Genomic DNA, 251,649 nt, shown 5'->3' with positions numbered 1-251,649 from the left:
GGGAACAGTGAGCAGGGACAGCTATTTTGTAGCGACGCTTTTTCCGATGCCATTCTGTTTCGCACTTCGACAGGGTCAGAGCCACGCTCCGCCCGCGTTATCAATGGTAGCAACCGGCCGTTAAAGGCGTATGGTAAGCGTGGCATAGAACCGAACGGAACGCATCGCTACTAAATTCGCCCTCGGCTTGAGTTTGAACGTGAGGGAGTGCACACTTATTCTCCCGACCTATGGTTGCCGCTTTCGAAGAACGCAATTTCTGAGCCCTTCCGTGCATGCAAAGACCAGCTTTTCATAAATCTCGGCTTGTATACGTCTACAGCGCAGCATTAATGCATGTACTACGAAACGCGCTCCAGCTCACATCTAGCATGTTCTTGATAGGTTTGCAACGATTGCACCGCGTAAGTTACTCCTGCATTTCATGCCTTCACACAGGCAAAGAGCACGATCACCGTCAACCGACTAACCCGGCTTTTAATCGAGCAGAGTTATGCAATCCAGTCGATCGTAAGGGCCCATGTGAAATCTCCCTTAACGCTGAGCGTTACTATTATTACTCTCATTACTTTATTAACTCATTACTTCATTTAAACGCCAACACTTTATTAAGAGTGATCCCCATCTTATTTAATTTTGGGCCTATATATTACACATAAAATGTGTATAATTGTCTCTGCAGTAATTAGGCATGCTACGCAGAGATCATTATCTCGGAAAAACCTTCTTTTATAACTTCGCGTTCTTAGACAGCCTGCCCTAGCCTCGGGAAGAAACGCACTGCCCCTCGAGTTATCGTAGAAGGTTTCCTTCTTGATATCGTTCTCCCTATTTTGAAGTTTTCCATTGTTATCTTGTTTTCCACGTTCTCTAATCACTGCTCATACTGCTGCTAACTTTATGTTTTGTGCTCTCTGTGGCCTACATACTTGCCGACTAGCACCATAGTTCTTTTCCGCCACTGGTAATACACATTTTATCTATACTACCGATACATACCCACATTTGCTGTCAATCAGCTGTCCTCTGTATGCATCAGTCTCTCTTTATAAGATATTGTTCTTTGCGCTTGCCTAACCTTGATAATTGACATCCCATGTCTACTCGTAGCGCGTCATTTGTGGCTCTTCCACCGGTTCCGAACGGTAATCTAGCTGTTGTTGTTGGAAGTCCCAGTATGCCATTATTCCTTTCCATAGTCCCCTGACTACGTCGTACTTGTTATACCCCCATAATGTTTTCTATCATGACGATGAATCGACATCCCATTTGAAACGGGGCAGCGATAAATAGTCACATGTTCTACTTGAGTTAATCAGGTATGCTATACATGCTTTTCATTCCATCATTTTTGTGTAGTCTCCTTAATCTTTTCTCTCTTCCTTAAAACTTCTACGTCTACCTTGTACTACTTCTTATGCTTGCAACGGATCCGGTCGTATCAATCTTTTCACAGCTTTTTTTTCTACCAATACTATAAACTTGTCTGGTTTATGTGAACTGTTGACCGGTTGATACTTTCATCCACTTTAAATCCAAGCGTTTCTGGAACTTCTACGTTACTTACGGGTCTCACTGAGTTAATCCCTTTGCATTACATTAGGATGTGCTGAATGGTCGCCGGATTTTTGCTGCAGCCTCATCGTGTTGCGAATATTTGCTCCGGTATGTTTTTGTCCCTAGGCAACCAACTTGGGCCTCAGATAGCAAGGTTTTGCCCTTTGTGTTATCGTACAGATTTTCCTTTCTGATTTCTTGTCATCCTTGTAAATCCCTATGGTCGTTTTTGTTTCCATCCTTCGTATCTAATTCAATGCCTCAGTTTCACTTTCTAATGACTCCCAGTTGTCCATTTACACTTTCATTTACCCTATGCTTGGTTTCCAACTTTCTTGAACTCTTCCTCCATTCTGCGTCCACCCTTTTCAGGTAGAGATACTTGCGCACTTTCGCCACCAATTTATTTTGATCCGTGCTCCCGAGTCTTTCTTCAAAACTAACCTCACTTCTAAATAACGCTATGTCGCACGTACTCGCAGATGGTATCCTACACGGGCCTTTCTATCGCGTCCTTAGTGCGTTTTCATGACCAGTGACAGTGACATTGTATAAAGCCCGCACTGTGAGACGCGCGGCATGGCAGGGATACAGAGGAAAGAAAGCACTGCGCAACGTGTACTACGTAAAGGGCTCGTCTAAAGGCTCGTCGTAAAAGGTTCTGTGTCACTTTTGTGGGCAAGCTTCTCCCAACGTTAGCCTCAGGGCATCTTGAACAATAAACGTAATAGCATTTCTATAGCCAGTTTCGTGACGTCATGACGTAGAGTCTGGTCACGTAGGAGGAGGACGCTGCGACGTTCTGATACTCGCGCCCTCGCGCTTTCGCTCGTCGACTATGTTGCTACACCGGCCCTCACGATGAATAGCAGTATAGGACGTGATTAAACGGGTGTCAAAACGTTGCTGTGTGGCCGCATTCTGCTCGGTCTTCTCTTTTTTTTTATCTTTTTTTTTTTTTACAGCGAAGTTGTTAAGGACTACTCCCCACTATCGTGCCCGCGTACGTGTAGAAAAAAATCCCAAGCATAGTGCAATGCCGGGCCGACCCGCGGCGGAGGTGAAGCAGGCGTTAAGCACTAGCCCTACGTGTGCAAATACCGAAAATAGTGCAATGCAGGGCCAACACACAGCGGAGGTGCAATTCGCCATTAAGAGGCCCACATAGCTTCGCTGGTCATCCTTCTTCACAGAGTGGAAGAACACCGAGTCTTTTATCTCGATTGAGTCTACTGAATAGAGCTTTACCATAACCTCATCCCATTTTGTGCTTCAGTGGAAATAACGACACAGTGATGAAGCACTCCGCAGCGCTTGCGCATGACCAACGCTAAATTACGTGGCGCTGTCTGGTAGGTTCAAATCAAACATTTTTTTGGCTAGCTGACATCATGTTTAGGAAAAACGAGGGTGCCTCGATGCATTCCCTCTACCCCGGAATGGCGTAAGAGGAGCGTATTGAAGCAGCCTAGGAAAATTTGGAGGGTGCTTAAGCTTCGCCTTCAACAATGGAACGCGACAGCATTCAAAGATCCCAGACTACTTCTAACGCTTCCCGGCAACTGGAGCCTATGTAACCGTAATGTTTACTGGGAAACGCTGGCCGCGAACGCAATGCACTAGGGCGAGCTTTGTAGTAGAAACACGGCCGCTTGCGTGGGCCGCGATGCGGTGGAGGCGAGCGCCAACTGGAGGCACTGCAAGGAACCGGGCGCGCCGCTCCGTGGCCCCGAAGACACCCATGGAGCCGGCGCGCGTGAATGGCGGTCGCCGCGGCCGATTTGTATGTCTTAATGGGTTTCTTTGAGCTTTCGCGTAACGGAATTGTGTTTTCTCGTGTAGTAAAATTACAATCCGAGATCTATCATGGCTATATGTTGTGTGTAAGTTGTTGTTTATGATTTTTTCAAGTATTTTAGCTACCCGCCGTGGTTGCTCAGTGGCTATGGTGTTGGGCTGCTGAGCACGAGGTCGCGGGATCGAATCCCGGCCGCGGCGGCCGCATTTCGATGGGGGCGAAATGCGAAAACACCCTTGTACTTAGATTTAGGTGCACGTTAAAGAACCCCAGGTGGACGAAATTTCCGGAGTCCTCCACTACGGCGTGCCTCAAAATCAGGAAGTGGTTTTGGCGCGTAAAAGCCCATAACTTAAGCTTAACTAAGTACTTTAGCTTGAGAAATTCAATTAGTTCAGTAAATTCCTTGCGTAACATGGAGAACCTGGGTATGGGTGGTTTGAAAATCTGTCGAAACTATGTCCGACGCCAGGCGTCGGCGCGGTATGCCGGACGCGGACGCCGGATTTTCTGCAACACGGGCTCCTTAACGCTAACTCGATAAAAACTGCTTTATTAAAAACTCACCAAAGCACTCTACGGATTGTTAACCAGCGAAGCTGAAACGTGCAGCCCCAGTGTATATCACTGAGTTAATCCTGACGATTCGTTAAACGACGGCTTGGTCGGCTTCCGGATCCTCGGTACGCAGTTGCCGCTTGCGCTCGGCTGCACGAGCCTGTGTTGGGCCCGGGCTGCAGTATCGGCACGGCGCAAACGAGCTCGTTCCCGGTTCTGCTTGCGGCGTTGTTTATCGAAAGCTGCCTGCTCCGCAGGAGCACGTATGACACGTCGCCTACCCATTTTGGAGCCGATGAGAAGTTACTGCACGCACGCTCGGCTGCGACGGAGAGCAACGACGTCACTACTGGCGCAGCAAATCCGCACCTTTCATTCTTTCTTTTTTCGCGCATGCGCATGAGGTACAGGCGACGGACGGACGGACAAATCTGCTAGTCAATACAGCTTAGCTGTAAAAAGAGCTGATCTCAAAAATAACGACAAATCATTACTTATATTTTGTCCTCAGCGAGAGATAAGACTAAGCGAAAGCTGATTTTTACTATTTATTTACTCATTGATGCGAAAGCGTCAAATGGCCCATTGAGCGAAAAAAACCGGCGTCTGTCGTCTGGACAAGTGAGAAAACGGCACCTAAGTTCCCATTGGCTGCGACGGTACGTCACGAGCGTGCTTCGGAGCAGAACGGGCGAAAGGGCCCATCTGTTGCCGCAATAGCGCCAGATGTTGCGTGAGGGGAGAGAGCATTGTCGCGAAGCCACATCCCTTGCTCTCAGAAACCTGCGTTATCCGCGCGTTCCTTGTCCACGCAAGCTCTCACCTGCGTTCCAACTGCGCCTTAGTAAGGCCATATCAAAACCCGCCAAGCGCAGGCCTGTGCACTCTGTTTTATGACGTCATGAAACTTGACGTCATGAAACTTCCAATGCCAAGCAATGCGTGACGAAAGCGGTGACGTCGAAATCATCGTGGCTTACTCGGGAGCGCCCCCATTAGGTTCTATTGCAGTCAGGCAAGGTAGCATGACGTCATGGATCGTGGTGTACCGGGCTTGTGGCCAAGTGTCTCAACGCGCTCGCTTGCCTGCGAGTAGTTCATAACTCGAGGGACCGCTCAGCGGCGTCCAACTGGACGTCAATGCTTTCGCATCCACAACTCACAAGAAATGCTTACGTGTACTCCGATATTAACAGCGGAGCTGTTTAAGCCTTACTTCTGCCGTGAAGCGTTACAGAAAACTCGTCGCAGCTGTGCGCCGCCTCGCGTTGCCTAGCAACCACGTGCGAGAGCACCGAGCCACGTAACCTCCTCGCACCCCACGCGCGTAGGCGGAGCCGTGACGCCACAGGCGAGTAAAAGCTCGGAACAGCCGGCGCTGTGACACACCAGACAGACAGCCAGACAGACAGACAAATAACTTTTATTTTGGTCCTGAGAAGACGATGAGTGTCACCGTTAGGGGGCAGCGTCTGCGGGCCGCACCCACGGCGGAGCCGGGAGGTTGAGACTCTCGGCGATATCGTGTGCTCTCTGGACAGCCCTGAGTTGCTCTTCCTTGGCGGAGCTGGTGACGAGCTGAAGCCAATCGTCCTCCGAAGAGGGAGACCCTGAGCCCCCGCGCAAGTCGAGGCACTGCCAGAGCATGTGCTTAAGAGTGCATCTGGGATGTCCACAGCGCAGACAGCACGGGTTGATGCCGCCTAGGAATTTTGAGCAAATAAATGGAGATGGATACGTCTCCGTCTGCAGAATTCGCAGGGTGATTGCCTGTGGTCTGTTTAGGTGTGGGTGTGGAAGTAGAAAGTTTCGACGCCCTAGTTGATAGTGCTTGCACACCTCCTTGAAGGTAAGTAGGGTCCCTGTGCCGTCCTCATCCCCCGGCCTCCGATTGCCCACTTCCGGTGCGGCGGGTGAGATCTTGCGCCTGGGAGTGAGCAAGTTCGTTGGCATTGGCGACGGCTTCATAAGCATCGCTGCCCATGTGACCGGGGAACCAGATTAAGTGCTTTTTGCTTGTCCAAGATGCTGCAGAGAGAACGTGAGCACTCGCCTCCTCTGCTCTGTGCATGCGTGCTGCTGCCATGGGAAGACCGAAGTAAGTCCGGACGCCCGAAGAAGACGCAGCTTACCAGGAAGAGCGCCGTATTGCCAAGGGAGAAGCGATGCGTCGCCGCCAAGCTGATCTGGGACACCGCGCCGAAGTTGCGGTTGAGAAGGGGCGATGCCGAGTCGGGGATACCGAGTTTTCAGTGCAGGGCACGAGAGAGTCGGCGCCTGAGTGCTCGAGGTTGCCTAGAAAGCGATCCCAGCTTGCGACTGCTCGAAAACATCCAGCGCCAAACCCACTGAGACAACTTAGCAAAACCTAGCATAACCTCGCAAAACCTAGATACAACTTAGCCAAGCCTACCATAACTTGGCAAAACCTAGAAACGACTTATCGAAGCCAACCAAAAACTTAGCAAAACCTAGCATAACCTCGCAAAACCTAGAAACAACTTAGGCAAGCCGTGTAAAACTATGGGATGACAAGCTCCGCTGTTGACTTCAGCCTTGCACGACTAGTGCTAGCTGCGCACGTTTTATTTATTTATTTATTTATTTATTTATTTATTTATTTATTTCTCTATTGCTAAATCAACGATAGCAAGAGGCAAGGGCCAATTCGCATCGAAGCCTGGGTGCTGCCATGCTATCACGGTAGTCATGGTAACAGATGCAATCAGCGACGCGGATTTCCAGCAAACAATCGAAAACTGCTGAGCGGCCAGGAAACCGGCGACAGTCGTTTAAACTGCTGCTCGTTGCTATCGCTTGGCACCGCCACTTTGTTATCGCGTGCATGTGGCTGGCTTTTTATGAGAACCTGCACTACGCACATTTTTATCGCCACATTTATGTGTCATTGTTAAGTGACACGTAACCTTATAGATCCTACATTGGAATATTTTCACAGCACCATACATAAAAAGTAGCACTCAGAATTCATTATGATATTTCATTTAGTCTTTAATGTATGTTTTGCAAATTGCACATGGAAGGTTTCGCACGGCGGCTCCTATCTGAATGCATGGGAACAAATAAATCATTTTTCTCGGTAACCAGTGATACGAATTTGAAGAATTTGGTTGCATTTCAAAGAAAAATTGAAATTCTAGTGACTGTAAGAAGTGGATTTTTAAGTTAAGCCATCTGGTTCTTTCCAAAAGTTTTTGAAATTTGTAAAATAAAAAGGTCCTCGAGTATCATGTTTGCAACTCTGTAACTCAACACTAATAAGCTATATCATAATTCTGTAAACTGCACGTAATAATAATGTCTAAAGCGCACCAAAATTATGTGTGATGCACTGCTCTGAAATGCACCGTAATCTGCCAGTAGGGGTATTTAATTACGCTCGCAAGCGCTGTAACATTTTCACGTAATCTGTAAATTCTTATATGAAATTTGTCCGCTTTAGATGCGCTAACAGATGCAGTTTACAGAACTGCGATACCTATCTTTAGTACAAAGTGACAGATTTGTAAACTTAGTCATTGAACTTTCTTAAACTTACCAGTTTATGGGAGTGTCTGTCAAGCGTTCAGTTCTTCAAATCGAATGATGCTTCCTACAGTCAGAATGTGACTCAAATGCAACCAATTTCATTCAAATTGGTACAGAGGTTGTTTCAGAAAAGTATTTCTCCATTTTACATGTCGTGTTTCAATAGAGAAATCGTAGTTGGCCACAAGTTAAAGCTTCCTCGTAAGTCTAGCGATTAATAATTATTTAGTGTTGCAATAATGTAACACTCAATATTATAAATCTGTAATGTCATTAGAGAGCAATAGCTCTCTAATGTTTACGGGTAAGCGGGTAACGGGTAAGGTTTACGGGTAAGCGGTCCCAACGGGCGAGCGGAGATGCCACTGCGCATATGCGTATGCTGGGACTGCCAGCATTTTTACGGAGTGGTCCGCTCGCTCACTGGTATCTTCTCCACAGCGGAGCGCGCGCAGGAAACCAGGGTTCTTGCGAAACAAACATGGCGGCCACCCGCACCAACAGCGGCACGTCGTCGGCATCGTCTTCAAACAGCGGCGCTGCCTCGCCTGCAGGCTAGAAAGCCTCGGATGCGTTTCATCACTAAAGAGAACTCTGTATCCTGCGAGAGGTTTCAGCAACGAGGCCGTTTGGGGATGATTTGAAGTGGATGACCGCGATCAAGAACCTGAAGCGAGCGTACTGATCGTTCCACAGTAACTCCAACCTTGTTCAACAACAGGTGGCGCAGCAAAGCGCTTCGCTGTAGGGAGCCTTCATACACACACCTCCACCCGGTTTTAGGGTTATGACATCTACATCAGTGACGCCACAAGTGGCGGCCAGATTTGGCAGGCAACCCAGTTGCCATCCTTAGACGCCCCTAAATTTGGCGGGCCGCCATGTTGATTCTCACTTGCTGGTCAGTGCCCATGAGGGACTTCGTTAGCGTGCATAGTTAGCACAATGCACTCTTTAAAACATGAAGATTGGTATTTTTAACACAGTGAGCGCAATGTCGTCAGCCTTCGCGGCTTTTGCACAGCGGATTTGAGTCTACGAGGCCAATTACCCGCACATATACGCGTTATGCAATTGCACATGACAGGGTCGTACTTCACCGTAAGCTGCTTGCCTATGTTTTTGTGCTCGTGCCATCGAAACCGTTTTCTTCCTCGCAGCATTATGGGCGCATGCGTGCAGATAACATGCGTTGCAACTTAATCTCAATGCACGTTATCGTCGCAAAACGCTTCGGTTCTTCTAAAACTTGGTGCTGTTCGATAACGTTGTCGCGCAAAGTACTGCTTCCGACAACGGTGCAAAACATTGTTTGAAGCAAAACGTTTTGTGCAAGGCTTCCTTAATGAAAACCGTCGTTTTCTTATCACGTAATCCAACTTCGCAGATGGTTTCAGTGTGTCGCTATTTCTGTAGATACGGTATTCTCATGTGCACGGGGAACGTTTGTGCGGCCACTGCTGTATACAGCCATAACTGCAATGATAAATTGTTTTCAACATTACAATTAAGTGAATGACAGAACTCTGCAGTCGAAGCATAATGAAGCATTTACTTAAAAAGTAAGTAAAGGGCGCAGGAACATATATAGATGAATACATCTAATAAAGAGGTGCAATCAACAGCCACCCATGTAGCTGTATTGTATTAACTATAATTTACTCATGTTACTACAAAAAGGCTGCACTTGATGGAATTTCTCACGCCTATTGCAATGTCGTCATTATACACTTTACTCAAGACTAACACCAGCACATGTTTTACTTGAGTGTTCTGCAATACTTCTTGCCTTCTGTTGCTGCAGATGTATACTTAAGCGTGAGCGCACATACATCTCCAGGGACATCTATCCCACCTTTTCTTGATGTGGATCACATGCAGCAAAAATGGCTCTACATTTGTTTCAAGAAAGTTGCAAATAGACCCGCATTGCGGTGCTTTCAGATCTAGAATAGTATCACCTGTGACGAAACCTTTGAACCGCTCATCGCACTGCAAAAGAGCACTCGTGACAAAATTGCTTGGCCGAAGAAGGTTGCGAGCACGTTGAACATACTCTTTATAGGTCAAATAGAGTGTTGTAGTCACCATCATCAGTTCCAACTAATGCGTTTCTGCAAGGCCGACAGTCTCCTGTTACCTTAAGAAGCGTTTTAACAAGAAAGGATCCAAGGTAGGTCAGAATATCACACTCCACATCTGTGACATCTTCAAGCAGGTCCTCTAGCTTTTCGTCATCACCTGCAGGCTCTGCTGGTTTGTCCTTGACGGTAGGGCCAAGAAGGTCAGCAAGATAGAGACTCACCCAAGTCATAGCTTGTCGACTCGGGAGTGTGCAAAAACTGTCCAACACAGATGAGCTTCAGGGCACATTTTACACCATATTCTGTTCGAACAGGTTTCCTTAGTCGCAAAACAGAGATGTTCTCAATGCAGTCGTGAACTAAGCGGCCAGTCAGGACGTACCTGTACCTGTGCTTATCCAGTTTTTCAGAGAGGCTCAGCACAACCGACGTGGAAATAAGAAGGCCTGATTCCAATGTGATGGCTTCCAATGTGATCTTCATGTGCCGCACTGTGTCTCTAGCAAGGTGAAGCACTTGTACAGCTTCTCTGTATTCGTCATTAACAGACACCGAGAGAAAGCACAGGGTGTCTGGATGACATTAGGTTGTACCATTTCCGCAGCAGGTCAAAAAACCATGCAGTTGTTTCTGCCCTTTCAGGCAGGACTCCTTTTTGATTAGGTAACGAATGGCAGGAGAGCATCTCGAAAAAGCTTGACTGCTATGCTTACCTTCATACTAGTAAAATGCCCACTGTCAACATGAATATCGCAAAGACCACTCATAATCATCAAGTCGCTCTCACTGTCATAGTCAAGGACTTTCTTAACATCAACAATGTCAATGTTGTTTCGAGGAAGGTTGTGCACTCTGACTGTGTCATCGCTCAAGTAAAAGCAAGTTGACCGCAGCAATTGGGCACGAAAGTTCTTCAACACATGCGATGGGTCAGCCATAAAGTAGGGTCTTCTTCCTGCCAGATGTAGGGGGGCAACGCTGCAGATAGTCTCAGAATTTCTGTGGCTTGAGAACCCTAGAAGTCGCCATACTGCTCTGTTTGCTGCTCCCATATCGCTGGTGACAACTAAAGCTCTTAGAGATATGCTATAAAACATCTCAACTACGCAAAAGACAAGGTCATTTAGCAACCTTCCGTCATTCGACCTGCCTGTAAGATGGTAGGCAATTACATGCTTGTAGCTCTGGTTAATATGCCCCACCATGATAAGCAAAGCATGATTTGCCACAGCTTCTGTTGATTCTGTAAATGTGCCACCAAAAAGAACATCAAGAGAATAATCATGCTCAAAGCCTTGGGCGAACTCGATCTCGTCCATGAAAAGGACGAAATCTTTTTCAATGTCCTCCATCAAATCTACCTCGCGCTTGAGCACGTGAAATATTTCATGCAGGACTCCTGGCAGAAAATGAATGTTATGCAATCTGCGGATGAGAGCCCTGTTTGGAAAGACGTGGGTATGAGAGTGGTCTTAGTAACTCATATACAGTTGTGCCACATGCGTGCTTGATGTGGAGTGACGTTCTGATAGTTTTTTCAGACCAGGTGCATCCCTTGGTCGTTTTTCGTGAGTGCTCTGTTTTGATCATCATTGAGGAATCCATCTTTCTGCATTGTGATCTTTTCCTGCCTTTTCAGGCCCTGAATAGTGGCCTTTGCTTTCTTGTGCAGTGTTTGGAGCCTCTTATACTCGCCTACAAGATTATTATATTTCTTTCGAAGTTTAACAGGGTTGTGGCGCGTAGATTGAGACAGCTTATTCTTTTTGCCTGAAGATTGAAAAAATGCTGGCTCTGGAGATGAGTGGCCAGTCTTAGATACAGCTTCTGGTGCAAACAGCAGGACTGCGGCTGTCGGTGCATACAGCACGCGTAATGGGATTATGTCTCTACACTCTTTCTGAGCCAATAAACCTGCTTCTGAGTACTAAGACTGCGCAAGCTCAAATAAGGTTCAAGTACAGCTCCTAGCGGGGAAATGCATTTGATCCTGGTGTGTCAACTGCTGGTGGAGAACTAACACATTCATCTATCTGATGCTGTAGCAAGTTCACATTATCAATGATAACAGTGTGAGGAGGAAAACACTCAGATACAGCGGCTATCTGCAAGAGTGTTCTCATTGCCTGGTGTTTTTAACACAGGTAGTAAACAATCAGATTCACTTGTCTCCTTGCCTGACATTGCCCCCTCATTGTTTTAGAAACTGCGGCAGCCATACCACTCAGAGGCCACTGACGCTTGAAGATTAAGGTTCTCTGGCTTCTTTGTGCTCAACACGAACACAGAACTAGGATTGTCACCTCTATTTCTGGCTGGTAAATCCTCTTAATCACTATCAGCAGTGCAACTAACAACAACAACGTTCAGTGACTGATCATATCTCTTGCTCTGGCTGGCAGACAAAAGTGGTCTTGCAGCGTGCAAAGACGTTGTGGCTTCCAGTGTGCTCACGTCCCTGACTGATGGATCCTCCTCATTGCTGTCAGCACTGCAGCTGTCCTGGAGGCCACTGTTGGTGCTGTTCCCACCCGACGAAGTGGTCACCGCAGTGCAAGACACTGTTGGCAGCAAGAAGCAGCGCCTTGGTGGTTTGCGATGCTTTGGAACAGCTGCAAAATACAGACCTGTCTTAAGAACAAGAACTGATTATAGGAACTGAGACAAATATCGCAGATGTGCACCTTAATACAATAAAGGCCAGCTGGCAGTAGTTAAGAGCTTTTCTCAAGCCTTTACTTTCTTGTGGTGGTGTGTATTAGTGCATTATGTTTCAATCCCAGTGCAGTTCATGAGTATTCCGAGTGCAGAAAACTTATTTCACATAATCGGAATATCACACTATATATTCAGTCATCTTGACCACAGAGACGTTATGCATTCTTTGGAAAGAAATGTCTGAACGATCCTCAAAAGAAAAGTACCATAGTTAAATCTCCTGGATCACAAGAGACATTACCACCTTTTCAGGGCAATTGCTATACAAGTTAGCAAACTAGGATGTCAGCATATGGTAAAACAAGAGCAAAATAATCTTTGCGGCTTCTATTTTTATACATCAGTGTTCCTGTACAGTACCTAATTTTCATTTCAGATTTCTTATCTTCTTGCTTTATTCATTTAGGTAGTTTCATTGCTCCTTAGGGTGTAATAATTCATATGATAATCGGTCGACACAATGGTCTAACTACCTTCATAAAACAAACTTTCCTAAGGTGATCTGCTTGCCCGAGCTCTTCCTTAAAAGTATGTTCACTTTCCTTATGGAGAATTAGGGTACCTGTGGACTTCTTATAAGCCTTTTCCAAGATTTTACGTGTGCCTCCTGTGCCCATGATTACGCAGTGCCTCTATGACTGCTGGCATCTCTGCTGAATCAAATGCATTGACGGAGTATATGAAAGCCATGTAGAGAGCTTTGTTTTATCCAAAGATTTCTGCATTACTTGATTGATTATACGTAAGTGATCTGCTGTAGAATACTCATTTCTGAATGCAGCCTGTTCTCTTGGATGACTGAAGTGTTGCCTTGATTCTTTTGAAAATTACCACTGTGAATATATTATACAATAGTGAAAGCAAGCTCATGGGCTTGTATGTCAACATTCAGTATGTCTACATTCTTCCAACTTTCTGGTCACTTGAAATCATGAGACATTACATATAAAATGCCACCAGTTTTCAGGTATAAGAACCCCCCCCCCCCCCTCGTTATGTATAATATGGTAGGACACACCAACATGAGTCGACATAATAGGCCACTCATTCAACTCTTGTTTTTGTCATTGCATTTCGTGCAGTAAATATTTCGTTTGGCACGAACAACAACAGTATTTCGCTCAATAGGTCTACGCAACAATGATGCGACCCTGTGCCCATTGTTCAGGGCTTACATGCGAAAGTAGTTGGATGCAAAAGTTCCACCATCACACTTTCCTATGTGGACCCATTCAATGGGCATACACTGCTACTTTCTAATGAATTCAATTAAGACAACTGGAGTGCGTTCGATACTTACGACGAAAGGGGAACAACGAAGGAGTGGCATTTCTTGTCAGCCTTTTCTGGTTGTCATTCCTGTTTTGTTTAAAGCTTTGCTCCTCAAAATGTGCTCGAAAAGTGTGAAGTGCTTAGGTATTTGTCTTCAAGAATTGGTCACGTTAACGGTGCACATACCCCAGATTTGAAAAGAACTTTTCTCTTCCCCATATTACAAAGACCGAATAGCTTGATCGCATCCAGTCTAATCTCTGCTGCATGCATTGTCACGGCAATAGCCCTGGCTCCACATTATAGGCGACACACCTGGCCAGCTTAATAAGGCAAGCATATAAAAGCTAGACTCTATCCGTCGATTTTAGTTGCCACAGTTGAATGCTATCTACTTGGCTGTGAAATGAATGAAGAACGGACAAATTTTACTGCCCTCACGAATCAACATGCCTGCTTATCTCGTGCAGTATAAGTCTAAAAAGACGAGCTCTTGCGCACTTTCTCAGCCTCTCTGCAACTTACCATCACTGTAAAGCACAGAAGCATCACAGCAATTTGGTTAACAAGCCACTGTGGCTGCCAATACAGCGCATTTTCATTCACCTTTCTGTGCGACAAAGAGAGCACAGTTTTTTAAGACATGCAGTGCCGAGTTGACAACTAGGCAATAAATGACAGAACTGTGTGAGCTGCAACTAATAAGATCATTAAATCAAATTTATTGTTCGGTAACTCTTGGACCACTAATTTCTGAGCATTATTTTTGTACAACCCTTGACAGCACTGAAATAATTTCACAGGCGCTGTAGATTTATCGCACTTGCACATTTAATATGCTCGTCCCAATGCAATTTCCAGAACTGCGACATCTGCATTTGCTGCAAAAGTAAAGGTTTGTAAACTTGGTGCTACAGCTTTCTTTTTTAATTACGACCTAATTAGCAAAAAAAAAAACATGTCCGGGACCCGATAAAACATTTCTGCGTTCGGTAAAGTAAGATTTCTTTTAAATCGCTCCCGCGGTTGTCTCGAGAGTATTGCGTGCTATATGTATTCCAACGAGAAAACTGAAGTTGGCCGGAGGTAAAGCTTTCTCTTTAGTAGAAGGATTGCAGGTCAGGCGAGTTGGCACGAGCCTACATTATTACTGCGCGAGAAAAAAAAACGAAGCTGCACATGCGAAGTTCAGATTCACACTTACCGACGCCTGAGGCAGCCTTTTTTCTTTCTTTTTTGACGCTGTGTAATCGTAATGTAATATATGGGTGGCAACTTTCAGTACGTCATCCATATAGCGTACAAATTCTGTCACAATATCAATATCACTGTGACTGCGGTACAGACAGTATTGGAAAACACGGTACTCGCCATGCGTACATATAATGACGGCGTCACCACCCACCAGTCTCGCTTGATTTGGGCCAGCCAACGTTTCTTTCGAGATGGGCTCGACGGGAAGTGAAACATCCTCACTCCTTTCCGATTGTTGTTTGAACATTGCGGAACGTGACAGCCTGTCATGCTTTAGCATAACTGCGAGTCGGCCTAGTTGGAACAGATTCATCTTAAAACTTTTTGTGCGCAAACAAACAGGGACGAAGAACAAAAGAAACACATGGACGAGCGCTTTCTAACAACTGGTTTTATTTTTGAAGAACCACCTGCTTAAATACCCACAGAGCTGCGCGATCTAGTCAACAGAGCACGCCTATAGCGCATATAATTCTGTGTGTATTATATGCGCTATACGCGTAGTGCGCGCCGATGGACGCGCGACTGGTGGCGGCCTTGCGCAGCGCACACGGGAGAGGAGCCAGCCGTGCGCCGTAGTTTGTTGCGTCGTTGATAGTGCTTCTCTGTCTCATTCACGTTTTCAGAGCAAAATAGGCAACACCCTTCGCATGTGTGGGGTGGCCAAAGCTTCAAGGAATGTCGAAGAAAAATTGTTGCAGGGTGAGGGGCTCAAATACTGGCGAAAACGTGCCGGCGATACAGTTCTAATCATTTCCCACAAAGCCTCATCAGCGGGAGCAACGGTAGCAAAAATGGATCGTCGCTTCGGCGGGAAATTTCTTGTTCTCATCCTTTCCTTTGTCTCGTCGGTGTCTTTTTCCACTTGATCATAGACGCGTAAGCGACGAAGTTCATCTGCAGTGCAGCATACGGTTTGAAGGCATTTCGCTAATGTTCGGAATGCCGTTTGCCGCTTATATTGTTTTCCGCTTCTTTACCGCGTTGGGCTAGCTAGACAGCACGACTGGACGAGCGCATTGTGTTGTATGTTAAAGCTACTGAAGTTTGCAAGAACTGAAATTGTTGTTTTGATGTGGCCCGGTAAATCCTAGCCCCAGCTGTCGCGCACTTCATGTTTTTACATCTATTCTATGCGTGACTTCGCACATGTTTAACTGTTCCTAGTTGCTATATGCATAACTCTCGTTGATTCTTTTGAGCTGCGAGGTTTTCACCCTGCCTCGTTTGTAAAGGGTATAAATCACGCTGTGTCTTATCGGAATGATACCAAGGAAGTGCTTCTTTGACAGCTTTATTCTTTTCGCCCGAGGGCATCTTAGATATTGTGTTTTTTTTTATGTGTGTAGAAAATAGGTAGTTCAGGGCCAGAATTGCTAATAGTTGCTACATACATTTTTGTTCCATTTTTATCTGAAAAGTTCGCGTCACGTTTCGCAAGTCATCACACCTCGATGCTGCCTGAGCAGACAGCAAACAGAGAACCTTGTACGAGAATTCGCCTCGTGTTTCTCAACGACATGGAAAGTCCAGAGAACATCCATCGCCAAACACCGTATCATTGTCGACGAAAATGTGAGGCCTATTTGTCAGCATCCCTACCGAGTGTCACCAAAGGAGAGAGAGATCATCAGCAAATAAGTCGAAGAAATGCTTAGAAACAACGTAATTCAACCATCGACCAGCCCGTGGGCTTCGCCTGTGGTGCTGGTAAAGAAAAAGGATCAGACCTTGCGCTTCTGCGTTGATTATCGGAAGCTAAACGCCGTCACAAAGCGGGATGTCTATCCACTTCCGAGGATCGATGACACCCTCGATAGACTACGGGATGCGAATTTTGTTTTCCTCTCTCGACCTCAAAAGCGGATACTGGCGAATAGAAGTGGACGAACGAGATCGTAAGAAGACAGCATTCATCACACCAGACGGACTATACGAATTCAAGGTACTTCCGTTCGGCCTCTGTTCCGCACCTGCCACCTTTCAGCGGATGATGGACACTGTGCTCTCCGGGTTAAAGTGGCACTCCTGTCTGGTTTATCTTGAAGTTGTCGTGATTTTTTTCTACCACCCTTGCTCAGCATGTGGAACGACTAAGGACTGTGCTCAAAGCTATTAGTTCAGCAGGGGTGACGGCAGAGCCACAAAAATGTCACCTCGGCTTCCATGAGCTCCTTTTCCTCGGCCATGTGATTAGCTCCGAAGGCATCCGTCCTGACCCTGAGAAGACCGCAGCAGTAGAAAAGTTTCCCAGACCAACCGATAAAAAGGCCGTTAGGCGATTCCTAGGGCTTTGTGCCTACTAGAGGCGTTTCGTCAAAAATTTTTCGGAGATTGCCGAGCCGTTAACACGGTTAACGAAAGAAGATATGCCTTTTGTCTGCCAACGTGAACAAGAAGATGCATTCAATGAGCTGCGACGGTGACTTCAAAACCACCCGGTCCTTGCGCACTTTGATGAGGAAGCGGAAACAGACATCCACACAGACGCCAGCAATTTAGGACTCGGTGCGATCCTCGTTCAATGGCAAAACGGAGAGGAAAGAGTGATTGCATACGCCAGCCGCACTTTTCGAGGGCTGAAACCAACTATTCAGTCATAGAAAAAGAATGCCTCGCAGTAATATGGGCCATAGGGAAATTCCAACGATACTTATACGGTAGACCATTCCGAGCAATCAGCGACCATCACTCATTTTGCTGGCTTGCAAACCTGAAAGATCCTTCTGGACGACTTGCTATATGGAGTCTGAGGCTGCAGGAATACGACGTGACGGCCCTGTACAAGTCAGGTCGCAAGCACAGTAGCGCCGATTGTTTATCACGTGCGCCGGTCGAATCTGCTCCTGTGAAAGATGGACACGACTTGCCGTTTCTTGGAGCCGTGAGCACATCTGAGATGGCCAAACACCAGCAGTCTGACGCCGAGTTGCTTCTACTCATGAGGCACCTCGAGAGACACCCCGTCCATGTTCCGCGAGTTTTCTGCCGGGGATTGTCATCGTATGTGATGAGAAATGGCGTCCTGTACAAAAGAAATTTTGAGCACAGCACAGAGAAATTTCTACTCGTCGTTCCTTCAGCTTTGCGATCCGAAATATTGAAAGCCTGTCACAATGACCCATCAGCAGGACACATCGGAGTGAGCAGAGCGTTCGCCCAAATTCATGCTAAGTACTACTGGCCAAAGCTATTGAATTCAGTACAGCATTATGTACGAACATGTCGGGATTGCCAAAGACGCAAAACGTCGCCACTAAAACCCGCAGGCCTCCTTCAACCAATAGAACCCCCAGGAGCCCCGTTCGAACAAGTAGGGATGGATTTGCTCGGTCTCTTTTTGACATCGTCATCAGGGAAACGATGGATTGTAGTAGCGACGGATTACCTAACCCGATATGCCGAGACATGCTCTCTAATCAGTGCAATGGCCGTTGAAGTGGCTGAATTCTTTGTCACCAAGATAGTATTACGACACGGTGCGCCTGCACTTATTATCACGGATCGAGGAACTTCGTTCACAGCCGATTTGACGCAATTCATTATGAAACTGACTCATACCAGCCACAGGAAAACAACTGCCTATCACCCTCAAACAAATGGGCTAACCGAGCGATTGAACAGGACGCTGACCGATATGTTGTCAATTTACGTAGACTTAGAGCACCGCACATGGGACAAGATACTACCCTATGCAACATTCGCCTACAATACCGCATTGCAAGAGACCACTCAAGTAACACCACTCCAGCTTGTTTTTGGTCGAACAGTTACCACACCCTTGGATGCAATGCTGCCTGTCAGCGACAGTACAGAACAGAACCCTGACATCAGCGACTTTACACAGGGGGCCGAAGAAGCACGTCAGCTGGCGCGACATCGCATTCAACAAAGGCAACGCATCGACGCGGCCCGATACAACCTGCGGCGAAGGGAAGTCGAGTATGCACCAGGCGACAGAGTATGGGTGTGGACTCCCGTGCGGACGCGCGGCCGGTCCGAAAAGTTCTTGCGCCGTTATTTCGGCCCTTACCGAGTACTTCGCCGCATCTGTTCCCTGAACTACGAAGTTACGCCAGAAGGACAAGTGAGCTCATCACGATGCCGGCGTCGCACAGAAACTGCACATGTGGTCAGACTGAGGCCATATTATGACAGGCAGCGAATATTCGACCAAACATCTATTGTGTGCCATATACCACTTTAGTATGGACGATAGCTTGTGAATAATTTCGTCGCTTTACGCATCGGGACGATGCGTTTTGGAGGGGGGATAATGACACAAGGCAGAAACGTACTTAAACAACGCGCGCAGGTTCGTGCGCCCCCTCAAGAGGACAACGGCGTATTGGAGGAAAAGACGACGAAATAATGGCATGTGTTTTCGCCGCACGCACTCGCATCGTAGGTGGCCGTTGTCGGCGTCTACAAGAAGAAGAAGGCATTCCTGATCTCGTGTTTAGAACGCGGCAGTGCTTTTTATTTACCCCCAGGGCACAAGTTAGCCCACAATAAACAGTTCTATCTGGACGACTCCCTTAACTGTTCGTCCCAATATATATATATATATATATATATAAAAAGTCAGATTCTAGGTATCCCTATTGAACAGAGGTCTTTTTATATAATACCGCAATATATTCAGCTACTATAAACTTGTAGCAGCTAAGTTGTGTCTCAGCACCACAGATATTACACACGTACTCTTTTATTTCGCGTAGAATATCCAAATAAGCGCTTAGACACCTAAGAAAAACTAATAGCAAGACGATATTTAAGTTATATTTTCGTCCGTTCCTGCGCAACTTCATGAACAGATAATTCATGAAGGCAGAATTTGTTGATCCCGCCAACATCTTCAGTGCGGCTGGACTGTGCGACCGTGTTTTGATAAACCCATCTTTTTCATCCTCACCCCCCTTCCCCCGATACCGGTGGAATGAAAACAAAACCCCGCGCGGCTGGTGGGGGATTGCAATGCGGACGGGCATTGCGCCATCCTCTTTCGCGGAGTCTCTTATCTCCCTCAAGACGGTGTCGTCGTCCGAAGGCGCACCCCGCATCCCAAGGCAACGACCCACGCGTCCTTGCCCTCTCCAGTTACCACCAAAAGTTTGTCTTTAGAGCGTGACTAAGTACACAAGGAGAAAGTGTCAACACGCAGCCGTCAAAATCCAGGGCGTGCACACTTGAAAACAAGTCATGCACAGCTTCCTCACGACGTCTCCATATCCCACGGACATGCGCGAAGGCCTACAAGGCTGTGAAGCCGAGACCTTGGTGCTCTCTTTTGATCGCTTTCCACTGGCTAGCGTCCTTTATTTGTTGTTATTTTTTTCCATTCTCTTTCTTTCTTTCTTTCTTTCTTTCTTTCATTCTTGAATCCTGTAACGCCCAATTATTATTTGCCTTTATTATTTGTCTACCTAAACAAATTACGTTAAGCTAGGGAAGCTTAACGCAAAGCTCCCAGTGACATTTTTGATGGGCTGGAGCGAGATTTCCCTTGTGCGACTGTTTAGCAAACCTATACTTAAATAATTACTCGCTATACTTAAGTTTTTATTGAATAAAATTTCCTTGTTTTTCGAAAAAGTGCTCATTTTACGTGTCCGGGAACTGTGTTTGAGCATTACAGGGTTAAATGTTTATTTATTTCTCATGTGTTCTTGCGTATAGCAAAACCAAAGTGTTAGAAAAGCGGAATATTTCAAAACGCGAGGTGCTTCGGTTCTGCCGTCAGCTGAACAAATATTTTAAAAAATAATCACAAGAAATCTGCACGACTTAGAAAATAAATACCGGTAGAGCTTATTCTAGGAAAAATGCTACAAAAATACCAGTTCCACTACGAGTGGACACGTAATAGGTTGGAATGATAGCTGTTTGTCAGAGAGAACCCAAGAGTAGACAAGGAGAAAAGGGTAGCGTAGTCGCCAGAAGCAGAGAACTAGACGTCGGGCTGGCCTTGGGAATTTATTTATTTATTTATTTATTCTATTGATATCTCAGAAACTGGGCATAGCAGGAGTGAGTGAGTGAGTGAGTGAGTGAGTGAGTGAGTGAGTGAGTGAGTGAGTGAGTGAGTGAGTGAGTGAGTGAGTGAGTGAGTGAGTGAGTGAGCGAGCGAGCGAGCGAGCGTGCGTGCGTGCGTGCGTGCGTGCGTGCGTGCGTGCGTGCGTGCGTGCGTGTGTGTGTGTGTGTGTGTGTGTGCGTGCGTGTGTGTGTGTGTGTGCGTGTGTGTGTGTGTGTGTGTGTGTGTGTGTGTGTGTGTGTGTGTGTGTGTGTGTGTGTGTGTGTGTGTGTGTGTGTGTGTGTGTGTGTGTGTGTGTTTTAAAGACTCGAACTCTTTAGCGTCACATGAATAGTGCGGCGACCAGGCGACGGAAATATACTCAAGAACTGGTCTGAATAAAGTTTTATAGGCATTAATTTCCAATCCCTGATGGAAACATTTAGCGTGCGCTTTAAGTAGCCCAGTTTAAGTAGCGCCTTAGCATATATAAGTAAATGCTATACCTAAGTATTTAAGTTCCTTATCATGTAGCAAATCGTATTCTCCGTTAGAATAAGCAAATATGAAAGGATTGTCTTTTTCTTAGTAAACGTCATAATTATGGTTCTCTGAAAATTAATTTTCTTTTGCCATGCACCGTTCGCAGAAGAGGGAAAAACATTGCCAAGCTCGACTTGCTTGCCGCGCTCTGCAAACGTCAGAGTTGAGCACACGATCGTCGGCATACAAACGTATTTAAACAGCAGTCCCATTGGTTACGTTCACATCATCAATAATGTATAAATTGAATAAAAGAGGTCCTAGCACGGAGCCCTTTGGAACACCTGAGGTTAACGAGACCATATCCGATTTCTCAAAATTAGAAAAGACAAATTGGGTCCTCAGACGAATGTAATCTCAGATCCAGGCAATTCATTTAGCGCTTTTAATAAGGGCCTTACTGTGAGAGACTGTATCGAAAACTCTTGCATAATCAATTATTATCGCGTCCGTTTGACCGTGATTACTTAATGCCCTAGCCACGTCATGGGTAAATTCAATTAGTTGAGTGATTGTAGAAGAACCTGCCCGAAAGCCACGATGCTGCCACAAGATAATGTTGTCGGATAGGTATTGAATCATGTGTTTGTGAATAATACGCTCGACATCAAGTCGATCATAGGCGCATCTACTCGGAGGGCGCGGGGGCGCTTGCCCCCGACCATCAGAAAGGGCAAAGTAGGCTCTTTGCCCCCTCCCACACTTTCGAAAGCGGTCACTGTCAGCCGCACACTGGAAAATCCAACAAAACGACAACAGAGGACAAGTTTTCTTTCAGAAGAGCGCCCCCGCAAGTATGCTTTTCTTTATTATCTATTCCCCGGAAACTGAACCACGCAACGTCTAACACGCGAACCCTCTCCAGTGAGGCTAGCTTAGCAGGGCTGTTCGAGGAATTATATTGTGGGCCTTAGTGATGTTAGAAGAATTGGTGAGGCTTATACAGTGCTGACTAACGGCCAAGCCCTCCGCTACAGCGGCCTTCCAGATAAGAGAGAATACGAGGTAGGACTTCAAATGCATAAGGGCACAGCGGACAACCTTGATGAAATCTATGGCATGAATTGTACAACCAAGACAACAGGCTGGCTTCAGGAAGGGATATTCTTCAATGGATCACATCAACGTCATCAATCAGGTAATTGAGAAATGTGCGCAATACAACCAGCCTCTCCATATAGCTTTCATAGATTACGAAAAGGCATTTGATTCAGTATAAATACCAACAGTAGTAAATTGCTAAGTCATTGCGTAATCAAGGAGTACAGGAGGCATACGTGAATATCTTGGGAAATATCTACAAATATTTCACAGCTATCTCGGTTTCCTTTCGTAAACAAGAGAAGTAGAAAATTACCTATGAAGAAAGGGGTCAGGCAAGAAGACGCAATCTCTCTGATGCTATTTACTGCATGCTTATAAGTATTCAAGCTATTAGATCAGGAAGGCTTAGTAGTGACGAACAACGGCGAATGTCTCAACAACCTTCGGTTTGCATGACATTGTCCTGTTCAGCAACACTGGGCACGAATTACAACAAATGGTTGAGGGCCTTAACCGAGAAAGCGTAGCAGTGGGGTTGAAGATTGATATGCAGAAGACAAAGGTAGTGCTGAATACCCTGGCAAGTGAACAAGAATTCTGGATCGCTAGTCAGACTCTAGAGTCTGTACAGGAGTACGTTTATCTAGGTGAATTACTCACTAATTACTCAAATGATGTAAAGGAAGTTTACAGAAGAACAAAAATGGGTTGGAGTGCATAAGGCAAGCCTTTTCAGATCCTGACTGGGAGCTTAACACTGTAGTTCAAAAGCGCACAATCATTGCATTCTACCAGTGCTAACATATGGAGTGGCAACTCGGGGGATAACAAAGCTCGAGAACAAGTTAAGGACCGCGAAAGAGCGATGTAATGAAAAATGTTTGGCGTAACGTTAATAGACAGGAAGAGAGCGGTGTGGATAGGAAAACGAACGGGTTAGCTGATATTCTAATTGAGGTTAGGACAAAAGAAATGGAGCTGGGCACGCCATGTAATGCATCCGGCAGATAACCGGTGGACCATTAGAGTCGCAAAACGGGTGCAAACGGAAGGGAATCGCAGTCTAGGATGGCAGTAAACTAGGTGGGCTGATGAAATTAGGAAATTTGCAGACGCAAGTTGAAATCAGCTAGCGCAGGATAGGCGCAATCGGAGATCACAGGGAGAGGCCTTCCTGCAGTTGTGAACACAAAAATAGGCCCATAATGATGAAGATTATGATGATTCTTTGCTTAGGCCGCGAGGATTGTCCTTCGGGCCTTGCAGAAAATGGTCAGCCGGACGCACTAAGCAGCGTATGGTCATTCTTCGGGGTGCGAGCCGCCTGAGGAACGCCCCTTGCATCGTCCCGTGTTTGTTAAAGCCGTCTAATCTAACCATCTATGAAAACACAAAATCACTTTTCCGTTTTATAATTTCACGGTCTGTAATTGGTCTTGCCATTTTATCAATTTCCTTGTCTGTTTCGAGACACATTTTGTATTTAACGACCGGTGACTTCGATGAACAACTGTCAACATTTTAGTCACTTTGAAGTTGTGAAAGTATCTTCACTAACGGCCTCCTACAACGTAGTTTGTTATTCAAAAGCTACATGTAAGTGGCTGAAACTCACAGTACGAAGCATAGACTCCATAGCCATGATGAATCAACGGTGTCCTTCACATTGGTAGATGCCGGTTGCCTTCACATTTTGGGAAGCAGTGGCTCTGTCGGTCTGACTACTTCTAATTATCGCCTTCAATACTGCACAGATCTACAGACGCAGTTGTGTCCGGTCGATCGACGCATGCTGCTTGCATGTATCAACTGTTACAGGTGTCAGGTTCGCTCCTTCACTTTCGTGGCTGATTAGCTGTGCCATCTCGGGCTTCATTCTGCGCGTGCAGGGACTGCATTTTCTGCCACCTACCGGTCAAGACGGACCTACCTAAGCGTGCACTCATGGACGACGCTGATCATTTGGGCAGCAATGGTTGTGGCGATCTGACTGTTTCTAATTATGGCCTTTAACTTAACATAGGCTGAGGCCTTGGGATCTTTCCTCTTTCTGTTCTTTAGTTGCCATAGCCACTGCCCCTGCTGTCCTTTGCTGTTGTTGTGTTCTTGTCACTATGCCTAGAAATGCTCAGTTGGCAAAGGAGATAGACGCTCTCCATTCTGAAGTTGTAGCTACGCGAGAAAGCCTTCAGGCCTTTAATGAACGTTATGAATCCGCAAAAGCTAGAAATGAAGCTCACGTGAAGGAAAACAAGACGCCGAGTGACGAAAACAAATCATCGAAAGTCGACAACAAGCTCTTTCCGCAACGACTTACAGACGTTGAGCTTATTCGTGCATGAACAGTTTCGAAATAAAAGGTATTCTCAAGACAGAAAACGAGAGCTGACTTGCAGTTGTGGAAGCCATAGGCGAGGAGGTTGGCTGAACGATTGCCTCCAGTGACAAAGACATAGCACACCGGGTACCAAAAGACAAGGCACGCATATTACAGAGCGCTTGTGCTCACGGTCCTAGAAGTCAAACTTCGCAAATTAAAGCACGAAAGGCAAGACTTAATGCAATAGGTGTTGGGTTTCCTGGGAATGCAACTGCACATATCCATGTCAATATCACCTCACGCCGGAGAATAAGCGACTTTTGTGCACAAGCCCTCGAGCTTAAGAAAGCTAAGGGATGGAAATCCACCTGGACGGATAGCTGCATTATCAACGCGAGAGAATCGGAAGAAAGCCGCGTGCACCGCATCTCCGGCGAGTGAGCTTGCAGTATTTAGACAGTTTCTGATTGTAAGCCCCTAACCACACTAAAGCACTTCTCAGGGACAATTCATCTGCATTCTCCTTGGTTCATTTTAATATCCGGAGCCTCCGCAAACAGCACGATGACATTAGGGCTTTCCTTTCAATCATTGATCATATGTTCTCGTTCATATGTTTATCAGAGACATGGTTCACCTCACATGACGGTACCTTGTACGGAATTTTCGGCTATGCTTCGTAATATTGTTAATTCTTGTTAATATTGTTCATTATTGTTAATTCTGCATTGTCATATCGGCTCCGGCTTGACTTGTCATTTAGCGCCCCATTGTGTGAATCCGCATGGATAGAAATTGACCGTAATGATTTTTTTATTCAAGTACCCTAAAGGCCCATGCGGGCATTACTAGGGGTGTTACAATGAATTAGTGGTAGATACAGTATACGCATTTAAACAGATAATGCATGCTACAATAAAAAGAACGCAAGCGGAGAAACAGGAAAACAAACAAACAAAATGAAACCAGTAAGAGCAATACAACGACACGTCCTAAACGCTGAAGATACATATAGATTTAAAAATTGGTGTCACACAAGATCAACCTAACTTGGTCACTTTATACAAGGAAAAATACTTGATAAAAACGTACACATAGCAGCAGATACTGCATGAAACAATGAAAAGCACAAGCAGAAAAAATTTTATGCAGTACAAGTGACTCTGCGCTAACCTAGAACAAAACCATTTGCGCAAGGACCATCAAAATATGGTGAGGAAAAAAAAGTAAAATAAGAGTAAAAAGGAAAGAAAAGAAAAATGCGCGCAACAACACAGTGACGCCTATAACAAATGAGCAAGAGAATACTATGTTATTAGGTTAAAATGCTGTTTTAGTTTTGCTATGAAATCATCGTGACTTAGAGCTGACACGATTTCACTTGGTAACATATTCCAATGATATTTCGCGAGAAAGAGGGGCGAGTGTCTCAAGAAGTAAGAGCGCGCAAGAACAGGCTGCATTTTAAAGGAATGATCAAGGCGCGGGAAGATACTATGGGCGGGCCAGATGTGGCATGCACTGAAAGACAACCCGCAGTGATATGGTTTGTGAAAATGCGAAAGAAGTCCTATCAGCCTTCGATTTTCTAGCAAGGGGAGATTTAGAGATATTTTTATGTTAGGGATGCTAGAAGTTCGTGAGTAATTTTTCGTGATGAAGCGGGCTGCCTTGTTTCGGACCGCCTCGAGCTTGTTCATGAGGTACGATTGATGCGGATTCCAAATGAAAGACGCGTACTCCATTTTCGAACGAACTAGTGTCGTATAGGCTAATAATTTAGTGGACTTGTTTGCCGAGTAAAGGTTACGCCTAATGTAGTTAAGGGTTTTACACGAGCTGCTAGTAATCGCATCGATGTGATGATTCTATGAAACGTTTGAAGATAAGTGAATTCCCAAATGTTTTATTGTTTGCGTATGTGCAATACTAATGACGTTCATCACGTAACGGGTAACCCTAGGGCTACTAGATCTAGTGAAAGCTATAGCCTTAGTTTTTGAAACATTTATTTTCATATGCCACTGTTTACACCAGTCGGTAATTTTTGCGAGGTCAGATTGCAAAATGTCAGTGTCGAAAGAGTTAATTATTCGTCTATAAATTACGCAATTATCTGCAAATAGTCTTATTGTAGATTTAATATTATTGCTGATGTCGTTGACGTATAGCAGGAATAAAATCAGTCCAATACAGATCCCTGCGGCACTCCGGATTTAACTAGTGATCCCGGAGAAGAAAATTCATTAGCAGTTACAAATTGGTACCGGTTAGTTAAAAAGGTACTAATCCAATTCGTAATCCTACTATTTATATTAAAATGGCGAAGTTTCAATAATAAACGATTATGAGCTGCCTTATCAAAAGCCTTCGCACAATCAATAAATATGGCGTCTATTTGTGAGGAGTCGTTAATAGCTTGGTGCAGGTCAGAGACTAGCTCGAACAACTGCGTCTCACATGAGTGACCCCGCTGGAACCCGTGTTGGTTAATGAAGAGGAGATTGTGATCGGTTAGGTATTTTATAATTGCTGATGATATAATGTGTTCTAATAGGTTACATGGAATACTGGTCAGTGAAATAGGTCTGTAGTTAAAGACAGATGACGGGTCACCGGACTTAAAGATTGGAATAACTTTAGCCATTTTCCATTCGTCAGGAACACACCCTGGATCAATAGATTGTTGAAAAAGAGCAGCGAAAATGCGAGATATCACTGGTTTAGTCATTTTTAGTACTTTTGGACAGATTCCGTCTGAACCGGGAGCCGGGCTATTAGAAAGACGATCAATAGCAGCTTCAATGTCCTTTTGGGTGATTATATCACTCATGATGGAGGTAACAGAACCGAGTTCAATGTTAGCGGGAACGGGAAGTTCACTTGTAAAAACAGAACAGAAGAAATAATTTAGTGCAGTAGCGACCTCCGATGAAGGAAGGAATGCATTGTCTTTCTTTATGGACATGAAGCCTGATGATGATGGTTTGGGGTTTATTACTCTCCAGAATTTTCATGTGTTGTGGCCTAACATGTCGGAAACATCATGGTTGAAAAATTTGTCTTTGGCTGCTTCAATTTCGGTTTTGCATAACTTGGATTGTTCCCGATAACACTTCCAGGCATCATCAGATGTCGAAATTTTAGCTTTTGAATACGCGCGCTTTTTTTTTATTAATACAGCGCCTTACGTGAGAGGTGAACCACGCACTTCTAGTAGATAGAGTTGTTTGTATTTTTGGTATGTACTTTTCTTTAAGTTCAGTCAGCTTGTTACAAACAATCATCCAGTTATCATTGCTATCATGATTATGCATGCCGCTCAAGAATTCTACACAAAAAACCGAGAGCTCGCTGGTGATCATTTCAACATTTGCTCGCGCATAACCCTAAATGGTTTTCTTTTCTTGTACACTTGTTTTGCGCTTTATATCGTATTCACAGTGAAGGACCAATGAATACCAATGAATAACCGTAGCACAACATCTGCAGACTTGGAGTGACGCCTGTCACCGGCAAAAGCTGCCGAGAGCGAGCGGGGCTATACTAATCCAGGTTCAACCAATTTAGGAAGGCCCAATAAGCTTCTACAAGACACTCCCTCACCAGAACAGGAATTGGCCTCCCTGGTGCGGTATTCGGCTACCCCCTCCCACATGTCTCACTCAATTACCCAATGGCCCTCAGTCCCCAGCAGCTGCCAAGCACCTGACCAAACGGGCGGTCAGACCTGTAATGCAGCAGAGTGTGCTAAGAATCTCTGAATCCGGACAGGCCGCCAATGGAAACTGACCCTTGCAACGTTTAACCCCCGGACCCTCTCGAGCGAGGCTAGCTTAGCAGGACTCTTTGAGGAATTATCAGACATTGTTCGGGATATCATCGGCCTTAGTGAGATTAGAACTGGTGAGGCTTATACATTGCGGAATAACGGACATGTCCTCTGCAATAGAGGTCTCCTAGATTAGAAGCAATACGGGGTAGGATTCCTAATCCATAAGGACATAGCGGGCAACATTGACGAATTCTACAGCATTAATGGGAGGGTAGGTGTAGTCGTAATCAAGCTAAATAAGAGGTATAGATTAAAGGTAGTACAAGCCTACGCTCCAACATCTAGTCACGATGATGAGGAAGTAGATCAGTTTTATGAAGATGTTGAATTAGCAATGAGAAAAGTGCAAACTCCGTATACTATAGTAATGGGTGACTTCAATGCAGAAGCGGGGAAAAGCAGGCTGGGGAACAAGCAGTTGGCATCTACGGCGTCGATTCTACGAATGTTAGAGGGGAGATGCTGGTAGAATTCGCAGAAAGGAATAAGCTTCGAATAATTAACGCCTTTTTCAAGAAGCGTAGCAACAGAAAGTGGACCCGGAAAAGCCCTAATGGTGAAACAAGAAATGAAATTGACTTCATACTTTCTGCTGATCCCAGCATAGTGCAGGATGTAGAAGTGATAGGTAGGGTAAAGTGCAGTGATCATAGGTTACTGAGGGCTAGGGTTCACCTCAATTTGAAAAGAGAACGAGCAAAATTGGTCAAGAACAAACAGGTCAACTTAAAGGCAGTAAGGGTAAAAGCAGACAAATTCAGGCTGGTACTTGCAAACAAATATGCAGCCTTAGAGCAGAGAGATGATGATGACATAGAGCTAATGAATGACTCCCTAACTAGGCTGGCTTCACAGGCAACAATTTAGGTGGGAAGTAAGGCACCAAGGCAACCAGTAGGCAAGCTCTACCAAGTAACAAAAGACCTAATAAGGAAACGACAAAAGATGAGAGTGTCCAACTCAAGAGATCAGATAGAATTCGCAGAACTGTCAAAACTGAGCAACAAAGCGAAAATAAGCGATATTCGATAGTATAGCGTGAGAAAGACTGAGGAAGCCGTAAAAATGGATGCAGCCTGAAATCAGTGAGAAAGAAACTTGGCATAGGACAAACCAAGATGTATGCACTAAAAGATAAGCAGGGTAATATCATCAGCAATCTCAAAGATATAGTAAAAGCAGCGGAAGAATTCTATACTGACCTGTACAGTGCGCAGAGGAGTCAGGATGCCTCAATTACAAACAGTAATAAGCAGGATATAGAAACTCCTGTTATAACTTGTGATGAGGTCAGAAGGGCCCTGCAAGACATGAAACTAGGAAGAGAGGCAGGAGAAGATGGAATAACAGTCGATTTAATCAAATATAGAGGAGACATAATGCTAGGAAAACTGGCGGCTCTTTATACGAAGTGTCTATCGACTGCAAGGGACCCAGAAAACTGTAAGAATGCAAGCATTATACTAATCCACAAAAAGGGAGACGTTAAAGAATTGAAAAATTATAGGCCCATTAGCTTACTCCCAGTATTATATAAAATATTTACGAATATAACATCCAATAGAATATGGGCAACACGGCACTTTAGTCAACCGAGGGAACAGGCTGGCTTCAGGAAGGGATACTCTACAATGGATCACATCCATGTCATTAATCAGGTAATTGAGAAATCCGCAGAGTATAATAGGCCTCTCTATATGGCTTTCATAGATTGCGAAAAGGCATTTGATTCAGTAGAGATACCAACAGTCATAGCGGCATTACGTAATGAAGGAGTACAGAACGCTTACGTAAATACCTTGAAAAATACCTACAGAGGTTCTACAGCTACCTTAATTTTACACAAGAAAAGCAGGAAGATACCTATAAAGAAAGGGGTCAGACAGGGAGACGCAATCTCTCCAATGCTATTCACTGCGTGCTTGGAAGAAGTGTTCACGCTGTTATATAACATTAATGAAGGAGCCATTCACACGCATGAGCTTCATTTTCCATAGGAATTGCCTTTCTTCGCCTCCGCAGTTGTAACGGCTCCTGAGCTTCAGCTACGAAGGCGAAAACTAAGATTTGTAGTCAGCATTTTGCCGTCTTATGAGTGCATAAGTCTTCATTTTATGGCATCTTTTCCTCCCTCGCGCTTCCCAACTGTAGTTGCGCCTCTCACATGAGTGTTTGCTGTGCATCGAGGGTGAATGTAAACGCATCGGTGTGTTCACATTTGCAGCCACGTACGGTTCTCGTCACGCTAACCTGTGTAAATGAACAATGGCTGAATATTAGTCTTTCTTTAACACATTAGGAATGAGAAAGCATTGGAAAAAAAGACATACCTACAACTGACAGATAACGGGAACTTACGGACATGTGTGCGATCGACAAAGTAGCTCAGGAAACAAAAAAGGGAGACGTACGCCTCTTTTTGTTCAATAATTGTAGAGAAAGTAGACCCGCTCTGCGCCGGCGTAACCGAGCGAATAAGCACAGCGAAGGATGAAACAGTGAACGCAGAGTGCAGCGGCGGCATGTAAGACGGCTTTAGCTAAGAGAGCGCGAAGAGAAAACCGGAGGAGGAGGGTATGGCGAAACCATGAGAAGCAAAGTGTAGTGCCGCGCAAGACGGGCTCCGTGGGAACGACCACTACGACATGGCGCCAGAGTAGCGCGCCGTCGTCTGTTCACCGATGGCATGTGGAGAGCGCCTCCACCCATAACATATTTGGAAACAAAGCGCTGCATGAGCGGAAGACTACCTGCGGAGGCTGCTGCGACTTGCCCCCACACTTCACCTATGTGCTGCCTCTTGCAATCTCCTGATTAGTGGGGCAGTCGCGCCAAACTGTGTCCAATGTGCCGCGAGAGACAGATTGTCTGCGCCAGCCAATATATCGTGAGATGAGAACACGTATAGCTTTCGCATCAGGATATTATCGGTGAATGTTTTAGACCTGAAAGGAACTGTACAATCTGGGGTGATGCCGAAGGGGGTACAATGTCTCGCAGCATTTTCGTAGCGTTCTGCTGCGAGGAAATGACTGGGGAATGAGAGCCGGCCTTCAAGGAGGGGGTGCAGTTAAACCAGCGTTCGAAAGTGTTATTTGCCACCATGCGAAAATGGGATAAACTGACACGCCACAGCTCGTGACGCAATGAAGAAAGTCATTAATGCTTGTGACAGAATGGAAGGCAGAGCTAACGCAAGTGCTCTAGCTTATATTTTAGGTGACGTGATGTATACGTGGCCGTCCTGTTAAAGAAGTGTAATACAGTCAACCGCCTTTATAACGAAGTGCCTGTGGTCTCCAGAATCCTTCGTTATAGGGGTCACTTCGTTGTAAAGGTCGCGGAGCGGATAGCTCACACAAGAACATGAACAGAGATTTTCCTTCGTTATACCGGTCATTTTGTTCTAGACGTGCTCGACTGCAGTTGGCGTCAGCATGGCAGAAGCTTGTTTGAACATCGCGCTCCTGTGCCTGCGGCTTCAGACACGATCATCTATGAGGACATTCCGCCAGCCCTGCATAGCCATTGGAGCCAATGAATACGCACACGAGCTTGCGTGTTATCGCTGATAACTGCGGCCGTGTCTCTGGAAACAGTAGTAGTATATTGTGAAATGATTTGGCAGTGTATAATTATAGTAAGAAAATCGGAAAGTCTTCGTGAATTACTTCATGAATAGCGAAAGCCTCTTAACTCAATGTCCTGCGCAATGCCTTTGAACGTCACAACCGCGATGCTGAAGGTCATGTTTGTCAAGAAAACGCTTGAAAACGTGTGCACTAATTTACTACTTTATATATAACGTGGTGCCATGAATGGGACCTTCGTCATAGAAGTGGCGACCATCTTAAAAGCAGAAACATGAAAATGCCTTTTGTGGTACATCAGGCCTTACAAATCGCTGCACGAAATCACTGAAAGCACCGTGAGCGTCCTTGTCCCGTCGCCTGCTTCAGATGCCACTGCTGTGTCCTGTGCACTTTACTCGCTCGTCCTTTGTCGCGCTGTTTTTGTTTTTATTCTGGAGATGAACCACCCAGCCCCTTCGAACACACTGCTATCGTTCACATGCCAGTGCTGTGAACTCTGCCGTTCGCGGCGCTGTTCGCCAACACGTCGCTGGCGCGTTACAACGGCGGCCCGGTGCCTACTGCGTCCACACGTTAGCGTTCCAAGTCTCTGGCGCGTACGGTGCCGTGGTTTGCGCAACGAACAGTTTAACGTCAAGCTAAATATATCGAATGCTTTCACTGGACGCTGGCAAACGCCAACGGTTTTCCGTCAGTATCATCTCATGCACTATCGAGGTGCGACCTCTTTGAGGGCACTTCCGGTGCTCCTCTTAGTGGCTGCATTGTGGGACGCCTGTAATCTGCCAGGGCGGTGTTCCGGCAGCGAAGCAGTAGTTCCCTCGCGTGCAGCCTTACGCCGTGTTTCCTATGCGCATCGCTATTTTCGCGGACAACCCAAGAATAAAAAGACTATACCTAGGTTGTCCAACTCAAAAACAACTTGCATAGGTGCGCCAGCCAATTAGTTTCGCTCACTTTCGCGGTGTCGAGTAGCTTCACGCCTATAAACCCAAATCAGGGATTTTAGAGTGAAAGCTGAATGCCTTACCGACTTTTCTGGCTGATCCTGCTCACCCACAGATACTATTGCAGCTCGAAGCTACGATCTTTTATTTTCGAATCAGCGCATAGCCCCTCAAATTACCAGAGCAAGGTCATTTAGCTGTGAGCGGGCTCATGCTGGCTTGGCTTTCATTAGGAGATGATGAGCAGGTACACTGGCGTTTTGTGGTCGGAGCTTATTTGTGATTCTCTGTACAGTGCCCTATATATATTGTCGCGTATACCCTGCTGGAGTATACAAGCTGAATGAAGATGCAGGCGGTTGCACGTTTCGAAAACGTAAGCGGCGACGCGCGATGCCGAGACGAACCTTGTTCTCCTCTTGCTCAGTCCCTTGCTGCGCCACACCATGAAGCACTACCCCCTCTTAAAAAAAAAAAAAGAAAAGAAAAGAAAGAGAGAAGGAAAGCATACATAGGCTTGACCTAAGAGCGCCGAGATGGTCTAGGACGAACACATAAGCTATAGTCATTATCACTGTGGTGTGCGACATAGTCACAAGGCACTGATGGACGAGCAACAACAAAAACTAACCGAAGTGGTTGAAAACGTCGAATATTAGAGGCTATAGTACGGTTTCAACCGCACAACGTGCACAATCTCAGATTGCGGTTGTCGATGTCGGGGAGGCTGGCTTCCATCAGGAAGGACTTCGTAATTCACGTCACTAATTCACTGCAACGCTCTGTAAGGTCCGATGTAGCGACTCAAAAACTTCTCGGATAGTCCTTTTCGGCGCACGGGAGTCCAGACCAAAACTTGATCACCAGGTTGGAACTAGACATGTCGACGGCGGAGATTGTAACATTGCGCATCGATGCTCTGTTGTTGCTTTATGTGCACTCGGGTAAGCTGACGGGCTTCTTCCGTTCGTTGCACGAAAAGTTCGGCATCTTGGGCGAGGTCGACATGATCGATGTTGTTGCACGGCAGCATTGCTTCTAACATAGTCTGAACTTCACGGCTGTAAACGAGGTAAAACGGCGTGAAGCGTGTTGTTTCTTGCGTAGCAGCATTAGGCTAGCCTTGAAGTTGTTCCAGAATCTTGGAGTGGTATTCCACCCCGATTTCTCTCGATTACTCGAAATGTATCTTCGCTCACAATTGAGCATGAGACTCCGGAATCAACCTCGATCAGGACTTCTTGTCTTTGTATCTGTACTTGAACCATAAACTTCTGTTCTTGCTCATTCACTTCGCAGAGTGAAAACAATGCACTCATTTCGTACACGCCCTTGCTCCTTTCAGCCTTCCTTTTTCGCTCAGGCGTCTTCAGGGCCGCTCTACTTTCGTCGTTTGAACGACAAGCCCTCGCTATGTGTCCAACCCTTTTGCATTTGAAGCATGCCGCTTTTCTAAAACTGCATAAATGCGGAGCGTGCTTACCGTTGCAACGGTATCAAGCGGATCCCTCTGCCGCGGCGTCTTGCTTCGTGCGGGTTGCTTGTATCATGCCCTGGCAGTCCGTCTCGTCTCGGCCTTGCATGCGTATGTCTTGCTGTTGCTTGGCTGTCGCTTCTGTGGTCGCGGCCATGTCGTACGCGACGTTGAACGTAAGGTCGTGTTCTGCGAGAAGTCGCTGTTGAACGGCTTCGTTCTGGAGGCCGCATACGAAACGATCTCGCATCATGATGTCCAATGGCAGCTGCTCGTCACTGAAACCGCAGTCTTCGGCTAGCTTCCGAAGCGCCGTGACGTCGTCCGCAACCGATTCCTTGGCAGCTTGGTTTCTCTTGTAGAACGAAAACCTTGCGTACAGCTCTGAGGGCCTTGGATGCGGGTGCTTGCGAACCGCCGTCTTAATTTCCTCGTAGGTTGCTGCTGTCGGTCTTGCTGGCTTCACTAGAGTCATGATGAGCCCTTACGCTTCTTCGCCGCAACAACTCAGCAGGACGGCTCTTTTCTGTTCTTCTTTCGCTATCTTGTTAGCTTCGCAGAACATTTCTAGCCTCTCGACGTATTCGTCCCATGACGCGTTTGTGCCGATACGATACTCCTGCGAACGGCCATCGCCGCCGCTTCCTCGTCGCCAACTGTAGCGTATCAGCCGGACGCCAGAGTGGAACAGACGTTTATTGGATGCAATGCCCCCTTTATAGGGTGATGAACACCGACTGCTGCTTGCGTGGCTAATAAGCGATATTCATGAAAATGTAGTGTGGCACGCGATAAGTATACAGCAATAGGCAAACGTTACGTAAGGGAGTATCTCGTCCCACGTCTTGTGCTGTACATATACGTACATAGACAGCATGTCAGTCACCGTTTTGTTCAGTCGTTCCGTCAAGCCGTTTGCCTGCGGATGATAGGCAGCTGTCCTTCGACGGGTCGTGCTGTTGAGTTTAGAAACGTCTTCAATGAGCTGTGCTGTAAAGGCTTTGCCTCTGTCTGTGATGACGTGCGATGGGGCGCCATGCCGTAGGACGATGCTCTGTATGAAAAACTGGGCAACCTCAGAAGCTGTGCCTCGAGGCAGCGCCTTTGTCTCAACATACCGCGTTAAATAGTCCGTGGTGACGATTATCCACCTGTTGTCAGAAGATGACAGTGGAAACGGGCCCAGAAGATCCATGCCGACCTGGTCGAAAGGTTTGCCAGGTGGGTCAATCGGATTCAGCAATCCCGCAGGCTTCACAGCTAGCGGCTTTCGGCGCTGGCTTTCACGGCAGGCTTGGACGTACCGCTTAACACACTCGGCAAGTTTCGGCCAGTAGTAGGATTTGCGCACTCTATCAAGCGTTCGCGTAAAACCCAAATGGCCAGACGGAGGCTCGTCATGACAGGCGAACAAAACTTCGGCACGGAGGTCTGCTGGAACGACCAAAAGGTAGGTCTTGTTGGTGGCAGCGGAGTTCTTCTTGTATAAGACGCCATGTCGTAAACAAAAAGACGACAATCCTCGAGCGATATGCCGGGGTATTGATGGGTTTCGTCCTTCCATATGTTCGAATATAGGCCGTAGTGCGTCGTATGCGCGCTGCCGTGTGGACAAATTAACGCTTACGGCCCCAAGGAAAGTGCCGTCGTCCTCAATGTCGTGGTCGGTAGTGTCGATAGGGGCGCGCGAGAGTGCGTCAGCGTCTTCGTGTATGCGGCCCGACTTGTACGCGATGGTCACGTCGTACTCCTGCCAACGTAGGCTCCACCGTGCCAGTCGTCCAGAAGGGTCCCGGAGATTTGCAAGCCAGCATAACGAGTGATGATCAGTTACAACTTTGAATGGGCGGCCGTAAAGGTAAGGTCGAAATTTGGCCAGCGGCCATACGACGGCAAGACACTCTTTCTCCGTGGTGGTGTAGTTGGTCTCTGCACGTGATAGTGTGCGACTTGCGTAGGCGATCACTCTTTCAATACCTTCCTGCCGTTGTACAAGCACCGCACGAAGACCAACGTTACTGGCGTCTGTATGAACTTCCGTGTCCGCCTCCTCGTCAAAGTGGGCCAAACCTGGTGCTGATACCAGACGCTGTCGAAGCTCGGTGAAAGCAGTCTCTTGCTCTGAGGACCAGACGAACGATACATAGTCCCCCGTGAGGCGAATCAGCGGCTCCGCCATCTTCGATAAATTTTCGATGAAACGCCGGTAGTATGCGCAAGGGCCCAGGAAGCGTCGGACACCTTTCTTGTCGGTCGGTGTTGGGAAACGAGGCTACAGCGGCAGTTTTCGCGGGATCGGGGCTAACGCCTTCCGCGCTCACCACGTGTCCGAGAAACATCAGCTCCTTCTAATGACACTTCTGAGGCTTCAAGGTGAGCTTAGCCGATCGGATGGCTTCGAGAACTTGCCGCAGTCGTTTCAGGTGGTCGTCAAATGTCGCCGAAAAAACAACCACGTCGTCAAGGTAGACGAAGCAGCTTTGCCACTTCAGACCAGCAAGAACGGTGTCCATCATTCGCTGGAAAGTTGCTGGTGCCGAACAGAGACCGAAATGAAGTACTCTGAAATCGTAAAGGCTATCTAGAGTGACAAACGCAGTTTTTTCGCGGTCTCATTCATTTACCTCAATTTGCCAGTAACCGTTCTTTAGATCGAGAGACGAAAAATACTTAGCTCGCCGCAACCTGTCTAAAGAGTCATCGATACGTGGTAGTGGGTACACGTCCTTCTTGGTAACCTCGTTGAGGCGTTGATAATCAACACAGAAACGAAGCGTTCCGTCCTTTTTCTTGACTATAACGACCGGGGAGGACCACGTGCGGACTGTGCGAAGGTTGTATGACACCATCATCTAGCATCTCCTTGACTTGGGCCTGAAATGCCTCACGTTCTTTCGGCGAGACACGATAAGGCTGTTGTTTGATGAGGCGTCCGTCGGCGGATGTCGTTATTCGGTGCTTCGTGATTTGCGTTTGGCACACCTTAGTAGCCCGAGCGAAGCACGCGCGGAATTCGTTCAAGAGTTCATGCAGTGCGCTCTTTTGGTCGTCTGTAAGCTCGGAGTTTACATCGATGTCTCGGAGCGAACCGCCGTCTGTGTCCACTTCAGAAGCAAAGCACTCGACGACGTCCGTTGATGGTTCAGCGTAGGCGATGGCAGTGCCACGAAAATTGTGCCGATGCTCAAAGGTAAAGTTGGTAACGAGGACCGTTGCCTGGCTATCACGATGTTCCACAAGGTTTCGCGCTACACAAGTACCTTGGGTCAGCAACATAGAAATGTTGCCTTCTACAATGGCTTCACCGTCTTGTAGCTCGTCGGACTTGACCGGAACCATAACACTTGCACGCGGCGGTATCGTGATGCTGTCGTCCGAATCGCGAAGTGCGGATCTGTGTCCAATGGCGTCGGTCTGTGTTGCCCGTTGTTTCGAGAAAGTGATGCAGCACTCGCGGGGGTCAACAATGGCGCCATATTCCCGGAGAAAGTCTATTCCAAGAATCAAATCGCGGGAACACTCGCGTCGAACCAGACAAGTGGCGAGAAAAGCAGCACCGCGAATTTCTACTCTGGCCGTGCATAGGCCAAGCGGTGTGACGACGCGGCCACCTGCCCTACGAACTGGTGCCCCGTTCCACGGCAACGTAACTTTTTTCAGAACGCGCGCCAGTTTTCCACTAAGAATAGAGTAATCGGCGCCGGTATCTACAAGTGCACTCATTTTTCTGCCGTCGATCAACACAAGTATGTCCAGTGAAATCTTGTTCGCGGAAACTGGTTCTGGCGTCATCGTGTTTTCGTTGTTCTGCGGTCGGCACGATACGAGGTCTTGAGCGCGCCGAGTATCAGCGGCCCCGCCTCGGAAGGTCGCTGACGTCAGTTTTCTCGGCGTGGACTTGGTGATCGCCCTTGCGTCGTCCTCGAGGTGGTATCGTGAGCAGGGAAATATCGCCGCGGTGAGGGTGAGCGTGACTGCCGCTGCGATGGGCCCGGCCAGCGCTGCTGTTCGAGGAATTCTGCGATGTCGGGTGGCCTTTGGCCGAACTTAGGTCGAGGTGAATCGATAGAAAAACCCCGCAGGCTGAGTCGTCGGTAAAACTTTAATGAAGTCCCGCAGAAACTCACGATCTGCAGCACTTTACCATACGAAGTTTTACCATACGATACTATACAGGGGTAATTGAGACCTTAGGGAGAGGCTTAGTCCTGGGCGGTGGACATAAAGACAGGCTGATGGGACGATAAGCTCCCTTTAGGGAGCCGCAAAAGCGCGTATGACTCGTCTCGCCGCTCGCACCCCTATTCGCCACACGCAGTCACTAGCGCAGTCACATGGGCAGACGGCATCGTTCTTGCAGAAGCCAACTTCACGGCTGCTCCGCTGAAGCTGCAGCTTCTGCACCGCCAGTTCGCAGTCGGGAGGCGTCGGTTGTCCCGTGTGCCTGCGATACGATGAGGCTGGCCGATTCCCCATTTCGCAGTCTGGTCAGCTGGAAACGAAACGGGATCGTCCATGTTTGTGAATCAGCCGGGTCCGTTGTTGTTGTTTTCCAGTTGCGATCTTTGTAAAGATCGGTCGTTGCTTTGCAGCGCCACTGAGTAGGCGATATAACTGGTTGCCGGGGACCAAATCACTCAAAGCGTGCAGACAATAGCGAGGCATTCTTCACGTTTTCGTGATTGTTGATTCCAGACAATTGTGATTACTCGCGAACGTCACCCCACGCAGGGGCGTATGTGTCAGCAGGCGTTTGGTGTATTGCGACGTGAGGGTTGGACCCTCCCCCGTCTAACACTGCGCGTCCTAGCCGTATCTGGGAAAAAAGGATCCTGGGGGTTGAGCCAATGCCGGGTGTTTGGACCGGAACGCCCGAACTGACCTACCCGAATAAAATCGCTAGTTGCCTCTTCCACTCTCTCCCTCCAATCTTCGTCTTTCACTCACTTTACATTTTCCTGTCTTTTCCTGACTTCCCCTTACTTCCAATTTTTCCTAGCAGCAAGGGTTAACCTTGAGTGAGTAGCCAACCTATGCTATGTGATATTCGGGTATAGTGGTAACGTAAAGCTGGCGTTTGCAGCACTTATTTCACAGGTCCTGCAGCGTTACTTTGTAGAGCTCCACTGTGGGTGGCTGACGTTACTGCCGAAAAATTACACTCACTTGTGGCTGCTTGCTTCCCTCCATTGCCTGATCGCTCCCTGAAGAAGGGGTGCACGAATGAAGTCTTCCAGTTTATATTGGCCGTCAAATAGAAGCTTTCCTCGTTCCCATGTAACTCACTCTGAAAAACCAGACAAACTCGTTTGAACAATTTGTTCATTCCTGGGTTTCTAACGCTCTCATCGAATTTATTGGTACAGGTTATAAAGCCTCCAGGTTGACAAGCGGTGATCTCCTCTTGGAGCTCTGCAACCAGAAACAATATGTAGAGAAACCCAGTCTAGTGTCACTTGGAGACGCAAAAGTAACAGTAACCCCACACCATACTATGAACACCACCCGTGGCGTAGTCTCAGATGATGATCTCTTGCAGCTGACTGAAGCTGAAATCCTGGAGGTCTTCAGTGAGCACAACGTCATCAACATTGAACGAATGAAGATGAGGCTGACAATAAGGAAATCTAGACCAAGCACCTGACACTTCTGGCACAAATGTTCGGCCAGAGTTAATCGAGGCCAGGTACATAAAGCTTCGTGTTCGGCCGTACGTGCCAAATCCCCTGCGATGTTTCAAATGACAGCGTTTAGGTCACAGTTCACAGAGCTGCCGAGGCCGCCATGCCTTTGTGAAATCTAGCACCCATGAACAAACCTCTCAATCTTGCCAGAACTCTCTGCACTTTGTAAACTGTGATGGGGAGCACCTCGCATACTCGCGGGCGTGCCCATCTTAGAAAAAAAGAAAGGGAAATTGTAACAATTAGTGTAAAGGAAAAGATAAGTTTCAGGCAGGCACATAGGCGGGTATCCTACCTGCTAAAAAAAAAGAAAGAAAACAGCTTTGCCGAAGTGGCGCGTAACGTGGGGAAGCGCCTCAACGGCCCCCGGCGGCTGTCGACCCACGCGCAGGGAGGCGACGGTGACACCATCCGTCCCCCCCCCCCCCCTCCCCGCCGGCTGCAGCTTGCACTGCTCCGCCACCCCAGCAGAAGGGACCATCGACCTCCGAGCCGGTGGCCTCAAAGGTCTCGGTTGCCGAGACGAGGCCTTCACGTCAAACACCGCGCTAGTAAGAATGCTTATTAACGCCTCGCAAGCGTCTACGGACAGAAAAGCAGCCAGACGGAGCCGCCAGCGCCTAAGGAGCGGCGAAACTCTCGCAATCGCTCAAAATAAGACAAAACTCGCGTCACGGTGCCTGGAAAGGGCCGTGAGCTAGTCTTCGTCTCTCAAATACACAGCACACAAATAAACACACAAAAAGATATACAAGGGAATATTAGAGGACTTCCCCTTAACCTAGACGGCATTACAGTAATTCTACATATGTACAATCCAAAGTTACTGTGTGTTCAAGAGTCACATCTGAAACCCCTAGGCACAAAATGTTTCGTCAGTACACCATGTATCATAAAGACCGCAACGAGGCGAGTCTGTAGCTTACCATCATGTCGCCATTCAGACGTCCCTAGAGGCAGTGTCAGTTCCGGCAATTCTTTTTAATAAATTGATCATATTATGTTGGACATACATACTGCCAAATTATCATATCGGAAAAACTATTTTTGTAACCCAATTGAGCAGCTCCTGGACCCCTACATACTCGTGGTCGATTTTAATGCTCACAACATGGTGTGGGGAGACACGCGATGCGACGTGAGAGGTCGTCTTATTGAAAATTTTATTGTAAACTCCGGTGCGTGCTTCTGCAATTAAAGGGAGTCAACGTAATACAATATTCACTATATTTCATGCTGATCAATAGACCTGTCGATTGGCTTTGCAATTACCTGACTTGGAATGGCAGCTAACCAAAGATCCTTATGGAAACGACAACTTCACTGTAATGTTAAATTTAGCACATCAACACGAATAATGCGCTCCACCGGCCCCCCAGCGGAAAGTAGCCTCCGCCGAATGAAATTATTCTCAGGAATGCACTTATCAATACATCTTATCACCGACTTTTGGATAGATGAAGCAGTAGCGTATTTTACTTCTTTTATACTCGTCGCAGCTGAAAAGTCCATTCCGGAAACACACGATCTCTCATGTAAAAGGCGGGTACTCTGGTGGTATCAGCAGTGCAGACTGGCGCGGAGGAAAGAAAGCACACCGTGGGGTTTGCTACGTCCACTCCCCGAGTGTAGAAAATCTCACAATTTAAACTGGTGAAATCTCAAGGAAGGCGTACGCGGAGACAGGCATGGAGGGCTAGCTGGGAGAGGTTGCTCTCGGGCATCGTATCGTACACTGAAGTGTCTGAAGTATGGAATGACATACGGAAGCTAAAGGGGCAGTGAATCCCGCCATTGCCCTTAGTTGACGACCAACGGATTACCGTGGAAGACCAGGCCAGTGGTCTGGGCGGACATTTCGAACATATATCAAGGTGCACACCAGTACACAAAATAATTCTTTAAATATAAAGAAGTAGCTGAACTTAAGGCACTCGATCGTAAATGCCGTCCGAATGAGCTATACCACTGTCCTTGGGTAAGCTCTGCACATGGGGAAGCTCTGCAGCGGGAGCTGATAGAATCAGGCATGACTCGCTTGAAAATTTACCCACCGACACACAGACGACACTTCTGGCACTTTTGAATTCTATTTGGGCGGCCGGATACCTCCCATCCTCATGGAAGGAAGCTATTGTTATTGCGGTTTTGGAGATGGGTAAAGACCCTTCTTTGGCGGCAAGTTATCGCCCGTTAGCTCTGCCAAGCTGTCCGTGTAAGCTTTTTGAAGAAATGATTAAAATACAGTTCCTTCAACTGCACACTATGCTTGGTGCTTATCAGCGTGGCTTCAGAGATGGGCGGTCCACAGCTGATCGTCTTTGCGTATTGAAGGAAGTATCTGTGATGCATTTGCACGTAAACAATTTTTCTTATCGATATTCCTCGTTAGGGAGAAGGTGTACGACACAACGTGGGCGTTTCAGATCTTGTGAGACTTGTGGAAAATGGGCATACGTTGAAATAAGTTAAACATACTAGAAAAACATTTGTCCTAACGTACCACCCGTGTGAAAATCGGCAACGCGACCATTCATACAGGAAACTGGCGTACCCCAAGGAGGCGTGCTTAGCCGCACGCTCTTTATCGTGAAGACGAACACGCTTCGTGCTTCATTACCGCCAGCCATTTTTTATACCCTTTATGTAGACGACATATAAGTAGGTTTCAAATCCTGAAACCCTGCAGTGTGTGAGAGGCAAGTACAACAGGGCTTGAACAAATTGTCCAAATGTGCAGAAGAAATGGCATTTAAAGTGAGCCCCAAGAAATGTTCTTGTGTGTTTTTCATAAGAAAGAAAGGACCATATCCCATTATGAAAATGTATGGGCAACAAACACCTGTGAATAAATAGCACACGTTTTTAGGCATTATACTTGACTCTTAGCTAACTTTTATTCCACACATGAAATATCTCAAGGTTAAATGCTTAAAAGCAATTAACTTACTGAAACTTTTACCTCACACAATATGGGGCAGCGACAGGAAGTGTGTAATGAATCTTTACAAGGGCCACTGGCGCTTTCAGAATAAGTCCGATTGAATGTTTATATGTAGAATCAAATGAGTGGTCACTCTATCTGCAGATAGCACTGATTAACACAACGCATTTTCTGAAAGTTCACTCTGATCATCAACATCTGTGTTCTAATACCGTTAACGATATTATATGTGATACACACTTTCGTAATCGTCCCTCTGCAAGACAGCCTCCTTCACTGCTTGTAAGGGAGCTTGGCGTTAAAGTGTATGTCCGACCCCTCGTACATCGCTTAATTCCTCCAGCTAAACTGCTATCGCCTTGGTAGTCGCAGCTGATAAAACGTGATATATCTTTTCTAGAAGTTCCAAAGCACGCTCTAGAGATTGAAATCCGAACGAATTTCCTAGAACTGCAGTACAAGCTCTCCTGCACGGAGTTCCACACAGAAGAATCAAAGTCACATGCCGGGGTGTCCTAAGCAGCCGTCGGTCCGTCCTTCTCGGAATCCGATGTGGTGTATCCCAAAACAAGTATCTTTACGGGTGGGGCCCGTGTTCTATTGTCGGCTGTGGAGCATGTAAGGATATCAAAACTGCAAGAAGCAGTTATATATAAAGAATCAGTGGCGTAGCCAGAAATTTCGTTCGGGGGGGGGGGGGGGGGGGGCTCACAATGCAGCTCGGCCACCTCCTAAGAGGAAATATTAGGTCGGATGCTCCTATCTAAATACATGTAGAAGGAAAATTCATTTTTCTCGGCAACCACTTCACCAAATTTGATGAGGTTTGTTGAATTTAAAACAAAAACTTAAATTCTAGTGATTCTTTGTTTCCAATTTTCGATTTAGGTCGTCAATACTTTATTAAAAAGTGGCAAACATCAAAAATTTTCAGAAAACGAAAGAATGAAGCTTACAACTCTATAAATCAGCAATGAAAATTGATATCACAATTCTGCAAATTGCACATAATAGTACATCTTCAGCGGACAAAATTGATGTTACACATGAGTCTCAAAAAATTAAGTATTATGGAAATAAGGCCTTCGCAGAACCCTTGTACATAACATAACCAATTCAAATAGACGTATCGAATTTGTCCGCTTTGAATGGTGTAATGGATGCCGTTTACAGAACCACGATATATGTTCTTGATGAAGACCTATTAAATTGTAAACTTCGTGCTTCTACTTTTTTTCGGAGTTTCGAATTTTTCAAAATATTTTAAACAAAGTTCGGTCCCTAAATCAAAATTCCGCTTCCAACAGACACTAGAATTTAACTTACTCTCTCAACTGCAACAAATTTCATTAAAAGCGATTCAAGAGTTATCTCAGAAAAGCGTTTCTGCGTTTTACATGTATCTGAATAGGCCGCGTCGGAGTTGGGCCCGAGCTAAATCTTCCTCTTAAACAATTTGCCTAGGGATCAAATACATGAATAATAACTGTATTGTCATTACCAAAGATGCTGCAAACGAATTCTTGAACGCTACGCACTGTGAATACAAGCAAAATATGTATTTTTTCATTGAATATTATACTCGTATGTGCCAAAAATTGTGCCCAACATAACTGATGTCGATGCTTCCATGTTTCTGTCTACTTAGTAAGTAAAGAAAATATCACACGAACTTTAGAACTACATCAGTTCGAAACCAGCAAAGCAGTGCATGCCACTGATATGAAAAATGTAAAGCCCATGAAATGAACAAGTTGAGGACAAATATGGTAATGAAACTTTGTCATTCAAGATCCTTGTTTACATTCTTGTACATATGCAAGGGCCAGTGAAAAATCTCAATGACGCTGTCATTTGTTCCAATGTATTACGCCGGAGCAGCTCTCACCGGTCATGTATCGTGAGTAATTGCAACGAAATTATAGTCGCAACAGAGAGCACGTATAAAAAGCAGGAGTTCTGCAGAATATACGAGGGCCAGTCAAATGAAAGTGAGCCAATGCGAATATATGACAGACGGGATACTTTATTTAAAAGTAGCATCCATGAGCATTTAGACATTTGGCCCATTGACTAACGAGTCGCGTAATTCCCGTCTCATAAACCTCCTTGGGTTGTTGCTTCAAAACGTCTGCAACTGACTTTCACGTCATCGTCCGAGAGGAATCTGGTTCCCTTGAGCTGTTTTTTCGGCTGCCCCAAATTGTGCAAGTCGCAAGGCGACAGGTCTGAGCTGTATGGCGGATGTTGCAGCGTTTCCCGCTTGAACTTTGCCAGTCTTGCGTTAACCACATCAGCGACGTGTGGACGGGCATTGTCATTGAATGACCCCATTCGTCAATTTTTCACGTAGTTTGTTCTTGATTGCAACACGCAGCCGATCCGGCGTTTCACAATATCTGAAACAATTGATAGTCTCTCAAGATTTAGCAAATTCTATCAGTAATGGTCCATGACAATCGAAAAATAAAAGTCAGCAACATCTTTCCGGCGGAAATGACGGCATTTGCTTTCTTTGGGGGTGGTGAATTCGAATGTTTCCATTGTAAGCTTTGCCGTCGTGTTTCAGGCTCGTAGTAGTGGCATGATGGTTCGTCTCCGATCACAATTGCAGACAAGAAATCGTCACCCTTATTGTGATACCGGATCAGAGAGTAAAGGCAGCGCCGAACTTCTCCGTACTCTGGCGGTGGTTCAAAATCTTTGACATCCATAGCGCACACAAGAGCTGATAACCGAGATGTTCTTGAATTATGGCGTGAACGGTGACGGTGAACCGAACCGGGACTGATGTTCACACGCTCTGCCAGTTCATCGATGCTTATCCTCCGTTCTTGTGTCATCAGCTCATCAACCTTCTCAGTTTTGTTAGGAGTGATTGCACGATGGCTTTGGTGCGGTCTGGGATCGTCTTTGCAACTTTCACGTCCTTCTTTGAACCGTTTGTTCTAACGCTTGACAGTGGCCAATGAAACGCAATGTTCAATGTTCAATAGGACTTAGTCAAGCTGCTGACGCAGCTTTCTTCCTCAAGACCTGTCCATATTCAAATGTATACTGTATATGGGAAATAAAGCACTTACTTGCTTTACTTACTTTCTTTACTTACTTACTTTACTTACTTTACTTGCTTGCTTGCTTGCTTGCAATGTACACGGCAGCCATACGGTCACTAATTTCTTTTTGGGAAACACCTTCAGCTGTCAAAAACATCACGGAACCACGCTACTCGACTTCTGGAGCGTCCGTTACCTCTCGCAACCATGTTCAACCCAGTGTATGTGCGCATTAAAGAACATTCATCCTCACACCTGCGTGTCACTTTTGTAAATGAGAGATGCCTGTGTGCTACGCGCAGGCCTTGCAGATAATTAACAGAACCGTAATTCGCAGGATGGGTGGGCTCACTTTCATTTCACTCGCCTTCGTACAATAGAAACGCGAAGATACAATGGAATATACAAATGCCAAGATACAGCTTGATAAAGGGCAAAAAAGTGTCACTAGAAACAAAGTACTGCATACTTGCATACTGCACGTATGCACAAAACCCCGCAACAAGATATCTAAACGTACGTATAAGTCTCCAATAAATCTACGTATCTAAGAAAAAGTCGCGGTATATGATGGGTCAAACAAGGCAAATAAACATGTTGCGCAATCACAGATTTATAGAATCCTAGATCCCTCCCCCATTCCATCCACTCCCCCCGATGTATCGCGCGCGACGGAAAGCGGCGCGCTTGCTCCTCACTTTTCTCCCTTGCGCACACAAGACTGAGCCACCATCGTCGGCTCATCCATTGCAGCCCCCCCTCCCCCTCCTTACGTGAATCGCACATACAGCATGCGGTGCGCGGTTATGATGTTATCGCGCTTGGACTTTATGCGGAACATGAGGGCGACGGCAACGGTAGGAATGCGCCTAGAGTGTCGATATAATTGCTATCGCAATAATATAATAAGAGTATCCGGCAGCTGAAGCATCCCATGGCCCATTACTTTCCGCAAAAGAAGAAACAACAAAATCGAACTTTCACCATGCGACAATTCGCTGTGCTACAACAATGTCCTTTTCCTTTTGTGGGGCGGGGGCACCGAAATGCAGAAACGCAAAGGAAAGTATTTCCACAATCGAATGCCTACTTTGGGCACCTAATTTGGCTACCGAAAGAATATCGAAGAAATCGTGAGACGTTTGGTCCACCTAGAATCATACGCATACTGCTCGGTATTCTACACCGGCTAGACAAGACTTTCTGGAGAGGTTGCGCTCAGGCGAACGCGGTGAAATCCATCGAGTCCCCACAGTGATGGCGGCCAGCGACCATTGTTTCTTTTTCTCGTCTTCTAGCTAGAAAGCGTCCAAAACTCGGCCAGGCGAAAATGCACTCGGCCAGAGAAAACCGAACGCGCACCGAAGTGCGCCGCGCGGTGGTCGGGGCAACACGAGAAAGACGCATGCGCTCCGGCTGGCTCTGGCAGCCCGCGGGTAGGGGAGAGAGAAAAAAAATTGAAGAGGCTCAATGTGTCCTCGCGATTAAAAGTCAAAGTTGAAAAAATTAATAAGAGCGTAGTTACCTTGGCTGGCTTTAGTACTAGTCTTCACTGGATGCTTTGGCGCAGGTGGAAAAAAATTTTCATATTTTTTTATGTGACATGACGGCACGAATGAACCACCACAACGATTCTTCTCATCGGGCCTCGCTGCGGGCTTTGTCAACTTGTCTGATAGTGTGTTGATTTGGCTTGTCTCGTTGTATGGCCCGATGTACGAGTTTGAAAAAGTTAATGAACCTTTGGCGTGAAATATTTATGGGAACATTAAACTTACAAAGTTCCGCAATTGAAATCTAAAGCACACGTTTGGAAATGTCAATGCACCTTCCACATCAAAAGTTTATGAGAACTTTATACCCATAAAGTTTCGGAATGGACATCCACGCGCTCCGTAGATACCATGATACAGTGTAGATTCCGCGGCCTCTGCGAAACGCCCGGCTAGCCCGTTCGCCATCGAAATGTCCTTGAAACTTTGTGCTCGGATGGGGCTGCTTGTGCTATGTGACTCCCGGTGCATGGGCGTTGCCGCGAAATCCAGCCCGAGTTCGCAATTTTTGCGGTGAAATGGCTTTTCGAGCGTGAAAAAGACGTTCTAGACAAAATCCAGAATGATTTCCGGCGCCGGTGTTTGCTTTGGTCGGCGGTGCATGGACAGCACGAAAAAATTTCGGGGGGGGGGGGGGGGGCTGAAGCCCCATAAGCCCCCCTCCCCCTGGCTACGCCCCTGTAAAGAATCCCTAAGCGTCGTGAAAGCATTTATGTCACTCTGCAAGCACAATAATCCAGTACTTAATCAGCTCTATTCGGTCCTGTGTAAAGCGTATATATCTAACCTGTATGTCATTACATACTCGGTGCCTGGCCATAGGGACATCGAGGGTAACGTTCTGGCGGATGAGATGGCCATGTCAATTGCATAGCAAGCTATTAATCCTACTGCTACTGTACCTGCCGCCGATCTAGTACCTTTCTTACGAAGGAAACTGCGAAAGCACTGGCTACGCTTGTGGGACGCGGAAATAAGTAATAAGCTTCGCGTAATTAAGTCACAATCAGGCGTCTGGCCCTCCGAAAGAAAATCACGCTGAAGAAATGTCCTGTTCTGTCTTATCCGAATCGGACACACGTTTGGCACCAATAATTTTCTACTAATGGAAATGAACCTCAAACCTATGGTAGATAAAGGGAGGGCCTGACCGTCCTTCACGTCCTCCTGGAGTGTCGGGAAGCCGAATATAAGAGATAGAGACATTTTCTTCTAGCATACCGGCAACAGAGCCCTCTTTATCCTGTCATGTTTCTCTGTCCAGAACCGTTTTTTGATACTAATAGAGCCCTAAGTTTCCCAAAAGATGTCTCACACGTTATTAGCCCCATACATTCGTAGCGCTAGCTCTCATCACAGGATGCCACTGTGATAGTAGCATTGTATAGCACATGCTTCCAGGCCCTTGTGTTTCAATGGTCATGGTAAGACACTAGTCCTCTAGCCAATTTTTTCATCTGGCATATTCTGTATATCGTATTTCTTAGCAATTCATTTTAATGCTCATGGAACACGTCATTAATCAACGCCATAATATTATTAGACGTAGATTTTATGCACCTTTCAGCGACTATATTTAAGGACGCTTTACAGCCACGTGACGTAAACTTCATAAAACTCATCACTCGACTGCGAAATCACTAACGCTGGCATGGCGCGCTTCGGCCATAACTGGGCCTTGAGCCAATAAACAACACACATTCATTCATTTATACATGTGAACGCCACCCTGCTGCAACTCTTTATTCGGCAGAGAGTGACAATATAGGCCGCCTTAAAGTTCAAACGTCCCCATGCAGTTGCTTCTTGTTTACACGCTCAGTAAAGGGTCCCATAAACGGCGTGGGAAAATTTTGCAGACGCGTAGATTACAGCGACAGTATAGATTCGTGTGCACTGTGTTTTGGACGCTTAGTTCGCGTTGAAGCGAGGGGTAGCACAATGGTCTATTCGCTCGCAGCTGCTTCCACGCTTCCTCACTCCAGCGTTTCGACACTGAGTTTCCGCAGTGATTGAGTGAGACGCGTTGATGTTTGCGTGTGCGCGCGCGACACTATGCTTGTTAATTTAGTTAGTAAGCGAATATTTACGAGATTATACGGCCGATGAAACTGCTATCGTTACTCCGTATAGCTAATTCGCTTTCGCAATCGATGCTTCGCTCTTTGGGAGAAACTGCGACTTTTTTTTCTCCTGAACTCGTCCGCTGTGTTATCGGGGCTAAGCTCCGTCTTCACTAGTCTTGCGTCATGACTTGACGCCATGTGGTCTACTTCCGCTTGTCTTGGATCGAGCGAGTAATGCCTCTCCAACCTCTCCCCTAAACGCGTTGCCGTCGATCCCCCGAAAAGCTATCGAAGCAGCGTGCGTTGCGAGCGTCCTCCAGAGTAGCAATGTGGGCTTGTTGATATGGCATCTTTGTCTGGGTTTTTGTTTACACCAGCAGCAAAGTAGAATACTGATATATTATTTCTGTGTTTGGTTGAGCTGTGTGCCACAACGTGGCGGCACTGGGCAGGACGCTCACGTTTGGACCTCCACTCAAAAGGTTGAACGCCCAGCCCGCTTGCGCCTGCCCGAATACTAGATATGCTGACGCTCTACTGTGGTAGTAATCCTACGGCATGTCTTAACATTCGCGAACGCGTACCTGCTGGTGCTGATTGGATACCGACGTGAACGCTCGATGCGCTGCAGCCACTCCTCCCGCATGTCGCCATGCAGCGGGACACGATGTCGCAGCCTGACACATGTCCGATCGCTGGACTTGGAGCTCACAACGTAACAGCAACGATCCATGGTGATCGCAAAAAGAAAGCGCGAGACCAACACTGCCCGCGCCGCTCGCATGAACGCGGAGGACGTTGTAACACAAGCAGACGACACTTGCAGTGTGCCGGAAGTGCTTGAACGTAGTGAATAATTTTCGTGGTGTATTCTCTTTCTGTTACTTAAACAAACAAAATTAACCAAGTTGTTGGGCCCCAAAGTGAGCAATTTGTAATTGCATAAATAACGTATACAAGTGCGAAGTACTCACTCTTGGGACCCAACAAATTTTTAAAGGGTCCCTACAGATTTTTATTATTAACAATCGGTAGCGACCCTTTAACAAATTTATTGGGTCGCGAAAGTTTGTACTTTGTAATTGTATACCATATTTATGTATGGGAAGACAGCTGGGAAGATCAAGTAACAGCAGATTTGTTGAAGGATGGTGGGAACATTGTTCTAGAAAGACTCGCCACCCTATATACACAATGCTTCATGACCTAGAGTGTACTGGAACCTAGGAAGAACGCTAACATAATTCTAATCCATAAGAAAGGGGACGACAAAGACTTAAATTATAGACCGATCAGCTTACTGTCCGTTGCCTACAAAGTATTAACTAAGCTAATCGCAAATAGAATCAGGAACACCTTAGACTTCTGCCAACCAAAGGACCAGGCAGGATTCCGTGAAGGCTACTGAACAATAGACCATATTCACACTATCAATCAGGTGATAGAAAAATGTGCGGAATATAACCAACCCTTATATATAGCTTTCATTGATTACGAAAAAGGGTTTGATTCAGTCAAAACCTCAGCAGTCGTGGAGGCTTTACGGAATCAGGGTATAGATGAGCCATATGTAAAAATACTGAAAGATATCTATAGCGGCTCCACAGCCACCGTAGTCCTACATAAAGAAAGCAACAAAATCCCAATAAAGAAAGGCGTGAGACAGAGATATACGATCTCTCCAATGCTATTCACAGCGTGTTTACAGGAGGTATTCAGAGACCTGGAGTGGGAAGAATTGGGGATAAAAGTTGATGGAGAATGCCTTAGCAACTTGCGATTCGCTGATGATATTGCCTTGCTTAGTTACTCGGGAGAACAATTGCAATGCATGCTCACTTACCTGGAGAAGCAAAGCAGAATGGTGGGTCTGAAAATTAATCTGCAGAAAACTAAAGTAATGTTCAACAGTCTCGGAAGAAAACAGCAGTTTACGATAGGTAGCGAGGCACCGGAAGTGGTAAGGGAATACATCTACTTAGGGTAGGCAGTGACCACGGATCCGGATCATGAGACTGAAATAGCCAGAAGAATAAGAATGGGCTTGGGTGCGTTTGGCAGGCATTCTCAAACCATGAACAGCAGGTTGCCACTATCCCTCAAGAGAAAAGTGTATAACAGCTGTGTCTTACCAGTACTCACGTATCGGGCAGAAACCTGGAGGCTTACGAAAAGGGTTCTGCTTAAATTGAGGAGGACGCAACGAGCTATGGAAAGAAGAATTATGGGTGTAACGTTAAGGGGTAAGAAAAGAGCAGATTGGGTGAGGGAACAAACGCGGGTCAATGGCATCTTAGTTGAAATCAAGAAAAAGATATATGCATGGGCAGGACATGTAATGAGGAGGGAAGATAACCGATGGTCATAAAGGGTTACGGAATGGATTCCAAGGGAAGGGAAGCGTAGCAGTGGTCGGCAGAAAGTTAGGTGGGCGGATGACATTAAGAAGTTTGCAGGGACAACATGGCCACAATTAGTACTTGACCGGGGAAGTTGGAGAAGTATGGGACAGGCCTTTGCCCTGCAGTGGGCACAACCAGTCTGATGATGATGATGATGATGATGATGAATTGAACTCTTTATCGCTCAGTGACACTGAAAAGCTGCTTACGCAGCGGCCAGATTGCATTTTTATACAGTAAGCTTCATAGATTTCTCGGCTCAGTTGTGACACAAGAATCTTCAAGACTTTAGTGTCGCGGAACCTAGGCGTCCAATTACGACAGTGGCGACAATGGTCGGCCAGTTTGTCACCCCCCGCCAATCCTACCCTTGCGTGGTGCTCCTGCATTCTGACGTTTAGACACCGTCCCGTCTGCCCTGTGTAGCTGTTGCCACAAGAGAGGGGTATCTGGCACACTACCGCTATTCTGCATGGGGCGAACCTGTCAACGTCCTTGATACTGCATTCATTTCTTTTCTTCCGTCCCCGCACCATGTTGCACATGCCCGCCAGTTTCTTGGGCGCCGTAAAAACCGCCGGGACTTCATTTTTTCAGCCACATTTTTGAGGTAGTGAGAGATTTGGTGGAAGTACATCATGGCAACAGAACTTCGGCGTTGCGGCTCTACGCTTGGGCGGAGCTCTGATAGGCCCCGCGCTTCCTTGTCAAGGGTTTCTAGCCCCGAGGTGACCATCTCGTACTGAAATCTTGCGCTGCGCAGTTTTTCCAGCTGTAAAAACACGCTATCTTGCATCTTATGCTTGCAGGACTTATCAAGAGCAGCCCGCAGGCAGTTTCTTGCAATTCCCCTTATGACAAGCTTCGAATGAGCAGACTGGTAGTTTAAGATACCTTTTTTTGAGCGAGGCTGATACCTCCAGCACGCTTGGGATCCAGCAATAACAATGCGAATGTCTAGGAACTGCAGGCATCAATCCGAAGGCAACTCAAAATTGAAACTGAACACAAAGGCGCTCTCACGGAAAATTTCAAGAACACGGTTCACTGCAGTTGAGCCCCCTCCCTCCGATACCCCTTTCCAAAAATGTCCGAATCGTCAACATATGTGAAAATGAAAGACGACTGTGCGTATGCCCACTGGGCGTACACATGTGGCTTAAGTGTGGACGACATTTTGGAAATTCTTCGTTTTTATCTGGCATCGACCATTGTTAATTTCGAAGGAAAAAACTTCGTCCAAAAGCACGGAGTGTGCATTGGTTCTCGTATTGCCCCTTTATTAAGTGACATATTCTTATCCTATTGTGACAAGCGAACTGACAAACACCTTGACAAAGCCTACTCGGCTACGATATTTAGATATCCGCCATTTATTTCATGGATATTGAAAAACAAATTACAAATTACAAAAACTGCGAACGCTGTTTCTTCTATTTCAACATCTTTTAGCAGCGTGACCGACTGTGCGTTACCTGCACTGTGTATGTTTTGCTTTATTCTTCGAGATTAGTCATCTCGCTCTTCCTTTCCTCTTTCCTCCCCTTCTTCCTATCTTACATTTCTATGCTTCTGTTTCCTTCTTTCTGAAGAGTAAGCAGGCGTTAATTGTGCCCCCTTCCGGTGGCAGTTGGCGGCATGCTACTCGCTTTCTCTTTCCTGTCAAGTGTATATATGGTTTTACATATAATAATAATAATAATAATAATAATAATAATAATAATAATAATAATAATAAAAGTGTGCTCTTGCCTTTTACTTGTTTTCTGGAAAAGTTAGACACTGCATGTAAAGATACCAAATACTCATGGTGGAGAATCAGGAAGCTTTCGCTGTGCTAAAGCTGCCCAAACACCAGAAAGCATCGTGAAGCATCTTTTGTGTTACAAACGTAAAATCGAGATTTCACCGCCAATTAAAAAAAAATAAGACATTTGGGTACATTTTCTGCGCGTGTGGTGAACCATTTCCTGCCAAATGAATAAAAATGACTGTGGAGGAAAAGGGCAGGCATTCCGGGAAAAGCTTCTTCGCTAGAATTGTCTTTGAGAGAAAGCTTCGGCCAATCCTGAGGCTGCACATATTATAAGCCGAGCTGATGGGCCAATGGCATTGAGAACTTACAAATGAACAGGCTTTATTTCTTCAGTATTTCTGTTAAGAACAAGCCTTAGTTCGGGGCCACTCTCATATTGCTAGTCAAGAATACATGTTAAACGCCGGGATGCTGTTATAGGAAAACTTCTAAACTGATCTAAATTATATTTGTTGTATTTGAGAGAACAAAAACTGGAAACCCTAGAAACTGGAAGAAGGAGAATTCTGATTTAGGAGCTCATACCTTTCGCAGAAATAGCCGTTTGCTGGTATGTTTCAAAAAGAAAAAAAAAGAAATGATGGTTTCAAGCCGGGTCGTGACCGATGGATTGTATTGCATCAGAGGAATCCTCACAGCATGGCAAAACACACATTTTATTGATGTCCTACCTGCCGCGTGCTACTTTGCTCACGCAGCTTGAAGGGACCCTGAACCCATTTTGAGGATTTAGTACAAACGTACTAAGTCGTTAGGTTAGGTCCTTCTGATCATTGTGTGACGTATTCCAGCGCTCCTCGTAAAACGTGCAATGTCTTGCAGGGTTTTCAAAACTTTAGATTGCTACCAATTGCAGCGGCACGACTCCTCCGAATTTTCAGCCGGCACCTCCCATGTGACATGGTTAGCCTAATTAACATTATTTGGGCAAGCTATCCAATTGGCTACGCAGGTCACGGCATTGATATTTCTTCCAACATTGTGAAGAACAAATTTTGTTCTAATGGAACGTAAGTTTAGCTGAAAGTTTATTTCACATAAATATGGTATACAATTACAAAGTACAAACTTTCGCGACCCAATAAATTTGTTAAAGGGTCGCTACCGATTGTTAATAATAAAAATCTGTAGGGACCCTTTAAAAATTTGTTGGGTCCCAAGAGTGAGTACTTCGCACTTGTATACGTTATTTATGCAATTACAAATTGCTCACTTTGGGGCCCAACAACTTGGTTAATTTTGTTTGTTTAAGTAACAGAAAGAGAATACACCACGAAAATTATTCACTACGTTCAAGCACTTCCGGCATACTGCAAGTGTCGTCTGCTTGTGTTACAACGTCCTCCGCGTTCATGCGAGCGGCGCGGGCAGTGTTGGTCTCGCGCTTTCTTTTTGCGATCACCATGGATCGTTGCTGTTACGTTGTGAGCTCCAAGTCCAGCGATCGGACATGTGTCAGGCTGCGACATCGTGTCCCGCTGCATGGCGACATGCGGGAGGAGTGGCTGCAGCGCATCGAGCGTTCACGTCGGTATCCAATCAGCACCAGCAGGTACGCGTTCGCGAATGTTAAGACATGCCGTAGGATTACTACCACAGTAGAGCGTCAGCATATCTAGTATTCGGGCAGGCGCAAGCGGGCTGGGCGTTCAACCTTTTGAGTGGAGGTCCAAACGTGAGCGTCCTGCCCAGTGCCGCCACGTTGTGGCACACAGCTCAACCAAACACAGAAATAATATATCAGTATTCTACTTTGCTGCTGGTGTAAACAAAAACCCAGACAAAGATGCCATATCAACAAGCCCACATTGCTACTCTGGAGGACGCTCGCAACGCACGCTGCTTCGATAGCTTTTCGGGGGATCGACGGCAACGCGTTTAGGGGAGAGGTTGGAGAGGCATTACTCGCTCGATCCAAGACAAGCGGAAGTAGACCACATGGCGTCAAGTCATGACGCAAGACTAGTGAAGACGGAGCTTAGCCCCGATAACACAGCGGACGAGTTCAGGAGAAAAAAAAGTCGCAGTTTCTCCCAAAGAGCGAAGCATCGATTGCGAAAGCGAATTAGCTATACGGAGTAACGATAGCAGTTTCATCGGCCGTATAATCTCGTAAATATTCGCTTACTAACTAAATTAACAAGCATAGTGTCGCGCGCGCACACGCAAACATCAACGCGTCTCACTCAATCACTGCGGAAACTCAGTGTCGAAACGCTGGAGTGAGGAAGCGTGGAAGCAGCTGCGAGCGAATAGACCATTGTGCTACCCCTCGCTTCAACGCGAACTAAGCGTCCAAAACACAGTGCACACGAATCTATACTGTCGCTGTAATCTACGCGTCTGCAAAATTTTCCCACGCCGTTTATGGGACCCTTTACTGAGCGTGTAAACAAGAAGCAACTGCATGGGGACGTTTGAACTTTAAGGCGGCCTATATTGTCACTCTCTGCCGAATAAAGAGTTGCAGCAGGGTGGCGTTCACATGTATAAATGAATGAATGTGTGTTGTTTATTGGCTCAAGGCCCAGTTATGGCCGAAGCGCGCCATGCCAGCGTTAGTGATTTCGCAGTCGAGTGATGAGTTTTAAGAAGTTTACGTCACGTGGCTGTAAAGCGTCCTTAAATATAGTCGCTGAAAGGTGCATAAAATCTACGTCTAATAATATTATGGCGTTGATTAATGACGTGTTCCATGAGCATTAAAATGAATTGCTAAGAAATACGATATACAGAATATGCCAGATGAAAAAATTGGCTAGAGGACTAGTGTCTTACCATGACCATTGAAACACAAGGGCCTGGAAGCATGTGCTATACAATGCTACTATCACAGTGGCATCCTGTGATGAGAGCTAGCGCTACGAATGTATGGGGCTAATAACGTGTGAGACATCTTTTGGGAAACTTAGGGCTCTATTAGTATCAAAAAACGGTTCTGGACAGAGAAACATGACAGGATAAAGAGGGCTCTGTTGCCGGTATGCTAGAAGAAAATGTCTCTATCTCTTATATTCGGCTTCCTAACACTCCAGGAGGACGTGAAGGACGGTCAGGCCCTCCCTTTATCTACCATAGGTTTGAGGTTCATTTCCATTAGTAGAAAATTATTGGTGCCAAACGTGTGTCCGATTCGGATAAGACAGAACAGGACATTTCTTCAGCGTGATTTTCTTTCGGAGGGCCAGACGCCTGATTGTGACTTAATTACGCGAAGCTTATTACTTATTTCCGCGTCCCACAAGCGTAGCCAGTGCTTTCGCAGTTTCCTTCGTAAGAAAGGTACTAGATCGGCGGCAGGTACAGTAGCAGTAGGATTAATAGCTTGCTATGCAATTGACATGGCCATCTCATCCGCCAGAACGTTACCCTCGATGTCCCTATGGCCAGGCACCGAGTATGTAATGACATACAGGTTAGATATATACGCTTTACACAGGACCGAATAGAGCTGATTAAGTACTGGATTATTGTGCTTGCAGAGTGACATAAATGCTTTCACGACGCTTAGGGATTCTTTGCAGGGGCGTAGCCAGGGGGAGGGGGGCTTATGGGGCTTCAGCCCCCCCCCCCCCCCCCCCGAAATTTTTTCGTGCTGTCCATGCACCGCCGACCAAAGCAAACACCGGCGCCGGAAATCATTCTGGATTTTGTCTAGAACGTCTTTTTCACACTCGAAAAGCCATTTCACCGCAAAAATTGCGAACTCGGGCTGGATTTCGCGGCAACGCCCATGCACCGGGAGTCACATAGCACAAGCAGCCCCATCCGAGCACAAAGTTTCAAGGACATTTCGATGGCGAACGGGCTAGCCGGGCGTTTCGCAGAGGCCGCGGAATCTACACTGTATCATGGTATCTACGGAGCGCGTGGATGTCCATTCCGAAACTTTATGGGTATAAAGTTCTCATAAACTTTTGATGTGGAAGGTGCATTGACATTTCCAAACGTGTGCTTTAGATTTCAATTGCGGAACTTTGTAAGTTTAATGTTCCCATAAATATTTCACGCCAAAGGTTCATTAACTTTTTCAAACTCGTACATCGGGCCATACAACGAGACAAGCCAAATCAACACACTATCAGACAAGTTGACAAAGCCCGCAGCGAGGCCCGATGAGAAGAATCGTTGTGGTGGTTCATTCGTGCCGTCATGTCACATAAAAAAATATGAAAATTTTTTTCCACCTGCGCCAAAGCATCCAGTGAAGACTAGTACTAAAGCCAGCCAAGGTAACTACGCTCTTATTAATTTTTTCAACTTTGACTTTTAATCGCGAGGACACATTGAGCCTCTTCAATTTTTTTTCTCTCTCCCCTACCCGCGGGCTGCCAGAGCCAGCCGGAGCGCATGCGTCTTTCTCGTGTTGCCCCGACCACCGCGCGGCGCACTTCGGTGCGCGTTCGGTTTTCTCTGGCCGAGTGCATTTTCGCCTGGCCGAGTTTTGGACGCTTTCTAGCTAGAAGACGAGAAAAAGAAACAATGGTCGCTGGCCGCCATCACTGTGGGGACTCGATGGATTTCACCGCGTTCGCCTGAGCGCAACCTCTCCAGAAAGTCTTGTCTAGCCGGTGTAGAATACCGAGCAGTATGCGTATGATTCTAGGTGGACCAAACGTCTCACGATTTCTTCGATATTCTTTCGGTAGCCAAATTAGGTGCCCAAAGTAGGCATTCGATTGTGGAAATACTTTCCTTTGCGTTTCTGCATTTCGGTGCCCCCGCCCCACAAAAGGAAAAGGACATTGTTGTAGCACAGCGAATTGTCGCATGGTGAAAGTTCGATTTTGTTGTTTCTTCTTTTGCGGAAAGTAATGGGCCATGGGATGCTTCAGCTGCCGGATACTCTTATTATATTATTGCGATAGCAATTATATCGACACTCTAGGCGCATTCCTACCGTTGCCGTCGCCCTCATGTTCCGCATAAAGTCCAAGCGCGATAACATCATAACCGCGCACCGCATGCTGTATGTGCGATTCACGTAAGGAGGGGGAGGGGGGGCTGCAATGGATGAGCCGACGATGGTGGCTCAGTCTTGTGTGCGCAAGGGAGAAAAGTGAGGAGCAAGCGCGCCGCTTTCCGTCGCGCGCGATACATCGGGGGGAGTGGATGGAATGGGGGAGGGATCTAGGATTCTATAAATCTGTGATTGCGCAACATGTTTATTTGCCTTGTTTGACCCATCATATACCGCGACTTTTTCTTAGATACGTAGATTTATTGGAGACTTATACGTACGTTTAGATATCTTGTTGCGGGGTTTTGTGCATACGTGCAGTATGCAAGTATGCAGTACTTTGTTTCTAGTGACACTTTTTTGCCCTTTATCAAGCTGTATCTTGGCATTTGTATATTCCATTGTATCTTCGCGTTTCTATTGTACGAAGGCGAGTGAAATGAAAGTGAGCCCACCCATCCTGCGAATTACGGTTCTGTTAATTATCTGCAAGGCCTGCGCGTAGCACACAGGCATCTCTCATTTACAAAAGTGACACGCAGGTGTGAGGATGAATGTTCTTTAATGCGCACATACACTGGGTTGAACATGGTTGCGAGAGGTAACGGACGCTCCAGAAGTCGAGTAGCGTGGTTCCGTGATGTTTTTGACAGCTGAAGGTGTTTCCCAAAAAGAAATTAGTGACCGTATGGCTGCCGTGTACATTGCAAGCAAGCAAGCAAGTAAAGTAAGTAAAGTAAGTAAGTAAAGAAAGTAAGTAAAGCAAGTAAGTGCTTTATTTCCCATATACAGTATACATTTGAATATGGACAGGTCTTGAGGAAGAAAGCTGCGTCAGCAGCTTGACTAAGTCCTATTGAACATTGAACATTGCGTTTCATTGGCCACTGTCAAGCGTTAGAACAAACGGTTCAAAGAAGGACGTGAAAGTTGCAAAGACGATCCCAGACCGCACCAAAGCCATCGTGCAATCACTCCTAACAAAACTGAGAAGGTTGATGAGCTGATGACACAAGAACGGAGGATAAGCATCGATGAACTGGCAGAGCGTGTGAACATCAGTCCCGGTTCGGTTCACCGTCACCGTTCACGCCATAATTCAAGAACATCTCGGTTATCAGCTCTTGTGTGCGCTATGGATGTCAAAGATTTTGAACCACCGCCAGAGTACGGAGAAGTTCGGCGCTGCCTTTACTCTCTGATCCGGTATCACAATAAGGGTGACGATTTCTTGTCTGCAATTGTGATCGGAGACGAACCATCATGCCACTACTACGAGCCTGAAACACGACGGCAAAGCTTACAATGGAAACATTCGAATTCACCACCCCCAAAGAAAGCAAATGCCGTCATTTCCGCCGGAAAGATGTTGCTGACTTTTATTTTTCGATTGTCATGGACCATTACTGATAGAATTTGCTAAATCTTGAGAGACTATCAATTGTTTCAGATATTGTGAAACGCCGGATCGGCTGCGTGTTGCAATCAAGAACAAACTACGTGAAAAATTGACGAATGGGGTCATTCAATGACAATGCCCGTCCACATGTCGCTGATGTGGTTAACGCAAGACTGGCAAAGTTCAAGCGGGAAACGCTGCAACCTCCGCCATACAGCTCAGACCTGTCGCCTTGCGACTTGCACAATTTGGGGCAGCCCAAAAAACAGCTCAAGGGAACCAGATTCCTCTCGGACAATGACGTGAAAGTCAGTTGCAGACGTTTTGAAGCAACAACCCAAGGAGGTTTATGAGACGGGAATTACGCGACTCGTTAGTCAATGGGCCAAATGTCTAAATGCTCATGGAGGCTACTTTTAAATAAAGTATCCCGTCTGTCACATATTCGCATTGGCTCACTTTCATTTGACTGGCCCTCGTATATTCTGCAGAACTCCTGCTTTTTATACGTGCTCTCTGTTGCGACTATAATTTCGTTGCAATTACTCACGATACATGACCGGTGACAGCTGCTCCGGCGTAATACATTGGAACAAATGACAGCGTCATTGAGATTTTTCACTGGCCCTTGCATATGTACAAGAATGTAAACAAGGATCTTGAATGACAAAGTTTCATTACCATATTTGTCCTCAACTTGTTCATTTCATGGGCTTTACATTTTTCATATCAGTGGCATGCACTGCTTTGCTGGTTTCGAACTGATGTAGTTCTAAAGTTCGTGTGATATTTTCTTTACTTACTAAGTAGACAGAAACATGGAAGCATCGACATCAGTTATGTTGGGCACAATTTTTGGCACATACGAGTATAATATTCAATGAAAAAATACATATCTTGCTTGTATTGACAGTGCGTAGCGTTCAAGAATTCGTTTGCAGCATCTTTGGTAATGACAATAGAGTTATTATTCATGTATTTGATCCCTAGGCAAATTGTTTAAGAGGAAGCTTTAGCTCGGGCCCAACTCCGACGCGGCCTATTCAGATACATGTAAAACGCAGAAACGCTTTTCTGAGATAACTCTTGAATCGCTTTTAATGAAATTTGTTGCAGTTGAGAGAGTAAGTTAAATTCTAGTGTCTGTTGGAAGCGGAATTTTGATTTAGGGCCCGAACTTTGTTTAAAATATTTTGAAAAATTCGAAACTCCGAAAAAAAGTAGAATCACGAAGTTTACAATTTAATAGGTCTTCATCAAGAACATATATCGTGGTTCTGTAAACGGCATCCATTACACCATTCAAAGCGGACAAATTCGATATGTCTATTTGAATTGGTTATGTTATGCACAGCACGCTGGATCTCCTCGTTCCGTACTCCTGTCACGAGCCTGTCGCGGAGAGCATCCTGTAGGAAGTCGCCATAGTTCGATTTCCTAGCCAAGTGTTTTAACTCCACTATGAACTTTTCTACGCTTTCACCTTCGTGCTGCGTCCGCTTATTAAATCTACAGCGCTCAGCTATCACCGAGCTTCTTGGACTGTAATGTTCTTTTAGCGGACGCTTGGCTTCCACGTGTGTTGTCTCGCTTGGGGAAGCTGGCACAACAATGTTCTTCAAGACTACAAGAAGCTGCGCGCTGTGTCGAAAAGTACACTAGAAAGAGGGGACTGGTATGCTCCACAGAAAAATCCGAATTACTGAGAGTAGGTAGACACCCCACCCAAGCAACACTGGAAGTAACGCTTGACGGTCAAAACATCACGGAAAAAAACATGATCAGAATCCTGGGCATGTGGCTACAGGGCAGCAGAAAATGCAGCCACACCATCAGCCTGCTGAGCAAAGTGACCGAGCAGGTGGGCCGGATGATCAACAGGGTCTCCCAAAAAAGATACGGCATGAAAGAGGAAGACACACTCAAACTCGTCGGTAGCCTGGTCGTCAGCCGAGTCATCTACTCGCTACCGTACCACGCGATGACCAAAGGAGAGAGGGAACAGGCGGACACGATACTCAGGAAAGCATACAAGACGGCTCTCCATCTGCCAAAAAACACGTCAAACGAAAAACTGCTCCAACTGGGCATCAGCAACACTTTCAGCGAACTGGCGGAAGCCCTGCTCGAAACGCAGAAAGCCAGACTCAAAAGCACCCCTGCAGGGAGAGCGCTCCTGACTAGGCTGGGACGGGACACGAGCGGACACGTAGATAGATACGCAGACGTGCCCGACTGCTTAAGAAAAACAATAAACGTTAGGCCAGTACCTAAGAACATGGACCCCAACCTCCACGAGAGCAGAAGGCAGGCGCGAGCCGAATACGGGGAAAAGACACTAGCGCTACTAGACAACACGGTATACACGGATGCTGCCACGTACCCGCGAGAAGGGAAGCGCACGGCCACGGCGGTGGTGGTGGACGGCGACGGGAATCTGATCACATGTGCGACGGCAAAGGCAGCCGGCACAGCGGAGGCCGAAGAAATTGCCGTGGCGCTGGCGGCAGTAGAAGGATATAGGACAGGCAGGCCTCTAAACATCTTAACAGACTCGAAGGAAGCGTGCAGAAATTACACGAGGGGCACGATTAGCAAAGCCGCCCTCAGAATTCTTGGCGGAGCCAACTTCGCCGAGAGGAACGTTACGCACAAGTTAACCTGGATTCCGGCCCACGCAGGCATAGAGGGTAACGAAAGGGCAGACAGCCTAGCTCGAGAGACCACGTTCCGAGCAGAGCAGTCGCACGCCCCGGAGTATCACCCACACGCTTGTGAAGGAGGATACAGAGAAATCTTAAACTTATACAGAGGGACGAGAGCCAAATATCCCCCACCGCACAAAGCTCTAACGAAGGAGGAAGCAACGAGTTGGCGCAGATTGCAGACAAACTCCTTCCCAAATTTATACATCCTAAACAAAATGTACCCAACACAATACAGAGACACCTGCCCATGGTGCGGCGCCACACCCGCACTATATCATGTCACATGGGAATGTAAACACAATCAATCATTCCACCAACACAATAACCCGAGTGCGGAGCAATGGGAGAGTCGGCTTACCAGCTGCGAGCTCACGGCCCAAAGGGCCTTAGTGCAGCACGCTAGTGAGGTAGCTAGTCTCAGTGGAGCCCTGGAATAGGGGCCCACCCTTGCCGGAAGAGGCTCCAAGTCGCCGGCGCCCAAGAAGACGACGGAGACCTCGAGACGCTAAATCCTTGAAGGAACCAAATAAAGTTTTTCGCTCTCTCTCTCTCTCTCTCTCTCAAGACTTCATAAGCCTCGGCTCCTATCACCGTCAGGAACACGGGTAGCTTTTCTTTCCTCCTTTATGTCATTCGCTTGCACAAACAGTTCAAATCGATCTATGTAAGATTCGAAATTCTGTAACTTAGGATCAAACTCGGCGATCTTGCCTACGCGCGACATTTCTGTCCGCGGGAGTAGGAACCGTAGCGTCACCTCTGTGATGTTTCCGTTGTCGCAGACTGGTTGTGCTACGTTGCTCCTTGCCGGTCTGCCCCGCGACCGCAGGACCCGTTGCCTGAAGCTTCGATGTCGTTCCCCGCTCGGGTTGCCCTCCGTAGCCCTTCAGCATGAAGCTCCGCCGGCTGCATTCATGTCGGCTTCGGTTGACGCATGTGCGGGGGCGTTGCAGTCTGTCGCACGTTGCAAGCTGCGGTGTCGTACTCCCAGAGCACGTACTTGACAGGAACGCCTTTTCAGTCGCCAAATGCGCCTACTTTTCTGCCGTCCGGTTCATTCGCCGCATTTGCCTATATACGGGGTTCAAGCATCCTCGTCGACAGTTGATATGACCTAGTGGCCACAAAGCAAGCACACTTTATTCACAAGCGCAAACATTTTGAAGGCAGGTGTGACGTCACACATCAGATAGTATCGGCGCAGTTTCCATGCGCCGCACGTTATCACAAATAATATGCAGAAAACAAGGACAATGATGAATAGCCAGGCAAGGGGACAAGAGTTCAGGATCACGTCAGCCTATAGAGTCTGCGAAGGAGTACGTTTACCCAGGTCAATTACACATAGATAACCCTGATCATGAGAAGGAAATTTACAGAAGAATAAAAATGGGTTAGAACACATACGGGAGACACTGTCAGCTCCTGACTGGAAGCTTATCATTATCATTGAAAAGAAAGGTGTACAATCAGTACATTTAACCGGTGCTGACATATGGGGCAGAAACTTGGAGATTGACAAAGAAGCTTGAGAACTAGTTAAGGACCGCGCAAAGAACGATAGAACGAAGAATGTTAGGCGTAACGTTAAGAGACAGGAAGAGAGCGGTGTGGATCAGAGAGCAAACGGGGATAGCCGATATATACATTAAGAGAACGGGGATAGCCGATATATACATTAAGAGAAAAAGAAAAAGGAGCTGGGCAAGTCATGTAACGCGTAGATTACATAACCGGTGGACAATTAGGGTTACAGAATGGGTGCCAAGACAAGGGAAGCGCAATCGAGGACGGCAGAAGACTAGGTGGTGCGATGAAATGAGGAAATTCGCGGGCGCTAGTTGGAATCGGTTGACGCAGGACAGGGGTAATTGGAGATCGCAGGGAGATGCCTTCGTCCTACAGTGGACATAACATTGGCTGATGATGGTGCTGGTGATGATGATGATGCTGATGATAATGACGACGACGACGAAATCTAGTACAAATAAGAACAAGGTGAATTAAGGTGAATTAAGGTGAATTAGCGTTGGTACAAATTAGAGAAAGGTTTATTAAGGTGGAGTTTTGAAGTACATGTGCCAATGTATGACGTCACGTATCACGGACACAACCAATAATTAAAGAAGTCATAATGCTTTCCCATTCAAATCACATAAGGATACTTAAGTGATTGCTTATGCGCCATTAAACCCAACACAACACAACAACACAACTTTCAGTCCAAGCTTTGCATGAAAAAAAGGCGGAAAATTCTAGGTATTCTTAGGCGCAGGACCGAAGGAATGATGCGGGCTGCCAGTGGACATCATGTGAATGATCACAGGCTACCTCGATCCAAGGTGACTCCGTCCCGTCCGGGTGTGGACGCTGGTGACGCCTAGAGCTTTCAGCATTGGTCTGCATGTCCATGTTTGAGTGGTCGCTGCTGCTCGTGTGTTTGGAATATAATGATGAAATACAGAGAGAGATCATTTGTAATGGCGAAAAGGTGGGGAGGTCGGCCTGAGTGGAGTGCCTCTAGCCTGCTACACCACGCTGGGGAAGGGGTCTGGGGGAATAACAGAGATAGGATGTGACGAGGAAGGAAGGTGGTAGTATGGTGAATATGATGAGGGCTGCACAGCATACCGTTTCTGTGCAAGTCGTGCGTGCACACTTCACAGCACAGCACAGTCATCTTCGCGGGCAGAAGTAGAGGTTACTGCAATGTAGCTAGGATACTGTCTATAGCGTTCATAATTTTTGCCGCTATTAGCGCCACTGGCGTATTTAAACAAGACAGTAGCAGCCGCAGGGCGTCGATTATTTGTCGCAGCATGGCTTTGATGACACAGTCCGATAGCGATATTTGAGTGCACTGCCTTTGCTCGCGCTGAAAATCAAAGGACCATGTGTGTGGCGCAAGCATGGACATACATTCGATTCCGGGCTTGCGCGGCTCGCTTGAAGCAATGGTTTGGAGAAATCTATCAAGGCCAATTCAACTAGCTTCTGCTGTACCTGCGGAATCGGAGCCAGGGAGCTGTCGTTTAGACCTACAGCTTGTCCACGCCGACGACGTGGTCGTCTCCTCCAGTGTTGCAGTGACGCTGCCATCTGACGCTCTTTCTGCGACATTCTTGTCTTGCTCATTTAGTTCAGTATTTTCATATCCTTTTTCTGATTGCGACAATCCTTGGAATTGGCCTTGCGGGCCCCATCGCAATTCGAGCACTTCTGTTCTTTTAATGTGCATAAAGATATGTAATGGCTGCCGGCAGAGCGGAGGCATGCCATCTGGCCTGATCTGACAGCGTTAACAGCTTTCGGCACTTGTGACATTGCATTGGTCGGGTCACATAAGGACGCATCAGGTGTCTCACGTAGCCTACCTTGACATGATCAGGTAGCGGGTCTGCCTCGAGAAGATGCTTGACGATCGTCGAGTGACCGAAGCGATGAAAGTACCTTCACTGTTGAAGCCAGAAGCCTTTGTAACTCTTCGTCGCTGATGTCTATCACAACATCGGAAATAACGCCTGCCCTAGTGTGACCACCGTGAACAATGAACGTTCGGATGTGTCCTAGTATGCGCGCGGTTTGCAATTTTTCTAGGGAATCCTGCGTCGCTACCTCCACTGCAACTGTTTTTCTTCATGCTGAAACGCACTTCGTTAATTCCTTTTGGAGCCACATTACCAAGGTAGGGGTTGAGAATGTGTCTGTGTGCGGAATTCATATTCTTAGAGACGTCGAGAGGGACAAAAGAAATCCTGTAAGTCAGAGTAGGTGGTTGGGGCCCTGCTCACTCGCGTCTTTGGTTGCCTTGCGGTATATTTCCTCTACAGTCGCTTGCCCTCCGGCACGGTGTAGTCGTTGTCGGAGTCCATTGGCTCGTCATTGGAGAAACAGGAACCAGACATCTCCATGTCGACGTGCCGATCCTTACACTATGTCACTGGGGGACGCAGTGCGAATGAGGCATGCTCGACGAAAGTGATTGCGTGTCGTCTGTCATCGCCTCGGACGGCTTCTCGTCCAAGAAGCACAGAAGCACAGTTCTCCCTCTCGTGGTCGTCTTAGTTGGCACTGTTCCTTCCTAATTCAAGTATGCACCATCTAGCCCAAATGAATGTTGTTCTGAACCACTACACTTAAGCTGCTCTTATTCCGCAGAATACACGAAGACGAAGAAGTGCGGAACGGTAGACCTTGTTCTGTGGTTCTTCAAAGTTGAGCGACTTCTGCATATCAGGAGCTTCCTCGAAGACGTCATCCTCCGGAATGGAGGACGGAGGACCTCCGCGCCCTCATGGCAAGGCGAGTCCCGCGGCGGTAGCCCTGTCCGTGGGAAACCGCGACATCACCGACTATAGGCTTCCCGATTCATCTGACAGCTCAACAGCGGCAGAGATGGAATCGGACAGTGATTACACGCTAGTCCAATCGCGCCACTTGAAGCGCAAGCTTCGCCGGACGTCAGCAGGCAGTGATTCTACTCATAAAAGCAGATGTGACGAACGGGTCTTCTCCGTGGGCTACACCCCAACTACGGAAGGTACGAATATGAATTCGTTGAACAGACAATCGCTGACCAAATACTTCGATCGAATAGCCTCAGGACATGTGAGAGAGATCCGCATTAATGCTCGGAAGAACATTCTGACGGTGGACGTTAATTCTCAGGCAGTATTGGAGGCTTTGAAAGGCATTCAAGTGGTTGGTAACATCCCAGTTCGCTCATTCCTTGCGTACGGCAAAGATACCTGCTCTGGTGTGATATCAGATGTGGACATTGACATAAAGGATGAAGACCTGCGATCTCTTTTAACGTCGACAGTGCGAGTCCTCGACATCCACCGATTCGGCCGCTCCCGGTGCATCAAGTTGGTGTTCGAGTCAGACTCTTTGCCAGCATCGGTCAAAGTAGGTTATGTGAGGCACTCAGTGCGTCCATATGTACCACGACCGTTACAGTGTCACAAGTGCTTCAAACTGGGCCACGTGAGTGCGGTGTGTAAGAATCCTACGTCGTGCCGAAGATGTGGTGGTGCTCATCATGTAGACTCCTGTGAGACTGACGCCATGAAATGTGCAAATTGCTCCGGAGAGCATGAAGCGACATCCAAGAACTGCCCCAAAATGGCAGAGGAGAGGCAAATCCTGAGAAAAATGGTGAGAGAGAACTCCACGCACAAGGAGGCTGCCGATTCCGTCCGCAAGAAAAGGCGCCGGTTGCGGCAAAGGCGTCGCCGCTCCCAGAGCAAGCCCGGAGGGAAAGAGGCACTTCCTTTGAGTACTTGGATGCAAAACGTGCCACAGAGAGTGCACGGCCGGGACACACAAGATGCGCCTCCCCCAGTACCACCGCGCCCGTCAAGGAATGAGGCGTCATCCTACGTGCGTCCAACTCTTCGGCTATTGAGTGGCCTTCGCTACCACTAAGGGCTTCCGGAGGAGATACTCCTTCGGCTCTCCCCAAGTGCCGGAAGGGTAATGAAAGGCTCGGAAATGAAAAGGTGATAGACATGCTCAAACAGCTAGTAAACACTATGCGTATATTACTCTCCGGAATGGCAACGCCAACTGCACTATCGGTCGTGAAGGCGTTAGATGCTATGGAGCCGCTATTAGCGGCTCTAAAATAAGGGTGTTAATCATGGCTCACACGATAAAACACTGGACATTGGAACAAAAGATGCATCATTCTGTTATAATGCAATGGAATGCTCGAGGTTTATGCGGCCGCATGTCTGACTTTAGGCAACGAGTCTTCAAATACCGCTTCCCAGTGATCGTGATATGCGAGCCAAATCTCACGTCGGAATTTCGCCTTTCCGGATACGTTAAGCTCTGGTCACGTGAACATCGACACAAGAGCAAAGTGTTAATGTGCATACGCAGTGACATGACGTTTGTGCGGAACACGATCGCTCCACATGACAGCAATGAATATGTGTGTGTGACACTAAAACATAAACTACATGTGTTTTCGATCATCGGCGCCTACATACCTCCTAGACAAAGACTTGAACTCTCTTATCTATCCACTGTATTACAAAGTTCCCCAGGCCCTCATGTTGTTATTGGAGACTTCAACGCTCATCATCCTTACTGAGGAAGTGCCGCAATGAACTGTCGGGGTAGGCACTTGATGGACTTCATAGACACTGAAGGTCTGGCTGTCATCAACGATGGATCTCCAACTTACATCCGCGGCACTACCTACGGAAGTTGCTTAGACCTCACTATTGTATCTCAGAGCCTCCTGCCCTTAGTCAACTGGTGCTTGGACATAGAAACGCATGGGAGCGATCATATACCAACATATGTGCAGATGAAGTGGTTTGTTCAATCAACTGCATCTGCTGTACGCTGCACTGATTGGTCCACATTCACTACATCTGTCGAAGAGTACATCACTTCACCATCTGATATAGAAGACATTATTGTCTCATCAGTGCAGAAGACAACTAAGTTCATCAGTGCACCTACATCCAGAACGGCGATTGATATTGAATATGAACGGCTCCGAGCGATCCGTCGGAGAGCGGAAAGGAAGGTTAGGCGAACTCAATCGTCATTAGACCTTGCTTTATGTCGACGAGCTCAACGAAAAATACGGCGTCACCTTCAAAAAATGGGAAAACAACGGTGGAGGACCTTCTGTTCGTCTCTAGATCCTCGAAAGCCACTTTCTAAGATCTGGCAGATAGTACGAAGCCTTCGTGCCCCTCCTCAGCAAAAACATCCTTTCCGTGCTCTAGCACTTCACCAATCTCTGACGGAAGTGCAGGTTGCCGAAGACTTCTGTAAGAGAGTCACCCGTACCGATGCTTCAGCATGTCCAACATTGGATCGACCCGTGCTACCTCCTAAAGATGATCGTCTTGACCTTCCTTTCACGATGCCGGAATTGGAAGCTGCACTTGCTGCGTCGAGACGATCTTCTGCCCCTGGACCTGACGGTATTTCGTATACTGCTCTGTGCCACCTTGGGATGGAAGGTCGGAAAGTCCTGCTGTCATACTATAACGCCACGTGGTCATCCAGTACAGTCCCGAAGCAGTGGAAAACCAGCCGTTTGGTCGCCCTCCTAAAGCCAGGAAAATCGCCTTACGAAATGTCATCTTACCGGCCAGTAGCTTTAGCTAGCTGTGTCGGTAAGGTGATGGAACGGATGGTGCTCACTAGATTAGAATGGTTCATGGAAAAGAATGAGCTTTATCCTGAAATGATGACCGGATTTAGACGTGGCCGGTCTGCAATAGATGGGGTCATTGATCTCGTGTCCACGATCGAACACGAAAAGAAGCGACACCGCCTTGTAGGAGCAGTTTTCTTAGACATAAAAGGAGCTTATGACAATGTACTGCACGAAGCCATTCTTGATGCCCTCAGTAATTTAGGCATCGGCGGCCGTCTCTACATGTGGATTGATAATTACCTAAATGGTCGTACAGTCTTCATGTCCACGAATGATGGCGAAACGACAAGACACGCTGTGGTCCGTGGAGTGCCTCAAGGAGGAGTTCTCAGCCCGACTCTTTTCAATGTTGCCCTTATTGGCCTTGCGGAAATAATTCCTGATACAGTACACATCAGTACATACGCAGACGACATATGCATGTGGGCATCCGCAGTCACGCGACCGCAAATTCGTGCCAGATTGCAGCGAGCTGTTTCTTTAACGTCTCAGTACCTGCAGTGCCAAGGACTGCAACTGGCCCCAGACAAGTGCGCTGCGATAGCGTTCACACGGAAGCTTATGTGTTGGTATCCAATTATGATCAATGGAAATGCCATCCCATATGTCACCCACCACAAGTACCTCGGCGTTGTCATTGACCGCGGTGTTTCATGGTCGAAACATGTGGCAATGTTAAAGAAAAAATTAACTGAGCTTGCTCAAGTTTTTCGCTTTCTGGCCGGTATGAAGTGGGGTCCATCTGAGCGTTCGCTACTCCGGCTGTACCAGCCTCTCCACGTCGGATACATTAGGTATAGCCTGCCAGTTTTATCAGGTATGAGCCCGTCATGTTTACGCACGCTGGAAAGTGCCCAGGCACAGATACTGAAAACATGTCTCGGTGTTCCACGTTGCACCTCAACCCACGGAACAATTGAGGAGGCTCGCGTCACCCCTTTACCTGTCTATCTACGATGCGAACCTCTTCGAGTATTCCTGCGACTGCTTTGTCGTCATGGACGCCATCCCTTATCGACATTACCCGATATACGGCCGGACTCCACTTTCTCAAGAGCCGTTAAATGGCAAGAATCTGCCATACCAGCATACTTTGCCCCGGCTGACCTTCCAAATATGCCCCCATGGGTAATGTCCAAAATACCGGTACGTCTATCTATTCCGGGAATTTCTAAAAAATCGCGAATACCTACCGTCGGCCTCAGACATTTAACACTTGAATATATATCGAAAGAATATGACTCCTCGGTGAGCGTGTATACAGACGGATCGGTATCGTCGTATGCGTCTGGTGCGGCGTTCGTCGTGCCTGCGCATCAAGTCATTCGACGGTTTCGTCTGCATAACAAGACGACTTCAACATCTACGGAACTAGTGGCAATCAGAGAGGCCGTTCAATATATTTCGCGACAGCCTCCTCAAATATGGACAGTCTTCAGCGACGCAAAATCGGCTCTTCAACTACTTAGAGTGGTGTTGAAAGAAAGCGCTTACAGAGTGTTGGCTCTTCAAACTGCCGAGCTCTACACTTTAGCACAAGAAAACGGCCACCACATCACATTTAGGTGGATTCCCAGTCACTGTGGTATACAGGGCAACGAACTGGCCGACGCCGAAGCGAAGAAAGCACTCGAAGAACGAGAGTCACTGCTTTCAATTCCTTTTTCAAGAGCGGACGCCAACTGTCTCCTCTCCAGTGTCATCCGAAAATTGACAGCACAGCACTGGGACAATCCGGATAATCGCCACAGACGACTCCGAAGATTGGACCCTGCCATGAATTTTAGGCTACCACCGAAAATTCATCGAAGCGGTGCCAGTCTTCTGCACAGACTAAGGCTGGGGGTAGCGTTTACGCGCGGATACGTGCACCTCATGCGACGCACCGAGTCTCCACACTGTGAGGTGTGCAATGTGCCTGAGACTATAGGTCATGTGCTTTGTGACTGCCTTAAGTACGTGGAAGAGCGTGAAAGGTTGGACAACGACCTTATGCGTCTCGACAGCGCACCGTTGTCGGAGGACGTTATTTTAGGCCCTTGGCCAGATGCTCGATCAAGTTTCAAGGCCATTCAGGCATTACTGAACTTTTTAAAAACTACGGGCTTGGATTGCAGACTTTGAGCATGCCAAATTGCTTGCGATATGTTCTACATCTTCCTTCTATCGTCATCGTCACCCATCATGCACCTCTTCCCTCTTTCTTTCCCTCTTCCCCTTCCCCCAATGCCGAGTAGCTGGCTAGAGGAATATACCTCAGGCCGACCTCTCAGCATTTCGTATCATTAAACTTCTCTCTCTCTCTCTCTCTCTCTCTTATTCCGCAGATACGCGTTAAATAAAACGCACTACAGTGCTCCTGTTTGTCTTTCTTTTTCAGCTTTTCGGACAAAATGGAGCGCAAGGGAAGCTAGAAACCTTGTTGTGAGCCGTACATAACTGCGAAATATATTAGCAGCATTCACGGCCTATACATAAGTGGCGCGACTGTACATCCAACATGGCGGATGATGAGATGATCGCGACACGCTGCCGAAACGTGTACGGTTGGAGAAGAGCGGAGTTGTTTGCGCTGTAGTTCACTTCCAGTGTCTAATATTGTGCAGGTGGGGAAGAAGATTGTCGTAACGAAAGAAAAGAAACTTAGCTGCATATAATTGCAAATATTGCAAACGCAGCAGCCTGTCGCGTCACTAGCACGAAAGCATTCGTATGCGTTTACCACTAAGCATCAGTGGCATGGCCAGAATCTTTTTTTTTTTTTTTTTTCAAAAGGGAGGGGGGGGGGGGACATGGGGCCCGGTACGGGGAGCGGGAGCGCAGTCTGGGCAGGCCTCATACTAGCCCAGTGACGTCTGGGGAGGGGGCAATGTTTAAAGTGAGGGAGGGCCCGCCCTTCGCCTGTCGCCTTTATTTTTAAGGAGGGGCTTGGCCCCCCGCGGCAGGTCAACTGCTGCACCCATTCGACAGGCGCTAGAGGTGATTTTATTAGCGGTGTATCGTGCAACTCTCCAATTTTTCGATTAATGATTTAATCGCGATTCATCGTTTAAAGTGGCCGGAGCGACAGCTGACGTTTCGGATGTGCCTGGTGAACCCCACGCGCCCCCGGCTACGCCACGGCTAAGCATGCAGGAATCAAGCATACATCTCAGTAAAGATAAGCGCGAAAAATTCTGGGAAACGCGCTTTATTGTGTTTTTACTTGCACTCTGCTCCGCAGTGCATACCGTTTAGTTCCCTTCAGTTTCGGTCAACAGCAGTCAAATATTCGACATGTTTCCCCGCAATGTATTACGATTTGTAATCGAAGTGAAGATGAAAAGGACGAAGGTGGCGCTGCTCAAACAAGAAGTCGGCTAACAGCCAACAAAACCAGCAGCAGATCAAAATAGTCACTTTAAGACGACGAAGTACCCTTCCTTGTCTGCTACTAGCACATGCAGTCAGCACAAGTGCGCGCTGTTTTTGAACGAAGTTCGCGCGGCTTCGTCATTGCTTTGCAGCGATGACGAAAATGCACTTGCAGCCGTAGTCGAGCTAACGATGAATGCAACGAGTTTGCAATTGCATGTGTTAGTAGCAGGCAAAGAAGGGTACTTCGTTGTCATGGATTCTGATGTGTATTCGCAGATACCTGAGGTAGCACATCGAAAAAAAATTTTAGAGCTGTAAAGCTTAGAGCTGCGAAAGTCAAGCAGCACGCACTATCTTTCTTGAGTGAAATGAATTTGCAATGTTTAGCGGTCAGCGAAAAGAAAGCGAGGATTCTGGATCTGCAAGTTTTCTTTACTGTGAAATCGCACAAGGTTGATGTGCCTTTCCAAGGGCCATAGTCTCGGAAAAAGGCAGCTGGCAGTTGATTGTGTCGCGATTTTTACAGAGGAATCTTGTGCGCTTAAATATAGTTCACCCTTTCCGGATAGCCACTTCGGACACTGTGTGCAAGTACCTGAAAGGTAGTTCGTTAAAAATCCGGTATGCCTTCAGCGTAGATGTGGAAAACTTAATATATTACTCCCTTACACACGCCCAGATTATGAAATGCGTCGAAGACTGCATAATGCAATACAATGATGAAGCCTTCATTATTAGTTGCAGTATTTCAACAGAACCCTTGCTTGAACTTCTTTCTTTTAGCGGAGTTCTACCTGTGTTTCGTGGCGAGGGTGTCCTTATGTACAAAAATCAGGGGTGTGCATAAGGTCATGCACACTCCTATCATCAGTGACATTTTTCTAGGGTTTATTGATAGGCAACTAGAGGGCAACCTTGCTAACATTTTCAGTAACGTTTTCAGCTATGTTGATGATTTCGTTATATTTATTAGTAGTGAAATTTACCACGAGTGTGTTGATGAAATTATGACGGTATTCAGGCAGCGTGGAATGGGCCTTGATTTTACTTTCGGAGTCCCTGAAGATCATCAACTGCACTTTCTAGGCTTGAGATTAACGTTGGGTAAAAATCGCATGTGTGCTCCAAATATAATCCCAGGTCTGTTAAGCCCATCTTGAACTATAAATCCGGTCATTCTAAGGTAGTGAAGAAGGCTAAAGACTATCCTAAATGCTGCACTAAAGAAGTGTTCTTATATGTGCTTTTTCTGATTAGGTCAATCGTTTACTGGACGCGAGTTACCCTGAAGTTATTATTCCATCTGTGTGCGATAGTATGGTTCGAGGCGTCGAGAGCATAAATGACAAAGATGGTAAAACTATGAATACTGTGTTTGGCGCAAAACAACAGAAACAAGAAAGACGACAGGACAAGGCTTTCTTGGGTCTGTTGTTTTGCGCTAAACAATGTATTCATGGATTCGCACCAACTAGCCCGCCAACGCATTGTGGTAAAACTAAATTAGAGGAAGAAAGAAAAAGACGCAGTAGTACCGCACTTACACAAGTTGGCGCGTGAGCTTAAGAACGTCGGTTCAATGTACGGAATCGGTGTTTGTTTTTCTGCGAAACGTAAGATAGGTCGCATGTACCCGATAGTTGACAATATGCTGAGGGATAAGCAAGTAAAGGAAAAAGTGCGCTGTCAACCACGCGAACGGGCACATCACCTGTGTGAAGCAGGTTTTGTATGCCATTTCATTAAATTGTGGTAGAGAGTACGCGGCAGTGGCGTACCAACTATTTATAGACAGGGGGAGGGGGGGCACACCGCCAACGATGTGACCTTTCTCTCTCTTTCTCTCATATATATATCGAATTACTATTGCAAAATGTCACAATTTCGCCCGAGAAGCGAAGCATCGATTATGATAGCAAATTGCAAACTAGTAGACAGCCATAATAAGTAAGCACAGTAGTTTTATTGGCCGTATAAACTTGTATATACTCGCTTACTAAATAAATTAACAAGCATGGTGTCAGCGCGCAGAGGAAAGCACGCACACATCCTACTCGATGACCGTGGACGCTCGATGTCAAAATGCTTGCGTAAAGAAGCGCGGCCGCAGCAGCGAGCGAAATGACCTTCGTGTTATCTATCGCTTCAACGCAAACTGAGCGGCGAGAACACAGCACGCGCATAGCTACGAGCCGTCGGCCAACCTAGGCTGTACCTCCAAAGCTAATCGCTTTCACGACGAAGCCTGTGCGAACGCGCGCGGCCACGCCATGCGCAGTTGCTGCCGAAGTACAACGCCCCCCCCCCCCCCCCAATACGTCCCCTCCCCGCCGTTCCTCGTGCGCGACGGAAGATGGCGCGCTTCCTCCCCGCTTTCCTCCCTTGCGCCGCGATCGCCGGCTCAGCCTCGCACTTTCGCTACCATATACAGCATACGGCGCGCGGCGATGGTGCACGGCGGCAGCGACGACGACAACAAAGATGCGCCTAGAGAGTCCATATAATTGCTGTCAGAATAATAAGTGAAAGAGCTTGGGAATGCTTCTGTCAGTTATAGTTATGTTTAACAGCCATATACCTACTTAGGGATCACACGTGGTGAACCATGGGAGCCCGAAAGATTATTTGAATTCGCATTTGTTTCTTGCAGGTACATAAAATCTCAAGAAGATGCAGGAACAAAAGGCAACGAGTGCCTCACAGAGGCCCCGATCTCGCCCCGTAGCAGCATTACAGCACGCCTAACAAATGCACATTTGCAACAAACAAATTTAATCAATAAACAAAGAATTGTAGTTCATGCATGTCTAAGCATACAGCATAAATGCATCGCTAATCTAGGTAATAGTATTGTCGGGGTTATACGCAACGAAATACTATCAACATGATTTACTCGCAATGTTCACAACAAAGGAAAAGACAGCAGATGTGCGAGACCTTGGAGAATTACGACCAGATTTCCAGCGAAGCTGTTTCTTTCGAACAGCTGCAGTGAAAGTTTCAGTTTCTTGTATTTATATATTGCATACTTTAAAAAGTTACCCATATATATATATATATACATATATAGTCATATCATGAGAAGCCAACAAACACTGACACCAAGGACAACATTGGGGAAATTACTTGTGCTTAATAAATGAAATAAAGAAACGATAAATTAATGGAAATTAAAGTGGATGAAAAAACAACTTGACGGAGGTGGGAACCGAACCCACAACCTTCGCATTTCGCGTGCGAAGCTCTACCAATTGAGCTACCGCGGCGCCATTTCCCCATCCACTTTCTTGGGTATTTATGTGTACTAGTATGTGTATGCGTGTGTGTATATATATATATATATATATATATATAGCTACGCTGCGCGGCGGAGCCGTAGAAGTAGACGAAGAAATGCCTGACTGCCTGCCAATCTCGTCTCTATACACCCCCTCAACATCTTGTAAATAAACCAATGTCATCCGTGACAACTTATATATATTGTAACGGACAGTTAAGGGAATCCAAACACAACTATTTATTGTGGGCGAACTTGTGCCCTGGGGGTAAATAAAAAGCACTGCCGCGTTCTAAACGGGAGATCAGGAAGGCCTTCTCTCTCGAGCGTCGCTTCACCTAGTCTTCTTCTTGTAGACGCCGACAACGGCCACCTGCGATGAGAGTGCGTGCGGCGAAAACACGTGCCATTATTTCGTCGTCTTTTCCTCCAATACGCCGTTGTCGTCTTGAGGAGGGGCACACGAACCTGCGCGCGTTGTTTAAATGTTTCTGCCTTGTATCATTATCCCCCCTCCAAAACGCATCGTGATGCGTAAAGCGACGAAATTGTTCACAAGCAGTTGTCCATACTAAAGTGGTATATGGCACAGAAAAGATGTTTGGTCGAATATTCACTGCCTGTCATAATATGGCTTCAGTCTGACCACATGTACAGTTTCTGTGTGACGCCGACATCGTGATGAGCTCACTTGTCCTTCTGGCGTAACTTCGTAGTTCAGGGGACTGATGCGGCGAACTACTCGATAGGGGCTGAAATAACGGCGCAAAAGCTTTTCGGACAGGCCGTGCGTTCGCACAGGGGTCCACACCCATACTCTGTTGCCTGGTGCATACTCAACTTCCCTTCGCCGCAGGTTGTAACGGTCCGCGTCGATGCGCTGCCTTTGTTGAATGCGATGTCGCGATGCGATGCGATGACAAGGCCCAATGCAACGAGTACAGAGATGGGCGCACTCAAGTGCAACGAGTTCTGCAATCTCATCCACACCTCCAAACATGCGACACAACAGCTCAGTCATACATTATTCAACGTACCAGCGTATGAAGGGCCCCCGCTCTTGCCTCATAAGAGCATAAAATTTTAAAGGCTGTTCTTGTATGTATAAAATACTGCATGGATGGACATATGAGTATTATGAACGCCCACTTTGAAATTGAGTGGTGGCAGATACCACCAAACTCATCACTTTTACCATTCTCGGTCTGTAAGACCCACAGTTTGTGTTAGCAAACCATTGATCCTGAAAGAAATCAATTGCTCCGATATCTATACATGTCCCCTGCTTTTGTGCCGCCATTACTCCAGCGTTATGTTATGTGTTAGTCTGTTTAAGACAGCATTACATTTTAACTTTGGGCTTAGCGCATTCAATGAATGACAGACTGGTGCGCCACTGATGTGTGATCACAAAGTAATGACTTAAGAGCCCATGGCAATGTTCTGTAGTGCATGAAATGGCTTCCACCTAAAGCAGATGTCACCATGTTCTTCAATGTTACGTGTTTTGCATTGTTACAGTGTTTGTTATTCCATTTGTGTTAGCCAGAAATCCCAAATACAAAGCAGTACTAGAATGCTGCATATGTACCGAGGTGGCTCTCTTGTGTACTTAGAGCAGCAAAGGTGCTGCAGTGACATCTTTCAGCATTCATCACACAGGAGCTTTCAGACACCCAAACAGAGCTCCAAGTTTCACAATCAGTTCAAGCAGATGTTACTTCCAACCCAACTTCCACATACCCACTAATATTTAGGGCTTTGGTAACACCTTAAAAGGCAAAGCAACTTTAATGAGAATCGACACTACCCATGTAACAATGGTTAATGTGTCCTCATTGATATATCAACAATATGTCCGAATTGGCATGTCTGCACAGCTAGGCACCATGCAACCTTTCCCCTTCGAAACACTTACAATGGAAATACTCCATGTGGGAGGCAACATTCCTACAGAATTAGTGCAAGAAAGATTGCCACATCCAGTGCTTCACAGCAGTTTTGTGCAGATGAAACTGTCACAAATAGTTGTTGAGATTAATAACCTGCCACAGACAAGACAGTATTCATTACACAGGCACTATAGTTCTTATACTAGCCAGAAACACCCTATTGCTCCAAATAATTTTGTATACATCTCCTTTTTCGATGTAGTACAGTATGAAGCTCCGATAGATTGACTGACTTGTGCAGAAGTCTCCGTACTCATAAGTTGTGTCAGCGCCCCGTACACTCAGAAGCTGTACGTATCAGGACTATAGCACACCTTCAAATGTAAACCTTGGCTGGAACTGAAGCCTCACCAGACAAAAAGAAAGTACACTGAGCTATTGTATATAAAACGAAGTTTTATTTGGCAACAGCAACAAGCTAGCCCATGCAGCTGCTTGTGTAGCGTCACACGACCCAAATTCAACCTTCTAAAAAAAAAAAAACCTGTCAACATTTCATAGCAAACACATACACAAAATACCTACAAAAAGTGAAAAATATATGTTACATGCTATGTACAATGAACACCAGTTCTTGTTGCAAAATATAATACCTTGCTTCGTAATGGCAGTTCGCATCGCACACCAGAACAGGTGCGCTGGAGGTATTGCCCTAGTCAGACAACAGGCTTCATGTCAAAATAGGCAAGCCTCTTCCCCACGTTCACAGTTTCTCTCCTACAAGTGTCGACCGAGAGCTCGGCACACACGTCACTGGGGAAGGAGGGCAGGCACGAGGAATACTTCTTAAATCACACAAACACTCAAAGAGGAACACTCTGAAGGTTCCACCATCCCACAATACGATCGGGGAACGAGTACCTCCAAGCACACCCGCAAACTCTCACACCTCACATTCCACACACGCCCATTGCCATGCTGCAGTTCATGCAAAGGCACACAACACTTCTTAAAAGGCCATGCAGCCCAGGCTGCTGTGAGAATATCAGTGCCATGCTGGCAATGTCTCGATGCATCAAAAAACTGAGGAATGTTGGAGGCCGCCAGAACCGCCAGAAACTCCATTGCAAATGCCCCCTGTGCTCTGCACGTGCAAAACAAAAGTTTTCAGATGGCAAGCTGTCTCTCGTCATATAGGTGAACCTTCAGTGTTAACAGCCTTCTTAACGCAAAGCAGGAAAGCAACCGAGGTCCAACCTGAAGAAGAGCGTGATGGCACATTAAATGTACTGCGACAAAGGACACTTTATGGGAGGCAGAACACAGCGCACTGCCTCCATTCCTACAGCATGTCGCAGTCACCGAGCACTTAGATTTGCCAAGTGAAGAGAGCGAGGTTTACCTATGTTATGAGCACACTTGCATAACATCTTCCTACATGCACTCATTTACAGCATTCCTCACACCTTGATGTGTGACCAACAATTTCAGTTTGCACCCAGTGCACAGAGAAAAGTGACATCGAATTGAGTGCTCTGGCTACAGTTGGGTAAGCAGCTCAAGTTACTGCCCAAGCTGCTATGCTAACTTATGAAGCATGGCAATGCTAAAGGAAATCGCTGCTAACTCCACGCTGTCAAGCAGAAATGCACCACTAATTTAACCTTAACCAAACTAGCATTAGTGCTGAGCACATGGTGGTCAGGTTGTTCTTTCAGACAGTCCTAAAAACACCATTAAGGCGCTCATAAACGAGAGTTTCTTTTTCAGACTACTGCTTCATTTACAGGTTCACATCTACAATAGGGCTGGACCAGTTAACACAGATCCCACGAGCACATGCGAAGCCTGCATTAATGACTGTTGAAACTGCTGCCACATGTGGGCACCATGGCACACAAGGCCTGACTTAGAAATAGACTCTTCACATAAAAACATAGTGCAGCTGAACTTAAACACAGCAACCTCCGTGTAGTTTTGAAAGTTATCTTATGGCATACACGTCAAGGGTCTCTGTCTCAAGAGCCATGGGATCACTTAGGCCCACAGGCAGCTTCAAGGCAGATGTATCTCTGTGGTGACAAACCCTAACCTGTACCAAACCTTAACTAGTACCAGCGCTATCAGCAAGCAAGAAGCACCAACTTGATCTAAACTCACTGGGTAGCCAGCAGCCTAAATAAAAGGAACACAGTGCCTTTTCACTTCTCTTTCAAGTTTTCTGTGAATAGTGACTTCAAATTCTGAGCTCCTTCTTAAACTGTGACTCCTTTACTGCTGCCTGCTCATAAGTGAGTTATTCCAGAGGTATTAAAATGCCAGCTGTCACAATATTCATGTACCTTTGAAATCAAAGACTGCAAACTTCTCTTTATTTTTTTTGGCAGCAGTAAGCTGATGGCACTGATAGAGCTATAGAACAAGACTTATCAGCAATGTGACAGGTCACTGCTTCTCAAAAAGGAATCATTGGAAATCCCTAATCCCTGCCCCTGCTCGCACAAACAAGACTCTGATCTTTCAGCACCAAGGAAGCACTGCCATCAGCCGATCTTAAAGTGACAAAGTGATAAATAAAGCTTTATACAATTGAAAGCAGCAGTAACCAAAAGTCCATGTCACCTACCGAAATGTCCATGCTGCTAAAAAAAAAAAATTCAATGATGAAAGACAGTACCATCATTTCGCTATGTAAGCTGACTGCACTGTCATATTAGCACCCTGAATGGAAAATAATACATCCAAACAGCAAGACCAAGTACCTGCAGCTTTCAAAACTTCCCTGTTTCAGTGCCATACTAATGGCACAAAATATAAGACTAAAATGACTGAGTCAACCCGGCTCTGCAACCATCACCAGAGAGCAGATGGCAACCTCCTTCGTAATGCCCCTAATGTGGCCAAAGAAAGATAAATAAAAAGCACAGAAACGCAAAATTGCACAAACATTCCGCTATAATAATGTTCATGCTTTCTGCTGCAGCCGAGCTAGTTTCTAACTTCACATGTAGGCTGCGTGAGCTTGTGTGCTTTCGAAGGCAACAACGGCAAGACTTCTTCACAGCACAGGAACGCACATGAAGACTTCCACCAAGCTGCAGCACTCGGTGATGCAGCACCACATCAACAGCAAACGGGTTCCTTAAACACGACTAAGATACACTTAGTAAAACTTCATTCCAGAGGCAGCACCAGGGAGTAGACAATTGATGTGTATCTTTCTTCTGATGCGCCCCACTAAAGCCAAGCAAAAGAACACCACAGTCCATCCTCAAACAAGAGAGGACGCAGTCTAAAAACTATCTGTCAAAAGCATAAATATAAAACAGCAGAGTAGAAAATGAACAAAACAAACAAACAACAGACTCAACACACAGACAGAAACAACAAATACCAGCAAAAGACAAGGTCACACACACACATGTGGCGGAGAATCACTTAGAAACCCCAACATAGGCTCAACAGGTTTGATTTCCCATGGACAGTACTGTACACTATGTTGGCCACCTGCACTTATGCACAAGTAAGAAACGATGCGTGCACGTGCATGCTGTGGCAGTGCTATGTGGAGAGGGGGAGGGGAGAAGGGCGTCACCGGGGGAAGAGCCGGCAACGGCACGGCGCCTGTTTTTTTGTACTTGTCGGCACAGACAGACAGAGTCGGGGGGTGGGTTGGAATCATAAAGGAGAGACACGCCATCACTTGGACGGGGGGCAGAGGTCGGAAAAGTCGTAGTCGTCGAACAGGTCAGCGATGCCCTCAGCCTGGTCGAGAGTGAAGGCGTAGTCCTCCTCGGAAAGAGGGGGCTCCAGTTGCACAAAGCTGTCTGCTAGCAGCTGGTCCTCAGTTTGCAGCAGCAGCTGTCGGCCGCCCATTGGCCCGAGGTCATCCTCTTCTGAGATGAGGGCTCGCTTTAGGCACACCTCCTCTGCGCAGACAAAGAACCGGTTCATTCACTCTAGGTCACAAAATTCAGCTGCAACGCACCTGAATTTTTGTTAAGATGCTAAAGTGTCTACGCATGAGCAGTTGTGCCCGTCTTACGACAGTCACCGACCGGTAATTCAGGCTCAGCGGGGACCAATAATTGACCGAATAATCGCAGTCGAAGATATCACATTCGCAAGAAAATAAGTGAACTTATTTCCAAAGTGGCCAAAAAAAAAAAAAGCTCGGCCATTATTTATTAATTTATGTAGTGATACTGTCAACCTGCTTTTAAAGGGGCGTTTCTCCCAAACCTGAGGGCGTTCCCACCTATAGGTGGCAGTGGGACGCCATATGGAAAAGTGTTGCCACGGGAGGGGCCAGTTTTCAGGGTTTTGTTGTGCTCACAGGGTTTGATGGGATTTGCACGACGCAAACTCTTTCCCAGGATAATTCACCCCTCAAGAAAGCCGTGCTGGGCTGGGGGGCACCCGTGCCTACTTGAATAATTGGCGTGTAACCAGCGGCCATGCGGTTGCAAACACGCCACCTCCAGCAGCTGAGGCAGCCACTCACAAGCCATACCCTCAAATGAATACTTTCGGGGATACTTTCACTTTAGTTAAACTGGCACCAGGTGAGCAACGGCATTCTTGGCACAGTGCTGGGAACGATGTCAGATGTCAACGCGTCTCGTGCTAGTTCTGTGAAATATTGCAAAAGTGGAGGTATCCTTGAAAATGATCATTCAAGCGTATGATGCAAGTTTGTCAGTGCACTGCTGCGGGCACATACTACTGCCTGCAACCTGGGCAGTCCGTATCTTGAGCACTGTCATGCAGTTGATACAGATATACAAAAGTACAGTCAGTTGATTGCACTGACTCTTCCCCTAGCACTAATAGAAATCAACTGTGCTGCGACAGCCAAATGATCGCGGGTTTCTTTGCTACAGTCAGCGTCCAGTGCTTCCCTCACTAAATTGCCACCCCAATCATTGCAGACATCACAGATGGGGTTGGCACCAGTTGAAGCTACTTGAAGTCGGCCGGGACCATGTCGTTATTCAACAGGTAAATGAACAAATGCTGCACGCGTGGAAATCGCCATGACGATCCCCAAATTCGGCTTTTACACCTTGGCCTATGGTTTGGGCGCGATTGCCAACTGCTATATCAACAAGGATTTGCTAGTTTCGGTTTCGTGGAGTTGTCAGGATGTATGAAAACCAAAATATTGTTATTTCGGCTAGACTCGGTGGCCAGGTGGCCAAATTAATACACAGTAGCACAGGCAGAGACTGAATTACCAAACATCAATTTGTTAGGTGTCCCAAAATTTTGGTTGTCCTTACACATTAAGTCTATGGGGCCAGTGACAGTGCCACGAAGCTGTTAAAAAAATCTAGCAAGCATCTCTGAATTACTGGTGTCGAATTATTGGTCAGTAGCTGAATTTCTGTACATTCACAGCTGACTGAAATGCACACACAAGAAAACAAACTAGAAGGCAATTTTCTTTTCCACATACATAGCTGTGCATGACACTGATGTGGCTCATTCACAGAGGCATAGTTTTGGGGGCCGAGCACATTCAGCATTACGGTGCACCACAATCACACAACTCACTCTTCAGCAATCGGGCAGAAAAAGTGTTCTTTAACCTTCTCGTGCGCATTTCATTAAGGCGTAACAGTACATAGACATGAGAGCAGATAGGCCCAATTTATTTTAATGCAACTGGAATGTGTGCACTCCCGCCTTTATAAAGCAAATTGTTGTGATTTGACGTGATGCACACACAAATAATCTCAAACCACTTAGTGGAGTTGACCCGAGAGAAGTATGCATGCGTCTGTAGTCTAATAGGTAGAGCTTTGGGCTCTTGTCTGCCTTCTCCTCCTCACGCGCCACCATCCTTCACGGCTCACCCTCGCATGCTTTCACTTACACCTAAAGCATACAGTGCGCAGGGTTTAATAGGACCTTATCGCACTTGGACCTCATACGAAACATGAGGCCACAGCGCTTTCGCAGTGGCTCTCAGGTGTGCGGCACACGATTTGATAGGTGTGTGTGCAAGCAGCCACATGAAATTCACCAATTTCCCCACCTGCGTCTGTGGAAGTTTTTATTTATTCTCTTGGTACTCCTTCACAGCGGCAGTGAAATTGCATTTTATTGAACTCATGTATAAGCACATTTCTTAAAGGCCAACTGCAACGAAATTTTCGGCCGTGTAAAAAGCCCAGTTCGAGATATTTAGACATGTAGCCTCTGTGCAAAATCTTAAGCTTGAAATACAGGTCAATGCATCACAGAGCTCGCAAAATCAATGTTTTTCATACCGAAACTGAAAAAATCGCCACCATTATCGCCTGGCAGAAGCGACGTACAGTGAAAAATGTGGAGAAACAGCACCCGCGCTGTCTGCTTTTCTTGCTTGTATTCCGTTCCGGTGTATCAGCGAACAGGTCCAGCACGTCTGCTTACCACAGAGTTAGTGTACTTTGTTAGCTGCTTCGTGCGCTGTGACAACGCTGTTGTGCACCCGCGATGGTCTTTTAATGCTAAGTATTCTCCGAGTCCAGCCGGGTTTCTCTATCTGGTTGTCTACATTCAACAGCAGGGCTTCAATGCGTTCTGCTTCCATTTGAAGAAGAGTGCAATGGGGTGGCCAAGCTAAAGGTGCGGTATAGGCCGGCTTAACTCAGACACGATCCATGCGTGGCACATATACGCTGCATTGGCAGAAACTAGGCGCTTTACAGTCTAGTGTGGCTGGTGCGGGAAGAGAACATGGCCTATCGCAAACTGGATCAGCTGGAACAGGGTGCATCGCGTGCTAGCTTGGCTGACCAGCAGCATGCTGTTCGGGTTCACTGAAGCGAGCGTGTTGCATTTGTGCCTTCGACAAACAAAGAAGCACTCGCATGCCGCGCACTTGTCCACTAGCGCACTTGTCCACTTGTCCACTGATCGCTGCGCTTCTGCGGATCACGTTTAAAGTGCAGGGTAAAATTTTAGCAATCTTGGAGTCTTCCGGCATGACGTATCCAACCTAACCAACGGCTGCTTGGCCCAATGGAAGCGCTGGGCTCGTCGACCGATCAGACAACTACCGCCAACTACAGTAAAGGATATTAAGTAGCCGATGCTTGGCATGCCGGGCTACAGGGGCTCGGTGCTAAGTGTGCATAAACTCACGGCCAGAGAGGCGGGACTGTGGGCGTAATAAACCTTCATCCATTTCGCTCCGGCAGCATTGCATTCCTGCACTGCTTGCGTCGCATCTACACCATGGCCGCCACATCACATTCTCCTTCATGACAAATGCAGCATGCAGTTCCTCCTCATTTCCGGCGCTATGTCAGAAAGGCTTTCGTTCGTCTACTTCCACATGTCTAACCCAGAGGCGTACGAAATGTCTTGAAGATGATGCACGACCGGAAATGATTGCTCAATATTGCCCCTGAATACAATTTACCCTTGGCTTTCATGTACCATCACAGCTTACAGTACTTATAGTCACCCCGAGAAAGCACTTGCCAAGCAGGTATTGATGGGTAAGTCACTGTGCTGTTGAAACCTAGCTTGTGCAGCTTCGTCAACTGCAGTTTACATGCTTTGTGTGCGTTGGCTGGTCTGCATTGGGTGGTCTGCTGCGCCACGGTGCACACTTTCGCTCTGAAAGCTGGGACAGGAAAGATATGTTCAGCTTTCTTCTAGTCAGCGTTGTGTACTACACAGCTATCGCTCGTGTTCGAGTACGTATTCGAGCACCCGACGGCCATGCAACACATCGACATTCTTGCCACAGATCAAATCACAAGTGGAATAGGGAGAACACACGCCGAGAGAGATGCCTGTCAACTCACCAATGATGAGCGAGCAATGCGCCTGGTTGCCGAGGCGCAACAGAGAGATCAACAGTTGCATACAGCTTTTCGATACGGTGTAGACCGCTTATAACGTAAGTCGCGGGAGTTGTAAAAATCCGCGCTATAAGCAGTACCGCGTTATAACTAAAAAAATTCTATTTTCGGCTTTCGCCTATGCCAAACGGACCACCCACCTTTCAAACAATTTATTACATACAGTGTAGACCACTTATAACATAAGTCGTGGGAGTTGTAAAAATCTGCACTATAAGCGGTACCGCATTATAACCAAAGCATGCTTTTTTTGGCTTTTGCCTATGCCAAATGGACCACCCACCTTTCAAACAATTTATTACATACAGTGTATACCGTTTATAACATAAGTTGCGGGAGTTGTAAAAATCCGCGCTACAAGCGGTACCGCGTCATAACCAAAGCATGCTTTTTTTGGCTTTTGCCTATGCCAAACGGACCACCCACCTTCCAAACACAATTTCTTACATATTTCACTCCCACACACATGCAACACAATTGCAACACAGCACAGAAACCAAGTTCTCCTGACAAGTGCGGCATCAGCGAAACAATGCTGTTATTTTCGCCTGGAGATTTTTTTTTAACAGCAGTTCGAACAATTTCGTCCTCTACAAGGCTCAAGCACTGAAGCGCTTTCTCACTCAAACTGTTCTTTGCGCAGTACATCTTCACTTTGCTGAGGTATCCCAAAGCGTCTTTGCACGGGAATCTGGGTCTGACGTCAGGTCGTCCGACTCGTCTTCGGTTGCAAGCTCCGTGCTACCGCACACTGCTGCGTTGATCGCATCATCCATGCTTACTTCCTCACAGACGGGAAGCTCCGACTCACCGGCAGGTGTATGTAGTAGAAACAAACTTGCTTTCAACAAGGCCGGACCACCCATCGTCAGTGTTTACTGTCTCATCGGCAACCTTGTTGCTCAGCTGATCGGCGTCAAGAGCCTCTGCATTATACACGAAGCCTGCTTTGTTGAAGCACTTGCTTATTGTAGTGGCTTTTACCTGCCACCACGAAGCGGCAACTATATCAATCGCGCCCCTTAAATTCACTTTAAGAGGCTGCTGCTGCTGCATGCTCAGCAAAACTCTTTCGCAGATGTGTTTTTTGTAAAGTGCCTTTACGGTTGCGATGACACCCTGGTCGAGCGGCTGACATTTCACAGTCGTGTTGGCAGGCAGAAACTTTAACTTGACTGCTGTCAACTTTGGCTTGATGTTGTGGGCTGTGAAGTTGTCGAGAATGAACACGACCTGTCGCTTCTCTGCCACCATGTCTTTATCGAACCTGCAAAGCCAGCGATGGACTCGCCGTTGACGTCACCGCTTTCACTGCACATCACTTTGCAGCTGATGCCATGGCAATCCTTGAATCGCTGGATCCATCCACTAGGTGGGTTGAAGTCGTCGTGGCCTAAAACAGCACCAAGGGACTTGGCTTTTTGTTGGAGCAAGGGGCCACTCACTGGTATGCTCCGAGCCCTAACTTAACAGAACCATATGAAGAGCGCAGCGTCCACGTCTTTGTACTTCGACGCACGTATTCTCTTCCATGACAGGGAAGACGAATCTTGCTGCAGTTTCTGCCACAATTTGTCCTTGTTCTTGTATATGGTCGACACGTTTGCGCCGGAAACGCCGTCTTTGGCCGCCACCGACACCTTCTCCAGCCCACTTTCTATGTCCCTTATAACACATTCCTTCGTCTCCAGCGATAAGACATGCCTCTTTCTCACACCGCTTGAAGATGCCGCCGACGCCATGGTGACAAAAGCCCGACAACACACGTGCACAGAGGACAACTACGACACGACGAGATCCTGACGTGCACACACCAAATGCAACAAAGAGAGTGAAAAAAAAAAAAAAAAAAAGGAGTGCGCTATCGCTGCTACCCTGCACTCAGTGCAGCGCACACACTGATTGGATGCTGCTATAGTGACAAAAACACTCACCCTCCTCCCTCTAAAGTATCCCGCCCTTCTCCTCCTTTTTGTTTCGCTTTTCGCCGCTGATCTCCACGCGCATGCCAAACTAGTCAGTACGGTCTCCCACTGCTTGGGTGTGGGGTTGGGTAATTGCGGGGCCACCTTCACGTTGGGGCACGCCCATGTGGTGATACAGGGAGGCGTAATCGTTATAAAGGGGACATTTGTACGAATATAGTGTAGGGTGTATTGCATGTAGTCTGCTTAAATGGGGGTATGATACATTGGTTTGTACCGTAAAAACCGGACTATAGGTCGGACCGGAATATAGGTCGATCCCCCAACTAACGAATCCTCAAAATGAAAAAAAAAAAAGTATCCTTTTCAATGGCAAAAGTACCGAAAGACATGACACCCTTACCTTGAAACAAATGCGACTCGGGGGGTTGCACAATGGTGACAGTATTTATTTAAATGCTGCTCGCATGTGCACCCGGCCAAGTTTTTAGCGGTTTCGCGCGATCATCGACACGCGTGCTTGTCAACACCTTATTAATGGCACTGAGCAGCGAAACAAACGAGATACGCGCATGTGTACACATGCCCTTACTTTCGCTATTTCGCCGCTCCGTGCCGTGATGATAAGGTGCTGACAAACACGCGGGTCGATGGTCGCGCGATACTGTTAAAAGTTCGTCGGGTGTACAGTACACAGAAGGGCACGAAGTGCGCAAGCGCTACTCCAAATCAGAGCAACGCCTTTGATCAGAGTCGGATGACGAGTGCTTCTCGCTGCCCAGTCCATAGGCGCGTGCAATCTCTACCGCTTTCAAACGGATGCATTCGGCAGTCACAGGCAGCGATCTTACACGCAGCTCGCGGACGGACTCCGCAACCTTGCCTTCCAGTTCTGCAGTCCACTGCGATCCGGCACGAAATGACGTTTTCTTTTGGTTGCTGCAAGTTGTAATACGTTGCTTTTGCCTCCGCCACTACCGAATGCTCTTTTCGGATACTTCAAGTTCGCGCTGTGCCGCCAGGTTGCCGTGGGCTTCCGCGTACTCAATCGCCTTTTTCTTGAAGGCGACGGTGAACTGACGTCGGCTTCCGCTCCCGCTCATTTTGAAACAAAATGAAAGTGCAGCCTTTAATTAATATAACTTTGCGACAACAGAAACGCAAAATGCCGGTGTCACAGGTGCCACAGCGTCGCTACGCCGCCATGCTGCTGATGGCGATGGCGAAGGCGGCTGTTTACTTTATCCGCCCATTGTTGCAAGACTTCCGTAGTTTTTCCGCCAATGTCCGGTATATAAGTCGAGGGTCGACTTTTCGCGATGGGTTTTTGAAAAAAAGTTCGACCTATATTCCGGTTTTTACGGTAGTTGTTGACATGTTGCGGCGTCTTCACATGAGAGGGTCCTGTGTGGAGGTGGGTATTGTCGTCTGTTCAATCTGTGGTGTTGTTGTATGGCGTTGTATTGTAAAGGTACTGGCTCCATGGATGTAGCCGTATCCCTCTCTTGTGGCGCCCGGGAGGCATGAGCTCGGGCTACAGCGTGCGCACACTGATTTCCACGGAGGGACTCGTGTCCTGGAGTCCACACTATTTCAACGTCCGGAAATTGGTAGGCTTGTTTGAGGAGTCGGTGGGCGATTGAAGATATTCTGCCTCTCACGTAGCTATGGCAAGCTGCCTGGGAGTCAGTAATAATTGTGACGTACTCCTGGTCAGGCTAGAGATGATGGCCAAGGCGATGGCTGTCTGCTCCGCTATGAGGGCGCTGGCAGTGCGGACCGTCATCGAGACCACCTCTTGTAGGTTATACAGTGCAGTCCACTTATAACGATACCACATATAACGATATATCGGTTATAACGATGGGTCGACATGAGAGTGTCATTTTATGCATTAGGTCTATGGGGAAAAAAACCATTTATAACGATAGGTTATTCACCGCATATCGGATGTAACGATCAAAATTTTGCAGTCTGGACGGCGTTTTCCGTGCCAAATAATCGTAACGTTTGCGTTGCTTAGTTCCCTGAAACGAACGATGTCGAGACAAGGCGATGTTTACCTCCGTAAGTTCGTATCTGCCGCCATTACCGCGCAGCGCGTCTCGCCCCGCCCGCGCACGAGTAGGCGCAGCCAACGTTGGCGCAGCGCGCCACAAGATGGCGCTAGCTGCTTCATGCGCGTCGGCCACAGTCGCTCCGAAAGAGAGAGAAAGAAAAAAAGAAGCGACAAGCAAAGCGGCGCGGTGGCGCCCGTCCCGCGTCTCTCTCGCGATAGCAGGCTGACGCCACCGAAGCAGCGTGCAACCAACGGTTCAACCCAGTTCGAAGATGGCGCCGACAAAGCGCAAAGCTGTGTCGCTTGACACGAAGATGGATATTTTACAGGACTCTCGATGCGGCTTCAAGGTGAGCGCCCTCGTGAAGAAGTATGAGCTCGTCCAGTTAACGATATCAACCATCTTGAAAACCGGGAGCACCGCGATTGTGAAGGCAGGAGCTATCAGCGGCCATTCCGATCAGCGGAAAAGGGGTTAGAGACCCCTTGTACGCCGATGTTGAAGAGGCGCTTTACCAGTGGTTCATCACCAATGGCTTAAAGAAGGCGGGCTTTCTGCGTAAGGACGAACTTCCCCAACCCGCTGAGACCGACCCGGTGGAAGTCGCTGACATAACCGAGCTCTGGGAGCTCGTTCCTACTGGTGACACAAGTGGTGTGTCGAAGGAGGAGTTTTTGACTGCAGACAGTGCTGCCTCGTTCTGCGATGAGGTCACCGACGAGGCGATCGCCGAAGATGTGCTGTCTCGACAGACGCAAAGTTGTGCGACGGTGGCGACGGCATCAGCGACAGTGACAACGAGATCGACAGTGGCTCCTTGACCTCGACCACGATGTCCACGCAAAGTGCACTGTCGTCGATCGACTCCTTAATTGACTTTATGCATGCTAAAGGATTGCCGCCAGTGTTCGCGCAGCAGCTGGAATCCATGCACACCGCGGTTGTGAAGCTGAAGCTGCCGCAAAAGCAAGTGCAGATTTCGGACTATTTCGGCGCGCCTAATCCTTGACACGGTCATTGGCGCTAGAAATAAAGTTTGTTTTTCACGGCCTACTGTATACATCATCTATTCTTTACAGCAAGTAGCGAATTCGAGTTCAGAGCTGCAAAGGTAAAGAGCGCAAACACGTTTAAAAAAAAATTTTTTTTTTTGATAACTGCAGTCCAGATATAGCGATCATCGGTTATAACGATCATATTTTTCGTCTTTATCGATATCGTTATAAGTGGACTGCACTGTAGTCGACAACGTTGGCCGTCATGGCTGCTTTTTGGGGGTACTGTGCGGCATCTGTGTATAGTGTGGTGGGGAAACTGCCACATTTTGTCTGTAGAGTCTTTGCGCGAGCTTGACGACAATCGACATGATGTTCCAGGTGCATGCTTCTGCGGATAGGGGGCTACCTTTATGTGCTCCCAGAAGTTGGGGGCCAGATGGATTCCTTGTTCATGGCCTTTGCCGTGTGTGGGGTAGCCCAGGTGCGCTAGGACTGTTCTTCCTGTTGGTGTGAGGGATAGGCGTTCTCGTTGGCTTGTGAGGTAGGCGTCTATGATTTCTCTTTTGTATTATGGACTCCTAGGGCTTCAAGCTTCAGTGTCGCTGTTCCCGGTGGTAGGCTGAACGCTTGCTTGTAGGCTTTCCGAAGAAGTAAGTCTAATTGATCTATCTCCTTGGGAGTGAGGGGTAAGCACGGGGCAGCATAGGCAATGCGGCTGATTATCAGGGCCTGGACGAGCTGTGTTACGTCTTCTTTCAGTCTGTATTGTTTGGTGGTGATGCGGCTGACCATTCGCATGATTTGGAAGGTGGTCTGCTTGAGACTTTGGATGGTGTATGCGCCTCCGCCATTCTGTTGTATGTGGAGGCCGAGAATGCGGACGCGGTTTACTATGGGTATTTCTTTGTCGTCGAGCGCGAGTGTGATGTGGGGTAGTTCATTGAGTTTTCTTCGTGATTTCTGTCGAACGACTAATACCGTAAGAAGCGGAATATAGGTCGAACTTTTTTTCAAAAAACCATTGCGAAAAGTCGACCCTCGTCTTATATACCGGACAGTGGCGGAAAAGCTGCGGAAGTCTTGCAACAATGGGCGGAGGAAGTAAACAGCCGCCTTCACCATCACCATCAGCAGCAGCGCGGCGACATTGTGGTACCGCCATTTTGCATTTGCATTGTCACAAAGTTATATTGGTTAAAGGCTGCTTTTTCACATTTTATTTCAAAATGAGCGGAAGCTGACGGCAATTCACCGTCGCCTTCAAGGAAAAGGCAATTGAGTACGAGGAAGCCCACAGCAACCTGGCGTAACAGCACGAATTTGGAGTACAGTCGCCGACCGATTTTCCGGACTCCGAAAATTCAGACATGCCCGATTATTCGGTCAGCCTCGCGGCACCGCCATTCTCCCCATAGACCATAATGTATGACAACTGCCGAAAGTTCGGACACCTTGCAACCTCTCGTCTGATTTTTCGGACACTCCTTGAGCCAACTCGGTCGAGAGCACCATGCACCGACTCTGACCGGTGCATGGTTCGACTTGCTGAACGCCATTTTTGTTTTGAACGGAGCTTCCTTGCTGCCCCACGAAGTGGCACTACTGGAAATCCCCGCTCATCATCATCGTTTCTGCCTGGTTAGATAGAGTGGCTCTGCAGCAGTTCCGGTTTCAGCTTAGTAAGCCACGTCAAGACAATCCAGCAGCTGATTTGTTTCTTCGCTGACGCTGCGAGCAGGCCGTGTTTATCGTTTCTGCGACTGGTGTCGGCACGGTGGTGTTTGCTTTGCGTGCTGTGTCGAGGTTTCGGTGAGCCAATGAGGCATACGTAAACATCATGTCAAAGGGCTAATGGCGCCGACAGTGCCCGCGCAGACTGCGCTGGGGAATGCCGGCAAGCGGGTGCCGGGAGCCCTAAGACTTGTCGCCTTCCGATGTGCTCCCTACTGACGCGGAAAATGTTCTGCCGAGACCTGCGCAGTGGTTGCATTGCGATTCCGGACACCGTCTCATTTGACAGTTTCATAGGTGCTGACACTGCTGTATTGACATGCGCAGAACTCGACGACGGCAAGATCATTCGTCAGGTTTCTGCTGCACCGCCGGACGATGACTCCGAGTCGGAAGATGACGCACCATGTGCTACGCTGCCGTCGCATGCAGAGCGTGTACAAGCAGTGACTGTGCTTTCAGCCGCTAATAGTGACCGTACGACCCTCTCCGAGATTCAGGCTTATCTGATTGCGCGTAAACGGAACAGCGTGCAACGGCGCATTCACGATTTCTTCCAAGCCTACTGCCGAGCCCGAATAAGTACGTGGAAATAAAGGATTTATTTTTTTTTTCTTAATCTGCTTTTTCGGACACCTGTTTATTCGGACATTTTCGCAGTCCCCGTGAGGTCCGAATAAACGGTCGGCGACTGTATCCGAAAAGAGCATTCGGTACTGGCGGAGGCAGAAGCAGCGTATTCAACTTGCAGCAACCAAAAGAAAACGTCATTTCGTGGGCGAACCGCAGAACGGGAAGACAAGGTTGCGGAGTTCGTCCTGAAGCTGCATGTAAGATCGCTGCCTGTGACTGCCGAACGCATCCGTTTGAAAGCGATAGAGATCGCGCGCGCCTTTGGACTGGGCAGCGAGAAGCACTCGTCATCCGACTCTAGTTCGGACGACTCTGATCAAAGGCGTTGCTCTGATTCGGAGTAGTGCTTGCGCTCTTCGTGCCCTTCTGTGTACTGTACACCTGGCCAATTTTTAACAGTATCGCGCGACCATCGACCCACGTGTTTGTCAGCACCTTATCATCCCGACACGGAGCGGCGAAATAGCGAAAGTAAGCGCATGTGTACACATGCGCGTATCTCGTTTGTTTCGCCGCTCAGCACCGTTAATAAGGTGCTGACAAGCACGCAGGTCGATGGTCGTGCGATACTGTTAAAAACTTGGCCAGGTGCACATGCGAGTAGCATTTAAATAAATACTGTCACCATTGTGCAACCGGCCAAGTCGCATTTGTTTCGAGGTAAAGGTAAGGGTGTCTTCAGGTACTTTTGACATTGAAAAAGATTGTTTTTTTTTTTTTCATTTTTAGAATTCGTTAGTTGGGGGATCGACCTATATTCCAGTCCGACCTATAGTCCGGTTTTTATGGTAGTTCTGACTTCTCGGGGGAGCACCGGAGACCGCTTGTTTTTGCATATTGCTGGACGACGTCAGTTGCTTACTGAAAGGCGTCTTGTTTCTCTCCTTTGGAACCAGTGGTGGTCCACATAGTGATGTCATCGGCGTATACTGCATGCCTGATTCCTAGTATTGTCGAGTTTGTCAGGTAATTTCGTCGTAGCAATATTGAAAAGGGTGGGTGATAGAACAGCACCTTGTGGGGTTCCTTTGTTGTGGGTAGGTAACGTAGGGGTTCTGAGTGAGCCAATGCCTATAGTGGTCGTGCGGTTGCTTAGAAAAGTGCGTATATAATTGTAAGTATTACGACCATAGTTCGTGAGACTTAGGTTTGTAAGGATGGTATGATGAGCCACATTGTCGAAAGCGCCTTTGAGATCGAGTGCTAGAATCGCTCCGGCGTTGTGTGGCGAGATGTGTTCAAGGACTTGGCGCAGGCAATCCGTCTCATGCGCACGTTGCAAACGGAGCGAAGTGTGGCACGACCAATTCGCTAATCTGGAGATTGCACGAGGCAGCGCATGGGTGATGCATGGGCACGATTCACAGCAACTGCCGCAGACAGACCTCCCAGACTATGTGTGCTACTCTGGCGCCATCTCATAACCAACGTCGCCGCAGTACGCTTCTCTTCTCATGCTTTCACTATGCCCTCCCCCTCTACTTTCCACTTCATGGTTACCCTCCTTCGCTTTCCTCCTCATGTTTTTCATTCCCCGCTGCACTCTGCGTTCGCTCTTTCATCCTTTACTATGCTCTTTCGCTCGGTTACACCAAAGCTCATCCCAGGAATGGGCGTTCACTAATTTAGAGCGTCAAAGGCATGTTTAGTCAAGAGCCTAAACACTCATTATTTTCACCTTACTGGGAAATTATACGAGACAGCAGGCGCCAGAAGCAATGAGCATAATCTGCGTTTTGGAAGCAAGCTTTTACCGGGAGCTGAATGTACAACAATCTGCACCAAGCGACACTGCAGGAAATGCTGCGATAGGCCAACAATAGTCACCCGTAGAGGGTCCTCCAGATGCAGATTGGGCTGCCGCTTCCTCGTAGTCCCCTGAAGACGACAATGAAGGCAAGCTGGTCGCGGGGATGTCTGCTTCGCAACCAATTAGTCCCACAGGATCTTCAGGGTTGGACAGGTACACCTCGATCTCCCCTTTGTCACTCTTGAGCCATATCTGCAGGCCCTGCTCGAGAAGGAACATGAAAGAGTTGTCACGTCCTTAGCAGCTATAGAAGAAACACTTTACTATCAGAATTTTAGCCTGTTGATACCTGTATTGCACCTTATGTTCGAAAGATAAAATCACGAAGGAAAAGAGTGTAGAATGTGCGGACACAGTATGGACGCCAACACTGACTCCCAACTAAAGGTTTTATTTTGGAAACAAAGCGTATAAGCACAAAATACAAAAAACATAATTAAAAACTACATGAACAAATTGGAGAGAACCATCCAATAAGTACAATCAGCAAAGAGGGACTTTGGCTGCGAGTAAGTGACATAAGAAGGCTGATTAACACTCTTACAACCCACACTTCTGAAGATATGTCACTCCCTCAGTGACAAGGTAATCTGATGCATGGCTGATGCTATAATTACCCTCAATCGGTATGACAAAAGCTTCTGTAGTTTTCCTCACAAGTCGGGATATATGCCGCAATGTTATCTGAGTTCTCTCGAACTTTGGGGTGCACCGACACGTGCAGCAATGAACCGCTAGATTCAACCCTGCTACATTTCCAAGGTTGAGCGCAAGCTTTTCCATAGATTGGTTCTTTGTCCATGTCTTCTGCACTGTTTGTTCAAATTAGCATCTTTTCAGGCTTGATGTTTCGAACTTTACGGAATGCTGAAGATGTAGATGGAGCAGCACTGGTTTTACATATTGTGGCACTTTGGATTACATATTACTCCTAGAGTTTACTAGTGTACTGCAGTTGAACATTTTAACAAAAAACACGGAAATCATAGTAGAGTTTGACATAGCTAAAATTCCTTATTTTGCTAAATTATGCCAGAAAATTATTTAGGACCAGCATGGCTTCCCTATGTATGTTAGAATGCTCCACTCCTGAATGTTTTCCACCACGCCGAAAGCTAAACCATAAGCAATAACGCCTACCTACCTATGCCAAACCAGTAACACTTACGGAGTGCCAATATTGCAAAGTGTGCACCACCTCATCTTGAAGGCCATGAGCCGAGGTTGACCATGCTGTAGGTGGTTGTGCTGCTATGCTGAAAGTGGCACTCTCAGCGCATCGGGCATGAAATTTTCGCACATGTTTGCAATCTTGAGCGGGTCACTCATGCCTGCCACACCACTTCCGAGTGCCAGCGCGCTGCAGAAAAGCCTGCCTTATTTGTTCGAAGCGAGCGTATTCTAGTGCTGAATATGTCGGTATATCATAACACACTTAATGGATTTGTTATCAAGAATCTTAAATAGGTATGTGCAACTCTAGTAAAACTTTGGCAAGAGTTCAGCGTTCTGTATACTAATAAGTTCAGTATATTTGTGTTCACTGTAACAAGCTTCAACTGCATCACTTCTAGAATGTACCGCAATGCACAACTCCAAGAGCCCACATGTACATTTGTCAAAACAGGTGGCTTGCCTGGATGAACAGTGGTGCCCAGAGGTTGATTTTAGCAAAATGGTCCTCAAGATCAGTGAGCTAGGAATAAAGGATGGGAAAGGTTCCTTTATACAGACTGTGTCACTGCTACAAAGCACACAAAAACCTCTCCTGGGTAATAAACTAGTTGCGAGGAGTATAAGAGGAAACTAAGCTAGAAATGAGGAGTCTAGTAGCAAAGAAAGGTTCTTGCACCACATGTTCTTTCTATTTGTTCTCTCCATAGCGATCTCCACAGAGTTTCTACAAGTTCATGAAGCCAATTGCGCTTTGCTAGGATGCTGTAGTAGCGCATCACCCCGACACCCTGTGCCAGTTTCTTGCTCCCTCCTGCATGTGCCTAAGAGCGATTGTGCTTTAGGTGATCAGAAAGCCATCATCCACGCTTCTTGTGGGATATTATTTTTGAAGCTTTGCAGGAACGGCATTGGCCGCAGGAAATTTTGGAAGTGCTTTAGTAGCTTGTCAACCAGTGTTTTTTTTTTTTCCTTCCTTCTACTTTGAGTTTACTGCTGGAGTATTAAAATCCACATTTTTTAAATTCTCAAGTAAGTTTTTGGCTGAAAGTGTAACCCTCTATTACCGAGATTTGGCTGTACAGAGTAAAATGTATTCTAATTTGTTTCTTGTTTTAACAAGAAACAGGAACTAAGGCTAGCTCCTCTTTTGGTCTCCTGACATAGCTTCTCAAGGTTAACACTTTTTTATCTTTTCTTTCCCAATCGAGGCCCCCATAGAAATAAATAAAACTAACGCAAGAAGCGATCTTTAAGCGTACAAGCAAATCAAATGTACCTTATGCTGTTTACAAGGCACCCAACGAAACTACCGTCTGGATGGAAATGTACTACATGATAATCTTGCAGCACGGTAGCTTAATGGTTATGATGCTGCGCTACTAAGCTCGCAGTCGTGGGTTCAATCCCAGCCGCGGTTAGCCGTATCTTGATGGGGATGAAATGCAAAAATGTTCATGTACTTAGATTTAGGTGCCCCTTAAGAGCACCAGCTGGTCAAAATTAATTCAGAGCACGCTATGGCGGGCCTCAAATCAGATCGTGGTTGTGGCACATAAAAATACAGAGTTTAATCATTTAAGAATGTTGCACATGTGTGACTGATATGGCAAATCAGTTCCGCAAAAGACCGCAAGGTGGAGGAACATTTCAATTCATTCTTTCGAAGAAACCCATACGGGTTTCCTTTGTAGCTTTGTACTACAGTTAGATGGATAGCAGTATCCCTTTTCACGTACAGGCGATTGTGAAACAGCAGACAGTTTCTTCAGAGGTCACACCTTGAGACCCTACGCTACCTGCCGGAGTTAGCATTTAGCAGAAGGCTGAAAGGCTGCTTTGACAAAATGTCGGGCAAGTTGGCATTCCATGAATAGCACAGTGCTCAAGGGACAAGAAAGAATGACGACATGAGTGCAGAACTAAAGACTGGGGTTTATTGACAGAAAGAGCTAAGAATGCCTGAGGACTAGCCCCCGGTCAAGTACCATAATTATCCAATTTTACCGTGCTCCCGAATCTGATGTGCACCCAATTTTCACAGGCCTAAAGTAACAAAATAAAAGTGCAGTTGAATGTACCATGCTCCTGATTTATAAAACAGAAATATATTTTGCCCCTCATGTTCGAGATCGGAAAAAATAAGTTGTGAAGAACTTACCTTCACAGAAGATATTTTTTTTTAGTAAGCTTTCATAACAAACACAATGAAAGCAGCACATCATCATCATCACCACCAGCGCTTCTTGGCCACAGATACCTAGCACACAGGGGCGGTATCCTCGAGCAATGAAGCAATCACATTTAGTGAAACTCCTATTACTTTCGCAAGATGTTATGCGACTCTGCATTGGACTTGTTGAAATATGTGGCCAACAGCATTCCTGGCACTGTGCAGAGACAGTGAGCTTGGCACGTTGCCAGAAAAGCAGGCAGCTGTATACGCCAATGCATTCGGTGCTAAGTCGCACGAAGTCCTCTGAAAGTGATCGCATCTCCGAAAGTTACTGACCATGAATGACAACAGTCCAGACAACAGTCGAGCACAATATGAACCCACAGCAACCTTAACAAAAAGTGCTTGGTCGCGATCTTGTAATGGCGATGACGGTAGGCTGTTGCCAACGCCGCAAATGCAGTTTTGGCTTCATAATTCGACTGTAATGCGCAATGTTCGGGCCCATTTTCTCTGCAAAAAAGGTGTGCGTTAGATTTCGGCAATTACAGTCATCAATCCCTTACTCGTGCAGCATCACAGAGACACATCAGCGGACTTGTGAATAAAGAAATTTTTGCCAAACTCCCATGAAGTCTCGTCTGTGTCATGACAGCACCTTAGAATATGACAGCTTACATTTGCATTCTTTTTGCAATGTAGGGATAAGTTAGACGATGCTGCCCTTTCACGGAAGCTCCGTTTCTGTTAATAAACCCCAGTTGTTGGTTCTGCACTTGTGCTGTAATTATTTCTCGTCCCTTCTGAATTGTGCTATTCTTCGTCAATAGAACGTTTAGCGGAAATGTCACACACAATGCCTTGGGCAGCAGCAGGGCTATAGGAGGCTTACCTTGTGAGGATCAGGCACTTCCAGGCGTGTCTCAGGAGGTGCCTTGACAGCTATCACAGTCTGGTCGGCCAGGCTGTTGATGCTTCGCAGGTCCCGGTACGTTACATAAGCATGCGTGCACCAGTGCGTCAAGGTCTAATGCACAGATCGCTTTTGCAAGGGGCCGCACCAGCACCAAATGGAACTCTCTACCGCCAATTTACACTGCTGCAGTCGAACCCACTTGTAACAACATTCAAGTGCCGCGTAAATTCCATTGTTATAACCGATAATTGTTATAACCAGGTTGCATGAAAAAATTAAAATAACGGGATGGCAGAGCTGACATGAGAAAACTATATAGGCACCCACCACCTTCCTCTGCCCGGCTGCCGATTGTGTTCACTCGTTAACTGCTTCCTGGGCGCTCCGATCGCATGTAACAAGCCGCGGCTGTTGGCGTTAAAGAATGGCACTGCTATAGCAACTGCAAAGAGGTGTCACTGGTGGCAAGCAACATGCGAGCACCGCCGAGGCATCGCATTGGTGGCCCCAAAAGGGGCCTTCGAAAAATTGCGAGAAGGCTGCCGTGGCAGCATTCCAGGTTGAGAAATCCAGAAGAAACGTTGAGAGATCGCCACAAGCATCTCGCCACGTACATTTCACTGGCTCGCACGGCAAAAGCCCATGTCCGTCAGCCATGCATGCTTTACACGAAGCTTGCCGACATCCTTCTCCGAGGCATCCAAGAGCTGCACATGGTGCAGCGGAAGGTTGCTCGCGAAAAATGAAGCCCCGGAGGAACTGAATCATGCCAGGCCTCCTGTGAAAACAACGTTGAGGCAGCCTGCCCTACCACGTCATCGCTGCCGTCGTCGCCATCGCTATCCGATGAAAGCACGTTTGCGACGATGATCTGATCGGTTAGAGGCACTTAGTTTCCAAATCTATAGCCGTGCCCTTTCTTTTCACTGGCAATGTCGAACAGCAGGCAGATCTTTCGTTTCGACGGAGAGTCGAGCGAAGTTGAGAAACCACGTGGCCAGGAATGACTTTGACACAACCAACAAAAACAAATGTGAGCGATTAAGCTGTTCGCAGCATTGCACTGAATGAGGAGCCAGCAAGCAACATGCGAGCAACCTGCTTGCGGCGCAGTTGGCGCGGTCCATTTGTGTTTCGGAGGCTGGGGTGGCGTAGAGCTATGGGCACAGCCCATTTGTGTTCGGAGGGGTGGAAGGGCGACGGGAGAGAGCCGCGTGGAGATGGCTGGAAAATGAGTGCACTGTGGCTGTTGGAGCAGCGGCCCCCATCGTGGAGCAGCTCAAATTTCTTGTTTTCTATTTTCTTTTCAGGGATTTTGCATTTTACTACCTTTCAGCTCGGACATTCAGCTGCCTGCTGGATCACCGAACTGAAAGGTAGCGACTTCATCGTTATAACCGATAATGCAGCATCGAGGCGTTGTAGTAACTGGGTTATTTCACCATGGAAAACATACAAAAGTCGGCGGTGCAGCAGCTTCTCATTGTTATAACCGATATATTGTTAAAACCGCTATAGCTATACGTGGATTCGACTGTACTGCCAACTTCTGCAAGACTCGTTTAGATTCCAGGATGCAAGCACAGTTTTCAAACTATCACCACAGATTTGTTTTAAAATGGATTCCGTACTTCCAGCATAAAGCCTTTACAAAAAGAAGTAACACTAGCCAGACACATTGTGGAACCTGGCACCAGTCAAAACATATAGGCAAGGTCTGTCTTATGGTTTGCAGCTTGTGGCTGTATGAGAAAAATTCAATTCGAGAAGGAATAAAACAGTAGTGCAAAAAAATGAGGGCATGACACAGGACAAGGTGAGGACAGTGCCTGTTTTGTGTTAAATTCAAGAATAGTTGTTTCTACGTTCCATGCAAGAACACAGGAAGATAGAAAAGGAAAGGACAGGGAGGGACAGCACAGCATGTTTGCATGTGGCTGGTGTGCACAACATGCTCACTTGGTAAATATGGGCAAGAGTTTGGGGCAAGATCAGGGCAGGACGAGGGGAGATGTACAGTTGGCGACATTCCAGACTTCCTATGTGCAAACATCTGGCCAACATACAGTGGTTCGTGGAGCTCACAAGCAAACACAGTTTTGCGAGTGTCTTAAAAAAAGTGGCCCTGTAGTACTAGATGCAGTCTGAACATTTAGCCAGTGATTTCGTTGTCAGCCTAGTTTACATCTTCTGAAAGGCAAAGGCCTTGACCAGCAACCTCTAATTAGCCATCCTGCATAGGAAGACTGCATCATATGCTAGAAAATTTCCTTACCTTATCACATCACTTCACCTCATCGTACAAGTCAAGCACTTGATTTGCTTGTCTTTGTGCCTCGATACCATGAACACCTACAAACTAGCCTCACTGTCTGCCATTCTGCAGCCAAATCCTCTGTTGCCTTCAAGCACATTTTCATTCCTTTGGCGCTCACTCTAACAGACCACTAGTTTCTTCCGCAATTTCTTCCCCAAACCCAGTTTCAAGCAAGCATGTGGCCCATTTCCATCTATCTGTCAAGCGAGCAGGCAGGCTGCTTACACACCAGCTTCATGGCAGGCCTTGGTTTAGCCTCCTGAACCCTGACTATTGCTAGCGTGGAGCACTGATGCACACGGAAATGTGATGATGATGTGTGGTGTTTAATGGCGCAAGGGCCAGACATGACCAAAGAGTGCCAGGACACGTGATGGATGGGTTGTCAATGAATTCTGAATGAAGTGGAAAATTCAGTGTTAATGGCAAGTGTAACACGGATGTAAAAAGGCCTAAAATTGTGTTACTATGAATCATAAAATATATAGCTATTAAAATAATGACAATGACTAGTGTGCACAAGGACAAACAGAATTTTATAAGAAATGATGATGCAATAAAATATATCGGTTATAGTAGCAACAGTGCTCCAAGAAAGCTCTTAAAGGCAAGGGTTGATAGGTACATGCTACAAATATCTTGGCCAAGCGATTTTCAGGATGTCTGTTTCGGCAAAAAAGTTTAAAACTGTTTTCAAGTTAAAATGGCTCGTTACTAAGAAAAAAATGCTGGGTGCAGAGGGATGTGTTGGCAATATACGCAAGGAAAACACTTTTTCCTCTATGCTTCTATAGCAGGGCACTGGAGAAGAACATGGATAATTGTCACAGTATTGCCACACTTACTACATGTTGGAGGATTGCTTCCAGCCAAGAGGTGAGAGCGAGTACCGTAAGTGTGTTCCATCGTTAATCTGTAAATAATCACTGTTAGCTGCAGCTGAGTCGAGATCCCCAAGTCTGGTTTAACCATGTATAACTTATTCAATTCTTCATTATACCACTGTCCTTGCCAATGCTTCCTCAGCTTATGGCATAGAAAAGACTTTAGATCTGCAACAGGTATTGTGATATTTGTATCTGTGTCACTAAAGGTTACTGGACATAGCGTTTTCATCAGCAGCTACATTTCCCTTTTATAGCTCTGTAACCAGGTGCCTAGCATAGGACAACTGCTTGGTAGCACATAGATACAAAGCACAAGCTGTATGATTAATTAAAAACGGAGTTCTTGTGTTTTCGTAGACTAACTAGGGCTTTGACTACACTCAATGAGCCCATGAACACAGCAGCCCTGGTAAGATTTTCTAGACTTGTATGTTTAGCAGCCGGGAGTATAGGATATGCTTCAGCTGTAAAAATACTCATTTGAGGATGTAATGCACCGTATATGGAAAACGATGACCCGAGGGCTGCTTAGGCCACACGAGTGCAAGACTTGGAGGCATCTGTATAGAATTCGGTGCAAGAGTACTTCTCATAAAGTTCAAGAAAATGTGCGTGTATTTGTAACTCAGGCACAAGCTTTGATATTTCTGTGAAGGCAATAGCAGATTTCATTGTCCGCCATTCCCAAGGCAGGGGTAGGCGAGTGGCAGTCATTAAGACATTTTCTAAAAGCGAGACGCCTGTATCTTCTGCCAGTGCTTCCACACGAAGGTTTAAAGGAGCCCTAATAGCAGGGCGGTTGTGAAACAGCCCGACAGTGGGCATGTCACAAGTAGTAGAATGACATGGATGCTGAATATTTAAAGGGTCAGACAAACGCTCAGAACACGAATCAAGATAACCCGACGCTGATGGAAAGATTGTCTATCATATTGGCTAAAACGAGCCTTGTTTTTCTGGTTAACGTGGATTTCTATTTTTAATTCTTCACTAAAAGTCACGAGAAATGACCTTCTGCGCCCCACACGGCAAAACCATGAAGATGCATAAGTGGCTTATCAAGTCATCTTCCATTAGCGTACACAGTTCCTGGTCTTTTTATTAGTACTGAAATACAGTACACTTTTTGCTAAGTTTTTTCTAGCTTACAATATGCAGATAGGCCTTCGTTTGTAGTGAGAAGAAAAGTGTCACTGCCTTTGCCTTAGTTTTTGATGAGTTGGCCTGGCTCATCTATTGACAGAACAATGACGACGGGGGCCAGCCAGCCATGGCGTAGGCATGTACTTGGGCAAAAAGGCAGTACAAATATAAGAAAGGTCTGTACAACAATGCAAACTTATTGTACCAGCTTTCTTTGTTTTCAAAAGTGGTTAACCACAGTTGCACTCACGCCTGTGAAAGCAGAATGATGGGCGGCTTTCACAATTTGGGAGGCGGGCTTTCGGCATCGCTTTCACTTCTCAGCGTTGCTGGAGGAGGCACAATTTTTTAGAGGAGGCTCAGATCGAAAGATTCTGCTTAGAAGACATGCACACACTTTTGGAAGTAACCGCTAGAGGTGTAAACACTGCCGAGGGTGACTGTTTTGCGCCATAAAAAAATTGAGTCCTTAAAAACCGGTTGTCATTCCCTTTAACCTTCAGGGCAGAGGAGGAGGAGGAGGATGGAACTTTATTATTGCAGAAACCATTGCGTGGTTTATTCCTGGGTGGTTCCCTCTGACAGGGCTCCACTGGCGATCGCGGCTCACCAGGCTTGGTCGAGGGTTGCCAGTTGGCTTCCCAGGTCCAGTTCGGAAAGTCTCGCCCCCCAAGACCACGTAGTGAGTGTGTGTGTTGTGACTCACGGAGAAATTGCGCCGCCTGCACAGTCGGTGCACTCGTGTGTTATGTGCACGAGTGTCACTGTGTGGTTGCTACACCAGGGACATGTCCGGGACGTATATCTGTCTGGGGAGATTGCATGTAGACGAGACAAGTGTGGGTATGTGTTCGTTTGCAGGTGGCACCAGTCCCTTGCCTGGAGTTTATTAAGGAGAAACTTAAATATGTCCTTTGAAGATGTAGACACCATTCATTGGGCTCTACATACAGGCCTTCTACAGGACTAGTCCTGAAGGCACTTGTAGAAATCGTGAATGGAATCTAGCATTTTCAAAGCACTAGGCATACCAGAGTTATAGACTACTGCTATGTAGTCAAGGCACCACCATACAAGACTTTTGTAGAAGCTCAAAAGGGATCTCCTGTCACTTCCCCAAGATGCGCGGGACAAGAGCTTCAGTAGATTCATCGTCTCTAGGCACTTCACTTTCAGATATTTCAAGTGTGGGATAAAAGTTAATTCAGAGTCTAAAATGACACCTAAAAATTTATGTTCATGGCTCACAGATAGCAGTTATCCATTAATATCAATAATGGGGTCTAGTAGTATACCTCTCTTTTTCGAAAAAGGACACACATACTTTTTCAGGGATTCGGTTTGGATCGATTCTCGTCCGCCTACTTAGACAATTTATTAAGTCCAAGCTGCACTTGTCGCTCATAGATAGCAAGATTACAAGATCTGTAACCAATATGCACATCATCCACATACACAGAATAACACATTGTATGTGGTAGGACAGTATCCAGAGAGTTAATTTTTACAACGAAAAGGGCCAGCTTAGCACACCAGTCTCACGTGAAAATGGACGATATATGACATTACCAACCAGAACACAGAATGAGTGGTTAGACAGGTAACTTTGGATGACATTCAGCAAATTGCCTTGGTTTCCTTTCCAGCAAAGTCACGGAGAATTCCAAAGGGTCAGACGGTTTCTCCATATCAATAAATACTGACAAGAGGGACTGTTTATGCACAAAGGCATCGCGAATATCCATCTCGATACGGACAAGGTATCAATTGTGGGTCTACCTTCCTGAAATGATACTGTAGGGGTCTTGTATTTTGTTACTTTCAAGAAAATTAAGGAGGCACCACTTAACCATTTTCTCAGTTTACACAGGCAGCTTGCCAAGGCTATAGGCCTATGACTGATGGCTGAACTTGAGGCCTTGCCATCTTTGATAATTGAAATGATCCTTGCTTCTTTCCAGGCAGACTGAATGAGTCCAGTATAAATATAGTGCTAAAAAGTGACAGTATTGTTTTGTTGGTTTCAGAGTTAAGTGCTTGATCCTTTTGTAAACTATTCAGTCATTTCCTAGGGCTGACTTATCAATACAATTAAGTGAGGCCTGAAACTCTGCTATGTTAAAATAAATGTAGGATTGTATTGTTCATTCCTTGTTCCTCTCTGATCCAGAGACAGTCACTTAGCTTGTCCCTGATATCTAAGGAATGTATCTGAATAATGAGATGAGTTGGAAATCCGCTCAAAGTGTGATGGCAGAAAATTGGCCTGATCTTCGAGAGTATCTACCTGAGTGTTTACTAACAGCAGAGAATTAATTTGCCGACCTTTTGATTTGTTAACTCTATTCCACACGGAAATGTGAGAAGATGAAACTGTGCTCACAAGATGACATACCTGCTGCCACTATATAACAGTTCATGCAATTTGCATTTTTAACTGTAACAAACCCGTAAGCAACAGATCATCAGCAGCCTTGATCAAACACATCAAAGGATATCTTCGATCCACATGCTCGGTCAGCCCTCGCAGGTCAGACGCTGCTCCCTCCAGGAGCTCGTCCAGCTCACGTTCCATCTTGATGCACTCGTCAATCTCCTGCTGCAAGACACGCTGCCTGCTGCCGTTCAGAGTGGCTGCCCCGCGCCCCTCCCGCCACCGGATGTTGTTTTTGGACTTCTTCTCGATGAGGCCAACTCCCTCTAGCACATTAGTAATGTCATAGATGCGCCGCTTCTGCACGCCTAGCAGCTCGGACGCTTTATTCAGATCCACCACCTGCGCACAAGAACAGTGCACTGCCCCCGTCAGCACTGCACTGCAATGTTATCAGAGGTCTGCCATGTGGCCTACAATGCAAATCATGCCTGAACAACCATTTCCAAAGCTTTAGGCTGGTATCTTCACGGTGGACTACTGCCAAACTTGAAACATTTTGAACTACAATGCAAATGTAGCAAAACTGAGCACAAGATAAAAGCAAAGCCCATGGGGACACTTGACTATCTTGTGTCTCTGTTGTTCATCTTCTCTGCACGACTCTTAAGTTCCCCGACTATCAGCTTCTTCCCTACATGACAAAAGCAATATAGTGGAAGCCAATCTGCAGCAGTGACGCAGCTACAAAAAAGACAGCACCAAGCAAAGCACTCTGCTGCTGGCACAGGTGCCATGGCTGCATGAAAAAAAATGCTTGCTCCTCTTTGGCTTCAGCAGGTCAGCACATGCATGGACTGCCACTGTGTTGTTGGTGAGCTTAGCAAGGCTAATCCAATCCAAGTTCTCCCACACTACTTTAGAGTACAGCACCGACACAAGTTAACATTACCGCTGGCACACCCTTCAATTTGTGGACCACACCCAAGCCTTGGAGTCCAGCATGGTCGAACATTTCCACGGTGTACATCATCGATTTTTTATGCTTTATTTCATGCCCAGCAAGCTATGCTACCAAAGGCTAGATGCAGTTTTCTTGCTGCTCGGACCAAAATATAGCGTGTTACTCACGAAAGAAAGTTATGAGTATGCGTCTTGTAATTAGAAGTAACATTAAGTCTCACACCTTTATGTCAAAAAAAATTACATAGTTGTTACATGGAAGACATTCTAAATCTGAACTTATTTACCACTGAATTAGTGGAGTGACATATTTCTGTGAGCAGCGGCCTAGCGCAACACTTCAAAAGATTAAATTCACACACTTTCATGTGCCAAAGCTGCGATGTGATTATTAGGCACGGCGTAGTGGGGGGCTCCAGAATAATGACCACCTGAGGTTTTTAACATGCACCGAATAATGCACAGTACACAAGCGTTCTTGCACTTCGGCCCTGCCAGAATGCAGCCATGATGCAAGGGTTCCCACAGTCCCAAATTTAGGGGGACAGTCCCAACATTAGAGTAAATGTCCCATGTCCCGACTTGACCCCGTCGGGACGGCCAAATCTCCCAACTTCTGCTTTTTCTTTCCATACTGAATAACAAGAAATAGACCAGATTTCTTTTTTATAATGCCTGACAGCTCGTTTGCACATTTTTCTTTTGTGTGATTTGTTGCATTGTCACAAACATAAAGGCGGTTTCATTTTTGTCGCTGTTAATAGTTCTGTTGCAGGCCCTAACTGTTCACAGCACCTGTAGCCATATTGGCAGCCATGATAGTTGGGCAAGTATACTGAACCTTTCTCACAAATTGCGACAGGTTATGTCTAAAAAATTTTTTTCCAGCTACGTTGTATCTAGAGTGGCAACTACTGGCACCAACAAAGTCTGTCTCCTTCCCCCACTCCCGACTTCATCGACTCGCAAGTTGGCAACCCTATTGCCACAGCCAGTATTGAACCCATGACCTCAAGCTCAGCTATGCAATTACATAGCCACTAGGCTACCGCGGCAGGTTAGTGAATCACTTGCGCCCTAGACCAAAACATAGTACGTCACAAAAAATTCCATTTCAAGGTTTTAAAAGCGTTCCAAAACCATGATTATTGTGGAGTCCTCCGTAATGGAGGACTCCACATTAATCTTGACCCCCTGGGGTTCTTTAAAGTGCACCCACTGCCCAGTAAAAGGGCGTTTTCGCATTTCGCCTCGATCTAAATGCTGCTGCCGTGGCCGGGATTTGATTCTGTGCTTTCGGGCTCAGCAGCGTAATGCCAAAGCCACTACACGACTATGGCGGGTTACATCACATATTGTAAGCACAAAGGTGCACAAACAATACACCATTTGATGTAACCACGCTGATGTCCACAAGTTGCAGTTTAAGTAGTTAGTAAGTATAAAGGCCATAGTTATTATTCCATAGAAAGCACCGCAGTAAACAAACATCTGCAATGTTCTCAACTGCATAGTGAGACCTTTACGATCAAACTACTTCCGTAAGTTCTGCAGCATTGCCTGCTATGTATGATAGAGTACTACAGTCAAATCTTACCAAGAAACTAATCCTAGTATTGCAGCTAACTGACCTTCTTTTTTACAAAAAATCAATAAGTTCCCCACTTAAGGTGTTTCCAGTCTTCTGTCGTTTCCTTTATACCGCTGCGTTTGCACCACACTAGTGCACATAATCATGGTCTGTGCACTTGGCGGTGTGCTAGGCCAGTTTGTTTACCACTCCGCACCCAATCGGATCACTCTGCTGTGACATACTATGCAAGTGAAGATGTCCTAGTTCAGTGTGACCGAACATCTTTAAAAGGCCCCCCCTCCAGGTCTGGTCATTGTGAGCTGACAAGCACAGTGCATATAATGCATGCTCAGGATCGTGTCTGCCAAGTATTACATCCCTATGGGCCACAAAACAAGCTTAAATTTCAAACCAAACCAGCAGAACCCCCCACCTACCTTGCCTCACGCGTGACTGATGATGGCATGCTTCTGCACTGCCTTCCTTCCTTCATCACACTCTCAAGATTGAGCCGCGATCATCGGCTGGCCCTCGCAAGCTTTCACTCGCACGTACAGCATACACCGCACGGTGGCGATGTTATCGTGCTTGGACTTTCGACAGAACATCACACTAATGGCAGAAATGCGCTTGGAGTGTCCATGTAATTGCTATCGCAATAAAAGCTACCGTACAGAAGCTCACATACATAAAAGTGGCATGCTGTCAACTCTATTTTGTTCAGGTTCTTGTTCCTAATTGCCTGATGGGGGACACAGCGTTCACTGCATGGCATGTATTTGAGCAGGAGCTAAGCTGGCATTTTAAATAGGCACTGCAAACAACAGAAAGACCACAAATCAAAACACCATAACCTGCCAGGTGCAACCATTGTTTACTTCAACATGCAGTGCAATCCTTTTGTAATGATACGCATGTATCTTGCGCCCTAGCAGACACTGTACAAGATGTGTGACCTCATGAACAGACTGTTGCAGCAATGTCACAGTGGTGGCGTAACTCGTCTGGTTCTTTGTGTCATTTTCCGCTTGCTACACTCACGATAAGATTGCCATGTCCTGTCATCATTCAAAAATCAAAATCTACTAACCTATCAGGTTACTCCTTCTCTTTCTTGTCCCTTTAAGGTCATGCTAGGGTAATAGCTCGTTTAACAATATGAATGTAAGGCAGTAACCTCAGCACCACATTGTTTGTTTCAGCCGCCAACCAATAATGCTGTACTGTAGTACTGGAAAGTTTCAACAGCTTGTCTAGAAGACTTTTGAAATGCAATAAAGCCCAGCAAGATGAGGACAGATCGGAAGGGAGACAACACAAGCGCTCAATTCATGTTGCTGCTCTGTCTCACACTTTAGACACCTTGCAACATCAACTAGTCCGGCATGACGCAGTGCTGTGTTGTCTAAAATACATGTCTAAAATCTACAAAAGCTTTGAGGGCCTAAATGAAAACTCTGCCACTTTCACTACAATTCAATGTCAATGCATTTTGTTCAAGAAGGTTCAGCGGTTGCTTAAGGAGAGGATTTCTGTGTTTCATGTGTGCTTAAATAGAAAAAGTGGCGATTGGCCGAAGCTAAAGCTTTCCGACTCCAATGTTTTGAACCACTGGGAATGCAATAGCATGGCTATTACAAAGCTCAGGGTCATGAAGTCGGTTGGCATGTGACTCACAAATATGTGAAAACTCCAATGGTGTCACTGGTACAAATAAGTTATAGACTGCAAAGGTGAGGGCATAATAAATACTTGCACGAAATTAAACTAATGAAAACTGGCCCTGACCCTTTACAACCATGAAATACTGAAGGAGATTTATGATAGTGTTTCTTTTTACTTGTTTCAATTCAGAGGAAATGAAGAACACAGGGGTAAAATTTGCATTAAATGCCTTCAGCCCCTAGATGACAACAGCAGTGAGTCACATAGACAGAACCAATATTAGTACTTAATAAAAGGAACCTTTGACATGCCTTTGACAGACATTACACACCTGACTGAAAAATACAAGTAGGTCAAGCCCGTAATGAAGATTAAATAAAGAGTTCTATAATATTTGCAAGCTTGGCTGCAAGGTGCTTGCACTAATGTTTTTTTGTGTACGATAATGTGCATCATAGTACATCAAGTGTGGTCCGTATTTGACGATATATTACCAATGTAGCTCTTCTCTCTCTCTCTCTCATTTTTCTCTTGCTCAAACTACACACTCCAGCTTCTTAAGGCCCATCTAACACTGAAAACTGCATTTTGACCGCAGATAGCTAAATGAGTTATTTTTACACAAATCTAGCCTTTGCAAATTTCAACTTCATTTATGGTGTATCCTTGATTTTTCCAGCTCAGGCCAAGCAAAAGGCACCTGCTGTCACTCGCAACCATAAGAAGACGAGCACACATATTTATAAACATAATGTTCTGTGAACATGAACATTGTTGGAATTGGGACATCCTGTGCTTCCAAGATTCTCTTTGAGTTAGCTTGTGTTAGCAAGCTCATGCAAACTGTGTGCATTCTTCTGTGTTTTTTCTTCCAAGTATTTGAACACTTCGGTGAAACTGAGTAACTGCCAACGCTCTAGGGTAATAATAATAGCAGCAGTTATTCAAAAATCGCTGAGCCTAGCCTTGGTAGATTGGGATTGGGAGTGTAGTCACTGAACGAATTGGGAGAAAGGTCAGGGTGTCTACCAAGTTGACATTTCCAAACTCCCTGAGCTTTCCAGGTTTTCCCTGAGTGCCTTTGCCAAATTCAATGGTTGAGCCAGAAATTTCTTTTATGCAAAGGCAGGCTGACAATCATGTCACCCAATGCTGTCACTGTCTAGCAAGCATGTTAAAAAAGCGACTTAATCCAGTTTGAATAGTAAGGAGCAGTGTTTAGTTTGCTCCAAAAGAAAACAGAAGGCAGTTGTTAGTAAAATGCACAGCGAATAAAATATCTTCGAAAAAAAAAATGGTAAAACCCATTGCAAATAGAGTCGAGCATTCTCAAATACGAATAAAAAGGAGATGCATACAAAAGCAAATATTTTCAAATATGAGCTATTTCTATCAACTTATAGCAAGCTCATTGGTATGAGGCCCAAACTTTGTAACAAGTGAGATCCTATCCCAGCAGCTGGAAAGTCAACCTCAACTGTCCTGACATACACTCAGCCCGCGCACAACGCCTCAGTGTTGCGTTTCACTGCTTTTAAGTGTTTATTTGGTTTGGATGATTGTCACCGGCATTTCGACGTCAACCAACACTTTTTTTTTTTTTTTAGCTCAAGCTCCTTGAAAGAAGTGACGGCACGCCTCCGTTCTCATTCATTCCTCCGTACGTAGGTCCTTTGTGTTCTCGTCCTCCTTGAGCCACGCGTTCGCCACATGGACCATTTGAAACATCGTCTTGGTCAGTTTTACAGTCAACGTCCGATTTTTCGAACTCTCTAGGGGCCACGAAAACGTCCGAAAAATCGGGCAGTTCGAAAAAAATAATGCATGTCTTTTATTGCTCTTATGGGTTGAAATCGCCACAGGCACATCCGAAAAAGCTCCGAAGGCTTGCCAGTACACTTATTAGGCCTATCAGTGCTCCTACTGTGACAGGAGATAACGGGTGCATGCGTGTATAATTAAGGAATGCATAATGTGTTCAAGAGAACAGACTGGTGGGCTTGTTGGTACTAATAACTAGCACTGTGTCTTCCTTCTCCTGTTCTCGTGTTTTTTTTTTTCCGTGCTTCCCCACACTTGTTATGCTTCACTGCAATACTTTTGCATATGCTTCGCCGCATGGCAGGCATGTACTAAGGCAAAACTAACAGTTGCAAATCGGCTTTATGCAACGCATCGTGCATTCCGAGCGTCGAAGCCATGGAATCGCGATGACCACAAAGGTGGAGTCGGTGCCATTGCTCACAGTGGTAATTCTTTCAATGAAAAATACAGCACCGAACGGCAAGAAGCCTAATAGCGAACGTCAAAGCAGCTAGGCCTAGCGGTGCGGCAGCGGTGGCTACGGCTGCCATCGGATCAGCATGCGAGAGCGCCAGTTCGAGGCAGCGAGGCAATCAAAACTGCAGCAGTGGTGGCTTTGATTAATGCCGTTTCGGACCTTCGGTCGCGGCAAAAAGTCCGGAAAATCGGAAGGCGAAGGGTTCTTGCGTACAAAATTTCAGATACATTTTCAGAGAAGTTCTATGGGGTACATGGTGGTGCCACGAAGTCGTCCGAATTATGGGGCATCCGCTAAGTCGGCCGTTGACAGTACAACTGCTCCAGCCGATGACATGGCGTCAAAGACAATTCGTTGCGATTCCTCTCTATTACTCGCGCCAGCATTACAGCGATGTCCATTCCCTTTCAATAAAATTACAGTTAATTTTTCCTGATAGAAGCACAAATTCCCCGAGTTTTCCCTAAGTATTTCCTGACTATTCAAAATCCCTTAGAATTCCCGGCTTTCCCGGTTGGTAGACACCCTGAAGGTAGCTGCAATGTAGTATTTGTTTTGCATGTGACCTTATTACCATCACAATGTAGAGTACCAGAAGACTTCCAAGTGGCACTGCACTTAGCATTTATCCATAACAAGACTGAACATATTGAATTTTTGTTGATAAGTCTTTTTATTATTTACTTATTATAAAGCGAATTCATCAGTGCTCACATGTATTTGAGAAAACATCTAGCCACTCATGTTACGCTCACCTCTTTCATGTACAGCTTAATTTGTTCTCCACATTTTTGCAGACACGCTAGAGAAAGACGATGTCACCCCTTTGTCACAGGCCCGCTATCCCTGCACCACAAACTACTTTCAAACTGTTCAACTTACACATCAGATTACATCAGCCTGACTGCCGTGCTCCCCTTCCAGCTTAATGTGTTCTGTCACAGGGCGTCATGCAAGGTCTGTACAACAGGCCATTGAGCTAATTGCAAACGCACAAGCTTAAAAATGTGTTGCTTGGGGCACAGATGCCATTTCAAGACATGCAAGGATGGTTATAAGCACTCTTCCTTCTTCAAACGCAGACGACGACTCATCTGCACTTGCGCCACCTAATTGATTAAACAAAGCTGTCAATTGTTCCACAATGCTTTATCGGCTAGCCTTCTAATTAGCTTAGTAGGTAGAGCATTGCCTCACTAAGATAGAGGAACTTGATTCCATACCCAGACCAAAATGAGCTCTTATTTGAACATGAAGTTTTTCTCAGCAACCAGTGAGATTTTCCTATGCAAGTTAATGCTATTTTAATGTGAATGTCTAGTTTCCATTTCACTGCATCACTGCAACAATTCGGTTCACAAAGAACAGGCGCATATATGACTTAGTGAATGTTCAATTGCAAGAAAAGCCTTAGCATTGTAAGAACATATAATTCACATTTATTCACACCTTGTCTTCAAATTTGTCCCCATGTAAAGATGGCAACATTTGTTGCAAAGAGACCAACAGCCTAGCAACAAATTACTTTTCTGGGAACTTGGAAATGTCCCCACACTCATATCTATTCTATCCTTACACATGAGGCTATTTGCAATGCTAATTATATTTGAGCTCTAGTTAATGAAAACTTGGAGCAACACTTAGTGAATGTCTTGTATTTTGTATGATGCCATAGCACTAGAACAAGGTGAAGATAATTTGAATTCCGAATGAAGAGACCCACATCTTCAATCACTAGAAAAGACCTGCCAACCTTAGAATTAAAACAACACTACAGTGGAAGGCAAAAAAATGCTAAACATTTGTTAAAAAATACTAAAAATTATTGAATTATTCAATATATTTACTGTTAGTTAAAGATTTGCAGACTTTGTTCAGTAGAGACGCTGTGGTTGAGCTACATTTATAGTTGCGGCAACATGATCCCTGCCTCAGACAAGCAGAAATGTTTAGGAATTTTGTTAATACAATATTCCTGCAACAACTGTCGAAGATACGGTTACTGCTATACATTCTTTCTATTAGTCGCCGCTGCCAAGCATGTAATGAGCCAAAAAATTTAGCCATGAAACATAATTCAGTGACTGCACTGGTCTTCCTTTTTGCAGCTATTTTAACCCTAAAATTTACACGGATGAAAAATCATGAACGAGCGCTAAAAATAGGGCATTTTACAATAAAGCCATAAGAATTGGCAAGTATGCTAACATTTGCTCATATGTGATGTAACATATCCTTTTATTAGCTTAATGTAAAAGTTTCAGGCTCTAAAATCTATTTAATTCGCCAATCAACAATGTTAAAAAAATATTTCCAAGTGACACTCAGCCCACGCTGTTTATAAACATGCAAGCATGAGTCTCGACATTAGCATTCCCACAGATCCTTCTTGGTATCAAAAAAGCACCAAAAGGCTACCCATGTTCAAACATCATACCCCTAGTCCTTGATTAGATACATGACTTGTTGACTAAGTCTTTCAGCCGCCTGTTTATGTCAATAACTACTCTTCCTTTTTATGTCTCAGTATCTCGAGCAAAACCCAAGGACACACTTCTTCAGTTCCTAGTTTATAATAACAATTTCATATCTATTTTATCCTCACACATTAGGCTATGTGCAGAGTGCATGATTGCTTAAATTAACAATCCTAGTAAGGCTAGTACCATTACATTTGAGCTCCAGTTAATGAAAACTTGGAGCAGCACTTGGTGAATGTCTTGTATTAAAAATATATTAATGGTTTCTTTTTGTGGACCTTAATTTTACCAAGTAGTACTGCAGTACATAAGGCAGAAGATCCCATGCACAAATTCTTGTTTATCTATCCATCTACTTACACTTCACTTGTGTGACCCCTACATATGATGCATGAAACTCAAAACTAGCCATGTTCTACCTTGTTGATAACGAAATCTACTGCATGTCCCAGCGAACATTAGATACGCTGATAAAAAAGGAATTTTAAATGCGGTGCAAGATACAATTATAAGGCGTATGGTGTTCGGTCATCAGACCTATGACGACCGTACAACGTAGGTCTTAAGATTGTATCTTGTACCATGTCTTTTTATTTCCTTTTTTTTTTTTTGCACAGCTTGGCTAATATTAGCTGGGACACCCTATATGCATGTAACCAAAAAAGCCAATACTGTCCTTGGTTGTCAATCTCTGTGAGACTCGCTTACATGCCAAACAAATACCTCCAATGCTTCAGTACATATGGGACCCCTCACATATTTTTATGAATATGTTTTTTCAAAATAATGCAGCATGATAATTCCTTCCCGACAATTTATATTATACAACTACAATGAGCTGAAATCATGTGCCAAAATGCCTTTCAGCAGGTTTATTGTATTTCACCTTCTATTAACTCTCGTCACGTGGCCGTTTCAACCTGGGCTGCCATGAGCATCCACCAACCATGATAAAGCCATGTATCCTATTTCAATTCATCCCATAGCACATCCATGCTTTATTTTCTTGTCCAGACAAAAATATCATAATGGACCTGCCACGAATACAGTTCAGTGCTCCAGCCTTGCCCTCTGTAAAGAATCTGTTGAAGGTGTCATCTTCACACAACACAACTGACCCCCATTTTTGTGAACAAGTCTTAATGACCGGACATACTGGACACCACCATGAGAAGCCACTAATACCTTACTTTGCCCGAACAGTCACATTTACGTTTTCTTTTTTTCCTGCTTACAATACATGGCAGAATATCTTTTTATGTCAGTTTCCCCTTTGACATGAAAAATTTCCTAGACATGATTGTGAAGCCCCGTCTACTGCATAAAATGTTTACAAACAGTCGAAATGTGGCCCATGAGTAATGTTACCAGATTCCTCGGATGCCAAAGCATGACAGAGAGAGGGATCAGAGATAGAAATGAAATTCAATATTTATTCCAAGCTTCGCAATTTGACGGAAAACATTTTTTCCCAAGCTCCTCAGCAAATTCTGGTGTTTCGGAATTATTTTACGTACTTCCAACAAAAGAGTGACAAGCAAGAGGGAATAAAAACAGTGTGGTGTTTACTGCACTTTGGCTTGGCAATGGCTCGTTACCAACATATTGAGAAGTTCCTTAGAGCTGGATTGAGGAAACTTACAAACCGTACGTGGCCATGCTTGCTATAAGGGTTGCAACCTTATAACTATTCGGAAAGCCAACCGTTTCCTTGCACTGATGTTATTGATCAGAATCTCAGTTTCGCGAGAAAGAGCTCCATTCTACCAATCACGGGAGGTCAAGCATTTTCGAACCATAGTAAGATTGCACGACAGGTGCTGCTGCCTCACTTCAGGTGGTGTTTTGCTTTCCCGACTGCCTCTCGAGTCTCTTGAACTGAAGCACCACCCACTAGACAAAGTGATCAGCCGATTCGGCACCACACGGCAGGTATTTTGGGACAACTAAGAAACCGGAGAGGCCAAACCAGGACAAAAGACCATGTCACAGGTCCATTCTGTCATCACACCCACTCTGTCACTTTTGCTGTTTGCATCATACAACCAGGCGAACTCATCATGTTCCACTTAATTTCAACTACAATATTAGCTACGCCCATTTACTTTTGTACCCATATTGTTGTCTTCCTGCCATCAGGTTATGGCCACTAACGTTTCAGCCAATATTTTTCTTTTATTTGTTCCCTGCACAGTCCTTAGCTCTTGCTTGGGCTTCTTCGTCATCCTCGAATTTTCAGCATCATGGAATACTACAGGTTGAATGTCACGACTGCATACTTCATTTTTCAATGACAGTACTGAGCTGCTGTTCATAGATTGAGAGTGCCTACCACATGTGCTCTAATCCACTTTTATGTGTCATGAAATTGCCGTCTCATCTGATATAGGTCCCATGCCACTATTAGGCCTGCAACAACACACTCTATCACCACTTCATCCAAGAGTCTTACAATCAATTTATTGCTGGGCAATTGAGTGTTGCGTTAAGAAAAGCTTTGCCAGATCAGGTCTACAATCATTCGCTGTAAGTCACCTCCAACTTCTCCAACTTTACTGAACAGGACAATGTCATCTGTTATTCTCAGGTTACTGAGATGTTCAACATAAGTCCTTACAAACTTAGTCCTTCCCAATCTAGTACCTTGAATACTTCCTGCAAGCATGGAGTGAATACAGCAGTGATAAAGTACAGCCCAGTAAGCTTACAGCATCAGGAATTAGAGAAAAGACATCTGTGCGTGAGCTTCGTCTACAATGTTTCTGGTGTCTACAGCAGTGCTTTGTGGAAGCAAGGTATGCTACAGAAGATAGCTTCCCCAGAAAGCTTACAAGTTATTCAACGGCCCAACAGTATTAGTGGTGTGGACAAGAGAGGCAGCCTGAAGGCATGACAAGGGGTTTGCACGACTAAATAAACTTGCACATTGATGCAAAGAAAGAGCGGTCAACAAACCTTGGAAGTACTAACCAAATGAAACATAGCAACAAAACAAAGGGCATAACTGCTGTTGTCTGCATGAAAACAATGTGCACATAATATCATCTTGTCATTATGCAAATCGAGGATCGGACAACACTGCCTTTTGTTTACTGTCACATGATTCAGCCCTTCTCTACCAACCGACTCAACGTGTGATCTCATATTATCTTTTCCCCTCTTCCAAAGTTTGCCCTCTCTTTGACCTTGACCTTTCCAAAATACGATTCTAGTCTCCGGACATTTCGATCTTAATAAAGTGTCTCGGCAACCACGATACACCATTACAAGAGCAGGGTAGTCCCATTTGGCAAGACTCTTCTTCACTCTTTCCACTAAATGCGACATGTACTAGGACTCTCACCTCTCCCTTACCAGTACTATGTCATGTTTCATGGACAAGCTACTTATGCATGAGGAGCACGTTTTCGTGTCCTTACAATCACAAGATACACAAATGACATTTCAGTGTCACATTTCATAACCAGGCACGCTTTGCCACATAGCATCTGTGCATCTATGGAAGCTTAACCCAAAGGGGAAGGAGACCAACCTGGAGGTTAAGGCAGCTCTGTCAAAAACCAAGCATGACTAAAAAAAGAAAGAAATTATAAAGATAAATATGAATGAAGCTCCCTGGAACAAAGCTTCTGGTCCAGTCACAAAACAGTCCTACAGCATGGCCTAAAGGGGGTCTTTGCAAATACGTAGGTTTAACATAGCCAAACAGTCACATGCAACACTAATATCAAAAGCCGCAACCAAATATGCAGCACTAATGGTGCACCCAGACCACAACTGTGTCTTGTGCCTAGCCGCTGTAGAAGACTGAAAGCAAAGAGAACATCACAACAGACATCTTACCCCATCTGTTGCACCCTTCAGAAGCTGGATGAACTTTTTTGTGAGGAGACCAAGGGACGTGTCATACCGGTTGCGTTCCCCACCTACATAGGAAATTAATAAAAATAAATTGCACTGCAAGGCTTTTCATAACCTTGACTGCTAGTGTTGAGTACTTCGAGAGTGCTGAAGAAACTAGAAAGCTGCAAGCGGTGTCTATCTCATAATGGAAAATATTCCTACAAGCTAGTTAGGTATGTTGGTTAAACTTTAGAAGAAAGTTTAATGATGGGAATTTGCAGAACCAATGGGTGCTGCCTTTTTGTTCGAACGTGATAAGTGCCACTGCTGCTCTACATGTCTGTCAACACCAAAGTCTTGTAATACTATTGGCTGATAATGCTTGCAATGCAGCAGTCACATGGTTTTGCTTTTGACATATCATGCTCGTCCAAGTGACACAACCTAGCAGGATGAACGTACCTTTGCGAAGTTGGCTTCCTGCTGAGCTGGCCAGACGCCCCTTCTTTGCCGCTGGTGCCTTAAAGGCAAACGGCTCGGGGGACTCCATGTCTAGCCGGCGCTTGACCTGAAAGCACCACAGGGAGAACCAACACTAAGACGGGGAATGTGCATTACTAGTGCATACTGCTAACTGGGGCTTGCTATGCTCTATCTAATAATTGCATAGGCTCGTGGCAATCGGCCCTAGAAATAGCTTCTTAAGGTACCTCATTTCGAAACACTGGTTAAACAAGCCGGGGATTAATGGCTCCTGTCAAACGTCGTGCGCAAATATCACACGCGGTGACGGTAGTAACGCTTTGATTCCTGCTGAACCAGAGATCCAAGACGACGTACCAGCAAACAACACGTACTATCGTCATGACAAATTTCTGCTATGAAAGCCGCTGTGAACAGCCACGTTCTAGAGCCGATCACGAATCGAGCCGGCTTAGCGGCCACGCGGGTACACATGTGCGCGCCATCGAAGTCCCGAAAAAAACATCGGAGGGCGTGGGAAAAAAACACGAGCAGCCGTCGGCGCCCGACCGTGTCGACGCTGGCCGGATTAAAACGAAAAAGAAAAAAAGAAAAAAGAACACCTCAAACGCCTTAAGAAGGGACTATGAGGTCGCCGGTGAAATCAGTTTATAATCAGCCCAAGCTGCCGAAAATCGCTAACCACAGCAGCTGATGAAGCCACGCAACCGCCAGCCGCGAGGATCTGCGCAGTGTGCTCCCGCGAGTCCCCCCCCGCCACGCATACACGTTGTACGCTTCGTCCATTTTACAGTAAAGCGTGTCGTTTCGCGGGACCAGCTACACCAGGCCCCGCAGTAACATGGGTCGTGGCCTAAGATTTTAGGATTCTGCCCACCGATCGCCGCACACGGGCCGGAACGCCCGAAAACGGATAGCCGCAGTGACCGGACGCACACCTGCCCCTTTAGGGGTGACAAGCGCACGCACGGTGCCACTGCTGTGACACGACAACGGTTTCGATCGCGAGCTCAGGGCGTGTGTTCCCGCCGCAGCGGCGGTAATTAGGCAAGCTGGCCAGGGCAGGCAACACCAGTGGCGCAGGTGACCAGCTCGAAACCGCGGGAGGCGAAGTGCCCGCTGGGGGAGATGGCGAGGGAGGACACGTTAACAGCGGACACGGCGTGTGCATTGTTCTTCCGGGGCACGCATTGCTCTTGCGCTTCGGGACGGAATCACGAAAAGCAGAAATATGCGAATGATGAAATAATGAATCTTCCTTTAGGTGTTCGAAGCACACGGCCGACTTCAACGGTCACTCGGTGGTTCGTGGTAGCCACAGCCCCGAAGTCGCAAGTCAAGGCAGGGCGATCGGAAATAAAAAGGACGAGTTTTTTTCCGACCTGCGCAGTTCGTCCGGATTTCCACGGGATTCGAGACGCATCGTCCGGCAAATGGTTACCGTGCAGTGGGGTCCGAACACCCCTGGGGGGTAGTCGGCGCCTAAGTTCCCTGGGCCCAATCGCGGAAGTCGTTTGTAAACAAAGGAAGCCAAAGGGCACAGCGTCCGCAAAATGCCTTTCCGCGACCGCATCCGGTCAACCTTCAAACGGTCCTAGGTCAAGCCCGAGGTCCGTGGAGATTCCTGATGACCCACCTGGTTCCTCTCGGCGGGCGGCTTGGCCGGATTGCGGGCCAGGTAGAAGTGGTCGGGAGTCTGTCCGTACTCGTCCATCACAATGGCAGCCGCCGGCAGCTGGCCCGGCTTGACGATTGAGCGCCGCGATCCTCCTGGTTCCTTGGCCGTGGGTGTCTTGAAGCTTCCGCTGGTCATCTCCGGATGAACGAAGTCCACCTGACGCGTGGAGATCATCATCCCTCGACGCGATGTGGCCCGCACCGCCAGCAGCCGGCGCCCAGCACAAAGTAGGCTTCCGCTACGCGGACATAGTGGACCTCGAAAAATCCCCCTCCAAACAATTACTCGTCCCTGCGATCAAAACTGTGCCATGATTGTAGAACTAGATGGATCAGGGAGTCGAACCAATGTGATCCGGAACTAAAACAATCGATTAAAGGGACCGGATGACTTCGATTTAAATGTCCACCGCGGAGGGTATAACGCTCCGGCCGTTTCGCGCAAAAAAAGCGCCGCGTACAAAGACGCGCGCTCTCGTCGTATTTCGCGCGAAAATATTCCCGCCAGAGGGTTGAGGCAGGTTGCGATGCACGGTTCACCGCATCTTGCTCCCAAAACGGTCCGAAATCGCATATTCTCGCACAATTACCGTGCCATATTGAAAAGCGTTGCTTCATTTGTGTTACTTGCTACTACAATCAAACTTAGATGCGATCAATTTCGATTATTTCATGAAATAATTCAGACGATGATAGGAACCGCGGAGCAAACCACTGCCGTTCTCGCTTCTAAAAACTTCTTCGTGCGTCTAAATGGCGCTTGCTTGTAAAATTCTAAATTCTTTCTGACTGCATGAGCTGCGACAAGCCGTTATTGTTAAAATGGTAATGGATTTATCACTCTTCTAACACAAACAGTTTTCTTTCAGTCTCGACGACTCTGACAAGAGTCGTCTGCTTCGCCCCGGCCCCGCCTACCAATCGCGTTTCGCCCCACGCTATTGGGCCGCCTGCGGCCAATGAAAAGGCCATACATATAAATATGGCGGCGCTTGGTACGCACGCATGCGAGAGCGTGGTTGATCCGGAACTCAGAGAGCTGGCAGAGCTAGGCCAAGGCTGGCGGTCAGCCGGGCTGTCACGTGATGGTACATTTGTGACAGCTGTGTGTGTGACAGCAGTAGCTTTCGGGTGTCGCGGGACGGGCTATGCGGCCGTGCGATGACCGCTACCTTGGCCTGCGATGTGTCGGAGAAGAAGAAAGCCGACAAGCGTGCCCACTACGCCCCCTTGGCCGGAGGCCAGAACCCGGCGGGACGAAAGAGGAGCCCATGCCGTAAGCACGCGCGGCACTTTTCAGTCCGCGCCTCGGTTGGTCGCGCGCGCGCTGTCCCCTTGCGACGATGAAATCGCGCTGTGCGGTCGTTCCGTGCAGGTTATCACGGGCAATGACCGAGGAGTGAACTGCGAGCGAGCGCCTTGTCAAACGCGGCTGGTGCTGCTGTAGCGATGCTCGCTACGAGCACATGCCACGTTCCGTAAATGTCGTGACCGTGTACCGCTTCACTCGGAAGTAGAACACACAATCGGCTGTACGCTCATACAATGCGCTGAGTGCGATTGATACATACGTGGTTGCCCCGGGTACTGTGCATTGCGCATTGCTGACGGACCGAAACTACTTAGCGCAGCCACCATATGCTCGGGGAATTCCGGCGCTCAGTACGCGTATGCGCTTTTAAAAAAACATGGGTGCCCAGCTGCGCGTTTCCGGCATTATCGCCTCAGCTGCAAGCAACCTGTTCGTCTGCGAGCTTCTGTATCTCGTTGTGCTTACACGTCAGAAATTGAACTTCTTTAGTGGCTCGGCACATGATATGCCATTTTTTTCGCTGCCACAAGTATATTTCCTCACTCGTGTTTTGTGCAGCCTACACAGTGAGCTTACGTCTGCAAGTGATTAGTTACTCGTAACTATGTTAACATGGTGCGTCAAAGTACGGTTCGTAATAAATCGTTCGCATTCATTTCTTCTCCTAACTGGCACTTAAATAACTAAAATAACTGACACTTAAATGCCAATTTCACCTGCTAAAAAGTGTAGTGATGCAACCGTGAGGGCTGAGACCATACGTCAATCTTGCTGCATGCCGGATCTTCATGTGTTCAAGACCTTGTGCTCACGTCCCATCTGATGGTACTCAGGACAGCATGCTCGGACCATTGCTTTTTTTAATCTTCATTAATGCTTGGTCAGCTTTTGTTTTGTCAAAAATTATGCTTTTTGCTGACTACAGTATTGCGGTGTCTATACTATATAGATACTAGAGCAGCTTGTCCCCGTCCATGTCAGAAATAATTTATAATTTAACAAGCAAGCACCATTAAGACACATAGAGTTTTTAGAAGTGAGAACGGTGGTGGTCTGCTCCGCAGTTCCTATCGTTGTCTGAATTATTTGACAAAGAAACTGCAGTTTATCACATCTAAGTTTGATTCTAGTAGCACAAATGAAGGAATGCTTTTCAAAATGCCACTAAAACTGTGCAAGAATGTCCCATTTCGGACCCTTTTGGGAGCAAGATGTGGCAAACCGTGCATCGCAACCTGCCTCAAGCCTCTGGTGGGAATATTTTCATGCGAACGGCACTGTCTCATTGAGCGATGCAAAGGTTCAACTGACGTAGTCAGAGAGTCTTCTGTGCTTCCGTGCAAAAGTCCCTGACAGGGTGTTACCCTGTCAGTGTCGCACGATTCCATTGCCAAAGCGTCCCGATGTCACAATTGGTCAAGATGCCACCATTCCGTTCCTTGAGCTGTGTCCACTGTGACCATGCACTTTCCTTGTTTATCATGCACAGTACCAGGTATCCCTTTTTTTTTCACTGGCTGGAACGTTTGAGTCAACATGCGCTGTCCAACTTGCCATCGCTCCTGACATTCGGTACACGGCTGTTTACTGCCTCGGCGGCCATGCAGCGTGTTGTAGTCAAGCTCTGTCCTTGTTTGATGTCCCAACAAAAGTTCTGCCGGGGATTTGACTTCCTTCACTGGCGTGTGATGATAATGGAGCAAAAATGTTGAGTCCGTGTTTTAGCTGGATTCCTATGTTTTTCTTCAATGCGTCTTTCAGGGTTCTTATGGCCCTCTCCACTAAACCATTTGATTGCAGGTAATAGGGCATGCTAGTCATGCGTTGTATTTGGTTCTGAGCCAGGAAATTACTGAAGTGGCAACCTGTGAACTAAGGTCCATTATCTATCGCAAGTGTGCGAGGTAGGCCTAACCTCTCAAACATAGCCCTGAGGGCCTTTGCTGTCGGCTATTTCATTGGCAGTGCTTCTATCCACTTTGTTTCTGAAGCCACGGCCACCAATATGGTGTGTCCTTTGATGGGACCTGCATAATCAGAGTGTAACCGGCTCCATTTTTCTCCAGTTGTGGGCCATGGAAGAAGAGTTCGTGCTGGAGGCATCGCCGCAGCTTGTACACAAGCAGGACATGCACATACCATTCACTCAAGAACAGGGATCTTGCTATGTTCTTTATGGCCATCATGCTTGGGTGTGTCTCATGGAGTAAGTCCAAGGTGCAGCAGGTTAGAGCTGCAGGAAGCACAATGCGGTGTCCCCAGTAAACCAAATCTTGACAGCATGTAAGCTCAGCCTTCTTGCGGAAGTATGGCCAGAACCGAATTTGCTCTTCAGACAAAAATTTCAGTCAGCCTCTTTTAATCCAATATTTCGCTGGCTGCAGCAACGGATCCGTTTCTGTGAAATCTGCCACTTCTCTGACAGTAATGGCCTTTCTTACCAAACACTCATAGTAAAGAACATACTCTGGCAGATCCTCTGTGCTATTATTCTATTTCGGATGGCAACCGTATGCAAGTAAACAATTACCGACCCATATCCTTGACGTCAGTTTGCTTCAAGGCCCTAGAACATGTTATTGCGAAACATATTATTAGTTTTCTTGACACTAACGAGTTACTTTCCACAATCCAGCATGGATTTAGGAGCGGTCTTTCTACGGTGACACAGTTAACAGAAACACTTTGATTTCTACTTGGGCATAGATGCACACCTACAAACAGACGTAATAAGTGTTGATTTTAGGAAAGCTTTCGATAAGGTTTCTCACCGTAAGTTGCTTTTTAAGCTTCATAAAATAGGAATAGGTTAAGAAGTAATACAATGGATATAGGTCTATTTATCTATGCATCAACAGTCTGTAAGGATTCAGGATTACATATCAGATCCATTGCGTGTGTACTCTGGGGTTCCCCAAGGTTCCGTTTTGGGACCAATACTGTTTTTGTTGTTTGTTTGTTAATCACGTCGGTGCACCAGTTGAACCGCCTGTTAAAATGAAACTTTTTGCCGATGATTGATTTATTCCCCAATAGGTTGCGAAGGTGACCAATTAATCTCAATAGATGTTTACAGGCATTAGACGAGTGGTGTTTAAAATGGGACATGGAAATAAACCATAGCAAAACAACATTTACACATATTCGCTCAAGTAGGAGCGAACTTTCCTTCATATACCACATCGGAAACCATCCTCTGAATAATGCAGCTTCTTTCAAATACTTAGGAGTCAGTATTATGCACACATTGCAATGGCGCTCACACATTGATAACATATGTTCCAAGGCAAACCAAAAACTATACTTTTTAAAGAAAAAACTGGAGTGCGCTACACGGGACGTGAAATTAAGAGCCTACAAAACATTTGTACGGCCAGTCCTGGAGTACGCTTGTGTTGTGTGGTCCCCTCATCAGAAAGTTCTGAAAGCAAAATAGAAAGAATACAAAGGTTGGCAGTCCGTTTCATATGCAGTAAATACCGACGCATGGAGTCTGTTACAGCCTTGTTAAAATCTTGTGAACTAGGGCCTCTGGAGGAATGCAGACGTAAGCATAGGCTAAAGTTTCTTTTTAAAATCATGAGTGGGCGAACAAAAATAAACAAGGATCTATAGCACAACTGCGAGTCGGCCTAGTTGGAACAGATTCATTATTTTAAATCTTTTTGTGCGCAAACAGACGGGGACAAAGAAGAGGGGCAACACAAGGACGAGCGCTTTCTAACAACTGGTTTTATTTTCGAAGAACTTCCTGCTTAAGTACCCACAGATCTGCGCGACCTGTTGATTAGATCGCGCAGATCTGTGGGCTTAAGCAGGAAGTTCTTCGAAAATAAAACCAGTTGTTAGAAAGCGCTCGTCCTTGTGTTGCCCCTCTTCTTTGTCCCCGTCTGTTTGCGCACAAAAAGTTTTTAAATAATGAAGCAAGGATCTGTATCTACAACCTCCAGGAAGGAGATGCAATCGTCTAAACAATAGCAGATCTATTCAACCTTATTTAACACGTACTGATGTTTTTCATTTCTCCTTTTTTCCCGACACGATTGAAAGGTGGAACAGATTGCCTAATGCAGTTGTGAGCAACGAGGGCTCTGCCAAATTTGAAAATGCGTTAGATACTTTCTTTTGCAAGGATCTGTACTAAATTTTTGCTACAAGCATTTTTGTTAACTTTTCTTTGTATAACTACTGTTCTTTGCTCCTTCTTTTTTCTTGTTGCTGTTAACTACCAAGAGCGCCAGTGAATTTGTTACAGAGAAAGAAAATTATGTATCCTGTATTCTTGACACATCACCCTCCCTGTAATGACCCCAAGAACGGGGTTGGCAGTATCAAATGAATAAAATAAATTATCTTACAGCTTGTTCGGTAATGGCAAGCGACTTAAGGCATCAGCATTCAAGTTTTCCATACCCCTGTGAAACCGCAGCATATACTGATAGTTGTCTAAGAGAAGTGCCCACTGCTGCCATGGGAGGAATGTCTTTTTCTGGGTTGAACAAACCTGTCAGAGGTTTAGGGTCCAAGACCAAAACAAACTTATGGCCATATAAGTAGTTCTTAAATTATGTCACACTAAATACAAGCGCCAACGCTTCCTTTTCTAGCTGAGAATAGTTGCCTTCTGCTTTGGACAGCATCGTGGAGTGCAATCCAATAGGATAATCTGTGCCATTGATGTAGTATGAAAGTACAGCTCCCACTCCTACGGGTGAGGCATCACATTTCAACTTCAAAGGCTTGTAAGGCCAAAGTGCATCAGAAATTTTGATGCCTGTGCGGCTTGCTTCACCTTCTGGACCATGTCCGCCTGCTTTTGTTGCCATTTCCATGTAACTAGCTCCCATTGTTAGGAGACTGTACAGTGGAGCCAGTACTGGTGGACAAGTTTGGTAAAAATTTGGCATGATAGTTGATTAAACCCAAGAAGGATCTCAGCTTGCTCACAGACTTGGGGGGGGCGGTGTTCGGATGTAGTTAATTGTGCTCAATTTGGTTAATGCCACTTAATTTTTATAAAGCCAAAGTCATATCCTTCTCTGATTGGTCTTCCTTGATTCCAACTTCATATTCTTTTGAGAACAGGCTCATTGAACATATCTCCACTTACAAATACCTTGGCATTCATTTAAGCCTGTCATGATATGTAACTATGACAATTTGCTGACTGCCAACACATATATGTAGACTCTTCTACATTTCACCTATTTATTCCAAGATTGATTATGCTTCTGTCACTTGGGATTGTGACCCGTCATACGTAATGACATTGAATCCTTTTAGAATCATACTGTCCAATCATGCCGCTCTATCATAACGTAATTAAAACAATCGCTAGGCGCTGTGAAATCTTTCACTCTTCCATAAATTGTACAATTATGCATCTCTGTACAGTGACTTTATTTCAAACTACCCTCAACTATCTTCTCTCATCGCTGTCACTCATGCAAAGCCGGTTGTCTCGCATCATTTTTCGCTGGTCATCCATACCTCGAACCGCAGTTGGCTAGAATAATCTACCATCACACATCTACTAAGTCAAACTTGACAAAATTTCAAGACCCATTGCATTGACATCTCATCTCAATTGATCCTCTGTGTTCACTCAATATTTTGTTGATCCTTGTATTTACGTTTATTTATACTGTTGTCTTGCTGTTACTAATACATACTATATTCTATAATATGTCTGGATATATTGCCCTGTATCTTTATGTTTTGCTGTAGTTCCTACGTTCTGTAATTTTCTTGCTTTATTCTTTTGTTATTAGTATTAAAAGCAAAACAATGTATGCTTTATAATATTGTACTTGTGAACCATTTTTTCAGTGTATGTCCCCCTGTGTAACATCGTCCCATAATGGCCTTTAATGGAGTTCAGAATAGATATTCTAGATGAGATTGAGAAGAAAAATTGAATTTTTGAAGTTCATGCAATGCCGAGGTAATGGTAATGGAGATCCAGCCAATAGCAGCAGAGGATTAATGGTGCGATGAGATTAAGAATTTGCAGGCATATTTTGTGGAGCCGGCCAACACAAGGCATAATTGGGGACTGTTGGGCGAGGCTGTCGACCTGCGATGGACATAAAATGGTATGGTACGGTATGGTGAAACTTTAAAGAAGTCCTGCAGATCGTGAGTCTTCACGAAGCGGGCCGCTCCCACGTGGGAACCGGAAGGCCGAGCCTTTCGGCCGCATCGTGGGCCTGCTGGACAGCCCAGAGTTGGTCAGCCAGAAGAGGGCTGCGGAGAACCGCCTCCCATCTGGCCGAGCTGTTAGCGATGATAGAGCGTGACCGGGCACACCGCTAGAGCATATGGTCTAATGTGGCTATATCTCCACAATCGTGGCAGGTAGCGTTGGTGTAAGTATCCGGATATATTTTATGTAAGAGCGACGGATTCGGATAGGTATTTGTTTGTAGTGGATGGAGCGTTAATGCTTGAGCTCTATTGAGGCGCGGATGAGGAACAAAGTAGGTTCTACGGCTGAGATAGTAGTGTTTAGTAATCTCGTTGTAAGTGGAGGGCGTGTCCCTGTTCTCTGGGGAGTCGGCTTCCGATTGGTGGAGGCTAGCGCGGTGGGCAAGTTCACGCGCAGCCCCGTGAGCCGACTCGTTGAGGTTGGGAGGAGCACCCTTTATCTGACCCTGATGTGCCGGAAACCAATAAATGAAGTGGTGCGTGATTGCCTTGCCCCCAATAAGTCTGAGGGCCTGTTTGGAAACGGTGCCTTTTTCAAATGCTCTGACTGCAGATCTTGAATCACTATAGATGACATCCCGTGAGCTATCCAGCAGGGCTAGTGCAATAGCCATTTGTTGAGCTATTGCGGAGTCCCTCATCCGAACCGAGGCAGCATTGGTGATTCCTTGCCGACCATCAACAGTGACGATGGTGAACGCCCGACGTCCCTTACAAGAAGCGTCCTTTACAAGAAGAAGAAGACCTGTCGCTGATCACTGTGTATTTGCCTAAGGAGGTTGGCCGCCCTTGCCCATAAAATGACAAAAAAAAAATCACGAGCCATTCCACTGTGTAAAAGTGGATGACCAGTGAAGCTGTTTAACATACAACACAGAATTTGGAATATAGGTACAGACTCATCTACAGTGATTTATATATAGATTTGCATGGACTACAGAACTGCCACCCCGAGAAGCCAGAGGAAACTAGACACGCGTGACGTTTCGACGGAACTGCCACTACGGGAGAGCGGAAGGGAAAGAAAGGCGATACACAAGTGCTTGGAATGCCGACAAAGAGAGGGTGTTGCGAAGGTAGTCATGGGCGACACAGGTCAATGTGTATCTGGTCTTATCAGCTTAATATCTGATACACTTTGTATTTAGACCCACGATATGAAACTTATTTTTGCAAATTGGCGGAGTGCTTCAAGCCTGCTTCACCTCTGCCGCAGGTCAGCCGAGTATTGCACTATCTTTGGGATCAGGCCACAGTTTTTGGTCTACAGACGTTGATGCACTGGAAACTAGCCATATGCAGCTTCACCATAAAAGCATCCCTCCACTTGCAATTTTCCTCGTATCAAAGCTTCCATTCTTCATGATTTCGTGTGCAGGTGTATGTGTGCTACATTCCAACTTGTCCCTTTGGCCCATTCTTAGTCTGGCTTCTACTTCCTGTTACTTATTGTTGCCCTACACTCTTCCGTGCCTTCTGGAGTCAGGATGGTAATAGCCAAAATTATCCATCATGAAGTATGAGATTGCCTTAAGTATTTTAGGGGATGCTAAAGAAACACAAGATCAGTTTAGACTTAGAAGCAGTGTTTCAAAACTCTTTTTTCATTCATTTTGCAGTAAGAGGTTGATTACAAGAAGGGGAAACAAAGACCAAACTTCTCCCCCCCCCCCCCCCCTTTTTTTTTCTTCCCTCGGAGCCATGCATCGGCGCTTGAGTGTGGCGTCACAGATTTCAAATTATTTTCTCATATTTGCGCCTTTGTGGCACAGTAATACTTCTCAAAACTTGCCAGCTTCAGTCTTTCGCTCTTTTAGAATACGATAAAGTCAATCTTTACTGATGAAAAATTAACTGGGCCCAAGCAGACACTGAAAATTCATATCACAGGAAGCTGGTTTGAGAATTTCAAGGCAACGGCACCACCCATCTCTTATTATCTGCGGTTTTCTTTTTTCGGGATAATTTTGGCCTCCTCTCAGAATAAGGATGACGTTTGAAGTGAATAGTTCGGGCCTTCACCGCTGATACAAAGGTGCATATGCAAAGGGCACAGGCTCTCGTGCAGCCAACTTGTGGGGTGCGTTCTTTGCCGGACGCCACCTGTTCCTTGAGACACACATGCTGTCACGCTAGAGCTCTGTGGTATCTGGACGTTTACACGCAATCGTTGAGCGTTTGGGAAGCACAGCCCTCCTGTTCTCATGCCACCCTCTCCCCCTTTGGTGGCTGCGACAAAGAAGGATGGCTGTTACCTTCCACACCAGTGCTCGCACTACTGGAGACAACGCACATATGGCTTATATGTATAGCCACCAATACAACTGCTACAGGTGTGCTGATAAAATGCTCTGTTCTCTACACAGTCACGCAATGAAACAACAAACACTACCTAAACATCATCACTGCAACAAATATGCACCTTCAAGCTCGTCATTCTTTTAATCAAGGGAATAGCTTTCCAGAAGCATTCAGCTTTACGCTTATGTTGACAATCATTGTCGATTATTTGCGCAGTTTTATTTAAGTAACCTACTAATACAACTCGGCTTTCTCTTTAGTGTACCTTTAACTAAGAAGGTAATGGCCTTTTTTTTTTTTTTTTTGGTGCTTTTAAAGGCCAAAGTGTGGGGAGCACACGCATCGAGAGCCCGTGGGCATTCCCCACAAAAAAATACTAAAGAAACCTTTTTTTTTTTTAATGCTAGAGCATCTTATGGCTGAGTCTCCTGCAAGCTTCCTGTTAATATATGCAGAACTTGCTTTGTTGATAGAACATGGCATAATGTGCTTATTATTATTGTTCCACTGCTTTATATGTACTAAGGAATTCATTTTTTCACTTAAGTTTGCCTTAGTTTGATACATTTACTAGGTACTTGGGTTCAGTTGATGCAAAGCAGAGGTAATTGGAGATATTTGGCAGAGGTATTTTGCACAGCAGGATGATGAAACTTTATTGGTAATATTGACATGATCCGTACAAATGATAAGAAAATATCCCTTACCAGCACATTAGGAACATTTCAACGTATGATAGAAATCTTATTGGCTGAGCAGGAACTGTTTGCCCTGATGCAGCTACCACAATGAAAAACTGCAGTGAACCCCCACCTTTCTAGTAGTTCTAATATGGTGACACTAATTCTAACGTACAGAGATAATTTTTACTTACCTCATAATGTAAGATCCCAGCATTAAAGTTACCAACACTAGAAGCACAAGGGGCGATGTCAAAGACAGTTACCCAAGAAAGCAAGAAAAAAGTGGAACATAAAATGTTGATGTCAGTAGTCCTGTCATGTTTTTCTTCAACTGTGAAGCTTGCTTTCTCAGGAGCCTGTATAGTTTTCCTTTGTAGGTTGGTGCAACTTTTTGGTAGGATGAAAATTTTCTGCTCCTGTCAAACAACCTCCAGTTCTATCAAATTTGTGTAGCGCACAAAAGTAACAAAGGACAGGTGATGAGAAGTAACGTCCCGCTGACTTTATTAGTGACATGTGCACATATAAAAATGTCAACACAAAGGCAACAGGGATGGAGTACATATGAACTGAAAAATAACAAGGAAAGATAGGTCAAAAACAATTTTTTTTCCTTGGCAGCTGAGCCCCAAATCAAGATGCAAAAGAGAGCAATAATTTGGCAAGCATGTGGTAGGTAATTAATGTCAAAAATATGCGTCTGTGCTTCTTGCAATTTTTTCTTCACAATGTTTTGGCCAAGAGAGGAAAACATTGCATGGGCTAAAGACTATCTTTTTTTTTTTTTTTTTTTTTGCTGCTGTATGTCTCTCGCGTCTTATCTTTGCTCCCTTTTGCACTTCTAAGCCTCTGCTGATATAGGCACTCCAGGAGCCACTGGGGCTGTCCCCACAGGGCGTGCGCAAAGATCACTTTCATTGCACTGTTGCACTCGAAGCTCATTTCTTATGTCAAAGATCATGTGGACTCATACATTCTCTGCCTGGGCATCGTGTGAGTTCCACTTTTTCCTCCAAATTTTATGGCATTTTGTCCATAGTCCAGCAGTACTACGTGGTAACCACAACTGAAAAATGGTACTTTGGCACATATTTCTGTTTCCCTCCCTTTTGCCGAGTAGTTTCGATGCTGCTTTGACACTTTGCAGCCCTTCTTTTTGTTTATAAACATCATTGGAAAATGTTATTGTGTGGATTGTGAAAATTTATGTTAATGACAATGGGGCAGACTCTATTCCATCAAGTTGAGTTCCTCTTGCATGGCTTGATCAATTGCCACTGCCTTTATGCTGAACGATTTGGTCACTCAGTGTAGGATGTTCTGTGGTGCTGTTTTCTTATTGCCTGCAATTGCACCTGAATGCAGCCCTCTACAGTGAAGCTGTGATGCTCAATTCTACTTTTGGTTGCTATTCATGCAGTTTTAGATAGGCAGAGCTGGTTTTTGAATGTGCATCCTGTCGTCAGTGCAACGTCCAGAGCCACATAAATTTGCTAGTTTTCCAGCCCCCTCTGGACAGTCAAATATGTGCAACATTAGAAACTCCATTGGCATTGGCAGACCATAAAGCAGAGTAGTATTGGCCAATCCTATGGCCTCCAACATTTGCAACAACACACACCAGGGTGCCTCAGTGCATGTGCCATTGACTTCTCCCATGCTTGAAGCTTAGAAACACAATGTACCTCCAATCAAACTGAAGTTCCCAAAAACAGAGCCAGGGCCATTGCAGGCAAAGATATTTATTGATTCGCATGACAGTACATGGAAATGAGCCAGAATTAAAAACCATGAACGGGGCCTGAAAGTGCTCCAAGGCACAGACTCTCAGTATATGCTGCATTGTCAAGGTGTATATCTGTGGGTGGTTTGTTCCTGACTCACCCATTTGTTATCTGAAAAACTACGAAATTCGCCATATTGCTGACAAATCAAACCATACGTCACTTGGTAGAAGAATTTGTACATTTGCTGAAGCACAAATTGAAAACAGCTGCTGATCAGTACAGTGTCATCCTCTCCTCTTTCTTTTTTTTTTTTTTTTTTCATTGAAGAGCATTGCTTCTATAAGCATTTGGCCAGTTGTTTGACAGGCTGGCAGGTTGCGCGAAAGGGGGCATAGCGTTCAAGAACACAGTCATTGACTCGAAACTGTGGAATCTCTGTGATCATAACTCGCTGCAGTGGTGCAGTAGCTGTAGCATTCTATCATTGGGCACAAGGTTGCAGGTTCAATTCCTGACCGTGCATTATGACGGGGGTGACATGCAAAAATGCTTGCGTGCTTAGATTTGGGTGCACGTTAAAGAACCCCCGGTGGTCAGAATTAATCCGGAGCCCTCCACTGCAGCATATCTCGTAACCCACTGGACGGTTTAAGGACGTTCAACCCCAAAAATCAATCAATTCGTGTGGTTGTTTCGCTGAGTGTTGAGTTTTTTATCCATGGGCTTCCTTTCCCTCTTCCCTTCAACATTTTTTTTTTTGTGTGTGTGTTCATGTGTGGCAAATGCATCGACCCTAGCTGTATTACTGATCAACAGATTAGGGGTCTAATTCACAGCCACATATAAATATAGGCTCTATGCTGGCACTTCATTGTACATAAAAAGGGCCCTCCATACTTCAAGGCTTGCACACAAAGGGCCACTGCTTCAGTAATTTTCCCCCAATTTATTAGTGATTTTTTTTTTTAAGTTAAGATAAAAAAGTCCCCGTAAAGCCATCTTTCCCCTTTTGTTTTTCTTGGTACACTACGAGATGCAATGTATTGCTGCAGGTGGCAACATTTTGCCAGCTGTCGCTTAATTGTTCCAAACTCTTCTTTTTCCCCTTCCTTGCAGAGCACTCATGTTTGAATACAGGGCCACTGTAATCTAGCCGATAGCTGTATTCTATTGCTTTTTATCATCTACCACTGACGACCAGCTGATCCTGGTGATAGCATAAATGGAGTGCCATTCAAACCACCAACGAAGCACGAAACACATGAGTTGGAGCAGAATCATTATGTTATCTTGGCCTAGGTGCTCTTGCATCAAAATGCCTCCTTGACAATAATGACCTGCCTTTTCTTTACCATTTCTTTCATAGCATTTACTTTTAATGCCAGTGGGTCCTCGCATTCTGCTCTCAGTCAGCCTGTCATCACAAACTTCCAGTTAGCAGTTAGCGTAGCAACATACATTTAGTTAATATGGACAGCTGGGCTGGTTGTTGCATTTTTCAAAGTATAAGACGAACCTAAGCACAATAAAGGACAACGGACTAAAAGAAACAGGCAGGACAGAGCATGAAGTTCAATGAACTTCATAGTTACAACTTCAAGGTGATGTTAGTGCTCTGTTCCCTTTCTTCTTGTCTGTTACGTTTGGTTGCACTGAAGTGTGTTTTTAGCCTTGTAACATCTAAAACAAGGACCAGCTACAGAAAGAATAAATTTGAATACTAGTCTACAAAGATACTTAAGTGCAATTAACTTGTAGACCTAGTACATCCATGAACAAATTAAAGAAATGTTACATGGGGTGTGTTCTTAGTTTCAGTGTATAGTGATACCCACCTTGCTATTAATCTTGTGAATGCCTTTGTTTTTGAGGTATTGGTTGATACTTTCTGTAGTTTATATTAACACCTGTATGGAACAGTTTCTTTTAAACATTAGGATTTTTTTTTTTTTTTCATTTTGGAAATCTTGCAAAATGTTGCATATGAAAATTCCTTTGTATGGTTAACATTGAAATGCCTTACTTTTCATATATGCTACACTGAGTTTGATGCCTCCAAATGCTGATTTAAGTGTGCTAAATTTAATGCAAAACCCATAGTTGTGCTATTGATTTGCTAGAGTAAAGTTTCAGTGCTGGATAGTTTAGCAAACCAATTATTAATTAATAAATACAGTAGTTGAGTTATAACTGAAAAAGCATGTTCTTTCTTTTTCACAAATGTACTTTTCATGGCCAATTTGTTCCTGGCAACTTGTTCCAATTTTCATCGACATGGAACTGTGTTTGGGCATTATAGGGTTAAACCGAAACCCTGCTTTCTACCTAACTCATGCGCGGTGTTTATACCTACGTTTTCATTTGAGTGTACTTTTTCAAACACTGCATAACTGCTGTTAAACTTGTAGTCAAGTAGGCCATGTCCTTTGTAGAGCTACTTGCATTTTTTTGTGACCCTTGCTCTTGATGAAATGATTAAAAACAAAAGTGTTATTCTTCTCTTTTAAGGAAAGTCTCTTGGTAAAGGTACAAGCTCACTATTTTTCGGTTGCGAGTTAAGCGTTCTAACAACTGTGCGGCAGCTGTTCCGTTGAAGTGACAGTACAGTAGGAGCGCGTTATGTACAGCTTGTTGACGCACGTGCAGTGATACAATTGGATACGACACTTCGCACCTGCTTCACGGAGGGCTAGAGCCTAGTTTTGCAGGCGTTAGAACACTGTCTGCTACAGTGAAAAAGAAAAGTTTTCTTTGTTTGTTATTCATCACCTCATGTGATGAATAATAAAAAGGAACCCTGAATGGAATGTCAGAATAAGTAGTCTTCACGTGACATGGCTTCAGTACAGTGTAAATGATGTATGCATTGTGAAATGTTTGCACAAATGTGTGTTCCTCTGAACTACTGCTGACACATTTCAACTATTACCACTGTGTCTCATCCACTTGCAAAAAGTGAAAGGTCTTTAGCATTTTTTTTTTGTAAGTCACTTTGTGCACTGAACGAAAAGAAAGGGAGTTAATCGAGGGGCCTGATATTTATTAGTCATATCATAAGAAGCCGACAAACACTGACACCAAGGACAACATAGAATCAATTACTTGTGCTTAATAAATGAAATAAAGAAACGATAAATTAATGGAAATGAAAGTGGATGAAAAAACAACTTGCCGCAGGTGGGGAACGATCCCACAGCCTTCGCATATTGCGAAGGTTGTGGGATTGAATCTAGCAACATTGATGCCTTCAGATAGCGTGTGTGGGTTTATTGACCGGTTGACTCAAGGCTGGGCCACTTAGTACATGTCTAATTGGTCATGACTAGCCAATGAAAAAAAACCAGAGGGATGCTGCTGGTCCTTGCATACCACACTATTACTTGTTTATGTCACATTTCTCTGCATCTCTTCACATCAGCCAGTCATAATTGTTGCCATCTTATGTGGATTCCCTTTTCTTTTTGTTCGGACACATTGCACAGTGCACTGCTATATCTATGGATAAAAAACTCGTAATAAAATTCCAGCAGGAACTGCCTCAGGATCATTGTCAATGTGAATGCAATCAGCATTGACGCAATATAGCAACACACTGTATTGCCACCGCCAAAACGCCTCGTGCATGAGGCACGAACTGCGGCCGGGCTCCTCTCTCGCACTTACGTCTGGCAGTGGCACCACAAAGTGTGCGTGTGGCACATGTGTGAATACACATCCAGCCCAGGCATTCTGCATATGTATGACACAGGCTCAATTCTGCCTAGCACTGGAGATGGTTTAAAGTTTTTTTTTTTTTTTTCATTTCAGAACAGCACATACCCAATGACCTAAGCTGGCATGAGATAGGTTAGATAGAAACATACCACAAACCTGGTGAAGTTCCCAAAGAATGCTAATCACATTTAAATATTGTCATGTGGTGGTGACGTTGAAGAACACAGTAGCAATACTGTGAAAGACAAAACTAACTTTTATTGGGCGAACCTGTGCCCACAAAAAGAGACTTGTAGCGCAACGATAGCGGTGAATACAGTCGGTGATCGGCGAAAATCTGGTCAACGGGTCAAGCGCGTCGGCTTTTATACATCAGTTGTCTAATGTTCCAGGCTAATCGCTGGGACCCGCGTGTCTTCCACAAAGTTCTACACTATTCGCGTCGCGCATACATGTAATCAGATTACGCAAGGTTCGGTGACAGACAGCGGATGGAACCATCGATAACATTCCAGAAACTTCCTATACATGCAGGCGCGTTCTGCACTGCGTGATAACATTTGTTAAGCAGTGAACGGGGTCACCCGATAAAGATAAACATGTACACGTGTCAATATGCACATAGGTGTTGCTCCCTGTGACATGGCACATTTTACACTGTCTGCCGAAGGTTGACCAATGCTTAGCAATAGTGTGCTTATTATTGTATTGTTACAAGAAAACTTCACGCTACATGGTTGGATGACCGGTAGAGGCACACTGCACCATCCCTCCAAAAACCCAAAACATTGAATGAGAGATCGGGGATTTTGCTCGGAGATCCGCGACACCACACTTATCACTGAAAATAGTGCAGAAGACCACTAACAACGGCACCACCAAATGGTTATTTCATGACGTAAAGAGCTTTAACTTTAAGGGACCCCAGAGCCAAACATTGACTTAGTCTAGGTTGTTAGTTTGCCCTTCTGGAATACCCATAATGATTTATTTTTTTTATGCCAGAAGGGGATGAACTAATTGCAGAGAAAACTGTTTAAAGGGTCTGCACAATTCTTTCACCATTTAAATAATTTGCACAAAACCAGATATCTTAAGTAGGTATACCTGCATTCTATGAGGCCATGGTTTGGCTGGTACCACTGCATGTTTGTGTCAGATTCACTCAGAATGGGCGTCATGCTGCGGCATAAAGCACCAACCAAACAATGCCAATAGTTAGCTTCTAACAGTTGTTCATTACGAGAAACGAGTAAGGCTGGGTGGCTAGACTACATCTATTTTTAGCATTTTTAAATGCAAATAGCTGTCTTTATTTTCTTTTTTGTGCCTTAATTATAATGTGTGGTTGACTACAATTTACCAGTCATGAACTAGTCATGTTCGTGTAAGCTTATAAAGTGATGTGAGCTGTCCTACTTTTACATCACTTTGTCTTTTGCAACGTGTCAGTTTGCAGAAAAGTGACATTTTGGGTACCTTGGAACTTTAACCTATCACTTTAGCTTGATGTAATATTTGCTTTGGTATTGGTTTAACCTCAGAAAGCCTAACACATAATTTTTTATTTGCTGAGTTTATAGTTCAAAATGCTTATTCAAGTACAATAAACTTAACACAAAATCTATAGTAGAATTTTTCACATGATGGAGCGAAGCATTAGTTGTGGATAGCTTCACTAATTAATTTTTTAGCTGTACTAACTTTTTTTTCTTTTTCTTTTTTTTTCGGACATACTCTTCATGGCCAGAAACGAAGGTGATAAAGTTTTTTCTAACTTTTCTTGATGTTGAATTGTTTTGGGCTTATAAAAATGTTTATTAGGTCGGGGTACAAAGTTATTTTTCTTAGTTTTTTGTTCTTCTGGAAATTTGAAGATCAATCCAAAGGTGCATGAACTCCTTTCTGAGAAACAGTGAAGAAGGCGCACTGCAAGCTCACCTTCAGCCTCAAATGTAGCCCGACACTGGTCCTTGCAGCAGCCTAGAAAAGCTATAAGCGTAGCACTTCCTTCTGGCATTTTCCGCTTGGGCTTCTTGCAGTGCAGCACAGTCTGTGTTCTATGCTTAGAGGGTTAACTAAATATGCCAGAAATATGACATAAGCAGGATTCCAGAGGTTTTAAAACCTAGCAAGAGAAGCCTCAGCAAAGTCTGCCGCTGTGATAGCTACATAATGCACATTCCGTTCTTAACTTGCAACTGTTCCATGAAGTTCAAGTATAGCACAGATTGAGACCAACTGGTTGTGGCTGTTAGTTCAAGCTCAGTTTGAGCTGAGTGCACTCGTGTTGTGTCTGCTCTTGCAGCAAATTTGAACTGGAGTCTTGTACAACAGCTGCAAGTTTTGACCATTTGGTGCTTAGTTAACGAAATATCTTACTAATAAGCTAGACAACAGAGGCGAGTGAACTTGAAATATTTTCGAAGCCATTGCGACAAAAAATTATGATTACCGTGTTAGTGATCATTTTATTTCATTGGTGAAAAAAGTTAGCCATCTTCAGAGTGATTTATATATTTTTCTTGTTGTGCTGGAAATCCACGTACACGGATGTTTGCCTTAATTTATCACACACACGCACCAACACACACAAAAGAGAGAATATTACAGTTGCTAGTCAGTACTTCTGTGTGTTGTCTGTTCTATTTCTCATCAATAACAGCTGCTTTCCTTTGTTACCGAAGCTTCAACTCGCATACAAAAATTCGAGTTTTGTCATAGTGACATATATAAACACACTTTAAGTGTACAAACACTGTGATCGGACTTGTTGGCATGGCTATATCGTACATATTGTTGGTATAGGCAGCACAGAACCAAATGGCGACATCCTCTGCCTTCTCATTCTTCCTGTGCAGACACGTTGTATCTTCTGTGCAGGCCGATTCCCATCTCGGTATGTGCTCAGCCTGCTGCTGTTCTGGGGCTTCTTCCTTCTCTATGCCCTGCGTGTCAACCTAAGCGTGGCCATCGTGGCCATGGTCAATGGCACAGCCGTGCTCGCTGCGGGAACCACGGCCCGCGGTGCTGACTGTCCCGCACCCGATGGCTCCCTGTACAATGCCACTGCCGACCCAGAAACGGTACGAGATCCCAGCCGCTGTTCCTCCCTGTGTCGTTCTTCTCACCGTGTCATTTGTTTCGGTGATAGAACGCCGTAACTTTTTAGCACATGGTGATGAATGAAATTTAATAGTAGGTAGCTCTTAGCATGCAGACTACAGTCGTGTCCAGTACGAGCTGTAACACGGTGCCCGTGGTTGGAAGGAGCTCCAAAACGTCTGGTATTTATTAAACCAACTGTTCATGTGTCGGCACTGCCCTGCTTTTTCAACCGTGGGCACCGTGTTGCAGATTGTATGGAACGCTACTGTATCCTGCATGTGCAGATGACCTAATTTGCATTTATTTTTACTGGCGAGAGGTGGTTGGACAGACTCGGCACCTGCTGGAAAGTGTTACGTCTCTTCTTAAGATTACTGGCATTTTGAACATTTCATTTCTTGCACTAAATGAAGGTCGGGGACCTCAAAACCCTAAAATCTATATACGACAAGGGTCAGAGCAGCCTAAATAATTTACTACTATAATTGCTTTTCCACAAACCAGTTTTAATGTCATTTCCCAGGAGATTACTGTGACACAGTGCAGAAGGCGGTCATGTACAACATCTTCTCTCTCGTCCCAGCTTGCTCAGTTGCCTTTTGTGCAGCTACAGCGGCCCACGCAATGAGTGGCAGCGTAGCAGGCAACGAGCAAGCCGGAGCGAGTGTCAGCACATCGCGATGTCCTGGTCTCACGTGACCACTTTCTGCGTCATTGCACAGTAATCTCGTGGGAAAGTGAAATCGTTCAAATCTGTAACTGAGGGATAGGCACAAGAGCTGTCTATCCCTCAAGAATGAAATGGCATGCCTGCCTCCTTCTTACTTTTTTAACTTGATGCTTGCCTTTTTGTTTTCTTGATGGGAGGTTAAAACTGCGTGACAAAACGAAGACACAAAAAAAAAGGGACGCACAACGCACCACAAGCTCGTGGTGTGCGTTCCTTTCGCGTGTCCTCGTTTTTCCACACAGTTTTAAGCTCTCTTCAAGTATGAACCAACTAGCCCTCAAGAACATCCTACTTTTGGTTTTCCCTAGGGGTATGCGAACAGGAAAATTTAATCAAACTGAATATGAATATTAAAATGACCTTCAGGGAACAAATTCAATACCCGATATTTTCTTATTTATAGCAAAGTGAAATACATGAAGTTTGTGTGGAGCCTACTTGACAACAAAGGCTCATTTACATTATATTTCACGCATGCATGTAATGTCCTTCACAACTAAATATCTGCTCAACTAAGGAGCATTTAGTAGATTTAGTAGATGGTAAACACAAGAAAAGTAGGAAGATAACTACAAAGAAAGGGTTGAGACAAGGAGACAATCTTTCTAATGCCATTTACTGCATGCTTAGAAGTATTCAAGCTATTAGACTGGGAAGACTTAGGAGTGAGGATCAAGTGGCAAACATCTCGGCAACCTTCGGTTTGCTGATGACGTTGTTCTATTCAGCAACACTGCAGACAAGTTACCATAATTGAGAACCTTAACAGAGAGAGTGTAAGAGTGGGGGTTGAAGATTAATATGCAGAAGACTAATAAGAGAATGATGAATAGCCGGGCAAGGTAACTAGAGTTCAGGATCGTCAGTCAGGCTCTAGAGTCTGTGAAGGAGTACATTTACATTGGTAAATTACTCGCTGGGAAACTTGATCATGAGAAGGAAATTTATAGAATAAAAATGGGTTGGAGCACATGAGGCAGACATTGTCACCTCCTGACTGGAAGCTTACCAATATCATTGAAAAGGAAGGTGTACAATCAGTGCATTTTACCAGTGCTGACATATGGCGCAGAGACTTGGAGACTGACAAAGAAGCTTGAGGACAAGTTAAGGACCGTGCAAAGAGCGATGGAACAAAGATTGCTAGGCATAACGTTAAGAGACAGAAAGAGAGCAAACGGGTATAGACGATATTCACATTAACCCTTTGAGGGTCGATCTTTCTTGCCATGTGACCGCCCAGGGTCGATTTTTTTTTTTTTTATTGCAGATTCCAATTCTTCTTGGGGACTTGTTACAAAAAAAATTTGCCGTAATTTTTCTAGGGTGACCATAAAGTGAGAAAAAAATGTTTTGAGTTGGTATATATATGTGCTCTTCATTCAGGAATAACAACAATAAAAAGGGAGATAAACTTATAAGAATTAAATATTTGATGCATAGTTCAAGGATTTGAAAATGCGCACACGAGAATATTTCGCAAGACTCAAATGTTCGTGCTCTTACACTAATATGTACATCCATAGCGTAATAGAACTGCGTAGGTGCACGCACTCAAGAAAACTGTGTGGTTGTGTGCCCGTCAAAAAAGCAAGATATGTGACGAACTTCTGCTAATCTTCATCTTGTCACCAACCAGAGGCAATTAGTTCTTGCGAGGGTAAAAAAAAAAATGCACCGGAAACGCATGCACGGCAGCATCGTTTCTATCCGCACCCCCGTGAGCACTAAACGAGCGAGAAATAAGCGGTCACCCTTTGAGTGATTAGTAACAAGATAACCATCAGTTTTGCAAGCGAAAGAAGCCGAAATACGCCCGCGGAACAAAACCTAAACCACCGCCCGCCAGTCCGCGAGCGGTAGTATATAGACGTGCGGGAGCAAACTAGCTCTAAAACAAACCATGCAACGAAAACCGAGAGAGGGAGGCATGCAAAAAAAATTCCCTGTATTCCCACATAGTGGCAGAACATAACAGAAAATAAAAAGTTAGGAAATTGGTGTGCTTTTTAAACGTACAGATGGCGCCGTAAATATACGGCATCGACCATTTTTGGACTTGTTCGTGGCGTCATATATTTACGTCATTGACCCTTAAAGGGTTAAGAGAAAGAAATGGAGCTGGGCAGGTCATGTAATGTGTGGGTAGGATAACCAGTGGATCATTAAGGTTACAGAATAAGTGCCAAGAGAAGGGAAGCGCAGTCGAGGATGGCAGAAGATTAGGTGTGGTGGCAAAAGTGGGAAATTCATGGGCGCTAGTCGGAATTGGTCGGTGCAGGACAGGGGTAATTGGAGATCGCAGGGAGAGGCCTTTGTCCTGCAGTGGACATAAAATAGGAGGAAGAGGAGGATGACAGCTGCTGTCACTTGTCTGGTGCTCTCTCACAGTGACAATGTTGAAACAGTGGAACAGTACATCACGAAATGTGTGTGGAGTGCTCTGTTCATTAAACGAGGTCAGTGTGTTATACAGGGCGGCACATTGTTTTAATGGGAAGCATAACTGGCGAACCCGGTATGGTTGCTTAGTGGCTGTGGTGTTGTGCTGCTAAGCACAAGGTCGCTGGATTGAATCCCAGCAACGGCGGCCGCATTTCGATAGGGGCGAAATGCGAAAACACCCATGTACTTAGATTCAGGTGCACGTCAAAGTACCCCTGGTGGTCAGAATTTCTGGAGTCCCCCACTACAGTGTGCCTCATAATCATATTGGGGTTTTGGCATGTAAAACCTCATAGTTCAGTAACTGGCGAGGCATATATATAGGTAGCTTTGCCTAAATTGAGGCACCATATTTGAGCCACCATAAGGAGGCATTCTTATGCCCGAGTGCTTAAGAATGCTTTGTTAGAGCAGACTGCACAAGAACTAAGATTGCCCCCTAAAGATATTAAGGCAGTTTGACACCCAAAAGGGTAAAGCAGTGAGTCATATAAATAGATTTTGCAGTGCTGAGAGCAGTGAAACTTGGTGTCTCTTGCCACTTAAAGGAACACTAAAGAGAAACACTGAATCAGTTTAGACTGATAGAGTAGTCCTTGAAAACTCTGTTTTCCTTAATTTCATGATGAGAGGTTGATTATTAGAAGAAAAAGCAAACGTCAAAGTTCCATTTTTTTTTTTGCCAGAACCCCAGTGCTGGTACATTATATGTACCACATATTATATGTGACGTCATGGATTTCATAGTATTTGGTTGGATTTTTGTTGCATTGTCTCAGTAAGAGTCCCCAAAATTTGCAATATTCTGTGCTTGGCTCCTTTAGAACACAGTGTCACTTTTATTGATAAATAATTAACTAGCGGACACCGTCAAAATCCATGACATCATGACAAGTGGGTGCAGGAACTTCAAGGCAGCATTGGCACCGGTTTTTCCTTTTTGTGCTTTCTCTGGTTTCAAGCCTCTTGTTGGGGTAAGGGTGGCACGAAGGGCCATTTTCTAATAGAGATGAAATCATTTTTCTCATTAGTGTGGGGTAGGGCAGGGCATACTTACCCAGTGACAAGTTAATATTAACGATTTTGATCTTTACTTCGCACTTGGTTACCTTGCTGTGCTTTTGCCTCTGCCTATGTTACTAAAACAATGTCTTGTGTAATCTAGGACTCACAATAGGGGACAGTGGCAATATGTTCGCACCATTGACTGCGCTCTTTGTCTAGAATATTGGTGACAAAATTTCTGACCATGGAAAGGGATATTACAGGAGGCTGAAGGCTGTTTTTTTTACTGCTTGGTGCAGCTCTATTCTAGTCGTGTTACAGTGTGTCATAGCATTCTCAGTGCCATGTAGTTTTCATCATGGTTGTCTCAAACACAAGTTTCATGCTCACACATAAGGCCAACTCCAATTTCACTGTTCATGTATGCAAGGTGTAGAAGTGGTCTCATTAGACAATTGTTGAACCACTTCGAAGGAAATTTGTTGCATTTAAGAGAGAGACCTTAATTTTGTCGACTATAGGAAAGAAAATTTTTAATAAAAATTGTTGAAGGCTGGTAGGTCTATAAGAAAAATTTACACGCAAGAAACAGATACTGCAGTTCTGTAAGCTGCACCTGTTAGACCATCTGAAGCAGGCAACAATGCTATAGATAAGTTTAGAGCTTACATGAAATTGTTACTAGGGGTGTGCAAATATTTGAAGTTGCAAACATGAATAGAATATTACACGCTGACTATCCGTATTTGAAAAAGAACTATTCGGCATTTTCGAATATCTAAACTAATGAAATATTTCAACACAGCCGACTGTTCAAGTCGGCTTACTGTGCTTGGCCTGCTAAACAAAGTGTAACAAAAAAATTTGTGGAGCTGCAACGTTCATATGGAGACGGGTTACCAGCGAAGCTGTTTAGGCTGCATACGTGAGCTGCATACATTATGAAATCATACATTTTTTTTCCGTACGGCAACACACTACACCGACACAAGCGCCGCTGCGATCACTGCACCTCCCATGCATCTGCCGCAACTGCTGCTGTATCCGCGCTGGCACCTCCGACTCGCGTGATGTTATAACCACAGAAGCGCAGGCCGCGTGCACAGGCGCCATCGCCACACTCTTTCCCCCTCTCCCCTACCTGTCTCCATTCTTGTCCACGCACCGTGTCTCCAAAATAGACGTAAGCCACCCAGGGTACGCGCCCCCCCCACCTCCCCCTCCCTGGAAATGCATGCAGGGGATGCATACGGGGGCTAGAGCTGAGCAGCATCACTGTAATAAACCAAAGTGAAACCACAACAAAATTTTTTGAGAAAATGCAGAAAGAAAATGAGCAATAAAAGCTTTTCGTTTGCCTTCGTGGTGGAATCCTACATGACAATCTGACTTTTTCTTGTTGTCAGTCATTTAACGTTTTTTGCTGTCTATGCGTATAGCAGTTTTACCACTGATGTTTTTTCAACGGGCCTTTTTACATGTGTCCCTTTAGCAGCTTCTTCTTTTCTTTTTTTTCCACAACTTCTGATCATTTTTCAACGCCCATTTATTTATCATTTTGGAAAGCTAGGACATTTATTCTTGGAAAGCTTGTTTGCGATCAGCTTACAAAAGAAGTTTGGCAGCATGTTGCACTCCTGTAAGATGTGAAGGCGAAAGGCTGCTGCACACGTGGTAATGCATTAAGTTATACATTTAGAGGGGTCAGGCTTCTTGCAAGACTCAGCGGGCCGCAGTGTGAAGTAAATGTATGGCGCAGTAGGTCGACCTCCTCAACGATACAAGCGAGCACACCTAATGCACTACCTAAAGGTTCTTTCGTCTCGTCATTCATATTGAGCCATTGCATTTTTGCCATTCGGCCATTCCTGATGATGATATTTTTTGCATCACTGGACTAGACATCATTTTTTTCAGATATGAGCCATTGTAACGAGCCTTGTAAACTTTGAGAGGCTGTTCATGCAGATCTGTTAATGACAATAAGCAATATTGTGTTTCAAATTGATCCTAATTGTCTGTGATAATTAACTGTCTTCTTTCACTATTCAGTACAAGTGTGGCACCTAATTAAACTGAAATAAATATTCCTGCTGTAGTTAACAAGTATTCATGCACTGCAGTTAACTTTTCATCATTCAATTCTATATTGGATATGTACTAATTTGTGTTTAAAAAAATTTGATGTTCACCCAACTCTAATTGTTACGTTGTTTACGAAACTTTTGCAACGTCTTACAAATTAGTGATATATTTGAGAGCGGTGTATAATACATCAGTTTTGTCTGCTCGAGATGTCTTAATAAGTGCAGTGTACAGAAATGTGATATTATTTATTTTCAAGTTGCAGTTGGTAATTTGATTCTATAGCTCTTTTTTAATTGTGATTAACTTTTCTATTTTTTTTGTTGTTGTTGTTGTTGTTGTTGTTTATGGTCTAAACCAATTTCTACTGCAGTTGCCAACAGATAATTCAGACTCGGTGAGGACCGCCAAAAGACAGAATAACCAGGAGTCCGAAATACTGGATTCGTCCAGAAATAAATAACTTTACTCCGCAGTTGGCCAAATAAGGTGTGCTGTACTTTCGAAGATACCTTCAATGTCACATGACATAGCGCTAGATGCATCGGCATCTAGGAGCGATGGCATTTTTGGCACAGTGTCAGGCATGCTGTCTTATCACTGTGCAGAAACGCTGCCGCCCGTGAGTGCATCGCTGTGAGTCATATGCACAAGAAAAAGAAAGTATCTTTAAAAATTGATCGTTCATAAATACAGTTTGTCGATGCACGTTGCTGCGCACACATACGCTTGCCCTTGGCCTAGACATTCCGTGGCTGTGATTTTCTAGCAATGCCTTTTGTGCTATTCCTTTTCACGCTTTTCGCACTCTGTCAAGGGTCAGAGCAACATGCTGCACTCATTATCAACGGGATAAGCTGGCCATGCATAGTGGATGATTAGAGTGGAGTGTAATAGAGTGGGCGGGGGGGGAGACATTGCTACGAAATCACGGCCCATATCTCAACCGTTATCATTCTGTCGCTACAGATAGATGAAATTACGGTCACTGCATATACTGAATTCTCATTGGCGACTGCTAGATTGACTGAGCTTCGTTAGTTTGGGTTTTGTGAAGTGCTGACAACACCACAAAATGAAAATGTCACCATTTCTGCTCAACTCGGTCGCCATATTAGCACACAGTTGTGCAGTCGGAGTCTAAATTATCACACAGTGCACTGTAAGGTGTCCGAAATTTTGGTCGTCTTTATACATTAAGTCTATGGAGCTAGTGGCGGTGCCGCAGTGCTGTCCAAATTATCGATTTCTGGGTAATTGGTCGTCAACTACATACAGTTCATATGTTACAACCTTTACTTGTAAATAACAAATCTCATCAAAATTGGTGCAGTGTATGCTGAGAAAAATAATTTTCACGTTCCCATGTATTTAGAGAGCAGCTTTTGAGTTAATGCTTCCTCTTAATTCTCTAGTGCTGCTCCCTTGTGCAGGTGTGTTTGCAATCAGCTGCAGCCACTCTGTGGTCACTCACAGAACTAGCCACAGCCTGCTGATCACTGCACCATATAAACCTCTAGTTAAACCCTTAAAGTGTTCCGTGGCTGTAAAGCGTTGTGCGTTTAGAATTTGTGCTATCAAGTCTGAGGATGCACATTGTCCTTGAGAGAGGTACATGTCTTTATCGCTGGCTTGCATTTAGTAGCAGGCGAGCCAAATCAAATTTCTCACTGTGCACAGGCTGGCGGCGAGTTTAACTGGGACGAACGCACGCAAGGTGCAGTCCTGGGTTCGTTCTTCTACGGCTACGTGCTGACCCAAGTGCCTGGTGGTCGGCTGGCCGACCGCTTCGGGGCCAAGAGGTTACTTGGCGCAGGCATCCTGGTGACCTCGCTGCTCACCCTCCTCACTCCGTTTGCTGCACACATCAGTCCGCTGGCACTCATGGTGCTGCGCTTTGGTGAGGGCATCTCCGAGGTGTGTTCTTCTTTCACGGCTCTCTTCGTTGCAGCGCTCTTATTAGCTCATCATGTACAGAAACCTGTGTACTCTAACAGAAAATTTCATGTCTGTTGGTGATTTGTTTTCAATCATATTTCCCAACAAGGGTGCATGTTTTGGTACTCATCATTCAATCAAACATCAGCATTTCTGATTGCTTCTCTTGCAAAAAAAAAATTTAAACTTAGCATGTTCAAGCAATTCGTATGTAAAAGACAGCGCAAATGTATAAGGGTGATCTTGCTCCCTTCGTAAGTCCAAGGGGTCTGTTTCACCACAGCCTGAAATATACTGAAGGCTTCACAAGTGCTTCGCTATAGCTGGTGCGATTCCTTCGCTATACCCTAGTCTTTTCAAGCACTTGATACTCTCCCAGCTTAGCAGTATGATACTTTAAACTATATCCAACCCATTTTTCTGTACACTGCTCCAGCTCTGCTGTGCGAGCTCCACTCGGTACAATGCACTTGCGCCTCAATACCAAGCGGGTGGCCACATATTGCCGCTGCCACATGAAAAATATTGTGAAACTTCTTTATACAGCTTTGCTATAAACTGAAACATTACTGTTATGAGAATACCTTACCATGGGAGACATAAGCTGCTGCAAAAGCATGGTCTGGTTCCTCTGCCAGTCACAAACCAGACAATATCAAGTATGTACTTTATTGAACAATATGAACTGAACATTGCAGTCTTGTTGCAAAATTTGAGTGAGAATAGAGCAACCATAGGTGCAATATTTTCTTTTACTGTCGTTAGCATGCAAGTGCGGGTCTCTATACAGCTTGTGTGTAGCTACAGTGTGTAGCTGTACCACCAACTTTGAAAGAAAAGGTTAAAGTATGTATGAGCGTCAGACAAACAAAGCCAATGTTAAATTTGTTATGAAATTTCTTATTTTGATGTCACTTACCATTGAGTTGGCAAAATTGTTGCCAGTAGTGTAAAAGATACTTGGTAGTTGGCAGAAGCATGCAGCTGAAAAAAACATGATCACAGTCTCAGTGTAAAGATGACTGCCCCACTTGAGACATGAACCAAATAACTGGTTATCACATGTTATACAAGTGAAAGAATAACACCCATTGAGATTCAACCTAATGAAATTCATAGAAGAATGAAAGATAAGTGTGGAAATGCATGTTTGTCTTGGCAGCAGGTATATAAATGGAATGGAAAATTGACAACTGGTGTGACATCAGTGAAGGATGCTAATCACCCAGATCAACCTCAATTCCCAGTTTTAAATTATTCTAGAGCACTCCTCAGGTGGACTCTCTCGTGTCCCAAATTGTTGCTTTAGCACATTAAACTTCTGAAATAAATCAGTGTTCCCTTCCTGTTTTTTTTTTTTCTTCTTTCTTTTCCCCCCTTGTTTTCTCCTCTTTTGCAAGTGGGACACCAGTAATGAGAATTGCTTGGCCTCTGAAGCACTGTACATTCATTTCTCAAGCACGTCATGGATGATGATGACAAACGTTGATGACAGGCGCTAGTCGCTCTCGACTCACCCTCACGTGACCGGTTGCAGGGTGTGGTGTTTCCCTCGTCCCTGGCATTGCTGTCGCACTGGTCGCCAGTGCACGAGCGGAGTCGGCTGGTGAGCCTGAACACGGTGGGCACCGCGGTCGGGACCGTGGTCACCCTGCCGCTCACCGCCCAGCTCTGTGCGAGCACCTGGGGCTGGCCTGGCATCTTCTACCTCCTTGGTGCGTGAAGGCATTTATGACCCCCTTGATGTATCGCACATATGCCGCATTTACTCTACTCTTTTGCGCACTCCTCTCCGGAAAAACATATACTAAAAAAATGATGTGCATGTTAGATGCGAGTTTGAAGCGAAAACTATAATAGTTACAGGCTATCATTATTGGCATTAAAGGGGCCCTGAACCACCCGATGGGCTTGGTGAAATAACATAAACCACAGGTAGCATACGCTGCTGTGAACATCTCAGCCAAGTTTTGCTGTCGTACGCGGTGAGTGAAGCTTGCAAGCAAATCACGAAGTCACCGTTCTCTCAAATGCTCTCTTTTCAACAGAAGGCCCTGTCCTCATTCTCTTCTGGAAGCTTTATTTTGTCATTGGACACTTTACTTTGTCATTCCTTTAGGCGGCTGCTATTGGCCGATAGCTGATGTCAAGCTGCCATCGGCTACATGGCGTAGATACCGCGGCCGCCGTTGGGGTGCTGCCAGGAGTCCACTGGCTAAGCGCACTTCGGCTCACTGAGGACAACCGCGTTTGGCTTATGTTTAGCACGTTATAGGCACCAAAGGCAGAAGTCGTGGCATCTACATTAACATCCAAAATGAAATTTGAACTGTGTGCCATGGTGACATATAGAAGGCCGAGTGTTGTGAGCATGCCCCACTGCACCATAGTCTTCGCAGTGCAAAGCATTGAAAAAGGAACCGGAGTACAGTGGAGGCCATGTTTGATCACCAATTACTCCGGTTATGTTGAATGTATTGAAGTACTTTTTACGGCATTTCTGAAATAGCCTACTTCAAATGCCTTCCTCCCCTTCGATAAAAACTGGTTCAGGGCCCGTTTAAATATTTTTGTTATCCAGTCCACACTTTGCTGCTGTTGTAAAAGCTGCCATAACTTCATGCCCATTCCATAAGTTTGTTAGGCTACAGTATATCCTAGACGCTACAGTTAGGCTGCCATGGTCTGCAAGGCATTTAAAGAAAATGGCTGGCACATCCAGCCTTTGGAGATGATTGGTGACGTTAATGGGATTGGCAATCTATCTTATGACGGGTGTGCATTCGGTGTAAACGATGCACCGGTTATGTGCCGTTGCCAGCGGCACACACCCGGTGTTAGAAAGCGAACTCTTCGTCCACAGGCAAAGAGAAGTTGTACACATCCCAGTTCCAAGTGACCCAAGTTGGCTTTAAGGAGATCCATTGAAGAGCGGCACAGTGTCGCACATCCAGTGGCACGAGTTGGTTTCGAACCCTGTTCTCTCAGTACAGTGGCCCTATGTTCTACACATTTGACCATGGACTACTAGTGACACAAGTTGGCGGGGAAGAGGCTAGCTGCAGACAAACATAAAGACATACATAGTGCAAACTTGTTGAAGTTTCCAAAGAAGGCTAATCGCATTAAAATGCACTACCTCAAATGCTGCAAGCGGCATTGAAGAAAAGATGCTCTGAGCAGTTCATAGTGATAATGACGCCTCAGACAGCCTCCCTAACAAATTGTCGTTACTCTTTCTCTTTCTGTGAAATACTGGTGAGTGAACAATCAAGGGTATTGCACTTGTAATTTTATGAAATATGAAAATCAGGGTGCCTCTTACAATCAAAATGTGCTGCATTTTGATGCAAAAGCATTAACTGGCCCATTGAGGGAGAAAAGCTGTCATCGGTCGTCTGTAGCAGCGAAACGGCACCTAAACTGGCATTGCCGTTGGTTGTGATGCCACCTCATGAATACGCCTCGACGGAGTAGAGCGGGTGAAAGGAAACACCTGCTGGCCTCAGTAGCACACCAGGTGTTGCGTAAGGGGAGAGGGCATTGCTGTGATGCCACAGCTCCTTGCCCGAACAAGTGCCGCACTCTTGCTCTCGGCACGAGCACTCCTCCGCAGAGTAGAGCCAACGTCTCCTACCTGCGCACTCCGCTTTGTGATGTCATGGTACTTGGACCGAAACTTCCACTGTCAAGCCCGACTTGACGAAAGTGGAGACGTTAAAATCACCACAGCTTATTCGAGGGCATCCCCATTAGATTCTATGGCAGTCGGGCAAGGTAGCATGACGTAACGCATCGAAGTGCACCGGCCTTGTGCTATTTAGGAGGCTTTGGCAGAGCAGGCGAAAGGGAACACCTGCTGCGGCGTTAGTGCTCCAGGTGTTGTGTGAGGAGAGAGGGCATCGCTATGCAGGTGGCATGCGGCCTTGGCACTGCAGGCTGCTGCTGTTTGCTGCCTCAGTTAGCACGTACCACTATGGGGCATTACTCATAGTGCAACAGACTTCCTTATGTTGAGAATTTCATTATATATATAAAGTTCATTATATTAAGGTTTAAGTGTATTACTTTTAAAGAAAACCGGGTTGAAAAAGCATGGGCACCGAGAGTTAAATAATTTCTGTTCTGGGAAGCAGAATGTAGATATAGTTAGACCCTCCATGGCCCCCAGAAAAAGGTTCATGACCCATTTGGGGGTCATGACCCACAGCTTGAGAAACACTGCTGTATGTTATCCTCATCTTCCTGTTGTAATGCCACTTCACAAGCAATGGCCTATTGCTTGCATTTTCCTTCATTCTATCTTCAAATCAACGACATACGCGGATTTCTTTCCCCTGTCATGGCTACACGTCGGTGTACCCAAAGCCCCTATGTCCTGCATGAGGCTAGGATTGATACATAGTGCAAAGTCTGTTTCATTTATTATTCATGGTGCTGTTGAAGGAATCGAGATGCTCTATAACTCTATGTGCAATAATATGTGGGAACATACAGGTTTTTATGACTGGATCCCCCCACATATGTTCATGTGTGATTTTTAGGTATGGGGAAAATGGGACAGATCAGGTTTTTCAGAAGAGGAGGTTCCTTCTGTCGCAAGATAACTAACATACAAATCCATGAAAAGGTTGATATCGTCACGTGTACATTGTTTTACTTTTTGCCAGCAACCATTTTTCACTGAATAGTCGCAGCCAAGTTATGACTCGGTGCAGGGCATGCCATATATATATATATATATAGATGAACCTCGACATCACAAACTTCAGTATAATGAAATTCTCAGGATAATGAAGTATTTAACTTTTCATAACCTCTTGTTTATAGAACACCACGTATTTAGAACCTCAACACAATGAAATGTGTTTGTATGCGATTTCAATATAATGCAATTTCGCTTCCACTGCAAAGGAATACTGAGACAATAAATGGAAGCTTTTGAGGGACGCAGATGGTCAAATGATTGAGTGGCTGCTTGCAAATGCACCTCTCAAATCACTCACAGCATGACGAACGGCCACTGCACATCATGTTCTGTATAAAGTCCAAGTGTGATAAGATCCTATCGCGGCCCACATTTTGTGCTTTAGGTGCAAGTGAAAGTGTGCGAGGGTGAGACAAGAAATATGGTGGCTTCACAAGTACCGCCTTCTTGTGCGAGTTTATGAGAAGAGGGGGATGAAGGCTCGCACGCGGTAACGCAATCAAGCACGCGCAAGGAGCGGGGGGGGGGGGGGGGGGGGGGGGGGTAAGTTAGCGCGCGTTGCTATTTCTGGCACGCATCTCATCAACCATGGCTGCGCATGGCTGTAAACGTGGCTGGGCGCGTATGCAGCCACGCACCCTGCTTTATAGGCAATCTGACACATGTGCAGAGAATCGGTGTGCCAAGACTGTGTGGCATCATGTAGGCTGTCTTCTTGCGCGTTCAGTATTTGTGGTTGCGTAATCTCCAGTTTCGGTGACTCGTTGGAGCGAGAGGCAGACGAAGCATTCGCTCCCCGCTGCCAGAGGAGTGCCCGCGAAAGTGTGGCTGGCATCGCTTAATTCGTACCGCCAGTGTGACGGTATCGTCGACGTGGCATGAAACCGTATTGTTCGTCCCCTACTCCCAAACTCATCAAATTCATCTAATTCAGTAAATTCTACAGCCCCTTTCCTTGTAAGAAATGTCGATCGGCGACTGTACTTACTTGCATAAAAGGTTGAATGTCAATACAACAAAATTTCGATATAATGAAGCATATTGACAATTTTACCTACTTTTTTATATCGAGGTTCAACTGTATCTGAAAATTTTTGTAGGTTCATCAGTTCTGTAGTGAAAAGTCTTATCTAATCAGATTGTGGGCTCAGCACATTCTTGAATATAGTCAGCGCCAGCAATTACTCTGGAATATACGGTGATACCTTTGTAAAGAGCAGATGGACTCCACTCATCAGTGCAAATTCAAGGACTAAAAATTGTGCTCATCGTAATAATTGGGATTTGAATGTTGCTTGCTTATCTGGGTGCCTACTAAAGATTAACTCAAATTTTTGGCAGTGTTTGGTTCTTCAGCATCACTACAATGTGAAAATATTGACACCTGTACATTGTTTAATTTTTTTCGGTAACTGTTTTTCGCCACTTAACAACTGTTGCAAGGTTATTGCTCAGCGCAAGGTGCACCTATATGTATCCAAAATTTCTCAAGTTTTTTGCCGATTCTGTGCCAAGAGCCTTGTCTAATGGAACTGTGTGCACGACGTTGATAGCGGTGCACATTCTGGAACACGCCAGTGATTACACCGGAATGTACGGTGAGTCATGTAGCTGACACATGTGACTCGCGGATCACATTTTTTATGACCGACAATAGTGATCATCGTTATCGTTGTGGTTTTAATGTTATTAGCTTTTCTGGCCACAAGTATGCCCAATACAGAGTTGGATTTCTGACTTGCAGTTTGGGTCTGTCGTGCTCTCACTGTCATCACGATGTGTCAATATGTTTCATTGTGCTACTGCTGTAAAGAGTAATTTTATGCGTATGTAAAGAATGAACAGAACGGCACTCATTTTGCATCAAACGAAAGCTTGCTTGCTTTGTCTTGTACGTTGTGTGTCTCAAATGTCACCGTCCTTTCGCTATGTCGCTGAATGCAGGTGTGCTTGGTTGTGCTTGGTTTGTGCTGTGGATGTGGCTGGTGTACGAGTGGCCAGAGATGCACCCGGGCATCTCCAACCGGGAGCTTCAACACATCCAACGCTACCGGGGTAGTTCCTGCGCTGCTCAACAGGTAGCGCCAATACCCACGCCACGCCTGCACACATCTTGATGCCCAACTGCTCTCGCTTCTTGTGGTCGGCAGGAAAGATGCGTATAAAGGAGAACAAATGAGTAGCACTATGCGCTGGTGCTCGCAACTGACAAAATTTATTCAAAGCAAACAATTAACTGACTGTTATCCATTTGAGTCTTAATATTACCCGTGTCATGTTTGGGTTCCCGCTTGAAAGGGAAGTGTTAGAGTGTGCATACTTGTTCTCGTACTCTAGCAAGCATTTCAGGCTTTTGCATGGTGGTCCATTGTTTTTTTTACCTATTGAGCAGAAAGCATACGCGAACAAGTTTGTGAGGTGAAGAAAACTAGAATGTTAGCGCCACAACATCCAGATACTATTTCTTAAAACATTGGGCATTTGATATGTGCGTGTTACCTTCAAACCTGCATGCGCTCAGTCTGACCAAACATTTCCTCTGATGCAACCTAATGCACTGCCTTTCAGCGCAATGCTTGATGCAGCCTTACATTTTCTGGGAAGTGACTAGATGCAAAACAGTACACTTCTGCAAGTAGTGAACTAAAAAAACGGGGGGGGTGACAGGACGTGCACATGTAGTTTGCTTGGCTTGCATGCGAGTTTTGTTTGCATATATTGTAAATGGAACAAATATGTAAGCACACAAAACAAACAGCTTATTATTTCTTACTCATTTGCAATTTCACATGACAACTTTGCTCTCGTGCTGCCTACTCATTTGCCTTGTGTCACCCGCCGTGGTAGCCCAGTGGCTACGGTACTGCACTGCTGAACTTGAGGTCAGGAGTTCAATCCCAGCTGTGGCGGCCACATTTTAATGGGGGCAAGATACAGAAATGTACATGTACTTAGATTTAGGCACACAGTAACTCTATTGCTACTGAGCACTGTCGTCAAAAATGACCCAAATGTACCAATTGTTTCTATTCTTCCAAGCAAATGTATATGCAAAGAAAGAGCCAGAGGTACCACTTAAAATCATTATTTCAATATGTCCTAAAAATATTTAACAAAAATAACATAGACTGAAAGTTTTCTTAACCGCAGTACTACTAATAATTCACTGCTGGGCTTCAAAATTCTAAGGTTAACTGAAAAGGTATGTTCTTCGTACTGAAAGCAATACCGTGGTTTTGGCACATCAAAATACCAGAACTTATAAACCGATACTTTTACTTTGATAAACTTGGCTTCAGCCGTTCTAAAAGTTGGCCTCTGTGCAGTGCACACCAAAGCAGGAAATAGTGCACAGCGCCATGCCACAGTCCTTGCAGCAGGTCCTGGTTTCCTGTCAAGTACTTGTGTTCAGATTCTTTCGTTGAAATTTCTATATTTGTTAATTGACCCGAAACTTGGATTAAATTCCTCAGTGTACATAGCGGAGCGGCCCGTCCCCAGCATACTCGGCACTTCTTTTGTGCCGAAAACGAAGTGAAACGCTTGCTTGAGCAACAATGAGCACAAGGGGCTCCACAGCACACGCAGCATGGGGCATTGCGTAGTAGGTATTCAATTTGCAAGTCAAATTATTCAACCATTCACTATTTGATTAGACTTTGTAATATTCGAGTATTCACACACCCCTGCTTTTAACATTTAGCAGTCGGCATAGTATACTTGAGCAAGTGGCGAAGGACGAGCGGTGATATGAAGTTGAAGTTGGGAGTTCTCATCAGTCAGTGCCTTTACAAGAGGATGATGTAGTTTTGGAGCGCTAATTTCCACTACAAAAACATGCTCCTCTGTCAGGTCACGTGTTGTGCAACATCAAAAAAACGCGAGCAGTGAAGCCAAACTCGTGTTTGCAGGTTTTTAGATCAAACGAGCCCAGCTCGTCCTTGGTAAAGAAGGGGTTAAAGAACCTCTGATGGTCAAAATTATTCCGAAGTCCCCAACTACGATGTGCCTCATGATCAGATCATGGGTTGAGCACATAAAACTGCAGAATTTACTCATTGAATTATAATACTGGTGTTTGACTTACACTTGTCATTTGCAAAGCTAGCGTGTCAAATGACAAATCTAGCGTGTCTTGAAGTGCCATGCATACTGTTTTTCTTGCAGCCACATGGTGTACCATGGGGCCGCCTTTTGAGCTCACGGAGTGTTTGGGCCCTGGGCGTGACCATGTTCTGTGGTAACTGGGGCTTTTACCTGTTACTCATCGATCTACCAAACTACCTCCGTGGAGTCTTGCACCGGCCAATTGGAAGCGTAAGTTACTACAACAAGCCTCCTTTTGTGTTCCATCACTTCTGGAACGAAAATGAGGGTATGATTTCACAAAGCTTTTCATTCGTATTAACTGTTTGTAATTGAAAGGCCACTTTTACGAACACAAACATCATGCGAGGCTGGCACCTGCTCTTACAAACAGTTGTAGTGTAAAACATTCTTGCGACTATGTATCGACACCGGCTAGAACCCAGGAGTGGCTTTCGTGAAGCCATTTTACCCAGGGGTACCGTAAAAACCCGTGTATAATACGAACCAGCATATAGTACGAGGTGAAATTTTTGGGACGTGAAATGGGAAAAAAAAAAAGTTTTATCTGGGTATAATGCAAGTTAGGAAAACTCGAGGAAAACATTTATTCAAATTGCACTCCGCATTTCAATCACTGTCTTCCTCAGCTGCACTCTCTTCGGATAGTTCCTTGTTGGACATATCTTCCCAGAGGTACTCATCCTCTGTGCCATCAAGCGTGTTCGACATGCTGCACTTCTTGAATGCACGACGCACAAGGTCCTCTGGTATGCTAGCCCATGCGTCCACAATCCACTTGCATAGTGTGGCTGGCGAAGCCCGCTTCAGCCATCCGGTCGGCATCACTGCAGGTTCACCTGAGCGCATCCAATCTGCGTAACACCGCTTGACCGCATCCTTGAACGGCTTGTTCACGCAAACATCTAAAGGCTGCAGCTGAGATGTCATCCCACCCATGATAACGACGAGTTCAGTGCCGGGTTCGCACAACAGCCTCTTCACTGATTCGGCCAAATGGAAACGAAATGCGTCCAGCACGAGGATGGACGGCAACAACAACAGTGCGCCAACTTTATCCTGTTGAGCACAAGATTCTCGTTCATCCAGCCTTTCTCATGGCATCTCATGACCACATTTTTTGACAACTCCTCACCTTTAGGCACTTTCTTGCGTTTGAAGATGAAATAGGGCAGGAGCTTGCGTCCGTCTGCCGTGCACGACAATGTGACAGTACCTTGCGTTTTCTCGTTGCCAGTGGACCGGACATAAACTTGTTTAGAGCCCTTTTCGTGCACGGTGAGGGGCGATAGCGTGTCCAGATAAACCGGCATTTGGTCAGCATTGCCGATTTGCCCTAGCTTGAAGTTCTTGTGCGCAGCGAAATAATGTGGCGCTGGAAAGCCACAAGCAGCTCTTCAAACAATTCGGGCAGCTTTTGTGAAATCGAAGTTCAGTGGCGTAAGGAAAATCCAGCACGGCACATGTAGTAATGAATCCAGTGCTTGCTCGCTTTGAAGGCGGAGCTTGGTAGCCCTTTTTCTCTTGCAAGCTCCTTAGCTTTCGCCTGCATAAGCTCCACGCTCACAGCTAGATGTGCGGCTCGCTGTTGGCTTACAAACTCCATCAGGGCGAGTTCAATTTCTGGGAATGTCCCACTCTTCGGGCCGCTAAAGCTGCTTCGCGTTCTGCTGCATGCAAAATGGGCTTCCTTCTGTCGACGCCACCCGCGAGTGCTTCCCTCGTTGATGCCAAACTGCCTCCCGGCCGCACTGTTGCCGATGTCCTATGCAGCTAAAATAACCTTTCTCTTGAAAGCAGCCGAGTACTGTTTTCGTAGGCCGGACATCTTCATGCTTCAATGCGGAATAAAAAAGATGCACTTCGCAAAGCGGGGTTTGCACATGTGCTGCCAAGGTGCGCACTCAACAATAAAGAAATGATGCTGTAGTCACGCAGCAATAACGAAACCAAGCCGTAGCCACGCAGCAATAAGGAAGCCAAGCCGTAGCCACGCAGCAATAACGAAGTCAAGTGATACCCACGCAGCAATAACGAAACCAAAACTTCTAGCCCAAATTGGCAGAAATTTGGGACGCTAATAATAGGGAAAAAAACCTTGTATTATACGCGGGTTTTTACGGTAAATTTACCTGTGGGGTAAGAGCTTCACGAAATTGACAGTAAGTTGTAAAAAAAAAAAAAAAAAGCTTTATACAACCAAAGTAAACAGTCTTGCACTACTGTCGCTTCTTCGTCACTTGACAGCATATGTTATGCAGCCACTTTGTCACTTGCAGGAAACTTTTCAAATGTGGGCAGTCAGGGTTAAAATGCTTCTGCAAGGCACCCCAAAAATTTCTCGTTCAATTAGCAGGGGAATCTTATGCCTAAGAAAAGCACTGCGTTACATCAAGAAAAGGCTGCAACTATTAAGGCAGGCATTCTTTGAGTCAACAAAATTATTTCGAGCCCCCCGCCCTCCCTGTCTTTGTTCCTTAATTACCGCCCTTGATTTAGAGAGGCAATTTTGCATTACAATTTAGATACCACAAAGTCATCACACGTCACTTGTGTACATTGGGAAGGAGACCCACACAGTGGCATTGCACCGGATACACTTCTGTGCGACTTGTAGTCCTGTGTTTCAGTTCACAAATTCAAATCAGTGGAAAACAAACTGCTCTTTGCTAGATTATCATGGAAAGTTTCCATGCATGACTGTTCATAAGTACAGTCACGGTTTGATTTTTTTAGACACGGATGGGACCACAGAAATGTTCAAGTACAGTGGAATCTCGTTGATATAATCTTCACGGGAACCAGAAAATAAGATGCAGAATCCAAAAATTGTATTATGCAAAACAAGCTCCAAAGCGTATGAAAATAAGTGCATTCTGAGAGAAGCTCAATAGCAGAGCTTCATGTGGCGTCGAGTGATACTGCTCTGCATAACATGTTATGCACAGCAGCATCACTTGATGCGACACGAACCATTCAGCAACGTTACGAACACGAAATTCAGCAACGTTAAAACAGCTTGTCAGTTTGTGCAGAACTTTCTTCTTCTCACTGTCCGTAAAAAACTTGTGGAAGTTAAAAAAAAAAAAGCCACCATTTCCTCACTCAACTGAGCAATGGCACATCGCCAGTCGGTGTGTGTGGCCCCACTGTCACAGCAGCTTTTTACCACCACCGGCGCACCGCATCCATTCTTCCTCCAGTGTGGCTGGCCCTTAACACGTCGTTCGCGGGTTGTTGGAATATTATTTAAGTTAGTACACTGGAATATAAAGGTACGAGTTTCAGTAATACCAGTAAAAGCCCACTTCTGTAGTTTCTCCCATTCTTCTTCTAATTTCAGGTGAAAACGTGATCGCAATAACCATATAAAAATACATTGCTCCTATGGGACGGGACATTGGCTGGGAAAAGAAAAAATACATCTATTGTCCTGAGAAATGTATTATGCAGAATTCTATCAACGAGATTCCACTCTAATTGTGCAGTTTAGAAAAAAAATTATGAGAAAAAAATTTTTTTTTTCTTGCGATGTCAGCAGCATGAAAAATTTGTTTACAGACTCTCGCTAAGTGTTGTGGTTCAGTAAGATATAATCTCCTCTGTTTGCAAGTACCTGCCTGTAAAGAAAGGTGGCATCGCACGCCCATGAAAGGACCATATATATGAGCAGATCACGGTGATTAAATATTAGAAATGAGACAGAAATTAATTGGCACTGCAGCCATGTTGTGGCTACAGCATTCTGCTGACGAGCTTGAGGTCACATGTTTAATTTCTGGTCACGTTCTGATGAGGGTGGTATTAAAAATTTTTATGTACTTAGATTTCGGTGCACGTTAAAGAATCTTACGAGGATGAAATTAATCCAAAGTCCCGCTTTGCGGCGTTGTTCATAACCACTGCGCAGTTTCGGAATGTTAAACCGCACAATTTTGAAGTTATTTTGAATGTGCAGTCATTTATGGCAAACGCCATTTGAAACTTGTTTTCACCAGTGCACAGTGTTCAGCGATTCAGATGCAAAAATCAGACCGCTTGGCAGCCGGCACTTTTTGGGCAACCCGTGAACTCTGGGCAATCGCTGGGGATCTGAATGCAGTCGCAATGCATCGCAGTGGCTACATAATTCCATACCACAATGCATCAGCCCGGTGTATGTAGCGCCCACTGGTGGCACAAGCAGTGCCGGCAATCATGGGCTCCGAATATTGCCGATCGTTGAGCACTGGGACCTTCAGAATAAAACCCTTCATTGCTTCAAATGCCTCAGCTCGGCCCTTAATTGTTTAGTCTTTAGAATTCTTGAGCATATACACTTGACTCCCGTTAATTCAACCTCGATTAATTAAACTTTTCACTTGATATGGAATCAATAAAAAGCCCCAGTGCGAAATCATACAGTGCCATGGAAGGATAACTCATTTAGTTCGAATGCAAAAGCATGCTGCTTCAGTTAATTCGACCCCCACTAGTGTGTGTAGCAGTGGCTAAAAGCTTACAACCATGAAATTCAGCAGACGGTGTTACTGCTTTCCTAGTTAAATGGCAGCAGCCTGCCCTGCAGTGATAATGACAATTTGCGCTGTGCCCTGGGTCAAGCCTCTTTTGAGGATTTTGTCAGCGCCAGCAAGAGTGTTCAGGTCGGTGGACCACTGACCGACAATGAGATGTATAGCTATTCTACTACTATATTAAAGTAGTCGCTTGATGATGACAGACTACTTCAAGCAATAAACAAGATGTGAATTTGTTCAATTTGCTGCCGTTTCTTAATTCAACCTTTCAAATAAGTCGACCAAATCTTGTGGTCCCGCAATGGTAGAATTAACAGGATTCAACTGTACTCTGTTTCACACTCAGTAGGCAACAGTGCGGATGCTAAGCAAGTAGTGAAGTCGTAGATGTCTCACTACACATTTCGCAGTGTAGTTGTATTTCATCTGCAACAGTTTGTTAAAACTACACCTTGTGGGCTTAAGGTTATGTTAAATCCCATATTATCTGTGCATGCTTGTGCTGCCTGCATACAAGACACTGTGTTTTGGTCATGAGCGTAAGCCGACCTCATTGGTCGCAGAAAGGTGTCACTCAGCTTGTTTGATGCTAAATAGGTTCAGATCTACGATGCCTTTCATGTAATAATTGCATCACATTTTGTCACATAGAGGGGCTAGACTATGTTTTGATCATGAATGCAAGCAGTAAGAAAAGTCTCTCTAGCCTTCATAGCGTTGCCTGCTACGTATGAAATAGAGTACAGTGTTTCCTTAAGTGCCTAGAGCAGCATTTCCTAAACTGCGGTTCATGACCTCTAAATTCATCATGAGGCTCTTTCTGGGGATCATGGAGTGTCCAACTATGTGTACAGGCGCAGCCACTGCTAGCGGGAACACGGGAACGTGTGGCAGCGCTCTACGGAGTGGCACCTCTGGCACCTCGTCAAGTCTTGGCAGACGATTCACTATAGCAGACGACTCACCTAACTTCTCACCAATCAATTTGATTGCGGCTGCGTTCGTAAATGAAGCACTGGTGGTGGGGCACCCCGCAAAGCATGCCATGAGCTCCCATGTTCCTGCTAGCATTGGCCGCGCCTATACAATCTGCTTGCCGGAACAGAGGCGAATTTTCATTTTCGGAGCACATACCTTATCAACGCCATTTTGTTTAAGAGCAATATAAGCGTCTACATATATTGTGGGGTTCTCACTCGTGCTCTTGGGACAAAGGAACAACGACACAGTAGTTCAAACAAGCACAAGGGCATTCATTGCACCTTTCATAGACTAATGCCTGCTAGTAGAGTTGCTATCCACAAAACATGCTGATGGGTGCGCAACAAATCTCGGAAGTCCGACTCACCGTGACCGGATAACGAGCGTATATGTTTGCCCCATGGTGGACACCAACGCCTGGTTGTTCGCGCGTACGGTCACGCGAACAGTGGCGCCTTCGAACAATCGTGTTCGTCCAATCCGGGGTAGGCTTCGCGAGACGGTCTCGCAGAAACATGGATCGGCGCACGCGCAGAACGTCCGCGCTGCATGCCGACCCCGAGCCAAAGAGGAACAGCCTTCTCCTTTTTATGCCTAAGTAACCCCGCCATTAGGTGGCGTTAGCAGAGCAACACTCGCGCCATCTCTCATACTACCCTGCAAGCATACCGATCGCCGCAGTAAAGCCACGAGGCGAAGCCAGATTGCAGGAGCCAGGAGCTATGCGAGAAAACAACATATCAGGGGACACGTGAGAGTCACGCATACCCACATCCTCCCAACCTTAAATCACTATATATTCCAGCGAAACATGTCACTCGGTCTAACATCAACACGTGCTTCACGAACAAGGTAGTACATACAACAGTGGCCACGCCGAGGAAATGTCTACACGCTGTCCATAACACGCGAGCCGACTGTGATGGTTAGGATCGTCACATTGCAAGTCGTGTGACGCGAGGAAGATGGAGGAGACGATGCATGATTAGAAACACACGACAATTATATTAGACGGCAAGTAGACATGAATATCTTCAACTAGACCCACACCTACAAGGTTGTTCGTAAACAGGAAAAAGTGTAGTCTAACGAGGTTGCGGTTGAAGTCCAGAGTGTGGTGAGACGTAGAGTCCTTGAGGTTGAACACTCGCTCGTATAGTGATGACCGGTGTGGAAGAGCAGACGCAGCAGCACGGGGCCGGAAAAGGTGGACGCGTCCCACAAAGACAGAAACAGTCCACTCCTAAGTCTCGAGCAAGAAGACGGCCCAAGACGCTCGTTTCGATGACTGACGCCCGGTCACCCGAGCCTTGCGCTTAGAAGTGGGTTCCGTGATGTCAGTAGGCCCACCTGAGGCCTCGTGCGAGGCGACGACCCAAGGTGCTCCACGTCTCGATTATGGACGCTCGCTCTCTCGAACCTTGCACGTAGATGAGGGTTCGAGGCTGCAGTAGGCCGTTCCGAGGTCTCGTGCCATGCAACGACCCGAGGCTTTCCCTGTCCCGAAGACGGACGCCCGGTCAAGTGAACCTCACCGGTAGATGTGGGTTCCGTAGGCCCGGCAGCCCTAGTCGCTCCGGCATTCCAACAATCTTCGTTGTGCGAGCCCCTTCTTATTCGCTGCACGAGCCTCCCTTGTCTCTTTTCCTCTTGTTGAGGACAGCCGCAATGTCATCTGCTCTGGTGTTCCGTACTTTGTGAGTACTTATTCACACCGACATTGTTTTTGGGTACCCCGCTAGCGTCTGCTGGTCACAGCAGAAGCTCTGCAGACTCGACGGCACGATCCCAGGCCAGGACTCCGGGAACGGCGACGCAGTAGTCGGTACGAGCAAGCATTGCTCGCGCTGACGTGCTCTACTGGCGAGAGCCACAGTAGCTGATGGTGACCACCAGCTCGTCTCTCTGCCGCCGAGGGTTGTGAGCTGGATACAGGCGGCTGCCGAAGTCGCTGTGCCGAACCGGCCACAGCATCACCATTGCCCGGGGTGGCTCGATCGTAGTCCGGGGCAGCAATGCAGACGATGTGCAGGTGACAGCAAACCAGGGGTGACTCCACTCACGCTGCACACACTTAACGCACTCAGCAAACGCTAAAGTAGTGCAAGGGAGAGGAATTCTGCATGCGCATCGCCCATGTGGTGCGATGTTCAACTCGCCTAGCAAAAGATTGGGCGGCTACTCAGATGCTAAGTTCATGTGAACAAAGCTCGCTTCCTTGAGTCGAACGAGTAATTTCAATTCGTGCGAGGCTAACTAGAATGAGGGAAGCAAAGTGCAACACGTCAATGCCACGGTCCACCAGGTTGTGTCCCTCCTCGTGCTACAGACAGCTTTATAAAGCGTTAGTTAGGCCTAAAGCGTCGCTACCCCTGACAACAACCGGCATCCAAAAAACACCCAAAATGGGCGCAAAACGGGCAGCTGCGAGGGGACGTGAGCTCTGTTAGGTGGTCTTACCGCACTCGATGCACACAGCATCCAAGTTGACGGCACCCACCATCCCAGGCGGTCTCGGAGCGCCCGGTGCCAGGCCGCAATACCAGTCAGACAATTGGGACAGGTCACACGTCAATTGTGATGGGACGGCTGAAAACTCGGGGAAGCAGTGCCGCTGCGATCGGTAGCGATTTGTATTTTGAAAACCTTATAGTAAACTGCATGCTTTACACGGAGGGCTTAAATGTGTCACTTAATGATCCGAAGGACCTTCCCTAACGACAGTGCAATATCGTCAAAGTTGTTTCAGAGTCCATTTAACAAGTATTTTTGGTATCTCTTTCAGCTGTGGTTAATGTCTTCTAAATAATTTAGTATGTAAGTGTATTATCTACATTATTTAAAAAATAAAATCTGCAAAAGGCTTATAGAGTGGCAGTGGGGTTCATGGTAGATTTGGTACTACTGAAAGGGGTCACATAGTGGAAAAGTGTGAGAAACGCTGGTCTAGAGCCCCTTTGATGGCCTGTAAGATTTAGGGACATATGGCGTTCCTTATTTTATTTCTAGCTCAACTGTACAGTTTGATCCTTGTGCTTTGCAATGATTTGCTTGCTTTGGTGAGCCCACTGGCATTGAAGGCAAGACGTATGAGCTTCTTTTTCTCTTTCTCTCTCTCTCTCTCTACAGAATGGCTATGAGAATGCAGCCGTGCACATAGCTGGAGCTGTGAGCATGTTGTTGTGCGCCCCCATAGCCGACCTGCTTCGCAAGCGCCAGATGCTTTCCGTCACCGTCATCCGCAAGGTGTTCCAGACATTGGGTGGGTGGCCCTATTTTCTTGTTCCATGTCATTTATAGCGTGCTTTTAACATGGGGGGTCTTACATGGGCCTAACAGCTAGATGCGTGAATGATTTTCTCAGAGAGCATTGAAACATTAACAAGGAGAATGGTGGCTTCCTTGATCTTGTTCCAGAGTGTGTGGTCATCAATTTTTCCATGTAAACTGCACATCTGCTTTCGTAAGGCGAGTGAGAGGCTCAGCGATTCGTGAGAAATCTCAGACAAAACACCTGTAATACGTACAGAGCCCCAAGAATCTACGAACAGTTTTCTTTTCACTGGGTATCGGGAAACTTTCAGTGGCTGCCGCCTTTTTGGGGTCCGGACGCACACCTTCACAATTAACTACGTGGCCGAGGAACAGCAGCTCTTCGTAGGCGAAACGACATTTCTCTGGTTTCAGAGTGAGTCCTGACGCCTTAATTGCCTCTAGCACGGTCTGCAGCTTGTTAAGGTGCTCGTCGAAGGTGGTTGCGAAAACGACTACGTCGTCGAGATATACGAGGCATATCTGCCATTTCAACCCAGACAACACAGTGTCCATGACACGCTGAAATGTCGCTGGCACTGAGCATAGTCCGAATGGCATAACTTTAAACTCGTAAAGACCCTCCGGCGTGATGAAGGCAGTCTTCTCACAGTCCCTCTCGTCGATCTCAATCTGCCAGTAGTCCCTACGGAGGTCCATCGACGAAAAATACTTGGCACCGCACAGTCGATCTAACATGTCGTCGATTCTTAAAAGCGAGTAGACGTCGTTTTTCGTGACGCTGTTGAGATGCCTATAATCGACTCAAAATTGTAGGGTACGGTCTTTCTTCTTTACGAGCACCACGGGTGAAGACCCCGGGCTCTAGGACGGCTGAATGACGTCGTCGCGAAGCATTTCTTCAAATTGTGTCTTGATTGTTTCACGTTCTCGTGCTGAAATGCGGTAGGGACTTCAGCGGACGGGACGAGCTGCTTCATCGGTTATAATACGATGCTTCGCTATCTGCGTTTGCCAGATTCTTGATGACATTGAAAAACATTTTGCATATCACAGAAGAAGGCGACGTAGCTTTTCTTGCTTTTGTTGAGGCAGGGCAGGGTTAAGGTCGAAGTTCACCTCCTCAGTCATCGTCGACGACGCCTCATGGGACGACTCGGTGAGCGCTAAGGCGTCGCTTATTTCGGCAAACTCTTCCAAGAAAGTAACCGTCGTAACCCTGTTGAGGTGCTTGTGTTCTGTGCTGAAATTGGTTATTAGCACAGCCACTCTGCCTTCATGCAGATGGACGACACCAATTGCGATGCAAGTTTGGCGATCCAGAAGCAGCTGCAAGTTCGCTTCGACAATCGCATCACCGCTTGAGAATGCGTCTGTTTCGACAACTGCCATGACGCTCTCATTCGGCGGGGTTGCTCACTTGATCATCGAGGATGGCGAATGCAGCGCGGTGATAATGATTGCTTTGCATTGTTTCCGACTGTTTTGTCATCAGTGTTAGGGTTTTCGTCTGCAGGTCGATCACCACATCGTTTTCGTTCAGGAAGTTCATCCCAAGGATTACGTCGTGAGAGCACTGCTGTAGGATGATGAAGTTCACAGGGTAGGCGTGACCATGAACAGCAGGTGGCCTCCTGCTGTGCGTATTTGAGGACCCTCCCATGCAGTTTTGACTTTTGACACAAATCGTCCACTAACAACGAAGTAGTCGGCCCCGGTGTCGACGAGTGCAACCAGTGGACGTCCGTCTAGGTTAACTTGTAAGTCGGCACTTGGTGTTCGGGTTCGTTGTTGGTCGGTCACCGACTGTGCAGTCTGTCGCTTCGCACGGTCGCGGCTGCGTCGGGTGGAAGCCTTGTGGCAAGGTGCTGTTGTGGCCTTCAGCCACGCCATCGAATTTGTGGCGTTGGGTCGCGCCTTCGCGTTTTGTAGCGCCGCTGCGTGGGTTCGCAGTGACGCAGCAGGAGTCGTGTCGCGTCGTGGCATCAGAATTCGTCATGGTTGTAGGAGGGTTTTTCGGTCTTCGCTCAAGAGCGGTGTCACCTCCCGACATCATTGGCTTTAGCTTCCCCTATGAGGGCTCGATGACCTCTCCCTCGCGTATCCTTGGTACGGCGAAGACGAACGTCGTGGGTAGGGTGACAGGGACCTGAAGCGCCGTGGGGCGGCATCTTTGGTCGCTTGAAGATAGGCCTCAGTTTCTCAAGGCCGCTGGCCAGGAAGGGGTCGTGGGGCGTCGATGTTGTACCCGAGCAGGCCCATCTGACGGTAGGGACACTCTCGTAGGAGGTGACCAGCTTCTCCACAGTGAAAACAAAGTGGTCGTCGATCTGGGGTTCTCCAGATGTCAGTCTTCCTCGTGGTGGTTTGCCAGAACGTGTTTGAACAGACGGCCTGCTGCGGGCATGGCGGGGGGGGGGGGGAGGCTTGACTGCGTTGAGGGGGCGTGTAGATTTCCCGTCGCCAGCTGGTTGGCCTCGCTTGGCTTTGCAGAGTGGCGGCGTAAGTTAAAACGTGTGGCTCCTGGCAAGGTGGCGATAGCATCGGTGCTGTTTCGGGAGGATCGAGTGTGCCCAGCGCTTGCTGTACCTCGTCCCTTACGACGTCGGTGAGCGAGGATATTTGTGGTTGCGCACCCAGTAGCAACTTGCACAGCCCATCGCGCATAATGGTGCAGGTGGTAGCTCAAAGGGCCACCGCGGAGGCACTTCAGGGGTCGTCGCAGTCTGAAGGAAGAGCACGTAAGTTGCGGTCGTACTGCTTTGCGCGAAGCTCGAGCGTCTTCTCAATAGTGGCCGCTTCGCTAATCCATTTGGCGACAGTCCTCGGCAGGTTGCGAAAGGGAGCTACGAAAAGTTGCTCCTTGACGGCCCTCATAAGATACTGAAGCTTCTTGTCTTCAGTCATGTTGGCGTCCGCATTGCGGAAGAGTTCTTGCATTTCTTCCGCAAAGACGGTTACGGACTCATTTGGATGCTGCTGGCGAGTTTGAAGCAGGCCTCAGCTCGTTCTTTGCACAGAATACTTGCACAGAATACTTGCACAGAATACTTGCACAGAAAGTTGCAGCTAAGTGCCTTTTGAAAGCCTCCCACACGTTGTTCTAGGACAGCTCCTTGTTCTCGTACCAGGTTCTAGCAGTCTTCGAGAAAGAAGACGTTCCAAAGTTTGTCTTCATCAGACCACTTGTTGAACGTTGCAATTCGTTCGTAACACTCCAGCCAATCTTGTACAGTAAAAGCTCGTTAATTCACTACTCGTTAATTCGAAATTTCGGATAATTCGAACTGGTTGCCGCGGTCCGTCCCACAATGTATTGAAAGCGATATGTAACACATCCCGCTGATTCACACTGAAATCCGCACCGCCACCGATAATTCGAACTCCGCATCATCGTGGATGGGGAGAGTGCTAGTGCGCGGGAGCACGCTGGCGTCGCCACGCGGGTCGCGCAACTTTGCTTTTTCGATCAGCGGCAAGGACGATAACACCCTCGCCGCGCGCCATGTTCTTTGCGTACGAGCGTGCGAGGGTGAGCCGGCGAACGCGGTTCAATCTCGCGTGCGCGAGAGGGGAAGGTGGGGCGGAGCGCGCCCTCTCTTGTCGCGCGCAAGGCGAGGGAGGGACCGGGGGACGATCTTCGGCGGCTGAGGCAGCTGCTGCTTACGGCGCAGCCATGCGGCCGCCGCATCTTGAAAGCGATCTGCGTCGTGGCCAAAGTGCGCGCCCGCGTGGGCCTCGTCTTCAAAGTGATCTGCGATGTTTGCACAGTGCGCGTATTGCCGGTAGCTTCATATGCGATGTGCTTTCTACGTTTCGTTCACGTTAAAGCGAGGGCTGTACGAACGTCAATTCGCTCGCTACTACTGCTGCGTGCCCTCACTCCAGCGTTTTTCAGCGAGTTTCCGCGGTCATCGAGCGAGATGCGTTCATGCTCACCTGTGCGCGCGTGACACAGTGCTTGTTAATTTAGTTAGTAAGCAAATGCTCACAAGTTTATACGTCCGATAAAACTATTATCCTTACTTCGTATAGCTATCTACTAATTTTCTATCGCAATCGATGCTTCGCTTTTCGCGCGAGACGGAGACTTTTTTTTTTTCTCCGCCCCAGTCAGCGCGACAAATGCGCGGATAGAGCAAGAGCCATCTCGACGTCGGGCGCGTCGGACCGCGCTGGCCGCGTCCGGTTACGTTGGCTGCGCCAGAGCTTCGAAGTATAGACGTTGTTCATGCCAACGTGACGTAGCGTGTGCGCGCGTGCTCACGCCACGTCACACTATATACGCACCTTAACCGAGCGATTTTTTTCTCCGACTTTCATTAGTTCGAATTTCGTATAATTCGAATTTTCATAGCATCCCCGCGGAATTCGAATTAACGAGCTTTTACTGTACATCCTCGCAAGTGGAGCCGCTAAAAAGCGGAGGTACTCGCGGCTGCTGGACGATGAACGGCGCAGGTGTGGTGGCTGCTTGCGCTGGTGACGTCGAGCGGTGTTTCACACGTAGACCAGTGGCAGGTATTGGTCCCAATTCAGCTGGCAGTCCTTGTAGTCGGCGGCTGCTCCAGATTTCTTCCTTCTTGTCTTCTCTTGAGCAGTCTTCCGTGTGGCCAGCTCCAGAGGCACTTGGACTGGCGTCAGGGCTCCGTGGGGAGGTTCGAAGCATAAGCACCTCCACCAAAATGTCACGTAGGTGGCGGCGAGCTGCCTGACACGCAGGGAGACAGAAAGGGATGCTGCGTTGGTGGTGAACTTAAAGAAAGTTTAATGGGCGAACTTGTGCCTTAAAGCAAGCGAACGACTCAGTGACGGCGAAAGCAGCAAGCGCGCCTACGGCGTTCATCAGACTGAGCCAGCGCAAGCAGTGGTCCCATATTTATACATTTCGCGTCTATGATCTAAACGCGTCAAGCAACACCGCTCGCGTCGCTGCAAGCCGAAATAAACGCATGTGGCAATATGCATACCTGCCAACTCACCCAAATTTTCTGTATTGTTGAGAAATTTGGGCTCATTCTACGATTTTACTTGTGTTGCGTCAAGGTTTAAGAAATTCTGTTCATGAAATAGCTTTGCTCAGCAGTCTGCAACCGTACCGTTGGAATTCCTCCACTGGTGAAAAGACACCGAGAGAGTACTTGGCTTCAAGCACAACCATAAGTGGCAAGTTTCTGACACAGGCAAAATTGGCAAAGTCGCTGAAAAAGTTGTTGCGATCTAAAAACAGTGTGTTGGTTCTTGTGAAAAGCCATAGCCAGCTAATCGGAAAGATTATGGAAGTAGAGTGGACAGCTACCTTTGGCGTTTTTTTACATCTATGCCTCCAATCCCACATACAAGAAAATAACTTTCATTTCTGACAGCATGATGTTTGTTTTGAGCATGTGCTGATAACTCCATAAATTCGATATAACCAACACAGATGTGACAAACTTGGTATAACAAAGTCTGTTATACGCGGGTCCGTTGTAATGAGCGTAGACTGTATTTGCGTGTCAGATGCAACTTTTTATAATGATGTTTGACTATGTAATGTCATTTGGTTCATAAATATTTTTTAAAGTCTATTTGGGAGGCTAGTACTACGTGTGCCGATGTCTCTCCTTCTATTCCTCTCTCTTCTTTTTTTTGGAAGGGAAATTTTCATCCAAGAGTAGCAGAAAACTAAAAAGGAAACTCATACAGGTTTCTGAGGAAAAGCAGCCACTATCCTTTATAAATTGAAAAGTAAAGGTAAGCTACAAACAACTTTGGTGGAACACTTGCGGTTACAAGCAGTGCAAGTCCATCTTTTTCCATTAGGTACCAAAGTTATTATAAACACAGGAGAAAACATTTTGCAAGTCGTGCCAAGCTTCTCGCAGCTTCATTGTCTGCCCGGGTGAACAAATACAGTAAAACCATGTTAACTCAAAGTTGTAAAGACTTGGGAAAACTTCTAGGTAAGCGGAGTTTTGAGATAAGTGCATTCACAAAAATATAAGCCCCTGGCCGCGCATAGACCACATAGAGCCTTTCAAACTAGGTACCAGTAGCTGCTAAATTAATCACAAAAGCTGAATATACAGTCCCCGACTGCTAATTCGAACTTGAGGGGGGCTGCCAAGACATCCGAATAATCGGGAGTCCAAAATAGCAGATTCACCCAAAAATAGCTGATTTTATTCCACTAGTAGTCAAAAAAGGCGTGCCATTTGTATTCTCTCATTGTCGCTTTCGAAGATATGTTCAATTTCGCTTGGTTGTGCAGGAAACATTGGTGTCTAGGAGCAACAGCATTCTTGGCACAGTGTCAAGGTGCTATATTTTGCGTGACTATAGTCGTATACAACTTTAGAAAAGAGGGGAGGCCCCACGCAGATGACCGAAGCGCGACAGCCGATTGCCTCCGCAACTAAAATAGTCCCGCTCGAAAAATCATGCTCCTGAAACGCGTAATTCTCGGTATAAATAAAGACTTTTGTATTTTGATGACTGGTTTAGTAGAGCTCTCATGTGCTACAGCACATGCCAGATAGCGACAGAAAAATAACCCTGTGCCTTCTACAACGCTGCCTGTCGTCTGCTCTTTAGCTTCATTGCTAGTGACAAAAGTAGAAAGAGCAGCGCTGCATGGCTTTAGCACTTGTTTACATGTACACGGCGTATCTACTACTCGTTTTCCAAGCTTAAAATAAATCAGTTGCTATTGAAAAGTACTTATATGAAACAATGCATTTATCGAAACCATTACAAACCTGGGGCGAGAATACGGTCGAGGCAGGAAGGTACAAAAATGCTTCATTCATCGTTTTAAATCAACACTCTTGGTTTTAAATAGCATAAAATTTATATTTTTTTGGTTTTGTGCTTTCACAATTTCACAGCACGCATTCTACGGCTTGTGCGTGCAGTGAGCACTGGTAGACAGCAATCAATCGACGGTGCTACACAACGCTCGAACACCGTCGTAGACGCTCGGCTATCTCACTGCTGACAATGATCGTTCGCGCTAAGTTGACGGCGACAAATCTTTGCATTGAAGGCTTCTTCTGCAAATATTTTCTGTTGCGACACATAGGTTTGTTTCATGCGCGCACACTTTTCTGATTTCTCCTGAGAATGGTTTTGCTCCATCACTTCACCCCGTCCGACAAAAAACGCAGCGACACAGTACACGAACACACCCACCGCTAACAGTAGGCACCAGTCTTTGGAAAACTTTTCTCATCGTAACGTCACTCGGGAGCGAAATAAAACAACATGGAACACGCAGGATGTGTGTTCATAGCGGTCGCCGCGGAATCCTATTTTCAGGCAAAGTGTAGCGCAGCGCCAGCGATGCTCGCTGCAATGTTCCTTCGTCGGATCATGAATCAGAATAAACGCATGTGGCACAAATGCGGCATCATAAGCTCGTAGTATTATTTCTGGCATGATAGACAATCACAAACAGTTCTGAAATTCACTCTGACGAGGGGCTAAAGCACACAGCTGACGCGACCTCGCCCAGTTCGAAGCGCGGGCGGCCATCTTCTCCGTCGGTGGGCTCACCGGCCGTCCGGCTGATGACGTTAGTCGAGAGTGCGCGCCCATTGGTGGGTGCTCATGTGCCTCCGCCTCGGAGAAGTAAACGCCCCCTTTTTTCTAAAGTTATATCCGACTATAGTGTAAACGCATCGGTGTCTGCGAGCGACGGTATTGTTGGCACAGTGCCGAGCACAGCAGTTTTCGTGTGACTAACGCAAGACGTGTCTACGTCTACAAGCGCCGTCGTTCTTGGTACAGTGCCAGGCATGCTATCTTATCGCTGTGCTGAAACACGGCCACCCATGACACGTCTGGTGCTGTTCACACGAAATATCCTAAAAATCTAAGTATATTTCTAAATCGATCACTCATGAATGCGGCCCAACTTTGTTAGCGCATGTTGCTGCGCACACATAAGCTTGCCCTTGGCCTAGACATTCCATGGCCATGATTTTCTGGCAATGCCTTTTATGCTATTCCTTTTGACGGCTTTCGTGCTTCGTCAGTGATCAGAGCAACACTCCGCACACATTACCAACGGGATCAGCCGGCCATGAACCATGGATGATAAGAGTGGTATAGCATCGTGCGGAAGGCATCGCTACGAGATTGCAGCCCCTATTTCAGCCATTGTTATGCTGTCGCTACAGGCAGACAAAAGTACAGTTAATGCATGCACCGAATTCTCATTGGCGACTACTAAATCTGGTCCGCTTCACCAGTTCCTGTTTCAGGGAGCACTGACGATCATGCTGGTGACATCTCAAAATGAAAATATCACTATTTCTGCTGGACTTGGTGGCCCTATTAGCACACATTCAGGCAGTTGGAGTCTCAATTATCTCACGATGTGCTGTAAAGTGTTCAAAATTTCCGTTGTCCTTATACATTAAGTCTATGGTGCGAGTGGCAGTGCTGCGGGGCTGTCTGAGTAATCAAGCATGTCTGAATTTAATATTAGTGCCTGAATAATTGCTGTGCAAAATATTGCCATAGTGCCCGTATTCCAAGGAAGTAATCGACTGGGAGTACCGCCCCAGAACCACGATTTGGTGGTCACGCCTTCCACTCGATTATATGCCACACTTTCATCCACAGTTTTTTGGCTGGCTTATCCCACTGATAACGCGCATGGAGTCTCATTAACACCACTGACAAAGCACTATAAGGAACATCATTGGAATAGGTATCGCTATCAAATCGCAGCCATGAACTTGTTACTTGAGAAAATGCCAAAAAATACAGAACATTCGGCACATCTAACATAGCGCACGGATACACAAACATAAAAACGCAGAGCATGACAAATAAGACACCTGACAATGCTACGCACACACGGGAGCATGCTTGTTGTGGAAGTCACATGTATCTTCTCACACTTATTGCATTCCGTCAGGGGGTCAGAGCAACTTTCCACCAGCATTATCAATGAGATCGCAGCCGGCCGTGAACGGTGAATAGCAAGAGTGGGGTAAAATGAAGCGAGATTCGCTACGAACTTTGCAGTCCTGTAACTTTATGGCAATATGAAATTTTCATTTCCACAAAACTAATTTGCTATATTTACTATCCCTGTGCTTTCACTTGTCAATTAATTTGGCCTTGCTGTGTGATTTGCTAGCCTCCTGGTTAGCTGAGATAGTAGTTTGATCACCCCAAATAGGTGCCAGTTCCAGGTTTGATCCATGGGCCAGAGTGTCTTCTTCTACTGCGGAGCTTTCCTTCTGAGAAACCCATATGTGTAGCCATTCTAGCTTCGTGCTAAAGTCAGGTGGACAACAATTTTGTAATTTTGTGAATCTTCCTTCATCTTGCAGGCTTCTGCAGAGCTGATCTGCTGTCTTCTTCTTTTTGCACACTACTGACATTGAATAGTGTATTGCCAACTTGCCCTAACTGTTACTTTTGTCAACATGGTTCTAGCCATCCTAGGCTTATGGAGTGGCACATTATTTGCTGAAAACATGTTCCATAAAATGAGAAATTGGAATGCAGGTGGAAAGAGAGCGAGATTCTAAAGCTTGCATGAAAAACGGTGTTGACCGCCTCAAGCATGTACTTTATTCACCTTCTATATATAACACTGATGCATGATGCAAGACGAGTGTAAGCAGTGTGCTGCATGTACTAGTGGTGTGACCAATGTTTTGAGGTTAACATTGCCCTTGGAAAATCGAGAAAGTGAAGACCGTTAAATTTATGTATGGTTGGCTACGTTTAAGATGCAGGGGTTTATGCATGTACAGCAACCTTAAAGGGACGCTAAAGGTAAATATCAGGTCAAGCTAGATAGAAAGATTATAGGCTTCTCTAATAACGAATTCGTCATTTGTAGTGAGAACGTAGCTTTTGTAAGCGAGAAAATGAAAATAGAACAGCAAAGTGCACCTGTTTTGGACTCTGGTAACTCTCGTGTCACGTCAGCAGTGGCTAATTCACTAAGGGTGGCAAAGAGGAAGGGGGATCACATGAGGGGTTTTGGCGTGAGCCAATGAAATCGAGGAGCGACAGTGAGATTTCTTTTTATTTAGAATGCTCAGTAGAATTTGTTTATTTAATACACTGCCTTGTGCTGAGACAGGACGACTAGGGAACAGAGTAAGTACGAGATGTTTGATTCTTATTGTGTCCTTGTGTCATTCTCTTTCTCATCCTTGAGTGCTTAAAGCAAGGCCAGAGATTACAGAAGTTCAGAGAAAAATATAGAGGTTTGAAGATATGAACAGTGGCCAAACAAGGCCAGAGCCTCCAGCGACATTCCTTGTTTGACCACTATTGAACCAGGGCCAGTGTAATAGCAGTGATTGCCATATCTTCTGTATGTTGAAATAAAACTGTGATTTGTTGTCATCACAAGCTTGCTCAACATCCCTGTAGGTGTTTAAATGTTCCCATTCAAATGGCCAGGCATAAATTAAAGAATATTTAATGAAGGCAAGCGAGCCCAGCTTGCAATTCTTGTGATTGGCATGGATTATCTGCTTCTTGCGTAGCTGCACACAGAGATGTAAAACCTTGAAATTATTAACTGACTGCAAGAGTTAATTGAATTGTAGTAAAGCACTGTGTGGTAATAGTATATAAGATTATTAAATTACCTGATGATTGAATTAATTGTGTCTGCATACTGCATTCAGTGATACCTGCTATGGAGCAATGTGAAACTGCATGCGATCCCTGCCAAACAAAAATGGAATTTGCTTCCATCAGTAAATACATCATCTCGTCATGGGAAATGTTTCTGTTATAGCAATTTCAGGTCACCTGGAGGGAGGCAGTGATGGCTGATTGAAAACTTACACACCTGCGCAGGCTTGCTGGGGCCGGCGCTGTGCCTTTCACTGGTTCCCCTGGTCGGGTGCGATGCCAGGGCAGCACTGGTGTGCCTGGTTTCTGGCATGGCCCTGTACGGATTCACCGTCGGAGGACAGAGCCCACTGACCCTGGACATTGCGCCAGACTTTGCAGGTTGGCATGAATTTGACTCACTGCGGCGACTCGATAGATGTGGCAAGGTTGCAGGTTTGACTCCCTGCCATGACATCTGCATTTGGATTAGGGTCAAATGCAAAAACGTTTGTGTTCTGTGCTTTGGGAGCGTGATAATAAATTCCAGGTCGTAAACATTTTGGCGGGAGATCATTGATTAATGGAACCTTCTATCATACTATCTCTGGTGATATCATGAGGAGCCCATCAATTTTTCAGCTGGCTACTCTGCGCTGGATAAAGAAAAAAGGGGGAAAAGCTTATCCTGGAAGTAGCCTATCTCAAAACCATAAGTTCTAATTGAATTTAGGTTGTAAAATTTAATCTAGACCACTCTTATCTGTCACCCATCATCACTCAGTTACAAGCAGTACTGGTACCAGCACTGCACCAGTACTGTGTTATAAGCACTAATGCAAGTACGCAGTGTCCTTATAGAGAAAGGATATGAAAGCTCCTCTGTTGTGCTTTTACTGCTTGCATTGTGGTGAGCAGCGTCCCTTTTATGCAGGTACCGTGATGGGCATTGTGAACTGCATGGGCAACCTTTCGGGCATGCTGGCGCCCCTGGTGACCGGCTACATCATCGAGCACGACGTGAGTCACTTGCCCGTCTTGACAGACAAGCCCTGCATCACTTGCTAACTTGCGTGCTTGAAGCATGTTGTCATCTGCATTCCTGGTGGTCTCAGCAACAGCTTGGTTGACAAATATGAATAGCAGAAAATCGCTGCTTCACCAGTCAACTTCAGTGAAGTCAAAAATAAATTGTCTTATCAATTATCATTCTACTTTAGCAGGCACCTCTTCTATTTCTGTTTTTATTGTGATAGTAGCAATTATATAGACACTCCGGGTGAATTTTCACCGTCGCCATGATGTTCCGTACAAAATCCAAGTGTGATAAGAATGAGCAGTGCGCGTGCCGTATGCGGCTGGTGCAAGGCCAAGTGTGCAAGGGTGAGCCAAGACTGATACTGGCTCGATGCACACCATCTTCCCACATGGCCAGTGTCGGAGGTCATGTGATCAAGCACATGCTAGAGGAGGTGAGCACGTATCTCTGTCGCTGCGCATGGCTGTCTGCAGGGTTGAGCGCATGCACTGTACGTTGGAGGTAATCTGTAGCAGGTGCAAAAGTTAAGGGCAAGCCAAGATGGCTGGTGCCTTCACTTGCGCTGTCTTCCCGTGCGCCTAGTGTTGGATGTCGTGCAGTCTGTGTGGGTGATGTGGTGAAGCGAGCGGTCGCGTGAAGCATTCGATCCTCTATGCCAGTACTCCTCATCATGCCAGAGTTGTGACAGCGAGTGCTCACGGTCACTGAGTGAGATCTGCTCATGCGTGTCTGTAAGCGCATGACACCATGCTTGTTTAGTTGTAAGCAAATGTTTACCGCAATTTATACTGCCAACAATATATGAACCTTAATTAGTGTAATTGTCGAATACTTTGCTATTGCCATCAATGCTTCACCTTCCGGGTGAATCTACAGCTTCTTTATTTAGTAAAGCAATGAAGGGGGCTAGTTGGTGAACGTTCATGGTTATATTGCGCATAGTTTTACACTGACGATATTAAGTGAAGGAAGGGAAGTGAAGGGATATTAAGTGAAGTGAAGCAAAGTTGGTAGTTTGCGCTACGTCCGTCCACGTCCTGTCCTTCACTTAATATCGTCAGTGCAAAACTAAGCGCAATATAACCATGAGCTCCTTCATTTATATATTCATTTATTTATTTATTTATTTATTTATTAGATACTGCCAACTGCCTCTTGGCAGTCCAGGCAGGAGCGAGTGAGTACAAAGTCGGCACTGCAAGTCAAAATCACAAGGAACCATGAAAAAAAGTGCTTAAAAATACAGACTATTGCTTCAGTAAAGGCAGCTTGTACAAAATTACAAAAATGGGAAACTGGTGATTCTAAATCTAACACGCTTCATTGCAAAGATTGCACGGCAGACACCGAGGACATACAAGCGACTTCTTACAGTAGAGCATTCCACTCTGCTATAGTTCGAGGGGAAAATGGGAAGCGATAAGCAGTAGTTTTAGTCTGTGGCACCACAATCGTTTTGCTGTGCTTGCGTCTGGTTTCTCTTGTTTTATTAAAATTGATTTAGATGTCAGGATCCATTTTTGTTTGTTTATTAACGATATTAAACAAAGTTTGTAAGCGATGCAGTCTCTGCCGAAATTCTAGCGATGGGAGGCCAGACCGTGTTCTGATATCGGTGATCGGGACTCTTCTACTATAGATATTATAAATAAATCTAAGGGCTTTCTTTTGCACGCTTTCAATATTGTTGACACCTGTCTTTGTGTGGGGATCATCGACATATTCAAGCAATGGTCTAGTGAGTGTCGTGTAGGCAGCGAGTTTAGTCCTACTAGTGCAATGTTTAAGCCGGTGTTTAATTAGTTCTCGCTTGCACGACACCACAACGCTCTTTGGCACGGCACCGAAATGATGTTGATGTGGCTTAACACGCAAATGCACAGGGCACTTGCAGGCTGTTGTGCTGATTTCTGAGGCTTGTTGTTCTGCCGGGCCTCCCAATGGAGACGACGCACCGCCATGTTTGCGCGACGAAAAGTGGAAACACTACGTGTTAACCGATATTGACACGTGTACTTATCTTTATCGGGCGACCACGTTCCGCCGCCTAAGAAATGTAATCGCACAGCGTGGGACGCGCCTGCATGTATCCGAATTTTCTGGAAAGTTATCGATGCTTCTACACGGCTGTCTGTTGTCGCCGAACCTTGTGTTATCTGATTTCATCGCGTGACGCGAATGCTGTAGAACTTTGTGGAAGGCACGCGGGTCCGAACGATTAGTCTGGAACATTCGACGACTACTGTATAAAAGCCGACGCGCTTAACCCGCTGATCAGATTTTTCGACGATCGCCGAGCGTGTTCGCCGCTATCGTTGTGCTATAAGTGTAGCCTGTTTTGTGGGCACAGGTTCGCCCAATAAAAGTTAGTTTTGTCGTTCACAGTACTGCTACTGTGTTATTCAACGTCACGACCACGTGACATCTGGTGGAGGTGCTTGTGCGTTCATGTACCGAACGCCCCCGCAAAGCCGCGATCCAAGCCCGAAGCCCGAGGACAAAACCAACGTCGCCCAAGACCAGCGAGCTAGCCGCCGGCTGCAAGGACTGCCCCCAGAGCACGGACTCCTACCTGAGACGTGCAGGAAGATTGCCACCAAGTCCTCCCCAATGGCAGCCCCAGCATCCCCCGTCGTGCTGCAGCAGCCCAGGGAGCCCCCCACGTTCCGCGGTTCAACATTCGAGGACCCGGAAACCTGGCTCGAGACGTACGAGAGGGTCGCTGCATTTAACAGCTGGAACAGCGACGACAAACTGCGACATGTCTTCTTCGCATTGGACGACGCTGCCAGGACGTGGTTCGAGAACAGAGAAGCCACGTTAACGACCTGGGACCTTTTCCGAAGTGGCTTCCTGCAGACATTCACAAGCGTCGTACGCCGAGAACGAGCCCAAGCACTACTGGAAACCCGAGTGCAGCTGCCCAACGAGACCACCGCGATTTTTACAGAAGAAATGAGCCGCCTATTCCGCCACGCCGACCCGGAAATGTCCGAGGAAAAGAAAGTCCGGCTACTAATGCGTAGTGTTAAGGAGGAACTTTTCGCCGGTATGGTACGAAACCCACCGAAGACTGTCGACGAGTTTCTTCGCGAGGCCACTAGCATCGAGAAGACACTCGAGATGCGAAACCGGCAATTCGACCGCCGCACCAACGCTACAAACTATGCCGGAGTTCAATCACTGGCCTCCGAAGACCTGCGCGAGGCTATCAGGGCAGTCATACGAGAGGAGCTACAGAAGATCTTCCCGTCGTCGCAGCCTCAAGTGGCCTCGATCGCTGACATCGTCAAAGATGAGGTTCAGCGGTCGCTTGGAGTTCCGGAGGTGCAACCTCAATTACCGCAACCCCAACCCGAAGCGATGACCTACGCCGCCGTCGTACGCCGTCAAGGCCCTCCTCAGCGACCGCGGCAGGGCCCTGTAACGCCGCAATTCCGTCGACCAGCGCCGCCGCCGCCGACAGCGCGCCCACCCGTCGCCCAGCGGAGCTACCCGAGGAAGACCGACGTTTGGCGCGCTCCTGACCACCGCCCGCTCTGCTACCACTGCGGGGAAGCGGGTCACGTCTACCGACGATGTCCATACCGGGAAATGGGACTGCGAGGTTTCGCCGTCAACGCTCCGCGCCCGCAGCAAGGTGAACGCCCTCGCGATATCGCTGACTACCTCGCGGCTACTCAGTGGAGCTCTCGACGACCGTCGCGTTCGCCATCACCAGGCCGCTACCTGTCGCCGCAGCGCCGACCATACACTGGCCCAGCCCGGGGCCGGTCAGCGAGCCCATATCCGGAAAACTAAAAGCAGCAACCGATGGAGGTGCGGTTGCTGTCCGTCGAACTCTCGAAGATCCTCCGCCGCCGACGAAGACGCCGAAGAAACTACCTCGACGACATAACGACACGCCGCCGTCCCGACGAAGTCTGGAAGGAAAGAATGCGACGACGAAAGACGACCTCACGACGTCACATACCAGCCACAAGTCAACGCGACGCAGTCGTGATCCGACGCCAAGACCGAACTGTAATGCAAGACAAAGAGCCACCGACCTCGACGTGCTTCTCGACGGCCACGCAGTCACCGCCTTAGTCGACACAGGGGCTGATTACTCCGTCATGAGTGGACACATCGCCGCCCAGTTGAAGAAAGTTAAGACTACGTGGGAAGGCCCTCAAATTCGTACCGCCGGAGGACACCTCATAACGCCGACTGGAATGTGCACGGCAAGAATTACCATTCACGACCGGACTTACCCTGTCACCTTCGTTATCCTCCAACAGTGTTCACGAGACGTCATTCTCGGCATGGACTTCCTCAACCAACACGGCGCAGTCATCGACCTGAAGTCGAAGTCAATAACTCTGTCGGAAGACCATGCGATACCGTCGGAGAACCCTCGTAGTCACCACGCCTTGAGTGTGCTCGAAGATCAGGTGAGCATCCCGCCTCGCTCCAGCATTGTTATTTCGGTCGGCACCGAAACACCCGCTGACTTAGAAGGTGTCATCGAAGGCGACCAACGTCTACTGCTAGACCGTGAAATTTGCGTCGCAAGAGGGATCGCTCGACTGCACGGAGGAAACACGAAAGTGTTGCTGACAAACTTCAGCCAGGAGTACAAGCACATCAACAAGGGCACGACGATCGCATACATCGAGGAAATTCTGGAAAACAGCAATGCGTTTGTCCTCTCGGATTCCGCCGCATCTACCCCGACGACCATGGTTGCCGAACCAGACTACGACATTAATCCAAGTCTCCCCGTGATTAAGCAACAGCAGCTCAGAAGTCTGCTCCGGCGATACAAAGGCTGCTTTTCGACGTCATCGAGGATTCGACAAACACCAGTCGCCAAGCACCGCATAATTACCGAGGAGTACGCTCGACCACTTCGCCAGAGCCCTTACCGAGTTTCGCCGCGAGAACGTGAAGCTATAAGAGAACAAGTCGACGAAATGCTGCGCGACGACATCATCCAGCCGTCGAAAAGCCCGTGGGCATCTCCTGTTGTGCTGGTGAAGAAAAAGGACGGAACCCTTCGTTTCTGCGTCGATTATCGTCGTCTGAACAAGATCACGAAGAAGGACGTATACCCTCTCCCACGGATAGACGACGCATTGGATCGGCTCTGCAACGCTAAATACTTCTCCTCGATGGACCTCAAGTCTGGCTATTGGCAAATAGAAGTCGACGAAAGAGATCGTGAAAAGACCGCCTTCATCACCCCAGACGGCCTCTACGAGTTCAAGGTTATGCCATTTGGACTGTGCTCGGCGCCTGCAACGTTCCAGCGCGTGATGGACACGGTTTTAGCAGGATTGAAGTGGCAGACCTGTCTCGTTTACTTGGATGACGTCGTTGTATTCGCCGAAAATTTCGACGATCACCTTAGACGGCTTGCCACAGTACTAGAGGCTATCAAGTCATCAGGGCTCACTCTGAAGCCAGAAAAGTGCCGCTTCGCTTACGATGAGCTTCTATTCCTAGGCCACGTCATCAGCAAATCCGGAATACGCCCCGACCCGCAGAAAACAGCTGCCATCGCAAATTTCCCGCAGCCCACCGACAAGAAGGCAGTGCGTAGATTTCTTGGCATGTGTGCCTACTACAGGCGATTTGTCAAGAACTTTTCACGCATCGCTGAGCCGCTGACACAGCTAACTAAATGTGACGTCGAGTTCAAGTGGGAAACTCCACAGGGCGACGCATTTCAAGAACTCAAACGACGCATGCAGTCGCCGCCCGTACTTGCGCACTTCGACGAGCACGCCGATACCGAAATACACACTGACGCCAGTAGCCTAGGCCTCGGTGCCGTCCTAGTCCAGAGAAAAGATGGACATGAACACGTGATAGCTTACGCTAGCCGATCATTGTCAAAAGCAGAAGGCAATTATTCTACAACCGAAAAGGAATGCCTCGCCATCGTTTGGGCCACAGCGAAATTTCGCCCTTACCTATATGGCAGGCCATTCAAGGTGGTCAGCGATCATCACGTGTTGTGTTGGCTAGCTAACCTAAAAGACCCCTCAGGACGGCTGGCACGGTGGAGCCTCAGGCTACAAGAATACGACATCACTGTAACCTACAAGTCCGGACGAAAACACTCAGATGCCGATTGCCTATCCCGCGCCCCCATTGACCCGCCGCCGCAAGATGACGAGGATGACGACGCCTTCCTTGGAATAATAAGCGCGGAAGACTTCGCCGAACAGCAACGAGGAGACTCGGAGCTAAAAGCCCTAATCGGGTATTTGGAAGGGCACACCGACGTTGTCCCAAGGGCATTTAAGCGTGGATTATCTTCGTTCACGCTTCAAAACAACCTACTCGTGAAGAAGAACTTCTCACCAGTCCGCGCCAACTACCTTCTTGTTGTTCCGTCGGCGCTACGTCCAGAAGTACTGCACGCCCTACATGACGATCCGACCGCTGGGCACCTCGGTTTCTCCCGGACGCTATCGAGGATACAAGAAAGGTATTACTGGCCACGCCTAACCACCGATGTCGCCCGTTACGTCAAGACATGCCGCGACTGTCAGCGACGCAAGACACCACCGACAAGACCAGCGGGATTACTACAGCCGATCCAGCCTCCTTACCGACCTTTTCAGCAGATCGGGATGGACTTGTTGGGACCGTTTCCGACATCAGCTTCCGGAAATAGGTGGATTGTCGTGGCGACGGACTATCTCACCCGCTTCGCTGAAACTAAAGCTCTACCGAAAGGCAGCGCAGCCGAAGTGGCGAAATTTTTCGTCGAGAACATCCTGCTGCGACATGGTGCTCCAGAAGTCCTCATCACCGACAGAGGAACGGCCTTTACAGCAGAGCTCACTCAAGCCATTCTGAACTACAGTCAGACAAGGCACAGGAGGACAACGGCCTACCATCCGCAGACGAATGGTCTTACGGAGCGGCTGAATAAGACCCTCGCCGACATGCTAGCGATGTACGTCGACGTCGAGCACAAGACGTGGGACGCGGTCCTGCCGTATGTCACCTTCGCCTACAACACGGCGGTGCAAGAAACAACACAGATCACGCCATTCAAGTTGGTTTACGGCAGGAACCCGACGACGACGCTCGACGCCATGCTGCCGCACGTCACTGACGAGGAGAATCTTGACGTCGCTACCTATCTCCAGCGCGCCGAAGAAGCCCGACAGCTCGCCCGCCTACGGATCAAGACCCAGCAGCGTACCGACAGCCGACACTACAACCTCCGACGACGCTTCGTCGAGTACCAGCCCGGCGACAGTGTTTGGGTATGGACCCCGATACGCCGGCGAGGACTCAGTGAGAAGCTGCTGCGACGCTATTTCGGACCCTACAAGGTCATCCGACGTATTGGCGCACTAGACTATGAGGTCGTGCCAGACGGCATTTCGCACTCACAGCGGCGCCGCGCACGATCTGAAGTGGTCCACGTGGTGCGCCTTAAACCATTTTACGGACGCTGATGAACTTCCTTAGTTTGTTGTTTTCTTTGCTACGAGTGCTTTTCTTTGTTACTTTCGTTTGTTAGCAGCATCGGGGCGATGCTTTTTAAGAGGGGGGTAATGACACGTGTACTTATCTTTATCGGGCGACCACGTTCCGCCGCCTAAGAAATGTAATCGCACAGCGTGGGACGCGCCTGCATGTATCCGAATTTTCTGGAAAGTTATCGATGCTTCTACACGGCTGTCTGTTGTCGCCGAACCTTGTGTTATCTGATTTCATCGCGTGACGCGAATGCTGTAGAACTTTGTGGAAGGCACGCGGGTCCGAACGATTAGTCTGGAACATTCGACGACTACTGTATAAAAGCCGACGCGCTTAACCCGCTGATCAGATTTTTCGACGATCGCCGAGCGTGTTCGCCGCTATCGTTGTGCTATAAGTGTAGCCTGTTTTGTGGGCACAGGTTCGCCCAATAAAAGTTAGTTTTGTCGTTCACAGTACTGCTACTGTGTTATTCAACGTCACGACCACGTGACAATATGTACGCAATAAGCTGGTACAGTTTATGCGGATACAAAACACATGATGTTCAATGGCCGCTGAGTCGGGGATTTGACTTTACTACTTTTAAAATGAAACTACTGTTTAAGCGGGTACGATTTAACAAGGTTTTACTGTATTCACATTCAGTTGTGTTCAATATGAATCCAAATGTGCTTCGGAAGTTGAAATGCACAAACTTGAGCACTTGGCAGCCGCATGCATCAAGCTTGAGCTGGGTTCGATTGCGCTTGGTGGAGGTTAGCGTAGCGGCCAAGTTCATGCTTTTGCTAATGTTGGACTTGCATTGAACCTACACAGTAGGACAATAAAAACTGCTCTCATAGTTAAGTTTTCACCGTAGTGGCCTAGTGTTTATACAACAATAGAATGGCGCATTTGTTTACATTGGCGTGGATACAGCCACCACTCGCTGCTCACTTCAAATACATGCAGTGGAAACAGCGCACCGATAACATGTATAATTATGAAATGCTGCAAGATGTACAGGTTTGTGCATATCAGAAACATTGTATTTCACTGAAACTAGCAGTTACGAGCGTCCCGGGCACTTCGAAAACAGCGAATAGGTGGTCGTGTAAAGTATGGGAAGGGTGCTTACTGCTGATTTTGATAGCTGGTACTCGCCTTTCATGCTTTGTGTCCAGCATATAGTTTGCGTGTTCGATAGCATTTTGTTAGAGTACATTCTGCGCATTTAAGCACTCATTTGCAGAGCACATAGCTTTCAAGCAAAAACACCAAAATCTGTTGTACTCGCATGGCAACTTAGCTAGGTTGCTGGGGGTGTATTTTCATATGATCACTTTCGGTAATAGGTACTATCCCTTTCACATAAGAGTGCCCATCCAGCCAATCAGCTCATCCGGTTTTGCTTGACCAACCAAAAGGGTGCACAGATAGTGACATTGCCAAAAGTGACTGTCCAAGAATATGTCCCCTGTTTACGCTGCAGTATTGGAAGGGCCGTCACTTGTTGGCTGTTTAGCATCAGAGGCAAACTGTGCTTCTCTTTAACTAGGAAATTTGTCAGCATAATACACGCACATCTACACTTTACATAGTCTCATTTCGTTCATGGAATCGCCACTGAGTACAACCGGCAGCCTTCAATCAAGAATGGTGGCGCACTGGTGTTGGCAGCACACCATGTCGCTGTTTCCCACTTGGTGTGTGTGTGTGCACTGTACTATGCTAACAGTGGTTCAAGTCAGTAGGGCCAGAACTGAGCTATAAAAGCAGTTTCCTTTGTCCTGCTTTGCTTATCCTATAGTTCAGGTCTGCCAGTAGCACACAAACTCATCAGCTGTGCTAGGCCAACTAAGCTTAGCTGAACAAGATCAACTACACCTTGAACTCAATGCAGACCGCTGGCAAGAGCTATAAATGGAGTATTTCAACTTAGTAAGCATGTCTCTACTCACTTTGAGCGTCAATAAATACATATTCCACGTTGTCCAGCCATGCTAAATTACACCGTCTAAAGTTTTTGAATTTACTGCTTAATAATGCATTAAAGATGTCTCCCACAGACCTTGTTCGTATAAACACTACAAGATTAACATGTCACAAGCATGCACTCACCCTTGAAGAGTATTTCTGTCACAGCAATACTTTCCGATATTCTTTTTTTCCACAAGTTGTCTGAGATTGCAATCGCTTGCATCCATCAGTCACAGCCCAGCGCACCATAGACAAATTTATTACCCTCGCTGAAAGCTCTGTGCTTACATTCCTCTCAGCATAACCTTGTTCATAATCTTATATTACAGTGTTCCTCTCACTGTATTTATTGTATTCAAGTGCCATCATCAGTTTTATTTATTATTGTCATGTGTATTGCATGTTTTGCCTTTATTTTTCACTCTTAAAAAAAAATATTACCACTGAACCTGTATTTGTATGTTTTGCCCTCTCCTGGAAAAATCCCAAGAAGGGATTGACAGTATTCCGATATGATAAATAAATATAAAAGCGCAGTTGCTGTGACATCTGCGTTGTCCATGCGATGTTGTCACTCGGCGACCACCTGCACGACAGTCCGCAGACTGGTTTTGTCGCTGTCGTCGGCACGAAACCCTGACACACTATGACGACTCGCTGTGATCGGTCACATCAGTCTCATCCTAGTATGACAACATGTCCACCACTGACACTGTCTGCCAGACAGTCGCCCGAGCGTTGGTGTCGGCCTCGGGTCGGCTTCTTGTTGCTATTGGCATCGTGTCAGCTTATAGTGTGATGTACTTACTGCATGTTAATCGAATATCATTGTGAACAGCTGGAATTTTGTAACAATACTGTAAGTACCATGTCGTTGGCACTGCACTGACCATATGAGTTCGCATCCACATCAGCTATGCTGCAGGCTACCTGCGTTACTCCATATGCGCGCATCTGCATCACGAACCGTCAATGCCATACAAAACGTTTCGAGTGCTCACTGCTAGGGTACAGCATATGCGTGCTCGGAACTTGAAAAAGACACACTGCACTCGGTGTCGGATTACTGAAACATTTCAAGGACCATTAAGTTTGCATGGTAACAGTGGTACAACTCTTCTGCGTTGATAGAGTTTGAAAATTTTGAAGGACATCGACTCGATAGCCGTTGATCAATGTTCGTGCGATACGAGTGTAAGGCAGGGATAGCACTATCGTACACCTGTGGCCTTTCTCGGGGCATTGCCACCAGCTTTGAATGTATGGCATGCAATGGCATACCATTTACTCTGCCTAACAGTACACGTGCCAAGTAACTGACAGGTGGGCTAGTTGGTGTGGAATCACAGTAGCTTAGCAGTGTGATGGAAATACAACGCACCAAAGAAAAACGCGTGAGAGAAGCTCTAGGCACCAAGTAAGCATTTCTTCATGGAGTGAGCAGTAATATATACATACACACCATAACAAAATGGCCTATGAAAAATAAGGGTACAAGGGTTTGACGTAGTAGTTCTGCGGAAACTTGCAAGGTGGAGAGAAGTAATTAATAAAGGGAAAATCAGACAACCAGCCATTCGTAGCAAGTGCTACAAAGGAAACCCATACGGGTTCCTCGAAAGAAAAGCCTTAGAGTTGAAGAAAAATTCGTCCTGGTCCGGGACTCGAACTGGGAATGAACAAACGGGTGGATGTCCGATTTTCCCTTTATTAAATCGTTCTCTCCACCTTGTGGGTTTCCGCAGAACTACTACGTCAAACACTTGCCTTTGCTTCATGTGTTGTCAACAAATTCGACTTCGCCCTGCCATCTGCTAGCCGCCTGGTTAGCTCAGATGGTAGAGCGGCTGCCCCGGATAGGCGGTGGTCCCGGGTTCGAGTCCCGGACCAGTACAAATTTTTCTTCAACTCTGAGGCTTTTCTTTCGAGGAACCCGTATGGGTTTCCTTTGTAGCAATTGCTACAAACGAGTGGATGTCTGATTTTCCCTTTATTAGGGTACAAGGGTATTCCAACCGCTTACTATAAAAATAAGAACCTACTACACTTTGTATCCTGCGACAAAATGAGTGTTGCTGCAACATAAATAACTAAGGCAAACCTGCAGGGAACAAACGTATACATGAAAAATCTAGCTTAAAGCACTGCCAATATTCTCCACATCACACAGATATGACAACAGTAAAAAGGTGCAAAGAGGGCGCTTTCTTATAAACTGCATGGCCTACAATATAAACGGTGCAGTACTTTGTGCTGCTTGATTTCAGAGGTCGTGATAACCATGATGAGGTAATTGCAATTACATGTTGACAAAGCAACAGATTAAAAAGCATTCTCTTGTCCAAAATCTTGTGGAACATAAGCTCAGGTATCAGGCATGGGACTCACAATTCCACAGTTTCTTTCACGTGCGAAGCAGTCGCACATGATTAACCAGGTTTTATGTGAACCTGACCGTTCAAGTAGAGCTGAGCTTCGTTGACATGTTCAAATGCAGGAGAGCCTGGCGCAGTGGCGGAAGTTGTTCCTGCTGGCATCGGCTATCTACACTTTTGGTGCAGTGAGCTTCGTACTGTTTGGCTCGGCCAAAGTGGAAGAGTGGGGGGTGGCACCCACCAAGAAGAACACCCTGATGAGCTTCCCACACCCGGAGTCAGACTCGGAAGAAGACCCCGAAGACTTCCATGCCGTGGCTGCCGAGATGCACCTAATGTGATGCACCCTGTGATGCACATTGTCCCATGTGAATACTTCTCCCATGTGGTCGCGAACCGGTGAAGTCCCGCAACGCACTCACACAGTCAACGTGCGAAGGCTCCCTGTGATGCACCTACAAGTCATTGCGCATCGTCACCTGTGTGGCAATATGGATTATCCACCTGTGACAAGGTTTTTAAGAACACTGCACAAATCGTGCTCAGTTTTACCAGATAACTACAGGTAGCCAGCTAGTTAGGCGTGTCATATTGCAATATTCTGCATGCAGGAGATTGTCAAGTGTTGTTCAAGGGAGAGCATGAAAGGCTTCTTTGTCAGGCTCTTAGCATGACGGCACGCCTACCATTCGGCTGGCTAGCAAGGCAACAGTGATGGACTTGGTTCCCCTTTTGTGGTGCACGCCGCTGTGACCATGGCACATCTGGTCAGTCAAGGTGCTTTATGTACAACCCACCCACCTTCCTTTCTCTCTCTCTCTCTCTCTCTCTCTCTCTCTCTCTCTCTCTCTCTCTCTCTCTCTCTCTCTCTCTCTCTCTCTCTCTCTCTCTCTCTCAATTTTTTTGTAGTGATCCATCACAATTTGCATGTTTAACTAGGTGAAACAAACATTTAGGAAAAGAAAACTGCCCATTCACAGCATTATAAGTAGGTATAGCAGATGTGGGGAGCACACGCACCCATCTTCCCCGTGTCGTTGCGTCGAGTGCACCTCTCCCATAGACATGGGAGAGCTGCACTCGACGCGACGACGCGGGGAAGATGGGCGCGTGTGCTCCCCACACAGGATGCCGTCTGACAATCCTAAGGAACCATAGTTTATTTATTTTATTTTATTTACAGAATACTGCAGACCGGATCGTTCCAAGCAGGAGAGGGTACATACATTTGTTAGTTGGTATTAGGCAAGTGGGAAGACGGGAGTTTTTATAAAATACCACATTGCCTTGGCACACAATTGGGCTCCAAGAAATGTGAAGTGTTTGCAGCACCTTTTCCCACTTCGGGCTATTAGACCACACAACGTCAGTGTACTGTGTTCATTGTACTAATCCTTTGCGCAGAAAACAAAAAAAAAGAACCTTGAAGCACAAAGATGGTTGAACCTGCAACAAAATGGCACCACAAGTTGATTGGTGAAACACCTTCTTGTATGGGTTAGCACAAACACAGAACAAAGAGTTCAGAAAAGCAGGTTCCTGGTCAAATTTGTACTTAGATAAGGACAGACTGCCTGGATTTGTTATTTTCTGGCGCTAAAGCCCTACAGCGATCTTTTTGAGATGACAGCTGTCAGGTGGTGCATGGTGCTTTTACTTCCATTGTATGTCCATTGTTTGTTGCATGCTGCTTCACTGATGTTCATTGATCCTTGTTTCATGTGGCTTAGAAGAGTTACGTGCGCAAACTGTAGCGCAAACATAGCACAAGGCTTGGCATGTTCAGAAAGTGTCTTTCATGGATTTAAGAGCGGCCAAGGTTAGTTTGTGCTTAACTGTTTCTATAGTGGTGACTCTGTGGTGAAAGTTTAGTCTGACAAAGTGATTTTATAAGCTGTACATTTTTAAATTTAAGATGTTAAAATGCTGTATACTCACTAGGTTGTTTTTTTTAAACAAATATACATTCCTCTTGTTGTCTGTTATTAAATTACTCCATGTTGCTTGTCCACAGAAGCATTGCTGATGGTCTGTTCCTGTTATCCATGCGGCCATCATCACCACGGTTGTTCAGTGTGATCATGTTCTTACTTTTTTTTTTGCATGGAGCTGTTTAAACACTTGTGTGATGCGAGCAAACATCATTGCGAATTGCCAGAGATTATTTTCAGAACTTTCTGTGGCGATTTGCATGACCTAGGTGCTTGTGTGGCTAGAGTGTTCTCACTCGTCACAAGGTTGCTGACTCTATTACTTGCCTCCTGTATGGCTGTATTTTACTAGAAGTGATTTGAGAAAGCCTGTTTCTTCTGTGGTTTAGCGCATGTTTAAGAGATGCTAAAGAGAATTAAAAGTTGCACAGATACCACCGAAAATGATTGTCAAAGTAAGAGGATCTTTGCTTCCTGTCTTTTTGGCTAAACCAAGTTTCACTCCATTATCTGCGTTCTTTCTAAAATAGCCACCATTTCCTCCCTTCCGTATTGTACAGCGGTGCATGGCTCGGCTGGAACGCATACACAGCCACAAGTAGCGTTAGACTACACCACAACACTGAGCGCATCCTTACTGCCAATGACTGAGCACATATGTATGGTGGCAGGCGCCATCATTTCCTCGGCATCCCTCCTCATTTGTACTCCCTCTCCACACCCTTACCACCACATCCACCTCTTCACAAATGTCCTCGTCTCACTCTATAACCAAAGCCTCAAAATCCATCCAACTCCACAAAGAATGGTTCACTTTAATAAGTCGTATTACACTTCCTTGAACTCCTCATAGACCCACCAAAGTGGCTTTTTGACAGCCATACTGCCACTGAATGTGAGGTCACAGGTCTTATTCCCAGCTACGGTGTCCATATCCCAGTGAGAGCAGAGTGCTAAAGCACCCATGTGGTACTAGTATGTTAGTGCACATTGAAAAATGCAAGGTATTCGAAATTAATTTGTAGCTCCACTTATCCCACGGCATCCCTTCATTGCTCGAAAGCAGCATTGAGGTGTTAAGCACATTCTGCCAATAAAATAAATCAATACTCAATGAGTTTATCTTACTATGAGCAAAGGTGTCCTTATTTTTTTTATCTAGAGAGAATGGAAAAAGTGAACAATCGTATGCAATGCTTCCCTGAAATTTCTTTGCCACTCCACTGTGGTGTCATTGCTTATGGCAATTCCTGATCAGGTCAAGTTAATTGCTTAACAACGGAGAAAGAAAGCCTTGCATTCAAAACGTAAGCAATGGCAACGCCTGGAAACTTGTTTTCAGTTTCCCCATGTGGAAATGTCCGACACGTAGTTCAATTAAAGTACCATGGCACCTTGCATTCAAAATGTAAACAAAGACAATGCCTGGAAACTTTTGAGTTTTAGAATACGGAAACATCCGACACGTAGTTTAATTAAAATACTGTGGCACCCCAGTATTTCACTCGCATCATTGGCAACAAGTTTGGGCATAGAATTTAGAAAGAAGAGTGTTGCCTTTGTGTTTTTATTCTGTCGACCAACCTACTTCCACAAGCAATAGAAATGTGAGCAGAGTTTTGAAGGTTGTCTCTGTGAACTTCTGTAATGTCCCTCCAGTGGACGCCAAAAAATCGATTGTGACGTAGAAATCGCCAGCACAGCACTCCAATTTGGGGTGTGATTGAAATTGAAATTAGTTCTGGTGCATAACAAATACACACTTAAAAGGAGGGCTAAAGGCGACAGTGCCTGACTAGTCCCTCTTACCAGATATTGCAGTCATACAATAAAAGTGCCCTTAACCCTACTAATTAGTCTCACTATGGGCGGGACGGTCATGAAACATTTCTGTAATACCATGGGAGAGCTTGGTGAACTGCCCAGAGAGATCACCTACATCAATCAAAGGGTAGCTATAGAGCAGTAGAGGCTGGAACATGTACAGACATCTCCAAGCTACTGATGAAAAAGTTCCTGATGCAGTGTTATGAAAAGCATTACAAGAAATGCAACTAGTAACATACTCTGAACAGAACAGCCTAGTGGGGCTTTGAAATTACAGCGATATCTGGCCCTTGCGCCAATAAAATCTTCATTATCAAACTGAAAGCGAGCAGAAAGCACACTGTGTGCTGAAATTTGAATTCAGTGTAAGGTGTACAGGGACCACTAACTTAATTGCATTTTAAAATATTTCTGCAAAGTTTCATCAAGGAGGCTACGGTCTTCTAGAGTAGTGGTCAGGTGAAAGCACTGCTAATCATATCGGCAGAGGGTAAAGTACTGCATGCTAGTGGCAGTTCATTCAGAGCATATAACTGTTTTTCAATTCAATTCAATGTAGTTTTAGTATTTCCCAAAGCAGTGTCAGAAGGGATCTACCGGCTACAGGCAGTTATGAACAGTTTTACTGGTCGGTGGCCATTTTATGGCAGATAGCAAGATGACAAAAATGATTATAAACAGTTTGAAAAGTACAAAAAAAATAATTACAAGCAGTCACTGCTGTATAAATTATTGCACAACCATGTCTAGACATTGTATGGCCCTTGTGCTATGTGAAATAAATTCCAGGATGAACAGAAACTGAAGACTCACTCTTGCTAATATGCTCACTTCAGCTGAAGTATGCATGTCTCTTTTGGCCATCGATAAAATTTCTCTATTGGTTAACTTCCAGTGGGAAACCTGTGGTGACACAGACGTGTGTAGAGAAAGGTTAATTTGACCCAGCCTATCTGTCTTAAACATAGGAAACACAGAATAAATGTTTTCTGTGGTTCATGGGACTGTGCGGTGTTTTGTGCTTTCAGTACCTAGTCGGGTGGCATCGTCTGGCTTTATTTTTGGAGCCTCTTTTGCATTCTAAGTCACAGCTGTTGGCATTGCATTCATTTCATTTATTCTTTTTCTCTTTTTAATATCGGGGCCATTTAGGCATGACAAACAGAGGAGGAGGTTAACACAGAAATAAAGAAGATTGCTTGCGTATGCAAGCATTACACAAGGTGTTCAGTTGGTGCTGATTTACAGCCTGAGGGATTAGTGTTGAAGGACCGCATTGGTGAGCGGGTGGTTTCGTTCATGGCTCTTGAATCGCTTGGATGTGCTTAGAGTCAGCCGTCATTGCCAGTGTCTGCCCTAAGGCATTCAATTCATATTAATTAACAGTGGTTGAGCAAGAAAGTCTCAGGCTGCAGCCGGCTTTCCAACAAGGGGACTTGGCTTCATCAGGGCAACAACAGTTTTCCTTAGCAGGGCTTTGAAGGTTAACAAAGAAGCTTGAAAAGGACCACACAACAAGCAATGGAACGCTCATTGCGTGGTCCTTCTGAAGCCATAACGTTAAGAGACTGAAAGGCAGCGGCATGTATAAATGGGGGTAGCCAATATTCTAGTTCATATTTAGGGAAGAAGCAATGGAGTTTGGAAGGCAATGTAATGTGTAAGGCAGGTAACCCATGATCTATTGGAGTTATGGAATGAATGCTGAGGGAACAGAAATGCAGTTGAGGATGGCAGAAAATTGAATGGTGGGATGAAATTAGGAAATTTTCAGGCATAACTTGGAATCAGCTGGCACAAGACTGGTAACTGAAAATTACTGGTAGAGGCCTTCGTCCTGCAGTGGATATGCATAGGCTGATGATGATATAGCTTCTTCCTGCTTAAAGGGCAGGAAAACTAAGTGGGAAGAAAAGAGTAAGGTGAGCGCTGGGTAAATGAGGTGATGATTAAATGAAGGAATTAGTAGTGATAGTAGGGGTAGGTGCCTTTTAAGTGGTGCTGGTTAGGAGAACCTATGATTTTTAACCAAGAAAGCAAAGCAGGTGGCAGGGCAAGAATAAATAGACTAATTTAAGTAGGAGATGTAAAAGTGGTGTGCTTATTTTTGCCAGAATGGCGGGAGGTAAGCAGAAATAGTATTTAGACAGTTGGAAAAAGGGTTAATGTAGAAAAAAACAAGAAAAAAAACTTGGAGAGGTAATCAAGAGGTATAAGGTTCAGATTAAAAAGTGTGAATAGGGAAGTGCATCATAGCTATTAAATGATACTAAAATTAAATGATGACTAATAAGGGCTGTTAAACCACTCCAAGCTGAGCTCGAAGGTGACTAAGGCACTCTCTCCTCTTTGCCACGTATTTCTCTAGAAGGCACATGGACAATACATCAGTACTGAATGTTGGGTTGGCGCTTCTTTCTTGTTTGAAAACACCATTAAATCCCGCTTATCAGGATCCCATCACTGTTCAGCTGCAGGCTGTTGCTGTTACATGCACAGGGCAGTAGACACTTCACGAGGTGAAATTAGTTGCTTCCACACGAGGCAAGTGGGAACATGAAGAGGAGTGGGCATGTGACTGCATGGCAAACACTGTAAAAAAGTCTACACCCTCTTGGGTCGTATCTTTTCCCCAAACAATAATCATCTGTCTTGCTTGCGTATCTTTTCTTGAAAACTATGCGCTCGCTACTTTCCTGTCAAGGGTGCTACGTTATGCTGGCAACACGCATGCTGTCGGTGGCCTGGAAGTACCAGGCACGCAGCATGAGAGAAAGGAAACGCTTGCAAGAGAGATGATTATTTTGGGGGGACGAGATTTTTCTCAGAGCAAAGAAGTGCTATCAGACTGATCCCAACTAACGTCCCTTGTATATGAGCCAATATTTTACCCTGTTGGTGTCACAATGTCTGAAGAAAGGATTCTAAAAGTTAGAAGAGAAGCACCTGATTGTTTTTTTAAATTATTGGAGATAGATTAGGGCTATTTTAAGCGTAATTAGTAAAAGCAAACATAGCTTCCTAAAGTTCTTAAGATTTTCACCCTTAAAGGGAGAGGAAGTCTAAATAAAAACCCTGCCAAAAATACTCCATCAGAACCCATCTTACGATGACTGTCAACGTAATGCATTTAGCATTGAACATAGCAACGGGAAATTATAGAAAATATAAAGCGACATATTGCCACCATCGAAATGAGTTATGTATGAGGTGTGTACTGCAGCAGGATTCCTTGTTAGCCCTTCCCTAAGAACACCCAGCGCCATCTATAGCACTGCTGCCACAAAGCCTGCACGTGGCCTCCGAAATGCATGGTGCGTCGGCGCGTGTGACCGCTTCTTTCTGGACACGCTGCACCATCTAGTGGCACTGCTGAGAAGTCCACGTGTGGCGCCCAAGATGAGAAACGTGGCAGACTGGTGCGTGCGAATGCCGAGGCTTGTTCACTCGCTTGCCGCACACTCGGTGGCTCGTACTTGCGGTGACCAAAGTAGGCGAACAGTTCATTGAAGAGCAGCACATACCCCATGCATTCATGGCACAGCTCGCCAAAGCGGTGGCGTGAAAGGCATTAATGTAAAAGTGGCACATACCCACTGCATTTGTGGTGCAGCCTGCTAATGCGTCGGGTTGCCGTCCTTGAGAAATCCTTGCGACAGGGATTCGATTCCATTCACGCTGGAAAAATTTAGGGGAACTTTTTCATCGTTGTAGAGCAGCACATTCCCAGTGGCACCTACCCAGTCACCCAAGTTGGCATCAAAAAGGTTAATTGAAAACCAGCCCAGTCCGAACGGCTCATACCCAGTGTTCCAAGTTGGCGTTAAAAAGTTTCTTCAAACAGCAGTACCTAGCCGGTCCAGCATCTACATTGAACCATGTCAGCGCGAAAGAGGTTCATTGAGGAGCGGCACGTATGTACACGTTGCCATATACTCAGTGACCCAGGTTAGTTCAATGGTTGGTTTTGAACCCTGTTCCCTCAGGACAGCAATTTGATGTGCTGCCCATTCGACCACAGATTACCCAGTAATCCAGGTAGGTATGGAAACGGTTAGATAATTACATAGATAAAGCATAGCCCTCCGAAAATGTATGATAAGATTGCTAACACATGAAAAAGTGCCCTTATTGAAATGTTGATTCAGGATGAGGTTTTCCTTGTTTGTGCACTGTTTATGAATTGGTCCAATGTGCGCTGGACAGCCAACACTGCTAGTGAGTATGTACGTTTGTGTGTGCCTTACACTCACAAAAAGTATATTTGTGTTAGAGTAATTAAAATCTGCTTACAGGCTTTGTGTGCTATGTGTGTTTTAGGCCGATGCACGTCAAATGGGATGCATGTGCAAAGTAACTGCCAAAATTTGGTAATAGGCGGGAGGCTCATGCACATGCGTGCACCGCACAAACTGCGTAGTCGCCCCAGTTGCTAGTACAGTAGACACGCTCTAGTGAACTTGCCCAAATGCCTTTGCAGGCCCTTGCCATGCTCGAGTTAAGCCATGTCACAAATTGCACTCGCTTCCTGCCTTTTCCAAAATTATTTGCAAATGTGAAACCCCCATGCACTGGCAAGCGCTACCTACACAGAAGTTGTTCTAACCGAAATTTCACGCCAACTTTTGGTTGTGTACGGCAGGTGGTGTGATCAAGCTTATGTCTTACGTTAGATGGTGTTGCTTGCATTCACTGTGATGTACCCGCACAATAAGTCCCACGTGGTTTTCAAATTCAAGAGCTTCCTATGAACACCAATTCTTCACAAGAATTCATAATGAACTACAAGGTGTGTTCAGGTGACAACCATGCCAACAACAGGCTGTGTAATTAGCATAATAATTTTCGTTTAATATTCTGATCAACAAACTGAAATTTTCACCAACATGTCACGAGTAATTATATATATATATATATAATCATCCTCAGCCTATTTATGTCCACTGCAGGACGACGGCCTCTTCCTGCGATCTCCAATTTCCCCTGTCCTGCGCCAACCGATTCCAACTAGCACCCGCAAATTTCCTAATTTCGTCGCACCACCTAGTCTTCTGCCGTCCTCTGCTGCAGTTCCCTTCTCTTCGTACCCATTCTGTCACCCCAATGGTCCAACGGTTATCTAATCTGTGCATTACATGACCTGCCCAGTGCCATTTTTTTTTCTCTTAATGTCTATTACAATATCGTCTACACCCATTTGTTCTCTGATCCAAACCGCTCTCTTTCTGTCTCTTAAAGTTATGCCTAGCATTCTTCGTTCTATCGCTCTTTGCACGGTCCTTAACTTGTTCTCAAGCTTCTTTGTCAGTCTCCAAGTCTCTGCGCTATATGTCAGCACCGGTAAAATGCACTGATTGTATGCCTTTCTTTTCAATATTTACGGTAAGCTTCCAGTCAGGAACCCACTATGTCTGCCGTTTGCGATCTAAACCATATTTAGTCTTCTGTGAATTTCCTTCTCATGGTCAGGGTTCCCTGTGATTGGTTGACCTAGGTAAACGTACTCCTTCACAGACTCTACAGGCTGACTTGAGATCCTGAACTCATGTTCCCTTGCTCGGTTATTCATTATCTATGTCTTCTGCAAATTAATGTTCAACCCCACACTTACACTCTCCCTGTTAAGGACCTCAATCATTTATTGTAACTCGTCCGCAGTGTTACTGAATAGAACAATGTCATCGGCAAACCGAAGGTTGCTGAGGTCACCTGTCGATCTTTACTCCTAAACCTTCCCAGTTTAATAGCTTGAATACTTCTTCCAAACATGGAGTGAATAGCATTGGAGAGATTGTGTCTCCTTGTATGACCCCTTTCTTCATTGGTATCGTCCTATTTTTCTTGTGTAGAATTAAGGTGGCTGTGAAATCTCTGTAGATATCTCCCACAGTATTTACGTAAGCAGTCTGTACTCCTTGATTACGCAAAGCCTCTATGACTGCTGGTATCTCTACTGAATCAAATGCTTTTTCATAATCTATGAAAGCCATATAGAGAGACTTATTGTACTCTGTAGATTTCTCTTTAACCTGATTAATGAGATGGGTGTGATCCAATGTAGAGTATCGCTTTCTGAAGCCAGCCTGTTCCCTTGGTTGACTGAAGTCGAGTGTTGCCCTTATTCTACTGGAGATTATTTTCGCAAATATTTTATATAATACTGGGAGTAAGCTAATGGACCTATAATTTTTCAATTCTTTTACGTCTCCCTTTTTGTGGATTAGTATAATGTTTGCATTCTTCTAGTTTTCTGGGACCCTTGCAGTCGATAGACACTTTGTATAGAGAGCCGACAGTTTTTCTATGTCTCCTCCATCTTTGATTAAATCAACTGTTATTCCATCCTCCCCTGCCGCTTTTGCCCGTTTCATGCCTTGCAAGACCCTTCTGACCTCATCATCTCTAGTTATAGGAGAAGTTTCTGTATACTGTTCATTATTGTTTCGAATAGAGTACTTCTGAGTTCTCTGGGTACTGTACAGGTCGGTATAGAATTATTCCACTGCTTTTATTATACATTCGAGATTGCTAATGATATTACCCTGCTTATCTTTCAGTGCATACGTATTGGTTTGTCCTATGCCAAGTTTCCTTCTCACTGATTTCAGGCTGCGCCCATTTTTTATGGCTTCAGTCTTTCTCACGTTATAATTTCTAATATCACTTATTTTCACCTTGTTGATCAGTTATGAGAGTTCCGCGAATTCTATCTTATCTCTTGAGTTGAACACTTTCATGCTTTGTCGTTTCTTATTAGGTCCTTTGTTACTTGGGAGAGCTTGCCTGCCTTGGTGCCTTGCCTCCCACTTCAATTACTGCCTCTGAAGCCAGCCTCGTTACGGTTTCATTCATTACCTCTATGTCATCATCATCATCATCTCTCTGTTCTAAGGCTGCATATTTGTTTGCAAGTACCGGCCTGAATTTGTCTGCTTTTACCCTTACTGCCTCTAAGTTGATCTGTTTCTTCTTGACCAATTTTACTCTTTCTCTCTTCAAATTGAGGTGAATCCTAGCCCTCACTAACCTATGATCACTGCACTTTACCCTACTTATCACTTCTACATCCTGCACTATGCTGGGATCGGCAGAAAGTATGAAATCAATTTCATTTCTTGTTTCACCATTAGCACTTTTCCAGGTCCACTTTCGGTTGCTATGCTTCCTGAAAAAGGTATTCATTATTCGAAGCTTATTTGTTTCTGCGAATTCTACTAGTATCTCACCTCTAGCATTTCTAGAATCGGCACTGTAGTTGCCAATTGCTTGTTCCCCAGCCTGCTTTTTCCCCACTTTTCCATCGAAGTCACCCATTACTACTGTATACCGCGTTTTCACTTTTCTCATCGCTAATTCAATATCTTCATAAAACTGATCTACTTCCTCATCTTCGTGACTGGATGTTGGAGCATAGGTTTGTACTACCTTTAAGCTATCTCTTATCCGAGTTTGATTACGACTGCTGATACCCTCTAATTGATGCTGTAGAATTCGTCAATGTTGCCCGCTATGTCCTTATGGATTAGGAATCCTACCCCGTATTCCTTCTTATCCAGGAGACCTCTATAGCAGAGGACATGGCCGTTATTCAGCAATGTGTAAGCCTCACTAGTTCTTCTGATCTCACTAAGGCCGATAATATCCCAAACAATGTCTGATAGTTTCTCGCAGAGTCCTGCTAAGCTAGCCTCACTCAAGAGGGTTCATGTGTTAAACATTGCAAGGGTCAATCTCCATTGGCAGCCTGTCCGGACTCGGGGATTCTTAGCACCCTCCGCTGTGTTGCAAGTGTGACCGCCGCCTTGGTCAAGTGCTCCGCAGCCGCTGGGGACTGATGGCCATCGGTTAATTGAAGATATTATTAGGGAGGATATATATATAAAGCTTGATAGACAGAAATTGAATTTGATGCACTTTGGGAAAAGCTCTGGCACACTGTGGGAGGTAATGTCCAAAGCAATGGCAATCACGAAGTGAAGGATTGTAGCCTGCATAGCAGAGCCTTTACAATAGTAGGACGTTCTTGCTGGCTAGTTAGTTAAAACTGCGCAAAAAAATGGGACGTGCAGAAGGAACACACAGTACTGTGCAAAAAAAATGAGGACATGCAGAAGGAACACACAATACACCACGAGTGCAGAAGCCTATGCTTTGATGACCAAGAATAAACAGCTGGTAGTCTGCATTCGTGTTGTAGTGTGTGTTCCTTCCGCTTGTTCTCGTTTTTTTCGCACAGTTTTAACTTCTCTTCATGCCTTTACAAGCCTGCTGCTGTTCTAAACACTATCGAGGCATGAATCAAAAGCAAGAAAAAGAAAGAGCAAGATTGCACAAGCTATTGATATCACAGCTTCACAAGTTGGAGCATTTTTATGACCTGCTTCAATGACCCAACAGAACGCACATATGATTCTAAGGCTGCTCATCAAGTCAGAGTACCACTGAAAACGACGCAGTCGCATGCATATTTGATCACATCTGTAGTCACACCACAGTGAGTCACACACGTGATAAGTGAACATGGTTTACCATTTTACCAATTGTGTACTCCAACTTGTTCAATAAAGTTGTGCAAGGACAGAAGCCACTGCTTAAATGGAAGGTAGCAAGTGACCAAATTTCAGTTGAAGTTTTGCACCCAGTAATAGTACTGAAGGACTTTTACAGCACTCTTCCAGCTTTATATTTAATGGTTTACTTACTGAAAAATTAATAAGGCTTTGTAATACTTTTTTCAGATGATATAATGCTGATTTCAGCCAGCTGTCAGAGGAACAAAGCATATTTTGATTTAAATTGTATGTTTGATGCGAAATTTTTATTTAGCCTAATTTCACTTTGTCGAGTTGGTGTCATAGACAATTTTCTTGAGACAGGTCTTGTACAAATGAGAGGTACTAGTACACTTATTTGTGAGCTGCACGCCTCGTGTATGTGGTGCAGTAATTATTAGAAGTCTGGTAACTACCGTAAAATTACAATTTTGGCTTTCACAAATGGCTTCTGCCAGTGTTTTTGGCATGCCTAATATTTTTGGCACACCTGTGTGCGCTGTGTGCGCGAGTGACAGTGTGCGAGGGTTAGCCAGCGATTGGGGGTCAATCTCGTGCACGCAAGAGAGAGAAACGAGGTGGAAACGCGCCATCTTTTGTCGCACTCAAGACTCAGAGGGGGGGGAGCATGCAGCCACCTGGGCAGCTGTACCTTGAAAGCAATCTGCAATGGGGACAGAGTCCACCGCGCTGTTTTTCTTGCGGCTTAGTTTGCGTTCATGTGAAACACAGCAAAAGGGTGAATTCGCTCGCTGCTCCCATGCTTCCCAACTCCAGTGTTTCGACAGCAAGTTTCCGCAGTCATCGAGCGTGATGTGTTCATGTTTGCTTGTGTGCACGCGACACCATGCTCGTTAATTTAGTTAGTGTGCCTATGTTTACAGGTTTATACGGCTGATGAAGCTACTATCCTAACCTCGTATAGCTGTCCACTAATTTGCTATTGCAACTCATGCTTCGCCTTTCGGGCGAAACTGTGACTTCTTATTTTTATTGTTCCATGGACTAAAGTCTAAGATTTGAGAGACACTAACTTTGTCATAAATCATCACGACTGCTGTGGCAATATCTTTTGTTGTTAGGTTTCAGACTTCAGTGAAACCTAACAGCAAAAGAGATATCTACGTTATGTGTCAATGTGCCACCACATGCATATTTCTGAAACGCGAAACTACCAGTCCAATGCTTTTTGAAGCGACAGAACCTTAAGGTATCCTGAACAATGCATGTTACTCATGAACTGGGTGCTGGTTTTGACAAGAACACTGTTCTGTTCACCTAGTGAACCCATTTCCCCACCCCAATTGGAAGCTGTCCCATTTTCTACATTGTGCAAGACCATGTCTGCAATCATAGGTGACTGTCGTTTCTATTCTCAAAAATCTGACACACAACACAATCTCTTGCAAAATATACACCTTTATATGCTATCAATCCAGCCTTATTACAAAGTTCACACTCCTTTTAGAAACAATTCGGGCCTCAAGCTCAATAACGGCTTGTTAAGAACCCAAGTGAGTTTCCGGAAAGGTCAGCTGCGGCATAAGAAAGCCGGCACCAGCTGTCATCAGCCACAGATTACATCATCAAAGGAAGTGCAGCTAGTGATTCTTGCAGTGCTCGCAGAAAGTTACAACAGCCCACCAAGAGATTCCAAATACCAATTCAACGACAGAAAAATTCATAAGCTGTTGCAGCTTCCAGGAATGTGTACCACAGTGTAGCAATCTTCCTTCAGTTAGCAGAAGTGGTATGGATAGCAAAACCCAGGGCCACTGAGAAGCACTCTTAAAAGACATCACTAGACCCCGTGGTGAGAAAACGAGGCCAATTCATGTTTGATCAGCTCGTGCTTCCACACAATGGCCAGCTCTTGCTTGCACAATAACCACAAAATTCTCAACATGCCTGAAAACTGACGGCAAAAGTGCAGCTATTACACCTGCCTAGCCTAGCCTTGTGCAAGATGAGTGCACTCATGAAAGGGCTGTGCGAAGCTCTTGCATCAGCATAGAGCCAACAACCATCTTGTCACAGTTCACTGTAAGTGTGGCCTTGGCCGAGCCCTGCGCAAGACGCACAGTGACTAACACCAAGGACCCCGAAGCCAAGGTCTGGCCCGCAAAGCGCACCCATCCAGGCTGTTCATCTTCAACGGCCAGCACGTTTGCAGCACGGTGAACGCGCTGCCGCACTTTCTCTGCTACCTCTGTCATCTTTTCGAGACTGCAGCTGTGTTCATTCATGCCTCGCAGCCTTCCCTGCTGGGCAAGAAACTCGTCGTGGTTGATGCGCACTGGGCGCAAAATTTCGCCAACGGGCGGCTGAAGTGTCAGCGTATGTCGCGCACCATTTCCTATAACAACCTCCAAAGTCACCGGCTGAGTGCTGTCACCAAAATCTATGCCCAAGGTTGCAAGACGTGTGGCACCGGGTGCCAAAGGTTCAGATGCTATGCCTCGAACCTCAGAGGAGATGCCAGGGCCAAGGCGGTCGGTAATTTGCACCCCCAGCAACTCCTCGTCACCGTGGTTAGCCAGTGTCACTTCGACAGAAGCCATCTTGGGCGAGAAGAGGTGGGGTGTCCGGCTGAACCTGTAGTTGATGGCTAGACCGGCTCCAGACACCTTGTTCAGGAGCTCTCTCCACTCGGCTGGCACATGAGCAGGTGTTGACACGGCAACAAAACGAGGTGCCTCTGTGCGTCCTGCCACTGCTGTAGATGCCGCGGCACTCACTGGCTGCAAGGTGGCGGCAATGGGCACAGTGCTCATGTCATCCAGGTCAAGAAGGAGGTCCAGGTTGCTCCTCGAAGCTGGCACCTTCTTTGGCTTTGCCACTGGTGCTTCACTGCTCGAACTGGATGTATCAGACTCCTCACTTTCACTGCTCGAACTTGCAGTCGAATCTTTTGCATTCTTTGCAGCTGCAGTGCCATTGACATGACTGTCACCAGAACCAGATTCATCTGAGCTCTCACCAACTCCACTCTCCTCGGAGTCATCCGACTCAGTTTCACTTCCAGAAGCTGTCTCCTCGTCTGACGACCCATCACTTGAGCCTGAACTAGATTCATCTGCTGAATGACTTGAGTCAGTCTCAGAGTAAAAGGACTTCTTCTTGACAACCTGCTTCTTCTTTTTAGAAGATTTCGCTTCCTGCCACACCGAAGGAACTTCCACGTTACGCACCGATGTGTCCGGAGCCACCTCTGGAAAGTCTGGGAGCTCCTGGTAACCATTAGCCTTGCCATTGATAAAGTGTGAGAGCGAACCAATCTGGTAATGGTCTCTATCCTCATATTTTGATTGCAGCACAGGTGCTGGCTTGGATGCCAGCAGAAACTTCTTAGCATGCTTGTGAAGCACACCACCAGTGTCACCCTGAGGCATGACCAACTGACGCAGAAACCGCACCCTGTCTCTGATGTCATAGTTCGGGTCGTACTTAGCAAGGCTAAACACATACTGTGTGATCAGCTTCGTCTGCTTTGAGTTTGTCAAATACAGCTTAGCAGCAAGGTTCAGTGTCTGCAATTTCACAATGTCTTCCTCCTGAATAAATGTTTTGGCCACCTTCCGAAGTACGTCAGGAGCAATCTTGGGCACACGGTCAGCGTATTCTCCCAAAAGCCACAGGATAGAAGCTCGTGCCATAGGAACCGCAATGCTGTCCATGAGCTTGGCCATGTGGCCAATTATGTCCCGGTGCTCAGAAGGCTTCATTTGAAGTAGCTTCTTAATGACAACTACACTTTCCGCAACGACAGCTTCATTCCTGTTAGAGAGCAGGGCCACCAAACCATTAAGGCAGGTGTCAGCCACCTCGGGGATGGTGCTGGCACAGCGTCCGATGGACTGGATTGTTGCTGCCACAAACTCAGTGTCAGAACTCGCCACATAGGTCTGAAACTCGCGCAGTATCACCGGCACATTGGTCTCTCCAGCCAAGTTGGTTAGAACTTCCAGTTTGAGCAACTTTATGTGTGTAGGGTCGCTCGAGCGCACAAAGAAGCTGCGCAGGAATGGCTCGAATAAGCCGCGACATCGAATCGACATCGTGGCCACGTTGCTCAGGACGACTGTCTGGATCTCGCGGTGGCTCCTCAGCAGCCGAATCAAAGACTTTACCACCAGCGCTACTTCCGAGCGCGGCGCAAGGTGATAGTACAGCTGCGCCACGGCCATCACGACCGCAGAGTTCCGGCTCTGGAGCAGGGGCTTGCAGTTGCGCAGGAGAAGGCGCAAGTCCGGATCTATGCCGGGGCCACGGTCTTCGTCGTCGTCCACGCCTGGCCGACCGGGGTCGTCTGCGTCGTCCGCCCCGGCAACTGACGAGGAAGCGTTGGGGTCGACGAACTGCGTCCTCGCGTAGCGGGTCAGCATCAGAATGATTTCGACCTGACCCCACTCTTCGACGTCGACGAGCAGATTGCACAGCTTACGATAGTTCCGATGCACCAGGTCGATGCGCTCGGGACACACTTCATCGAAGGCCATGACGGCGCTGCCGACCACCAGCGTCGTCTTGTCAGCGAGCAGCTTCTCGATCACTTCCACCAGCTGCTCCTTCTGCTCGGCATCGAGGCGGTGCAGCTTGGGGATGGCGTGCGCCGCCGTCTTGCGCACATATGGCGACATATCGCTCACGGCGTCCTTGATGGCCAGCATCATGATGGGAACGATAACGGGGACGCGGATGCTGGACAGCACGCGCAAGGCACTCGCACGGATCAGCTGGTTGGGGTCGCGCAGCGCCCGTTGGAATGTCGAGATGGAAAGCAACGCCAGGTCCTGCTGCTCCTCCGCGTAGCGCACCAGGTAGACGTAAACGAGCTTCTTGACTTCGAGGTTCTTCGAGACCACGTTCTTAACCACGGCCGGGAACAGCTCGGATGCGTCCTTACCCTTCGCGATCATGCCGATAATGCGCTTCATGGCCTCCAGCTTAAGGCCGTCTTTGCTGCTGTCCAGCATGTTCTTGAGGTCCTCGTGCCGACGCAAGTCCGAGGAGAAGAACCCCGGAACTGCCTCTGTCGCTGTAGCGGAGGCGGCGTCGCCCGCCTCGTTGGGATGTCTCGATGCCATGGCTGACATTTGGCCGCCAGCAGATGGAGAGGTTACTTGATCCTTGTAAGCCCACGAAGCTATCATATCCACAGTCACGCAACGCTACCACAAAACCCCGCTGGCGAGCTCCGAGCCTACGAAGGCGGCAGGTCACGCCCCGGGTCACGAGAAGCACGCGAAAAGCTACCGGTGGCAACACTCTTATCAGACGCTCGCAGCCATGATTATCACCGATTCACAGCGGAAGAGAGAAGTCACGGGAGAATGACGTGTGAGCACGGAAGCGGAAATTCGACTGCCGCGTTGATGATGATGGTAAAGTGGCCAAGTATTCTGCGATGATGAGTGCCATTTTTTAAAGTTTGTACCAGCGTTTGGTGGCTCAAGGCAGTAGTTGAATTTATTAATAGCAATATAGTGCCTGGAAGTATACTCTAAGCATTCTACTAGCAACGTCAGAACATGTTTCTAAAGTAGCAGATCGACCTTCCGTCGTCCGTAGGCATTGATATCGGCGCTATTTTTTTTTTACCTACACTACCTACACTTCGTGTACACTCTTAGCCAAAGTTACACCCTTTGGCTTGCCCCTTCTGCCACACAACAATAATCGTTATCTGCCTTGATGCGTTTCCTTTCTTTAACGCTGCGAGCCCGGTACTTTCCAGTAACGAACGGCACGCGCGTTATCAGCATAGAACAGTTTACACCCTTTGGAGTGCCCCTGCTGATAACGCGCGTGGCGTTCGTAACTGGAAAGTTCCGGGCTCGCAGCGTTAAAGAAAGGAAACGCATCAAGGCAGATAACGATTATTGTTGTGTGGCAGAAGGGGCAAGCCAAAGGGTGTAACTTTGCCTAAGAGTGTAGGCGAGTGTAGTGTCGGGCAGAGGCTATGACGTAGTGTGCTGCACTTGGAGCTGTCTGCTCGCCTTCTGCATCAGCAGACGAAAAGTGCTCGTCTCCGCACTTCGCCGGACTTCGCACTTACTGGCTGCGTATATGCCCTCGCCTGAAATCAGTGTACGAGTTTCCTTTCATCAATAAATCTAGACAAACTGCAGCAAAATACATCGCGAATGCACAGTGCGCGAAGACAGCTTCACAGCGCGGAGCCCGAAACAGCCCGCACCATCCGTATGTAAGATAACTTTATCTTCATACATGGATGATTAGCACACCTTCCTCTGTGAATATTCGCTACCGTCCTTGCAGCGAATATTCACTAACGTCGCTATATCAGCGCCGACAGTCACAGACAAAATAGCTCTACGCATTTGCAACGCCAGCCTGCTTGTACGTTTGTCGTCGGCCGCCTACACTTATCGAAAGTGTAGGCAGTTACACAGTGTAGAAAGTGTAGTTTTCATGCTACTCTACAGCTATAACACCGGTGTTACATGAACATTTTTGATCGCGATCAAGTCCGATCCGGATCGTAATTTTCGACTGCGATTGGCTCCCTCGCGCAGCTTGCGAAAGGAGCCAATGACGACTGAGAAATTCGATCCAGATCGGGCATGACCGCGATCAAAAGTGCACCGTGTGACACCCGTATAAAAAAATGACTTCGTGTAGGAGGGCGGCGCTACACGTTTCTACACCAAGTTAAAAAAAAAGTCCACTTTTATACTAGCTACACACGTATAGTGTAGGTAAAAAAATATAGCCCTATCTTTATGACTCCGTACGGTTCACTTTAATCAACCTTTGTTCACATAGTCTGTTTGTTCGCTACTCATCTTTCGATAAATTAAGCCTACTACAGCTGTCGGCACTTTTCTTCTTCTTTCTTCTACCGACACTATATCTACTACCACCGAATAAGTGAATAAACTTTATTGTAGGTCCGGCGAGGACGCGAACTCGTCGCGCAGCCGGCTAGTCCCACGTCGGGACCGGCAGGTCTAGCCCACCGGCCCGGTCGCGGGCACGCCGGACTGCCAGGATTTGCTTTTCTAGAGCGGGGCTACGCAGAAGCGAGTCCCACTCCTCCTTGATGAACTTGAGGTATGTCGACCCGCATTCCCACCGAATAAGCTGAATTTGTATTGATTACTGAAAGTCGAGAACTTGGGACGATTATATGTAAGGATTATGTTCATTGTTCATTCTTTTTACCCTTCGTCATTGGTTTTTGTTGCCTCAGAACATGACATTCGCGCATGTCATGTCTTCGTTATCGCCCTCTCTTTCATAAAAAGTAACTGCGTAGCATTTACACATTTCCGTCTATATATATATATATATATATAGTTCCATTCTATGTGCTCAAGTTTACTGTGGTGTGCGGTTTTATGCATTTCAGTGCCTGCGTTGCTTCACCATACATATTTTAATTCGACAACATACACGTGCACATGCATCAGTGCATCTGGCCAATGATATGGCATCTGGCTTGATCTTTCACATCAATTACTTTATCTTGCTTTATTGCTATCTCGTGGTCAAGACAAAAAAAAATAAAATTATGGGGTTTTACGTGCCAAAACCACGATCTGATTATGAGGCACGCCGTAGTGGGGGACTCCGGAAATTTGGACCACCTGGGGTTCTTTTACGGGCACGTACCTAAATCTAAATACGCGGGTGTTTCCGCATTTTGTCCCCATCGAAATGCGGCCATTGCAGCTAGGATTCGACTGATCCCATGACCTCGTGCTTAGCACTCCAATAAGTACTATTCGATGGTCATTTTATGTCATTCTACACAACCATACGTGCCGAAACCAAAACTGAATAGAAACTACAAGTTGGCAACAAATACATTTCGACGGCGAAATAAGAGCCTTGCTTGCTTTACCGGTGTAAAATGGCGGGACCGTGGGCGGGACGTTGGGCTGTTGGGGTCGAACCACACTGGAACGTTAAGATGTATGAAATAACGCTGAAATCGCGCTGATTGCTGCGCCTGCTTAGTACAGCTGCTGCTAATTGTAAGTACTTCCACCTGTCACAGCACCGGCTCCTCAAACTATGTCACTCGTCTGTATTATCAGAACTTTTTCGACACGGACCCATGCTTTCTGTTAACGGTCAGCGTTCCTCTCAAATTGCGCGCGTCCAACCGATCGCGTCTTCGTTTACCTACGATTTTTCAAAAAAAGACCGCGGCGTGATTTGGCGTCCAATGTAGCAGTTTGAGCCGCTGCGTCGATTATATGTTTTGTTGAATGTTGATTTTGTTTTATTCATGTTTTGTTGCTCCGATTGCTGACGGAATCGAAATAAATGTGTGCAGCCGGCTCCATGGGAAAAGAAATATCGTCTTTCTCGGCAATCGCTGCACCAAATTTGATAAGGTAGGTTGTATTCAAAAGAAAAAGTTAAAATGCAGTGACTGTTCGAAGCGAACTTTTTATTTAGGCTGTCTATTCTTTCATAAAAAAAATGTTGAAAATCGCAGATGTTGCAGAAAACGAAGCTATCAAGTTGACAACTCTGTAACTCAGCATTGAACAACATCACATTTCTGTAAATTGCATCTAAGAGTACACCTAAAACAGACAAAATGGATTGTATTATACATGACTCTCACATAATCCATTAGTATGTGAGCTGGGCTTTTGCGAAACCCTTGTAAACAAAATGTAACACATTCACGGAAGAATATGTATATGAAATTTGTCCACATTAGATGCAAAACCCTTCCAACAGTTACGGGAATTTAACTTCATCTTTCAAGTGCAATACATTCCATTAAAATCGGACTAGTGGATATCTCAGAAAAGCGTTTCTGCGTTTTATATGTGTTTGAATAGGCGGCATCTTTGTTGGGCCCGAGCTATGAGAGTCCTCTTGTAAAGATCACACGCCTGCATTCGGTTAACTGCACCGCCGGCCGGTGTACGCGATCGATGTAGTACATGTATAAGGTCCGTTCGCTTCACCTACACTTTGCGAACTACTTCAGGCAGGGCTAGTGCACACTTTACCGTTCGTAGCGTGTGCGCCCTCTGAACGGCGCCGTTCGTTTGAGAAAGTGCAGGTAAAGTTCAGGCCGAGTTGCTGCACTTTCTGCATCGCTAGGATTGTCAGTACCGGTGTCGTGCAGTGACGAGGCAGCATCCCACGCGCGATAGCAGCAGACGACGCCGCAAGTAACGTGGCCGTGCTGCTGAATGGAAACGGACAGTGACAGAAATTGTGCCGTGAATCGGCAACAACGATACCCGTGTACAAGAGGGAAGTCAATATTCGTACTTCTTGCGGTCGATTCATTACTATTCGGTTGTTTCCTTACCTGTTGTCGCGTTTTTTTTTCCTTTTTTATTTCACCGCAAGAAGTATAAACAAACTAGCCAGTCAACAAGCAGTAAAACAATATTCGTATGTGGTCTTTGAACGTATCCCGAGACAGGCGGGAAAGGCGCTTGAACTCGATCAAAGTAGTTTCGGCTAGGGTCAAATGGCAGGTTCGCTAAAGTCAACGTCTCCGCAGTACATTCGTGTTGTGTGGTAAAGCATGTCAAGAGTAGAATGGGGCCACTGTTGCCTAAAGCCCGTCAGTACTATCACCTCTCATTCTGTTTGTGTGTGCGTGCGCGTATGTGTGTGTGAACGAGAAGAAAGGAAACCGAGGGGGCTAGATTTTATTACATAAACACCCAGGAAAGTGGATGAGAAAACATTGCCACGGTAGCGCAATTTGTAAGAGCATCACACACACTATGCAAATACATGGGTTTGTATCCCACCTTGCGGCCTGTTGTTTTGTCATCCACTTTCATTTCCATTTATTCATAATTTCCTTAATTCAATCATATCATTCCCATATGCCATGCTCTGTGTCATTGTGTGTGTGTGTGTGTGTGTATATATATATATATATATATATATATATATATATATATATATATATATATTGTAAAGGAGATTTATTAGGGTCCATAGCGGCCGCCGGTTCTACGATGCACCGAGCAGTTCCTGAGCTCGAGCTTCTGCTGCGCGCTTGATGCTGCCGATGCTGCTGACCCAGTGCGCACGTTCGTTATCTTCCTTACAATGGCCCCGCGGAAATAAAGGAGCCATCCTGGCGACTTAGTTTTCTGGAAGGACGGTAGAATCGTGATACGGCTTGAGACGCTGAACGTGAACGACTTCGCGGTTACGACGTCGCATGTCGGACGGCGGCGTTAGCGGCTCAATCAGGTAATTCACGGGTGATGTTCTCTCGAGAACGCGGTATGGTCCGTCGTACTTTGGAAGGAGTTTTGAAGCGAGCCCAGGCGTGCGGTGTGGCACTAACAACCAGACAAGAGCGCCCGGTAGAAAAGTGGGAGTCGAGTTCTGGGCATCGTGAACGGCTTTTTGACGGTTCTGGTCGTCCGAGGTGAATCGGCGGGCCAGCTGGCGACATTCCTCGGCGTGTCTGGCGGCTTCCGAGATCGGCAGGCATTCGGATGGGTCTGGCCGGTAGGGCAGAATGGTGTCGATGGTGTGCGAAGGATGACGGCCGTAAAGAAGGTAAAAGGGTGAGAATCCGGTAGTGGCCTGAGTCGCGGTGTTGTAGGCGTAGGTGACAAACGGAAGAACTAGGTCCCAATTAGAGTGATCAGGTGAGACATACATGGCGAGCATGTCACCAAGAGTTCGATTAAAGCGTTCCGTGGTACCGTTAGTCTGTGGATAATAAGCAGTGCATTTACGATGAACAATAGCGCATTCAGCAAGCAGTTTTTCGATGACTTCAGATAAGAAGGCGCGGCCTCGATCGCTTAAAAGTTCACATGGACCTCCATGACGAAGGAGAAAACGACGAAGTAGGAAATTGGCGACCTCCTGCGCTGTGGCATTTGGTAGAGAAGCGGTCTCCGAATAACGGGTTAAGTCGTCTACCGCAACGATTATCCACCTGTTGCCGGCAGGAGTCAACGGAAGCGGCCCGTAGAGATCTATGCCCACGCGATCAAAAGGTCGGGATGGGCATTGTAAAGGCTGGAGTTCACCGGCGGTATTGTGCGGTGGCGCTTTCCGGCGTTGGCACTCGTGACAAGAGCGGACGAACTTTTGAACGAAATTATACATTTCCCGCCAGTAATAGCGGTGGCGAAGTCTTTCGTAGGTTTTGAAGACTCCCGCATGGCCACACTGAGGGTCGACGTGGAACGAGGAGCAGAGCTCTGCTCGCAAGATTCTCGGAATGACGAGTAACCAGGTGCGTCCCTCTGGGGCATAGTTGCGTCGATACAGTAGCTGGTCGCGAATCGCAAAATGCGGCACTTGGCGCCGAAGCGTACGTGACGCTGGAACTTTCAACGTATTCGAGAGAAGGTCGAGCAGAGATGCAGTCCAGGGATCATTACGCTGTGCAGCAGCGATAGTGTCAACGTCCAGAGAGGATAATGTGCACTCGCAGGGGGAGTCGTCACTGGCCTTCGGGGGAAGCGGTGATCGGGATAGCGCGTCAGCGTCGGAGTGCTTTCGCCCGGAACGGTACACCACACGGATGTCGTATTCTTGGATTCGCAATGCCCAGCGGGCAAGGCGGCCCGATGGATCTTTGAGTGTCGACAGCCAACATAGTGCGTGGTGGTCGGTCACTACGTCAAAAGATCGGCCGTATAAATATGGGCGAAACTTGCCAAGCGCCCACACAATGGCCAAACACTCCTTTTCTGTAACGCTGTAATTGGTCTCCGCCTTGGTTAACGTGCGACTCGCGTATGCGACGACGTATTCTGGGTGGCCAGGTTGACGCTGTGCGAACACAGCGCCAAGGCCTACACCGCTTGCATCGGTATGGCTTTCGGTTGGCGCTTGTGGGTCAAAATGGCGAAGAATGGGTGGCGTCGTGAGAAGATGGCGCAAGGTTGTGAAGGCGTCGTCACACTCTGGAGACCATGATGAGAGATCTCTAGCGCCGCCAAGGAGCTGCGTGAGAGGCGATATAATTGACGCAAAGTTTCGAACGAATCGCCGGAAGTAAGAGCAGAGGCCGATAAAACTGCGTAGCTCTTTCGTAGTAGTAGGTTTTGGGAACGCAGTAACAGCACGTAGCTTCTCGGGATCCGGGCGAATGCCCTCCTTTGACACGACATGGCCTAAAATTGTTAGCTGACGAACAGCAAATCTACACTTCTTCAAGTTAAGTTGCAACCCGGCGTTGGTCAAGCAAGTGAGTACGTGCTGGAGGCGGAGCAGGTGTGGTGGGAAATCAGGGGCGAACACCACAATGTCGTCAAGATAGCAAAGACATATTTTCCATTTGAGGCCACACAGAACATTATCCATCATTCTTTCGAACCTAGCAGGTGCGTTGCAAAGTCCGAAAGGCATGACGGTGAATTCATACAAGCCGTCTGGTGTAACAAAGGCAGTTTTTGGGCGATCGGCCTCTGCCATCGGAACCTGCCAGTAGCCTGACTGCAAATCCAGCAAAGAAAAGAACTCGGCTCCCTGCAAACAGTCCAGAGCATCATCGATGCGTGGTAATGGGTAGACGTCCTTCAGCGTGATCTTGTTCAACCGCCGAAAGTCAACACAGAAGCGGATGGAACCGTCTTTCTTTGTGACGAGGACCACGGGAGAGGCCCATGGGCTTTGGGAAGGTTGAATGACGCCTCGACGGAGCATGTCATCGACCTGGTCTGCAATGACGCGACATTCCGTAGCGGACACGCGATATGGTCTTTGTCACAGGGGTGAGTGAGTGCCAGTGTCGATGTAATGCTTGACTGTCGATGCACGGCCAAGAGAGGTTTGCGCAACGTCGAAAGAAAGGCGGAAGTGCTGAAGGATTGCGACAAGTTGAGATCGCTGCGAAGGCGTAAGATCTTCAGCGATGAATGGGCTGAACACACCAGTCGATGTTGAGTCTGGTACGGAGAGGGCACTCAGTTCATGGGCGGCAGTAGAAGATACTTCGTCGAGGATGGAGACAATTCGTGTTGAATCAACCGACTCGACGTAACCAAGGCATTCGCGGCGGAGCAGTGATAGCGGCGATGAAAGATGAATTTAAATGGGCATCGTGCTCACACCGGCGGCAAGATCAAGAGCTGCAAAGGGCAAAGGAAGCGCTTTTCGGGTAACAAAGTGATGAGAGGGCATGAAGAAGACCGTCCCGTCGGATATGATACTACAGAAGACTGGTACGAATGCTGAAGAGCGCGGAGGAATACAGGTGTCTTCTTTCACGACAATTTTAGTGGCAGGATGAGCATCGACGGAGGCCAGGTCACCAAGGTGGAAAAGTTCAATCCCAGCCCGAGCGCAATTGATGATGGCGTTGTGGCGTGAGAGAAAATCCCATCCTAGAATAACGGCGTGGGAGCACGATGAAAGAACTATGGATTCAATCGTGTACAAAACGTCCTCTATGGTCACACGGGCAGTACAAGCGGTGGTAGGGCGAATGGGTTGAGCACTCGCCGTTCGGAGCGACAATCCAGACAGAGACGTCATCACTTTACGAAGTGAACGGCAAAATCTTGCATCCATAACTGAAATAGCGGCACCGGTATCGACGAGGGCGACTGTAGCGACATCTTCGATAAACACATCAAAGACATTAGCAGGTAAAGGAGGAGGACTTCGGCATGTCGACACTTGCGCAGTTCTTGCCTCAGGAACTGCGTCGTCTAGTTTCCCTCTTCGTTAGAGACGGGCCGTCGACGCATAGGGGAAAGCGATCGGCGACGTGGGGAGGGTGACCGGAGGCGTTCGAAGCGAGGACGGCGATCAGTCTGGGAGCGAGCTGGTGATGGGTCGAAGGATCCGTAAGGCGCAGGTGGATCAGGCGGCACATAGGGCGCGCGGCGATCGCCGGCGGCAGAACCTTGCGACATGACCGGGACACCTACATGCAAAGCATATAGGGCGATTGTCCGGCGTACGCCACGGGTTAGTGACAGCAGTGGTGGTCCAGGGGACGGGAGGGGGAGGGCGGTGCACAGGCTGCTGGAAGCGACGCACGGGCACAGTGCTAGGGGCCATTGCAGCAACCGTAGCATAAGTGAGTGGTGTAGTCACGACATCTTGCTGGTGAACAGCCGGCAGCGCTTCCGCGACCTCTTCATGGATCACGTTACGGAGATGAGACGGCAAAGTGCTGGCAGACTCCTGAGTAACGGACACCAGAGATAGCTGTCGTGCAACTTCTTCGCGGACAAAATCCTTGATTTGGGTTATCAGGGAGGCTTGTTCTGGGCCGGTGGTCAGGCTGCAGAGTGACGTCGCATTTGGTGTGGGATGTCGCCTTGTCAGAGCTCGCTGCTTACGCAACTCATCATAGCTCTGGCACAAGCTGATGACGTCGCCAACAGTGCGTGGGTCCTTGGCCAGAAGCATCTGGAACGCGTCATCATCGATTCCCTTCATGACGTGCTTGATCTTTTCCGCTTCCGTCATGGCAGTGTTCACGCGCCTGCACAAATCTAGAACGTCTTCTATATAGCTGGTGAATGTCTCACCCGTGTCCTGTGCGCGTGTACGCAAACGCTGCTCGGCTTGGAGTTTCCTGACGGCGGGTCGGTCAAATACTTCGGTAATCAAAGTCTTGAACACCGACCACGTTCGGATATCCCTCTCATGATTTCTGAACCAGAGACTGGCCACGCCCGCGAGATAGAATGATACGTAAGCCAGTTTATCTGAGTCATTCCATTTGTTATGAACGCTCACCCGCTCGTAGGACGACAGCCACTCTTCAACGTCGTTGTCGTCGGTTCCGCTGAAGATGGGAGGCTCCCGTTGGCGAACGGTAGCAGGGCAAGAGACGGGTGACGGTGGAAGAGTCTACTGGTCGGCGTCCGGCATGGCAGAGGGTAGAGTCCGAGAACGGAGTTCCAGGATGGTAGAGTGGAACGTTACCCCGCACGGCTCCACCACTTGTAAAGGAGATTTATTAGGGTTCGTAGTGACCGCCGGTTCTACGATGCACCGAGCAGTTCCCGAGCTCGAGCTTCTGCTGCGCGCTTGATGCTGCCGATGCTGCTGACCCAGTGCGCACGTTCGTTATCTTCCTTACAATATATATAAAAGTAAACAAGTACACACTCACCACCTCCACTCGCAGTACAAGTGCTGAGACGTCTCATAACTACATGGTATCCGAAGTTTTCCGTCTCATGCACTGGCATTTCAACTTATTATGCCGCTCATTCTTGCTGTCGTAGTGCTGGCAAAGATGACACAGCAGCCACGAGTGGGCAACCGCAATACAATCACAGAACACACTGGACAACAACGGCAGCAGCGAAACACGCGAGGTGCAAACGCAGAAGCAAAACGCCTTAATGTTGCGCTGTGGCTGCAATTCTGACCTGGCACTGCACGAGCTTGGAACTGCACAGTGAACTCGAGGAAAAGGACAGGTGAAGCGAACAGACCAATGATGTCGCAAGCTTCAACCTGAAAATCCAGACACACGGCTAGTGGAAGACTCCGGGCAAGAGACGCTTGAGGTCCAGAGAGTTCGGATATAATGACAACATGTGTTGCTCAATTAGTGTTGCTGGCATGGTATGGAAATGGTTATCACTGGATGCCTATGTAATTTACTTTCTTTTTTTCCAGTTCCATAATTTGATGGAGCAGAAAAGCTCTGTAGCCACCAGAAATTCGTCCTCAGTCCGACTCTCGCATTTACAAACTACACTGCAAGCATGTCATCTGCCCTCTGTGTTCTGCCTAATGGTTTCAAAATTTCCATATCTAGACCATCATTGTTCTGCTCAAGCTAACTGAACATACTGCATAGATTTGTGAAAGGGCCACACTTTCGCAATTTTTACATGGTGCGGCTTGAGCAGGTGAGGGAGTAATTATTGAGGAGGAAAGGAACCTGGTTAAGAATATTGGGGCTATTTTTTTTTCTGAGTAAGTTGCTAAGGAAGTTTAGTGGAATCTATTTATTTTAGAAACTAGTGATGTGTTTCCTTTCCTCCTCGATTTTCCTTGTGCACCAGCTTGTACGCAACACAATGCTTTCTCTTTATGCTTCCCGGACAACTGTATAAATAGGTAGGCCTGCCTTTGCAGCAGTGGTTAAATTCACACTTGATGAAATTGAATGAGCAATAGGTGGTAGTAGTAATTACCATAATCATCTGTGGAAAAAAAAAATTCAATCACACAAGGACAAGTTGACAGGACGAGCACAAACTACTCAGTTTAGTGTTTGCTTCACACCAGAACACATGCACTGGTGCACTTTGTAGTACACTGACAGAATGCGAAAGAGCACATCAATATGCAGCAGCATAATCCAGGAAAATATCTCGGAGCTATGCAGCAGTATTGAAGTGTCAGTCATGCAGGCATTTCCTCTTTTCATGTGATAAGCCTGCATTAGTTCACAAGAGTCCTTTTTTTTCTTCTTAGTTTTGTAATCACTGAGAAATGTGCCTCACACTTGCAGGCAGCACAATAAGCAGGCAAATTTGCCAAAATAAATTTTTGGCAAGTAAAAGGCAGTTCTTTTTGTGTTGACAATTATCCTATAAATGTGCACCAACTAGCCCACCAAAACACTCTTGTGAACACAGTACTAGTCTTTCTCATCAGAAGACTAAGTGCACTCATCCCATAAAATGGTCATCGGCCATGTTGCACTGAATGTATCTCTTTTTGGCGTGTCACATTGGGCTCGGTCAGTGATTTGGAGGGAAACCATGTGAAATACAAGTAACCCCTCTTGCCTAGGAGGCGAGTTTAAAGAGACACTAGAAGAAAATATTACGTTGGGCTAGATCGACTGAGTGTTAGTCTAGAAGTCTACCATTGTTTTCTGTGTGCCAGTCTATCACTTTTTTGTGTAGAAAACTGCCACCAAAGGACCCATTGCTGCTCCTCAGTTTGAATGACTTGTGCCAAGGACTTAACGTCATCTCTGCCTGACCTCCCTCTATGTCACTGTTATGTCTTTTAGAAACTCTTTGTTTATCTCTATATAGGAAGAGTATTACTAGGTGGCTGCAGATGGTTTGCTTGCGTTCAGGATACCAGACACGGTCACTTGAGCCTCTGTGGCCAGAGCAGGCAAGGCTTGTTTCCATGTGCGGTTGCAAACAGAGAACAATGGTGCTCACAGTAGCGGGACATAGCAGCCCACCCTCTATGAATCAGAAGTGATGATGTCCATAGTCCACAAGAGGTTGACTATGGAGGCATGGAACAAGTACCATAGTCCGTGGTAGGTGATTGATTGATGTATGAGGTTTTATGGCGCAAGTGCCAGATATGGCCAAAGAGCACCATACACATGGTGATCGGTTTTCAATGAATTGTTCGTGAAATGGAGAAATGTACTTCGAATGGTGGATGTGGCATGGCTGTAAATAGGCCTAAAATCAGTCGCTCTAGATTGCGTAAAATATATAAGTATTAAAATAATGACAATGACCAGAGATGTCAACTATGGCACGGTCTTGTTACGCACAGATGATGTAACGCAGCACTGATGCCTCAACAGAGCCCTTGAATGCAAGGGCCTGGAGACACATGCTATGCTGAATGTAACTAGCACAGCAGCAGCCTCTGGTAAGAAGCCGTACTACGTAACATTTGGGTGGATAATGTGCAGTGTAAGAATGTCATGTAAATCATTTGAAACTGATTTGGTGTTGAATGATGCATTCGTGCCGAGAAATTGGGCTAGATGTAATGGGATATGGTGTTGATAGGCCAAGGGAAAGTGCTTTTTCCTCTCGCATTCTGTTTCCCTACATTCCACAAGGACATGGATGACCGTCAGTCTTTTACCACGTCTACCACATGAGGTTCATCACCAATCAGCAAGAAATTGTGTGTACATTATGCGTGCCCTATTCTTAGTCTACAGAACGCAACATCGGTTTCTCGTAATTTTATTATAGATGGGGAGGCGCTTAAATGTGGCCTGATTAAGTGAAGTTTATTCGAGGTTTGGGAGTCCCACAAGCGTTGCCAATAATCTCTTAATTTCTTGCGAACAAAAGGTCTCAAATCTATGGTGGGAACAGCTATAGAAGAGTTTATATCTTTTCTTGCTGTGGATGTGGCGATTTCGTCAGCGAGCACATTACCCTCGATGCCTATGTGCCCTGGCACCTAGCATATAATGACATGTTGATTACATGCATAAACAGCGCACAAGAGTGTATAAAGATTATTAATTACAGGATTTTTGGGCTCTTTTAGCGATACTAATGCCTTAACAACGCTCAGAGAGTCAGTATATATAATTTACTTTCCTAGTTTTAATTGCTTTATGTGTTTCACAGCTGATAATACTGCGTACGTTTCAGCCGCAAAGATAGTTGTTTGCGCATGCAGAATGCCAGTGTCTGAAAAGGACGGACCAATTGCTGCATAAGAAACGCCGGCTTGTGATTTAGATGCATCACTGTAAAACTCCGGGCAGCAGTACTTCGACCGAAGTTCAAGGAAGTGCATTCGAATGTGCGTCTCAGGAGCATGCTTACTGTCTTCATTAAACGACATGTCACATTCCACGAGCTGCCACTGCCATGGCGGTGACAGCATCGCTGGAAGCATTAGATGGTGTTCGACAAGTGGGACACACATTTCTTCACCAAGAGTCCTTACACGGAGCGAGAAGGGCTCCCTGGCTGTAGGCCGATTATTAAAAAGTGTGGCACAGGACACATCGTTTACAGTTGTGTAACAAGGATTTTCAGGATTCGAGTTTACTTTCAGATAATACGTGAAGCCGGAATATGACATCTGTAGACGGAGTGACCACTCATTTGATTCTGTATAGAAACCTTCTACAGGGCTTGTCCTGAAAGCACCAGTCGCTAGGCGGGTAGGTGGTGCACAGGGTCTAGGATCGTTAGCGCGCTCAGCGTTGCAGAATGATAGATTATAGCATCATACCCAAGACAAGAGTGGAAAAGGCTCCTGTACAAGTTCAGGAGACATTTTCGATCACTGCCCCATGTTTTGCGAGACAGAATTTTTCAAATATTCACCGTCATCAAACATTTTGCCTTCAGATATTTAAGTTGGGGGATGAAAGTAAGCTTAGAGTTTAGAATGATTCCCAAGAATTCATGTTCACTGCTCACAGATAGTTGCTCTCGACTGATGGTGAGTTTTGGGACTAGTGTTATGCCTCTTTTGTTTGAAGAGTATACACATACTTTTGTGGCAATTTATTTGAAAGCCATTTGCAATGTCCCATTCAGATCATTTGTTTGACGTTAGCTGTATCTGTCGTTCCCAGATCACAATGTTACACGATTTAAAACCTATCTGTACGTTATCGACATACACAGAATAAAACATTGCGTGTTGTATGACTGTATACAGGGAGTTCATCTTTGCAATAAACAGTGTGCAACTAAGCACACCCCCTTGCGGCACCCCAGTCTCCTGGGTGAATGTTCTAGACAAAGCATTGCCCACTCTCACACGAAACGTGCAGTTGGATAAGTAGCTTTTCACTGTGTTTAACATAACGCAAAATCCCGAAGCGCCATGTCGTATTGTATGCTTTCTCTAAATCTAGAAATACCGAAAATAAAAACTGCTTATTTATAAATGCACTGCTGATGTTCCCCTCGATGCGAACGAGGTGATGTATTGTCGATCTACCTTCTCGGAACCCATACTGGAAGGGGTCTGGTCTTTTGCTATTTTCTAGGAAAGATTAAGCGCCGGTTTATCATTTTTTCATACAGCTTGCACAGACAGCTTGTTAGTGCTATTGGCCTGTAGCTGCTGGCTAAGGACGGGTCTTTGCCTTGCTTAAGTATCGGGATGACTATGGATTCTTTCCACGAGGACGGAATATACCCAGTCGCCCACATGGCATTGAAAAGAGATAGGAGCGTTTTCAGTGCTTCAGGGTGTAGGTATCTAATAATTTCATACATAATACGATCGCCACCTGGTGCCGAGTTATTGCAACAAGCAAGAGACTCCTTAAGTTCAGCTAAGCTAAATGGACGATTTTAAACCTCATTCGATGTGTCTGTGATTAAATGGCTGTCTCTCTTCACATTCTTTTAACCTCAGGAAAGATTCTGTATAGTGCTATGCACTTGAAACATATTCAAAGCGTTCACCTAGACAATCCGCCAGTTCTTCCAGGCTATCACCTTGGGTACTTACTAAGGGTAGAGGATGCATCTGCCGACCTACTAATTTATTCACCCTATTCCAGACTTTCGTCTCGTCCGTGTAGGAATTTATACCAGAGATGTACTTCTCCCAACTCTCCCTTTTAGCATGTCGACGTGTTCTTCTACCGTGAGCCTTTATTTGTTTAAAACTAATCAAGTTTTTGGCGGTTGGAAAGTCGTGAAGTCATCCCCACGATTTGTTTTGGTTTTTCCTTGCTTTTTTACATTCTTCATTCCACCATGGGGTATGATGCTTATTCGACAGTCCGTTAGTTTCACGAATGCATTTTCTCACAGCCTCAATTATAAAGCCTGTAATATACGCCACAGCATCGTCTATATTGAGAGAATTGATTTTATCCCAGATTATATATGTTAGTTCTCGGAAACGTTCCCAGTTAGCCGATTCAATCTTCCACCGGGGAGCATGTGGCAAGCATTCATCTTGTTTTGTTAAGTTTAACATAACTGGGAAGTAGTCGCTCCCAAAGGGGTTCTTCAGAACAGACCACTCAAGGTACGGCATTAGTGTACTTGACACTAAGGTTCAATCTATCGAGGAGTATGTATTATGTGCCACACTTTGGTACATTGGCTCTTTTTTATTAAGTATACATGCTCCTGAGGAAAAGAGAAAGTTTTCAATGAGGCGACTTCTCACATTGCAACGAGAGTCTCCCCACAAAGTGTTATGTGCGTTTAAATTTCGGACAACTATGTATGGCGTGGGAAGTTCATGTATGTAGTTTTGAAATTCAGTTTTAGTAAGTTGATAATTTGGAGGGATGTATACAGAGCTGATAGTGACGAGCTTGTCAAACAAGACCCCTCGGATAGCAACTGGCTCTAGGGGCGTACAAAGTTTTTATTCCTGGCAAGCAACACCTCTGTCTACAATGATTGCAACACCACCGAATGACACGTGAGTGTCATCGCGGTCTTTACGAAAAATAGCACATTGTCGAAGGAAATTTGTTTGCGTACGTTTGAGGTGTGTTTCTTGAACACACAGCACTTTTGGAGTATACCTGTGTAGGAGTTCTTTGATGTCACCAAGATTGTGCAGGAGACCTCTGACATTCCAGTGTATTATTTGTTTATCCATGTTGAATGTGGTTGATGTGCTGTGTGTTTAAGAAAGAGGAGTTAGCTCACAGAGCCCTTTGCAGGCACCGTGATGCAGTGTTTTTCTTTTTTGGAGCCATTGCGAGAATCCCGCCGCTCCTTAGGTGCTAGCGGTGCCGTCTGGCTGGTTGTGTCCATCGCCTCTTCCGAGGCGCTCTTGCGAGCGCTGGGTTTGATGTGAAGGCCTCATCTCCATAGACGAAACCTTTGAGGCCACCATCCCGGAGGTAGATGGCCTCTTCTGCTGGGGTGGCAGAGCAGTGCTAGCTGCAGCCGAGGGGGGGGGGGGCGTCACTCTCGCCTCACTGGGTGTGGGTCGGACAGCCACCGGAGGCCATTGTGGCGCTGCCCCCTGACGTGCTACATCGGCAAAGCTGCTCTTGGGCAAGTAGGAAATCCGCCTGCGTGCTTCTTTGAATGAAATATTCTCTGACTTTTATCGTCACAATTTCTTTTTCTTTTTTCCATGATGGGCACGACCGTGAGTATGTGGCATGCTCATCATCACAGCTGACACAGTGTGGAGTGCTTTCGCAATTTTCAGAGCCATGATCTCCACCACTACATTTAGCACATGTCTGTCGGCCTCGGCAATTCTGGGAACTGTGGCCGAAACACTGGCACTTAAAGCATCGAAGAGGGTTCGGGACATAGGGTCTGACACATAGCTTTACATAGCCTGCCTCGATCGTCTCAGGTAGGATGCTTGAGCCAGAAGTAAGTATTAGATGCTTTGTCTTGATTTCCTTACCGTCACGCCTTAGCATAATTCGCTTGACATTGATGACATTCTGCTCGGTCCAGCCTTCCATCAGTTCAGCTTCTGTCAGCTCCTGAGGTCATCATCAGAGACAACACCACAGCTGGTGTACATAATTCGGTGGGGGGATATAGAATAGGAATATAGGATATAGTGCGGGAACTGGAATTTCTCCAAATGTAACTAGGTTGGGAAGCCTTTCATGTCGTTTCGTATCGCGGAAAAAGAGATTTCCGCTAGCCATCTTTGATGCCTTGGAGCCTGTGCCAAGTGCTTCGATTATACGTTTTGACACTTGAAATCATTCTCATAGTGTTTCCAGGTTTGTCAGAATGGATGATGTAGAATCGGGGAAAGCTTTGTAATCTGTTGCCAAAAAATTTTAAAACATCTTCGGTGCGCCCTCGTTTCTGACGGAAATCGGGTAGTGGGGGGAAAGAGCTAGCCATTTGTAAGATAAGTTTCGGCAGCAGTGCCAGCCGCCTACCGCAGAGCCCAACAAGGAGACGTGACAGGATTTGTGTTTAAACAAGGCCTGCCAACGTCAGCTGTACACAGCCATTATAACCAAATATGACATAACCTAAGTTGGCTACTCACACAAGGTTAACTCTGGCTGCCTGGAAGATTGGAAGAAATAAGAAATGAGTAGGAGACAGAAAAGATGGAAAGTGAGAGAAAGATGAAGGTTCAAGGGAGAGAGAGACAGGAAAGGGCAACTACCAATTTCCCCCGGGTGGCTCAGTCCGGGGGTGCCGTCTACGTGAAGCCGAGGCGAAAGGGTTGCGTTGCCGCCACCAAGGGGCCTTTCCTGACACTCGGCATCAGCTCAACCCCCAGGATCCCCTTTTCCCTGGGCACGGCTAAGCCATGCACGGTTAAACGCGGGAGCATCCAACCCTCGTGTGCTCGGGTACGTAGTGTCGCAACACACCAAACACTTAGTGAAGCAGACGCCCTTGCGGAGCCATGGTAGGTGGTGCCACAAACAGTTGGAGCTTACAAAAGCTCAGTTTTCAAATGTTGAATTCGTTACTACAGAAGCCTAATCTTTCAGTCTAGCTCAACTTAATATTATCCACTGGTGTCCCTTTAAAGATCATCTGCAAGAGTTTTTTGGCTGTCCAATGACCCTGCTTGGTCGTTGCAGAGCACTGTCATAAACACCTGTGAATCGTATATGGTTTCTGTACATGCAAATAGAAGCCCACGGTTTCTCTCGAAAGGCTGCTTGCGCTGTCTTGGTGCTATTTGAAATCCCTACAACTTCTTTGCCTTACTCTTACACAAAACTAAGAATGACAGCTATAGGCCAGATTCATTTAAATGTCACAACAAGCTTTATGCCTCCAATGCAAGCAAAATAGAAGAGCTCTCATCATGGATAGATAAATACTACAGATGGATGCTACGAGTGTCCCCTTTGGAATGGGGTGGTGGGTTGCACCACCAAGCTCTTATCATATTGCCTAATGTCCTACCTGTGTTAAAAAAAGAAGACAAAGGATGGAGAAAAAAAGCACGATGAATTTCCATAACCAAGCTTTCTGAACCCCTATTGGGAACTTAGTTCTTGTACACCTCCATTGTTTGTAGTTTCCCTGCGTTCCTTCCACCAGTCTTCCAATCACCACTTACCAATTTCTACTGCAGACATGTTCACTTTCCCCCTGCTCTCGCTGAACCCAAGGGCTTCAAGGAGGCTAGAGATGCCTAAATCAACTGCTGGGCAGGTATATTCACATTCTAATAAAACATGTTCCATTGTTTCCGTAGCTTTACCACAGCCGAGCACATGCTTCTTCTTCCATTTTATACCTCGCTTTATAGGTGCGTGTTCTAAGGCATCCTGATCTCGCTTCGAAAAGTAATGAGCTTCCCTTTGAGTTATCATAAATTGGTTCTTTCTTGATTTTGTTTTTTCCTATTAAGTAGTTAACGCATAGCAGGTGATGTTGGCACTGATAGTCTGATCACTGATCACTGATGGCATTGTGGTGCCATCTGGTGGTGAGTGATACCACTGCACTGACACCATGGCCTTCAAGATGGGTGGCACTATCGAGTTTGGCGTCACTCAATCAGGAAGTTCCACCTACTTTCTTGCATTAATCTTATACAAAAGTAAATATAATGGCCACTAGGCAGATTCCTTTAAATGTCATAACTCGAATTGCCAATTACAAAAAAATGAGTGGCGTCCAAATCATAACCTCACCGACGGCTCTTGGAGTAACAGGAACCTATCTTAAAGGCCATCCTTTTATGTACTGCAAGCAGTGAAAGTGACTTGCAGGAGCTGGAAACGCATCATGGTCACCATGTTTTGGACACCATGTATTGCAGAACTATCATGATGATGATGATTTATTGGCATCATCATTGAAATGGGGCAGTGTCAAATGGCCACCTAGCCTGCTTGAGTTAATCAGGTACGCTATACATGCTTTTCATTCTATCGTTTCTGTATACATTTTCTTGATTTCCTTTCTCTTCCTCAAAACTTCTCAATCTACCTTGTTCCGCTACCTATGCCTGTAACGGCCCTGCTCATATCAATCTCTTCCCTGCATTTTTTTTTTTAATACTAATACTCTAAACGTCTCCTGCTTATCTCGACTGCTGACCGGTCAATGCTTCTATCCACATTAAATGTTCTGGAAGGTGTACGTTACCTCCAGGTCTCACTGTTTGAATCTGTTCGCATTCCATTACGATGTGCTGAGTGGTCTCCGGATTTTTGCTGCAGCAAACACATGTGTCATCTTGTTGCGAATATTTGCTCTGGTATGTTTTTCTCCTTAGGCAACCTTAGTCCATTCGCTTGGACCTCAGATAGCCAGTCTCTGCCCTTTGTGTTATTGTGCAGATTTTCCCTCCTAAATTCTTTCTCCTCATTCTTGTAAATCTCCATGGTCCTTTTTCTTCCCATTCTTTGTATCCAATTCACTTTCTCAGTTTCTTTCACTTTCTGATAACTCCTGGTTGTCTATTTACACTTTCAATTACTCCTTACTCGGTTGCCAAGTTTCTTGAACTCTTCCCCCATTCTGTGTCCACGCTTTTCAATTAGTACAGATACTTGTGCACTTTAGCTGCCCATTTATTTTCATCCATGTTCTTGAGTCTTTCTTCAAAACTAATTTTGCTCTGTGCTTCTCTAACTTCGAAGGAGGCCCAACCCTTGTCATCCTACACTGCCTCATTTGTGGTTTTACCGTGGGCCCCCAAAGCCAACTGGCCTACCCATGTTTCGTTAACTTCCAGTCCCGATAAGATATCCGATTTTAAGTACAGAATGGCATTTACGAACGTTAGTGCTGGCACCATTACTCCTTTCCAGATTCCACACACCACCTCATATTTATTGTAGCCCAAAGTGCCCTATGTTTCATTATTGCTATATTCTGCTTCCCCTTTATTTTCAGTTATCTTGGTGGTAGCTTGAGTAAGTTATTTCTTCGTATATATATATAGATGCCCAGGTATTTAAATTGCTTGACTATGGACATGACTTGCTGTTGAATTGGTACCACATTGTTACTCATCTCTTCATTAAAGATCATATTATAATTCCAGATTTCTCTGTGCTAAGCTTAAGGCCCAGATGTGTCACTGTGTTACCACGCATATTCACTACTCTCCCTAAATCTCTTGCATTGTCCACTAGTAGCACCATGTCGTCTGCATACATCAGTCCAGGGACCTTCTGTTGCACCCTTTGCCTGCTATAGATGTAAAATAAACCAAGCCCTAATTTACTGTTTTTTAGTTATCTTTCTATGCCCGCAACATAAAGCACGAGCAACAGTAGAGATAGAGGACATACGTACTTCAGTCCTTGGTGAATTAATGGTGAATTGATGAATTAATTAAAGGTGCCTGAATTAATGGTGCACAACATGCATTCAAAGGCCCCGATAAGTCACCTGTTGCTGTAACGATTGATTTACTAAGCATAAACAAAACTCTCTCACCCCGCCAATGATTAGACAATTATGCCCAGAACTACATTCCGCTGCGCAAAGATATTGCCTGTGTACGTCTCGTACCTTCGGCAGTGCTGCAAAGGTTTTGTGAGATGGAGTATAGGTACGTGTCGCTGGGAATGTGCCACTCTACGATGACAAAAAAAGATAATTTAAATTTCTCCAATGCTGGGCGGAATAGAACCCACGTCACAAGGGTTCCTCAAGGACAGCAACGCAACTTTTTAGCAGGCTGCAACACAAATACAACTGGGTATGTGCCACTTTTCAATGAATGCTTTTTACTTGCACACTTTAGCGAGCTGTGCCATGAAGGCACTGGGTATGTGTCACTCATCACTGAACCTTTCGCCAACTTGGGTCACTGAGTATGTGCCGCTGAGTGTGTGGCAAGCCAGGGAACAACTTTCAGCATCCGCAGGCACCGGCACACCATGCTTTTTGTCTCGAAGGTCATGCGTGGACTTCTCAGCAGCGCCACTAGATGCTGCAATGTGACCAGAAAGAAGCATGAGAGAGGAGCCCAGTCGCCGCATGAAGTGTTTCTCAGTGTTGCACGCCATGCATTTCGAAGGCCATGCGCAGACTCCCTGGCAGCACTCCTAGATGGCACCGAGTGTTATTAGGAAAGCGCAAAGCGGAATCCTACTGTAGTACACGTCTCATACATAACTAGTTTTGACAGTGGCAGTATGTTGTGTTTCTATATTGATTCAGTGCTAAATGCATTGCCATCAACAGTCATTGTGAGATTGGTTCTGCCAACACTTTCTCTGTCTTATAAGGAACATAGGTTTTTGAAGGGTACCTGCATGTAAGTTGACAGTTGGGATGATTTTGTATCTTCACTTTTCTTTCTTTTTTTCTTTGATTCCTGTAGTTGTTTTTAGCTGGTTTTGCTGCTTACTCTATTTTTATTTACCAGCACAAATATTGTGCGCGTCACAATAATCCTCATCTGTATAGCACTCGTGTTTGTTTACTGCTTTTCACTATACATCTTCGCAACAACAGTGGATTACCAGTGAGCCCACTGCTACTCTTCTAATCGCATAGGTATGCATACCAAAAGCATTCCATACCTTTCACAAGTATGCTTAAGGGTTCTTTTGATAGCTTCGAACAGGCAATGCAGGTTACTGTTTAAAGCATGGTACACTAGCACATTCATCCCGTGGCGTGGCCATCAGTCATGGCATGCTGAACCTGCCAGCTTTAGTTCGATCACTGAAGCTAAGCGGCATTTCACTCTGTCAGTGCTTGGGAGGGAGGCCACACGATACACCGAATGCGAGGGCACTATTGTGAGGCGTTCACTTTCGGGAGCATGATCACTTTCATGAGATTGTGTGTGACTTGGCATAAGACACATCGCCATATACAGCCCACACCATTTCTAGCCCTGCGCCAAAGTTTCTGTGCTTGCATAGTGGCAGGAATACTGTCAGCTGTACACTTAGGCGCTTCTTTGGCCAAGTTGCTCAATATCTTGCAAAAGTGGTCGTACCCTTGAAAGTGACTGTTTGAGAATACTGCCCCTGACGGCTCCGCTGCCCTGTGAGGCAAGCACAAGTTTAACTTTGAACTTACCATGTTTGTTTTATTTTTATTTTTTTGGGTGGCTTGACACAGATGGCAGCTGAAGAGTCCCCCAGTACGTCAAGTGGCAACGATGCCCTGGCGTTACGGCTGCTGCGGACCAATACGTGGAGCTGCTATTATGGACTGCCCCTGTGGGAATTCACCTCTGCCAAGCTCAAGGAAATAATGCGGGGCATGTTGTCAGAACTTCCAGACAGGTAGGACCCACCAGCTTGACACCATGCACAGTAGTGAAATATGAAAGCAGCACTTTCACCTCCTGTGCACAGAATTTCACCATGTATCAGTGGTAGCAATGGCTTCAGCATGATTCAGAAAATCTAATTAGACCAACCTTATATTGCTCTGTGTCTAAAGTAGAATAGTTGCTAGACTTTGACACCCAGCAATGCACTCTTCTGAGTGCCAGCTATTTAGTGTCAACTGTGCAGAGTTTAGTGAAATATGAAGTGACTTTTCACATTATTTTCCAGAAAATCAAGGAAAGGAAATGTGCATAAAGTTAGAACCAACTGAGATAAACTGAAATAAACCTCATATTCAAAATAAGCAATGAGCATATGTCTGCAAGTTTGCAGCACGATATCTCAGAAGAATAAAGATGAAAAAAAAAAAATATTTACCTTAGCCTTTTGCGGTCACATGCAGTTACCCAATTGGTGGTCATTCCAGTCAAGGGACATTTTATGCATTTATACGCCACGCAAAAAACTGGTTAGGTAAATGAACACATGTTAAGTTACATTTCAGAAAATTTACTTATTCGTGAGGCTTTAAATAGTACATCAACGCTGTACATGTGGTAGCACTCAAAGCACTCTCCTGGTGGAGGAAAATTTGCACTGCAGGCCTGTAGGGCCCTCGCAGTCGCTTTCTTCTAAACTGCTCCCATCCGAGGATGTTTGCCGACTGTCTGAAGGTGAAATATATTCATCCAGGGCACTAAAATTATCTTCTGAGTTAATGAAATTAAATGAATTTTGTCCAGAAAACACCGCCATCCTATTGGCGCTTCACGCCAAAAATCACGCTAAAATCTTTTCAAGCATGAGAGAAGGAAGAAAAGTGCTGCCCTCGTCTGGAGACATTGCAAACTTCACTTACTACTTGAAGAAGCTCAAAACCTGGCTCTACTAACCCAAATAACTGGTGAACGTGAGCATGCGCTCATCAGGCACTACTCGACATCTGACCAGAACGGATACTTTCGCACATCGGGTGGGGCCCGACACATCACTGCAGCGGGTTAAAAGCAGTTACCACTGTATACACCGTTTTTTTTCATTGGCGCCACCATATTTCTACGCAATGGCACCATCTATGGACAGTTGGCATGCTGGCTTGGGCGAGCACTCCGTTTTGCATGGCAGGTATACGTTCGGAAATAGTTTCTGGTGTTTGTTTTCACGCTCGCGCGGCATATTTAGCATGATGTGTGTCTTCTACGCGCTAAACGGTTCTGTGAGATGTACTGAAGTGGTTTAAGTCGGTATGGCCGGACTTTCTGCTGGCATAAAGGCGGACGGAGCATGCAGCGCGATGTGTGAGCTCATATATTTGAGCCTACAATCAGCCTCAGGGATAAATTGTGTATTTCTGAATGTTCCATTCACTACTGTGACCTTATTGCAGTATTATCCTCTAGTTCTAAGCTGCGGTTTAGGAGAAATGAAACATATGCGACAATCATAACAGCGTGGGTACCATTCTGCTACGATAGGAGCTGTGCTGTTATACTTTGACAAGTGTTCAAACTGTTCGCTGCAGGTTACATTGCGTGACTACTTGGTTCGATGGATGAGGTTTCCACCCATTAATGGAATAGTTTTGGCTAGTAATAGCAGCATGCCTGACCGTTTACGAACTGCGAGAGCGTCCTAAGCAGTGGTAGCTATAAGGTGCTGGATTACAGATATAGTGCATGGTCCAACCATACGGCATCAGTGGTTATATGTCTAAAAACGTTGTGCCGCGTGACTATGCGAGGTCGTATTGCGGCGTTAGCCCATTTTCTCTTGCTTTTTTGAGAAAGAGGATGATAATCGAATTGTTTTTTCGGTTGTGTTCGTTCCGTTCTCTTCGATGCACTCACACGTATTACGAAAATTTTGTCCTCAAAGATAGCCATCGCATTCTTTTTATGCGATCCCTCTCATATATTATAGCTTTATACAGGCCAAAAAGGCAATGCCGAAGCACGCAGCTTATATATGTATTGTGCTGATTCACCAACTGCAGTGATCGCCGTGTTGAGCAGCGTCATCGGCCTCATGCAGGAAGGATAGCGTAGACATAGTAATTTCAAGCCTACTAGACTTGAAATGCGTGAGAATGATGCCGGTGAATCACAAATATTTGATAGCGCCTGCCTCTTAGATGTCTCGTGATTGCCTTAGGTTGGCCGCGTCCACGAGCATGCGCTCTTATGTTTTATGTTTTACTCCCTATGCCAAGCGATCAGACAGTGAGCTGATTTACCATTTAATGCTGGCAATACAGACACCGGTTTCCTTTGTTGAATTAAAACCAATATAAACAAAATAGTTCACAACACATACACACACCGTGACTGTTAATGTGCGTACACTGTGGCTGATTATGCATGTCACATTTTTGCGCCACCAAGACATATTTCCGCGTACTGTAGCTACCGATGCACCGAAAGGCTTCCCTAAACGACCTTATATGAACTGACATTGCGTAAATTTCACAAAGTACAATCTAAAACATTCCGAAATCGTTCCACAGCACGGGACAGCAATACTTTCAAGCAGCGCCGTGCCCAGTCGCCCAAGCCAGAGAGGAGGAAAGGCTCGCTGCATGCCCTATCCTCCTCGCCTGATGAAAAGGTCTACATGCAGGCCTGATCAGCAAAACCACTGTCAAGTTTTCTCAAGAAAGAATGGCGCAAACGAATAGGGACAAAAAAGAAAACACGGACGAGCGCAGTCCATGTTTTCCGTAAAACTATACAGTTTTCTACCAAGATGGAAACGTGGTAACACTGTTTAAGCTGTGGGGTTATGCTATGCGTGCGGCTAGGGGTGAAGGCAAGCTCCATATCTAGCCACACACAGTCGTTCCGTAGTAGTCCCCAACCCGTAGTGTGGGTTAATCGAAGCCACGTTGGGTTTGGATGATAAGGCAACCAGCGGCATCTGCTCAAGCAATATTTGCTCCCACGAGCAATACAGAACACCTGCAGAGGGGAGGTCCGTTCTGTAAAAAGGTGATGAGTAGGCTTGCCCCGTTGCACGTTATGTCAGGCAATGAGTTAACGCACAAGTTGTGGCAGGTATCCGTAAGGTTCACATGAGGCCGTTGGTCAGGTCCAAGGTCGGGAAGCCAAAGAGAGAGAGAGAATAACTTTATTGAATTGGGGAAAGGGGGACAGGGGGACAGGGGGTCAGAAGCTTGATGGGTGGGGCCCCAAGTCCTGGGCTCCACTGGCTTCTGCCGCCAGCCAAACGTGACCCAGAAAGGCTTTCTGCACCTCCGGGTCTGAGCTGGCGAGTTGTGCCTCTCATTGCTCCAGTGTGTTAGATTATACCTAGCTAAGTAGGTATTTAAACTTGGCGGTCTATTTTGGCATTCCCATGAGATGTGGTCCAAAGACGGTGGCGAGTCACTACAACACGGACAGGCACGCCCATAGATCGTTGTGAAAATTTTGCTTAATCTTAATAAATTCTCCTTCAGGAACACTTTATGTTTTTTACTTTGGCAAGGGGAGTGTCTTCCTCATGAGTCGAATCAGAATCATGTTTTATTGAGCTATAAGCTTAATCCATAAATGAAGATACAGAAGCAGGTCCCACAGCACAAGAGCCTAAGGGGACCTCTTGTCAGGTAGTACATAAAACAATAACATTATTAAGCTGCAGAGTAAGAAAATAAACATTAAAAAGGAAAAAAAAACAAAATACTACATGAAATAATGAATCATACAAAATAACTTTGCTAAGACAAAAAATAATACAAAATTGTACAGTACAACAAGAATGATAGTACTGTATAAAATGATATAGCTCATTGTGCACGGGAATATTGCAGAACTGAACAAACAAGATTACAGAATATGAGTAACTACTACTAGAATGCGCCTAGCACAATGAACAATTGAAAATATATATTTTTGGGGATCCTATTCCCTTTCCCATGAGTCTGGGAGAAGGGGAGTGCATATAGCGAGAGCAATGGGGAAACGGGGAGAGGGCGTAGTGCAAATTTCATGCTCGTACCCTCCGGCTCTTGATGCGTCTACAACATGCAATCCCGTCGACATGAGTGCGTGGAAGGAAATGGCCACACATGCTCCCCATAAAGCACATTTCATCGTTCCAATTTGTTTATTGCTTGCTTATTTGTTTGTTTATTTCTTCAAAGCTGTCTTGTTGAGACAGTTGTAGAAGCTCCGTGGGCACAATCGAAACAAGCGTTTCTTGTTTCCAGCAAAGGGCGCAAGCCACGTCTTCTGTCACGGCCGTGCAACGTGCTCGGTGGCCACGAGAGGCAGGGCAAGGAGGCGTTCTTCTGCGTGGCAAGTGCGGGCTCCCGGAAGCCTCATGCTGCAGGGCTGGTGCACAGCAGTGAGAAGATCTCGCTGGTGTTCCTAGCGGGGTCAGTGAATGCACGAACTCTCTTGGCCTATGAGCTGGGAAACAGCTTTGGAGTCACCCTACTTGCTCTACAGCTGGCCCCATGGCAGCTGTCCATGGTCGCAGTGTGGGGCCTCTCCTTCCTCGAGCCAGAGGACCCCTCAATGTGCTGCCTGGAACTGAACATGGACGGTGTCATTATGGGCTTCAGGTGCGCAGACAGTGACTTGAAATACGTTCTTTTTGGGGGGAGGGGGGGCAAGTTGGTGCAGTTTCATCCCTACAGGCAGCAAAGCAAAGCAGACAAAGAAAACAAGAGAGAGACAACACACATCTGCCCCTTGTCTTCTAGTCTGCTTTCCTTTGCTGCCGAAAGCGATTGCCAAGCAACTACAGTGCAGAAACCAACAAAGGACTAATGACAGAGGACAGACACTGGCACGACTGACCTTCATGTAAAGGTTCATTCTCAGTTTCATAGTTTAATATGTACTAATATGGCCTGTTCTGCCTTTATAGGCTGTGATTTCCATTGCTGTTTCTTTGTTGCCTATGTGTCTGCGAGTGGCACTCATCTGTTCATGAATTTTCATAAACTTTTTTCATATACATGTACATGAGGTGTGACACAAAAGAAACAAGACTAAGTGTGTAGCTTGAAAAAGGAGTGGAGTTGGCAACAACTGTTTTGCTGACGTCATCCCACACACCTCCTTTATTCATGCGGCCAGTTTCAATGGAACTGATCACGCCAGTTGGGAGTGCTGGGTCATCGAGTGAATTTGTGCAGCTGCATTCTGCTAATGTCTGATGTAAAAACCGAACAGCGAATCAACATCAAGTTTCTTGTGAAACTTAAGAAATCAGCCACGGAAACACTTCAAATGTTAACCGAGGCTTATGGAGATGAAACTTTGTCTCGTGCACGTGTGTTTGTATGGCATAAGAGGTTTTCAGGGGGAAGGGACAGTGTGGAAAATTATGAATGTGCTGGGCGCCCAAGGTCAGCGATTACAGACCAAAACATTGCCAAAGTTTGTGATGTGATCCGTGGTGACCGAAGATTAAGTGTTCGTGCAGTGGCAGAGTTGGTTAACTTGGATAGGGAAGCTGTTCGACGCATTTTAACAGACGAATTACACATGAGGAAGATTTGTGCAAAGGTTGTGCAAAAGTTCTGTCCGGTGACCAAAAACAGTGCCGTAAAGACGTGTGTGTGGACATGTTAGAACGCATTGCAAACAAGCCAAATTTGTTGAAATCTGTTGTAACATGTGATGAGACATGGATTTTTACCTATGACCCAGAAAGTAAGCGCCAGTCAATGCAGTGGAAGTCTCCAGGATCCTCAAGACCCAAAAAAGCACGCATGTCAAAATCAAAATTCAAGGCGATGTTAATTGTCTTCTTTGACGTTAACAGCATTGAGTGGGTTCCCAGTGGTCAGACTGTTAATCAACACTACTACATTGAAGTACTAAAACGACTTCGTGAAAAAATTAGCAAAAGAAGGTCACAGTTGTGGAGTAATAGATGGCTGTTGCACCAGGACAATGCACCCGCTCACACGGCCCTATTTGTCAGGCAGTTTCTGACCAGCAAAAACATTACTGTGATGGGGCATCCTCCTTATTCACCTGATTTGGCTCCATGCGACTTTTTTTTATTTCCTAAAGTTAAATCTTGCTTAAAGGGAACCCATTTTACCTCAGTTGAAGAGGTTCAGGCAAAAACAGAGAATCCTCTGAAGGGCCTTCCAAAAATCTCGTTCCAGAACTGTTACCAGCAATGGCAGCACCGAATGCAGAAGTGTGTGAATGCTCAAGGGCACTGCTTTGAAGGTGATAATGTCATAGAGAACTGATTCTATAAGTACAATAATTTATTGGACCAGTCTCTTTTTTTTTTTTTTTTTTTTGTGTCACACCTCGTATCTGTGGAACTGAACGTAAACCTCTAGTTGGAAGATAGTGCTTGTGTCTATCCCACATCATTCGTCCTTCATCGGTTTTAGCGCTGTAGTTGCTTGAATATGCGTCACTAACTAGCCCATTCTTGTACCCTGTCATAGCCATTGATCTTCACTTAATAGCTTGATTGCAGTTCCTGGTGCATTTTGGTGCACATTCTTCAGACAGCGTGAGGAAGATATGCACAAGAGAATGGACGTATGCAAGGAGTACACAAGAGCAGATGTATAAGAGAACGGCACTTGTGTGTGATCTGTTCTCTTGTGTACGTCTTCCTCACAATGTTTGATGAAGGTACATACTAAACAGTAAAATCTTCCATGGGGAGAGTAGCAGACGTTGATGAACAACACTGGCTGAAAGAGGGAAGCCTTAGCACAAAGACAACATTTTGACAATGGTAGTCGCCATCATCATGGCTAAGACAAATCGCTCTGTCACCCGGACTGACGTTTCACTCATTTTCCCACTGTTTTCATTTTTATTTCACTCCTTACACTGGTGTCACACAGACACTTGTGATCACGAGAGAGTCCAATCGGGGTCGAATTTCGCAGTCTTGGTTGGCTTCTCTGTGCAAGCTGCGGAAGGGAACCATTCGCAATTGAGAAACCGATCCCTATTGGGATTGATCACCCCGTGTGACTGGGCTATTAGACATCAATGAAGTATAGACTTAAAGTTGACTTACAACTCTCTCTTCCCGAATCCTTGAGGGAATGCTCGGATAACGCTTGGATTGCGCAGGTCCGAATTGCAGCAGGCAGAACTTGGCACACTTTAAAACTTCCAGCCAAACCCATCTGATGGAGGGGATCCTTGTGATCTGTTGTGGAGCAAGGGGTCTGAAACAGCCAGTAGAAAATGTGAACCTGCTTCGAGTTTACTGGTGGAAGAATCTTCTCCTCCGTGCACCAAGAAGCTTGTTTCAGATTGAATAGAGGAATCCACCTTTACATATTAGAGACAATACCCTACTTGCTCGATTCTGACGGGCATTTTTTTTTTTCAGGGAAAATTTACTATAAAATTACATGCTTCACTAGAAACCAAAACTGCATTGACGTTTGAAAATTCTGTTGTTCACTCCAATCCGCACGCCACTGCTGCTGCTAATGCTGGTGTAGCTTTGTGCCTGCTCTGTAAGTTTGTTAGGATTCCATGCAGGGCCGCAACCAGGAATTACTTTCAGAAGGGGTTTTGCTGTAAGAACGGTGGCCATTTTGAAAGATTTCTGTTCGCTTATTTTCGTATGTGGATCAAACAAATCACTGACATATTGATAGTATAAACACATAATGACATATATGTAAGTCATGCTGGAAAGTATATTAGCCGCAGTGATCATTTCGGGGGGCATCAGTACCCCCGAGTCTGTGGCCTGCAAGCATGGAGAAAGGAAAGAACTAGCAGGGGGCATTGCGCTACGTGGTTGAAGCCGAACAAGGTGGCCCAACACGTGATCATCATGTCACAGAGCTTGGTAGGTTTTACTGTTCCCACTCTACTGGCAGAGCTACGGCAGGGCAGCCGAACAAGTGCACATTGATTAAAAAATACCGGGAACCAAATGTTCTCAGCCAATACGCTGAGTCTTGGAGGTCACGTCTTTGGCCAGCACTGTGAAGGAAAAAGCGAAGAGAATGGCTTCACAGAGAGTTCGCTTGCCAAGGCTGGCTGTATGACATAATGCTCACTCCTATAGGTAGTTTATGTTCTTCCTTCATGTCTGCAAGGCTTTTAAGAAATCCAGTATCCCAACTGCCATAGGCGACACTGAATATGGGATGCTGTGGGCTGTTCCTAGCAATGAGGAGGCCTCCAAGAGCTACAGTGAATGATGCCCACTTCAATGTAGCTGGGATGCAGTAAATTTACCTTTTTTCAAAGCCTTAGCAAATCTCCATTGCATTCTATCTCTTACTACGAAAAAAATTGTGAATGGACAGTCAAAGTCATTACTTGTTATAATTTCTGGCCATGAAAATTGGATGCACGTTATAATTGAGTAAATGAAGTACTTTCCAAGAGAGTTTGTGAAAATGCGAGAAAGTTTCCAACAGGCGGTGTGACATGCATTTTGTGCCATCACGAAACTGCTGCGGTGCTGCCATCAAGTTCGATGCAGGCAAAAGCAAAAAGGCACAGCACTATGCTGGCATGAATTTTCTAGCAAAGCCAGATTAACAGATGTGTTTTCAAAGGTTACCTCACAAATGTTGCTGTTCAAAGTGGCAAGTAGTGAAGGCACGCCTGTAAATTTTTACTGCTTTACCGTAATGTGCCTGATTGTTTAGCTTATTTACAGTTTTCATAATCACACAAATAGCGTTAACATTTTTTGTTTGCATTTAATGTAGGGCAAAACTGATTCAGGAAGAATGCAACTGCAGTCATCGATAGATAATTCAGAGCCTACTTTTATCAACCCAGTTGACTATTTGGACTTGCCCACAGCATAGCCACCCAGCTCATAGTAACAGTGCACAATGGCAACTGAAATATCTGCTACCATTACATAAATATTTCATTAATAAACTCTGTGAATATTTTCATGTGTCTGTGGCGCAGATCAGACTAACTGTGACACTAGAGAGTGTCTATTTGCAGCACTCCTGTTTAGAACAAAGCCAGATGTCTTTTTTTAATGACTAGTTATTAGCATGAGTTATAAAAGAAGGTTTAATATTTTTCCTGACATCTTAGTATTTTTTGGCTTCAAATGTAGTAGTAATTTTCTAATTTTAAGGCTAACAGGCCGGCGAAGAAAAAGTGATGTCGGTGGCGTAGCCGTGCACTCCTCTTCCTTTTTCTTCTCCGCCATGTCCCTCTGTTAACAAGCACGGGGCTTGCTTGCAATCGACGCTTGTCCCACGGACAGTGACGTCTCGTTATTCCATGGTGCTCCAGCAGTGCGGAGGTGCTTGGCCAGCTGCCGCCACCCTCAAGGAGCGTCACGGTCGAGGACGGGCGGAATTTCCTGCTCGCCCTCTGCAAGCGAGTGTCGAAACACGTGCTGCCGCATCGCTACCAGGAGTTGCCCCTGTGCAGCGTGCACTTCCTCAACCTGTTTTTGTTGGACCACGAGGGGACAATGGTGGTGCACAAGACCACGCTGGTGACCAGGCTCTTTAAGTACCTCCTGTCCATCGCAGAACAAGCGGCCTTGGGCGACCCACCCCCCGACCTCGAGGAAGAGTGATGGTGATGGAGCAGCTCGTCGAGACAGAAGTGAGCGTGGGTGGAGAAAGTTTGCAGTACGAGAGTTCTTTGTGAATGGCAGGGAATCGGTGCATATAGACTGCAACTGGGACTGGCGAGCACGAAAGCACCAGCACGGTTTTAATCTGCTTCTTTTCACTTCTGTGTGTGTCCCTTCCAACAGGCCCAGCCAACAATCTTACCGGACTTCCGGTCACTCAGTCTGCCATTCCCACCTATGTGTGAACCGATACCGTTGCGTGAATTTGGCAGTGCCTGACATGCAACAAGTGTGTTTAATCGACCTTTGGTACATGCTCAGCTTTAAAGGAGTGCACAAGGAACTTTGTGGAAACACATAAATGCGCAAGCATGCATTGTTGCCTGGCATGTCTGTTTCACTGACTGCTCCAACAATTGTGGAACTGCGTTGTTGACAGTTGTGTCACAAAGAGCGGGAACGCTCACTGGTCCTTTCACCCACAAGGTAGATAGATGCACACTGCAGAGGAGAGTTGTGACCTATTGTGGTGAGCAAAACAAAACAAAAATTGTGTGAAATCAGAATATAAGAGGGAGGAATGTTGCATACATAGTAGCTAATAGGAGAACGCCAAGGAATATTTAAATGACAAATGAAAAGATATAAACAGCACTCATGCCGGTGTCAAACACCACCATGCCAGTTCTCAAAAGGTAATACCATCATGGCTTCAACATCTTGGACGAAAAGCTGACTTCCTCAGCTAAAAATAATATTCATGGCAGAGCTCCGGCCCCGCCAGGCTGCAGCTCTTGGATGTCTTCCGTTTTTCATCTCACAGGCATTCAGTCGGACATCCTTCCTTCATTGTCCTGAAGTCGCCAAGCAATCCAAATGGGGTGCCATGCTTTTTGGTATTCCAAATGTCATCCTTGCAATTATCATTGCAGATGCATGCACTTCTGGCATTGCCAATGAGCTGGGGCATTTGCATCAGCTCTTTCACAGCTTGATGTGATGTTCTATAGTATGCAAGACCTCCGTGGTGTCCTTGTGGGAAGGAACGGAAGAGCCTTTTAGGTGTTCATAAGGGTTTCCTTGGGAGTTCTTAAAGATGCATTTCCCAGTGTTTCACTTTTACGAGGTGTGTGTATTACAAGGCAACAGAATATTGAACTTACCTCTGCCATCGTGTATGCCTATTCTTTTATGTCATCATCATCAAACCTTTACCCCCCCCCCCCTTCTCCATGCAGAGTTGCAGGCTAGAGCAGCCTAGCTCAAGCCAACCTCTGTGCCATCTTTCAAATAAATCCTCTCTCACTCTTGCTGCACATAATGTATTTTTGTTACCCTGACTTGTTTGCTCGTGTGGTGTCATTGTTCATAGTCATTCTCACAGTCATTGTTCTCTTGGCGCTTAAGTGTTCTACCACCGACTCCAAAAATTTATGTGACATGGGCTTTGCAAAGAAGATTTTGTGGCCAACTCCAGTGGTCTCGCATAGAACTGCAGTCTGCTCCTCCAAATTGCTAACTGTGCCCTTAGGACTGGCAAACGTTAAAACTTTTTTGTCAGATTCTGCATTTTTTGCAACTTTCAGTGCCAGTTACACATGCTCACAGCCCCTTACATCCTGTCTCGATCTCATTGCAAAGACCTGTTGTACTGTAGTATAACAATTCAAGTCATCCCATAATTCCCTATTTAACTGCATCATGTCATTCATGTTTTAGTATGAATCCAAGCTATGTTTATGTATTGACTTGTCACTGTTTTGCACACAAATAAAATTGTTTTTTAATTGTTGGTATCTATTTTTCATGTTTTCGTCATTTCTTAAAAGGATGTGTTTTCAACTCTGCTTGAAATGTAATCTACAGCATCTTCAAGAATTAAACATTCACACATTTTACTTAAATTTTTGTGCGAGGAATGTAAATACAACTTGCACATATGCTTTAAGCTCCATCGCAGAGACTGTGCTTGCGAAATCGTAATCACAAAGTGTATAATTAACTAAAGTGGACTAGTTCTTGGGTTTGCTTTTATGATGTACAATCTTAATGGAAGCTTAACAAGACAGTCATGTCCCAAGGCAAGCTCACTTCATTTGACGTTTTTCTACAAGACCAGTGTGCCAAGGTATGTTCATACCAAAATTTGTCGCTTAGTGCAGCTAACGTTGCATTCCGTGTAGGTCTGGGAGATTGATCAGTCAATCGTCAGGTTAATTGATTCATAGGTGAAAAGCAATAACTATTTTTTAAGTTGCAATTAATTGATTGAAGGCACAAGCAGAGTAATACGAGTACCACACATCACATTTTTGGACTGCATTTGTGCCTGATTAGGATCGAAGTGATTGGCTGTGATTGGCTCCCTACCACAGGTTGGATAAGTGAGCCATACTGTGATTGAAAATGTACCATGGAACATCCGTATTAAAAGAATGCCGGCGCCAAGTCCCTGCTTCACTTGCTCAACAGCGAACCATGGAACTGCAAAGATGTGCATGTTTTGTTTAATAGTGATACGTGCATATTGAGTGCTTCTTGTGGACGATGCATGTGGGCGCCCCAACGAAGACGAACGCTCGCTGGCTCTCGAGCTGTCGGCTGAACTGGCCAGCGCTGCAGTTATCCTTTGTAAATATACTTTGTGCGTAACATTTTGGTGGAGGGTGCCGTTCCTCGTCCTCGCCACGAAGCTCCGCAGCGGCCGCACCGGCCTGCTTTGTGCCATGGCTCCTGGTGACAACGCCTCGTCTCCTTCTACTCCTGCGACCCCGACCACAATGTACGTTATGGTTACCAATCCCCACGATCCTGGCATATGCTCCGGCCAAGATAATGTTGACGTTGAGGACTGGCTCAACCTGTAGGAGAGCGTTAGCCAAAACAACGGCTTGGACCCTACCATTATGCTAGCTAATGTCCTATTCTACTTGGGCGGGTCTCCTCATGTCTGGTTCCGGACACACGAGGACGAGATCTCTAGCTGGGATGCTTTCAAAGAGAAGCTCGTTGACCTCTTTGGAAACACCACCGGTCGGCAGCTGGCTTCTAGAAAAGAGCTTGCTACCCGAGTTCAGTCTTCTACTGAATCGTATGTCTCGTACATACAAGACGTGCTCGCTCTTTGGCGGAAAGTCGATGAGAAAACGGCCGAGGTTGACAAAGTCAGCCACCTACTCAAAGGGATCACGGACGACGCGTTCAACTTGTTGGTTTTCAGCAGTGTGTCCACCATCAACGTCGTTGTCAAGTAATGCCGCCGCTTTGAGCTCGCCAAAAGCCGCCGCATCATTCCACAGTTCTCCCAGCTCCCTAACACGGCTGCGACGTCGTCTTGCGTCGACCTTACTGCTTCACCTTACCCTTAAATGAGCACGTTACACATATTGTTTGCCGCCAGCTTGAGGCTGCAAGACCAGCGCCAATCCCTCCACGCCCACTTGACCCCACCATTGACCAACCAGCCCCAGCGATCTCTCTCATTTTAAAAAAAAAATAATAAATGTGCTTACTGCTGCATTGTTTCTGCTTAAATTTTGCAGAGAGATCGCATTTTGGAGTCGACATCATTCAATGTAACACTTGGCATAGTTAGTTGCCTGGTTTATAAGAAGAAAAAAATTCACCGACTATTATGATACTCCCTAAAGCAAAATTTGAGCGCAGCTCTATGCGTGGTTTCATTTTGCTATATATTGGCTGGTGCAGACAATGTGTCTCGTGCAGCATGTTGCAAACGTATCGAAGTGTGGCGCGACCGCCTCACTAATTTGGAGATAGTGAGAGGCAGAGCATGGGTGACGTGTGGGCACGTTTCACAGCAGGCACCGCAGACAGACCTCCCAGACAATGCACGCTACTTTGTCGCCATTTCTTAGCCATCGTTGTCACACTACACTTCTTCTCGCGCTTTCATCATACCCTCCTCTTCCGCTTTCCTCCTCACAACTTTCATCCCCCACTGCGCTTCGTGTTCACTGTTTCACCCTTTGCTGAGCTCGTTCACTTGTTACGTCGATGCTCGCCACAGGAAAGGGCTCCTAAGAGCTGCATTCTAAAATGGAAAGTTGACTTAGTTTATGGGAGTGGCAAGCTGTTCCCAAGATGGTGCTAGCATAAACTTGCATCACCATCTTTCAGCAGTTGCAGAAAGCAGCCATTCACAGAGGGTTGCTGCGTGCTATCCGCTCCTCAAGAACATGCGGCAACCCTTCCTGAACGGCTGCTTTCTGTAACTGCTGAAAGATGGCGACGCAAGTTTATGCTAGCACCATCTTGGGAGCAGCTTGCACTCCCATAAACTATGGCAACTTTCCATTTTGTTTCTTTAAAAGCCAGACAACTGTGCCAAGTGTTACGTTGAATGATGTAGACTCCAAGATGATCTTTCTGTGAAATTTGAACATGAACAATGCAGTAATAAGCGCAACGTCTTGTTTCAAAGATTTTGATCGAAATATGCATGTCCCCCTAAGCAAGAATGTTACACTTAAAACAGCACCTGTGGGAAGGTCGCCAATTATTAAAGGGGCCCTGCAACTCGTGTCACCATATTTGCTGTAGATTTATTCTCAGCATGTTGTAGAACACTGAACTACCCTATAAATTACGAGCATTTTCTAGAGGTTCATTATATGTTTCACTTAGAGATTCAACACCTGCAACAGAGGTTCAGATTGCTCTAGTTTACATGAAAATAACATTGATGGTACTGTCAAAAGTCCTCTTTTTTTATGTTGAAAGATGTTATATAGATGTTTCTGCTGGATATTGTTTACATTGTTCGGATATTAGTATGGGGCTGAAATGCATCTTGAGGACATTAAGAACGTTAAATTTTGTACATTCACATGAATGTGCGGGAACAGTTTACCATATTTTTATTGGCAGAACATACATAGAACATATAGTTCCAATAACCTTGCTGAGAAAAATGAAAATTCGCGAGACTGCCCAGCATATCAGGGCCTTTTGCAGGTTGGTTGCTATGTTGAACATTGCGTCCTCAGTGCCGTTGTCAGATGGCAGGAGGACTTGGCACCCATAGGTGCCGCGTCCCAGAGCTTACATGTACTCATCAATGCAGCATAGTTTGGTACATTGAACCCGGCACACCCAACTACCTGAGTTGACAGGGTGACAGACTGGTTTGGGCCAATGGTCCTTCCTGGACAAGGGTGCCACTGTGGAGCAGGACGAACTGAGCTACTGCACATAACACACAAGCAGGCGTATCGGTCTTCAGGGACACGAGCCCAACAGACCTTCAGATTGCCTGAACACAAAATAGGTCAAGGCAAACAACCATGGAGACCACATGGAGACCCCGGGGCTACATGGCAGCATTCAGGTGAGCCATGATTGGTTCTGACTCCGTATTCCACAGAGAAAAGAACAAAGAAGTGGATCGACTGGCACACACGGCCAAGTTGAGTGGCTTTAAATGCATGCATTATAACCTGATGGAGTGCTTTCCACCTGACTCATCAAAAATCACAGCGGAGCAAGCCCACACTTCAAGAAACTTCTCACCTAAATGATGCCGTTCTTGAGTAAGATGGAACCAGACCTCTTTTCGTGCTTTTGCAAGCACTTCGTGAAGGCTCGGTGCCCTCGTTCCAAAAACCGCATCATGGCGTGCTAAGCAAAGTTTGTATGAACACCCAACAAGAAGAAGCATGAACTGGTTGATCGCCCACTTAGGCAATGGGCACAAGAAACAGACAGTTTGAAATGGAACATCTGGCAGGCCAAAAAGACTAGCTATTTGTTGAAGGAGAGCTGCGGAAAGCAAACACTGTGAGAAGATATGGATCATATCCTCACGACCACCACAAAAAGGGCACACCCCACGAGTCAGGATGGCTGTGAAGCATTTGTAGCTCATCGGCAGGAAGCCCTGTGCCAGGCAGTACATGAGAGTAGCTTACCTCGTGTCAAAGAAGCTGGCCGTGATGAGCTTCCAGCTTGGCCTGTGGGAGGACAGATTGTACCTTTAGCAATGCGGGTGAGACCTGGGGTGAGGATATCGACTAGTTCCTGAATTGGAGTGGACACTACATTGATGCCGTGTTGAACCTTGTGGAGGCGTACTAGAGAATTGGCAGCCACCAGATAAAAGGCGGAAGGGGATCCTGAGCAAGGCACATAGTGAGAAAATGTGCTTTGCGAAAACAAACGGAGTCAAGTGCTAAGAGAAAAGGGGGTAAAGCTTCGAGTCAGGAGCATGCCTGAGTTAAGAGCTACCTGGATGCACCTGATGTGTAGTGTAGTAGCCAGGATGCCCGGGTTGGGAGTTCCAAGTCCTCCATTATCCTTAGGCAATTTAAGCACCTGCCAAGCTGCACAGCCCTCTGGAACCCTCTCAAATAGTACCCTCTCCAAGATAAGCTTGGTTCGGGTTGGAACTGGAGACACATGCTACGTACATAAGGAAGGCAAACAGAATTGACCAAAGAATTGCCACTTGAGCGGTCAATGGACACGACTGTGGGCTGAATTCCTCAATTCAAGCTTCTCCTTAGCTTGCTGCCAGTTTTCAGGAGACAGACCATCCGGATCGAACTGGAAACCTACACTTCGTTACCGTTTTTTTATGGGTAGAACATGAACGAGCTGCCGACTCGATGTAGTGGAGTTATGTGTCCGCACTTTTCAACCTATTCAACCTTGCGCCACTTGCCTTGCCGTAACCGTCCGTGGCATCCAAGACAGTGCAAACTGATACCTCGTTTCGGACGACAATGGACCAGTCGTCTGCACAAGCGAAGAGAGCAACTGGAGGGGAACCTGGTGGAAGTAGGAACTGGCCAATTCTACTGCCACAGGACAGCCTCTGCAGATGCGGTTCAAAAGTGAGCACGTAGAGGGCAGGTGAGAGATGATCCCGCTGCCGTGCACCATGACCCACAATAAAAGCCTCCAACACGCGATCCTGTATGAGGACAGCACAAGTAGGCTGAGAGTACAAAGCTTGGACCATTCATTGAAAACCCACACTAAAACGAGCCTCATCCAAAACCTGGTAATGGGTACCTGTGGCTAATGATATGGAAAGCCTTCTCCTGAATGAAGGAGCATTGAATACCCGGAAGTTTCTTGGCATTTGGCCACAGCAGATGTCCCTTACTACTAACCGGTGAAGCAGAGTGGAACACCTCTGGACGCGACATGCCTCATATGGGCATGTCGGAAGCACTGAATGCACTGGAAGCACTGGAATGAGCCACATACAAAGACACTTTATGAGCTTGTAATCACAGCCCAAAAGTGTGATGGGAAGCCATGCTTTTAGATTGGTGCTTGTCGACTCAAAGGAGAGTGATTACAGGTGCAACGGGCAATATGCCACACAGAGAGATCAGACACCCCACGTGAAAACACATGTGCGCATGCCCGCCCACCATGTGGACGTACAGAGTACCTACTCTTCTGAGTGCCTCGCGCCTGGTACAAGTAGCTTATAGACTTAGCGTACAATTTAAAAGTAAATTGAATCAGGAAATAGGAGTGGACATAAACATATGACATGCAGACATGTTAGTCTTGAACTATAATGTGAATGAATGAGAAAACATAATTTTGTCGTAGGGAAACTGAAAAAAAAGGCCCCTTGGAGAACAACTATTCATGTGTGGTCTGGAAAAGTTACTGACTCTTTTCATGACGCAGTTTGCTCTAGAGAAATGAGGTGGTGCTTTTGGCGGCACACTGCAGGTTGCCTCAGCGAACCCATACGAAACGACTGCCTAGCCCTGCTTCTGTGTGATCAGCTGTCAGAAATGCAACTGGGTTTTCGTTAACACAGTGTGCTCCATTCAGGCTGCAAAATATGAAGCAGTGGAGTGAAGATGTGTGCAGTAGTTGGCTGCAAAAATTGTGGCTGGCATAGTAAGGAATGGAAGGAATCTGTGCGTCCAAGTGCACGGACCACTGCTATAGAAGGAGAGCCTGTGTTGCCAGTTACCAGCTCTTCGTGATGCACGGTTTCCCTAGAGGATAAAAAATATTCACTCATTCGCCAGTGTTGTAGCGCTAACCTCCAAGGAAAGGACTTCGTACGCTGGAACATCTGCACGAGCGCCGCTTCTTGGCACATATAGTAAGTTCCTTGCACCTTATCTACACACATCTACTCCAACTCACACGCAAACTAATGCCCACTCTATTGCCAACGTATCAAGAATCAAGTGAATGGGTGCATACTGGAATCAATGTGCCAAAGCATGGGTGACGCTGACTACACTAACAGCACACTAATGTTCGAAGCTGAACATTTCATAGCGGTCCACACAGTAAGCCGAGTGACTAGTGAAATACTTATTTGCTACAAGCTATTACGTTGTACAGAAAATCTACGTTACCAGCCTTGTGCCCAGCAAGCATAAATCTATCACAACTCAGTACACCTGCGAGTAATCAGGCAGAAATAAACAGTCAGATAGTGACCGCCCAGATAGAAACATGCCAAGGCACTGCTTAAAAGTGTTTGCTAAACAAAGAATGACGTGGTAAACCCAATGATACTGGTTCAATTCATAAGCGGAAAATTAGGATAGCTCGGAATACATTTTTAGCCACGCTTTTATTTCAAGCACCATATACGCTGTTTGTGCCTTGGACAAAGCGTAATGAGCTCCGAAAGCACTTACATGTCCTCTGAAGCTGTAGCCAAAGCTTTGCGTGTCATCCACTCAGTCACCATCTACGATATCTGCCCAAACAGAGGTTTGCAGAGCAGCACCGGCACCATGTACATCCATTGTAAAGCAGCTGAGGCAAGTAATGGACGCGCCACCATATGATCAAACATTGCAGCGCCCACAGTATCACCGTGAAGAGGGTAATTATTTGTTATGTTACAAGATACATTAGAGATCATGTGATAACACACAAACACATATATATGTTTGTGCATGTGTGTGTGATCGAACCACAATGGTCCTGTCTTTTGTGACACCTTATCATTGTGGCACGTAGTAGTGCGCCACACACACACACACACACACCTTGGCTCATTCATTCACACAAACTTTGGCACATTCATTCTTTGGCTCATCCTGGCATTCGCGTAACACAGCGATTCGTCACTTCTCATAATATGTAGCCCAGTTTCAACATAGACGTTCGGCGCTGGTCACGCGCGTGCCTCAACTGCCAACATTCTAAAGTGCATTGCCACACAGCGACTCCTCTTGGCACATTCCCATCCCCAGATGCCTGCTTCAGGCATCTGTACGTCGACATTGTTGGCCTCCTTCCTCCCTGCGGCAACCATCGCTGCCTGTTAACCTGCATTGACAGGTTCACCAGATGGCCTGAAGCGATGCCCCTCATAGACATAATGGCGGAGCCGACAGCTCAAGCACTGATCACACTCTGAACATCTCTGGATTAGCCACTATGGTGTCCCTTCCACCATTACGACTGACCGTTGTCATCAATTCGACTCATCAATGCTTGCCAATCAGTCTCGGCTCTTGGCGTCAATCACATCAAGACTACTTCCTACCACCCGATATCGAATGGAATCATTGAACGTTTTCACCGCCATCTGAAGGCTTCACTCATGGCTACGCTTTTCCTTCATTGTGGATCGAGCGCCTTCCTTTCGTTATGCTTGGCACCTGTACCGCTCTTCGCAGTCTCTTCCACCAGCCCTGCTGAGCTTACATTTGGCACCACTCGACAAATCCCTGACGTTTCTGACTCTGCCTACCATCTACATAACGCTATGCGTAGTGTCGTTCCCCCCTGACAGCGGCATTCTTCCCGGTGTGTATACATTAACCCTGGCTTTGAGAAGTGCACGCACGTCTTTGTGTGCCACGATGCTGTGCGTCCTCCCTTAAGGTGCCCATATGATGGTCCATTCAAAGTACTCAAGTGTGCACTTAAAAACTTTCTATTGCTCATCAATGGCCGGGAAGATACGATCTCCATCAACCATCTGAAGCATGCCTAGTTGGACTCTGAAGCTTTAGCCACCTCTGCTGTCACATTCCCTACCGACCAGGGAGGTTAACCAGAGGTAGTTCCGGTTGGCTACCCTGTGCAGGGGGAAGGGTTAAGGGTGATAAATAGAGAAACAGAGTGGAAGGGGGAGATAGAAAGAAAAACACAAGAAACTTATTTATGACGTTTTGGCCGAAGACCGGCCTTTATCAAGAGTAAATTTCTTCGAATATTTTAACACTTGCCAGAAAGTCTTATATTTTTAAATATATATATAAATGGACTTCTAAAAATTTAGCTGATATTGTTGTGTACATTCATAATACCTTATCTGGTAGCCTAAGAATCATGTAGATGGTACACCCTATAAACAGCCACATTTCTTTCTTATAAAAATGGCATGTATGGGAGACGTAGCATGTACGTGACTTTGAGACGTTCATGTTTGGATCAATTACAGACATTGAAGAGACATTCATGGGTCACAGGGAAAAGAAGAACCTAAAACCCAACTTATTGGTCAGACAAAATTCAGAGTACAAGCAATATTAGTTACCCTCCACTCGAATTTTCACGGCATTAAGGGGCAAATTTCACTCTCCCAGGACATCATATGGTGCCACACAATAGCAGCAGGCATCATTTCTGGAGGAAAAGCTGGCCAAGAAAAGTGGCCGCCATGTTGCTACCCCTCATTTTTGTACTGCTGAAAAAAAATTCAAAGTACGATGAAAAAACAAGCATTTGCATGTAGCATATGTATGCATTGAAACTGTGTAATATTCATTCCGTATATTTTTCAGAAAGATCCGATTGCTGTTTATAAAATTTTTATCTAAATTTAGTGCATGAAAGGATGCGTTTGCAGGTGTCTGAACTAGATCGCACTACCACACTGAGGCAGGATTGCGTTGTCTCTGAATTGCATCTCATTACAGTGAACTAGAAGCTTTCTAGCTCATTGCAATTTCGTCATCTGCCTCTGCATGCTTGCACTGAGTAGCAATGTGGTGGTGCCCTTGCGATTATGAATTTCAATGCTTCGGTGCTATAAGGAGCTTTTACTCTAGAGTTGGTTGTAACTCTTTGCAGAGCCTTCTCTATCACCTGCTAGGGCTGTTTTTTTTTTTTTTTGCTAACACTTCATGCAGGCTCGTGTAGACGAGCGTAGCGCTGGGCAGAGGCTATGACATCGTGCTGCACTTGGCTTGTTGTGCTGTAGCCAATCAGAGCAGACCGCACATCATCTCCTGCATCAGCAGACGAAAGGCTCACCGAGGTCTCGGCAGCTCTATCTGACGTACGCACCACCCTGCTTACAGCTACGATCCCCTCACTGGCTCTTGGGTGCCCCAGAGATGGTGCGCCGCCTGCCTTAATCTCAGGTGCTCTCTTGAGGCCTCTGTATGCTGGTTGCTTGCGTTTTCCTGAAAGTGTACTTGTAAATAATCCCGTATATTCTCGGGATGGAAAAAGCACCCCACAACTTCTGCAACACCAGTCAGAACCTTGCCCTTGGACGCTGCTGCACAAATATCTGTCTTAAGACCAGCAGAAAATCTTGGAGAAGTCTACAGCATATAGTAGCTGGCATCAATTCCTATACAATGAATGCACAAAGAACGACCCTAGCAAATATTGAAGCTCATGCCCGCCAATGTTGGTGTGGCCTGACTGCTTGGTGCAAGCACTTCGAGCGGCAAGATCGTGGCATTAAAAAAAAATCATCATACTACCCGTCGTCCAGAGTGTGGTCAAGCTTAATGTCACTCTGACAGTGCGTGTTAGGTTTTCATGCACTTTTATCAAGCGTGTGACACAAAGCATTACTAAGTTGACTGCACTCACTATGCAGAATCTTTAAAAACAATTGCCACTCACTTCGC

General features: G+C 46.1%; 4 protein-coding genes and 2 pseudogenes across 7 annotated transcripts; 3 read left to right on the top strand and 3 right to left on the bottom strand.

The window, feature by feature from the left end:
- Nucleotides 1-34,581: 34,581 nt before the first annotated feature.
- On the bottom strand, nucleotides 34,582-67,058 carry LOC126530413 (uncharacterized; annotated as a pseudogene).
- Nucleotides 67,059-79,298: 12,240 nt separating this feature from the next.
- Nucleotides 79,299-122,268, bottom strand: LOC126530528 (transcription factor E2F2-like). Of its 2 annotated transcripts, none has more exons than XM_050177797.2 (7): nucleotides 121,792-122,268; nucleotides 120,135-120,240; nucleotides 119,673-119,755; nucleotides 106,992-107,269; nucleotides 100,123-100,237; nucleotides 95,899-96,082; nucleotides 79,299-82,791 (listed from the first exon to the last, which is right to left on the bottom strand). In XM_050177797.2, exons 1-7 carry the CDS (start codon nucleotides 122,008-122,010, stop codon nucleotides 82,562-82,564), a joined length of 1,215 nt encoding a protein of 404 aa, XP_050033754.1. In that variant the 5' UTR covers nucleotides 122,011-122,268; the 3' UTR covers nucleotides 79,299-82,561. The 2 variants fall into 2 exon arrangements, with proteins under 2 accessions (XP_050033754.1, XP_054926610.1); XM_055070635.2 differs by lacking the exon at nucleotides 121,792-122,268 and adding an exon at nucleotides 120,838-121,764.
- Nucleotides 122,269-122,854: 586 nt separating this feature from the next.
- LOC126530530 (sialin-like) lies at nucleotides 122,855-192,510 on the top strand. The gene is made up of 10 exons (XM_050177799.3): nucleotides 122,855-123,108; nucleotides 140,660-140,862; nucleotides 148,830-149,066; nucleotides 150,625-150,802; nucleotides 155,740-155,873; nucleotides 157,963-158,112; nucleotides 166,530-166,662; nucleotides 177,498-177,653; nucleotides 178,186-178,271; nucleotides 190,238-192,510. The coding sequence occupies exons 1-10, from the start codon at nucleotides 122,994-122,996 to the stop codon at nucleotides 190,454-190,456; spliced, it is 1,611 nt and encodes a 536-aa protein (XP_050033756.1). The 5' UTR covers nucleotides 122,855-122,993; the 3' UTR covers nucleotides 190,457-192,510.
- LOC126532491 (U2 spliceosomal RNA) lies at nucleotides 130,441-130,611 on the top strand (annotated as a pseudogene).
- Nucleotides 192,511-203,826: 11,316 nt separating the features above from the next.
- rb (adaptor related protein complex 3 subunit ruby) lies at nucleotides 203,827-207,815 on the bottom strand. The gene has a single exon (XM_050177801.3). It carries the CDS (start codon nucleotides 207,576-207,578, stop codon nucleotides 204,402-204,404), a length of 3,177 nt encoding a protein of 1,058 aa, XP_050033758.1. The 5' UTR covers nucleotides 207,579-207,815; the 3' UTR covers nucleotides 203,827-204,401.
- Nucleotides 207,816-210,284: 2,469 nt separating this feature from the next.
- Nucleotides 210,285-241,605, top strand: LOC126530536 (uncharacterized). Of its 3 annotated transcripts, none has more exons than XM_050177809.3 (4): nucleotides 210,285-210,428; nucleotides 230,070-230,236; nucleotides 234,492-234,848; nucleotides 239,518-241,605. In XM_050177809.3, the coding sequence occupies exons 2-4, from the start codon at nucleotides 230,070-230,072 to the stop codon at nucleotides 239,807-239,809; spliced, it is 816 nt and encodes a 271-aa protein (XP_050033766.1). In that variant the 5' UTR covers nucleotides 210,285-210,428; the 3' UTR covers nucleotides 239,810-241,605. The 3 variants fall into 3 exon arrangements, with proteins under 3 accessions (XP_050033766.1, XP_050033767.1, XP_054926611.1); XM_050177810.2 differs by having other exon boundaries at nucleotides 210,287-210,428; nucleotides 239,521-241,605; XM_055070636.2 differs by lacking the exon at nucleotides 210,285-210,428 and having other exon boundaries at nucleotides 228,750-230,236.
- Nucleotides 241,606-251,649: the final 10,044 nt, after the last annotated feature.

Source organism: Dermacentor andersoni, chromosome 4 (assembly GCF_023375885.2).
Source record: "Dermacentor andersoni chromosome 4, qqDerAnde1_hic_scaffold, whole genome shotgun sequence".
NCBI classification, from domain to species: Eukaryota; Metazoa; Arthropoda; class Arachnida; order Ixodida; family Ixodidae; genus Dermacentor; species Dermacentor andersoni.
This window is presented reverse-complemented; position numbering and strand designations above follow the sequence as displayed.

Coding starts and splice junctions, on each gene's coding strand:
- LOC126530528 (XM_050177797.2), bottom strand. CDS start 122,010: ATGATGATCTCCACGCGTCAGGTGGACTTCGTTCATCCGGAGATGACC. Junction 107,270..119,672: donor TGAAGGGTGCAACAGATGGG/GTAAGATGTCTG, acceptor TCTTGTGCGCAG/GTGGTGGATCTGAATAAAGC. Junction 82,792..95,898: donor ATCTGGAGGACCCTCTACGG/GTGACTATTGTT, acceptor TTGTCTGCGCAG/AGGAGGTGTGCCTAAAGCGA.
- LOC126530530 (XM_050177799.3), top strand. CDS start 122,994: ATGACCGCTACCTTGGCCTGCGATGTGTCGGAGAAGAAGAAAGCCGAC. Junction 123,109..140,659: donor ACGAAAGAGGAGCCCATGCC/GTAAGCACGCGC, acceptor TCTTCTGTGCAG/GCCGATTCCCATCTCGGTAT. Junction 177,654..178,185: donor CATTGCGCCAGACTTTGCAG/GTTGGCATGAAT, acceptor CCTTTTATGCAG/GTACCGTGATGGGCATTGTG.
- rb (XM_050177801.3), bottom strand. CDS start 207,578: ATGATAGCTTCGTGGGCTTACAAGGATCAAGTAACCTCTCCATCTGCT.
- LOC126530536 (XM_050177809.3), top strand. CDS start 230,070: ATGGCAGCTGAAGAGTCCCCCAGTACGTCAAGTGGCAACGATGCCCTG. Junction 230,237..234,491: donor TTGTCAGAACTTCCAGACAG/GTAGGACCCACC, acceptor TCTTGTTTCCAG/CAAAGGGCGCAAGCCACGTC. Junction 234,849..239,517: donor GGTGTCATTATGGGCTTCAG/GTGCGCAGACAG, acceptor ATGGTGCTCCAG/CAGTGCGGAGGTGCTTGGCC.